We start from the raw sequence: 288,358 nt of genomic DNA, 5'->3' as shown, positions 1-288,358 counted from the left end.
CTAAATTACAATTGTCCTATTTCTTTACATTTTCCATGAATATTGGCCTATATCGGTTAAAATTATCGGGGAGGGCTGTAACTTTGTCTACGTGACTAAAATTGCTATTGGCCAATAACGAGGCAAATTTCAGGATATTTATGCACCGATATCTGATATTACAAAGTAATTAAATTGTCATTTTTAGTTTCTGAATATCTGTATTGCAGTTATTAAAATGAGAGATGGTTCAGTAATAAGAGTATATGGAAGTATGTTTCACTATAATATGAAAATGTGATTGAGTTTTAGACTTTAATTACTATAGTCCTCATGTTTGTTCTCTTGTATCAGATTGTCTCTTAGGTAAATGATTCTGAACCCATTATCGACCCAAGTGAAGGACACGATTAGTCTTCAAGAATCTTCTTTGACGTAAAAAGACGGTTACGGACCTTGCTGCCGACAATCTATACAACTTTTTATGGTTAGTAGTTTCGCGTTACAATAGACCCATTATCCGACCATCGGACCATGCAAAAGAGGAGTTTGTAGACTATAGATGCGTTTCTTTGGGATCCTCCACAATGCAAAATTAGTTTCCTGTGAGGTTACTGGAACCACCAAAACAGTTTAACATCGTAGTGTTGTCGTTGCCATGTTATCTACGGCAAGAATAGAGATAAAATAAATAACAAAAATTATATACATAAAATATTATTTAATTGTGTATTTTGTTTTACAACCATTTATCAATCTAAAAAATGTTCAAATATTGTCATGTCGTGTGTTGCATGACAGTATTTGAACATTTGAGTGTTACTTTGGCTGATTTCTGAAACGCACCGTTGGGTACGTAGCCATAACCTTCGAAAAAGAACAATGCAATACAAGTTTTTAAAAATGTATAAAAACATCTTAGAGCAGTAGCATTAAATCGGTATTCAAAATAGTAAACTGAAACCACTAACCACACCTAAAACATAAGATGAAAACAGTCATTATGAGTAACTAATTAATTTAGTGAATATAATATTAACATTCACTTTTCAAACCTAATTACATGCCGGGCTATTCCACAGGGAATTAAAAAGATTGTACATGAGTATTTATACTTATTTTACCAGGATCTCTAAACCCAATTCGCCAAGCACCCAGAATCCAATATATGCGAGTTCGTTGTAACTGCCATTTTAAGTGGTCATAAACACAGGGAAGCATAAATAATAAAACTCAGTGGAGTAATAAATATTTAAAAACAGCTGTGAGGGTTTAAAATCGTTTGACACGTGTACAATGTACATTGTTAGTCGGTCTTTTGTTGGGCGTGTTCTGAAATGAACTGTGGTTTTATGAACACACGTGTTCAGATGTGTGAAAGTTCAGAGTTTAACTGGCAAAATTATGGTCCTTTGTTTTTGGATTCTTTTTTGTGGTGGTGAGTTGAATCGACTTGTTATTATTTTATTTCGTAATTTATAGCGTACATTTGTGTAGTTATTTTGTTGTAATTTTTTCGCCATGGGTGTTTGTTTAGTTATTTGGTGGTGATGTTTCCACCATGGGTGGGTTTGTGCAGTTATTTAGTTGTGGTGTTTCCACCATGGGTATGTTTGTGTAGTTATTTGGTTGTGATGTTTCCACCTATTGGTATGTTTGTGTAGTTATTTGGTTGTGATGTTTCCACCATGGGCAGGTTTGTGTAGTTATTTGGTTGTGATGTTTCCACCAATGGGTATGTTTGTGTAGTTATTTGGTTGTGATGTTTCCACCAATGGGTAGGTTTGTGTAGTTATTTGGTAGTGAGGTTTCCACCTATTGGTATGTTTGTGTAGTTATTTGTTAGTGAGGTTTCCACCAATGGGTATGTTTGTGTAGTTATTTGGTTGTGATGTTTCCACCAATGGGTATGTTTGTGTAGTTATTTGGTTGTGATGTTTCCACCAATGGGTATGTTTGTGTAGTTATTTGGTAGTGAGGTTTCCACCAATGGGTATGTTTGTGTAGTTATTTGGTAGTGAGGTTTCCACCAATGGGTATGTTTGTGTAGTTATTGGGTTGTGATGTTTCCACCATGGGTATGTTTGTGTAGTTATTTGGTTGTAAAGTTTCCACCTATGGAACCATGATGGCTATGTTTGTGTAGTTATTTCGTTGTAACGTTTACAACATGGGTATGTTTGTGTAGTTATTTGGTTGTGATGTTTCCACCATGGGCAGGTTTGTGTAGTTATTTGGTTGTGATGTTTCCACCAATGGGTATGTTTGTGTAGTTATTTGGTTGTGATGTTTCCACCAATGGGTAGGTTTGTGTAGTTATTTGGTAGTGAGGTTTCCACCTATTGGTATGTTTGTGTAGTTATTTGTTAGTGAGGTTTCCACCAATGGGTATGTTTGTGTAGTTATTTGGTTGTGATGTTTCCACCAATGGGTATGTTTGTGTAGTTATTTGGTTGTGATGTTTCCACCAATGGGTATGTTTGTGTAGTTATTTGGTAGTGAGGTTTCCACCAATGGGTATGTTTGTGTAGTTATTTGGTAGTGAGGTTTCCACCAATGGGTATGTTTGTGTAGTTATTGGGTTGTGATGTTTCCACCATGGGTATGTTTGTGTAGTTATTTGGTTGTAAAGTTTCCACCTATGGAACCATGATGGCTATGTTTGTGTAGTTATTTCGTTGTAACGTTTACAACATGGGTATGTTTGTGTAGTTATTTCGTTGTGATGTTTCCACCTATTGGTATGTTTGTGTAGTTATTTGGTAGTGAGGTTTCCACCAATGGGTATGCTTGAGTAGTTATTTAGATGTTATTTTCCACCTATGGATTGGTTTGTGTAGTTATCTTGTGACGCTGTGCTATATTACCTGATTACAGAACTTTTACTTATTATAAAGGGAAATGCCAACAACATTTCTTTAAATTTATTTCTCAATTTGGTTAAAATATGTTAGCAATGCCCTAACTGACGGGAGGGAAGTAAGAGACGACCGTAGCTCAAATTTATCATACTCCCTTATAGATTTATCATCGTTATGGATAAATTTAAAGGTTAGTTCTGTCCAGTTTTTGTAGATGGTGTTTAGATGTTTGCAGTTAGATTTTTTATTTATTAAAATAAATTTTTATAAAAAATAATACAATCAAAGAGTTAACGGGTAAATCATAAAAATCTAGCTGGTAATAAGTAACATAAAGCCAACACCGGCACATGGTTTGAGTCGATTACAACCTAAGAGGATTAAACAACCCCGCATACACAATTACCTTATAATATAATATCCTTGTTTAGCAATAACTATTATCTAGGGACTTCAGTCCCTGAGGTCCCGGGTTCGATCCCCGCCAAGTCACCAATGGATTTTATCTAAGTGATAATGCCGCAACCCCTAGGTCTAGCCTGAAGTAATGTGAAAAACAATCCCAGGCTCGTGCCTAGCGTCCTTAGAAAAAAAATTTCATTTTTGTATTAAGAAGCACGTCGATCTCAAATTTTGTCTAAAGCCATTTTTGTCTTTCTGGATGTTCTCGTTAGTTTTTACAGCCTTATTGAACTAAATGATTTGTTTAGCGTAATAGCTAGTGACTTGAACTTTAGTGTTAGAGGGACGGGTACATTCATTGTCATATCCACAAACACTTAAAAACTTTTTAATCGCTTCATTCAAATAGCCACAGGAGTACAATAAAACATTCGAACTTTTTTAGGTCACTTTGTCAAATACTCTAATTATGTGATTTAGGGAATGAGGACGCAGGACGCAGAAGGAGGTGACGAGGGCAAGACATGCGTCGTAGGGCGGAACCGGAACAAACCCGTGAAAACTGTCATTAACAGCTGATAGCAGCGTGACACCGACGTGGTGCGACTTTCCATCTGATTAGTAGACATGTGGTACCTATTGTGAGGAGAGAGAATACTTACTATGAGCTACTTCGATTGTACGACTGGCGTACAATGTATATCTTTCGTATTTATTTGTGTCACATTGTCACATTGCTACAAGACTTTATACCCAATTATGAACAAGCATTAATTTTATACTAGTGTCCTTTTGCTCGAATTCGAGCAATTTCTAAGTATTACAGGTGTTATTTTAAAACAAATAGCAATCATAATTTCTGATTACTTTAAAAGATTCCACTCAAAGATTTTGGAAATACTCATGATGTAGGTACATAACAGATCGATATACTGTAATCACAATTTCTTGTAAATATCTTACAGAATCATTTTTCAAAAGCTGATTTTGTCATTAGTGTTTTCTACAAATAGCCTTACTCATAGCCGCATTAGGTTGTCCATAATAACGATTATAAATAATAAAAAAAAAAACACTTATATTTCTTCTCCTTGGTGGTGTTCTATGACTTTTCTATGTTTCCATAGTTTGTAAATCGGCTCTTTCAATGATTACTAAGAAATACAGCACAGTGTTAATTCAGTTTTCTTTTTAGTATATCAATTTATCCAGGCTCTCTTGCTTTTTTCCATTGTAATATTTACGCCAACCCAAATTCATATAATAAACATTTCATTTAAACCAAGTCAGTAAATTAATGTTTGTAGCAAACTGTTAAGTTAGCAAACTTATTGACTGTGTACAATATGTTTTTCTTCTCACTTTTAATTTCTAACAACATCTGAAGATTTATAACAATGTTTGTTTCCCATGTTAATCTTATGGAGAAATACAAAACTTTAAAGGGTCCCAGGGCCTCACTCTCAAATTATTTCCCTAAAAAGAAAGTTTCCTGCACAACTTCACGTTACGCTCTTTCCAATGAGACCAAAAACAAGTCAATCGGTTCAGTAGTTTCGGAGGAGTAATTGTCACAAAAATCCTGCATGCGTATTAAATAAGTAATAGATTTAAAAAAATTGCAATCGTGCTTAAAAAATACACAATGAAACAGTCAGTTTCAATATTTATAATCAAAACATTAATTATTAATGAAAAACAAACAACCCAAAATACGAATAATAAAAGTTTTCGTAATATTTCCATATTAACGAGTCTTCCTTCAGCTGATTCTGCTATCATCACCGTTTTCTGGCCCTATCAGTTGGTGAAGGGGTTTTTACGTACTACACAAGCAAAATAAAATAAATAAAATATTTTAAAACTTTCAATAAATGTATGCAAAACACAATAAGTTATTAGTGTAGCGCTAGCGTTAGAATGAATCAAGCTTTAAAAAAATCGGACATCAATATAAGTTAAATTGTCTACCAATTGCTGTACAAACAATAAATATAACAAAACACAGCAGTTTTACAGTAAGAACATTAGAACACAAAATACACATTCAATAACCAGGAGCAAAATCAAACTACTAGGTCAGATAATTTTCAGATAGTCTTATGCAAATGTTGATTGATAATTAGTCAAATGTAATGAGTAGCATTATGTTTGTAAGTCAACAATCGATTTTTCTAGAAGTTCAGCTTCATGATAGTTAGGTTTGCTAATGGAGCCTTGGCAATTTTCATGAGTTGAAGTTGGTCTGAGGGTATGAGTGTATAAGGTGATGTATGGCTGGGGGAGGTATGCTGCTGCTCAGAGTATGATACATTGACTGAGTATGATACTTGGACCGAGTAGTGAGTATGATAGCGCCTGGGCGTGATCAGTCACGTTCTGCTCCCTTAATCACTTCCACCCTGATTGTTGTACATTAGGGACTCTTGCTGTTGCTTTCTCTATTGCAAAATCTCTTTGTCTAAACGGTCCACTCAGTCCACTGCGGCCCACACCCGCTAGGATGTGCAACAGCTCGCAGCAATGGCTCCGGGCTCGACTCATTAATTTGCCTAATTAGCTTAATTGCCTCACCTTTAGATATTACTCAACATCGGTTCCTTATAATCTTCAGGATGTTTAATTGCTTTGTGATAAAATTTGTAATTAAAGTACGTAAAATCTATATACATAGCTGTAAAGGAATGATTTATAGTCGATGATAAAACGTAAACGTACTTTTTTAAGCCTGTTTACTGTCTAGATGAGTGGGTAATTGTATTTATTTATTTGATTATATTTTAATTTATTTAATTTATTAATTTATTAGTTTTATCAAAACTTGAGTTAATCTAAACGAGTTTTGGACGAGATGTTTGATAAAAGCGTTTTAAACTGTATAGCTGAGTTATTATGGTGCTCTCCAACAATCAAAAGGTTTCGGGTTCGATCCTGAGAAAAGTTAGTAGTAGTTTTATGCCACGAAACTGGACTCAACTGGCTTGATCTTGGCCACAGAAACAGCTGATATAGTGAGCAACAACGCTACAAATCGTCCATTTCATTCTACGCTTTCCTCTTCTCATACTCATGTTAAAATGCGCATTGTACCGAAGAGAACGGATCTAATCTACAGCTTAATATATTTGTTGCCAAGCGTCGTATAAAAGTCAACTATGGCTCATTTTAAAGCTGGTATCTCTAAGTTTTGTTTAGTAACCTTTTGACAGTAATCAGCTATTCCATTGTTGTTAGCACGTTTGCATTTTTTAAACATACAGTTACAACATAGAGTTGTAGTTGAAAACACAGTGTATTGGTCAGATCTGAAACACAGACTTTACATTCTTCGAGCAAACGACGGAGAACATGTAGAGGTTAGGCGATGGAACCATGGTAAGAAAAATTTAAAAAGTTAAGGAAAAGATTGTATATAAAGTAAACTTTTTATCTTTAATAATAAAGTGTTTATACAAGCTTACTTTTGATCGACTATTTTTGCGACACTTGGTATAATAATACAGAATATGTGTATTATGATAAGTTTAGCAATTGTAATGGCGTTTCACCAATGAATCTTAAAAACAATATGATGCTCCTATCTGTTTGAATCGTGATTAATTTAAATTCAAAATAGTCGTATTCCCTGAAACATATAAAACAGCTGATTACAATCATAAGCCGGAATCACTTCCCACGTAGAGAGTAAGTCTGTACGTGGGAACGAGTTCATAATAGTTATTGCACTGTTCTTCAAGTTTTGCATCATACAGAAACTGGAATGCTGTTTGAAATATAAGTCTGCCAACATTTACTTTTTTGGAAATTTTTAAAACAATAAAACAATTTACAGTATAATGAAACAATAAGTGCAGCGATAATGAAGAAAAAATAGATTTTTATAAGTTACACCAAAACACAATATGATTTAAAACTTAAATATATCCCCGCCGCAGCTAACCTGCAGACTAAGCGAATTTCCATTTGCCTGGATTGATTTTAAATTAAATCTATTAAAATAACATAAGGTTTAACGAGTACCTAGGTTTGCTGCTAAAGGGAGGCTAATAATGTGTGTTTTTTAGTAAAATATTAGTAGCTTAGTATAAAATAAATAAATTTGCCAGTTCCATGTATTACACGTTCAACTATGCAAATTGTTTACAGTTAGGCCTATAAAGAAGTAGATCCTTCCTCTTTTAAAATATATGTAATACATTGAACATGTAAAAATTAATTAAAATTAGAATGAGGCTCATTTAACATGCAGCATATCAAAACTTTGAACAGCCATAACTTTTTTCAGGATCATCCGTTTTTCGTTTTTTAATATGTCGTTGTGTTTGTCTCATCAAAACCTTTAAAATGATATGCATAACAACCCATGCTTACATTTAAGATCTTTTACCGACTCCTGAGGAGGGCCGTCTCCCAGAGGAGGTGAAACATCAGCCATATTCTTAAAAAGTAGTTTTTTATACCCATAAACAATTTGCAAAGTTTCAATTGTGTAAGTGGAACCTGGAAAAAGATATTGGGTTGTTCCGGGACTTTTTGCTATCCCTGTATATAAATTTGAACGAATAGTGCTTTTGGCATCTAGGGACATCAAAATGAAAAAGCATATCGGTCCCGACTACAGGTCTTACCGTGCCACCTCAAAAAAAAACGACCTAAATAGCTACTTCCCTATTGGGAAATTCTCTAAAAGAACTGATTGATGAAAAGGAAACAACGAAACTAGCGTTCACGAATGTATTTGTCACTTCCAGTGTGTATAGGACCAGTTCCTCATATTAATTCAATTATAAGTGACACCTTACTTATACGCACAATAAACTTACAATCTACAGTGTAGCATATCATATAATTGAGATATAAATAATATATAAGTATATAAATGATTTGGCATAAATAGTTAGGCAATATAAATGACCACAAGCGAATCATTATAGCCAGACTGGTCGATGATGCTATAAGTGTCGTGGCTACAACGACCTTCGCTACTGAATACCACGTGATCAGTATTGTACAAGAACATGGGATTGCGGAATAACAATCCATTGTGGTGGTGTAAGAATCTCACACATTTAAAAATAATTTATATCATTACTTAGACGAGGAGCGAAGTAATAAATCTATGTAGAACTATAATACTGTATGAGAAAGGCGAAAAACACAAACTAAGGGATTAAGACACCAGCGATCACCAACGAGATGCTAAAAACCAGTGTCGAATGGCATGTGATACTTTTTGTTTCAATTGTAGCTTTTTGTTGTACGCCAATCAATCCATTCATGTAAATTTCTGAACTAGATTTAGATGGCAAATTTGTAATTTTTGGGAGGATATGAGGAAAACATCGAAATAGAGTAGAAGATATGTAAATATCACGCTAAATGAATTCGTCAATCAATCAATGTATTGATAAAAGAGAAACGAAAGGGGAAAACAATCTCTGTTATGTATATTTTGTCGTTAATTTCTACATCTTGAAACCTCAATCATTTGTTTGAATGTTCCTTCACGAAATACAAAAATAGTCATACTATAATAATACCTGGGACCACCAATTCAAATCAGCAAATTTTCGTAACTATGCTATCAGTTGGTCAGTTAATAAAAACCTTCACCCACTCAAGGGTTGTCTAATAAAATCGTACAAGATTTGATTGTTTCAATCCAGTTAATAACTGGGTTGTTAGTCACAGCAGCAATTGGTAATGAGTTAAATGAACTGTGACATAATTGGTCCCAATCTAACTGAAACGATCTGGTGCGTTACGAGTTACGAGTTACGCCAGTCCAGGGATATCATTAGACCGGTAGATCTTCCTCCTACCAGACAATACCGAGTCCGTAACGCTTTCTAAGACCTAGGCATCCTCCGTTATATTTACCTTTTAATTGGGCTTCGGACCGGCGCAACTCCTTCCGCGTTAGTTAGCACTGACAATTGACAATTCCCTGACTATGCGCTCTTGTGACAATTATGTAGATAACACAAACCAGACATTGTTTGATATGTTTCAGAAAAGGTTTGTTCAGGTGGATGTTTATATAAATCAATTTTAATGAGTGGTCCGTTTAGTTATTCTCGAGGCCCTGTTTGAAGTCGTTCTGGACCTTTATTTAAACAAGACTTTTACAGTTTTTAAGTAGGTATTTTAAAGCAAATTCCAATTAAATACTTATTCCTCATTTTAGTTACATTTTGTAAACTTGTACAACTGTGTGTGGATCTGACCGGGATTGGACCTGTACCTCTCATGAATAAGTACCTCTCACAAACAAGTCCATGACGCTAACCACTAGGCTAACATACTTACTAACACACATTTGGCCTACTGATTTTCGTTGTGCGATGGTAAATTGTAAATGGAGAGTAGGCAGGGATGATGGGAAATGGAGTGTTGGGGTCATAACCACTGGCTCAGTGGTAGATGGTATAAGTGTTGGGGGAACCCCGAATTCAAGTACCGTTCATTATTAAATAGCTTAGAACTGTTCTGTAGACGTTTCAATATATCGTATACATGTCCCCGGCATAATGAAATATGCTCTGATTTTTATTAGGTGTCAGTGTAACGAATACGAGAAATGTGACAGAAAATACTTCTATATACGAAAATGCGACCTTAGTGAAACTTGGATGAAAATGAAATGAACCAGTTGGTAATGTGTTTTATGTTATGAGGAAACACATTTTAACAAGTTCGATGTCCCCAGCGCCCAGCCTTAACTTGTCTGCCTACATTATCTTCTGGCAAGTTAACTGTTAGTTTGAGTGTCGTGCTCCGTGCAATAACCGGTTGAAATTAGCGTTTAACTGTTGTATAATTGAACCAGCGTTTGAACTCTTGTTAGAACCATATTAGCTAAATACGCAACCGACTGACTCAAAAGTAGTAGCATAACATATAAACAACAACAGATGATGGCGATACGAAAGATGTCACTACCGATCAAGGACGAAAATCATTCTGAGTTTAAGCTTCTTTTAGTTGGCCTTCGGATGTAAGAAAACAAACCAATCGTTTTCTTATTGGCTTAATAATCAACCCTGGGGCTTAACCCTCTTGGAATTGAAATGGTAGAGTCAGGTGTAAAGACAACAGACAGTTTTGCTGATTTGTTGGTCTAAACTGTTAATAGTACTACTAATAGGAGACCTAAGTATATTTGACCCACTCATCAAAACTGAAAATTGGTGCGCTGCGCTCTCAAGCGAGACGCGTTGTCGTGTGCGACAGTGATCGTATTGACATCGATCTCGTCACCTTTATCAATAATCCGTGGGGCATACGTGATGAGCACCCGGTCAATCGGTTCCATACAATGGTGGCTTTCTTCCTTCGATCTGGCCAAAGTAGGGAAAACACCGTCCGACCGAGTAACGGACACTTGGGTAAAAAACCGCGAGTGACAGGGACCTCTGCCTCATGCATGCCCTCATATTCAATTTGGATACGTGTATCGATAGTCGATAGTCTCTTGACAATACCTATTGTGTATGTAGCCTTCGGAGCAACATTAGGATGCTTAATGACAACGTTAAAATAGTTGCAAAATAGTAAATTCGTCAAACAGTATTATGTTCAGCTGTTGTTTAGAAAAAGGCAGCAGAGACTAAAATAGCAATCATATCTCTATCATAAACCCAAAAGTGTTTTTGGGTTTAGTAGAAAAGGATAGTTGTATTTCTCATTTTATGTAGGTTTCGTTTAAAAATTGTTTTCCCTTTGAGCCCAACTGTGTCAGTGTTTTAGTGTAATGAAGTGATGGCAAATGAAGAATTTCCCAATTTAAGTGAACAGTCTGTATAGGTTTCTAATATTTTTTCGTTTTATTTTCTGTTGTGCAGTATTATTTTGTTGAAAAATAAACAATATTATCGTATCTTATTTCGTCTTGGTTTAAAATTGGACTAAATTATCAGAGGTATAAGATAGGATAGATTTTATTTTGTGTTCGCTCAAGAAGCTGTGATTTCATCCTTCTAAAACAGTAAATGGGAACTTCTTGGATCATGTTGTATTTTTGGACTCGTATCAATCAAAGTGGGTTGTATCAACATTCGAAATAAAATTTGAGGTCATGGCAAATTGTAATTTCTATAGACTAATATAGGAAGATAATTACTATGCCCAAATATATATCATGTCGTTCGGAGCACGACTCTAATTACTGCCGCTTTGACTCTGTTTTAACTATTGATTGATTACAAGACTAATATAAAAAATATTTACTATTAATACCAAATAGATAAGTGTAACACTTAATAGCTAAACACATATTCCAAGGTCTAACTCAATAATCATATTTTGTCATATGCTCTACAGCGTCAAACCCAAACAGTCTTATATAATACCGGAAGTACCTCACCTGATCCAAGATGGGGTAGGCCCGCGCGTAGACAATATATATTGTATGCATATTAGAGGTGCAATTATATTGTATGTATATTAGAAGAGGTTGTCTCGTTATTTTGTCGATGTAACGTGTCTAGAAAGACAGCGCGAACATCACGTCTGGTGAGTCACTATGTGTTTCCGGGTTTACCTATATCCATACTGATACAGTCGATTATGGCTTTTGTTTACATGGTTCACTGCTGCTGAGAGTTGATGGCTATTGGAACCACGAAAATGCATCCGAACTTATTTGATTCCTTATTCCTTTACATCTACAACCCAATATTAATTACATAATAATATTATTTCCCTCCCCTAATATTAAGGGTTTATACGGAGAGCTACAAAATTTGGCACAATCTTACTGGGCATAAAAATCAAACGTTATTCTGCGATACGCTACCTCCTCAGAGGGACGACCCTTTAGGAGTCAGAAGAAAATCTTACAAATAAGTATATGTTGCATGTTATATGCCCAGTAACTATGGTTCAAGGTCTTTTAGCTCTATGTTTATTATTTTTTGAAATTCTTAACCGTCCCAGGACTTTTATTCCATCTTGTATTTCCATTCATGAAGAACTCCATTCGGCCAATAAATAACCTCTTAAGTGTGATGGTGAAAAATTGATAATTTTGCACTGTGTAGGACATGTATCAGTGCGTCGATGTTTTAAAAACAAGATATATAATGTACAGGGTGAGGAAGTGAGAGTACCCCAATTTTCTTTCGTTGTCACACTATAAGTGAAGCAACAATGAATGAACAGCTATGCTTTATAACATCAATTTAACTATGCCATTTTACTAAACATTATGCCTGCGGCTATTAACACTGAGATTTTAGTGTGGAAACCTATTCAAAAAATAGTCATTCTTGTACAAAAACCCAGAAATTGTTTGGACCACATTCTATCCTTGGTCAACATGGCGCTGTTCCAGATTGGAAAACAATGGTGAATTGGGTAAAATTATTTAGGATAACAGCTTAAACCTTAAAAATAATCGGTGGGTGCCACAAAACTCTCTGTACACCAGCAAATCAGGTGACTCCTATTATCAAACTCCTACTTTACGCTGAGACTAGTTTCACGGGAGTGGAGTAAGACAGTGTTTGTCACTTATGACGTCATCCCGAAGGTCAACAAGAGGTTTCCACTCTCTACAACCTAGCAACAATGAGAACTCTGTAACTTTCAGACGTCTCGAAGGTTTTGTGTGCTCACTGATTTACGGGAATAATAAACAAGCCGGTACGGAGCTCTGACAGCGTCTAGCCTAGGGTGGCGTGCTCAGGATTACGGGTTATGCGTTATCATTTAGTTTCAAAGTACCCGGGGTCGAGCCATTGTTCCGAGTCAAGTAGTCGTTTTTTACTAAGTGAGGAGTCAACTTTCTAGACTGCCCCGGGAGTGCTTTGATTATATCCTAGTATGAAATGTAAATAAGTAGTTGCCTGGATATGGTATTGACGCATATTCGGTTTAGTATGGAATGGTTGGCATAATATACCATTGATGTTAGTGATATCATCGAATTTTGATTCTGCTGGTGTCATCACTCACACATCAAACACATCACCATGAAATAAACACACGACAATATAGACTAAACAATGTACCCATATGAGTACTGTACAAATAAATAATTATAATTATTTTGAAAAATTCTTCAGTCTGGTTTCTAGTGTGATTCATGACCGGTTTGAGTCAGCTAATATCGAACACAGTGTCTTCTCTTGGCCAAGGCAACATTTACAGCCCATTTACTCTTCGCTTATAATAAATAGCAGAGTTCAAGTAACAGTTTAAAACTACTCAGCTGTGCATCGCTGGGAACTCGCATTTTGGTCCCTTTTGGATCGAAGAGAGCTGAAACAAAATCCATGGGGGTATAATTCTGTCGAGTAGGCTACTTCATTCTGGCCATAAAATCAAATAGAGTACACTGATTAGAAAATATATAAGAAAGGGAAAGTGTTGGATGGTGCTGTAAAACGCTGTTGGCAATGTTTAAGCTCGCTTTAGGGGTGAAACCTAAATATTTTAAATTTGTCATAGGAAACCTTTAAATGAATTTCATGGATCTCTAATGAACTATAATCAGTGGGGTTTGATCAGGAGTCTAAATTTAGGAATATCTTAGGCTATCTCTGGGGACAGGGGTTTAAATCAATATTGTTAAAAATTTCGTGTTATGAGTGTAAAATTAGCTTTAATTTGGTTATGAAACGTGTCTTTGAATTGAAAGTGAAGTGGGTATTAGAAACATAGTAAATATTTCTAAAATCTACCTATATACCTTTTTGAAGGAAAGCGAGATGTTGGTCATATACGAGTCACGAAGATATGAATGAAAAGTTAATTAACAAATGCCGAGGAAGAGAGGCAGAGCTGTCCAGTGTGGCCAGGGACCAGCGAGTCAATCAGGACCTCCCACTAGTTAGGACCGGATCCTGTTATAGCACGGTCGTTATATAGTTATTGTTATAACGTTCATTAAAATAAACTGTTGTGCCTATATACCATGGAAGTTGGGCCTAGTGCAAGATATAATTATAATTGTTAAAACTTATAACCGACATAAACTATGGAAACATAAACACATATTTTAGACGATTTTTTTCAACATTTTTGTAACGGGAGATTGGGCGAAAGTGAACCCTTGTACACAAGTTATTGATGTAAGGAAAACATATGCAACTTCAAACTTAAGTATGTAAGAATTAGTTCAAAGAAAATTTTCCGCATACTCGTAGAAGCCCTATACGATTATGACATTCACAATATACATTCATGTATTCATGTTATATGATCTTATACAGAACGACTGTTTGGACTGTTCTAGACTGTTGGATCTAACGTAAAAAAACTAAATATTTGTGTTGAATATTAGCTTATAAATTGACAGTGCATAACATTATTGAAAACGAGTAAAAACTACTGGTTACTTTACAGAGAGATACGAGCTTAAAAAAGAAGAAATGGCCTTAAAATATAGTATTAATAAAAATAATTTATCAAAATACTTTGATAATAATAATAATAATAATAATAATAATAATAATTGACTGAATAAAATAATTGATCGAATTATTAATTGTTAATTGTTGTGACACATGTCACATGGCATCATTGTAGAAAGGATAAATTCACAACATTGATTTTTTTAACTCACCCGTGTGAATATAAGCACAAACAGCATTAAAATCACAAAAAAATTAACATTGTGTAAAAAGGTAACCAATGTAAACTTTGGAAGCCAGCGTGCCAAAGCCCGAAGAGATTTACAAATCGGGAATAAGACAGAAACAACTCTCTGCATATACAAAACAATTTCCAAACTTCCATTTTGATCGGGTGGATTTTGGTAACACGAACCCAATACATACATTTAATTTTATGTGTACAAATTATCACAAAGTTAAAAATTATAGTCAGCTAATTAAATAAGAAAGCGTGTCTAGTTCACGATATTGAAAAAGTGGCGGTGATTCACTATGTTGAGCTAGTCAATTTGTTATCAGATGAGGAGGTGGTGGTTGGCGGAGCTCAGGAGCTGTTGTTTGGTAATTACACAGAGCCAGGCGGAGCTCGCAGATCAGGCGCACGGCACACTTACCCACATAGCTCACAACCACAGCCACAGCCACACAATCTTCAGCATTTCAACCACTTCAACCTGAACCTCGTCATCCTTCCAATAGGACAAAACACTATTCGCCAACACAACCGAGTAGCGGTAGCCCGCCTTCTAATCAGCAGAATGCCAAGGAGAAAAGTCAGAAGCGTTCGATGGTTTAAAACTGGACCCAGTTGCCATTTATCAAGATCAATATGCTCAGATAGCCTGGCCATAGAAACAGCTGATCTTAGTACGAATGAAGCTATCGCATCATTCATTCAATATCATCCTTCACTCACCTTCGCCCTGAAATACGCACTATGTGTGCTGGTGATGTTCAGATCTAAATCCAATCATAAAACCCTTCCCTTCCCATTAAACTCTAGGTTTCCTGGGTATTGATCTCCTGCATCCAAAATTGTAATAAATTGTATATACGTCTTCCAATAGGTCCATAAATATTTAAAATCCTCCTTTCTCCTCCCTATATTCTTCTCTATGAATTTCTCCATCCTAATCAAGAGTAAACAAATTACTCTCATCCTCCTCGTGAGTTACTCATGAAAAGACACACATGCATTTAATATATATATATATATATATATATATATATATATATATATTTGAATGTTTTGTTTGTTTTTATTTCTCTCTGATACTCTCATACCCTCATGCAAGATTATAACATAGCCTACACCCTTTCTTTCCTATATCGTGGGTGAGGATTTGCGTAAACCCGGCCCATTTACAATACTCTCATCTTATCAGAACACATTCTCCTTCGCCACACTTCTAAAATTTTAACTCAAACTCAATTCTCCTCTCTTACGTTAATCTAACCAAATTTATATAAGTCTCTTGAAATTCTTAATTCCTTATCAAATGGATTGTTAGTGTACGAGTCCCATTTTTCCTTAGTAAAATTTATCAATTTAAACGAAGCATAAAACTGCAAATTTACTGAGGATCCTAATTCCAAAATCGTTCTTAAAAATGGTTTAGTACAGGCTTTCTCTGGAATATTATTGTGCAATTGTGAACTGTGTGAAACAAATTAACTTTTTCTAGCTTTTGACAACGTAAAGAATTTATTACCTTGGTTATATGAACGTTTTTACCTCATTAAATAAAACTCATCCACCAATTTATACAAACATCAGAGATCCAATCTTTTGCTAAAGCTTTTCTTATCAGGATTAACAAATGAAACATCTGTGTAAACCTATGTCACGGATATCCTTAAAGATACTATGATACTATGCCGGGCGGTGGTTTTCAAAAGTTTTTGCCATTTAAAAGAACATTCTGACGACTCTTTAGTATTCTCTATTGTTCTCGACTGCTATTCCACGTCTTGCCATTTTGCCGCCAGTCAGGTTCAACCACTTCCGTTACGGACTTGTGTTAATTGCTGACAACTGTCTGTATTGTCTTCACAAACGATCCTAAATATGGAAACTCGTCTGAGCAGCTTTCGACTAAGTATCAAATACTCATTTTCTTTCACTTTCTGGACACTGAGATCGTTGTCCTCGTATCTGAAATTCGTTGACAGTTTGAAACTGGACCCAACGTTGATCATTGGTATCTTAGTAAAGGGTCGCCGAAATTTTATCCCCCTGCTATTTTACCCCCTGGCCAGATATAAAAAATATTGAGAATGATTTTCTTCTTTCAGATTTAATTTAATAGTAAACATTTTATTATTAAGTAGTCTATCTTAATTTATTTGTAATCTCAACTAAGCAAACATGTTTCGCTGTTTAATTTTGATATTCGAGATTTGGGTTTGGTGCCAACTGTTGGTTAATATGTAATTAAACTGAATAACTTATCAAATTTAAATGATAATTGGATGAATATTTCTTTAACAATTTATTATACCACCGTGGAAAAAATGAATTTAGTTTCTGTTGTACAATAGCACAATATGCCCTTTTGTTTCTTCAGACACAAACCTCCGGGGGGCTATTTATGGTTTGTACTGAGAAAGGTCATCAAAATACGTGTTGTAAAATGTAGTTGTAGGCATCCGGAACAAAGTAGTCGACCAATTTTTGTTTTGACTACTGCAAGGAAACCCAAATGTTTGCATATACATATTCACCAACAGTTGGCCCCAAAAATCTAATACCGAAACTCGAATATTAAAATTAAAATCCTGATTGACTAGTTAAGGTTACAAATAAATTAAGATAAGCTACTTAATTATAAAATGTTTACTATTAAATTAAAACTGAAAGAATAAATTTAATCATTCTCACGTATTTCTATATCTAACCAGGGGGTAAAATTCAGGGGGTAAAAATCCGGGCCGTACATTTTGAGCTGACCTCTTTAAGGGGGTAAAAGTCCGGGGGTAAAGTTCCGGCCCGTACACTCTAGGGTTTTATAATTTGATGTGTTCTGATTAAATTAACAACCGTGAAAATATACGTTTAATTCCACCTTTAATCCTTCGAACTGAAGTTGTGCAACTCAAAAGTTCGCGGCTGGAATTTTACCCCGGACTTATACCCCCTTAAAGAGGTCAGCTCAAAATGTACGGCCCGGATTTTTACCCCCTGGTTTGTGACATCAGTTTTGCCCAGGGGGATAAAAATCCGCTACCCCTTAATGGTCCTGGCACAAGAATCAGGTGTTAGTCAGTATTAAAGCAATTATCTCATGCATTAATTTACACTCAGTTTCGCCTTAATAGCCCAGTCACTTTAGGTAAGAACCTAGACATGAAAGATGTAAAGCTGATTTTTTGCATGGTGATAGTATATAATAGGAAGGGTGTTTTCTGAAAGTTCCCCGAATTTCCCCCCCTTGCTTCCCCTTGAAACCCCTCCCCCCCTTCCTCCCAAACACCAGGTTGAAAGTGTAGTGTTTTACTAAATTACCTATATCTTTTGATGTAAACGAGCTATCAGCATAATTGTTTTTTCTTTGGAATCCCCGTTCAATTTTCTTTAATAAAATAACCTTACATGTATCAAAACCCCACCCAATAGCGATAATGGGTGGGGTTTTATATGTGATAAAAAAATAAATATTATTTTACTTAAAACGTGAAGTTGTAGATTAGGCCAAATGTCGGTTTTGCAGTAGGTAGAACGTCAATATAGTTATATCAAGACCTGTCAAATGATACCAAACTCGACCATACTTCCTGTTTGAAAATTTTAAGCTACCCCCAACCCCCACTACCCCTATGGGCAAAGTTTTTTAAATTTACCATCATTATTGTGCCCTTCATATCGAAACAGGTTGCCTCAAACCGATTTCAGATATCTCAAATAGTTAAAAAGCTAAAGGGGGGGTGCAAGTTAATTTTCAGCCACTCTCATGGTTATTTGGATTTGATACGTTTTTGGGCGCCATTTTGTTATTAGTAAGCCGATTTTTGTTTTCCTTATGTCAATTGTTTTGTTTTGTTAAGACCTGTAAAATGATACCAAACTCGACTATACTTGTCATTTTAAAATTTTGAGCTATCCCCTCCTCCGCTACCCCCAAGGGCAAAATTTTCAAAATTTACCATAATTATTGTAGCCCCTCATATCTAAGAAGGTTTCCGCAAACCGATTTCAATGTTAAGGGGGGGGGGTGCAAGTTACTTTTCAGCCACCCTGTATAATTCAGTTTTAAAAATCTTTGTACAACTAAATCTAGAGTTCTACTGGATCGATTTGATTAATTATTGTGCTGTTGGAAAGCTTAATTTATTTACATTTGCAAATAATTATGAAAGTTTATTTTTTTATGATTTATGGTAAACAAAAAATGTTTTCTATAAAAACACATTGAAAACGGTGTTTTTCACACTTTTTATTTGGGTGCGACTTTTGGCTGCTTATTTTGAGTATTTCCACGAAGTGCATGGTACCAATTTGTAGGAAATTTTATTCTCTTTCAGAATATCACCTTCCACTCTGGTCGATTTCCTCACCATTTAAAAGTTATTTGTAAAAAAGCTAAGCAACCTCTTAATTTATAGTATTGATAAAATACTGAGTAAGGGATATTTTTGTTAAAGTTTGAACAACTAAATCTAGACTTTTACTGGACCGATTTTGTTAATCAATGGGTCATTGGAAAGTCTAATTCATGTAAATTTGCAAATAATTATGAAAGTGTGATTTTATCAAATATTTGTGGTGAAAAATTAAAAATACATTAAAACCTGCTTTTTCAAGTTTCTGTTATTAAGTTTCTATTTTGTAGCCAGCTTTTGCCTGCCTTTATTAAGTATTTTCAAAAAATGCATAGTAGTTATTTGTAGTAAATTTTATTCTCTTTCAGAATATCACATCGACTTTGGTCGATTTCCCCTCCATTTAAAAGTTATTAGCAATAAAGCTAAGTGATCTCCAAATTTTAAGTGGTGAAAAAATACTAAATTTGATAAATTTTTGTTAAACTTTGTACAACTAAATTAATTGTATAAATGATTGTGTAAAGCATTGATTGTATAAATTCACTCCCACCCTTCATTGACGAAGGAACTGATGATGGTGAGGGAAAAGAAAATTGATATGTACTGTATCTGATAGTTTATGCCTTACTTTAAGTGTTTTTTAACTGCAATTTAATAAACTTGTTGAGCATATATTTGCCTTTTCTTATAACTACCGATTTCTTCATTTTCAATCCTTGTGAGTACTTATTTTCTTTCTATTTTTTTAAATTCAGTGTTCTTATTTTGCTTGTTAAACATTCTCACAGGGTATGTAAACAATAAATAAATAAAAAGTAATCATTTAGTAATATTTACTGAACAATTTGGAATGATACGCTAAGTGAGCTATGTGGCTGTTTGAAGCATGGATTTAACAACTTAAATTTAAATATATATTGTTATACACTTTTGGAAAGCTCATAAAATAGCGTACGACCTACTGCAAAACCAGGGTTTGACCTAATCTACAATTTCAGGTTAAAAAAATATATATTTTTTGTTATATCACAGATATAAACCCACCCAATAGTGAAAATGCTACATGTAAGGTTATTTTATTAAAGTAAATTTAACGGGGAGTCCAAAGAAAAAACAATTATGCTGATAGCTCGTTTACATCAAAAGATATAGGTAGTTTTAGTAAAACACTACACTTTCAACCTGGTGTTTGGGGGGAGGGGGGGTTTTAAGGGGAAGCAAGGGGGGGAAATTTGGGGAACTTTCAGAAAACACTCTTCCTATCATACACTATCACCATGCAAAAAATCAGCTTTACATCTTTCATGTCTTTGTTGGCCTTGATTTTTAACTTAAGTTACTGGGCTATAAAATATTTACCCTGGAGTCGGAAGTGTAATAAAATCTAAATGGTGACGTTTTCATTTTTGACCAAAAATGGAAATAATTTTCATAGTAGATATGCTTGTTGGAAGGTAGCAAAAGATCAGATTTTGAATAAGCATACAAAACTCAAAATTAATTTTCATTCACTATCTATGCGTCGAGTTTGTTATTTCTACTAATATCTAATATTCTATGACAATTCTAAAATGGACCCAGCTGTTCTTGATCTAGCACTTTTAATAAATGGTCCAGGTTAATGAACCAGCTGATCACATTATCAAGGATGTATCAGTAATTAAAAAAAAAACCTTAAACCTTAAAAAAATTTCCATAAAATCGAATAAAATCAAAATACGAGCATTTTATTAGGATCGAAAATAAAAATTGTTTTCATTGTGTTTATGCTTTGGCGAAGTTAGTAGAAGAAGATCAGTTTTCAGCAAAGTAACAAACACTAATTTTCTTTCACTTTCTGACGAGTGTGTTGTTTGATCTTATATCTGATATTATAAATGAGAATGTTTCACTGCTACCGATAACTGAAAATCATCTTCCAGAAGGATTTGCTTATAGAAAATTTAAAAGTAGACGATAATTGAGAGTTAATTCGCTTACGCGTATAGGTATGATATAGTTAATAAGTTGAGGAAGCACGCCATCACAGGAAATATCTAGCAACAAAAACAAGGCTACGTCCGCACCACAATATCCTTTTGTGGAATACTCTTTGTGTCTGGATAATGACCGCTGAATATTCTACAACAATAGAACAAAATATAATGCAATATTCTATTTCATTAACCATCCACACGCCTAAGTAGCCAAGACCTGTGTAGGGTGTTTTACAATTTAGGAACTATTCCACATAGGTTAATGATAGAGGTCCCGTTCTAAATAAGCCACTAAACCCCCTAAAGCTCCAACTCACTTTAAAACATTAAATTAAACAATGCCTAACAACTTTGCATATTTCCCCAAATTGGTGAGATACAAGTAATTAACCCTCCATTGATTGGTGCAATAATATAAGCTCAAGTCATAATTCCTATCTAACTAATATTAGTGCACATGAAACAGATTCTTCATACAGCATATTGATATTGATTTCATTCTCCTGCGACTCATAACAATTGATCTTGCGCTGGTTCCCAAGTAAATTTGCTAAACTTATTGACAACCACTTTGTTCTACGTCATAAATGGGGAAATATCAATTATAGTACTTTTCTGTCTTGACACAGTAAACCGAATCATCCAATGACAGGGCTTGCGTAATAGACTGAGGCCGGATTGGGCAATGTAGGTTAGGTTAGTTAACTTTCACATGTGGTACAGCGCAGGCGCAGTGAAGGTGGTTGATATGCCAACCGGCAAACCTAATCATGTGTTTACTGGGGCAGCATGTTATACAACAATATTGAAGAATGTAAATTAAACTAATGGCATAACTAAGCATTTTGAATTATGAAAAAAGAAAGAATGTAAAATTGCAAGTTTGTCGGCAAAAATAACCAACCGAAATGGAAGTTGACGTGAAGTTCATCTTTACAGAGACGAATCTAAGAATTCATGGATCTTTACTACAGATAACCTCTAAATTAAAAAAATATATATCCATTGACCACTACACTTTAACGAGATAAAACTTCTAAACTTCTTGAAACGTATAAAGAAACTAGCACAACAAACTATTTAAACAAATACGGTTGTCATGTTTTATTGATACTTTCGTTAAATTCATTCATGTTCAATGGTGGAGTACCCAAAACTTCACATACAAGTTGAGTGGACAAGTGCGTGAGTGAGTGAGTGGACAAGTGCGGTTTTAAAATAGAACATCTAAAGCTTATCATAAAGTAATATAATTTGCAAAACTATTTCAAATTAGGTCTGTAAATGAACCATCTTCTCATTCGAAATATTGTAAACCGATGAACAATCGGACTATTTGGCATCCAATGTGCATAGAACAATAATGGAATATACTAAACTGTTCATAAAAATGTACCAATGTCTTATCTTATAAGTATCTTTCAGTATATAATTCCATCCAAAGTTTGTGCTGTTTGTTTTTTATATAAGTTGTTTACTTCTAACCTTTTTTTGGCGAATTTCCTATTTGGGAAATAAGCGAATCCGTAGGTCTCATGGTAATACCTAGACCGATTGATTTTTTCCGTGTGGGATGAACATGGGGTTTCCCATTTTTTTACCCGTAAAACATAAGATTTTGCAATTTCTTCGTAAATGTTTTTAGAGCTTAAAAATACAAATACTTTAGTATATTAAAGCATCCTTGTAAACTTAATGGTTATAGAGAAAATTTAAAACCACAGTTATTTAAAAACTCATTTAATTTTTTGTATTCTTATGGAGAATAAATTAATTGTTGTAGTTTACTTGTTTAGGGATGTATTTTGGATCAAATTTGAGAAATTCCCTCATTTTAAATTAAGTTATCAACATTTTCAATAAAAACTACACATTCTGTAGCAGCAAACCTAGTATTAAGTACAAAGTACTCATTAAAATTTGTGTTAATTAAATACTAAATAAATCTGACAACTACTTTTAGGGAATATTTAGTGAATACATGTATAAATTTTGGAAAATTGAAATTTGATTAGTCTGCAGGTTTGCTGCGGCAGGGGTATTTTCTAGTTTTTGATGAAATACACTTCTCTATGTAGTATTTCTCTCGAAATGTGCTAAACAACCAAAGCTAATTTGGCTGGGTTTGTGTAAGAATCTTGTTATTCTTTGTTTGAAGTTCACTTTCTGTGATGGTACGTTTTTGGTATTTGAAGGATGTACCACCTGGATGAGTGAAAATAATCACAAATTTATGGGGTACTTCCTTAGGCGAGAGAATACCTAAACGCAACTTTCTCTGTTTGATATTATTTTGAGTTTCCATCTTTGGCTTGATTTGTTCACTAATCTTGTGTACTTTCTCACCTTAGGACGGGATCACATCAAAATCCCAATACGTCGCGAAAACCTTTTACTAATTGTGATGGGCAATTGAAGTTCCTTGGTCACCATACTCACGTAAATGACGAAAGACGAGAAAAAGTGTTGGCAGGTAATTAAACGGGCCTTTGATATAACAATGCGCGGTGCGTCTTGCGTGGTGTGCGCACTGCGCAGGCGTTTCCGGAAGCTGGAGACACTCAGTATGCGCGGGCTGTCGTCGCGCGCAGCAGCGCGCTATAGTATAGGCTGCACACCATACAACCTACATGTATCCAGCAATCCTACATCCATCTCTCTATTCTTCTCCTAACCCTTTCCTTCGCCGACAATCCTTATTGAAGATTTATTCCCCTTGGTCGGTATAAATTCTCAATTTACGAGGCTCACAACATTTCTGCGCTGTAAATGCCGGCTAGTTATATACTCGTGGAAAGTTACGAGTGTTTTGAGAAAATACTTGGAAAGTTATTGGTCGAATGTAAAACTGACCAAAGTCAAACGGTTTGGTAGATATCAGTATTGTTTTATGACCAGCAAGAGCAAGTAGAAACTTTGTACTAAATTTTGTAATGACTTCGAGTTTTTAATCGCTTATTATACTATGATTTTAATATATTCTTGGTAAGAACTATCTTACAACATATATAATTGAATAAGTGCATATATGCTCGAGGCTGATAATAAGCTAAGCATGAACAACGGTGGTGATTTCTGATACATAAGTAGAATAAGTAACATGACAAAATTAATATAAGACCCCCGCCACAGCAAACCTGCCGACTAAGCGAATTTTTTATAAGTCAGAATTGATTTTCATTAATTCTATTTAAATAACATTAGGTTTAACGAGTACCTAGGTTTGCTGCTACAAGAAAACTAAGTGTGTTTTTTAGTAAAATATTAATAGTTTGGTATAAAAATAAATACATTTGGAAAGTTTTATCAAAATATATCCATAAACAAGCAAACTACAACATTTTACAATATTCTCCATAAGAATAACATGGGAATTTAAATTCAAATTTTTTTGAATTTTCTCCGTTACCAATAACCGTACAAAACACTTTAACATACTAAATTATTTGTTTTTTAAGCTCTTTTAAAAGGTGTAGAATAAATTGGGAAATTTTATGTTTTAAGGATCAAAAATGAGAAAACCCAATTTTTACCCCATAAAACCTCGTTCCCATGGTCCGATCATACTGGCTCGCGAACACATTCAAGTTTATCTCGCCTTAAAACAAAATTTCATAAAAATCGGACGAAAAATTACTCAAGTTATCGTGTTCACGGACATACAGTATATATATACATATACACATTTATATTTATATACATGTATACAAATTTGAGTGAATAGTATTTTTGGTCTCTGGGGACATCAAAATGAAAAGTAAATCGGTCCCGGGCTTAGGTATTACCGTGCCACCTACGGTATTAGCTACTTCCCTATAGGGAAATTAGCTAAAATACCAAAAACAAACATTGGAAAGCTGAGAATACATAGGCTAGCTGATGTAATTTGACATGAACAAGAATCACTGAAGGTGTCATTGTCACCTCAACAATATCTGTTAATAATAAACATATCAACGACAGACAAAAATCCAGACGGAACAAGAACAGGGTTTAACATAAATCCATTATTATTACACTCTCGATTAATGTCTCTTTGAGGCAAGCAAACAAGTTTTTGGTTTAAAATCTTAGCAATCCAAAAACTAAATTATACCTTTGATCTAAGTGTTTAGGTAATCATGGGCAAGAGTGAGAAAAGAAGTTTTTCCTCAGTAGTCTTAAGATTTTTGGGAAATATTTACAGCTATAATGAAAGTCAAAACATAGCTTTTGGAACCATTACCAGATTGCATAGTATAAAACAAATTCGAACAATGTTCCAAGGAAAGGTTCCGACGCTACGGTCCAGTTTGTGATCTATGTTTCAGTAGCACATAAATTAGAGCCACCACATCACGACTCTTTGGAGGTTTTGATGTCAAAGAGCAGCTGTAGACCACCTGACGGCACCGCCTAATGTTTACCTGGCCGACCCCCCTTCAGACTACCTCGGGGTATGGAATAACGAACGGAACCAAAAATATAAATTGGGCATGATCGGTACCCCGCAATCACGACGCCGACGGCGAGTTGCTGAGACCGGTAATCAGAAATGTCCGTCGTTTGGTACGCAAACGCTCGTTCGCAAACTTAAAATTATCATACACGTAACCTCATACATTTTGGGGAATGAGTAGGGATACTTCCTTATTTTACTGTTAGAGCAGTCCCGTATTGTACAAACAAAGCTTGTAGGATACTCGAACGCTGATTTATTATTTTAAATACCTCATGGATTAGGTTTGTGTTATGTAAATGGTCCGATTTCGAAGTCTATCTAGATTAATATTTTTGCAACTCATATACCATAATTTAATGACTACTATTCTAACTTTGTATTTCTTTATTAAATACCATAATTTCATTATAAAATCAACAGACCAAACGGATTTGTTTTTTAAAATAGCCAATACCACATTAAGAGGCACGAAGCGAGTAATTTCTTAAAGTAAACTTTTTACAGATGTATATTATTTTTAAATTTCAATGGAAACCTTCAGTAAATATTAATAACAAAAAGTATAGGGTCCCGCCTGGTCTAGTAGTTCAACCGACAGTGGTGTCTTCTGTACTGGAGGTACGAGTTCGAATCCCACTAACACATGTTATCCATAATTTCCCTTAATCGGGTGGTTCCAATTACACCCATCGAAGTATATAACACAACACCTCAAGCTGTTTCATCCATCTAGGATACAAAACAAACATGGTCTCTGAGGTGGGAAGAACTTACGCTCTCGTACTCTTGTATGCAGTTTGGGGAAGGAGAGATTTCACCAATTTATGAAAACGCCAGTAGGATGCTTATCATCACAAGGATCATAATATTTTGAAGAATAGAGTTTTAACATAACTTTTCATTTTGTTCCAGGTAATCCAGACTTGATTGTAAGAGTGGTTGACCTCCAATCAGTGCCTGTTACGTAAGCAGGTAATGTCATTTGGCTTGAAATTACTATATTCACAATCCATCGACCAGCGAACAGTGCTGAACGATGGATAATGATGGCCTGTAGTCCATACAGTGACGCATGCTGCTTCCCTGGATGTAAAACTATGACCACGATCTGGCCCAGGTTGGTCAAAGAAAACCTCTGTGTTCGCTAAATTGGTTATAACTAGATAGCTCGTTAGGATTTGGAGTAATCAGATACAACTACATTATTACCAAGTTAAAAAAAACGCCTTTGTAAAGGGAGAAGTATTATTCAGAGGGTTTAATTTTAGTTTGGCTAATCCAGTCCATCACGGGAGCTCATGAAAAAAATCGCAGTTATATAGCAGCCAATTGATTTTGTTTGGTTATAAAATATAGGTAAAAGCACCACAGAGAAGTAAGATATCTTACTCCTCCGTGATAGTGTGGTTTTAGTGTAGTCATAATATTAATTAATTGTGAAGGTATTTTATGCAGAGCACCTTCATAATATTTGTGAATTAAGCTTTCATGACCTCATAGCCTAACAATATTGCCAAGTTAGCACGTGATGGGGGATTATTCAAATCTCAATTTTTTAAAGGTGTATTTCGACCATGCTAAAACGTATTTGTTCAGATCAAGTCACATCGCTTATTAGGCCAAATTCATTATCCGAGTCATTTACATTGGCTACTATTACTAATATTTTGAGTAATAACATATTAACCACCTTTTAACTCTAGCACTCTTGGGCGCTGTTTAATGTCGGCTATCTACTTTATAATTTTAGCTGCATTTTTAACCTTTTAAGATTTGATCCAACTCAAGAGGAAACAGGTGACTTGAACTGTTTGTTCTAATGAACAAGGAGTGTCTATTTGAAAGAAATGATCAGGAAACAATTATCATACAAAGCAAGTTGGAAAAACTATAATCGTAAACGAATTCGGGTTATATGACCCATTATAAAATCCGACGTGTCAATTCCTCAGTATTGGTGACAAGAATTTGCAAGTTATTCAGTAATTGTATATAGATTGTTTGCACGGTATAAAGTCATGTGTATTGTATTGCCCGGTTCCTGGTTGTCTCCATGGCCGAGTGTGATGCAGCGAGTGCGCCTGCGCAGTGCCCAAGGGCGATGCCCGGTGCTAGGCGCATTCGCTCTACCGTGCTTCCGCCCCCATAACGTCATACACCATTGATTATAGTTTTAAATATATATTTTTCATCACTTATCACATTTGTGGTGTTTATATTTGGTTGTACTAATCTGTAACCTAATAGCTCGTTTAATAATGGTTCTGTAGATTACTAATATAATATAACAATAACTTCCGTTGATAACATCATGTATTGTTTTACATAATACAGTACCTAGTGCTGATTAATAAAGAACTCTTGAAGTATTTATTATACATTTCCTATGATGGAGAAATTATCCATCCTACTTAAGCAAACCAAATTGTTTTTGTAAATTATTATTGTACATGGCTAACAAAAATCGGCTGGAATCGATTATATCAGCTGTACATTTTCCTCACTTATAAACTTCGCCCGCTGATTTTGATTAAAAAAATAGTTCCGAATTATATTAACTCACGATATAATACTATATAGTTAACAGTGTATTTATAATATTCTAGCGTATATTATAATCGTATATACTGTTGAACATACTACAATAGTACTAACAATAACAGTACATCTAATAGTTAAATACTTGCTAAAATACAGGAGCGGTCATTTAATCTCCGAAGATAATCCTTTCCTTTGCATCTCAGTAGAGTTTTGGCTCGTCGGAGTTCACCTTGTAGCAATACAACGGCGGCGGCGACCTCGAGTCCTCAATGGAAGTCATCTTTGTCAGCCAAGTCATTGCCTGGCCCCCTGAAGATATTTCAGCCTTTATTCTATCCATCGCATCGACTTATTATTTATAATCAACATTCGGGCTGTAGAGAAAAGAGGCAAACCTGTTCGCCCAGTGTGGCTAACGCCTGGAGCTTACGGGAATGAAAAGACACCGCAGGAATTACGACCTATGATTGGTCCTCGCCCAGGAAGGTTATTTGGAGGTTCATATCTGTTGTCCTCTAGCATCTTACGTCAGCCTCTGTATTTTCAAAGAAACAGTAATAACGTTTAGCATATAGTTTTGAAAGAGGACCACTGGTCCAAGGGTTCTATTACAATTACACTTTGAGACCTAATGGGTCATTTTAAACCTCGCTCTTTATGAAAGACAACGAATGGCCATGGGTAATGTTTAATCGCTTTGTTTAATCAATACATTATTCAAATGTGTAACAATATAAAGCTCCGTTTAATCTATCCATCCGATGGCTATCCACCCATCCGACGGCTGTGAAACTCATCAGGAAGCATTGTAACGTTAGGAAGGGTTCTACTTTATCCTCGTCTTGTATTTGGAATCCCGCAGATTTTTTTTCAAATTTACCATATTCAGCTTACAAGAGTTTTTATTTGGGTTTTCAAGGAAACAGTAAGAAAGTTTCAGCTCCTACATGGAGCCATCATCAGGTGCACAAGACGTTCTGTTTTTATATTTGCAAGATGGTTGTCAAGGTTAATAAAAAATTCGGTACTTTCCTGTTAAAGGGAACATTCATTATTATCGATGATTTTTTTCGATATATCGATACCTATTTTTGTTTTCCGATCCATTACAAATTGACAACTGATCTTGTTTAGGCTAAAATAGTCTATTATATGGATTAATTAGGTTTCTAAGCTAACCTAACATAGGCCTAACCAACCAAACTTGCTGTACCATTTAAAAATTCCGTTTGATAACAGAAAGGGCAAGTTGAACACGGAATCTTTTAATATTACAGCAAGTTTGGTTAGTTATGTTAGGTTATTTGTTTGTTGATACTGAACAATGTTTATCGTTGTTGCCAGCTGATATGTTTCAATTTGTTAATATCGATACATCGAAAAAAAATCTTGAATCTTGAAAAACCATCGATAATAATGAATGTTCCCTTTAACAGGAAAGTGCCAAAAATTCATTAACTAACTATGATATCATACTCTATGGTAATGCATGGGAAATCTGCTGATCAATTTAACATTTGTTTTACACGTCAATCTTCAACACATCAAATTAACACGTTGTGATAGCCGTAGAAATGTTTTCCCCCAGCTCCAAGGCCGGCAGCTGACATCTGGTCGTCGGTTTGACGCTTCATGCTATGACCCAGTCACCCAAAACGACAACACTTTCTCCTTACCCATTCTTACAGCAAACGACCATTTGAAAGTAATCAGTCTTCCCGTTCATCTTTTCTCTGAGCGTTTAAAGCGAATATACCATTCAGATGGACCAATTTTACATATAAATAATTAACACACCTCTATTAACACTTAATGATACAAAAACATCAAGGACTTTTGTGATGGTTGTTGAGATAATGTATGTGGTTGGTTATATCAAAACCCGTATTCATGGACAATTTGAACTGTACATGACACACCTGCAGATGACATACGTACTTAGTATGCAATTGAAGAGCACTGAATACTGAATGCAACTGTAGACCTGCATACATTCTCTGTATACAACAGAATAACGCAGAACTGTACGGTATATAACACTGCAGAGTGCGAAAATAATCTTCATGCAACTGCTGAACTGCCCTGGATAGAAATGTTAAGTGCCTAATTAAATCAGATAGGTGTAGACAAGCCCTGGAGACAGCTGCAAAACTGCAGACTTGTACAGTTTGCAACTGCAGAACTACATATTATGCAACTCTAGACTGCAGAACTGCATATTATTCAACTCTAGACTCCAGGGCTGCAACTGAAAACATTGTAGGGCTGTAGAAAACCCTGTATTCACCTGATACAACTCTCGAGGAACACAATATTTGCCGGACACAACTGCAGAAATGCAGGCCAGTATTACGATGAACTGCAGAACTGTACTGGATGCAACTGCAGTGCAGCGGAGGGCGTCAGGCTGCTGGTTCTGGTTGTGGCGGTTCACAGTTAGGAATAGTTGTGCTGGCCTTTGCACCCAGTTATTTATGAGCAGGTGACCCCTACCATGTAAGAACCCGCTGGGCATCGGCTGCGCCAACGACGCATTGTCAAGTGGATCAAACCCCACACTCCGCTCAGCTCGTGCTCGTGCTTCATCTCCGCCATCATCGACACCATCTGGGCCGAGGGTCAGTGCTAGAGGAGGTCAGAGTGATCTGCCACAGTGACTAATTGATGGTGATTAGTCAACGCCTCGCCGTGGTGATGCATGAATAACATGCTACTTGGACGAAACACCGCGATTGATGTAGTTTTGGAGGTGGTGAAATGTCATCGCCTGACAACCTCACCTCAGGTGGACATGTAAAGGGGAGGCAAACGTGTTTTAACTGGCCACAATTTAATATCAAGAGTGAAGTCTGGTTGCATTATTGGCGTGATAAACGATGTATTTTAATAAAAGTTAATACGGATGCAATACATACCTGCTTTGGCAATCTACCGCCCGTAGGAGTTCATTTTCGTCAAAGTCATATCGAGCAATGACACTCAACATCCAGCAGTAAAGGATCAAAATGGGTAATTTAAAACCATCGATGTATATAACCTAACACATGTTAGGTTATATACATCGATGTTTAAAACAAACCTGTTTGAAAATAAATGACTTGTATTAGTTTTCAATTTCTTAATTAGAATGTCCTTAAGTTATCAACGATTTCTCTATTATAACTGTCTACTTTTGCATTGTGTTGTTTAATTTATAATATCTTTCACATTTTAAAGTAACATTATAGTCTACTATAGGCTATAATTTTATACGTTTTATCTTGCTTCAAAAAATTAAAAATTTTATAATAGAATTAGGCGTTGCTTGTTGATAACTGTTCAATACCATTAAAACTTCAAATTGAGTTATCAAATAGTTGGCCCTAGTGGCCGTGGGTGAATAGCACAATACACAATACACAGTTCGTGTTAGATCCTCCTTGCCCTGAGGTCCTACCTCTTCCTCAAACATCTATGGACAGACCGGACAGACGTAGCCAAGGAAATGACGCGAAGGTTGGTGACCTTAACACTCAATATGACTGAGTCATTCGTATGCACTAACCACTACGACACTAGCCAGGGCCCGTGATATCAAACACTTTATAAACATTATGTTGGCTTTATCTATAGTTGAACAACGGAATTCTAATTTATATTAAATCCCCATCGTACTTATCGAACGTGTAACATTCTAATCAACAATTTTAAGATACTAATACATTTTCAAGGATTAAGACAAATCAAAGCCTTACATTTTAATATTTTCCGCAAAAATCGTGATTCTGATATTCTCCTTAAGGAAAGAATAAGGAGGATTCATAGACGTCCACATTGGCAAAAAGTAAGGTTTATCCTAATTTGAATCCTGTACCTGTGGAATCGCATTTGAAACGTTTGAATAGGCTTTTAAATCTTGTTTGTTTTCTTTTTGTTCTCTTTTCTGTTTGTTATTTTATGAAGATGTAATTTTGGCAAATTATTATGACCCTCAATCATTGTCAGTTAGCTTAAGTGATAATTAATTTTTCCCTTGGATTTTCCGACGCTGATTATCTATCCTTTTTGTAATTATATTTGTTACTTATTTTCACTAATTACATTTATGATTTAAGAAATCAAATTATAAAAATTTGTGTAAATACCAAATTCCTGCTTCTTAGTAATCCAAATTGTTGCAATGACGCAACTAATTTCGACTTCACGAAGTCATCATCAGACGTCCAGGGGATCTTGCGCAACACACACTCACTCTTTCCACTATAGGGTATGTGCACTCTTTACGTTTTACTACACTTTTTCCGAGGGGTATATGTCTTTCTTTTACATAATATTTTGCTGGTCAAAAGATTTAAAGGTTTAAAAGTAAGTTCTTACTATTTTAGGGTTGTTTCGTTGTTTAATGTTGACACCTTTGTGTTGAGCTTTTCAGTTATTCAGCCATTGTGCTGTCGCTGTTTGATCAGCTGTTTTACTACTTCCTCCCGGATGCAGAACAAGTAGTTGTAAAACTAGGCAAGAGTGCATAAACATCAGTTTCAATCTCGTTGGATAGCTGCTGTCGTATATTTTGCAGTTTTTCAAAGATGATTTACGATAACAAGCAGTTTTACAACCTTACTAATTGTGTTGTTAATTAAGATTTACTAGACCTGTTCTACCGTTTCCCCTCCATTTTCTAGAATTTTGTCTTGTTTCTTTTGAATTGTGGTTGAATTACTTATTAAGAAGTTTACTGGTCGGTTCATATACATAATAAGATGAGTTGTAACTCACCAATACGATCCACCAAAAAGACACTCTGACGTGCTTATAGGAATCCTAACCTTAATTTATATCTGCATATCGTGTATCATTCCCTTATTTGGTCCATTATACATTGTTTCTTAGAGATTTTTTTAGTACTTTACTTTAAATGCTTTATTATCTTCGTAATTAAATAGGCGTGGGATAAAAATGCAGTCTACCAAAGTCTTTGCTTTTTAATGCAGGTTCGAACGTTGACAACAAAACTGATTTATTAGGTACAACCTCAACTCCTAAAGAAAACATCTTATTTCCACAGTCGGATCGGCCTGATTTCCAATCGCATCGAATAAGTTTCCAGATAGAATGAAGATTAACCAATCAAATAGATTTTGGTTTACTCGTTTAGTACAAATTACATAAAAAAATACTTTTTGTTCTTTTAGACCTCGTCAGTTCTGGGTACTATAAATTGGAAAAACACTTAGGCCTTGATTATTAGACATTTTAATCGCCAATAACAGTGTTCGCCCGGTTTAGTTAACGGCGTTACTCGTTTTATTAGCTCGTAGAGAGATTGAAAACAAGGTGAATCTCTACACTGGGTTCAACTAAGTATAGTACTTAGCCACTTTCGGGACATGGTACAAAATGGAATGGGTTCGACTAGAGGAAAACCGCAGTCGGCCAGGGCATTAGTTGGTGGGATTTGCGGCGCCTAATGGCGGAATTTGCGGTTCACCCGGTCGTAATTGGGCGGATTGGCTACTTCCTTCCCGAGACATTACCGTTCTGAGCTGGAACAAGGGTGGGATGTGACACACTTGACGTCGCCAGACGGTGGTAGGGCAGGTGAGAAGACTTGTTACTGTTATTACTGAAAGGATGGAAATGAGAGGGGTAGTTAAAGACTTTGCTTAATTAATTTAAATGAGATGACTTGTAAAGAGACATTGCCGACAGGATGAAAGATGGATGAACTTTAAAGGTTATTGCTGAAAGATTGAAAAATGAGAGCGCTTGATAAGAACACAGCAGGATTGAAGATACAAAAACATGGCTGATAGGGAGTTGAATAGGAGGGTTTCTGTTAGATACAGCTGACTAAAAATGGAAGATGACATTACTGATCAGTCGGCTGTCGTTACCATAAATATGATTCAGTAACCTCTAATGGGGTTTCTTCGACTATATTGAGTTGAGGCTTTCATTATAATGCACTTTGATACGCTGAGGCTAAAGATGGAAAGTACGTGATTGATTGACGCATTTCAAGTGCGTCTTCGGCTTTCCAACACTTTATTTACATTCTTTACAGCGTTTCTTTTGCAAGTACTATACAATATATAAAATAAATGCTTATCGTATGATATATTAATATGTATACATGCACAGACACTTTCAGTCCGGCGTGGATAAAATAATAATGTAAATTATCACCGATGTACAACCAACACAAAAATGTTGAATGAGAATCATGCATGTGATTGAAATCAATAGTCAATACTGAGATTGTTTGAATTAAGTACATTGATTTAGGTTGTGTATGCAACACGGATATTTGATCAAATTTCTGAATCGCCCGGACAATATGAGAACCAGAGTTGCCAAAACTCGAATAACTGGTTGTGATCGGATTTGATCGCATCGGAAGACAATGGCTCATTGGCGGCGAAGAGCCACCGACCGTTACTTGGTTACTTTGGAGTTAAGCCCATAAATGGATCATTGTGCTCCTGCGTTCCAACCAGGCACCCCCACCCGGCTCCGCCCCGACCATTAATTTGGATCGTAAATATACCATAAACTACAACTAATCTTGTGTCTTTTCTGTCTAGGTTTGGCTTTATTGCGAGATGGCGTTATGTACCTGGTAGCATATAATAAAAGAGATCTGGAAGTAAAAGAAGGATATTAACGATTTGCCCTATAGGGAAGAAGCTATCATCTCAGGTGGCACGGCAAGACACTCTTTTTTCGTACTTTTTCCTCAGATGCCAAGAACACTACATGTTATGTATCTATGTATAGATTTATATATAACAGAAATACATATAAATGAATGAACACGAAAACTCGACTTGACCGATTTTGGTTGAATTGTCATGAATGTATATAGAGCTGGATAAACTCAACTAGATGACTCAACTAGAGCAAAATCGGGTCATGGGATCAGGGTAGGTTTAAAATCCAATCCGACAAAAACAAATTCGCTTAGTCTGCAGGTCTGCTGCGGCGCGGGAATTCTTTTATTATCTTTGCATCAGTGTGATATTTTATAGCTGTAATAAACTCAAACTCGGGGATTCAAACTTTGGGTTTCAAGGTACACTATAATTCGTAATATTACGCTCATCCTCAAACACGTTGTGTATGTATACCTCATCATGTAGCCACAGAATATGACAGAGACTATTTGTTACCACTTGAAGCAGGTTTTGTAACAGCCCACTCTTATAAATCAGGTCTCTTGAAAAAATGCACCCAGTTTACTGAAAATCTTGAGCGGATGGTCTCGACTGACGTGGTGTGTTTGCGCCATGGTATGAATATTTCGTTACGTCCGAGTACAATCAACACTCTTCTTCTTCGTGACGTTCCAATCCAGAGAGCTGAAACCCTACTGGACTGAGGCTGTTTTAGGACTAAGTCCTCTTCAGCCAGCAATCAACACTCAACTAGCCTAAAAGCAACTCGGTAGCGATAGCGAACGAACAATTGAGTCGTAAGACTCACGTTTTCCTGGGCCCCATAAGCTCGCAGTTGACTGTGCCGAATCTCAGCATGTCCACTAAGTCCGAACTGGATACAGGACAATAGCGTTACCTAATGAAACTGCGAGCAAAGTCCCTCAAGTGTGAAGTGAAAGTAGACGATCAGTTGCACAATGGCACGGCGAACTGCTCCAGTAACTATCGAATATTGAATCATTTACGGTCGTTTCAAACGTAAACTCGCTTCGCTGACGCAACCACGAGAAACACCTTAATCTAAATCCCAAGAGGAACGTTCCGATTCGATTGAGCAAGAAATTCTAGGAACTACTCTGTTCCTCTTGTGTTTATGTTGATAGGAAAAGATTGTGCCAAAAATAGTACAACGCCCATGTTTGACGAGTTTGATGTGTTGAATCACAGATTTATACTCAGTGCAATCATAACAACCCTTGGCTGTGTGGTAAATGCCATTGAATATATAACGATATAGTGTTATATATTCAATGGTAATGGTAATGCATATCTATCCAATCAGGCCACCGATCACGACGACGTCCTCCAACCCGAAACTGCGAATAATTTCAACAGTGGTTTGAACATACTTCCTTAGCTTTGCCATTTTTATGAATCAGTTGAAGATTTAAGGTACGTCCAATCGTCCATGTCCAATGTTTGTTAAAGGTTTTGTTAGTCACTGCTTATTTATTGGTAGTTTAGTAGCTTTAAAATTATGTTAGCCTAGCCGAATCTAGAATAGATCATCTGACATATGATTATACAGTAGTGTCCCTCCCCTTGTATAGTAGTGTTGTTTTAGGGTATATGAAACATTACCTTTAAGGGGGATGAAACATTACCTTTAATAAGGGATAAGTTTAGGCGTCATTAGCGGACAGACGCAAACGGAAATCAGGTACGTACACTCCTAAATTAAAAATAGGAAGAAAAATAAGATCCAAAATAAATGGTTCAACTTCGCGTTGAAAACCAAAACGTTCACGATTGCAGTTTAGAGACTCTTTACATCAGTACATTTTTTATATAATTCAGTGTTAGTAGCAAACAGGGAATCTCACTAGCATCGCTTCAAAACACAGTAGTTGTATCATAATGACTGTCACTAGTGTTTTTTCCCATTCTACCGGATAATCTAACAGCGCTGAAACCAGTACGATGATCGTCGCAATCGAGGTTACACAGCCGCTTGCTGACCGATATTCTCCGACTAATTGTGTTCCACGATAGATTAATCGCATCGAATCGCGACTCAGCGGTGTGGAGTGATTTGTAATGCGTTTATCCCGGAACCAATTATATAACCTAGCACTATTACAGTACAGTACTACAGTACTACTGCCGTGCTACAGTAGCGCTATGGACCTGTCATGGTCGTTTCCCTGTAGAGGTATTTTTCGCATTGAGGGAATCGAAACTGCAGAATTTTTATACTTATACGATTTTCTTGTCAGTTTTCATGAAATCGCAAATCACTGCCATTAGCTTTATACTGCAAGTATAATTCTCATCCGATTACAAAGTCAGAAGCATGTTTGACTTATTTAATGTCCGCTTGCGTATAAATGTTTCCATGTTAGAACTACCAGTTTCATAATAAGCATAACCGTAGTTGAATTGAACTACCGAGAGCGTGGTGATGCCAATTATGATCTCTGTAGGATAGGCAAGCTTTTGATCGATTCAAATTAAAAACTTGATTTATTGTAAACTATAGCACAATTAATTTATGTCAGATCAAATATAGTAGGCTACCAAAGCTTAAAGGGTGGAATTGAATTTTACAGCAGCTTACTCTGTGAGTAGTTCATTCAACCATACTCTATGTGAATAATTGGCTAAATTTAGTTCATATCGATGTTGGATTATTTAGTTCAACCAATTATGGTTATACACTTTATTTTAATGCCAGAGCACATGCGAAATACCATAAATAGATCGTATAATTTGGTAAAAGTAGAGGTTCAAGTTGGCGAAACAACAGTAAACAAATAGTAAACATTAAATCATGCTCCATATGTGGTATCTGACAGAAACGTAGTTGAATATTCCTTAGCAAATATAATCCATAACGATGATAAATCTGGTCTACACTGAACTACATAAAAATATGTTCACATGAATGGAGTTTACTTCAACGAACTTCGTCGATCACACGGAAAAGTTGAATTTTGATGCAAAGGAAACATTGTAACATGTGACTTTTGTTTGGTACAAGATAACGGGTTAAGTTCACATATTTAATCGATGTATAAAATTAAGTTCTAAATTGTGTTTGGAATTCACAATGTAATGTTTGTAAAAGGAACACTATCCAAAGATATATTAGTTACACGCGAACAAGGGAAACAGCAGTGCCGAGGCTACAAAATAGGAAGAATGACGTGAAAAACAAACACAGTCAATTTTGAGTTGAAAAGACTGATGGGTATTGGGGAAAGGGAATGTGATGGTAGCAACCCGTCGCACAGTTATGTAGTTTGTATGGTAATAACTGCATCAGCTAGCTGCAGCCATTGCGAAAATTAGGGGCACCGATAATTCCTACTTCGCTCCGGACTCAGAGGTCATGCCCATTCCTACTGCCCAGTGCCCGGACTACTTCCTTGTAATCACGTTCCTCTCTGGATCATACAGTGTTTTTATCTAGGCTACCTAGGTATTCATCTGCATTGATTGTCTGCAATGTATACATATTTTGTAATATTGACTTTTAATACTCGTTGTGTAATCTAAAACCGGGTATGCAAAGGTGACTTTGGATTTGAGCTAGTCTTTCATAACCGGCGGGCTGAGTCTACTGTGAAAATATACGGAAAATTCGTACGGTATTTCAATATTTAAGAAATGCTTATACGAAACAATGCTTGAATCATGCCATCACATATTGGTTGTAGATGGATATGTCTAATAGAGACACATTTTCTCGTTTACGAGACCCGAGACCTATCATCATATGTGGATCATCAGCTAAAGGTTGGCCTTGAGTCACTGCTAAAAAGTTTTGCTTCAAGACTGAAGTACAGTGCTCTAACCCGAAACCCAAGCATTCCACATGCTTCAGAAAACCATATAAACATACATCAATGAAGACATTTTACTGCTTTTGGTTTGCTGATCTTAAGCGAAGAGTTGATAGTCATTTGAAGGTAGATCTATTATAAATTGAAACCAGAAATACGAATTGCATTTAGTTAAATAGTTTTTCTTGATTTGTATTACGGCGGAATAAGCACTTCCAATCGGGGCAGACTCAACTGGTCCCGTAAGCCAGGTACCCTACTTCTACTGGTCCCAGTCTCAAGTAAGGTCTCTTAATCCGAACTTCCACTGGTCCCGTCGGCAGCCCCTTTGTAAATTGTCTAACAGGATTATGGCTAGTGTTTGTATAGCTATCAATGCCCACTCATCAGTAGGAGGAAGGGGCCTGAGGTCTCTAAAAACACAATGTTTGGAGAGTGTTTGATAGATTTAGATAGTGTTACCAGTAACATTAAAAAGTACAGCATTAATGTTTATATACTTTCAAGTGTTTAAATGGTGATTCAGCGAATGGGTATCAGTAATATGGCATGTTATAGAATTCATTGGGTTTTAATTCCTAGGGATACTAATACACAGTGTAAATGAAATTAGAGATTCTTTGTGTATAAAAGTTTTCTTGAGTTTTGATAACCGGGAAAAAGAACATTGAATCAGTGTTTTATATGACTGGGAAACTTACATTTTTTACATAAGCGTTACCAATAGCTTACATAAAAGGTTTCAACTCATTGACGGCACTTCAATGGTGGTTGTGTAAAGTGTAAAGTGACAACTGCAGTGGGTGATTGTAACAGAGGTTTACGGATTATGCTCAAATCGCTTTTCCAATGTGTCTTCTCAACGCTATGTGCTACTCGCTGGACCATACAGCCAATAGACCAATTGCCTATCTCTTGGGTTCGTAGGCCTAAACAGTTATTCATAAATTGGTAGCGCATATTATATTACTCAGTGTTCCGTACGGACAGGACAAGAACACCTTTGATAGTGAAATTTCCAACCTGAATGTTTAATAGCGAGGTTGAGGTATAGTATTTTAACTAAATATCGTTTGGTTAGTTAGGTAAGGTTAACGTAACTTATCTAACCAAACGGTATATCGAATTAAACAATCGAATAATAAATATTACTCATTTGGTTGTTTGTGCCAACAGATATGGAAGTGTACTCCTTAATAGTTCTATTACGCATTTTTTTTTTTTTTTTTACTTGAAACTGTTGGAAACTGTATTGGTTTATATATAACAGTTTGGCCAGCATATTTGAAAATATGCAAACCAACTGCTGTTCTTTATATAGGAAGGTTTCAACTAACCACTATAAGATCCCCGTGCGTAGAACGGGCACACAGCTAAAAGATGAATATTTACGATTAAATAATTACTAAGTACATTTAAAAACATATTTCACAAAAATTGACATAAACATTGATCAAAAACCAGATCAAATACGATGATATGAAATTAAATTTTGGAAAAGATATATTTACAATTGATAACAAAACAAAAAAACTAATAAAATATACGAAAAAACGAAAAATACGACAAACTGAATGCTTACAAAGATTTTACAAACAAACTACCATATTACAAATGACTAAAACTATATTTACAGACTCTATTCCGCTCGACTAAACCTCTCTGGGTAAGGAAACGTTTGATACACATTTTAAAATACCCCCGCCGCAGCAAATCTGCAGACTAAGAGAATTTCCATTTGCCTGATTGGTTTTAACTAAAATGTATCCTTAAAAATGTCACATTTATTCCCTATTTCAATAACATTAGTTTAACGAGTATGCCTACTGAGGTTTGCTGCAACAGGGAGGGTTTTTTTGTAAAATGTTAATAGTTTAGTATGAAATTAATGCATTTTCCAAATTTTATCAAAATATATTCATAAACAAGCAAACTACAACAGTTAACTTTTTCTCAATAAGAATAACATAGGAATTTTAAAATAACAGATTTTTGGAATTTTCTCCGTAACAATTAGGCGCATAATAACGCTTTAATATACTAAATAATTTGTTTTTTAAGCTCTACAAAATAGTTTGAAAAGAAATTGCTAAATTTTAAGTTTTTAGGGTAAAAAATTGGAAAAGCCCCCATAAACCCCTGTTTCCATAGTCCGATCATGCTGGTTCGCGAACTCATTTGAATAAACATAAGTTTACACGTTTGTACCAAATTTAATCAAAATCGGAACTTTGTTGCTCGAGTTATCGCTCTAACGGACGGTGTGGTGTTAGCTTATTCCCTATAGGGGAAATTCGCTAAAAGTGACAAGGTCGATCTCCCCTGTTGAAAGAGATTCTAGCTTTTTGTCGATGAAGTATTCCATTGCTACAGTCTTCTTTTTCCTCCACGTTCCTTCTCTCCCCTTAACATTTGATTTTGAACATAAATATCCCTACTAACTTTGCTTATTACAGTACTACCTCTTGTACTCAATTTTGTTTACTTCTCTCATAGATGTTTAAAGGTATATTTATCAACTTCCCCTTATGGTAGTTGAGTGCTACAAAACCCCAAATTCACAACATTCTTTGATACCGAGCGAGAGCGCTGCAAGTATTTGCTGTTGTTGACGTGTAGAGTGAAGTGATGCATTGTTTAGAGCTTCGCGATGGGATGATGACCTGTCGAGGGAATTCCAAAATTCGCACCATTCATTGCCGAGGACATGACTGCAAGTATTTATTGTTTGTTTACATCACGCTTCATGCCTCATTGCCCCTCTGGATTAGTCGCCCCAAAACTACCTGGACCTCTCGGGACCAGTGGAGTCATTTTATTGCCCCAATCTTTTTCGACCCTCGGATTACGGGACCAGCTAACCATTACCCTTCCAATCGTGTCCCCATCTTTAAAGCTAAGCAACTGTTAACTAATTCAGCAAATTCGATCCAGAAATGTGTATTAAAATACTTATCCTTAAGCGCTGTAGGCCAACAATGTACATCCTATCATACATGAGTATCTAAACGGTTTGGATGCAGTTATGTTGTAACAGTCAGCGGCTATACTTTCCATCTGTTAAAGGTCAGTTAACCACGCCCTCAATCCTGACCTTGTTCTCAATGCTTCTCTATCCAGCTATCTTTCTCTTTCGCTCTTTTTCGTTTTCATTGTTTCAGTATATTTGGTCTGGCATTAACATAATAAGACATATATGCGTGGATACATACCTTGATATCTTTCCGCAAGTAGCACTCTTTTGTATATGAGTCATGTTGGAACCAAATAACGCAAGGATGATACTACTTTTTCATATTATCCAGCTAAGAAGTGTATATTTTCAACTACCACAGCCATAACGTTAATAAACATCAAAGTCAGACTGAAATAACCTTTTGACTAATTAGGTTTCAATAGACCATTTATCCAATCCAAGTATCTTTTTTTAAAGACTTGTAAGACATTGGACCATTCCAGTTAGTTTTTCATACTCCCCAATCCTCTGAGATTAAAATACATAGACTATCCTTTTTTTATTCTAAGTGTATGCATCTTACCATCCACCTCTTGTGTACTAGAGAAGGCTATGATGTTACTTTTCCTGAAGACATTCTAAACACTTTGAATGTCTTCAGGAAAAAGATGATGCATACGCTTAGAATAAAAAAAAACATTTGTTTTGTGGGTATTCTGTAATCTTATATTTAAAAAAATCCAGGATTCTTTAAGTCACAACGTTATAGGCTCACGCCACAATTTTTTCTCTTATGAGAAGAAAAGTGAAATGGACTGTAGAGTTTCAAAGTTTCACAATCGTTATGAAGCTGTAAACGAACAAAAAGCGTTGTTCAGTTGTCAATCATAGAAACAACGGCGTACTTTCTTCGTCTCAGTCCGTCTCTTTGGTCAGGTTATTTGTAGGACAATCAGATGCAGAGTATAACCTATGGGAGATTTTCCTCCACAAAACCATTTGATAGTTTATTTATTATTATAACTGTATGAATATCGCGGAGTCTTAAACGTCAGAGTCGTCACCTCGCTAGAGAGGAGCTCCATCACAGGTCAGCAAAAGCCATTGACTACGACACTCTCAATTGTATTGTGCCGCAGTTGAAAATTACCAGGTCTGGCTGGCTGACACGAGCACGTTTATTGAAAATCACTGAGCCATTAGACCCGTCTCCGCCACGTTACGACGAATCGCCCGAGAGAACAGAATAGCTGAATTGTCCAACGTTTTCATGCGCATTTGTTTTGCAATTTGCCCGAATTTATGATCAGCGCATCATAAATTGTGATTGTTGTAAGGATAATTTATATTTTGTCGCGATAATTCGTGTTGGATTCAGCCATTTAACTCAGCGAGATTTTAAAGTAACAATTTACTTTCAATGGGTTTACTGGGATATAATTTACTGTGTTTTAATAGTAGTAGGCCTACCCAAGGACTGAGCTTTGCTCGTGGAAAATCATTAGTATACACTGAGGGCAGTCTTTGGTCAATGACATTTATCCAAATCTTATTTTCTCTATTTACACCATCGTATAATACTCTATACTAGGATATTCCATAGTATTATTTTAATAATAAGTTTACTAACAACTATTAATTATTTTTGAGCTGGTGGCTTAAGTCTGTTGACTGACGCGCTAGACTGAAACTGAACCACATGGACTGTGGATCCACAGCAGTGATGTCTTGAGTTCGAGTCCCGGTGCGACTACTTATCAGTACAGTTCATTCTTGATTCTTGTTTCTTGTACTATATCGGCTCACCCCCTCGCTTTGCTTGATACGTCCAGCTAAATTTCGAAAGCGACTGTTGCCGTTCTTTAACTTTAATTGTATTCATTATCACTAAAAAATCTAAATGACTAGGGCCTACGTACCTTTTCAGATATATGTAGTTTCAGAGACAATTTTATGTGCACTTCTCTGTGCACAATCAGAACAATTAACACAATTAACAGAGTGGTGGTTTCGAAACAGACTGTACCCAATATTTAACTTCACAAATGTTTTAACTGCTGAATAATTAACCAAAATAACTATGGAGGTCCATGTGATTATTTGCCCACCTACTTCTACGAGTTACAGAGATATTTCCGTGGGCACTTCTCTGTGCCCCGGAGTGAGGCGGGTTCAGGACGTGTGTCATCGCTGCCCAGAGTACTTGCCCAGTTGCCCACGGGTCGCCGACGCTCTGCCCACCACCTCCTCTCAGTTGCCCGCCTCAACATCGACAAATGATCAAACTGTTTCGTCATCCTACATCATTACTTTCTCGAGTTGGTTACATCTACATCAAGTCGTAGTTTTGCGTCGTGAGCAGTAGGTTGTGTATAGCCATAGACAAAAATAATTAAATGTAGACCGTCAGCTGTCCTGCGGTTACCTTAGGTTCTGGCACACACCACTGGGAGCACCATGTAGTTACGCGTACACGAACGTAACTACACGGCGCTCCCAGGGGTGTGCGCCAGAACCTATGGCTGACAGTCTATAATTTCTTTTTGTCTATGGTATAGCTAACTGAGCGGATATTGTTCTGCTAACCTAGTAATCAGAAGGCTGCTGGTTCGAACGGACCCAGCTTTCTTTGACCGTTGTCCTTTTGATCAAACGTTCTAGCTAGCTAAAGAATCAGCTTATTCTAGCAGTTATAGCAGCTGATGCAAGCCATATCCCATCCAACATTGATCGTCACCGCCTTGTTTAGATCTCATCTAATCTAGCAATTGAACAATTATATTATAATACAATTACACACCCAGATATTATAAAGTAAATTTATCTGTTTTTTTGTTTGTTTGTTTGTTTTTGTCCTAGGACGCTAGGCACGAGCCTGGGATTGTTTTCCACATGACTTCAGGCTAGACCTAGGGGTTGCGGCATTATCACTTAGATCAAATATATTGGTGACTTGGCGGGGATCGAACCCGGGACCTCAGGGACTGAAGTCCCGTGCTCTAACCACTACGCCAGCTCGCTCCTCTTGAAAGTTTGTCTGGTGTGAAGAGGGTATATTAAACTGCACTCAGAAATCTATTCTCCAGTAACAAAATCAAAAAGGAAAACAATTTTATTATGATATTAAACATTGCAGTACATTCTTGTAAATTATAAAGAATAATTTAATCTGTTTGTGTTCATATCCATCCAGAGTACACAGCAATTTTCATTTAATCAGTTCAAACCCCAATGCAGCATTACATCGACTTTAGTAAATTACAAAGATTATTGGAATAATGACGGGAAGAAATAACACGAGTTGTTATCTTTAAGACAAACGACGTAAATGTAAATTGGGAATAATTTATTCGACACAGGAACTAAAAAACATACCTGCGTAATACCATCAGTGTTTCAAAAAAGCAACAATATATATTCTACACACGCGTTTTAGTGGTACCTAAGGTTTGTGTAAACATTTTTCAAAGAAATTAGATTTACACTGCTGTTGATTATATTTATTTACTAATTCAAGGTCGTTTTGCAAAAATCATATCGTTGATAGAAAGAGCCTGACAAAATACTGACTGGGACGAAGAAAGTACATCGCTCTTTTGTTGTACTGAATTAACAACTGAACAAAACGTTTTGCCACAGTCCATCTTAGTCCCACTTACAGTACAGATTCATGACGATTGTAAGACTTTGGACCACTCCAGTTCATTTCTCTTTCGACCTCATTACGAAAAAGGTTCGTTATTTGAACACGAATTATTGTTTGATCGACCGTTTGAGCAATCCATTGTGAATTACGTCAGCGATTGTGATACGTGATTTATCAACCGATACAACTGTGGCATGATGGATAATATATTCTGTACTAGAAAGACTTATACTTGAAATATTCAGTAAAAATCAACGTTTATGTAAATATTTAAGACGTAAACAGTGATGATAAATAAACTTAATAAGACTACCATGATAATTCAAAGAGCAATAAAACGTGCACTTAACTTTCTCATAAACGGTGTATTTTCGTGTGTTTTAAGTATAATTAAGTACTTAGACCCTCAGCAGCAATAGCGGTTCGCGCAAACAGCAGTAATAAAGACGAGAAGTTTATGTCTATGAAATCTTGTAAACGAGTATCGTAAACGATCCACTCTGCAGTTACGTCTACGTCCTCCGGCACGGCGAGGCCTCATGCCCATCAACACGGACATCTGCAGAGGGATCTACTCTTCGGTTGCGTCTACGTCCTTTGGCACGGCGAGGCATAATCCCCATCAACACGGACGTCTGCAGAGGGATCTACTCTTCGGTTGCGTCTACGTCCTCAGGCACGGCGATGCATCATCCTAATCAACACGGACGTCTGCAGAGGGATCCACTCTGCAGTTACGTCTACGTCCTCCGGCACGGCAAGGCAAAATCCTAATCAACACGGGCGTCTGCAGAGGGATCCACTCTGCAGTTTCGTCTACGTCTTTTGGCACGGCGAGGCCTCATCCCCATCAACACGGACATCTGCAGAGGGATCCACTCTGCGGTTACGTCTACGTCCTCAGGCACGGCGAGACCTCATCCCCATCTACGTGTACATCTGGAATTGATAAATGCCAACACCGTATTTGCGCGAGACACCTATTTTAAAAGTAAAATACGGACTATAACTAAGTTCTTGATGGACTTTGTGGGAATGTAAGCTGAGGGATGCCGGTGGTAGGATAGTTAAAAGGTGTATTGAATATTATCCATTGCAAATTAGAGTTACAGTACGTCATTTTAATGAGAGTCAGTCTCTTTTACCTTTGAATCATTCCGAACAAGAAAATTCAATTTGTAAGTTTCATTCATTCAGTGCAGTAACATATGCACGTGCGAGCTGCAGGTGAACTCCGCTGATTAATCTTCAGTGACGGGTGCCAGGACTTGAACCTATGACATCACTGCCTTGGTACCATGATCCGCCACACAACCGACTCACCAAATCGTTTTATTTATTATATAAGAATAATGTTTATAGATCATGACATTCCACTAGATTAGCCGATTAACGATGCCATTTCATCCGTCCACAAACATGTTTATTAAACAAAAACAGGTTTTAAAGAGTTTCCTGTGAGCAGATTTTGCACTGGGGTAGCGTGGGTCCCCTGTGGTGCAGAATCGTAGTCCCACTGCTTTATTTGGGACTTGCAGTCAAACCATGAGTCAAACCCGTTATACGCATTTGCATATCTTACAACAACGACCCCACTATCTCGCTAACACGTAATAGCCTTATACAGAGGTTGTGGGCGAGAGTGTCTCATAGCCTCGACATTCACTAGTTCGAAAATGCGTCGCGACGAAACTTGTCGCGGTGGTGCGATTCGAAGACGCAAATTGTCGCACTCGGCACTCCAGTAAAAATTTGGCAAAACTTGGCAAAAAAAACCAAAATAAAGCTGTAGCAAAACTGAGTTTTATTGACCACAGATATTCATAGCTGCAACAGAGACTTCTCTTCTAAGTTTTGTGGATAATTTATGAAACCACGAAACAGAAGGAAGAACTAAGCTTCAGCACGTTAACACGAAGGTGTTCAAGCCTGTGTTAACGTGCTGACCTTAAAACCTTCTGCCGAAAAAATACGGTAGTTCCAATTGTAATTTTTTCACTCTTTTGCTCAAAATAAGTTTTCCTTGAGCTATGACCGAGTACGTAAAGGAACAATATAAATACAGTACAAGAAATATGATAAATAATTAAATATGGGACAGAGGAATATGGTGATATCCGATCAACCAGTTCAACTAAAATATGTAATTAGCCTGTTACTGTCAATAAATCTCATATAGACTGGGTTATGCCATTACAATAATTGGCCAGTGAAATCGGTTGCACGACTGAATTCAAATATGGAATCAAGACACACATGTCACAAGTAATAAATTCGTATTAAATTGATCATTTCCACCTCAAAAACCTTAAAACTGTGTTAAACTTTTAATCTCAAGAACGCGTACAAAAGTATTTTGGTAAATCACATAAATATTAATAAACAAATAAATATTTACACAATTACACGATTCAAAAGCACAAATACTGTTCAGAAAATTTGCTTTAAAAGTATTCAAATAGTTGGTTAATAAACTCGTTTGAACATTCACGTTCCTTTAAAATGCTTTATAGTTCTTTTGATGTAAAATGACGACTCTAATACCTCAAATGCAATTGGCATTTACACGAAGCAATTTACTACAACATTTCATCCGTGCGGGACGGTCCACGATGGCGATGACGTACGGGTATCTGCTAACGTATTTGATGTAGGTCAACAGTAGCTACAGGATTTAAATAAGGTCAGAGTCAACAACTAAACACATTTGAAAACCGATACCCTTGTGTTGAAACATACTGATGCAAAATGAACATGCAAATATTTCAAAAGACAGCAAGTGACATTTCAAAGATACTGTTTACCATAACATCAACATCTAGCACCTTGCATGACCGGTCCGCGATAACGTCTGTGTATCTGCTAACGTTAACGTATGTGATATACCACAACAGTAGATAGAGCCAGTTGTGCGCGCGACTCTGCAATAAAAAGTCGTCAAGAATGCCGCTGCACCACCAGCGGGGCTCGACCGACGGAATGCAACGTCGTCTGCGATAATTTGACCCTCTTTTAACCCCACAATCCTTTTATCAACACCTTATCCTTTAAAGATATAGCCCTCAGACGAAATTTTTTTTTAGCATCAGACTTTCAGAATTCAGGTATATACCATATGGATGGCCTTCACAGTCAGCCGGAGCCACCATTGTATGTTTAGGAAACTAAATACTAAAGGCACATTGTGCTAGAGTCAAGTGAGGAAATATATAAACTATTATTGACAAACATAAATGCATGTGTAAATGGGAATGTTGGTCTCTGTTCACTTGGCAAAATTCAAAATGGCGAACATTTGAAGCCCCGAAAGTGTTCGCACACCAACTGATTCTGCTGATAAAGCAGCAAGACATCACTCATTGACTATGTGCTTGAGACTCATCTCCCCACACATGAAAGACCGACCATCAATCTGTCCACATCGACAATAACTACACCTACCTATCCCAGTCCTAAAAATATTGATAATATTCCTAGGCACTTTCATTTCAATTAATTTTGTAGTTGATTCGCAAAAAGCTATTCCGAATTCGACAGGACACCATGATAAAATCCAAGTATCTCTGGATAAAATAACTTCCACCAGCTGGGTGGCAAGTTCTTTAAGTAGAGCCTTTTTGCGTGTGATTCCGAGAAGATCTGGGAGCCAAGTAATACTGTTTTCCATTAGAGGCATTCACCTAAATACGTAATAAGCACTGTGATTAAAATTTCAATTTAAATGTTATATCATTTTATATACTCTGACTAAACGAAGTAAAGACCTATCCCTCATCTATTTCAGTATTGATTTAATAAGTTATTACAGTAACGGTAAAGGAATGTGAACGTACGAAACTGTTGTAGTTTTATAGTCTATCGGGTTACCCAATAAAGGCTTTATTGGTAGAGTCTTTAATATTTAATATTACGCCAATATAGGTCCGTGTGTACACATTTTCATGAAATTTGCTATTGCGCAGCGTTATTATTATTATTTTTTTTTTAACTTCTGAGTTCCCGATCTCGCAATCCACTAACTTCCTTCATCTTGGGTAAACACTCTTGGGTAAACTTAACCTTTAACTGAACAGAGATGGTACCATGAAGATTACGTGGGTTTAAGTTATGGCGAGGATGCGGGGGTGGGTGGGTGGGTCGTCCTTGGCTGCCTCCTCGCATACAGATGACGACCAGGACCAAGGACCACAGGACAATCGCTGCTGAGCATCAATCCTTCGACACGGTCTCAGAGGTCCTTCACCACAACAAAGCACTATTGCTGCTAGCGAATATTTTAAGTGGACGCTGATTAGGTTGACACAAGATAGTGATGTACAAACCCCTTCTTTTTTATAATCAACGCGATATTTAAAGAAAAAGAACAGCTAAAGTCATGCAATATCACTCAGTAACAATGAACTGTAATTATTCATCCAACAACTATGTACTATAATACTGAAATCGACGAAAAGTCGAATTCCAGTCTCATGTCAATGATGACAGCTCTTTTGCACACGATAACAATTATTCAGTACACTTTTTGTTGCAAAGTTTATGTTGGATATACTACATTGGTTGTGTTTATTTTTAATTTAGATAAGACTCATAAATACAAAAGTATCTAGTACATTATCTGTTAACGCAAATTAACTTGGGAATTACGAAAACCCTAAAATTAAGATATATAAATGAAATAGCCATACAGGATTTTTAACTAGGCCTATCTGAGTTAAAATTTAAAATTGATAAAACACGATTTACAACAGCTCTGTCGACGAGTGAGCGAGATGTCCAATAATGAAGACGTATCCCTTGTTCGAACACGGTACAAACACTAATTAGTGCGGTAGTTGGAGAAGGAAATAACCGCAGCAGGCGGTGGCGGTGTCCACGGCAGCGGGCGGGACGAAGCTCCTCAGGTGGGCTTCAACCTGGGGGCTTTGCCCTCCACTTCTGCCCACACATTCATGTCCAAGCTTTCCAGAGTAACTTTAGAAATATGACCACAAAATATCCTTGTAATACTCGGGGTTTAGTGGCCTCGTTGAAGCATCGAATGAAGAAAGATGTAGTTCTTGTGTCTTGTTTTTCGTAGTTGTGGTTCCCAATGTCAATAAAATGTGTAGAGTAAACATTTTTACGTAATATTATAGGCTACTGAAATCTTTGTTTTAAAAAGATTATTTTAGAATCGATTTTTACACCGACACACGCAGGCGAGAATTGAAGGAGAAGATGGGTGAAGGACGAGGGTTGAATGTTGCTGACAAAAATCAGCTGCACAAGACCATTTACTGAAATCCCAGGGATAAAGGACAGCAAGGTCTAGTTTCGAACTATCAAAAAGCTACTGACTTTTCTCAGGATCGAACTGTCGACCTTCTGATCGCCATATGGACGAGCACGATATCAACTCAGCTACACAGCCATGAAATCAGAGAGATTTTGATCAACAAACTATACAGCACTCAAAAACATTACTGTAATATTGAAATGTACGTTAAAGCAATTAAAATTTGGTTGAAGTAATTTTGTTGTTGTGATCTTTAAAACACGCATTTATACTTCTGTATAATATTGCATAAAAATGAGTTTAATTTCACGGGAAGCATTGTACTACATGAAATCGGATGATATAATAAGTAAAAAATATCCACACGATGATTGGCAACAAAAAATTAAAAAAAAATGTTTTGTTACCGTTCAATGATATATTTTATAGGGTCATTTTCAGTATTTATTGCACAGGTTTTCATTTTTATTAAATTAAGGAATTACAATAATTGTAAACATTGAAACGGCCCAACCCACGGTGTAAGATCTTTAGGAGACTAATTATTCGGAATCATGGAGCGTAGAGGTAGGTACTCCTGATCTGTGAAATAACGTCATGGTTGCGACGTGGCTGTCATAATGTGTCTCCTTTCTCTGCATTCAAATTTAACATACTTTTACTTAACGTTTTTAGTTTCAATGCAAGTCACATGTCACACAATCACAATACGGCACTTTTCTAATCGTCTACGTGTTTCACGGAGGTACTTGCTTTCTTCTCCCTCTACAGCACGTGTGGTCACTAATTATACCTCCTACTGTTGGTCTCTGCACATGTTAGTGCTGCACTCATCACGTAGATATTTAAACTCACCCTCTACAGCACGTGTGGTACTTGTTAGTGCGTCTACAGTTGTCTCTGCACATGTTTGTGCTGCACTCATCACGTAAATGTTAAAACTCTCCCTCTACACAGGACGTGTGGTACTTGTTAGTGCGTCTACTGTTGATCTCTGCACATTGATGCACTCATCAGCGGTGCGCTGCGCCAAATGAACGGTGTTACGTGAGAACGAGGACGCGGGAATTCTCGGTGATTATCGTTGCCTCTCGCCCTAGGCGAGATCGTTGATTAATCAGACGATTGTAAACGCGCATTTGACTCTCATTATACATCTATACTACTAAACAACTTGGTTTGGACTCTGTCCTTTTTTATAAGAATACCTTACATAAATTAACTTCGAACCCCCATCGTAAATGATTACTGAACTGATTATTGATTGGACCTCAATTTATGATCATCAATAGAGAGTTGGACTCTCTAATTCCTGTAGTTTTATGTATTTGTAGTTTGTGTTGTTCATTAGTAGTTAGTGTAGGTATAAAGGCTTTCCGCTTCGTCGATGAGGTCGCATGCCTGATGTCATTGGATAACTAAAACACGGACTATTGTTATCCGATTATTATCGTAGGTTTCTTATGTTGTGAGCGGTACGGTACCAGTTGCAATGTTACAGTTTAATTAAGGAGCTAGCTTTCATTGATTGGTTTTAAGTTTTTTCTAAACGCATATACTCTAGTCTGATAACCACTGATATAGCAATCACTATAGTAAATTTTAATGGATAAATGTTTTAGACCCACAATAAGTGTACCACGAAACATTCTCAAGAGGCTTCAAAACAGGGGTGACAAATGTGTATGTGTGTTACTGTGTACAGATGCCAAAAGTTACCTTAAGCCCACAAAAAAAAAGCTAAAGAGAGAAAAACATATTATAGAAATAAGTTAACACGTATACAAATCTCTGACAGGCCTCAAAATTTAAGATTTACTAGACACATCTGTATTTGGATCGAGTGAATATTACGGTTGCTAATATCCCAAAACAACACGTGTTTTTAAATAGTAATTCTATTAATATTAAATATATAATTGTTTTGCTTAATTATATATTATTATTCTTTTTTCTTTTTTTTTAGTAAAGCTAGGGGTTTCTAGCCCACTTATGAACGACAAAATCCAATTCAGCAGATTTCTGAAACACCTCAGCGGTGCGCAACGGCGCGGTTCCCTCAATTTTCTCAATTAATTGCTGATCACAAAATGCTTCATATATTTGTAGGTTTTCCTAGTGTTGCTTGGGCAGTTATCTGTTGTTTCTAGGTTTGAATGACTGTGTAAACAGAGTAGTCAAAATGAAAAGCTTGTTATGTTGGGCGATTACCTTTCCATTATTGTGGAATGTAGCATAAGGAGTTTAAAAACATTATAATCCTTAGTTATGGACATTTAAATGATCAATTTTACCTCGTCGTCTAGAGAAAATCATTGGACCCTCTGCAAGTATTAGTTTTCAATCTCGTCTTCCCCTACGAATAGCAACAATATCGTTAGTTTTTTCTCGCGTCGAAGTCGAGAACTCATGTTTACCAATTAAGGTTTACCAAACAAATTATGTGAGCCATAGTGAAATGCCGCCTTTTTTTGGAAGATTCAATTGTTCTGCATAATTTGCACTGCGCTGGGAGTTCCGTATTGCGCACACATAGTGTGGGGCTTTTCCAAGCTTAAGTAAACAAGAGAGTAGCTAGACAACCTCGACCTCAGTCGTGGCTACTTCTTGTACCCATCACACTAGTGTATGTAGTGTAGTCGGTAGGCGGCCTCTATATGATGTTCCACCACATCGATCACCAAGGCCTTAATTAAACACGTTTTGTGCCAAGGCAAAGCCAGATATTAAGTCACTCTTATTTACGTGTATCCCCGGTCCCAATTAGCTGTACAAATCGTACGAGATGGTCACGGTAGTTGTTTTAATTGTATCGGATTCCTAGCAAGAGAGTGTAATTCCCTAGAGCGAGAGCATGCTTGGCTAATTGAACAAGATTTATATTACCTCTGATGTGACAATGACGTATCACGACAGTGGCTCTTTATATCGGCGAGTAAGAAACGTAATTGTGGTGGTGATTTGTGGCTCATGTCTCTCAGATAAGACTGAACCCTTCTCACTCCAGGAGTTGCATTCTCGCTCTACCTTATCACACGCACTTCCATCCTACCATCCTACCATCCTAACATCGTTCACTATGTGGACACAGACTTTTCGTTAGGAATCTTAAAATATCATGATGATTATTCAGAAGAATATGAATTATTGAAGGCATATTAGAATAGCCTGTATTATTGGTATTGGATAGAACTCTATTTAGTTAACTTTTTAATTCAGTATTGATTACACTCAGGGGTTAGGTATATTTTTTTGTTTCTGAGCTTTTCAGTTACAATTATTATCAAGTATCTTGTATAATACTTTTAACATGATAATTTTACTGAAAAGCTTAGAAACAAAAAAATTAAATTTTAAGGTTAAACTATATTAATAAAATAGATTATGTGAAGACACTAAAAAAGGTGACAAAACGTATAACGTATTGTATATTTTAATTTAATTAAGACTTAATGTACAGAATTTGAAAATAACATAGGTTAATTGTCTTTGTTGAATTTACTACGTGTATGTAGATAATAAGTAGAGAGTGGTGTGATTGATTGCTTGATTTTTTTTCTTGTGAAAATATGGTAACTGCTGGTGTTTGGTTGAAATAAAAATGAACCCAAAATGTTTAATGAATTTGAAATATGAAATTTACTTTTTGGTTTTTATTGTAAATTATATTCATTTTTATGTTTTTGTTTTTTTCAGTACAATACAAAGTGAGATGTTTAGAGGATGCAATGCTCGTGGAGATCCGAAAACCCGATGAGATGACAGATATATATTGGGATCAGCTCAAACACTACCCAGGTAATCAAGAATGATTTACTTAAACAGTGGATGCTGTCATTTAGTTCACTAGGTTTCAATTTGTCCCTATAACAAAAGGTTTTTGACTTCACAATACTTTGTGTTGGTATCTGACTGTAAACCAAATGTTTAATATTACATGAGGGCAATGGTATGGATTTGTAATTTATTTGAATTACAAATGAGATCATTCAAAAATGTTTCCAATGAAGGATACTTGTGTTATTTAGTGTTGAGATGAATTAAAAACTTTCACTCTTAAGATGAAGCTGAAACTTAACCACATCATTTCAGAAAAATCATGAAGATACATCAATTTTAGTAATTTACTTGAGGTTTTTTTGCAAAATAATACCAAGTTGTGGACGGGATGAATCTGATTACAAGCTGATAGTTTTGATTTGTTACAACTTATACATTTGTTTAAGAAACTGTTTTGAATAACTTCTTGATCAGCATCGTACGTGTTATTAAATTGCCTGAAAAAATAATACGTCTAATAACACTTGTAATAATATATTTACACTTATACTGTTGACTTACAAGACGGTAAATACATACAAAAGTTGGTAAGTGGTGATCAATTTCAATTGGGCACTTCAATCATCATCAGACCCAATAGGGGAATTATATTGGGTCTGATGATGATTGGGAGTGCCCAATCGAAATCGATCACCACTTACCAACTTTTATATGCATTTACCGTCTTAAGTCAACAGTATAAGTGTAAATATATTATTACAAATGTTATTAGATGTATATATTTTTGTTGTTTTTTTTTTCAGGAAACTGTTTTGACAAAAAATTTTAAAGCCCTGGAGTGAAATCATTACCCTCTTAGAGTAAGCTGTGTTTTTCATTTGATCACAATCCATTTGTGTTCAAAACATATACATTGCCTGTAATAGTACTTATAAAATCAATTAAACATATGTGCTGACCATGTGGATGTGTTCAGATCCAGCTTGCCAGCCGCACATTGATGGCAACCAAGTCACTCTCATGCTATCACTCAACAATGTGTTCCAGTGTGGTGTCACCAGGGTTCTCAACAAACTGACGGTAAATACAACCATCTCTCATCAGCTAATCATACCATGGCCCCCACAAGGGTGGGGCTGGTGCAACTCTGGTCACAGGGCCCGGGCCCTCAGAGGGCCCTGGCCTACCCATTTTTTTTCTTTTTTCCCCCATTGAAGATCACTTTACAGCAGATCATAAATTGAAGATAAAAAATAATATAGATATTTAGCAAAAAACCAAGTTAAATAATTTAAAATGTATTAATTCTAGATTCTAAGGTAGTTTATATTTAAATACTATAGGTGCGTAGGTGCGTATGTACTATACAACAGCAGAACAGCCAGCTCGGGCCCCAGTGGCCAGCTCCACAAACTCCCTCTACCCCTTCCTCCTGCCAGGTGCCTAGCCACTCCTACCTCATTCCCCCCATAATAAACAAAGTTTGGTTTTATAATTGAACTGATAGTTTAAAGAATAAATCCTTATAGTTATAAGTTAAAATAAAATTTGTAAAGCATTGAACAATTGACATGTACCATAGCTAAGGTGGCCAGACGTCCCGTTTTAGGGGGACTGGTCCGTCCCGACGAATCCTCTCGGGACGCTTATTTGTCCCGTTTTATCAACATTTGGTCCCGGTTTCACTTTTATGTATGGAATATTTCTATTAATAATTGCAATCTAGGTTATTTGACACAAACTTGAAAATTCTTTACTTTTGGTGTTTTAAAAATATGAAATATTGTAATAATTTTGACCTACGTTTTCTTCCCAATTCGCTCGGTATAATACTGTACTAAAGCATGGATTTGGATAGCATCGGCATCGGCAGCATCGGTCATTCTCGGCATTACTCATGCACATTCGTTTTTCTCCGTGACTACTCGTGCAAGTTCGGCAGCTCAGGCATCCACTCCCAAAAAATGTAGTATTGTTAAAATTCTTGATGAAAATTGTCATTGAATAAAATATGATTTAATTGGTGTAAGCTGTTAAACTCGATTTACGTAAGTTTTTTTCCTACTCCATATTACAAAGTACAATTATAGCAGTTAAGATATCCAAACCCTTTTACAGGGAAATAAAAAAGACAAAATATTAATAGGCATGGAGCTTTTGTGTATTGATATAATGGTTTTAATTGCTGAATTCCTGTAAGTCTTATAAAACTCATTGAAGGACTCTTTTCTTCCTTAAAAAAGGCTGCAAAAGTGCCATTTACCACTCACAAATTTAATACCTAGATTGCCTTAAAAACTCACTAAAATACATGACATTTTCAAATTTTTCCCGGGGGGGGACCCCCGGACCCCCCCTCTACGCTGGGGGGTATTCCATACCCCCCCCGACCCCCCGGTTGGTAGGGGGCCCGAGCCAGATCCTGGTAACAGGGCCCACAATTAAATGTGGGGGCCATGAATCATACCTTAGAATTCTGTCAATTTGTGACGAAACCCATCACATGTAGTAGTGAGCACAAAAAACACTTCACTCCACACTATATTAATTCATCTTGTGTTATGGTAAACAATCACCATGTCCATAAATCATAGGTTTCAATCATATGGAGTAGTGGACACACAAAACCCAAATTTTTTCCATTGGAATGGTAAATTATTAGCATTTATCCTAAAACCAACTTATTTGTGTTAAAAAACTCATATAGTATAGTGGAGCAGCTACACCAACAGTTCCGTACGTACGGTTTACCTGAAAGTTGAGTCACCTTTTTTCTAACATTACATAAATTTGAAAATAGCTATGGAATTCGTACCTTGGAAGAAACTGCTGTTGGAATACTCTCATAAGTATTAGATCTGAACCTTGATATATTTGTACAAAAAATAAGTATCAGGATTAATCTGACATCCGTGACAGATCATAATTTTTAGCTTTCATCATTTCTTGTAAATTTGTTTAAATTGTTTGTTTTCCAAGGAAAGCACTGATTTGCATCCACAGGGTATTTAACCTAAAGATTTGACAAATTATCATGTCTGTTGCAGGGTGTAGAGACATTCTATCACAGTGTAGTGATCGAGACCAGGCAAGATGGGAAAATGATGGTCCCAGTCAAGTGTGTGGTGGCTCCAACAAACCAAACCCATACTGTACACAGGAGAAATGTCCTGCCTGCAGGGTTTCAGGAGCCCGAGTGAGTTGTTACTTTTCACTATGTAAATGGGACAGGGTGACCAAATCTCCCGGAAAACTGGAATTTTCTGAATTTACTCGTTTTGTCATACAATAAGGTGTTCCAAAAATTTGATTAGACGCTTAGAAATCCCAAAAGCAAATAAACAATTTATGGAAATATATAAAATCATAATGGAAGTAGATCACAATTCATTAATTCAACAATTAATTTACAACCTGGGCACATTTAGATTTAGGCTAGAGGGCAGGCTCAGGGAGAGGGACAAATATACATGTCCCAGTTTTTCCCAAGAATGATTTGGCCACCTTAAATCGGGGGCATTGGGGCATTAATGCAAATCAGGGGGTAAAGGAAGTACAAGGGTACCTAGTTTTTTTTTTTTTTTTTTTTTTAACTAAGGGCTGCTTGTGTGTATAGCTTCTTCTTCTTCTGTGTGTATGCCAAAACGAGTCACATTGCCACTTACTGATATCACTTGTGAAAAGAGTGGCGCCATTTGCAGCTCTGTAGCTGATGTGTGTATAGAAAAAAAATATCATCAGCAAAAAAACTTTGAACAAAGAATAGATTACTTCTCTAGCAAATGTGACTTTGGAATTATGATTTTATAAGTAAACAAATGGCAAATTGATTTAATTCAGCGTTTACTATATCACACAGGAAGCTGATTCATTATGATTAAGTTTTTCAATATATAACTTCACATCAAAGCACAAACTTACTTCTAGGAAAGTAGTTATTATGTGGTCTTCATGTAAAGACTTGGGTACTGTGCTTCTTTGTTTTAGGATCCCTAGAATTGTTTTTGACACAATTTGGTCAAATTATGATATCATTAACATGTGTTTGTGTGTTTCTATAGTCCCAATACAGTAACTATCCTAAAAATGATCTCAAATTTGTAGCGTTGCAAAACAGAATCTGACTAACACTTAGTGTATGTATATTTAGATGAACAGTTACCTATCTGTAATCCAGTTGTTGTACAATTGTCCGTGTGGTTGTTATGTTTGTCATGGTGTGAGAAAGTTTAGATGTGTGCGAAGAGACAAGTCTCTCTCAACCCACACAATGTTCTAGGCTTTGTCATTGTCAATGTATTCTCACAGTCAGACTTCCTGTTTCTAAACATCACCTGTCCTCCATCATTACTTTTTACATACTCACAAAAACCACCAATGTTTGGTTGTATTTACTGAATAGTTGAGCAGTGATACATTTTGGCCACATCAGCTACTGTGGTGCTTTTATAAAATACAGCCAGTGACGTAGTCAGGGGGGCTCTCCTTCGGGTCCTAAATATAATATTTTTTTGTTAAATTAAACGTACAATTATATTAAAATAATGATATAAATTATATAATAATACTGTATTGACGTTGGGGTTGTTTATTTTAAAAGCCAGGAGAGCTAAAAGACCGTGTTGGGGCCTATATCTTCAAAAGTTTTCCCGGACCTCCCTACTACCCGACTGGGAGGTCGGTCGACCCCCCCCCCCATTTTTAAATCCTGGCTACGTCACTGATACAGCATTGCAATTGCAAGTACTGCATGATATATATATTATATTCCAATTAAAATGTGGAACGGACATCATAATTACATAGTTAATTTTTTTAAATGCTCAAAATTAATTTAATTACATAATTTTTCTGTATTATTTTAATGTTGTGATTTTTTAAACGAAATTTATCAGTTTTCTTCCTTTTTTGGTTTTCTATACAGTTGATGCTAGATTGCCTTCCTGTGTCATCCATCCCATATTCTCTTTGGTATAAGGTAGAGTTTTATAGGATGCAAATTGTTATGGCTGTATATTCTTTAGGATCAAACACCATGTCAATGACTATGCCTGCCGCTTGTGACAACTATGTCATCAATTCCATTACTGATCCGTGCTGACTCGTTCATAATTAGGCTGCTAATAGTATGTTTTGTGATTTGTTTTCTTTATTTTAGCTATAAGACTGTTAATTTGGATGGTGGCTACATACAATGTACCAACATTGTATAGAGAAAAATTAGGTACTCTACTTGTATCAAAAATTACCAACACTGAAAATTGCAGGTTTTTATTCAAATCTGTTTTTGACACACTTTTAAGGTTTCAGAAGAATTTAAAAACATATATAAGGTGTCTTAAACCAATATTTTCTCGCTTACATAATTGATTTATGTAGACACATAGACATCACGACATCCGTGGTGGAGCAGGCGCCACAGCCCCAGCTCAAGGTGGGGGTCAGACAGGGAGGGCAACTGGTCTCCGGGGAGCTCAATGTTAACCCCGGTACCCCCCTCCAGATGGAGATATACCTGGACAAGGAGAGTGCGCCTATCTACGGACTACTAGTCTCGTATATGCAGGTCACCGATACCAAACAACAGGAGGAAACCATCATATTCAATGGGTATGTCAGATAAAATATGAAATGCTATATTACAAATACTTATTGCCAGACAGATTATTGCGGATTAGCAAAAAAAACAATCTTTTGACGTTTTGGGATCTGAATCCGACCCCGTCATCCGGTGAGAAAATATTTATAACATTACAAGAAAACAACAATTTATTTTTCAAATTACATAGGCACTTTTAGGTGGTTATTATATTTTTTAACACAAATAGAAGAAAGTACAAAGTAAAGCACAGTAAAGCTGGAAAAAACACAATAAACACCACCACAGAACAGAATAGTAGTCAAACACTAGTGCAATCAAAATAAAAACATAATAGCCCTTAAATAAAACCCCTTGTGCAGACGTGTCTATGTGTGCTCTCCCAATAAATTATGCTTGTTTCTTATATACTTAATTGCATACCCTCAATCTCATACAACTACTGTATGTGTGTACCTCTTCTATAGTGTTACAATCATATTGTTTTATTCAAGAGTTTTTATTTGAGGCCTTCCTGTTTTTATTGGACTTGTGTTTGACTACCACACAGTGGTTTTTATTGTTTTTTCTGTTGTTTATTTACATGTAGGTAGCTAATGTTTTAAATACTTCTACACTTGAGGACGTGGGAGATCTTAGTGATAATGCCGCAACCCCTAGGTCTAGCCTGAAGTAATGTGAAAAACAATCCCAGGCTCATGCCAAGCGTCCTAGTAGAACCCTAGAATCCAGAACCCGTAGCTTCATGAAAACATTGTTTTCGTTACTAATGTTGTTGGGGAATGCTTGTAATTATTATGTCAGATAATGGAAACTTGCTGTCACCAAAAATTAACTTCAAACAAAGCAAATACTTACTGTGGGACTTTAACCATCTATTTCATCGCTATATAATTTTATGTTGATTTAGAGTAATGTACATAGTTGAGTGCAAAGAAATGTAAAGCTTGTCTGTAGATTCAGGTCCCCTAAGAGCTTCCGTCGCAGACAAGCGAGCTAATCATAATTTAACCTGAGCTCTGTATGCTTTATTTCCCACTACTGTTCTAGCAAGTTCCCACCTCTACGTGACACTGAATCTTGTCATAGTAGCCTAAATCATGGCCCCCACAAGGGTGGGGCTGGCGCAACTCTGGTCACAGGGCCCGGGCCCTCAGGGGGCCCGGGCCTACCCATTTGTTTTTTATTTTTTTTCCCCATTGAAGATCACTTTACAGCTCATAAATTGAAGATAAAAAAATAATATTTAAATATTTTACAAAAAACAAAGTTAAATAATTTAAAATGTATTAATTCTTGATTCTAAGGAAGTTTATATTTAAATTCTATAGGTGCGTAGGTGCGTATGTACTATACAACAGCAGAACAGCCAGCTCGGGCCCCAGTGGCCGGCTCCACAAACTCCCTCTACCCCTTCCTCCCGCCAGGCGCCTAGCCAATCCTACCTCATTCCCCCCATAATAAACAAAGTTTGGTTTTATAATTGAACTGATAGTTTCAAGAATGAATCCTTATAGTTATAAGTTAAAATAAAATTTGTAAAGCATTGAAAAATTGACATGTACTATGTACCATAGCTAAGGTGACCAGACGTCCCGTTTTAGGGGGACTGGTCCGTCCCGACAAATCCTCTCGGGACGCTTATTTGTCCTGTTTTATCAACATTTGGTCCCGGTTGCACTTTTATGTATGGAATATTTCAATTAATAATTATTGCAATCTAGGTTATTTGACACAAACTTAAAAATTCTTTACTTTTGGAGTTTTAAAAATATGAAAGATTGTAGGCCTAATAATTTTGACCTAAGTTTTCTTCCCAATTTGCTTGGTATAATACTGTACTAAAGCATGGATTGGATAGCATCGGTCATTCTCGGCATTACTCGTGCACATTTGTTTTTCTCCGTGACTACTCGGCGCAAGTTCGGCAGCTCAGGCATCCACTCCCAAAAAATGTAGTATTGTTAAAATTCTTGATGAAAATTGTCACTGAATAAAATATGATTTCATTGGTGTAAGCTGTTAAACTCAATTTACGTAAGTTTTTTCCTACTCCATATTACAAAGTACAATTATAGCAGTTAAGATAGCCAAACCCTCTTACAGGGAAATAAAAAGGACAAAATATTAATAGGCATGGAGCTTTTGTGTATTGATATAATAGTTTTAATTGCTGAATTCCTGTAATTTTAAGTCTTATAAAACTCATTGAAGAACTCTTTTCTTCCTTAAAAAAGGCTGCAAAAGTGCCATTTACCACTCACAAATTTAATACCTAGATTGCCTTAAAAACTCACTAAAATACATGACATTTTCAAAATTTTCCCGGGGGGGGACCCCCGGACCCCCCCTCTACGCTGGGGGGTATTCCATACCCCCCCGACCCCCCGGTTGGTAGGGGGGCCCGAGCCAGATCCTGGTAACAGGGCCCACAATTAAATGTGGGGGCCATGAGCCTAAAACAATGGATTGGGAAATCAACACTCCTACCAAGTACGATTTGCTTTCTTTTCTTTAAATTCTTTGATAAGATTTCTGGAGAAGGGGGTCAATCCCCATTGAAATCCATAGTTGACTGGTTTGTGATCCATAGATTTTCCTTTACCTTAGTTGTTAACACTCGACCTATAAATTTTCAATTAATCAAATTTAATTTTCTCTGACCAAATAATGTAAAAAAGAAAGTTTAGCAGAATTTTAATTAAATATTTTTAACAATTCAAGCAAGAATATCCAGGTTCAAGCAAAAACCAAATTTAGTTATGTATGGGTGAAAGGCAGGTTTTTATAACCCAATTAAATATGTTAAAACATTATCCAGCAAGTTATTATTACTAATTGGTTGTCCTTTTTCCACCAAATTTTGTTTTTACGAGAGAATGTATTTAATTTGTTACATGTGTTATTCAACATTTACTGAGTGGGATTACTCTCTAAATAAAATATCCATATTTTAAACTCTTCATAGTTTTTATTCAGCTTCAACCTGAAAACGTAAGTAAATGTAATGCGCCAGTGGCGGCAATAAGAGCCCACGGGCCCCCCGCAAGTTTGTTCGCCGGGCCCCCCTCTCCCAATAATCTTTAAAAACATCACATGTATTACCACCTAAACTTGCACTTTAGCTTGGCACGGCATCTCCCGAGGCACCGAGGCACATTCGTAGCAAAATACTAGATATATCTCTCGCGGAAAAAGAAACGTCATTATCGTCTTCCTCAATCATGGCAAAATATTGAGCATCTCCTATAGTCGCTAAAACATCGTCATTGTCACCCGCGGAGAAATGTTCTTGTAGATATCCGCGATCGCGGCAAAAGCGTAGGCCTAATATTTCAATTTCGTGAACATGATCCTCGCGGACATAAAAGCTTTTACTTTTAATTGGGCATATTATATTGAGTATTGAGAAAATCGGCTTGAGCTTGATTTTCTGACTTTGTGCTTGATCTCTCAGCTTATAGGCCAGGCTCTGCTCGGCTCAAAAATCGACATTATATAAAAATGAACAGTTTTCAAAGCAAACCCGATTTTGAACCGATCTGATTTGGCCCAAAGCCCATATGTAAGTAACAATTTTTACATGACTTGAAGTAAACAAAGTGCAGCCTTCTAAGTTAATAGTAAGAAATTACATTAAATTAAAATCATTCTTTAGCATCAATGAAAGAACGGAATTATTTTTACCTAGTGTCCTACTAGCCACCTAGGTTAATTCGCCAATTTGATAGTAAAAAAATTGTCATTTAGTTAATCAGCATAGAGGGCCCTCTCTGGTGTGACCCGCCAGGGGCTAGGACGATTAACATTATTGTTTTATCCTCGTAGGCCAGAAGCCAAATTCATTCTAAATAAGGCACTATTATCTATTATAGCGCATTCACATAGTCCACGATGACAGTTATTGCAACCTGCATGACTGATGACAATTCTTACTTAGGTTGGTAGAGAATTTATAGTGATCGGTCAAGTAATAGCATAATAGTGTCAGATTAGCTGTTGTAAACTTATTGTTTTAGTGATCTTACAGGTTTTAACAAATTTTCTTTATAAAAACATATGGTAATTCTCATGCTATGTTAGGTAAATATTGTAATAGATAAAAGATATGATAGGGGGCCCGTGTGGCTGAGCATGTCGCAGAATCGCGGGCCCGTGTCCCGGTAAAATTTCCCGAAGAATCCCTGTCAAGGCTCACGGGCCCCCATAGCCCGCTATTGCCGCCACTGTAATGCGCCTATCAATGTTCGAGTCTAATAATCATGGGGACTGGGTTTAAAGACAACAAATACATATTTAAAGATAATATTTTACAGATGCTCAATGGACCCTTATCTCTTTGAAAACTTCAACTCAGTAGATGGTGACTTCCTCACAGCCAAGTTCCGGGCTTTCAAGTTCCCAGAATCAACATATGTTCAGTTCAAGGGCACAGTCAACGTGTGCTTGGATAAGTGCCGAGGAGTAAGTATATGTACACTTGATCAAACTCAAGTTTATTTATGAACACATATCGGAGGCCAAAGAGCTTGATGGATTTTGAAGAGAGTAAACCTCCAACTAGTGATGAAGAGTTTCAATGATTAACATCATCCCTCACTTTAGTTTTAAACCTAGCTACTTTTACACAAAATTCATATTTTTTAAACAACTCAACTAAAATAGAACTCCTGATGTCAAACAAAAAATACTTGAAGGTTTTAATTATTACTTCAGGATCGAAAGAAAATAATTAAAACCTTTCCAATGAATAAAAATGTATTCTTATTTCTGGGTTCCATTATTTTTTATTCATATTATTAGTTTCATTATTTGGGATTATTATTTTTGTTTCTTATATGTTGAAGAAAATACAATAAAAATTATGATAAAATTTTGGTGGATGGAAGATTTGCTAGACATTTTTACAATCAAAATGAAGTTAAGAATATACATTGTTTTAGAAACTAAAGTCAAGATATTTTACAAATAATGTTAAAAAGGCCCAACAGGTGTTTGGTACCTAAGCCAACTCAACTTGTAGCTTCCCCTCCACTGTCTCATGGCCTGGGAGAAAAAATGTATATTTAACTTCTAGATTAAACTCTCGTAATGCTTAGGGTTGTTTTGACGGGATATCATGCTTACCTGATTGGGAAAAAAATCCACCGTGGCACAAGAAACGCAGTAACTTTACACTATGCACATAATAATTCTGATATTTTACTCACTCTGAAAGCATTTTCAATCACAGGAGGTTTGAGTAGTAAAAAATGTCTTAAAGTCCAATGGCCACAGTGAAATATTTTAATCAGGGGCGCCCAGAGGGGCAAAGGCATTTGCGCTACTGGGGTTTTTGGAAGAGGGATTATATTTTGCACATATTGCTATTGCTAATTTACAGTTTTTTTTATAAGTAGCCCTAAACAGTTTTTTATATTGATAAGACTTTATTAACATATTATCAACATGATTTAGCCATTCATAATGAACATTTGTTCCTTGCAATAACACAATTTCTTTGTGATCGTGAGAGATACTCTTACTTTCGCCGTGATCAAGGTATACAGTAATGATATCTTTACTGGAACGTTTGGGGTGCAATGACTTGAAATAAAACACCATTTGGGGAATTAAATAAAACCCGGCCGACTACATGGTTACGGTTTGCTGGAATCTTGAGGACTGGAGAGCAAGGAAACTTTTGGATCGGCGGTTAAACGTGGAGGGAAAAGTGGCGTGATGGGTTGTAGCCAATCCGGGAGCTTTATTGAAATCATACGATATGACGTCACAGTCCCCTGATCGCAGTCAGGACACAAATGCAAAACATATTGCCAACTCTTTATAACACAAATCTAAATATCGTAAAAATGGCAACATTATGGTACATTATTATTGTATACACTACACAACCAGGCAGATTGTCAGAAGAAGACGCAGGGAGGAAATAGTTACATTTCATCCTGTCCCAAAGCGGCTATCTGGACTTGCGTTTGTCCATGTGTGGCTATATAAAAATGGCTATTGACTATCACTATATCTGGTTTGGGTGAAAAGACCTTCTTTAACAAGCATGGCTATTTCATAATTTAAAAACTAACAAAATAACATGACTATTTCATGTCTATAATTTTGTAGAGGAAAACAAAATGTTCCTAACAAACTGGTTTGTATTGAAAGTGTTTTTTTTATATTTTATTCAACACACACAAAAAACAACCAAAATTTAACATATACACCAATTAATATTTGTGTGTGTGTTTTTGTATTCTATACTGTCTTGTTGTAATTATTTTGTTGTTTATAATTTATAAATTTGTTAGTTAATCCTTGAAAAATTTGTTTTGGTATGGCAAGGGGTAGGCGGGTAAGTTAATGTGGGTGAAGAAAGGTGTCTTAATTATGAAATGGGGGAGGGATGGGCACCTCAGATTCTAATTATTAAATACATTGTGTACAGTCTTTGGTGTTTGTTATGTCAGGATGGACTATATTCCAACAATCATTGAGACGTCAGCCCTTGTGCTATGTTACATCTATGTTACCATTACAGCCTATGTTACATCTTTGTTACTATTACAGCCTATGTTACATCATTGTTACCATTACAGCCTATGTTACATCATTGTTACAATTACAGCCTATATTACATCATTGTTACCTTTACAGCCTACGTTACATCACTGTTACCATTACAGCCTATGTTACATCATTTAGTAGTTTCCCCTGTATTTATGTTCACATTTGATGTGTACACTAGGTTGAGTGCAGCAACGGCCAGATTGGTTACGGACGCAGACGCAGAGAAGTGAGAGATATGCCTCCTGATCCCAACAAAGTGTTTGAGATCACAATATCATCATTCTACAAAGTCAACTACAAGGAGGAAAGCTTATTAGATAAAGGTGAGGGATTAAAAAACAATTATCATAATTGCTAAAGAAGTGGCAACATTTAATATGATTCATATTTTATGTATATTGAGATGCAAGGTTTGAGGTACTCTGGAGCAGGTTGTATAATATATTCCCTCTAGTAGGACTGCCACATGCTCCGACGTTTGTATGTCGTCCTGCATTTGAAAAGCAGGTTAAAATTATATTTATTTTACAGCGTTCTTAGCATTAGCAAATTTTTTTAAACAGATACCCAGATGATATCAGAAATCCATCATTAGCAAGTTTTTGGTCCCTACTATAGAAAAAAAAAAACAGAATATTTCAAGTAAATTTTCAGCTAAAAACATGTCCCATTTAAACAAAGATCAAGACACAAATCCCGTCAGGGTAACATTAATTAGCTGCTCAGATATGTATGTATGGTTGATGTTTTAGTGCACATTGGTCCTGGATCACCCAAAGAGAAGAGTGGAAGCAAGCCGATGATGTCAACCAACAATGTGGATGATAACAGTCAACAACATCTTCAACTAGACACTGAAGAAATTCACGATGACCTTCACTACACTATCATTCAGAACTCGGCAGAAGATATTCACAAAGCCTCCGCTCTACTACTAGCATCAGCGTTCACCCTCTATGTATTGTTACGACCATAAGATAATCAAGAACATCTTAACTTGTGACTTGTCGCTAAAATCATTAAAAGCATTGTGATGTTTATTTATATTTTACCAATTTAAGAGTAATTGTATTTTGTAGAGTGCTAAAATTTACAAGTCAAAAATATGAAAATGTGTAAACTATCACCTCACATATAAGAGATGTTGGAGAACAAGTTAAAAGGGTGTAAAAAAAATTTCAAAGACCCTAAACTAGACAAAACAGTTTTCATCTTACAGTACAGGCAAACCTTGGATGAACAAAGGCACAATCCAAACGTCTCAATGACCCTAAACGTGCAATTGAAGGGATTTAAGGACAATAAACTTGCATACAACTTTGTTGTCCAGATCCATATCCCGAAATCAAGTATCTATTGATTGTCAACAGCAATAATAATTTATTTTCACCTGTTTCTGGGCCTTTTTGATAGTTTAAATACTTTAAACAAATATTCATAGTATTTAGGGGAGGTTTGTCTGTCCATTATAAAAATACAGTAATGGTTAAAAGGGGCACAATTTACTATTTTAACACATTGTGATAGAAATTGTATTCATGTAATGTGCATTTATATAGTAACTAAGACTCCTTTACATGTAATTGTCAGTAATTTCAATTAAATAACTCAGTTGAGTTTTAAACTTTTGTGATTTCTTGAATATTACAAATAGTTAGAGACCCTAAATGCAATAGCTTTAAAAATTAACAACCCAATTTAGAATTTCAAAACGATTATGACCACGGTAAATTATCAGTTTATTTTGTAAATGATCACATTTTATCACATTAATAATTGCTAAGTAGAAGGTTTTCAGCAAAAATGTAAGATTATAATTTTATAAGATTATAATTTTTAGTAGTAACTTCGTACTCATTGTGCTTTACATTGTAAGTTAACTTAAGATTAACCACTTTAGAGTAGGGTAGTTTAACCCTCCATGATGTAACTCCTAATTGTAATTATTATAAATTAATATAATGACCTAACTTGTCTATCAGCATAAATGTTTATTAACTACCACATACAAGTAAATATTAGTTAGTTTCATTTGCTTCAGACAATGAATTCAAAGCTAAATTTAATGCAAATAAGTTTCAGTGGTTACTGGAGTATATTAACATTTAGGTCAATATGTTCTACCACATGTATATCTTATAATTGGGTTTTGCAAGTGGAGGGCCTTTGGTGCTGGAATGGCCCAGTATCCACTTTTAGACTGATGGCAAACGGTGTTAAGTTTGCAATGCAATTTTTATCCTTAAATTATATAATGTAAGTATTTAATTCATAAATTATTTGTTGTGTCTTTTACGCTCAAGAATGTTAAGAATTTATTCGCAACATCACACTATGAATGTGGTGTTTTAGACATGTTACCAAGCGTAAGTTGGACTGTGGAACCCCTCTTTTTAGTTACAGTGCAGTGCATTTGTAAAGGTGTTGGGATGACTAGTGCTCAATTCAACACTATATTATATTTGAGTTAATGATATTTTGTTATCTACTTTGATTGAAAAAACATTTGTGGCATTTGTTATCCTTTGAAGAAGCATAACATCCCTCAAATAAAGAGTGCTTAAGATATTTCCTCTGATTTTTATTAATAGACCATAAAGTTTGAACCCATTAACAATCTCTTAACGTTTTGATAATATTTTAACCAATGCTTGGACGAAGATTAATCCATCAATAGCCATCTTATAAAATGATGTACTGTATGTTATATTTTGTACTAAGTGTGAATGATTCACTAATCGAGTAAGCAAAATAGTTTTTATAAACTGTAAAGACATATACAAGATACAGCGTACTAACAGAAATTTCCAACTAACAAATAACTGCATTCCTGTTTCTTTTAGACCACCGGCCATATGCAATGCAATCGTTGCTATCATGACATAAGGCTTACTCTGTAATTGAAACTTTTAAAAGGAATTTTAATGTTTATAAATTGTAACTAAGGCGCCCCTTAGGATAGTCCCATATTGTTAATTGACCCTTGTATTAGTTTAAAGCCAAATTTGATCCAGCTATGGGAGTTGTATAATCAACATAAATATTTTTGTTCATACTTGTATTATACTTTTTAAGTTTTCTCATTTGACTCTTACAACAGTATTTAGGGATTTCAAAATTGTGATAGTTTTTTTTTTATGAAAACCAAACTATTAATTAATTGTCTGTAATAATGACTTCCTATGTAAATTGAATTTTGAAGGATATTTCTAACAAAATAAAAATATTAATTGTTTGTCTGTGTTATATTTTCCAGTGTTTAGCCAAGGGTTGTAGATACACGGGAGTGGACATCTTACATTGGTTAACAAGAAAATCATATTTTCTATTTATTAATTATCAAAAATTTGAAAAGTGGATAATTATTAAATTAAATTAGTGAAAGGTCAGTGTTTTTTGCAAATTCTCCATAAAAAGGCACCATGTGGCATGAAGACGAGAAGCAATTTTTAGGTCGCCATTGAAATGTTTCATAAAGGGATTTAGTTTACCAGAACGGCAAATAATTAGGCAATAGTTAAATGTTAAACTTTTAATGCCTGGTATATCTGAGGAACTTGAACAAATACTCAAGTTTGAGATAAAATTTATTAAAAGAGCAATAACTAGAAGTTGTTGAATGAAAACCCAACAATCTCAAATTGTTAATCTCAATTGTTAGATAGCTTTACCTGACAATTGAACGAAATTTTGTAAAATAGGTGTACCTAAACTAAAATGTTCGAGGGTTTCTTAATCCTTACATTCTTTTTTCCGTCCTATCTTCACATCCTAGGACGCTAGCTTCTAACCCAAAACTGTTTTACATATTACTTCAGGCTAGTCCTAGAGGGTTGTAGCATTATTGCATAGATAAGATCCATTGGTGATTGGCAGGATTTGAACCCGGAACCTCAGACTTGGAAGCCCCGTGCTCCACCACTAGACCAATTCACTTCCCTCAATTATTGATCCTCACATTGGAACAACTCTAACCACATTCACAAAGATTTTTCTTCGCAACATCTTAAGCTTAAAAGTAGGTATGCCAAAATAACTTGCTACCTTGCTATTTACTGTTGAGTGTTAAAAAAATATAAATAAATAAAAATGTATTAATTTACGGATGCCTCTCAGTGAAATACAGCTTTACAGAGTAACTGAGGTCATATCTATATACAGGGTGTCCCACGTAAGGTGTCTCAAATTGATTAAGGAAAAATGGCTTAACGTACAAGGATTAAATAAAATTAGTTTCCACTAAATCGACCCCAAGGATTAACGTAAAAATATTTAATTCCAATACAGGGTGTGCCAAAAACTGAGGGTCACTAGTACGAATCTCGGAATTTTTAAATGTAAACATATGTCATGTTATACGTCATTTGAAAGGTATTTAGTCGACAAATATTTTGGCTAAAACAGAAATCAATAATTATCCTTTTCCGTTACAAATGATGTTATGTTGGTTTAACACTAAATGAAATAGGGCCATTATTGTTAAACCCAAATAACATGCATTTGATATAGTAAAATGGTGTTTTTTTTGTTATTTACACAATACCCCCGCTGCAGCATACCTGCAGACTAAGCGAATTTCCATTTGCTGATTGGATTTACACTAAAATGTCTCCTTAAAAATATCACTTTTATTCTCTATTTAAATAACATTAGTTTAACAAGTACTTAGGTTTGCTGCAACAGGGAGGGTAAAATGGTGTTTTTTTGTAAAATGTAATATTTTAGTATGAAATTAATGCATTTTCCAAATTTGATCAAAATATATTCATAAACAAGCAATCTACAACGGTTTACTTATTCTCCATAAGAATAACATGGGAATTATAAATTTACAGATTTTTTGAATTTTTTCCGTAACCATTAGGCGCATATTAACGCTTCAATATACTAAATTATTTGTTTTTTTAAGCTCTACAAAATGGTTTTGAAAGAAATTGCTAAATTTTAAGTTTTTAGGATAAAAAATGGGAAAAACCAATTTTTATCCCATAAAACCCCCCATAAACCCCTGTTCCCATAGTCCGATCGTGCTGGTTCGCGAACTCGTTCGAATAAACGTAGGTTTACACGTTTGTACCAAATTTCATCAAAATCGGATGACTTTTGCTTGAGTTATCGCGCTAACGGACACATGTTAAAAATATATATATATATATATATATATATATGAATTTGAACGGATGGTGTTTTTGGTCTCTAGGGACCTCAAAACGAAAAAGTAAATCGGTCCCGGGTCCAGGTCTTACCATGAGTACTACGGTAGTAGCTTATTCCCTAAATTCGCTAAAAACTAAAAGAGATACGACGTACTGTAAGTGTAAATAACAAAGTTGTTAAGAATTAAAAAACCTATAAAATTATGTGCACTTGACATATGTTGCTGTTTGAAAATTTTGAAAAATAGGCATTTTTTACATTTTCTAAAATTTAATTTTTGTGAATTTTTATTATTTGAAAAAAACTTAACTTGTAGCATATCACAGTAAAGCTAAATTATTATGTGTGATACGTGACCGCTTTCAGCATGCGCTGCAACTAACCTCCAGCGGTCACGTATCACTAAAATTGCCATATCTCAGTTCATACTCATCCAATCTTAATAAATCGTGGTGTCAATCGATTTGTATTGAAATTACCTGAAAAAAGTTATTTTTGTAAAATCAACGGTTTTCGAGTTATTTAAAAAACAAAATTTTAAATGGCCGCCATTTTGTTTTATGAATTTGAAAAATCTTCTAACTTTTTTGGTAGCTTTGTCTAGTTGTCACAAATCTTTGTGCAAAGTTTCCATTTCGTATGTTTAACCATTCTTTAGAAAAAAAATAATAACTGAAAAAAAACAAAATGGCGGCTGTGTGAGCAACTAAGGACTTCCGGACAATTTAAATATGATATTTAGGTATGTGTCTTACCCAGGAGCAATACCCTAAAATAATGGTAGAGAGTTCCGGGACACCCTGTATAACAAGATTTTGTATAAAGATATATTTTGGGTAGTCGTAGTGTACAGTATATTTTTATTTAATGGCGTTTTTTAGTTAGTTATCGTCATTTATTTAGTTGATTGTACATTAGTTTCATATACCGGTATTATTTTATGATATTAATCCACAAAGACTATTTTTATAGCTATGGAGACTCTTTCACCAGTGAGTAGGAATAAACGTGGACAAATTATAAACAGTGTTAAGAAACAGTGCATAGTTTTTAATGTTTACAAAAGTATTTTATCTGAAAACCCTAATATTTTAAAATACAGTTTTGCAGTTAAAAAGGTTTCCGCCATGGTAGGAGTGGGAAAAAGTAGCGTGTACAGATTAATTTCCGCCTACAATAAGATCATGTTTCAGGGTTAAAATCTCCTGAAAATAAGAAAAAAGACTAAGTACTTAAAAAAAAGTTTACAACTCTACTAAATGTGCCATTAGACGAAAGGTGCATGAGTTTTCCTTCAAAAATTAACAGCCTACAGTAGAAAAAGTATTGTTTGCAGTGAATGAAGACAGCAATCTACCAAGTTTTAAACATAAAACGTATAAATAGCATAAATCGTAGTAACATTTTACAGTATTTTAAATCAGTTAGGCTTCAAATTTAGCACTAGGGGAAGAAATATGTTCCTTGCCGATAGAGACGATATCATTCTTTGGAGAAGGAAATATCTGCGATCTATCAAGAGGTTTAGGGAAGAAGGCAGGCCAATATACTACCAAGACGAAACATGGGTAAATGAAGGGCAAACAAACAATAAAGTTTGGATTGATGGCGAAGTCAAGAGTAGAAAAGATGCTTTTCTAAATGGACTTTCAAGGGGGGTTGAAAATCCAAGCGGCAAAGGTAGGTGTCTTATAGTTTCTCATTTTGGTAATGAAGATGGATTTGTAGACAACACATCATTGATTTTCCAATCAAATCCCAAGGGGCCTACCAACAACAATGAAATGAATGACGATGTAATTCTGCAACAGTTTCGACGAGTTCTACCAAATCTGAAAGAAAACTGTGTGATTGTGCTTGACAACGTGCCTTATCATTCCGTGAAGGTAGGAAAACTCCTAACAACATGTTGGAATAAAGATCAACTAGTCGAGTGGCTGGTATCAAAAGGAATCAACGTTGACAAGACATTGCTTAAAAAAGAATTACTAGAACTAGCGTACAAAGAAAAGCCAAAATATATGAAGTACGTCATTGATGAAGAAGCAAAGCTTCATAAGCTTCATAATAAAACAGTTTTGAGGCTGCCCCCGTACTACTGCGAACTTAATTTGGGCACAGATCAAGGGTTACATTGCTTCTAATAATAAAAGCTTTAAGCTCCCTGAAGTAAAACATCTTTTGGAAGAGGGCATTACAAGTGAGACAAAAGATCGTTAGAAGAGATGTGTGGAACACGTCATTAAGGAAGAAGAAAAATTATGGAAGCTGGGTGACATTATTGAAGGTATGGAGGAAGAAAATTCACATCTAGTAATAAATTTGAAAAAAAGGCATTAGCGACAGTGATGAATCTGTATTAGCTGAAGAACTTCCTTTTATTGACCAACAAATGGAAGAAATAGGTTTCCCCGTACTACAGGTTTTTTTTACCTAGCCCTATGGGAGCCTCTTTCTTTACCCTTAAAAAGAGTGACCCCCGAGATAGTGGAGGAGGTTGACGTTTCTTCAGAGGCTTTTTACAAACATTCCACCAGTCAAATTCGTAACAAAAGTGTTTGAATGGACTCGAGGTTGATACCAATAGCAAGGCTGCGCAGGGGGTTTACTGTGAACAGGCCTGACTCAAATGTCACTCCCCCAGCGGGCGGCGCTTCACTCCAAACACTCGCCGCACAGAGTATAGGAGATATTTAAACAGTTTGTCCCTAAAGTTATTCCTTGTATAAAATAAAAAATATCTCACTGAACAAACAAAATCACTTCCAATTATTTGTTTCAATTGCAAATTTAACTTTCATTCAGTTAAAGTTAATACTAAAAAAATATTAGTGATGTAACAAATTAGGATGTGAAGACATCCCATCTATACGGATCAGCTGTCACCAATTTTTTACTAAAAAAGAATGTAGTTGTGTAAGCCAGTCACAGATTGCGCTAGTGTCTAAAACTCTATTTTGTACCTTTTTTTTTGTTACTGACATATTTGGTGGGTCACAACAGTTGCTATAGCTCATAATAAGTCATTCCATCGGTTTGACTTGGTAAAAACCATCGTGTAATCGGCAGAAATCAGTAATTTAGATCAGTGCAATCTGTAGGTGGCTCACATCAACTAAGACAAATTTTATTAAAAACCTGGCTACAACTTTAACATGGGGATGGAATGTCTAGTTGTTTTATTAATAGTCAAAGCTGTTACTCTGCCCCTGTAAAACTCTGTTGCGCAGCGTTCCCACATTCAATAATAAAGTGTTTATATTAACTTTATTCTTATTTAGAATATATAAAATAAATTGTCAAAGATTTGCCATATCTTCCTGAATCAACGTGTATCATGGAAACAACATGTGGGGTCGCGCGCACCAACCCGGGCCCAGACCCTAAATCACACCGCCGAGACCAGCTAGTAGGGCCAAGACTGTGACTACTGACGGGAACGGAGGCAGTACCTGCACCACACCTGGCAGCATATTAGTAAGTTTCATGTATTCAAAACTAACCACTATCCATGAACTGCATGATGATGGCGCTGCGATAAAGCGCAAAGAGGTAAGTACTAAGTTTTATTCCTCACAATGTAGAACATGTTTTTCACACACCACCCTGTATTTCTAGGTGTCTTTAGTATTTATAGTCAATGGTTTTGATTGAGTGTAGGATTCACAGCATTAAGAACAATAAGAACAATTACACATGTAGGTTTCCTGAATGGTTTTTGTACCTCATCCCAATCCCCTCACTCTCCAACCAAACTTCAAGCCAATACCAGTACGGTTCAACAGTCAGAAAGTAGCAAGTGTGTAGTCATCGGTCTGCTCATACACTCCTGCCATACACAGTCAGCCTACTAAATATAAATGAATAATTTAGTTTTCGTGAAAACAAAAATGTAAATATATAAACTTTGCTCCTAATCATGCCAAACAGGTGGCGAAATGTTCATTGGGTCATACCGTTCAAGAACCTGGCAACCATCACGTAAACCTACATGGTTTTGATTAACTGAATGTGAAGCTCAAATTCAAACATCAAGACACTGCCATCGCAAGATAAAATAATGCCCAATACACTTGAAGATTGCCCTGCAAATACATTTTTCTCAGATAGGAAAAGTGTAAATCAACACAGGATTAATTAATTAAAGTTTTACTGACAAAATCACATAGCACAGTTTTGAATGGAAAAGAAATTTTTTAGTAAGTATCTAAACTGGAATACAAAGACATTAAATACCTCAATTTCTAAATTGCAGATTTGTTCATAATTTTGATTGAATAATATAATATGATTATTGATTTTAACAAAACAGAAATTAATAACAAAACTAAATGAAACTACTTTTGCATTGTACTATACATTTATATTTTTATTTTTTGTTTAATTCATTAAAAAGCAAAGTAATTTAAAATTAAAATGTAAATGTAAGTATTTCAATATGTAAAATTACAAGCTAGTGGCTCAATTTCTCTCCCAATTTTTAGCATTTCTTACAATAACTCAAACCTCAAGGAGAGTTTGCAAGCAATAGTCCTAGAGCTATAGGTATTATTATTTGGCATTTCATAGCTCACTTAAAACTTAGTAATATTTACAAAAAAACAAAAACAAATAATACAAAATAAACGTTTTAAATCGTATGCACTAGGCACAATGTGGACAGTCTTAAAAACTCTCAGTCACATTTTGAAGTATCACAGCAGAAGACAGTACGTCTATCATTTCCAGAATCGAGGATTCATTTCTAATCTCTTTTCAAAGTTTTTGTACCAATTGTCTACTACACTGAGTGGTACCACAAACGGACTGCCTGGCACAAGAAACGAAGAAACACACTCAGAAAAGTTCTCAAGCATCTTTTTTGTAAATTCAAGGAAGTTGCTTGCTTCGTTAGGTTTACTATTTTCCAATTGTATTATCTGTTGCTGGACGACTTCGATCGGCTCAACTGATATGCCTATTTGGGCGTTATGTGAAATTGCCTGTTGAGCGAACTGTAGGAAGCCACTTTGTTCAATAACGTTGTTCTTCAATCCCGTTATTTTAAAAACTGAAGACGGCTTATCATTTGAAATGTACCCCAACAATTGCCAATTGGGTGGGGCATTTGGGTCCGGGCAACTGAAGTAAACTGAAACATACAATTGAAACAGCTTTTGAACAAGTAGGCCTATACATCCTAGGAAATACGTCAGATAAAAACACTCAAATTGGATTTATAATTCAGTGAAAATGTGTTACGATACTATATAATTAATACGATACTATGTAATTAATACGATACTATATATGTGTCTAGTATTAAATATAATTAATACTATATAATTATACTCAAGCTTATGGAGGATAAAAAGAGCATTACTATCCATATTTTCTAGCCCCCGAACTGGTTCTATAACCAAATCAAAATATTACCAGCTCCTGCAGTGTAACAAATGTTACGACTGTTTTATCATCATCAAATAAAATAGAAATAAAAATGGTAATGAAGTGCCATGAGATAAGAAATATATATGTGTAGAATATTCTTATTCGTTACATCATGGATTAGCCAAAGAACTAATGAAACACAGAATAGAGTTAGATTTAAGGACAAATAACAACACTATAAACAAACTTAATGTTCTAAAAAGGTTATTGATAAGTGTACCGAATTTGAAGGAATTGAGGCGTCAAATTCAAATCCCGCGCGAAAACATTGATCAGCTGACCAGCCGTTGACCCAGAATTCCATGCAATATCGTTGTCCACAAATGCGAAGACCAGGACTGACCGTCTGTCTGTCTGTTGTAGTCGAGGAGTGATTGTAAGACGTCGTTTTGGGTAAGCCACTGCCGCGTCTCGTGCTAAATTAATCAAAGTCGCGGTTCTAATCAGGTCCAATTTTTTATCTTCGTTACCCGCTTTAGCATATATCCCAAAGGGATATATTTGTATTGCATTCAAAATCAAAACTGTTTAAATCGGAAAAAGAAACAATTTCATCGAATCCCTGCTAGTACAAACCGCATTTGGAATTTCACGTGAACGCAGCGATTTTCAAAAGTTAAATCAATTTCACGGAATCAGAGGCTTGCCCAATATTTGTGTGTCCTAAGTGTTGTGTTGTCCGGACAAAATTGTAAGTAATTTGTAATTTATTTGTTAGTTGAGTTGTTTCAAATAGTGGTTCGTGCAGGTTTGGCATTGTTGTTTCCTGTTTTGTAACACATGTTAGTTAGACTTTGCAATTTCATGTAGTCATTTGAATCCAATTGAATCCATTTAATTTGTATTAATAGCAAGTATTTAAACATTGATATATCAATATTCTCAATAGTTCTGTAAATTTAAACAATAGGATTATTTTACTGTCACGTGGCCTATAAGTTTTAAGTCACATAAGATATCACTGTTCATTCACCAAGCCAAAGAGTTAAAATATTAAAATAATACAGATTGTCACTAAAACTGATTTGGGATGATTAACGTAAAGAAGGGGATAGTTTGCTGGTTGACGTCAGGCGGTGATGTTGGGTAGTGGAGGTGTGAAATTGCTGATAGACAGCTCCCTCATAACGCCAGTAAATCTTAATCAAACGTTCCTTTTATCATAATGCTTATCCAGGATTATTGTGTCCAGCCTAGCTGGCACTAAAAGCTGTCTTCAATATCGACTCTGCAAGAATTTATTTTTGTACTGGCCAGTCAAACAACAGGACTTTGGGCGTTGAGTGTCTCAAACATTAAATAGTTGCACCTTCTGCCCCTTTTATCACCGTCGTCGTGCGGCCGCAAACTAGTGTTTTTATTCCATTTCAATAGATACATAGGTTTTAGACAGCAATAATCTGTAACAAATCTCTTCCTGAAATTATATAAAGTTTAGGTGTATTAAGTTGATATTGTATAAAGTCAAAATCATTATATTCTGATATTATCTTCAATTCTCTGATTTTCATTTATCCTTGTTATTATATTTCCTACATTTAGCTTCATTATCAATTAAATCAGGTATTCTGAGAGTCTCAATCCAGAGATTACACTACAAACAATATACCTTTGGTACAACACAATATTTTGGTGATAGTAGTGCAATAGTAAAGCCAGTGTAGTTATAAGATTGCCATCATTTTTGAAGATATCAGATATAAGAAATTATCAAGACCCTCCCATAAGGACTTCTGGGAATGACTTTTATTTTACAGGGCCCACTTTAATTTTTTTATTAACATCAAGCTTTCACTGCCATCGCTCTGTTGAGTATTTCAATCTCTTTGTTCTTCCAACCCAGGGACAACCATCAAATTTGTAAAGAAATTAGTGAGAAGTATTTAAGGTTGATATATTAACAATAAGGGAAGTTGTTTGTGTTTATTAACAAATAAAGAATTTTTTGTTAATAATTTTAATTAATTTAGATTGTATTTTTTCCCTTTATATAAGGGTGACAGATCAGGGATATACAAAATTGAAGGGAGGGCTGGAACTGCACTCACGGTCAGTCCCTGGTCCTAATCCAACTACGGAACTGCACTCACGGTCACTTTGAGCCTTTCTGGGGGTACCGGAACTGCACTCACGGTCAGTTTTTAATTAGCCTATATCACATTGTGCAACACCATGATTGAATTGATTAAAACTTATTAAATTAGTTGAAATATATTGAAAAGTTTTTATTAAATTAATCTAAACGTCAAAAAATAAACTTACTACTGACATTGTAAAAAATACACATGTGTACAGAAAATTCTAGCATAGTATTTACGATAACATGATAGGCTATATTCTTATCATAACGAAGCTTCTTTTGTAAAGGTTAGGTTAGGTTAGGTAAGGTTAGGTTAGTTATTGTTGTATTTATTGTTGTATTTATTGGGACAGACACTAAAACGTGTATTAAATAAAGTATTGGATAAAGTAAGACAGAGGACGGAATAAACAGATGACTAAGGGGCTAGCGAAGCGTTCAGCCGTGAAAGACCGATTTTTGACCGTGAGTGCAGTTCCATATGGCTTATTAAACCCTTCCAACCCTTGTAAATTCCTTTGACCGTGAGTGCAGTTCGTTGTCAGCCAAATTGAATGTGGTAGTTGTCCTTGTCCCTAGTTTTTATGTAGGAAAAACAACACATTGTTTTTGTGCACATGCAAAGAGAGCATCATTGGAACCCGAAAAACGACAAACAAAAATAAACGTTTGCTCAACACCTGATAAATGAAGGGGTGAGTCGATGAAAGGGGAAAGTAACATTTTGTTGCTTTTGAGATAAATGGACTTAAAGTTTGCAGGTTATAACTTTTTAATTTTTTAACTTTTTTCATTCTTAAAACGGCCATTAGGAAGGGCAGAGATGTATAATTTTTGCACAATACTTAATAAAAATTGAAATGTTCCTTACTATTAAAATTTTAACTTTTCTATTGCTTACCTCCTTTATCCACTTAAAAAAAAAAATTGTTTTGTAGTGGAAGAAGGGGTTAAGTGATGTAAACAATTAAAATAAATTATTTTTGGTAAAAAAAAATACTTTATTTCAACATGTTACCATCAAAAGTAGGTACATTTAAATAAGGTTGTTGCACCAAAATAAAATAAAATTTAACAAGTCAACTTACTTAGTCTTTATCATAGACTTTATGCGCTGACTTGTAATTTAGTCCAAAAAATGGCAACTAAAAGCCAGCTATGCAAAAGAAATACCACAATATTAAAAATACTAAATATTTTTTTAAATGTGCAAGTAATAACTGTCTTTTATTAGATGCTTATCAGTCTTATCCCTGCAATTTTTCATTCTGAAATATTTTTTTTCATGTACAATCTATTACTTCTTGGAAGCAGTTACCTATAAAGAATAGCTAAAAATCGTTGTACTAAGTGGGTCCAATACGGTCCAATACATTTTTAAAACACACTAAAATGCAAATAGGAAATGTTTTAAGGTAATTTTCATTGACAGCTGATTTGGATATGATGTTAGCTACAGTACGTACGCTACTATTACCTAACAATAAGGGGGTGAGTGCAGGGGACAAGTGCGCAGAGTTATGGATGAAGGGGGTAAGTGAAACTTTACATGGATGAAGGGAGCAAGTGAAGCACAAAGAGTTATGGATGAAGGGTGTAAGTGAAACTTTGCGTGGATGAAGGGGGCAAGTGAAGCACTTACCACCTTTATACACTCCATTTGGGTGCATTTCCTGTACTTAACCCCTAAAAAAAAATAACTCAGCTGTTATTATACTTAGGACTATGGGAGTCAGTGTACTAATATGTAAACCAACCTACAATAACCTTGCTATTGCAACTGTTTCATAGAGGAGTGTACATATTGAACTATTAAAATGGGTAAGTTAATCACCCTTATCCTAGATAACAGTTAATTAATATGTAGGCCTACGTGTAATGTTTATGTACAGCCGTCATCGATGTACATAGTCTAACTGAATCATGTTTGGCTAGTAAGCAAAAACGGTTTGCTGCCGCAGTGCCACCACCCATGAGGAAGGATGGCCCAAAGCATGAAGTAGCCTTGAGACTGATGACATATCACACTTTAAAATGTCTACTTTGTTGGCAAAATGTTTAAAATTAAATTATTTCTTTTTGTTTGATATTGTATGTGTATTTGTTCCCTTAAGTACATTTTCTAAACTATTATTTCAACAACTTTAGGCCTAAATAAATTCTTTACCAATACTTTAGTAATTTTTTTAATTAAACAAAATATTGGTTAAGTATTTATTTAAAATCTATTGAAACCAAAATTACCTTCTAGTCTGGCTAGTCTAGCTAGTCTGTCCCAGGTAGCAACTGTGCGGTCGGTCATCTTTGTTAGAACAGGCCTGTTTTTTAAATTTTTAATTGTTTTATGTATTTATTCGTGTCAGTACTGTGTTTATCTTCTGACGATGTTAACAACTGATCAACTCTACACTATGTACCTGAAGCTGACGATGGTGTTTTAACACCGAAACATGTCCTGAATAGACATATTTTAGTGAGCTGTGACGGGAATTACGTAAGTAATTTAGTCTTACATTATGTCCAACAGCTCAGGGGCTACACACATGGATTCAAAATTAGAACTCATTCACTGTCTCAACTCAACTACAATTATTTCAGTCACGCCCGTGTGGGGATTTAACAAATGCAACTGCAATCGTAATCGCGTCACAGAACAGTTGATTCAACTTTAGTTGGGTTTCAGTCTTTCCGTGTGTCGACCGCCTAACTGTTCACTTTAAAATGTTGAGAAAACTTTGGCTAGTCCTCCGCAGGACCTACAGTACTGCAATTATTCCTGTGTATAGCCACTTAAATGAATGTAGAATATAGTGATGTGCCAAATCCTTAAAATTTTTGGAAAAATTTTGGATTCAAAATTCAATCAACGGGATTTAAGATTCCAAAGTTTCTAAATTGAACATTTTGGTGCTTTTGTTTTTGAAAGCGCTGATTTTTTTTGGCGTCATTATTATTGTTAATAGCCCGGTTAAACACAAATCTGGCAGCAATGAAGCAAACAGATAATTAATACTAATGAAACAAGTAGATTGTATTCTGAACTCCATCTTAACACGTTCGCTGCGGGCCACTCACCGGTGAGTGCTCTAGTTTCTTTTTGCCACGCTGAACGCTCGTACCTGTGAGTGATCATCCCATTCAATTTCTGCACAGCAGCACACCGGGAGTAACGGGTACTTTTATGTTTAGTACTGAATGGGTGCTTTATTGTGGTGTAAGTTGGTAGTAAATTTCCCCATAGAATTCCCTTCTGGCAAGATTAGAAATCAACTTGTTGTCCCGTCTATCTCTCTTCAATTGGTAATACAATGGAACCAGCTAGTTCCAGACAGTGCAGCTATCTGTGATTGTTTCAGGCAAACCACGTCGAATTTTGTCGTAACGCAGCACATTACCGTACATTTGCTATCTTCAGACCGAAATATTTGAAAGCCAAATGGGTTCGCTCGACGCTGCGTCGCACCGGGGCTACGCCTGCCATTCGTGGGCCACAGCGAACTTGTTAAGTGTAATAATACTGGAACAACTTACAGTACAGTTTCTTAAGGTCAATAGTCACTTATTTATACTATTATATCAGGGTGAGGAGTCGATTTCCTTCTGTTTCTATTGCATAGTGATCATTTGAATACTAACTTACCTGTATTTTTTTAACCTTGAACAGGTCAGTAAAAGTTTTGTGATAGGGTTTCAAGATTCGAAAAATATAATCAAGAAACAGGGGGAAAACTGGTATTTCCAACATAAGCAACAATTGTTGATTTAAAAGTTGAAAAATGAACTAAATATGCTATTTTTATAGTTGTTATAGATTGGTGATAGAGGAAACATTAATAGCCTTAAAATATAATTTTGAGAAAAGAGGCAAGCCTACTTACTCAACCCTGCAGCTCCAGCTGGGAAGCATATTTGTCCTGTGAGGAATACCGCCAGATGGTCAGTGTCGTCAGCATTAGGTATGACCGTAACAAACTGACGTTCTGCTACTTGTTGGAAGTTTGTTTCTACCTAAACAGTAAACATATACTTAAAAACCTACATTTGCTGTAACGTGCCCGAATTACACCTGTCTGTTTTCCCCCAAATGTTATATTAAATTGTCCTTCAGTCCCCTCAACTCCCCTTTCCTTACGTCGCCTTCCGCTATCCTACGTCGCCCTATAGAGCCTTCTCCGACCTTCCCCTTACCTTGCGTCACCTTCCGCTCCCCTACGTCACCTTCCCCTCCCCTACGTCACCTTCCAAGCCCTATTCCGACCTTCCCCGTACCTTGCGTCGTCTTCCTCTACCCTACGTCACCCTAAAAAGTCCTATCCAACATTCCCCTTTCCTTGCGTCGCCCTTTGTCATCTCACGTTACCTAATTCAACCTGATCTAGCCTGTTCAATCTGTATCTGCCCCGAAACCACAACCCTAACATCAAATTTATCCAGAAAACCAAATCCCCAAGTTAAAAGATAGTCTGATTCTTTCTCCTCAAAATCTGAATCCCAACTGACCATTTCAGGCCTTCGAGTTTATCTTTTCTCTTTTTATTAATAAATTGTAAATTCATTTAGTAACTCTTGTTTTATTCTCATTCCCGGCCCTCACTTATTAGCCAAGTAAGTCAATTAACTTCTCACCCATCAACAATCATTTCCAAAGTCACATCAATGAGTTACAAACTATTTACTATTACTATACTATTTACTATTTACTACAAGAATTCTCTTCCTAACTTTAACGCATCACGTAGTCAGGGTAAGCGTCTGAGTTGTCCAATATTGAGCCAACATCATCGACTTCATCTGGGTTGTCCTCACCTTCCTCTAATATCCTACGTACTAGTTCATCAAAATCTGGATCATCCACTTTCCGTGCTCATGATGTACTACAAGACTTACTTGTAGTAAGTCGGTCCATTTTACTTAAAAATATACACAGAACTAATACTAACTATTTAGTGTTTACAAAGTATATCGCGTTTGTATGCTGATAAGACAACTCGGAAAATGTAACTATATCACTACAAAAGATGAATATAGATTCAATATAATCTAATGTTATAGAACACAAACGTCACTTTGACCGACAGCAGGGTAACAGTATAGAACACACCCGGTAAATCTGACCGACCAGCAGAACAAAAAACATCCACCCTAGACACTCGTCTGGGTAAAACCTATCGATATTCTACCGGAGGGTCAGGGAGGGGTAGAGAGGAAGGTATTGTTACGAATGGTAAGCACAAACACTAATCAGTGTTGCCAATATGAAATCGTAAAATTCCCAACAGTCACATTGACCGATGTGTAGGCCTACCGTATTTGTAAGTATGAACTCAACTCTCTGTTCAAAACTTACCACCTCACCTTTGTAGAAATATTTTTAACCGAATTTATAGTTTATTATTAGCACTAAACAACACTTGGTACTTTTGTATTATACGGAGGCCACCCTTTTACAGCAAGCTGTGACGGTTATGTTAAATTAGGTTATCATAAATGCTGTGTATGAAGCATTTGGTATCATTCGATTCATAACGAAACGAGGAAAGTCCTACAAACATATTTATGATAGGGCCTAACCCAATCTAACATAACCGCCGCAGCGTGCTGTAAAATTAGTGTCCTCCGTATAATACGAAAGTACCCAACACTTCTAAAGAAACAGTGGTGTATTAATAAATTAACAACTTAAATACCGCCGCGCGCGGCACGATAGACATAACCTCACGAATCACTACTTACTCATTTGACTGATCAGTGATATCATATAATAATTGTGTTGACAGATCGCAGCACTTAGCGCTCGTTGTGACAATAGTTAAAACTACCCTTCACCTTCCTTCCGCCCCTACCACACTTGACAACATCGTAAAAAAAAATCCTAGTATGGCGCCGCCCCCGCCCCCTAGTGCTTGCCGTCCTGGAGCGACTGCTCTACTCGCTCTATTGTCGCTACGCCACTGATAGTAAATATAAGAGTGGATTCACTGCATATCTAGGTGCCATTCTTCTTAGTGCATACCAGTACCTGCTTTAGCTAAAATGTCGTCTACATGCTCATTCCAATTCAAGTTGTTATCTCTATTCTAAGACCAAGAAATGTTGTGCATGTGACAAGCTCAAGTGGCTCAGTATTTACCAAAATCAAAGGTTCTTTTTTTACCCTTGATTGAGCTATTTTGAAGGAAATGTGGGTAGGCTAGTTAGTTTTCTCAAGATTTAAAAAGTAGGCCTAATCATAGGCCTCCTGTATTTCCTATTTCGGTGAATGATAAAATTTCTACTTGTTATAAACTCAGTAGATTGCTTGTCTCTCTATTGCCAGAAAGGAGATGAGAATTTAACCCCGGCGATCACCATCATTCCTGTCCAGATACCTTACATTAGGTAGACCTATGACAAGAACTATTCTAGACTATTCTAGACCTATGACAAGGGGGACAAGGTCAGGTTCTCCAAGTAACTCAGGTGGACTTGTGTCGTTTGTTTACATTTTTCCAGGACCTTTATTAATTTAACCCATTATTATTATTATTTATTTTACTACATTATTACTACAAGGATTTTTATTGTTGTTTACATTTTGAGAACTAAAAATACGTTGTTGTTTTTGATTGTTTGATTTGATTTGGTTGATATCCTTCATAAAAAGATGTTTTATCGTCAGGTGAACTGAGTAGCCTGATAAAATATAGCCTTTAAACGTTTGAGCTAATTAAAATATATGTCTTAGAATTGCAAATATTTTAAGCCTAAAATGGTTCTTGCAAATAAAAGTACTACCGGTAATGTACTAAACAAATCAAAGGAAAGTCCTCTAATTAGAACAAGATCAATTACCAGGAAAAAAGCTGACCTCTCTAAGATTAATGTCACAAAAAATAACTCAAAAACTGACATTAAAGAAGTAATTAGTGAACCTGTGACTGAGGTAAATGAAACCACAGCGAACTTAACTTCTACTATACATGACAAGGAAATAGAGGAGATAAAAATTAAACACCATGAACTGCAGGCTAAATTATTGAAAGCAAATGAACAAATTAAATTGCTTTCAGTTTCATTACAGAATTTGAGTAGCAAGTTGCAAAATAATTTGATCCAACCTGTATGGCTCACTGATGAACATTTAAACAAGTATTTTGATCAATTAAATAATCATATATCAGGGTCGAATGCAAATGCTTATATACTGAACCCACTTATCAGTCATGCATTGAAATCCTTGATAAATACAGATCACCTTTTACAGCCACTGAATTTGCCAAGTAAAAATATTCTCATTATCCCAGTAAATGACTCAATTAACTTTGAGAGTGAAGGTGGTTCTCATTGGAGTCTGCTAGTATTTAAACATGACATAAATACCTTTTATTACTATGATTCTATACCATCAAAAAACATTGAACAAAGTAAGCTCATTGCTAACAAAGTGATCAATTTTTTTTTTTAAAAGATAGATATGATTTCAATGTTGTTCAAGGTCCAATTCAGAATAATGCATACGACTGTGGTATTTTTATGATACTAGCCATTGAACACGTTCTACAGATGGACCTAGATAACTGTGATTTTGCCAACTTTTCAATTCCACACTTTGATGAACTGGATTGCATAAAAAAAGATGTTCATTAACTTACATCCTGAGTAATACGACTGATGCAAAAACTGTAAAAGCCTTGATGGTTCAGAAGACTGTTCCCATTTCAGAGTATCCTTTTGTACAGCCCAAAAAAAGCTGTAAGACATCTGGCCCTGAGTTAGAAAATCCCCCAGGTCCTACATTATCTAACAGATATAGTGCACTGTCTAATGATCTACAGAACAGCTCATCTTATGTAACTGCTAACTCCTTAGTTACTAATCTAAAATGTAAACAACAGCCAAAAAAACAACAGAAACAATATATCAGGACTATATCCCCATTGAAAGCTCATCATAATAAAGGACGACCAGTCCATTTAAAACCAAACAAAAACTGTGCCGCAAATATAAACACATCAGAAGCTATCCCTGTACTAAAGCGCAGAAAAAAGGTTTACATATTTTCTGATAGCCATGGAAAGGACCTTGGGAACCTCTTATTGCCAATACTACCGAATGACTATGAATCATTTGCGTGTGCTAACTCGGGTGCTTCTGTTGATTATATATTGAACAACATTTCCAACATGACACAAGAATTCTCAAATGAGGACACGGTTATAGTCATTGCTGGTGCTAACAATATTTGTGACATCACCTACTCCAACCGGGAACCAGCAAGGTGTATATTGAGAAAATTCAAGGAATTTGTCGCAGCAAATCAGCACACCAACTTAGTCTTTGTGACACAATTTCAAAGACATGACTTGACATCGGACTGTGTGATTAATAAAGAAATTTACAAAATAAACTGTGAACTTAAACAACTAGATAGCTTGCATCTGATCAATGTAAGTGATTTCAATAGACACCTTTTCACTCGTCACGGCCAGCATCTTAACAAATTTGGCAAACGAGTTCTCTCCAGGAGAATCGCTGATTTTGTTTTAAACAAAAACCACTACTCAAGTCATCCACCTCAGATATTAACTAGCTCTGTCAGAATAATGGAAGTTGACATGGGATCTGCAATAGACACATATAACAACTCAGATGTGGCTTTTGCTCATTGCATCTCAGCAGATTTTGGACATGCAAAAAACATGAGTGAAGGAGTTGCTACGATTTTTAAAGAAAAGTTTGGCAAGCCCTGTGCAACTGACCTGTGTGACAAAAATTTAACTTTTCAAAAATCAAAGAGTGGAGCTGGCGTATATGGACTTGTCACAAAACCACAGTATTTTATGAACTCTAATAACTTTTATAATTATGACAGAATTTATGACGCAGCTTTTAATCAAATGACCCGTCACTTTAAACAAGGAAAATTCAAGACCCTCATATGCTCCCCCATGGGCTGTGTGCGTGATTGTATTCAGCCTTCACACTTTATCTCTAATATCACAAACTTTGTCAACAGTACTGAAGCCTCAGTGGTTATAGTGACTTCTAATGACACCTCCAGAAGTAGGCTACGGAATGGAATGTCACCTGCAAAATTTGTTGAAAGGATGAAACAGCTGATTGGATTGGACAACAAAGCAACCTCGCAGCCCTCCTCCCCGCATCCAGAAAGCAGCACAATTGATCTCTGCTCTACAATGTTTGACTCGGAGACACAATCAGCAGCGGACACTCCTCATGAGCTCCCACTTCACCTGACACCGAACATAAACTTGTCTGTTATCTCTGACACATCACCATGGCGAGGATGGTCGACACCAGAGCAACGTCCTGTCACTTACACATTGCACGGACAACCACAGAAAGATGAGATATGCCTGACTTCTACTAGTCCAGTATCTTCGCAATCACATCAGCAGCCCGTCCTAGTCCCTGGCCATCTCCAATACAGCGAGGCGGTGAAGTGTGTGTCAAGTGAAGTGGAAAAGCAGAGTAACAGTGCCAGTGAAAAGTGTAGTCTAAATGTAAATAGTTCTCATGTAAATAGTAGCTTTGATGTAAATACTGTAGTATAATTTCCAATAGTATTCTAATGAACGATCAAATCTGTAATCCTGATGTTGCACAGCTTCTCTCAAATGGCTTAAATAGTTTAAACTGCAATCTTTCCAGAAAACTTCCAAACACATAAAACAACAAAATCCTACTACCGCATCAATGTTCCGTCAAAACAACAAAAGTAAAACAAACTGCAATCAAAATAGTAATAACGAAATTAGTATCCTACACCAAAATATCCAGCACCTACCTCCAGACTAGACATGTTGTCTATCTTACTAGATGAAATTTCAGTGGATTTATTAGTACTGACAGAACATAAAATGAAAGAAAATGAAATAAATCGTTTGAATATAAAAAATATGATAGTTAAATCTTTTTATGCTCGAAAATTAACATGTGGAGGTGGTGTATTAATTTTGGCCAGATCAGCACTCAAGGTAGAACCTCTTGAATTAACAGAAATAACTAGTTTGGTTCAAGACAAAGAATTTGAGTGTTGTGTGGTTAAAGTACGAGCAGGAAAATATTCTTTTGTTTTAGCTGGTATTTACAGAACTCCTAAATTGTGTTATGACAAAATATTTTTAGAAAAATTTGATGTACTATTGGAAATTTTAAATAGAAATTATAAAAACATAGTGGTTGTCGGAGATGTGAATATTGATGTGTTGGAGGAATCGAAAAATAAAAAATTGTTGTTTAATGTTTTAAACTCTAACCATATAAAAGCATTGGTGAATTTCCCAACTAGAATTTGCAAAACAAAGAAGAGTGCAATTGATAATGTTTTTACTAATATAGCCAAGAGCAAAATAAAAGTTTCAGGAATAATTACTGAATTGTCTGACCATGATGCTCAGCTGTGTGTAATTACTGATAACAGTATAGAAATTTCAAAAATCCAAAAAACAATTGTAACATACCGTAGGAAATTTACTGATGATAGCATTGCTCAGTTTTGTAAGCTGTTAGAAAGTGAAAATTGGATTAATGTGTTTAATGCACCTGTTAATAATTAGTTTGACATTTTCTTTTATATAATTAAGTATGATTTTGATGTTTGTTTTCCTAAGGTTAAAAGTAGATTAACCAGAGGAAATAGTAATTGGATTACAGATGATATTATAAATAAAAGAATAGATGTTTTAGATTTGAGTAATACTGCTAGGAATGTTAAAGATAAATCATTTCAAAATATTCTGATAAAAAAAAAGAAAGAACTAAAAAAAGAAGTCATTGAAACTAAATGTAATTATTATCATAACTTATTGGAAAAATCACGAAAAGTTAGTAAAACTACATGGGATATTGTAAATAGGGAAGTTGGAGCAAATCATAAATCAAGCCATGGTGAAAGTTTAAGTTTACCATATATTAAAGCCAATAACTGCACGGACGTTGAAGATGTCTGTCATCTCTTTAATGATTACTATACAATGATGGTTGAAAATGACATATTGCCCAAACTTATATCTTCTACTGGTTCGAAAAATATTATTTCACCCTCCCAAAAAATTATATAAAAATTCAGTCTTTCACCAATTACTTATGAAGAGCTGGATAACATTATAACTTTTTTAATAATAAATTTTCCACTGGCTAGGATGAAATACCAATGCCAATAATTAAACAGGCTCGTCTATATATATTATTACCATTACTACATGTTATAAACTCTTCTTTTATCTCTGGAATCTTTCCCGAAAAATTAAAAAAATCAAAAATTAAACCTTGTTATAAAAATGGTAACCCAGAAGAAGTGTGTAATTACAGACCTATCTCATTGTTATGCTCATTTTCAAAAATTTTTGAGCGAGTTGTGCATATACAACTTTCAAAATACTTAGAGGAAAATAATTTATTAGATAAGGAACAATATAATTTTAGAGAAGGAAGGTCTGTGATTGACGCAGGAATCGATTTCTGTGAATCTATAATTAATTCAATTGATTCAAAGGAAAAAGTAGTGGGAATATTCTTAGACTTAACAAAAGCCTTTGATAGTGTCTCGCATGATTTACTTCTTGAAAAACTTAAATGTAACGGTGTAAAAGGGAGAGCTTGGCATTGGTTTGAATCTTATCTTACAGGCAGGCAGCAGTATGTCACAATTGATCACATAAATAGCCATAACCAATTAATTACTTACACTTCCTCAACGAAAATTGTTAAGTATGGTGTCCCTCAAGGATCAATATTGGGGCCCTTATTATTCTTAATTTACTTAACTGACTTCCCCTCATTGATAGAATCTCCCAATCGTGTTTGTTTATTTGCTGATGACATCAATATAAAAATATCCGGAAATTCAAATGCTGATGTGGAAGTCTCTTCTTTTGTTAAGCTTACCAAATGTAACCAATATTTAAATGAAATCAATTTATTACCGAATACAATAAAAACTAATTATATAAATTTTTCTTCAACAAGCAAAAATTCACCTGAGTTTAATATTTTTATGGATACAATTTTACTAAATGAAGTTAAAACAATAAAATTTCTTGGATTGCATATAGATGATAAATTTAACTGGGACAGTCATGTTGAAAACGTTTGTAATAAAGTCAACTCAGGCATACATGCATTAAGACAGATGTCAAAATTTAGTAGTTTAAAAACCTTAAAAATAGTGGCCTATATCATTCCCTAATTGAATCACATATTTCTTTTGGGTTGTGTCTTTATGGGGGCACATCAAATTTTAACCTAAATAGCATTCTGGAACTTCAAAAAAAAACAATTCGCATTATGTTAAAACTAAAGTCAAAAACATCCGCAAAAGAGCAGTTTAAAGAAATAGGAATTATGACTGTTTTTAGCTTATACATTTATCAAATAGCCCTTTATATTAAATCAAACCATGAAAGATTGCCAAAATTGAACTCTTTTCATACATATTCAACCAGAAAAGGTAACAAATTGGCGTTCAACAGACATAATTTATCGGTTTATGAAAAAATTCCATCTTATAGTGGTGTTAAATATTTCAATAGCTTACCTGACAATATAAAAAATATAAGTAATTTTAATTCATTTAAAAAACGTTTGAAATTATTTCTCACCAACAGACCCTTGTATAAGTTAGAAGATTTTTTCCAACTTCCTGAAATTTGATTTTTTTATAATAACAATTTTCTTTGTAAGTAGTATTAAGTTTAATATTGTGTTTTTATAACTGACTCCATTCTGTACAAAATGTGCAATATGAATAAAGTTATTTTGATTGATTGATTGATTGAAGAAGGTTAAGGGTACCGGTACTTTCCTGTTAAGGGGAACATTCATTATTATCAATGATTTCTTTTTGATATATCAATATTTTTTTCCCTTTACGTTCCATAATATCTTCAAACACATTTAAATTACAGACAGACATAGCAAATTGGTATGTCTAAGTTATAATGTACTTGGTTTAATAACTAAGTTAGGCCAAGGCCACACTAAAAAAACAGGCCGTAATGCTCACCAAGCATGACGTCACGATAGAAGACGGCAATGACGTACTGTTTGCCGTTTGTGACAATTTGTGAACAGCTGCTTGTTTTAATCTTTCCTTGGAAAATTAATAAGATAAATACCTACGTCATTGCCGTCTTTTATCGTGTCGTCATGCTTGACGAGCATTACAGCCTGTTTTTTTAGTGTGGCCTTGGTTAGGCCTATAGCTTGTATTAGAGAATAGGATTAAGAACTAATCTTGTTTAGGCAAAATTAATGCCTCCTATAGGATAGACCTATTGGATTAAGAAATTAAACTAGGCTATTCTAAACTAACCAAACTTGCTGTAGGCTAAGTTACCGTTTCAAAATTCCATTTGATAACAGAAAAGGCATATGGGCTATCAAACGGAATATTGAAATGTTACTGGTACCGGTACAGCAAGCAAGTTTGGTTAGTTAGGTCAGTTTAAAACATTTTCATTTCAATATAGGCTAATATTTTTCTATTGTTTGTTGATACTGAACAATATTTATTTATCGTACCGGTAGTTGTCAGCTGAAAAGTTTCAGTTTGTTAATATCAATAGCCTATATCGAATAAAAAAATTAAATATCGATAGCCCATATCGAAAAGAAATCATCGATAATAAATTAATGTTCCCTTTAACAGGAAAGTATCAAAGTTAAGTTACGTTGACGCTGGTCTCTTAAGGACCGATCTCGATATGACACGCTTCAAGAACACAAAAACATCTAGCGAGGCGGCAGAACGTCTCAGTGGGTGCATACTCATATCTTTAGAGGAGGTGTTTATAAATATCAAAGGGTACAAAAGTGCATCGATGTCAATTAAGTTAGCCTACTCGACTGATTTCTGTTGAATAGTCTACAGTAAATTTATAACCACGCCAAATAAAGTTAACCCTCTAGGTGTCAATCGACGTAATTACAACGACTATTTTATCGCCACAAGTGTCAATTGCCGTAATTACGGCGACTTGACAGGCCTACGGTTTCAGTTGATATAATCCCACAAGATCAAACAAACCCGGTAATTGGGCATACTAACGTGTTCATGAGATTCTGGGCTTCATGGTGAGTATAAAAGACGGCCGTTTCCCGAACTATTTATCTTGTTCTGTGATACTTTTTCCTAATGTCATTGTTTGTTTCGGTTGCTAGCGAACGAATGTTTACGTTCTACTGTTCTTGTGTGTCATGATTTTTAGAGTTATTATAAAGAAAAACAGGATGAAATTATATATTTCCTTTACCTTATTACATTTAGAATAAAATGTAGCCTATATCTCAGTTTTTGTAGCCTAAATATAGTGATTTTTTTTTACATGACATTTTTTTGGAACATCTGGATTTGAACCAACAACAAATTGCTTTTATACAAGGTAAGACACACATATCATACATTTTTAGATAGACAATTGTATTTGCTTTAAGAAAATATACAATGTTATCTTATGTCATCTTCTAGATTTTTAGCGAATTTCCCTATAGGGAAGTATTTAGCGAATTTCCCTATAGGGAAGTAGCTATTAGCGTAGGTGGCACGGTAAGACCTAGACCCGGGACCGATTTACTTTTTCATTTTGATGTCCCCAGAGGCCAAAAACACCATTCGTTCAAATTTTTATATATGTATATATATATATATATATATAGACTTATATATATATATATATACACCTTTAAACCAAATTTTATCAAAATCGGACAAAAATTACTCAAGTTATCGCGTTCACGGACGTATATATATATATATATAAAAACCCATAAAACCCCCGTAAAGCCCCGTTCCCATGATCCGATCGTGCTGGTTCGCGAACTCATTCAAGTTTATCCCGCTTTACCTTTAAACCAAATTTTATCAAAATCGGACAAAAATTACTCAAGTTCATATATATACACGTCCGTGAACGCGATAACTTGAGTAATTTTTGTCCGATTTTGATAAAATTTGGTTTAAAGGTGTAAAGCGGGATAAACGCGATAACTTGAGTAATTTTTGTCCGATTTTGATAAAATTTGGTTTAAAGGTGTAAAGCGGACGATCGGATCATGGGAACGGGGCTTTACGGGGGGTTTTATGGGGTAAAAATTGGTTTTTCTCACTTTTGACCCTCAAAACACAAAATTTCCCGATTTCTCTTTAGACCTTTTTAAAGAGCTTAAAAAAACAAATAATTTAGTATATAAAAGTATTTTTGTTCAATTATTAGTAACGGAGAAAATTAAAAAAATTGTAAATTTAAAATTCCCATGTTATTCTTATGGAGAATATTGTTAAATGTTGTAGTTTGCTTGTTTATGGATATATTTTGATCAAACTTGGCAAATTTATTTATTTTGTACTAAGCTATCAATATTTTACTCAAAAACACACTTTATTAGTTTCCTTGTAGCAGCAAACCTAGGTACTCGTTAAACCTAATGTTATTAAAATATATTTAACTGAAAATCAATTCAGACAAATGGAAATTCGCTTAGTCGGCAGGTTTGCTGCGGCGGGGGTATTTATTAATTTTATAATCAAACTCCGCAAAAGTCTTGAAAATTGAGTGACATTAACAGGTGTTCAATGCGACACCTAGAGGGTTAAAGGATAATTTGTTTAGAAGTTTATCAAAGAAGAGAACCAGAGAGGCCAAATTCATAAGGCCTAGAACTAAGTTAGGCCAAAGTTCTACCATATAAATGGGATGTCTAGGCGTACTTCAGTTAAGTTATTTGCAGAGGATACGTGTCCTAGGCGTCCGGTAGTTACTGTCATAACCTTACCTAACCTACAAAACTTGGTGATAATGAAAAAATCAAATGAAGGTTATATCCTGTTAACCTTCATAAAATAAAATTAAAAATACCAAAAATTCTAACAAGATATGTACAGTTAAGAAGAAATGGCATTCAAAGCGAAATCTTTGACAAAAAGTTAAGGTTACCGATGGGATTTGAACGAGGTAAGTTACCTCTTGCATATCAGCCGAGCACTCTATCCACTACCACGAACACTGATGGCTAATCATCAAATCTTTGAGGTAATGGCGTTACGGGCCCCCACAACCCGGTGACGGCACCGCCGGACGCCTAATCCATGTCCGGTTACCGGACGTGTATCCTCTTTGTAAGTTATTGTTATCTAAAGCCAAATTTTCAAAAACCATAAAATCATGCCTCACATCAAACCTATTCTATAGCATGGAAGAATTTTATGAATAAGACCTCTCTAGCATGATTTTTTGTAGGCCTACCGGTATCTGACTTGTAATGTAGGCCTATTGCTTGGTAATGTTTTGCAGATGTTCTTTGCTTTGTACTTTTTTGCTTTATATGCTAGCATGTTTGCTTTTTTATGATTTTAATTTAGTACGGTACCTACAATGTGTGCATGTTTTATTTAATGCTCATGACTTTTTGACTTAGCCTATTGTAGGCCTACAATGAATGGCCAAATAAATGATTTGATTCGATTTGATTCATACCATAGGTCTATGTCTATGCTAGAATAGCCTAGGCCAACTAAATAAGTTAACAATAAACTAATTAATTTTAACAATCCCGTACTATTTGACCAGGCTAAACTAATATAAACACTTACCATTCTGCCAATCACGAGTACACCAAACATGTTAGTTGTTGCCGCCATGATTCTTTATTTTAATTTTGCAGGTTTAAAACTAAAAGTATAAATGAAACTGAAATCGTCTGCCTCCTAAGCCTTAGATTTGTGTAATTGTATACAATATTATATTAGAATCATTGATTATACATATCAATCATATACTCCTAACGACTCAGAATCAGTAAACAAAAACAACACTGCTGTTGTAAGTAGTCAAGTAGCACTGCAGTAGTGCAAGAGTGCAAGTGCAGAACAGAAAACAAACAGGGCAAAGTTAGGGTGGGGCACACGGGAGGGACTAAGGCTAACATATCTTGTAGTGAACGTTCGCCGCAAGAACTGCTAAGTTGAAAAAATTTAAATTATTTTTTTTTTTTAATTTTTAGTTATAACATTAACTTTTTAATTATAAAATATTGTTTTAAAATTATAAAATTAATTTTTAATTTTTAAAATTAAACTGTCATAACATAACCTAACCAACCAGACTTGCTGATAATATAAAAACTATACAGTATAAGATAAAAATTGAATTAATGATTACTTATAATTTTTAATTAATTATAAAATTGATTTTAAAATTTAGTATTATAAAATTAAACTGTCATAACCTAACCTAACCAACCAAACTTGCTGATATGAAAAATTTGTTGACAAAAAGTTAGTGCTACCAGCGGGATTCGAACCCGGGACCTTCTGTACATCAATCCGAAACGCTACCAACTATGCCACGAACGCCGCTGAAAATCACATTGTTTCGTTACGGTAATCGTGTTGCCTCAAGAGAAGACATTAGCCACTAGAGATATGACGTCACTACAGCTTTAGCCTTAGTCCCTCCCGTGTGCCCATTCCGGCAAAGTTATGTTCTACCACGAACCACAAAGCTCTTCCGACAGTAACACCACCCACCACCGGGCCATCCCCCGCCACCACGCCACCATGACATACGCTTCTGCTGTTAGTTAGTTGTCGTCTGTCAAAGAAACGTTTGTGTTCGCGGCATATTGGCATGTTGTTATGGATTTTTTCCCCCTAGGACGCTAGGCACGAGCCTGGGATTGTTTTTCACATTACTTCATGATAGACCTAGGGGTTGCGGCATTATCACTTAGATAAAATCCATTGGTGACTTGGCGGGGATCGAACCCGGGACCTCAGGGACTGAAGTCCCGCGCTGTAACCACTACGCCAGCTCGCTCCCCATATGTGGTGAGTGTGATGGGGTTTGAGTTTAGCGACAAGGAGCCAATGATTGATTCTGTTGAATGCCTTGGAATAGTCGAGGTAAATACAGTCGACTTGTAATGAAGTGGTAAAAGAAGACAAACAAATTCTTGGAGTAGCAAAAGGTTTGTGACAGTAGAACGTCCCCTAGTAAAGCCATGTTGTTCATCACAAATACGATTTTAAGTTGAAAAATGAGGTTATCCATTACCATACTTTCGAAAAGCTTTGCCAAGGAGGGTTGAATGACGATAGGACGATAGCTTAAAACATTTTATTTTGTACCTGACTTGAAGATCGGGACTGTGAAGCTTTTTTAAGGGAGGATGGAAACACTCCTGCTTGTAATAGCATCCTAAATAATATTGCAAGATGGGGGCAAGAACTGGCGCGCAAAATCTTAGTACGAGTGGGGGTATTGTCAGGACCAGCTCCCTTTGAAGGATCAAATGAAGTAAGCTTGTCGTGAAAATGCTTGTAGCACCGACCACGCAACTTGAGATTGTCTGATTAGGCAAAAAAAATCAACAGGTACAGTCACGTCTACACTCTTGTAGACTGAAGAAAATAAATTGGAGAACAGCTCACATTTTCCACTTGGAGTTGAAGAGTCCCTCTGATCAAAGTCTTGTTAAGGACTTATTGAAACCTGAATTTTGGCCCGAGGGAATTTTTGTAAAAGAGTTTGGAGAACGACGTTCAGGCAGCCAAAATAACGTTAAAAGTTACATTCCTTCTCGTGCTTTTTTAGGGGATCGTCCGAAAAAATGGGACTAAACATGATGCGGGAAAATCACTCCTCTGTAAATTTTTGTGCATCTAGACCTGTTAGCCAAAACGGCCATAGAGGCCCAAATAGTGCAGGTGTAGGCATAGGACCTTTTAACTTTTGTATATTGTTGCTTAATGTACAGTGCCTTTCCACTGCTCGAATTCTAGACCTTGGGTGATCTTTTTAACATAGACTGGTATGTTCTACTTCAAGGTGGTAATGCTAACCAAAAATTGAACCAGTTTTTAAATACTTTTCTAATGTTGGTTAACGAGTGGTTTCCCAAAAAAACCCCTCCGGCCCCGTAAGAATCTAAAAAACTCCATCCAGCCCTATACAGACAATCCCACTTTACTAACCTTAAGAAAGTGGAAACTTTTAACCTATGATATGTACAAGGTATCCAAAACTCCTGAAGCTAAAGCAAGATATCTGCGAGTCAAAAATGAATACCAAGAAAGCCTTAAGCTTGCCAGATTTGAGAGTAATGTTAAATTCATTGAATCTGCACAAAATCCTTGTTTTGCAGCTTTGTACTGTTATAAAGAGAGAAGTGGTCCCAACAAAGCCTTTACAGTCGACCAGCCTAACACCCAGTGAGTTCAACGATTTTTTTGTGAACACGGTCCAACAGACCCGTGACGCTATTGGAATCCCCCCTACCTCTGGCCTAGAACTACTGGGAAAACATCCTCCACCTACTAGTACCTATCACATGTCCCCAGTTTCATGTGATAAAGTCATATCTGTAGTGCAAGGGTTAAAGAATTCTTCTATCAGAGACATGATAGCTCTACTAGTTTTGTGAAACAGATAATTTTCTCTATAGTTAGCCCATTAACTTACTGTATCAATTGTTGTATTTTAGAAGGTATTTTCCATGATGTTTTAAAAATTGCTAGGGTTGTGCCTATTCACAAATCAAATCAAATCAAATCATTTTATTGGGCCAAATTAACAATTATACAGTTTGCATTAGCCAGGTCAATACAAATATACTATACTATACATCATAATTACTAATATTTTCTAATCACAAGAAAGGCAATCCCAACCTGCCAGAGAATTTTAGACCAATTTATATTCTGCCATCTTTCTCTAAGATCCTTGAATTTATTATTAAAGAACAGCTCTCTTTGTATTTTGAAGCAAACAATTTTTTCTCAGCTGCCCAGTTTGGTTTCAGGCCTCACCGCAGCACTACTGATGCTGTTGACAAGTTAATAAAAGCAGCTTTTCAGTCTTTTGAGGATGGGGGCTTTGCTGGGGCCACTCTTTGTGACCTCAGCAAGGCCTTTGGCATGGTTGATCATGACACCCACCTGGGAAAGTTAAATTTCTATGGGGTTAAGGGGAAACTTTTTGAACTGTTTAAATCATACCTGACTGGGCGTGGGCAGCTGGTTTGTATAAATGGTAGACAATCCAGTGTACAGCAATTGACCCATGGTGTACCTCAGGGCTCAATTCTTAGTCCCTTACTTGTCAATGTCATGCTAAATGATCTCGCATTGTGTTTGGGGCAAGGTGTCATCTGTTACGCAGATGATACTACACTCTTTGAAACTAGCAATGAACTGGGAGATCTTGAGGAAGCCATGAAACGATCTCTTGAGGGTGCATCGGCCTGGTTCCGAGCAAATCACTTTTTTCTAAATGAGACTAAGACTAAGTCAATAATCTTTAGCCTAAGAAACTTAGAACATAGTGTGAAATCTGTCAAACTTCTAGGCTTACATCTTGACAATAAAGTAAACTGGAATGACCAGATTAGCCATGTTTGTGCTAGACTTTCCAGAGCTCTGTGTCTACTCAGAAGATTGAGATATTTTGTACCAAAGGACTGGCTGAAAACTGCTTAATATTGCTTTCTTTCAGAGTATTTTATTGTATGGCCTAAGGCTCTGGGGTGCCGCCTCTGGGGTCAAGAGAGTTCTGCGCTATCAAAAGAAAGCAGTTAGAGTAGTAGCTGGTGCTGATTACTTGGATCATTGTAAACCCATATTTGTAGCTAAGAGCTTAATGACGGTTTGTAACCTTTATATTTTTCAGTCTTTGATCAAAATCAAGAAGGAATGGGATTCTCTTGAGCTGAGAGGCGACATCCATCCCTACAATACACGTAGGAAAAATTATCTCAATTTACCACATGTTAGGTTAAGTAAAGTTCAGATGTCGAATGATATTCCTTAGTTATGCGTTTTTTAATAAACTTCCTTTTGTAGCTCGGAACCTGCCAGACCCAAAATTCAGAAAAGGGGTTGAGGGGCTCCTTTTGGCAAACCCTTTGTACAAAAATAAAGAATTTTTTGATCTGAAAGAAGAATATGTAAGTAGTTTTTTTTTAGTTTCTTAACCGAGTGTTGTGTGCTGTTTTTTTTCTCTGCATGATGAGTTTCAGGATTAATTCTTTTATATTGGTAAGAAACCTTGTACCATTGTCTTATTTTAATTTTCATTTTAGCTATAGTTGTACTGACGTTTTCCAGTAAAGTAACTGCATTTTATGGAAATAAAAATTCTTGATTCTTGACATTCTGTCAGGAGCCATGGAGCTTGATTTTCTTGAATTAACGTACGACCAAAAAGCCTTGATATTGTGAGGGATGTTCAGCTCAACATTTCTAAGGTAAACGAATGTAAGAGTAGCAGACGCTCGCAACAGCCTTGCATTACCGTCTGAGACCCTTAAAAAGTTCATAATCCACATTTCTCGAGTACGTTTATAACGTGCATGTTACCTTTTTTGGCAAAATGGTGAGCGCTCTGAGTTCAGTTGAAACGGAGGAAAATTTAGAACCACCAATTTTCTTAGGTGTAAAACATTATTTGACTGGTTAACCATTAATGAAACTCCACAAAGTCTTTTAGCGGGTTTCCGATATCATTGGGGTGGGTAAGTTAAAATGCTGTATGGTAAAGATTGCACCAAGGTCACGTCTCTTGTAGTCTAGAATAAATGCTCTATGACGAGAAGATGTTGTACCATGAACAACCAAGTCAACATTCAGGGCAGGATGATGAGCTTCTTCGGGTACCAGGATATCATCAGCATTAGTGATTTCAGGATGAAATGACGAAAAAATTAAGTCCAGTGTAACTCCTCTGCCATTCCTCACTATATTAAACTGGTCAAGGTTGTAATTTGTTGCCGCCACATCGGAAACCAACTTAAATGCTGCCCGTTGATTGGATAGACGAGGAGGTTGCCCAATCTATATTTGGTAGGTTGAAGTAATCCATGAGCACAATTTTATCAGCATTTGAACAAAAGCCAACAATTATTTAATCTACAAGGCAGTGATCAGAATAAGGTGAAGTTGGCTGATTTGCAGGTATGTAGACAGCACCCACAATATATAATGGACGTACAAGATACTTTGCACGTCAAAAAAACACATTCAACACTGGAGATAGCTAGAGGTTTGTATTTCATAACTTGATATGGTATTTCTCACAGCCACCAAAACTCCATCACCCTTCTTGATCGATTGCTCGGACCTATCATACCGAAAGATTGAAGAATTTGTGAATCCCAGCTCTGAGTCAGCAATATATGAATTCATGTTGGTCTCAACCAGTACAATTATGACATAGAAATTTTAGAAATGGATCTAAACAGTTGAGGTAATTTGCTTCTAATGCAGTTGACGTTTTGAAAATAACTTCTTAATTTGATTGGGATCCGTATGACTTTATTAGTTTTTTTGGTCCTGTACTATATAAGAGGGATGTCATTACGATGTTTAATTTTAAGCTCTTTTTCACCATTTGCCTCTCTTCTTTGAATGTCAGTTTTCAAGGATTTGAAGTATCACATAGTTCCCGGAGTGTCCTATATTTAGAGATCTTCACTGAAGAAAAACATTGGTCTAGCTCGTCTATCGGATTAGGCAAGATATTGTTTAATAACAACTGTACGTCAGCTGGACTCTTCAGAATATTTTATGCATTTTCATAGTGGCAAGAATTAGAATATTTAATTATTTGAACTAAGTTACCTCAAGCCTTTGTTCTTGCAATCAAGAACAGCCCTTTTTTGTTAAGCAAGAACAAAGGCTTAAGGTAACTTAGTTCAATAATTAAATCTTCAGAATAACTTTCAAGGGTCGATCTATCCCTTGCTTCCGCTTTCCTACCCTTGTTGTTTTTATTCCACCAACCTCAATAACCTTGTTGATGATTTGAATAAAGGTTTTAGTAATAAAAAGGTTAAATACCTGTAGTACTGTTAGTGATCCTAGATTTAGGTCAGCGACCCAGGTTTTGAACCTAAAGGTTCATTTTCAAGCTGTTACCATAGTTAAAACACATTCCAAACACACAAATCCTCTTCATAACTGGGAAGAGGTGTTAAACACACGAAAACACTAAACATTAAACAAAATTGGACAAGTATAATACTGTTACAGTAGCGTGCGTGGTGTAGCCGGCAAAAGATAAGTCATGAAGAGCAGTATTAGAGCAGTATGAGATGAGTAACTCATCTCATTATCCTTTGAAAAGATAGCCTTTATAAGTTCTACACTATAAAGACATAGTTCATCCTTTTTAAACTAGGAAATTTGTACGCATTGATTAATGCTTGTCTCAAGAATGTTATTAAATTATATTGTTCATTTTGGTTTTGAATCATTCAGTTGATGTTGCCAGCTTTGATGACAAAACAAAAGAAATATTTGTAAATGTGAAGAACTTCGGTGTACATAATCAATGGCTTGAATCAGTTTTAGTTAACAGAAGAAGGTTCTGTCTGAAGTTGTTATTCTTGCCGTTTCGTCGTAGTTTGTATTGTAGATTGTAGGTAGATTGTCTGTTTCTGTTTTCGTTTTCGTTCGTAGACACGACACCCAACTGTCACTGCACTGTCATAATATTTCGAGGTTAATTTTAGGATAACATTTTATTTGTGCCCATAAATAGATTCTTTTTAACTTTTATTGTGCGTGCTAGAAAGTTTAAATTCATATTTAAAATGTCCTTCGGAAGTGACTGGAATAAAATGTATCAAGAAAACAAACATCCAAAACCAAACTTCTCATCTGCTTTTGGGTTATTATCTCATCTCGATGTTGATGAATTAAGAGCTTATTTGAATGACGAAGACAAGTTTGAAAGTATGGTAAAGGATGTTAAAGAGGTAAACTTATTTGTTTTTAATATGTTTGTAATAGGTACCATTGGTTATTATTTATCAGGGTAATTTTAAGTGTTAAAGGTTTTATAGCTTCTAGCTTCTTTAACCATTAAGGTACTATGACATCCTGTGGCCTAACCACTGCCGGCCTATTTTCGAAGAACTTGGCATTTTTTCAGTGTACAGCCAGTATGTAATCATAATCATCACTCTAGTCCTTTGGATAGATAACTTAACATACTTCTCAACCAGAAACATGTGCAGCACAACTTGCAGGGCTCATAGAGCTTGTGACCTCTATATACCTCACTGCCGGCTTAGTCACGCTCTTAATTCGTATCCTTTGCTTGCCATCAAACTGTTCAATATTCTACTGACAAGTATCCGTGCCCTAGTCCCGAAGCAATTCAGCCTAAATTTTAACTTTGCCAGAGCCTACTCAGTAAGCCCTTTGTATTTTATTCCATAAAAGAACTGTTACAATCGAATGAGCCACTCGCCTTCGCAAAAATCCGAGTCACATCCATCAGTTAAGCTTAAATTGTATAGGCTATATGTTTTATGGTTATTTTTTATAATAGTGTATCACAACACAGTCTACCCAGTTTTAAATTAAAAAAAAATTGAGTAACTTCAACAATACATTGTGGTAATTAAGCATGGTAAAATCTTTCCTTGCTAACAACATAGCAAGGTTTGGGATAGCAAAAAGCTAACTGCATTGGTTTTTTTTATTTGTTACCGGTAGGCCTATATCCCTTTAATATTTTAAGAGTTTTGCCAGTGTTATATGCTATGTGTTAGCCAGTCTATGTAATTAATTATTTGCTAAAGGGACTACTGAAGTAATACTACAATGAGTGACTTTTTGTTGTATTAAAACCACCCATGATTAAGGGTAAATTGCCTCCTACCTATAAAATAATTTAATTATTCCTTTACCTTACCTTACCTCCTTGGTCATTTAGAAAACCAAAGAAGGTTTTTGGCCTTGCCCAACATATTGCCTTCACTGTTGCCTGTCTGCTGCTTGGTTATTGATGTCCCCATCTGCTGAAGGTCTTTCCTAGCTTGGCCACCGCACCGTAGCTTAGGTCTTCCTAGAGGTTGGGTCCCTCGTGGTTGTTCATTGGTACCGTTGCTAACTTCAGGAGACTGTTTACTTCTCTTCTCTCTTTGTCCTGTCTACCTCAATCTGCGGCTCTCAACAATAGCTAATATATCTTGGTCTTCATAGAGTTCTCAGTGCTCTCTGCTTTATCTGATACAACATATTTGATTTTCCCTCTTTTTGCAGGGAAACCCTTCAAACCTCTCATTCCCCGATCAAACTTTTTCTTGATCCTGTCAGGCCTACCCAAAAAATATTCCTGGAGCTACCCCTGGACACGTTCCTAAATTTACTTCATAATCTAATCATACACAATCTTTTATTCACAGCCTCGAAGCTCATCAGGGATTCTAAATGACTGTTCTTTATTGCCACACCCACTCCTGCTTCATTTCTTCCATCCTCTCTACCACTATAATAAATTGTACTGCTTTCAGTGTTTAATTTGCCACATAGAGGCCAAAAAACCTCTTGTAGGTCCAAAACGCCCATTTTGTACTTTTCCAACTCGTCATTTAAAATATCCACTGCTCCCGGTATTGCCAGGGTCCTTATGTTTCATGTGCCGAATCTCAAGTCCTTTAGGCATAGCTTGGGTCATTTTCCATCGCATCCAGTCCAGTCCGAGGCTAGTTCTTGATGCTTCGTAACTGGGTTTTTACAAGATATGGTAGTTGGCCCCATGCTCAACCCCCAATATGAATGCAAGTCTGCACCTACTTTTGATCAGCGGGTCCCTAAGACCTACTTGGGAAGACTGACAAGCAGATCATCCTATCCGCCACCGTGCGTATACGCTAAAGTAGGAAAGCGCACAGTAATTATTCATTTACTACAAGAAAATCTATTCTATTAGCCTATATCGTTTAAACTTGCTGTCAATAATTTTGGTCCTTAGACAAAAGGATGGCTCTTTATAGAAAGATGAAGTTTGAATAATTTACTTATTTAATTAAAATTCATTCTAGGTTGTGTGTCAGTTCTAATGTAAAACATGTAATCTGTTTCAGTTTAAGGAAATAGAAACTGAAAAAGAAATGGTATTGGCAAGCAATCGCTCCTTGGCTGAGTTTAACCTGTCAAAAGAGCCGCATCTGAAAAAGACAAAGCAAGAAATTCAACAGCTTAGTGAGGAGGGAGAGCAGCTGTTCAACAGAATAGAAGCTAAATCTAAAGAGCTTTGTAAGTTGATAAATCCTTTTCATGAGTGGAATTGTCTCTGTAAAACATTAGAAATACAATTTTCCAAATTAATGATTCAAACTTGTTTTTTATGGGAACGAAGAAAGGCATTTAATTTAATCCAGCTGTCCTTGATCTTTGGGCCTTTAATGGATGAAGGTTGATTCACACTCATCAGTCTTGAACTACATTTTACCCTCATGTTTCAGGGTCATATAGATCTAATATTACAAATTCCAGACTACACATTACCTGCAGCCTGATAGATCTGGTCCTTTGATAGTTGAAGTTTTTCTGAACATCATTATTGAAAATTTGCTTGAAATATAAATCTTTAACCCTCCGAGTGTTATTTGTCGATGCGTCGACACATAACACATTTTGTGTAGTGTTTTGTGTCGATGCATCGACTCACAAACACTGTTTACGGCGAAGGCTCTATGACTGACAAAATCAGATTGAACTGGATCGAGTTAGGTATCGTTTTATTTTGCAGATTCAGAGCTTTCTCCGGAGGTCTGTCTCTAAGCGCTTTTCATTTTAGTTCCGAAAATATTGTAGCAGATAGCTGACGTGCGTATTTGTAAACAGCTTGGTTAACCTCGCACCGATGACTGATGTGTTTGATTACGTTTATCATTGTTTTAGTGTTAAAAATCAAAAGTAGTGATATACGTGGTGCATTATAAGAAGATTTAAGTGATTTTGAAGGGCTGGTTGATGATCCTGAAGAAGTAGGTAGTGATATTGATGTAAATTATCAGCCAGATTCCTAGCTATGGTTAGGCTATGCATTCTTAGCTAAACGTTATGTACCGAAATCTGTTTTTTGCCCATAACTTATTTATTTGCAAATCTACTTCCTTATATTATCATATATTTGTAATCCTCATAAAATTTAGAACAAAGTGGCAAATATTTATAGGCCTATAATTTATACAATTTCATTGAGCGCGAACATATCTTTTTTTCAAAATTTTCCAAAATATTTTTTTTTACCTAAAGAATTTTTTTGAAACAAATGTTCCTTATGTTTTATGTATAATATTGAAGTCCATGATTTTCCAAACAAAATGGTATATAGAACAGTATAATTAACATTGTTTTCAAGCTTCTCAGATCCGTTTTAATAAAACCTTGCAAATGAGCAAAAAATAGGCAGACATTAAGGCCAAAAAAGGGACACTCGGAGGGTTAATGTGGCATTGTGTTATTTTCAGCTCAAAAAGGATCAAACCAAAGCCTAGAAACAACTTTGGCACTTTTACAAACTGCCGCTTCTGAAATGGAAGAGGAGTCTGAGGTAGGTGTTTTTTTTTTACATTTCATACCACCATACATTAATATTAGTATATTTATAACTTATTAGATACATATGTTTCTCTCATTACAAATAAGAACACTCCAAAATATAAATTGGTTGATTTTGTCATTAAAATTGTAAAATGAATGCAACAGGTTTTAAATTTGTTCATCAACATGACCCCTTGGCAAGGTGATAGATACAGTTCTAGTGACCAAAGGCAATGCCAGAACAGTGGTTGTGTGTCCATTGTGTAGTATAGAGAATTTTAATCAGGCTTTCTTAGAATAGACCTAAACAAAACACATTACATTACGCTCCCGATTAACACATCGCAAATTAATCGCTATTTTTGTGTTACTTTTAACAGAAACATAGGTACTTTATAACGTTATTATTTACCCAACAAAAAATTAAGCTGTTGAAACAACCTTGACTAACCCGATAGCTCAGATAACCATGGCACTGCAGTGCTCGGATAGTCGAGAGTTTACTGTACTCACAACTCAAACAACAAAAAAAGAATTTATAAATAGTAGAACCTATATAAGAAGACTCTCATGGTGATTATAAAATTAGTCTGGTTATCAAGGTTGACTTCTTATTGAGGTTTGCAATAATATGTGTTTAGAGGTAAAATAAATTCAAGGGGATTTGAAAAATACACTTGTTATCAAGAGCGACTTGTTATCGAGGGTCTTCTTATCGAGGTTCCACTGTAACAATTTAGATAGGGTTGGAAAGTTTTAGTGGATTAGGATGTACACCGGCTGTCGATCAATTATGATCTGCAACTAGTTCCCTTCACGGCCAAGTTACCAGTTCAAATCTGACACCAACACTGTAATCTTTACTTCATTGTCTAGACCTACTGTTCTAGCCTCCATTACAACAGTTAGTCTTCATTGGCCGAAATAATGTGTTAATGAAAATCAACACTCCCGCCCTGTATGAATCACATTTTGTTATTCGATTTCTGTGGTCTAAGGATTCAACCGCAATTGAAATTCATCTCCAGTTCACTAACGTGAACATATTATAGTGTTTGGAAGTATAAAATGAGCATTTGAGGTAGAGAGAGTCTGAAGTTGGTCGTAAGGATAGTTTGTATGACAGTTTGCATGATGTATGATGTATTAGGAAACGTCGTCGTAGCAACCTCAGTGTGTTATGTAGGTGAGCACAAAGGACTTGTCTGCTTCAACTTGTTTGATGGTGGTTCAAACAAAACTCCAGCAAAAAACATCTTAAATAATAGTTTTTTACTCTTTTTTTACAAAAAAAAAAAAAAAATTATTATTGGAAATGCAATAATTCCTCAAACAACAAAATAGTAATTTTATTCAATATATATACTTACGCTTACATGTTATCTAACTCTCAGTAATTTATTTTTACAGGCATTAGCCTCAAAGCTTCTGGACGGCACCCTATTTGTTGAAGGATTTCTAGAACAGTTTTCTACTCATCGCAAGTTGATGCATTTGAGAAGAGTGAAAGCAGATAAGATGACAGAAATGGTCGGCAAGAGATCATCTGTATCGTCGGCACTTCACAGTTCAGGATCCAACTTCTACTCCCCACCACCAGCATTGGCAGCTTACCCCATGGTGCCAATCATGCCTATGCCCTCTATGTATACTACACCTAACCATTTCGGTTGAAAAATAAGTAATATGTATAGCGAAAAAATTAAACTAACTTTTATTTTTACGGATTTTTTTCGAGCTATTTTAATTTTTCATGTTCAGAATGGTTAATTATTGTATTTTAGATATTGTGAATAATATATTTGATACATAATAATATTTTAACTAATTTATAAAACTATAGATACATTTTATTATATTACAATTTATTTATTCAGTTCAATTACATTTTCAAGTAAAGATCAGAATAATTATTGTCCTTTTCTATGGTTCCAAAAATAACTAGACTAGATATAACCACTAATCAAAATCTGGTTATAAGCACCTCGATGGTGGGTATAAATAAGGAAAACATATTGGAGTGTGTGCTTTAATGGTTGTTCTAATATTTAATTGTATATAAACTATCTATTATTGTCTATTATTATCTATCGATTATAATGTTGTCAAAAAATTAGCTTATTTAAAATAAAAACTCGTTCAAACACGCTATTAATTGTTATTTATAATATAAAGCAAAAAAATATCTGTCTTAACTATAGATGATGTTAATCTCAATGCCACAGTAAAGCTACATTATAGGTTTATAGTACCTCTTCATTGTCTGTCTATGAAAGAAACTGTTAAAATCAAATACTGTATTTATTTATTTGTAATATGTACGTACTATGAATGGTGTCAGATATTATTTCTAAGAAATACCCCCGCCGCAGCAAACATTCAGTTTAAGCAAATTTCAATTTGTCTATTGGATTCATACTAAAATATCTCCATAAAAAGACATATTTTATCTCTTATCCATATATAAAGCCCAAAGTACCCATGAACTTTTTAGAAAACTACTAGTCACACCCCCATAAACCATATACTTAAAATGTTTGGCATGATAAGTAACTATCCATTATTTCATAAATTACCCTTTAAGGTCGTAATTGCTTTCCAAAGGGAACTTTCGATATACCTAATGTTAAAAATACCTCAGCTGTACTTATTTGTATGTTATTCTTTCAATTTATTACCTTATTAAAATCAGGTGTGATTATTAGCTTCTATTGTATTCTGCTTTGTTTATTTCAGCTTAACCTATTTAATTCTTTTTGTCTATGACTTTACCAATCAATAGTTTTATTAATACAGTACTTATGAAGTCAAACGGGGTGAAGCCCGTGGGTAACAGCTAGTTTAAATAACACCAGATTTTACGGGTACCAGTTTGCTGGTATGGGGAAGGTAAAAAGAGTTTTTTTACCAAATTTTAATAGTATAAGGTGTAATAAACAAATTTTCCATATTTGATTACCTAAACAAGCAAACTATAACAGTTTACTTACTCTCCATAAAAATAAAACAGGAATTTTAAATTTACAGTTTTTTAATTTTCTCCATTACTAATAACCGTACAAAAACACTTTAATATACTAAATTATTTGTTTTTTAAGCTCTTCATCATTTTTTAGAAGTAGGGAAATGTTTTGTTTTGAGGGTCGAAAATGGGAAAAACCCATGGTCCAATTATGCGGCTTTGCGAACTCATTCAAGTTTGAAGTCAAGTCATGAAAATCGGCTAAAAATTACTTGAGTTATCGTATTCACGGACACACACACACAAACACACATATATATATAAACATATATATACCTCTGGGGACATAAAAATGGAAAAGTAAATCGGTCCCAAACCTAGATCTTACTGTGCCACCTACCGTAATAGCTACTTTTCTATGGGGTAAATTGGCTGATAAAAATAAGTAGATAAATTAGCCTTCTAACAATATTACATCTAAATAAAGCTAACAACGTAATTTACTTTATTAATTTCAAAATTCAATAATTGAGTAACAGATTTTCTTAATAATAATGTTTTTACATTTTTCTTGAATTTGTTAATCTATCGATAAGAGACTAATAATTTTTAACATGAAAAATAATGACACAAACATTGATTAAATGAAGTTCAGTATTTGACATGAAGTAGGCAAACTGATTAAGAAAATGTATTGCTTCACAAACACACTCCATTATTGATTACATTTAATTTCATAGTACTATTCTCAAATCATTGAGAAATTTGAAATGTGTTGGATCATTATTTGTAAATTTCATGTAGGAAGATCATTAGTGTGCTGTAAATGATCTTGTACAGGTGTTATGAACTGTAGAGTAGGGTATTTGTAAATTTTCATAATGAGGTCTATACAATTGAATCTATTATGTTACAAAATCATAAGTTTAAATACAATTTTTAAAAGATTCCTTACTTAGAGTACAATCGTGGTCTTCTGGTGACAACAAAGTCAAAGACGATGAAACACTAACACTCACCGACATTTTGGCCTCGATACAGAGTGCCATCTTCAAGGCGACTTGACTCCACAAAGATGAAAATCAAGTGTTGTTGAGACTTCATTTTTCATCTGTGGGGAGTCAAGTCGCCCTGGGCACTCTGTGTCGAGGCCGAAACGTCGGTGAGCGTTAGTGTTTCACGGTTTTTGACATGGTTTTTGACATATTACTGTTAAAAAGTTTACAATTATTAAGCTCTGATTCAGCTTGAGAGATAAAATCAATGTTCTAACAAAGATCATAAAAAAGATTAAATAAAAAAAAATTATCTTTGATTCTTAGTTTCTCTTTAGTATGATTTGAATGTCATAGATTTTTTATTGAACTTGTATTGTAGTTCATTACGTTAAGATGACATGTAATTTGCCATGTTTTGTATTGTTTCATTAAATAGAGCATACTGTTATCAAGCTTAGTTTCTTATTGACCTGTCCTGTATTTTTCCATTGTAGTTTTCTTGGATTATCAAGCCTCATTATTAATACCTAGGCTGTTAATGTTGAAGCAGGCAAAAGAATAAAAGTTTTGTCTTCCCTTTGTATAGTTTAAATTATAGGTGATTCTCTCCATAGTAGTAATTGCTAAGTGGTTATAGTGTTCGTTCGGCAATCAAAAGCTTGCCCTTTCCATCCTGAGAAAAAGTTTTTTCATCGTTGGAAACTGAGTCAGCTGTCCTTGATCAATGGGCTTTATAATAAATGGTCATGGCTTTACAAACAGCTGGTCTTAGTCAGTAATAAAGCATCTCACTCCATTCCTCACTTGTATTTGGGTTAAGATACGTCTAGTGGCTACCCCATCTCAATTGATGATAACAATACAATTACATTGTTTTAGATCTAAAAATATATACAGCGCTATATCTCTGCGTGATGAATAAGGCCCTTCTTAAGCCTACCTATCTTCTTGAGAGGCTTTCTTTTGCAGTGCAATACTGTATTGAAAACTCTTTGTACAGTGAAAAAAAAATAAAGATACGATAGATCCTTAAAAAAAACATACAAAAATGGTAAGAAGTGAAAAAATCTTGCCTCACAGCGAGTCGAGTCACTGCTCGTATAAAGGATCTATACTTTACTGAGATAATGTGAGTGAAAGAAACATATCGTGATTTTATTAGCATAAAGATACGATAGATCCTTGAAACAAACATACAAAAATGGTAAGAAGTGAAAAAATCTTTCCTCACAGCGAGTCGAGTCACTGCTCGTAAAGGATCTATATTTTACTGAGATAATGTGAGTGAAAGAAACATATCGTCATATTATTAGCATCGCACAAGCATGTGTTGTACATTCTCAGCAGTAAGAGGGGGCTCATATTATTAGCATCGCAGGCTGTGCTACGCACAGCCTGCTAGGGGACATTCCACTCTTTAGCATTAAAGAACTGGAATCATCTGTCCTCTCCCTGAAAAATAGAAAGGCACCTGGTCCTGATGGTATTCCCAGTGAGGCTCTCAAGAAGGTATTCTCAGTTAACCCCCTCTTACTGCTGAGAATCTACAACACATGCCTGTGCGAAGGGATTTTCCCAACTCCTTGGAAAAGGGCTAGGCTTGTGTTAATCAGCAAGGGGAAAGGTGACCCCAATATGCCGTCGTCTTACAGACCCCTCTGTATGTTGGATGCGGCCGGAAAACTTTTCGAGAAACTAATCCGCTGCCGACTGACGTCTGCCGTGGAAGCTGCCGGAGATTTGTCTCCTCGTCAGTACGGCTTCAGAAAGGGTCGGTCAACAATCGACGCGATATCCGAGGTACACAGAGCGGTAGAGCGTGCCGAGAGCTTCAATCATTACTCTCGCCATATCGTGCTTCTTGTTACGCTAGATGTCAAGAATGCTTTTAACTCGGCGAGATGGGTCGATATGTTGAGCGCGTTGAGGAACAGCTTCCGCGTACCAGCATATCTGTTGAGGCTGATCGAGGACTACCTGCGCTGCAGAACTCTTAATTTCGAAATTAAAGATAGTTCGCGGACGATGGATGTTACTTCCGGTGCCGCGCAAGGTTCGATACTCGGCCCAGATTTGTGGAACGCTGCCTACGACAGCCTTCTGAGATCTGAGATGCCAGAGGAGACCGTTTTAGTTGGGTACGCCGATGACGTTGCAGCCCTCATTGCTGCACGCAACGTTGAGCTAGCCCAACTGAAACTGAACCAAGTCATGCGCGTTGTAAATGCCTGGATGACTGATCATGGTCTGACACTCGCTCTGAGCAAGACAGAGATCGTCATCCTCACGAAAAAACGGATTGAAACCATCGTTCCGCTACGAGTTGGGAACGTAGTTGTTCAAACCACGCGAATCGCCAAGTACCTCGGTGTCATGGTGGACAACAAGTTGAGCTGGAGGGACCAGATCTTCCGTACGGCGGACAAGGCTGCTAGTAGGCTTATGGCCAATGTCGGTGGTCCCCGGTCCAGCCGTAGAAGACTATTGATGTCTGCAGTCCAGTCCGTGCTTCTCTACAGCTCTGAGGTGTGGGCAGACGCGCTTAACAAGGAGGCGTACAGGTCGAGGCTCGCACGAGTGCAGCGTCAGGCGGCACTCAGGGTCGCTTCTGCGTACCGTACGGTGTCCGAACCGGCCGTTTTGGTGATTACTGGAGTTATCCCTGTCAAACTCTTGGCAGCGGAGAGGAAGGCAATCTACCAGAGACAAGGCTACATCGGAAAGGACGCTGCAAGAACGGAAGAGCGCTCCCGCACTTTTCAGATGTGGCAAGAAAGCTGGGAAAGGGAGACTCGAGGAAGTTGGACTGCCAGACTCATCAGACAGGTCCAACCGTAGGTGGAACGGCGGCACGGTGAGGTTGACTATTACCTCACGCAGTTCTTGTCAGGTCACGGCTATTTTCAGTCGTACCTGCACTTGATGGCCAAAACAAATTCACCTGACTGCATTTACTGCCCATGCATTCCCGACGACGCGGAACACACTTTTTCCACTGTCCACGATGGGATATGCTTCGCCAGGAGGCCATTCAACATCTTGGGGTGCTGTCGATTGAATCAATTTGTGAGATCTTGCTGAAGGGTGAGGACAACTGGGACTGCTGGTCGCACTTTGTCCGGAATGTCCTTCAAGCTAAAAAGAACGATCTAGATCGGATCACAGTCTAGATTTTATAAGAAATAAATGGCTAGACACGGCGTAAGCCCCTCGGGCGTAGGCAAACTCGGCCTAGTTCTGATGAAGTGCGACAAGTGTTCCCAGGCTAGTGTCCGAAGAGTAGAGGAGGTTTTTAGTGGGTAGTCTCTGGGCCTTAAGCCCGTTGGAGTCCCACACTACAGGCTAGCCACCTGTGTGCATAAATGCATTTTCCCACCTCTCCCTAAAAAAAAAAGAAAAAAAGAAAAATGCACAGCCTGCTAGGGGTGTCTCTGCACTCGCTAAAGGCAGCGGATCTAGCGCTGGCTGTGTCGTGACTAGACAGCCCTAGGGTAGGGTAGCGGCTGCTCTAGTACTGACCTTGGGCGGAGGTGACAATCAACCATCCGGCCAAGGCCCAGATAGTTAACGCAACCGCAAACTGTTACAGGTATGTGTGCAGCTGTGACAGGACTCAGCTGGAGACGAGGGATCCAACCCCGAAAGGGTCCAGTCTTGGGCATTAGCAGGCATAGTGAGTGGGTCACGGTTCGGCTGCTAAACTGATAACATTTTGTTTTTCTTGTAAATAGTCATGGCTGAACGTAAACAAACAGAATCATTACCCCAGGTGGGTACCTGCTCAAGCGGAGAATCCCACTCCTCCTTTTTGGGGGACAAGCCCATGGATTCTGGGGAGGGCAACAATCAGCTTTTATCTTATCTTATCTTACAGGGGCAGGTCGAGACTTGATTGATTGATTCTGTAGGGGCGGACCTTGTCCTGTTGCAGGTCAGCCACTGATGGGTTTTTTGCGCACCCCATTTTTTTTTTTTTTTTTTAAGAGACTTTTAAGCACTCATCCGTAATTGAATTATTGCGCACCCCAGACAATTGTTTTCTTGTTGACCTTATAAGTTAAGGCGTCCAATGAATGCCTGTAGCTTCCCAATAAGTTCATCCTCGGGAAGATATCTTCCTCTAGCCAGATTCCCAAGAGTTATCATTCTAGCATCAGAGATCTCGTTACAATCAAAGAGTAGGTGATCGGCTGTCTCTTCTGACCTATCACAGTGCCTACAGATCGGTTCACCATCATATAAGCCCATCCGTTGTAAATGTTTCCTGAATCGCCCATGACCAGTTATCAGTTCAACAATTAGTTTGATTCTTCGTCTAGTCTTATATCAAGAGGTCAGAGGCAACCTTTTTGGAAGGTCTAAACAGAGTAAGCTTGCTGACCCTAAGAAGGGGAGTGTCGACCCAGCGCTTGCGATGCTTTTCTTTGGCCCATGACACAATCGAAGAACATTCGCTGTTTCGTGAGATGCCACAGAAGGGTTGTGGGCCTATCATTAGTTGTTGCAGAGGCAGTGTTTGCCAATCTATCTGCAGCTTCATTACCTTTTATGCCCGAGTGTCCTGGCACCCAGCAGAGCGTAAGATCATTTCTCCTACCCAACTCCGACACAAGGCAGTCCCACACGAGCTTAGAGTTGAATTTGTCAATCAGCTTACTTTTAACAATGATGTTATTGTGCAGAACACCACAATGGAGACGGAACCTGGGGAGATCGTGGATACGCCAGAGATCTTCTCGAAAAGTTCTTTGACAGCAAGAACTCCACCCAAATCACCAACTGATGTCCTTGAGCTTTGTCATAGGTTAGACGTAGACCGAAACAAGCAGCTAGACATCAGCATTGTCGGTGATTCTCCGTCTCTGGCGTCGCATCGTCCGACTCTGAGACTGTTTCTACAGTTATGACCAGAACTGAATATAGATTGTCTGTTGGAGAAAGAAAAACGGCTGAAGGCACGTGGATCCCAAACAGACAATGGAGAAAGAGGAAGCGAGAGTCAATGGGTTCCCCTGGGGAAGGTTCTGGCGTACCACCATAATGCGTAGAATCGGACCCGACGGGAACCTTGGGTCTTTTCAAAGAAAAATAAAAAATCTAACCGATCAGCAGATGCATCCGTTGTAGGAGTGGTCAGCTACAGAGACCGACTTGTAGGTCACAAGTTGGCAGTTGCTCCAGAGGCCTATCCTGACGAGAGATTCTCTGCTGAGGAATGTGACTTGTTACAGGACAAACTGATGGAGCTGGTGTTTGGTGATGACGGCGCCAATCTTCCGCATCAGTTTGAAAAAAATGAACACAAGAAGGGTGCTCTTGTCGTAACTTGTGGTAATTCTGAAACTTCTGACTGGCTAAAGAGGGTGGCACAGAAGCTAGCGCTGGAAGGTGAGAGGAGTATGGAGGTCATTGTAGCAGACTATAGGGATCTGTTGCGCACGACCAAAGTGCTCCTCCGCACCGACAGGCGTCTGGCCAAGGTCGAAGCCTCTAAGTGTTTGTTCAGATTGAGTAGCAAAATCCTGGCGTCACGACAAAAGACTGGCGTGTCATTGGTGGGAAGAAGAAGGACGATCATCAGATTCTTGTTCTTGTCATTGATGAAATGAAAGTGCAGGTTCTAAAAGATCGTGGCTGGATTATCTACCTAGGTCTGGGGAAACTGCAGCTCAAAGTCATCTCTGGTGCTCCCTGTGATGACCCAGGTCCTTCAAGCGAACCTACAACACAGTAAGGCTGCTATGGCCGTGTTCTGTCTGAGCACGGTCAAGCAGTCCTTAGATTTTGCCTTGTTTCAGGAACCATCGGTCAATAATTTTAGAATTTCGGGGATGGGTACTATCAGGGGTAACGTCATTTCCGCGTCTGTACCACACCCTAAAACTTGCATTTGGGTTAAAGATGGGCTAAAAGGTAATCCAGTTCTAACGCTTTGTTCGAGGGACATAACACTAATTAAGACTGCATGTGCTAAATCTGACATCAATCAATCAATCAATCAATCAATCAAATATTCTTTATTCATGTTTAGACAATATGTCTTAAATAGCATCATTAAACTAACATAAAGAAAAAATTATAAACTAAATAATTAAAGTAATTCATTACAAAGGATCTATATAGTAAAACTAAAAAATGAGTGTTATTACTTAAACAAATTATAAAATCGATTACGTCAGAGTAAAACTAGTTGGTATCTGGAATTCAAATGAACGTTTCGAAATTACTATTTAAAAATTCGTCGATAGAATAAAATGGGTTTCTTATCAATAAGTCTTTTAGTTGGCTTTTGAATCTGTTTGTATTATTTTCTTTTTTAAGTGAAATGGGTAATTTTTGAAGAAATTTTAATCCTGTATATGAAGGTTTTTTGGTGTAGAATTCTAAATTATGTCTAGGAAGGTTAATTTGAAAGCGTGTGTTATATTTACTTGCAGAGGATAATAAATGAAATTGTTTTGCAAAATTTTGTTGGGCCTCTGTTTACATGCCACAGGGCGACGAGGGACTGTTCCCATCGGCTGAGGTCAGAAGACTGATCGATCTTGCACAGGAGTCCGGAGCTGAACTTGTGATAGGCTGCGACCCCAATGCTCAAAACACTACCTGGGTATGCAGGGACACCAACAATCAAGGTATCACTACTAGAGTACCTAGCTTCTTCTTATAGTTAACGTAGGCTCAGAACCAACTTTTCTAAGTAGGATAGGTCAATCTGTCATTGATCTCACCCTGTGTTCAGCGGGTATGGCTAACAGGATTACTTCAGTGTCTCTTGAGCCATCCCTGTCTGATCATAGGCATATCGTTTTCAGGTTGGGGAATTTTTGCAACGAATTTAGCTTATTCAGGAACCCAGGCAAGACTGACTGGGGCTCCTTCAGAACCGATCTTCAGAGCAAGATTGCCTCAAATCGGAATACATCACTTATAAATACAGTTGATGCACTTGACGAGGCGGCAGACCTACTAACTACGTGCATAGTTACATCCTTTGAGAATAATTGTCCTTTACGTAAGGGCAAGAGCCATAGGGCTAGCTGGTGGGGTCCTGAAGTTGCTTCTCTCAGGAGGAGAGTTAGGGCCCACTTCAGGCGAGCTAAGAAAACCAACGACTGGGATACATATCATAATGTTCTCACAGAATATAACCATGCAGTACGAAAGGCCAAAAGGCTCTCATGGAATAACTCTTGCAGTAATTTAGAAAGTGTATTAAAGAATAAAGACATTTCTAGAATACACAAGGTTCTTGCTAGAGACAGGAATGCTAGAGATAGGTTCTTGCTCTTGGTGCCGTTGAGGGACCGGATGGTGCAATGGCTTTTGAACCTACTGCAATACTTAAGGTTATGGCTAAAACTCATTTCCCTGGTTGTATTGTTTCTGAAGTGCAGCAGGAGGAGGTGAGTTCTGAGCGGCCAAATCTAGGCCATCTTGCAACCCATTCTATATGGAGCACTGCTTGCCGCTTAGTCACCTTCAGTAAGGTAAGATGGGCTGTCAGTTTATTAAGACCCTTCAAATTGCCGGGTCCTGATGAAGTAAGGCCTGTTTGCTTACAGGAAGGTCTAGACATTATTATTCGCTCACTCTGTAAACTTTTCAGAGCAAGCTTAGCCTTAGTACACATTCCCTCAGGGTGGTGTAATTCTCGTATTGCTTTTATTCCTAAACCATGGAGGGATATTTACACTGATCCTAAGTCATTTAGACCCATTTCTCTATCTTTGTTTCTTCCTGAAGATTCTGGAAAAATTGATCTTAAGATATATGATGGATACAGTTCTCAGGACAAATCCCATTCATACTAATCAGCATTGGTACGTCGAAGGAAGATCATGCGAGACCGCGCTGCACCAACTCGTGAGTAAGATTGAGAAAGCTCTAGAGAGCAGCAAAGTGGCCCTGGGTGCCTTTCTTGATATTCAGGGCGCTTTTGATAACCCTGGCACTCCAGCAATTCTTAATGCCGTGAGAGCTAGAGGATTTCACGAGATTGTATATTGTATGTAAGTGGATTGAATCCTTGCTTCACAGTAGGAAGGTCAGGCTCTCACTCCATAATGACACGATCGAGGCAAGAACTACTCGAGGTTGCCCCCAGAGTGGGGTGGGGGGGTTCTATCCCTTCCTTTGGAATTTGGTAGCAGACAACCTTATAAGGACCCTCAATGAAAGTGGGGTCCTCGCCTTAGGCTACGCTGATGATGTTGCAATCCTTGTGGTTGGAAAGTTCTACGGAACCATTACTAACCTTATGAAAAGAGCTTTAAGGGTGGTGGACCGTTGGTGTCTTGAAGTTGGGCTCTCCATTAATCCCAGGAAAGTTGTAATGGTACCCTTCACAAGAAGGAGGAAACTGGAAGTGATTGGCCCACTAATACTGCAGGGCACTGAAATAGAGCTGCAGAATCAGGTGATGTATCTAGGTGTAATTTTGGACAGATCACTTCGCTGGGGATGCACAGATGCAGAATTGTTTTCCTAAGTTCAACAGAAAATTATAAAATTTCTCTTCTCTAGATAGCACCCAAAAAATCTGTGCACTGACTTCACGGTAAAACATCGTCGTGATAACATCCTGAAAATATGGCTACCTCTTGGTCCCACAATCTCCCACGATCACGGCAAAATCATGGTTATCTCCCTCAATCAGGGCAACTTTGTGATTATTTCTCATGGATCACAGAAACGTTGTAGTTAATAGTTATATAATACACACGTGATTTTCATGAGACAACTACATGAAGAGTGAACAAATGGCGATTTGTGGCAAATTTTATTGTTGATTAAAAAAAGGTACAATTTCTTAGATAAATGTATACAATTCACAAACCTTTACCCGTTAATTAACATTTTGCTTTAAGTATTTTTTTCTTAATCCCGTCTCTAAAGAGCAACATATTCTATTGAGCTTTAAAAAGAAAACACAATAGGTAAACTAATACCCATTTTTTAAAACAAAACAAATTCCACACTTATTCTTTTCTCAAATTTCTCACTCATTTTTGGGTAGATTATTGTGTGATTTGGGTTAAAATATACCCTGATGCATCTCTATCTCTGTTTTAGTAATGGATAAAATAGCTCGGTTTGGTTTACTGGATGCGGCTGGGCATTTTTTACTTGAAATGAAAAAATAGTATTTTTCATCTGTAGGGTGTAAGACGTCTGTTTCGTTGACACATTTTGCCTGTCTGATGAAATATATTTTTGTCATATTGCATCATTATTTAAGCAAACTAAGTTACAAAAACAACAGTATTTTTCATGTAAAGATAACCTCTCAAAACGACAGCATCTTTAACTCCCTAGGGACTAAAAAGGATTTTTACTCCATAGGGGAGTAGAAGAGCTACTTAAAACCCGCAACGCATGTATTAAAAATGGCTCAATTTGCTGCAGTATGACAAAAACTTGTTCTTTTTGCTGGAGTTTTATGGCTTAAATAAAAAAATCTAAAACAAGTTTGCACATCTGGACCTCTACGTAGGCGCAAGTATTATAGTAAAAATAAGTGGGAATGGATCTTAAAAAATGTATTGGGAACTAAATTTGCATATAGCGTTTTTTTTTTGTCTGTGCACTATCTAAAACTAAAGAAGGAGACGTATGGAGAATTAAACATAATCAGGAACTAAGAGATCTGTTCAAGGAGCCTAATATAATTGCAGAGGCTAAAAGCTTCGCTGGACAGGCCACATCATTAGAAAAGAGGAAACTAGCACATTACTGTACATCAAATATGGAAAATTGATCCACTGGGGAGAAGACCACGAGGGAGACCGAAGGAATACTAGACGGATGAAGTTAAGAAATATATGTCCAGGATGGAAGTCAATGAAGAAACCGCAAGAAACAGGACGACGTGGAGGCAGTGTGTTGGTGAGGCCAAGTACCACTTTGGGTACAGATGGCCATGGGAGTAAGAGTATGTAAAGTACAATTAATGACTGGCGGGGAAACCGCTTTGAAAAGAAAATGTTTGCACGCAAATTGAATCTGAAACATTACTTGCCTTTGCCTTGTAAAAACACTAAACTATATTTATTCTTGTAATCCATAGTTACATTTGTGTATAGTAATAATATTATAAAATACCCCCGCTGCAGCAAACCTGCAGACTAAGTTAATTTTCATTTGCCCGGCTGGATTTCTACAAAAATTTTCCCTAACAATTTTCAGATTTTTTCCTATTTAAATAACATTAATTTTAGTAAGTACTTAGGTTTGCTGCTACAGGGAAGATTGAGGTGGGGCTTTTTTATTGAAATGTCAATAGCTTAGTATGAAATAAAATTGCCAAATTTGATTGAAATATATCCATAAACAAGCACACTACAACATTTTATTTATTTTCCATAAGAGTAACACGGGAATTTTAAATTTATAATTTGTTTAACTATCTCCGTAACCGTTAGGCATACAACAACACTTTAATATACACAATTATTTATTTTTTTAAGCTCTACCAAATGGTTTGAAGAGAAATTATGAAATTTTGTGTTTTTAGGGTCAAAAATGGGAAAAATCAATTTTTACCCCATAAACTTCCGTTCCCATAATCCGATTATGCTGGTTCGCAAACTTGTTTGAATAAACGTAGGTTTACACATTTGTACCAAATTTAGAGAGGTTACCATTCGCTTTGTTGTTCATTCGTTATTGTTGTTCATTCGCCTATTGGGTCTGATGATGATTGGAGTGTCCAATCGAAATCGATGGATGGTCTTCAAATGGTCCAAAATCGTTTGGTCCAACGTTTATATTGCCGTTCGTTTGGTCCAACGGATAAAAACTCGTTCGTTTGGTCCAACAGTTAAAAACTCGTTCGTTTGGTCCAAAATTGCTTGGTCCAAAAGTACAGGCAAAACCAGAAGTACAATTTTGCATTGTGGAGTAAACTTATGAAATATACTGTACGTTTATATTGCCGTTCATTTGGTTCAAAATCGTTTGGTCCAACAGTTGTAAAACAGTTCGTTTGGTCCAAAATCGTTTGGTCCAACAGTTAAAAACTCGTTCGTTTGGTCCAAAATCGTTTTATCCAACACATTAATACGAGTTTGTTTGGTCCAACGGTATAAACTATTGCGTCCCTCACATTGAAGGCGTTCAAATATCCACCGTCGTATACAATAATAATATTAATACAATTTTTGCTTTAAACATGCCGACTTTCTATGTTTTAAACGTTAAATACACCATGTTTTGTACATAAATAAATACATACCTCCTCTATTATATATATATATATATATAGATATAGTTAATGGTTAAGATAATACCGTTGACAATAAGCCACAACAAATACAAACTCTTTTCTTTTCAATAATTTATTCTTGGTTCTCATGGGGGTAAACATAACATTTTGGGAAGTTTTAGAAAAATAGGATATATCTTCACTGAGAAATTCACTTTATATATTTTGTATTATTAACTAAATGATTGTTACAAATGCCATGACAAACACACAACAAATATAGATTGAAATTAATATATATATAAATTAAATAAACCATCTGTTTAACATTAAATGCAAACTCAAAGCAAAGTCAAAGTTTATCCACAATTCTATGGAATTAAAACGCGTTGTTTTAAGATTGACTGGGGATAAAAAGTTAACAGGACACAAGCACATTATATATAAATAAATATATGTATATGTGCGTGTATGTAAATGCAAACATATCAATTATTTAGAAACATAACACAAAACAACAAATATAGGCCTCGGAAGGCAGGCGGTTGGGTAGACGACGTGACGGCGATTATTTAAACGCCTTCAATGTGAGTGACGCAATAGTTCATACTGTTGGACCAAACGATTTTGGACCAAACGAACTGTTTTACATTTGTTGGACCAAACGATTTTGGACCAAATGAAATACTCCCCGTGAAATGTACAGTCTATTTCATAAGGATAACATAACAGCAAGGAAAATTTGTCAGATGTAGTCAAATTTACACATAATTATAATACAAGGAATAAATATAATTTCAGATTACCACATCACAAATTGACGACTTTTAGAAACAGCCCTCAATATATGGGACTTAGATTGTACAATGAATTACCCCTGTATCTTAAAAATTTAAATGCTACTCAATTTAAAGATAAAATAAAAGATAAAATAATTGAGAAAGCCTACTATTCACTTGACGAATTTTTGGAGAACCCTATAGTGTAGATAAAAATTCTCTGATATCCTACATGAGTTTATTTTAATTATTTTAACTATTAATTTTACTATAAAATACACCACTATGACGAAACACCTGTTCTTATGTATGAAATGTACTTTGTAAAGAACGTTTTGTGTAAATAAAATATGTCTTATGTCTAAGTTTACTCCACAAGGCAAAATTGTGCTTCTGGTTTTGCCTGTACTTTTGGACCAAACGATTTTGGACCAAACAAACTGTTTTACAACTGTTGGACCAAACGAACTATTTAACAACTGTTGGACCAAACGATTTTGGACAAAACGAACTGGTTTACAACTGTTGGACCAAACGATTTTGGACCAAATGAAATACTCCCAAATCAATCACCACTTACCATCTTTTTTGTATATTTACCGTCTTGTGCTTGTGAGTAACAGTATAAGCGTAAATATATCTTTTAAGTGTTATAAGAAGTTTCTCTAATTTACTTTCCGTACCTAATTTAATCAAAATCGGATCATTTTTGCTAGAGTTATTGTGCTAACGGACATATATATATCCTCTGGGGACCTCGAAACGAAAAAGTAAATCGGTCATGGGTCTAGGTCTTACCATGAGACCTACAGTAATAGCTTATTCCCTATATGGGAAATTCGCTAAAATGAAAATCTATGTGACAACACACAATATCTTTTGGGTAGTTATACTTCAAAAACGTCTTAAAAGGCTATTTATATTGGACACTATCACATCTTATGGGTCCGCGGAATTGGCTAACTCCGGAACCCGCTAACCTGCTCTAGAGCCGGGTTGGCAAATTCCGTCCTCGTACGGAAGTCGCTAACTCGGTCCCTCGGCAACTCCCAATCAGAAACCTCGCGCACCATCCAGTGGGAGCCAAGCACGAAGATTGTTGGCCAGTGTTGCCGAAAGTGTAGTACCTACGATCGTATTGGTACCATAATGTTGTATCCTATGAATAATTAGGAGTAAGATCAATGTAGTTGATAAAATAAATATGTATTCAGAAGTATGTTTATTATTATTCTTATGATTATGATTAGGGTGGAAAATGCATTATAGTCTTACCGTAGACTAACCAACACAAGTGGACTTCACAATTTGGTTTCATCTATATATTAATAGGCAAGCATGCTTCTTTGAAACCTTTTTTCTCAGCTTGTATGCATCGCTTGGAAAATCTACGCATACTGTTAGAAAGATATTTCCTGTAGATATGCAGAATCCCTTTATAAATTAAAATAGGCTCAGAAATAAGAAAAAAATGAACTTTAAACTTAAAAAAATTAGCATGGGCCATATGGGTGACAAAATATAAACATAAAATCAATACAAATAATATAATTTCCAATCACATGTTTTATTTTAATTTTAGTTTTTTATATCTTTTAATCTTAATCTTCTTTTATCTTTTTAAATTAGCTGATCTTATCCAACAACGAAGCTATTGTCCATTAAGTAGCTCAGTTCCGGGGAATGGGGAACAGAGCAATGGCTTGGTATAGTTTATTTCGATTGTAAAAGCAATATGAAGAAAAATCAACACTAAAATCAGGAAAATCTGTCAAGTCGTTGATTCAGAATCGTGAAATAAAGTAACCCTGTAACCCTGTTTAATATAAGAATATTATATACCGATTATTATCCGATTATTTACTAGTGGGCCTTCGGTTTACAATCTAAAAACTGTTATTAAAACATGTAGGCCTAACATTACCACTAAAAAATTCGACAAATTTTAGAATTAGGTTTAGCTTTTACTTGTAGGCCTACAACGCTTTGGTTTAAACTAATTATGCCTAGATTTTTAGCTATTGCTATTCTATAAATTATTGTTCTAATACGTAGCCTATGTCATATCTTACACGTAAGTTGGACGATTCAACGACGATCCTTTAAATTTAAATCTATGAATTAGTTATGAAAGTTACGATGGTTAGTGACTGTATAAATTAATGGTTTTGATTTATTATGACATCACGAATTAACTTGTTTTTTGTGTGTGAGAACTTGTGTGTATCTTACATTAATTTCATATAGGTTTATTGGTACTACTTAATTTTCAATATTTTTCATATTCTATTATTTTCCTATAATAATGGCATTTATAGTTAAGATCGAAATTATTAACATTTAATTGGCCGTTATACAGTTAGATAAAAAATATTTTAATATTTTAATTACTTTGGGCTAGGTGGTAACTGTTAAAAGTGGAATTGATAACAAAAAACAATAACATTTACTGTATCTTTCTTTATTGACACTGACATTTTGAAATACGGCAGTGTACGATTATTTCGTCGTATAAGGTTGGCAACGATCCGTGCAGTGAGGAATAACTGCTGGGTAACAGGCTGGGTTAGCAACTTCCAGAGTTAGCGAATTCCGCCGCGGGAAAAAATCGAGTTAGCGGGTTCCGGAGTTAGCCAATTCCTGACTGGGACGGTTAGCCAGTTCCAGAGTTAGCCAGTTTCGACACACGACCGAGTTAGCTAGTTCCAGAGTTAGCCAATTCCTACGTCTCCATCTTATACTCAACATCGATAAAAACCGACGTATGGTCCGGACTTAATCAAATCTGATACTGAGATTTCCAGATCAGAGGGAATCAACTGTATCAAACTACTCATATTGAATTACCTACATCAAGTGCTATGCTAGGCAATGTAGGTTACAAAATGAATCACAATAAAGGAATAGAAACTTTTAATAAAATACATAATTGCCCGTCATGAGGCAATTGTAACTATTAACAGTAATGTACATAGTTAATGTATTAAATGTACATCTATTTTACAGCTGCAGCTGGCAGGAAATATTAAAACAACTGAAATATATAAACAACAAATAAGGTTCTTTCAAACCTATGTATAGAAAATTAAAACAAAAAGGCAGAACAAAGGTTATAAATTGTATTAAAACATTAAAAATGTAAAAATAGGCTAAGAATACTTAAAAAATATAACTGAATTTGAATATAAAAGTTAAAAGTTAAAAGTGTTTAACTCTTAAAATTACAACAATTAATACAGAGACGTTTCTTCGGTAAATTGGCTTACACTCGATGCCAGTAAAAGGAACAATATATTAAATATCAAAGCCTACAATATTTCTTCTATAAATGACTCGATAAATAGGCCTTGATTAACAATGTCTTTTGAATAAACAGGAAATGTCCAGATCACCATGTGACCAGGCATTTATTGCACATAACCGACGTCAGTCAAAGTTATAGCGTTCAGATCTCTTCTGGGGACGGCACACGAGCTGACGTATTAGCTGGCTGTAGTAACTGCATCAACGCCTCAATGTCACTCTTGTTCACCTGAAAATCACCAAGTTATCTTTATTTAGTACAGCTGATCTTTAGGGGTGGGTGAGTACTCGACCCCGAGTCAAGTAGTAACTACTACTCGACATCCGAGTCGAGTAGTTATAAATTGTGCCACTTCACGATTTTCTACGCCTGTATTTAATAAATGATATTTGTTTTTGTGTTGATGTCTTATTTATCCCCATTCCTACAAAACAACAACTATATAACTTCATATATAGGCTATAGTCCAGCGTAAACCAAATGATCAACAACCATCATCATTTGGCAGATCTTAATATAATTTGGAAAGTTTCGTATTCGGAAGTTTGATATAAAGTAAAATAAAAATATTCTGTTTGTGATTTTGAAAAAAAAGTCGAGTCGCGTAGTTGCGCGTTAAGTAGGCCTAGGCCCAGTACTTCTTCAACGAGTGGTTTGTATTTCGAGCTCCTGACAGGCCGTTTCATGAGCACTGGACCTGGATTCATGAGCCAAGATGGAGTTGTTGTTACACTCTGGCCTCAGGTCGCTCAGTCTGGGGTGGGTCGATGTATATGAACAGAGTCAGGGTTGCCACCATAGTGGGATGACAAAATTCATGCAGAATTCATGGTTTTCATTGGCAGTTTGAAAAAATTCATAGTCAATGCGCTCACACAGGTTGTGGAAAAAAAACCGATCTATTTTATGTAGCGCACTGTTCAGCAAAATCATCTGAGAGTGGTGGGGTTAGGCTAGTTGAAAAGCCTACACCATAGATGAAGTGATGCCATTATCTGTGGTCATGCAGTGGTCACCTGAGCATCATCGTGTGTTTGTTATCACAGTCAAATTTAAATAGTTATTTGTGTAACTAGTGGTGAAAGTGGCGTTTTGCTGCACACGAGAGCAATGTTTACGCACGAGCCGCAGGCGAGTGTGGAATGATCTCGAGTGCAGCAAAGGCCTTTTTCACTCGTGTTACACATTATATTTTTCCTACAGTCACTATAAAGCATATAAATAATTAGTCTTTCAAACACTATGCAACACGTTTTTAGGTTCAGCTGGCAACACAAATGGTGCCCTAGAGAAAGTAGTACCCGCGGTCCATATCACTCCGCTATTTTTCCTCGGCAAGAAATGTGTTCCGCGTTTTGAGAATATAGTTCCGTATGTTTTTGTAATTTGAAGTGGTTTCCGCGCCTAAAAAAAATGCTTAAAAGGTATTTTCTTGTTTATTAAGATCGTAGGAAGGTTTTAAAAACGTTTAAAAGAAAAGTCCAGAAAGTTCAGAAATACCGAAACTATAAACACGAAATGACAGGTTAAATCGTAGTTATAATAGTCAATCAGCTGCTCATAGTATAATTATCTTTAAGTGTTGCCAACCTATTTCCAAGCGTACACGGAATACGTGCATAATGGAACCACGCTGTTTTGTGTTGTTTCGTTGGAATCCTGATGTGCGGCAAAGTATAAACCGTACGGCAAAGTATAAACCGTGCGGCAAAGTATAAATATGCAGCAATTAGCAGCTTTCTGTACTATAAACAGTACAAGAAAGCCAACTTTGTCGGGTGACTGTAGGAAAAAGTTATTATTCAGTCATTGCAACTCAGCGGCAGTTCGGTGCATTTCTTAAATTGGGGCGACGTTGATTCCGTCAAGTAGCACATTCATGTGGTGGACAACCAACTTTAGAACAATGGCATCTGCGTTTAAAAAGAAGCTGACAAGCCGTCCAAAGTCAGATCGGATGTCAGACAACTAACATTCGATAGAATACGTGCTGATGTGGTAAACAGTCCTCGTATGCCCGCTTGAAAACAAACATCTACTTTAAACATGTCTGACCGCTCGGTTACACTAATTTTGAGGTTCGATCTTAATTCTTATCCCTACAGATTAATGTCTATTAATCTGTTCAATTTTGTTGATTAACCATACAGACAATCTCACCGGAATCTCTTCATGTCGACCTAATTCAAAGAATGCATGGAAATGCCGCTGAGTTGAAATGACTGAATAATTACTTTTTAAAACGGCTCGATAACAAACACGTGTTGCTCAGGTGACCACTGCTTTATGAATACATATAATGGCAACGTATAGCTTTCTAACGAGCCTACCCCCACCACCCTCAGACGTCGATGAACAATGTGCTGCGAAAAATAGATTTCTTTTGTCACATTCTGTATAATTTTAACACAGTTGAGTTTTGCTGATTTTATTGTTTTATTATGTGGCCAGTTTCAATTCCGTGTATGGTCTAAAACTTCTGTTTTTGTGGTTTAAGTCCCCATACCCCTTTAAACATACACGGGGGTAGCCCACCTAATGATTTTTTCAAACCATATACAGTCCTCGGGAAGGGTCAGCTGACATCAGCATCTAACCTACAAGAATTTGAATGAACTAAGCAATTGTTTCTGAACGTGGAAAATTCCCAGATGGTATTCTCTCTTGGTGTTCGTTTTTCTGAACTGTTTTTAAATATGAAATATTTTATATTTGGCAAATTTTATGGTACTGGTAGAATAATTTTTCCTGATTTTGAAAATTCATGGTCCAATAGAGGAATTCATGCATAATCCATGCCTTTTTTCATAGTCACAAGAATTCATGCATAATTCAAGCTTTTCAAGGTTTTCATGGCTGGTGGCAACCCTGAGAGTGTTTATCCTTAATAAATCTAAAATTCTTCATTAAAAGGACGCCACCTAGTTTTAAACTTCCTAGGAACCAAATTAGGAAATATTCCAAGGTAAAGGATAATGTGATTGAATACCAAAGATTTGAATACCCAAGAAAATATTTACTGATCAGTTGCAAAACATTTGTAGGCCCTACCTTTAACTTCCATTTTTTTTAAAGCATTCATTACAGCACGCAGCACTTATTGATATATATATATATTATAATCATCAATGTAACTGTTACTTTAAACAAAATAAAATAGGTACAAAATTGTGTGGCCAGTCAAACTTTATAAACCAACATTTTATTCTATAAAATACAGATGGTAAATAGGGGTTGGTTTAAAAGAAATAAAATACAAAACAGATTAATTAATTATTTTGATAAACGATAGAAAGGTTATGGGATTGATTGAACTAAAATAACCATAGGGAATCTTAAGTAGAAAAGTCGTCAACCACAATCTGTTTAATCAGTACATCGTTAGAGAGAGGGGGGGGGGGGGGAGAGAGATAGCAGATAGGGGCGTTTGATAGGGAATCTGAAAAAGTAAACAAACAAGGAACAACGATGGGACAATACTCGTTTATAGCCTTATTGTCTCGCCCACTACATTTGCACACGTGACCACTTTTTGTTTCTTCCTTATCTTTCATCCGTCCCAAATTGGAATTCCTAAAATAGTTTGTTGGTATAATCTCCCCTCACACACAAGGCGCAGTGCTGAGTGCGCACTGTAGGTTGCCACGGCAACCGTGTGTCGTCATAGCGACTTAGCCAATCACGCACTCGCACTGCGTTGTAGATTACGATACGAATAGCTGTGTTAGAAAGACAACGCGATAGGTGGTAGTTTGTCTCTTTCGTATCCCCTCAAAATAAATTACAATCGATAATCAGATAATCATTGCGCAACATAGAATTGTGATAACTTTGTTTTCAATAACGACATATGGATACAGTTAGTCTTTGACATTGCCTAGCCATATGAATTATTTTATTTAAAAAACCCGCCCTTGAAAAAAGAAAAGCGTATCTGTATTTGGATCTGAAGATCCGAATCCGAGGATCCGGATCCGATTTTTTCAAGATCCGGATCCGGTACCGACATTTTCTTGGATCCGCCCATCACTAATATTTAAATAAAATATTCTATGTTCAATAAATTGTTGTAGATTGAATGAATAAACTAAATTACCTCTAGTTAGGCTTTATTGAACATAGAATCTAGCATGATATAGAACTAACAATATGAAACAACTAACATCATAGTAAACAAAAATAATTTCTTAACATTTGAACAGATGTTACAATGTACAGGTGGAAAGGAATTATATGACAAATGATAAAGTCACTTGTCTCTGACAGACTGAAAATATCAAACAAAAACATAGTAGGCCTATTATCTTTAAATAAAATCCTACATTAAACTCTTAATTTAAAATTAAAACACATTTCGCTGTAGCCCGGTATAGCCTATTTGGCCTTTCTAACCACTTTCTAGGTTAAGTTACAATTCAAACTGTAGTTGTCATGTTTCTGCCACCAGATAGAAAACTGCACAATCAAAATTACAAACAGAATATGTTTATTTTACTTTCTAAAACTTCCACTAAACATAATCAATTTAATTTTAAGTTACAAATTCACTTCAAAGTCAAAACATTCAAAACTGACGTTGCCATATTTATCATTACACCACTATGGTGAATGTCGGCAAAATTATCATAAAATTGCTATAGCTTTTAATTCGTAAACCAAAGTTAATAGTTTGACTAATTTAAACCATATAAACTTATTAGAAAATTATATTTATAGTTTGTCTGCGCCACTACCACAGTTTATGCTGGACTAGCCAATATGAATTTAGATAGTTGTTTTTTGTAGGAATGGGGATTAAATAAGACATCAACACAAAACAAATAGCATTTATTAAATACGGGTGTAGAAAATCGTGAAGTGGCACTATTTATAACTACTTGACCTGAATTTTTGAGTAGTAGTTACTACTCGACTCGAGGTCGAGTATTTGGAAAAACTCGACAGTCGAGTACTCACCCACCCCTAATGACAACAAAATATTATGATTGCACAATATTGCCTTCGTTGATATTGTCTATTGTCACTTTTACAGTTAGTTATTTATGTATCACAAAATTCAATTACATGAAATAAAAACATCCACCATTTCAAATTTCCACATCGCGAATTTCCCGTATTATTCACGCTGCCATAAAATTCCTGTAGAAGTCCCGGAATTCCCATTCCGTGGACACCCTGTTCTTTGGAATCAATTCTCAATAATTTTCAATTCTGATTCCATTAGGTTGAAAATATTTCCTGTGGTTGTGTAGACATCGTCATTGTCCACCAACAGATCATCATCATCGATTTCACGATTGTGGCAAAATCATGAAAATCTCCCACAAACATGTAGATCTGCTCTTGTCAACCCCTCTGATTTTTTTCTAAATGTCCAAAACTTTTGTTGAACTAACATTATGTAATCCCCCTAACAATCCCAATGTACAGAAACCTTTTATTTTAAAAGACAAATTCTTTATGGTCTCGTCGTTAAGTTGGCCCCCTTTAAGATGGTTCTTCAGTTAACCCACACTAATTTGCAATAAAGGTAAATATAAATATATATTAATATAAAATATGCAATTAGGAGGCCCCATTGCTTTATATGAGCATAGAGCGGCGATTGTGTTTCCATGATTGTGTTTTCATCCAACCGATCATGTTTGCTGTGACTGTAGATCTGATGCTTGACTGTCCGTCTAGTGCTGCCTGTCCGTATAATGAGTCGTTGTTTATGGGTTATTACGATGTGTAAATGTTTTAAGTGTTTTCTCAGTAAAAAATGAAACTATTGTAGGCTAAGTATATTATAATTGTTTGATCTTTTCTGCTCTTTCTCTGGCTAATACACATAAGTTTGGTTGGTTATGTCCATTTTGCTGCATTCTTGGCTGGTCCGACATAACAAGGTAGCACTGTAATTGATAATAAGAGAATACTTGTTACCTACGGCTACCCACATATCTAAATGATCAACACTAACCTGATCCTTAACTGGCATTAGATGTCTAACGAGAATGCTTCGTTCTACAGCTATGACGGGCCTCTCAGTGTTACTCATGTTGCGGGTCGCTTCCAAAGTCCTAATTAGGAAATTGTTCCACTCAGTTAGTACATTAGGTTCAGAGCACTGGTCCTTAACTTCGTCAGCTCTTAAAATAAGGTTAGCCACGACAGAGATGGTGAACTGAAACAAAGTTTTGAAGTTTAGAAAGTAAATTGAAATGGTCCACTATGAATTAAGAAGAAATACCTCCGCCGCAGCAAACCTGCAGGCAGACTAAGGGAATTTCCATTTGCCCGATTGGATTTTCAATTAAATCCATTTAAATTACATTAGGTTTAACAAGTACCTAGGTTTGCTGCTACAGGGAGGGTAATAAATTGGGGTTTTGGTAGAATATCAAAAGCTTAGTATAAAATAAGTTAATTTGTCAAGTTTGATCAAAAGATGTCCGTAAACAAGCAAACTACAACAGTTTACTTATTCTCCATTAGAATAGCATAGTAATTATAAATTTACGATTTTTTTAATTTTCACCGTGACCAATAATCGTAAAAAATCCTTCAATGTACTAAATAATTTTTTTTTTAAGCTCTAAAAAATTATACCAAGGGAAATCAGGATTTTTTTTTTTGAGGTCAAAAATGAGAAAAACCAATTTTAACCCCATAAAACCCCCTGTAAAACTCTGTACCCATAATCCGATCATGCTGGTTTGCGAACTCATTCTAGTTTATCCCGCCCTACACCTTCAAGCCAAATTTCATAAAAAACAGACAAAAATTACTCAAGTTATTGCGTTCACGGACACACACAGACACACACACACATATATATATATATATATATAATTTATAAAATTTGAAAAAATAGTGTTTTGGCCTCTGGGGACATCAAGATGAAAAATTAAATCGGTCCCGTGAGGTTTCACCATGAGACCTATGGTATAGCTACTTCCCTATAGGGGAATTCGCTAATTAAAGAGTGTAAAATAATACATATAGATTAAATAGAGGTGTTTTGATACCAAAAGTTATCAATTCTTGACACCGATAGCATTTTTTAAATTTTCTGTATGGATACCAACTAATGTCTTTATTTCCTTACACAAGGCAATTTTAAGGTATTAATGAAAAAAAATAATGCAGCAATGATGTATTTCAACTAGCCAATTCAAGTTTAAACAGTAAAATACCCCCGCCGCAGCAAACCTGCCGACTAAGCGAATTTCCATTTGTCTGAGTTGATTTTAAATTAAATATATTTAAATAACATTAGGTTTAACGAGTACCTAGGTTTGCTGCTACAAGGAAACTAATAATGTGTGTTTTTTAGTAAGATACAACAGCATCTTGTTATTTTATAGCTTAGTATAAAATAAGTAAATTTGCCATGTTTGATCAAAATATATCCATAAACAAGCAAACTGCAACATTTTACAATATTCTCCATAAGAATAACATGGGAATTTTAAATTTACAACTTTTTAAATTTTCTCCGTTACTAATAATCGAACAAAAATACTTTTGTATACTAAATTATTTGTTTTTTTAAGCTCTTTAAAAATGTCTAAAGAGAAATTGGGATATTTTGTGTTTTGAGGGTCAAAAGTGAGAAAAACCAATTTTTACCCCATAAAACCCCCCGTAAAGCCCCGTTCCCGTGGTCCGATCATGCTGGTTTGCGAACCCATTCAAGTTTATTCCGCTTTACACCTTTAAACCAAATTTCATAAAAATCGGACAAAAATTACTCAAGTTATCGCGTTCATGGACGTATATATATACATATATAAAAATTTGAACAAATGGTGTTTTTGGCCTCTGGGGACATCAAAATTAAAAAGTAAATCGGTCCCGGGTCTAAGTTTTACCGTGCCACCTACGGTAATAGCTACTTCCCTATAGGGAAATTCGCTAAAACAGATTAAATACAGTAGATACCAAAGCAAAGGCAAATGAAGATATTGTAAACAAATATAAACAAATGTTAAAATAACTAGAGCTGTGCCATCCTGAGATTTTCGATGAAGACAAATTAGATGTAATATCGTGATCATCTCCTGTGGTTGTGGGGACAGTGACATTGTCTTCCGCAAGCGCGGCAAAAACCTGAATATTTCCCTCAGTACCTAAACATCATCACTGTCTTCCGCAGTCACGGTAAAATCCTGAAATTGCTCAGCGGTAATTCTTCCATGATGGCGGACAGATCCTGAACATCTTCCGTGCAAAAGTGGACATCATTGTCTACTGCGGCCACAGAAACGTCATTGTCAACATGCACGATCGCGGCAACAACAAGAAAATGTACCGCAGGTTGAGTTGACATTATTGTTGTCTACCACGATTGTGGAATAATTCATAGACAGAAACATGTATGGGAAAATAATGCTTGTGACTAGACTTTGTCTAACACTTTAAATACTTATATAATGGGAATTTAAAGCTATAAAAATTTTCAATGGACATTTTAAAAAAACTACAAAATACCCCTGCCACAGCGAATTTCCATTTACAGTACCTGATTTGATTTTCCCTTAAATCTATTTAAATAAAATTTTAACAGAAGAGTTACCTGCTGGGTTTGCTGCTACTGGGAGAGTAATATAGTGTGTTTTGTTTCAGTAAAATATTAAAAGCTTAGTACGAGGGCTATCCAGAAAGTAGCAGAAGTTAAAAAAAAAACCATATACAAAATTATAAAAAAAAATTATATATATACATTTTGAAGCCAAACTTTTAGGCTATTTTTCTACATAATGGCCATTTAAATTAAGGCATTTAATTCAAATCCATGTGTGTAGTTCCTGAGTTGTTGGACATAATGTAAGACTAAATTACTTACGTAATCCTGTCACAACTCAATAAAATATGTCAATTCAGGATATGTTTTGTTTTGGTATTAAAACACCATCGTCAGCTTCAGGTACATAAGTAGAGTTGATCAGTGGTTAACATTGTTGGAAGATAAACACAGTACGAAACGGCACAAATAAATATGTAAAACAATTAGTGATGGGCGGATCCAAGAAAATGTCGGTACCGGTTCCGAATCTTGAAAAATTCGGTTCCAGATCTTCGGATCCGGATCCAGATACACATTGTCATAAGGGCGGGTTAAAATAAAAAACATATTTAACAGAATGCCAATTTAAATCATACTTTTATTATTTTTTATCACGAAGCATCGGGTGAGATTAAAATACAAACGGGATATTTTGAGATGAAATTATAGGCCGTTAGCTTATCATCCAGGTACAAAACTAAAAACTAGAGGTGTGAAGATATCCGAAAAATCGGGTCGGATTCAGTTCGGAAAGATACATGCCATTGCCATATATGTTATTTATTTGTATCAAGAGACAAACACTGAAACATGGCCTTGCCATATAAGTTATTTGCATCAAAAGACAAACACTAAGTCATAGCCTTGCCATATAAGTTATTTGCATCATGAGACAAATACTGAGTCATGGCCTTGCCATATAAGTTATTTGCATCAAAAGACAAACACTGAGACATGGCCTTGCCATATAAGTTATTTGCATCAAGAGACAAACGCTGCGAGACATGGCCTTGCCATATAAGTTATTTGCATCAAGAGGCAAACACTGAGACATGGCCTTGCCATACAAGTTATTTGCATCTAGATACAAACATACAAACATCTAGATCGGTATTTAGTCGAGACATGGCCTTGCCATATAAGTTGTTTGCATCAAGAGACAAACACTCGGGGAAAAAACGGTCTTGTACATGGATACAGACAGCTTTGTGTTAGTAAATAAATCAGAAAAAAATTGGGGTTGTACATGTACAGTGATACAGATAGCTTTGTGTTAGTAAAAAAATCGGGGTTGTCCAGTAATACAGACAGCTTTATGTTAGTAGGCTAAACAAATCGGGGTTGTACAGTGATACAGGCAGCTTTGTGTTAGTAAACAAATCGGGGTTGTACAGTGATACAGACTGCTTTGTGTTGGTAAAAAATTCGGGATTGTACAGTGATACAGACAGCTTTGTGCAAGTAAAAGAATCGGTGTTGTACAGTGATACAGACAGCTTTGTGCTAGTAAAAACATTCCGGGTTGTACAGTGATACAGACAGCTTTGTGTTAGTAAACAAATCGGGGTTGTACACTGTACAGTGATACAGACTGCTTTGTGTTGGTCAAAACTCGGGGTTGCACAATGATACAGACAGCTTTTTGTCTTAGTAAAAAATCGGGGTTGTACAGTGATACAGACTGCTTTGTGTTAGTTAAAAAAATCGGTGTTGTACAGTGATACAGACAACTTTGTGATAGTAAAAAAATCGGTGTTTTACAGTGATACAGACAGATTTGTGTTGGTACAAAATCGGGGTTGTAGAGTGATACAGACAGCTTTGTGTTAGTAAAAAAATCGGTGTTGTACAGTGATACACACAGCTTTGTGTTTAGTAAACAAATCAGGGTTGTACAGTGATACAGACAGCTTTGTGCTAGTAAAAACATTCGAGGTTGTAGAGTGATACAGACAGCTTTGTGTTAGTAAAAAAATCGGTGTTGTACAGTGATACAGACAGCTTTGTGTTAGGAAAAAATTTGAAAAAAAATCGGATCCATTAAAACCGGATCCAGCCCAAGAGCCGGAATTTTTTGGATCCGATCCGGCGGATCCGGTAGTCCGATATCCAGATCCGACCATCACTAAAAACAATTAAACATTTAAGAAACATGGCTGTTCTAACAAAAGATGACCAACCATACAGGTAGCAAGGGACAGACTAGACCAGCTTATGCTTATCAATTGTATGAGAAAGAGATATTGGGATTAAAACAGATTAAAAAATATATCAGCCTCAAAAACGACTGCAAAGGACATACATTCTAAAACTGGCACTTATAAACTAAAATGAACTGAATGTCCGTATGTACAAAAGTCTACAGCCTGACTGATCACTTATTGCAAACGAAAAAAAACCGGCCACTGAAAAAGAAGAACTAGGTAGTTTTCTTGATGACATATGCGATCTGTCGTCTGTTTTGTTTCACTCTCCCGCTTCACTTAGATCTTAGCTGTTTGATTAGCTTAGCCTCCTTTACCTTTTGGTTCTTGGTACAATGTTTTTTAAAAGAAGTTCTGAATTTCTTGTGGTAAATTATAAACAATGTGTCTGTTAATAAAAAAATTATCGAAAGGACTTTGGATTCTGCTGTGAACAGTGTAGTAAACACACTGCTGTGAACAGTACAAGCACCACTTAACTTTCCCTCCATCTCAAAAGAAGTCAAGAAACATGACCATGATAGTCATTATTTTGGGTAATGGCAATGGCAAAGCTATAAAATTTTATATAAATACTCGCTTTTGGCTTGCTGGGGGCTCTGCCCCCAGGCCCCCTAGCTGTTAGTCGTCATTAGTAGACTAGAGTTTTGTTGTAACAAAGCAGGAAGTGAAACTGTCGATATTACGTTATATAAAAACAGTCCGAGCTCCAATTCAAAGTCCCTCCTAGTAACAAAAATCTCTTTTACCTACGACCGTTTTTTAAAGTAGCCATTTCAGTCCAGTTCTTAGAATTGAAAAGTTTCACTTTACAGCTGTTTACTTTCATCTCAGCATAGTTTCATTTCATATCAGCATCGTTTTTCTCATATCCACACAGGTAACGGACCAATGAGGTTCAAGTATTGAGAGAAAAGAATTAAAATTGTAATGCTTCGAACGTCAACTAATCAGCTGATCAGCTGATCAGTTGACCAATTTCCAATTTAATTGTTGATCCGACTTGTTCATGTTGATACTCGCGTATTCTTAATTAAGTTGGTGGAAGTCCAGAAATAAATGAAATATTTGCCGAATTGTACCTGATACAATATTATTTATGGTAAGAATGCTGCTAGCAATGTAATATTTAACGAAGTTTAACAAACACGTAATTACAGGAAATCAGCTGATTATACAACAAGTCGTTGCATCACTTTCAGTGGCAATGACAATACACGAAAACATAACCTCTCTAAAAAGTTATCAGTAGTGATTGTTAGTAATTAAATCCAGATTGATAGTAATTAAAAAATGGTCGTAGGTAAAGTAGTGTACGCAACTCGCGTTAATGGTCTTTACGACACTCGTAGAAGTTTTTAAGGCACTCGCCAAGGCTCGTGCCTTAAATTTTCTACTCGTGTCGTAAAGACTCACTTAACGCAATCGTTGCGTAAACTACTATTTTTAAACGCTATAAGATTATAGGATAGTAAGGTATTTTTACTACTGAGTTTTTGGTCAAACAGAGTGATAATATAAGGAGAATTGGGGTCGTAATAACGAAAACCTATATCAAAGTAATAACCATTTCACGAATATATCCGATTTTTTTTTTTTTTTTAGAGTGAGGAGGGAAAATGCTTTTACGCACACAGGTAGCCAGCCTGTAGTGTGAGACTCTTGAATTTATCAGACTACTCACTAAAAAACCTTCTCTGCTCTGTTGGACACAGACCTGGAATTGTTTGTCACATTACTTCAAGTCAGGCCAACATGTGACCTAAGCCCACAGGGCTCGCACCGTTACTGGCATTATTATTATTTTTTTTTTTATGACCTACACCGCATCCCGGTCAAGGTCGAGCTTCTTGGCGCGGAGAACACCCTGGATGTAAAGTGACACACAGGTCCAATTGTCCTCACCCTCCATCATCATCGGTATGACTGTGTCCACCGACAGCAGTCCTACGAACTGTTGAGCCTCCAGGCGGGGCCTTTCTTAACTCTGGCAGAGGAAGAAAGTGTGTTCCACGTCATCGGGAATGCCTGGGCAGTATATGCAATCGGGTGACACGGCTTTGCCCATCCTGAACAAGTACGACCGGAAAAAGCCGTGACCCGTCAGAAATTGGGTGAGGTAGAAGTTCACCTCTCCGCACCGCCAATTAACCCAAGGTTGGACTTGCTGTATCAGTTGCCCCCTTGTCTCCTGTTCCCGGCTCTCCTGCCACAGCTGGAAGATCCGGGTGCATTCCCCCATTCTTGCCTGGTCCTCCCCACGGCGCTGATAAATTGCCTTCCTCTCCGCCGCCAAAAGTTTGACGGGGATGACTCCAGCAACCACCAGGACGGCGGGTTCGGACACTGTTCGATAGGCAGATGCTACTCTTAGTGGTGCCTGACGCTGCACTCGGGCGAGCCGCATCCTATATATCTCCTTATTGAGAGCGTCTAACCACACTCACGCACCGTACAGGAGCACGGACTGGACCGCAGACATCAACAGCCTTCTGCGGCTGGACCGCGGACCTCCGACATTGGCCATTAATTGACTAAGGGAAGAAACCATTTTAGCGGCCTTGTCCGCCGTACGGGTGATCTGATCTCAACTCGCGGAGTTAAATGCGTTTCACACATCAAGTGTTACAAACAGCACAACCCGACGAGAATAGTTGCTAAACTCCTCAGCTCTCATTACGGCTCGCTTTACCTCCTCAATAGCGTCGACCGTCCCTGCCTGACGCTGATATATCCGCTGTTGACTCCGGTTTGGTTTTGTGAGCCACACCCTCATACTAGCTGTTTGTCCAGCAAACTCGGGGACAGCTTTTTTTAGGGCATCAATGACGTCATCCTCTGTTGACACACAATACATATCCGAACCTCGACGGACGTCTTGGGTTCAAGAGCGGTGCCCTGACCTTCCACAGCTGCCTTTAGTTCGGCAGCAAAGGCGGCTTTATCTTTAGACTTACACAGTTCGAGGAGGACGTCCCCGTCTCAGGTTTGTCTAATCAACCGTACAACCGTGTCGGTTTGCTCTGGCTTAGCCTTGGCCTTGATAACACCCAAGACTTCGGCGAATAATCTTCCCTCCAAAGGCTTGACCAAGATTGCCTCTGTCCTGGGCTTTTTGGGCCGCGACTTTTTAGAAACGAGTGCCGAGCCAGGCGCAGCTTGGGCCACGCCGGTCGACTGCGCCCTCACTGCCACATAAAGCAAAAAAAAACAACGGCTTGGAGCCGACTTCCGCGTGCTTCAGTTTCCTCTTCTCCTTTCTCGTAAGGCGCTTTTCCCACACAGTCCCAGATGGTGTTTCTACGACTGACCCCTTTCAGGAGCTACCCTCAATGGGTGTCGCAGGTTGCTGTGGCTGTCGAGGCTTCGCTGGAGCAGCAACTACGTCAGAGAAGGACCTAGAAGTAAGGGTCGCCTTGACCTTAACTTTAGGCTTTGCTGTCTGAACAACCTCTTCTCTTTGTGGAGGGCTTTCTGATGTAGGCCTCCTGCGTTTCTTGGAAGGTCGCGCATTGTCGTCAGGTAGGGACACTACCTTCTCGGCGATCCTTTCCATGGCCGCCTTGCTCACCAGCCGGCAGGCGAAGACAAAACCAAGGTCGTCCTCGAGCTTATCCATACCATTTTTAACCACTTGGTTAACTCCTCTCTGCGTCTTGAAGGTTTCAAGCATTGTCTTCATTGTCTGCTCCATGTTTTGGAGTCGGTTTTCAATGCTATTTTCTGCGTCAAGATATTGCTGACGCAGAAGTATCATTCCCGAAACTTCCGATTCTAACGCTGCTGTTAGGGATACCAGACTTAGAGGGTGGTCCACCATTTCCTTCTCCACTTGTCAAGGAAGATCCCAAAGTCAGGTCTCTTGTGCACCTGAAAGTTGCAGGTGGTGGGGACGTCTTCACGCCTTTCGCTGTTGGCGATCTCTGGACCCTGGAGCATCGCCTAAAAGGGTCTCGCTCTACTTCCGACCTCTTTTCTTGCTCATCTGAGCTGCTTATCATAGATGTGTTCAGGGTATTTGTTTTAAAAGCCATCTTGTGTTTACCAGCGCATCGTGCGGCAAGAGGCGGCCCGGAATAGTCAGGAACGGGTATACCCTTGGGGACAGTGCCCCTACCCCAGTTCCTCGAGGCCCAACCTCCATTTTCCCAGCACCGGATACCTGACGTGCCGGGGGTCACCCGTCACAATGTAGAGCCCGACCTCTACATCCATGCCGCACTCCTTGACCAAGGACCGAAGTGGCTGGCTTCTCACAACTCACTGAGAATACCCATCGGCAGTGCAGAGCACACATCAACCCCTGCAACACAACAGGGGCACTCCCAAGGACTCTCAGTGAGAGCGTCGATCACCCTTTTAGTCGCCTCTTACGACAAGCCTGGGAAGGCTGCGGTTCTATTCTAACCCCGAAACCGCAGGGGGAGAATATATCAGATTAGATTGATAAGTTAATAAGTTGATAATAGTAAAGTATTATATGAAGTAAATAGATTATAGTAAATGTTAACATATATATATTTATGAAAATAGATTAAGTTATTTTTGTTTCCCTGTCAGTTAGAAAAAAACTGTATGGCATATCCAGTTCCGCCACGGGGAGGCCAGGAAACATAGGAACCATATTTAAAATTATCTCCTAATTAAAAAATCTCTTTTTTAAATGCTACAAGATTATAGGAAAGGTATTAAAATTTACATAACCCTTTTATAAGTGTGGTACCAACCCATTTATTTTACTCAGAGTTAATAATATCTTAAATATCAAAGTCAATGTGGATTTGTTTTTATTTCTTCCATAAATCAAACACTTTCAGGTCCTATTGGGTTAGGCAACATTATATAAATCAATCTCCGTCAGGCAGGAAACACAATTAGATGCCTGGGATATCAGTTATGTTTTTTTTGGATGATAATTAAGTTTTTAAATTGGTTATGTTGTTCCAGAATGGTGTGGTTTAAGCAGGATTGGTATGGTCAGGGAATTTTGGTTGGTCTGAAAAAGTCAAGGAATTATGAAACAATTCTGGAATTTCTCCTGAAAGACTACTTTTTTACAGATATGGTACATTCTGAACCTAAACAGGTTTTTATCAGGGTGATGACTAATGGCAAAAAGAATGACATAAGCACTGATATATCGATAGTTATTTAGTTGTTTTCATTATTTCATCAAGAAAGCTTGATAACGAAAAGCTGATTGCGTCATTAAGTTCAGCATAAAAAAGTAGTTCAAAATGATGGGTCACAACACCACCTTCATATTTAAATTAATTTATCACATTTCAAAATGGCAGATCCAAGATGGTGGCCGAAAAAAATACATCCGTCATAACCAAGTGAACATAGGTTGACAATGAATGGTGGTGTATACTTATCTTTATCTAATACTATTTTGAGATTATGGTCTTAAATTGTAAATGCACAATGTTAAAATGGGCTAAAAATAAATTTATAAAAAGTCCTCATAACTTAAGAACCAATCAAGATTTTTTAAAACTAATTGCGGCATTGTAATCAGCATAAAATTCTAATTTGAAATAATGGGTCACAACCCTACCTTTACATTTGAAAAAAAAAACTTTGTATCCAAGATGGCAGCCAAAAATGTATACCCAGTCAAAATGAAGTACTTACCACTCTACGATGATCTGATGTGGTCCGGAGTTAATATCTTAGAAATGTAGAAAAAAGTAGGGGGGGGGGAACCCATTTAAAACTAACCCTGTATATACACTCATCAAGAGTTTTGTAGCCAATCTCATAGGAACTTGGACTTACAGCGTGTGGTAGAGGTTCTCCAACTACACTTCAGTTTAATATATAAATATTTATCTTGTGTATGCACATATTTGTTGTAAATTTATATTTTGTGTATTTATGTGTACTAATATGTTTTCCAGCACAATGGCCATCTGCAGTTCAAATCATTAAATAATCCCGCAGCCGTTTGGCGTTTGAACTTCGTCATCGTCTCCTGTGGTCACATAAACGTCATTGTCAGGTCACGGAAACGTCATCGTCGTCTCCTGCGGTCACGGAAATGCCATCATCGTCATGCGCGATAGCGGCAAAATCATAAAATAATCCCACTGCCATTTGGAGTTTGAACATCATCATCTCCTGCGGTCACGGAAATGTCATCGTAGTCATGCGCGATCGCAGCAAAATCACTAACAAATCTCACGGCCGTTTGGACATCAATATCGTCTCCCGCGGTCATGGATACGTCATCTTTATGCGCGATCACAGCTAATTGAAAATTCCCGGTAATATACAAAATTCACACATATTTCCCTATTTACTAGGTCGGTTGACACCCTGTTATTTTTATCTAGCACTTATGTCGAGATTATGGTCATAGTTTGTAAATGCATAATGTTAAAATGGGCTAAAAATAAAGTTATACAAAATCCTCATAACTTTGGAATGGATCAAGATTTTGAAAAACGGATTGTGGCATTGTAGTCAGGGTAAAAATCTAGTTTTAAATAAATTGTCACAACCCCACCTTTGCGTGGAAAAAAATTTTTTACATCCAATACGGCGAATCCAAGATGGTGGCCGGAAATAATCACCATGTCAAAATGAAGTACTTATTACCCAACAATGTTTGGAAATGGTCTGGGATTGATTTTTGAACAAAGGTAAAAAATGTTGGAGGGGTGGACAGTTAAAACTCACCCTGTATAGTTCCACTTCCTTAGCTAATGATAAAATTCTCATCAACGTACGATTTTGTAAAACAAAAATTTACGGGTGAGAAGTGACAGTTACAGCAACATAATTATTATGAAGGACAAACAACTACTAGCTCTTTACCTTATTGGAGAGCAGAAAGAGGTTGTCATATTCAGTGGTAATCTCAACCAAAGTCTTGAGATCAATACCCTGGAGATAACTCCTTATCGCTGGAAGGAATAACAGCATATTGTGTTCTGAGTCTTTTCTAGTTATACTAGGAAGATCCTTCATTAGCGTTTGCAGTAGCTTTGCAGGGGTAAGGAGCATAGGCAGCATCCTAAGAACTAACTTCTAAAACAGAATCAAATTTAATTACAGATAACGGACCTATATGAGTACACACATTTAAATGACAAAACAGTTTTGACAGACATGAAAATTAATTTTTTAATGCCATTTTTTGCAGAAGATTAGTTGAAATTGAAATGCAAATTGAACAATTTGCTAATCCAAACAAGGCCTGATTCCAATTAGTTTGAATTTGCAGGACTCTGGTGTAAATATTTATTTTATTACGAAACTCAAAATCATTGAGTACAGTAAATCAACTCAAAGTTATTGATTATTTACACTGGATAATAACTCCCTTACATGTAGGGTTTGTGTAGGCAATACAATTGCCATGTACAGTAGAACCTCTTTAATCCGAACCCCCGTAATCCGAACATCCACTAATTTGAACCCCTAATTGCTGTACCGGTACTCTATACACAGTACAGCAGTTCTTTATTCTATACTGTATTTAATTTACAGTACTGTTTATTTACCATGTTTACTACTGTATTAAATTAACACTGTATTTTACTTTATAAAACATTTTTTAACTTTTCCCAAAATAATTTTGATCAATTATAGCCATGTTTTAGCTGTTCGTATGTAAAAACAACAATATGTTCTGTAATCCGAGCTATTCAATAGTTCGAACTACCCCTGGTCCTAATTAGTTCGGATTAAAGAGGTTCTACTGTACATCTAATTTACACTAAAATGTTGAAAAATATTATCAGATGGGCAGTAATAAAACCCCTGGGAAATCAACATAAGTCAATACAAAATTGTTGGAAATATGAGAAAAATGAACTGGGAGATCCACAGGGCTCATCCATCTTTAAAATTCCTCTACTTGGTTTTCCTTAAAATTTGGTCCTTAAACTCCCACTGGTGGAAAAGCAGTTATTTTATTGAAACAAAACTATTTCAAACATCATTAAAGGCCTGTTCACACGTCTGCAGACGTATTTGGTGAATTAATACGTCGCCAGTGCACTGGTCACACCACAGCTACGTCTGACGGCTACGTAGCCGGTGAGCCGAATGTTGTTTGTTAATTTTATTATATTATTTTATATTTGTTTACATTTGTTAATTTTAGGGGTGGGCGAGTACTCGACCTTCGAGTAATTACTCGAGTTTTTTCAAATACTCGACCTCGAGTTGAGTAGTAATTACTACTCTAAAATTCGAGTCGAGTAGTTATAAATAGTGCCACTTTACGATTTTCTACACCCATATTTAATAAATTATATTTTGTTTTGTGTTGATGCCTTATTTAATCCCCATTCCTACAAAAAACAACTATCTAACCAAATATATGTTAGACCAGCGTAAACCAAATGTTCAACAAACACCCATCGTCATTCGGCGGAGCTAGCAAGAGGACTACTAACAGACTGTCACTTTCCTAAAACAACAACAGTCAACAATACGTCTCGATAACGATACAGTAAATTGAAATAAAGCATTGAATGAATCTATCGAACTGCAATAGTCGATAGTCAACAAGGGAGTCTCGTGACTAGTATAACAATAGCAGACGATTCTTGAAGACATTATAAAGTACAGTATCAGATTTAGTTTGAACTGCCATAAAAATATTTTATACCAAAATATAGAAATAACAAAATATTTTATACCAAAACATAGAAATACAACAAATAAAAATAACCTGTTGTAGCATAATATTTTTCACATAAATCGGTATTGGTGTTTAGTTTTACAAACCGATAAGTTACTGCAAGGAACATCGATGCATTTGAATGACGCAATCTCATTGGGTCTTGGCAGAAAGAAAAGATCAGTTCCACTTTAAACTCAGTGTTGCCAGATGGACGATAATTGTTGTACTTTTACAACTGTGGTATTGGCGTAAACAAACTATAAGTATAATTGATTTTCTAATCAGTTTACATAAACATGATTAAAATTACTCAAACTATTAATTTTTTTACGAAATAAAAGCTATAGCAATTTTATGATAATTTTACCGACATTCACCATAATGGTGTAATGATAAATAAATATGGCAACGTCAGCCCTGTGAAACAGCTGTTTGATGGGAGAACAAAAGAGAAGCAGAATGAGCAGACTGACTAGAGAGAGAGAGAGAGAGAGAGGGAGAGAGAGAGAGAGAGAGAGAGAGAGAGAGAGAGAGAGAGAGAGAGAGGGCAGATATGGTGACAGCTGGCGTAACAACAAAACAATGGATTGGAGTGATTGAAGTTATGTCAATGTCAGTTTTGAATATTTTTACTTTGAAGTGAATTTGTAACTTAAAATAAAATTAATTTTGTTAGTGGAAGTTTAATAGAAAGTAAAATAAACATATTCTGTTTGTGATTTTGATTGTGAAATTTTCAATCTGGTGGCAGAAACATGACAACGACAGTTTGAATTGTAACATAACCTAGAAAATGTGAGTTTATAAAGAAAGGCCAAATAGGCTATACCGGGCTACAGTGAAATGTGTTTAATTTTAAATTAAGTGTTTAATGTGGGATTTTATTTTGAGATAATAGGCCTACTGTGTTTTTGTTTGATATTTTCAGTCTGTCAGAGACGAGTGACTTGATCATTCTTATAAATGGACTGAGTGAAGAGGATAGCCCTAATACCAATAACCTTCAAACTTAAGACAGATGAAGTGCTTATCTAAGTGATTATTTTAAAATACCTAATTGCATATTGATGTTTTTAACTTGTGATACAATATGTAGTTTGATATTAGTTTTCTGTTTTATAAATAAATTTATTTTTATAAATTCTGTTTCTTATTTGAATTGAAATTATTCTTAAAGTTACCTTATTAAGTTAGTTAGTTAGGTTGACTATCATGTTAGTGAGGAGGAATTAAAGGCAAGGAAAAATAAAACACACAATAACAAGTGATGTGTAGGCCTAGGCCTAAATAATTTAATGCTGCAGTCAACAAGTAGTGTAGGCCAAATTTTTTATTAGGCCTAAGGTAGGAGGTACTAATAATTAGCAACCATATAACTTAGAAAATTTGGTATAACTTAAGTACTTAAACTACCTTTTTAGGCCTAGGCAGGGTTTAGGCTAGGATGAAATTTGTTTCAGCAAAATGCTGCAAACTCTCTGCAAAGACAAAAACTAAGTTAACTGTAGAAAAAATATTATTCAATAACTTAAGCTTTTAAAACAAAAAATTCCAGTAGGCTAATACTACATTTGTTTGAACATAACATCTTTCAATTTCATTTGTAGAAAATTTGCCATAGACCTAGCCTGCAAAACAATGTAAACTTAGCATTTTTAAGTTGTGAATAGCAAGATGCTAAAAATACTACCACAGCTTAAACCCAGGGCCTAGGCCTACTTAACGCGCAACTACTCGACTCGATACTCGAGTTTCTACTCAAATACTCGACTCGAATTGAAAAATCACTACTCGCCCACCCCTAGTTAATTTATTGTTTATTTTTATTAGTGTTTCATGAATTTCAGTTAAGATTGCCACGGTTCAATTGCAGCTTTTATAGTACCCTGAAAAGTCTGCTGATTAATGTGTTAATGTTGACAAAAATATTTTACTCTAATTTTAGGCTGTATATAGTAGACTATACGATTTGCGCTATATTAAAATATAAAAAAATATTACCAGAAAACATGCAATAATTTTGCTCATCCATAAGGATTACACAATAAAATAGTCTATAGTGTAAGTAAAAAGGTAGGCCTATGTCTAGAAATAATTCATTAACGTTTCATAAATGTCAGCCCACTATATGAACCATAATAAACCATATTAAGAGAGACATTGTTTTTGATAGGGAGATTTGCAAGCATAAACAAACAAAAATTAGTGGACATTAGGTACTCGTATGATGAAGTACTATTATATTGATCATATAGTTGTGTTAAGATTGTTATGTTATAGTCTAATTTGAATGTAATAGATAAATGTGATTTAATAATTTTTAAGTGATAGTTAATGTTTGTGTTATAGGTACAAGCTTACGTACAGTCTATTATAATAATAAATTACTTTCAGTTTAGGTCCTACTATTAGTACAGGAGCTGAGGGGGTTTGAGCATGCATGAAAGTAGTACGCAATGTTATTACTGATTATTGTAATATGGACTATGTGACTAAATCATTAACAGCCAGGTGATCAAAATTACGTATGTCGCCTATTTAAAAAGTTGTCGATAAGGTGGCCCCCCACTTAGGGGGGCAAACATGGCGGTTTGCACTATGCATTAAAACGCTGTTATTTTGATAACGGTAAAAGATAGAACATCGGTTAAAATGTCGTTGTAATTCTAAAAATGTGGACTACAATAATGGTTATTGAGTCCGAGGTCGTATCTCTATAAATAAACAAGTTATTGTATAAAATATGTAAAAATGGACTTTTCGTGTAGTTTTTTTTTACCGAAAGTAGAATTAATTTGTGAGTGTCGCATAGAAGTAATATCAAATATCTTTGCTGATAGTTGTAATATGGACTGTGGTGATAAAAAATATGCATGTCGTCTACTTTTCAGGTGGTCGAGAACTTGGGGGGAGGGGGGCAAAGATGGCGGAACGCGCTATGCATTGAAACGACTGTAGCTCGATAACGGTACGAGATAGGACATCGGTTAAAACGTAGTTTTAATCCAAAAATATGGCCAATAGAAAAGGTTATTGGGTAAAAAGTTGTATCTTAACTAATAAAAAAGTTATAACAATAATAAGTTTAACAAAATCTACATTATACAGCTATTTTCTTCAAAAATCATATGGATTGTTGATAAAAAATAGTGTAATTACTTAATTACTCGGCTAAATATTAACCAGATGCATTTTCTTATAAGAAAAAAATATATAATTACGAATACATATGGTTTAAAATGTAAAACAAGGCCTCCAAACTACGTATAATACTTGGGGTTTCACCGCAATCAAATGCATAATACAGATTACCACTACAAATCCAATTATAATTATAATGTTATAGGTTATTACAATATGATTATGTAACAGATTCTTATTAAATACAGTTATATGAAATAAAAAAACATAAGTACAAAAGTAAATACCTATAATAAAAAATACGGTAAATCTCTTCATTCTATCCATACCAATTACACTGGTTGTTCATATTATTTGTTGAATTGAAATAGGTACCTAACTTTTGTAAGTTGGTGAAATTTTACTTTAAAATTGCCTAATCCACTAGTCACTAAGAACAAACGTATATAAAAACCAGCCACACACAATTAAAAAAAACGTAAGCAACTTAAAATAAAATAAATTGAAATTTAAAATATTTAAATAACTATTAAAAGTTATAAAAGAATGTTATTTGTATAAATAAAACACAATAAATGTCAGTAGTCTTAAACTGTACAAATACTTTCACAACCCCGATATCACTGAGTTGGAAGTCAATGAACTTTGGGGGGATTAACAGTTGTGCCGATATCAGCAGCACTGCACAGCAATTATGACGCAACCTATCGGACGAACCCCAAGGCGTTTGGAGGCCGTGTTTTACATTTTAAACTATATGTATTCGTAATAATATATTTTTTTTCTTATAAGAAAATGCATCTGGTTAATATTTAGCCGAGTAATTAAGTAATTACACTATTTTTTTATCAACAATCCATATGATTTTTGAAGAAAATAGCTGTATAATGTAGATTTTGTTAAACTTATTATTGTTATAACTTTTTTATTAGTTAAGATACAACTTTTTACCCAATAACCTTTTCTATTGGCCATATTTTTTGGATCAAAACTATGTTTTAACCGATGTCCTATCTCGTACCGTTATCGAGGTACAGTCGTTTCAATGCATAGCGCGTTCCGCCATCTTTGCCCCCCTCCCCCCAAGTTCTCGACCACCTGAAAAGTAGGCGGCATGCATATTTTTTATCACCACAGTCCATATTACAACTATCAGCAAAGATATTTGATATTACTTCTTTGCGACACTCACAAACTAATTCTACTTTCGGTAAAAAAACTACACGTAAAGTCCATTTTTACATATTTTATACAATAACTTGTTTATTTATAGATACGACCTCGGACTCAATAACCATTATTGTAGTCCACATTTTTAGAATTACGACGTTTTAACCGATGTTCTATCTTTTACCGTTTTCACGCATAGCGCAAACCGCCATGTTTGCCCCCTCCCCCCCCCCCCCCACCTTATCGACCACTTTTGAAATAGGCGACATACGTAATTTTGATCACCACAGTCCATATTACAATAATCAGCAATAACATTGCGTACTACTTTCATGCATGCTCAAACCTCCTCAGCTCCTGGACTATATCGCAGTCAACGACAGTTGGTTCCCAGCACATAAAAGTCTTATCAGATGTTTGTTTACGATCTTCATAATTTATTACTAGGGTGATGATGCAATAAAAAACCCATTAGCAGTCCCAGATCCATTAACATTTTATAACATTTTATGTGACAATAACATTTTATCAGGACAATAATTGTTGTATTCAAGTACTTCCAAGAACTGTTGAGTTTTATCACTTTTATTTCTTTACGACTTTCCCCAATTCTATTTTATCATAAAAATAATAGTTTTATGATGACTGTTAAATGTTATCTCTAACTCAGTCAGTATTTTCGTGAATATTCAATTTGCCGCTGGCCAATGCCTACTGCCATAAAACTGTTTATGGCTATATACTAAACTTGTAACTAATCTACAATCTTATTTTATAAGTTAAAATATTTGTTATAGATATTTTATCTTTCTATTGACAAAACCACAAGCATAGTTGTTGTTTGCATATATTTTTTTCTTTATTCATGCCCACTCGGTCTCAAATTATGTCATTGCATGTTCTGTATCTTGTCTTATATTGTTAGATGTGGCTGATTAAGGCTTAAATGTTTTTTAGTTTCCTGTATTTTTTATTGTGTTGAAGGTACTTTATGAAATCTAAATACAGGGTAATTCAAAAAGGACTTTACAACTTTGAAAATTCATATAAATCTTATTAAACAAGGTACAGAGCTGGTTTTGGTGTTGTTTTAAAGGAAAACACTTCAAGTTTTTTTTTACCTTAACCCTCCGAGTGTCATGCGTCGCTGCAGCGACGCGTAACGCACTTTGTATAGTGTCGTGCGTCGCTGCAGCGACTCGCGAACACTGTTTACGGCGAAGGCTCTATGACTAACTGAATCGGACTGTACTGGATTGAGTTAGGTATCGTTCTGTCCGTAATATTCTAAGCTTTCTGCAGAGGTCTGTCTCTAAGCACTATTCATTTTAGTTCCGAAAATATTGTAACAGACAGCTGACTGAGCTGACGTGCGTGTATTTGTAAACAGCTAGGTTACCCTCGGACCGATGACTGATGTGTTTTATTACGTTTATCATTGTTTTAGTGTTAAAAATCAAAAGTAGTGATATACGTGGTGCATTATAAGAAGATTTAAGTGGTTTTGAAGTGCTGGTTGATGATCCTGAAGAAGTAGGTAGTAATATTGATGTAAATTATCAGCCAGATTCCTAGCTATGGTTGGGCTATGCATTCTTAGCTAAACGCTATGTACTGAAATCTGTTTTTTGCCCATAACTTTTTTATTTGCAAATCTACTTCCTTATATTATTATAGATTTGTAATCCTCATAAAATTTAGAACAAAGTGGCTATTTTCAAATATTTATAGGCCTATAATTTATACAATTTCATTGAGCGCAAACTTATTTTTTTTTTAAAATTTTCGAAATTATACATTTTTTTACCTAAAAAAATTTTTTTTTTTTAAATCTTCCTTATGTTTTATATATAATATTGAAGCCCAAGATTTTCCAAACAAAATGGTATATAGAACAGTATAATTAACATTGTTTTTAAGCTTCTCAGATCAGTTTTAATAAAACCTTGCAAATGAGCAAAAAATAGGCTGACATTAAGGCCAAAACACGTGACACTCGGAGGGTTAAACTAAAGATGTTCAGGGTGTCTAGTTTATTTCCATTATAAAATTCAAGACTAATTCCAGACTTTTCAAGACTAATTCCAGATTTTTCAAGACTAGTTTTTTCAACACTTAGTGGGTGTTGATACCAAACTGTATCAATTCTCAATTCTTGATACCGATACCAATTTTTATAGCAAATTATTTATACCTAATTTTCTGAATAATACTACACCAACCCCTGTCTTTGTCATAAAGTAGTATTATAACAATGTGGTGTTTTCAAGTAAAGAAATAATGCAGCAATAAAAAGTTCTAACTAGCAAATTTGGTTTTTTTTTATCATAAAATCTTCCACGTACCGTACGTTTAGACATCATCACTGCAGCGGTTACAGAAACGTGATCGTCGTCGTCCGCGATCACAGCAAAATCATGAACATTTCCCGCGGCCTTGTAGACATCAATGACATCATCGTCATGTCCCGAGGTCTCAGAAACGGCATCGCCATCGTCCGCGATCGCGGCAAAATCATGAACATTTCCCGCGGCCGTGTAGACATCATCGTCGTCTCCCGCGGTCACGGAAACGTCATCGTCGTCTCCCGCGGTCACGGAAACGTCATCGTCGTCTCCCGCGGTCACGGAAACGTCATCGTCGTCTCCCGCGGTCACGGAAACGTCATCGTCGTCGTCCGCGATCGCGACAAAATCATGAACATTTCCCGCGGCCGAGCAGACATCATCGTCGTCTCCTGCGGTCACGTAAACGTCATCGTCATCTCCCTCGATCGCGGCAAAATCATGAACATTTCCCGCGGCTGTTTAGACATCACCGTCATCTCCCGCGGTCACGGAAACATTATCGTCGTCGTCCGCGATCGCGGCAAAATCATGGACATTTCCCGCGGCCGTGTAGACATCATCGTCGTCTCCCGCGGTCACAGAAACGTAATCGTCATCTCCCGCGGTCACGGAAACGTCATCGTCGTCGTCCGCGATCGTTACAAAATCATAACATTTCCCGCGGCCGAGCAGATATCATCGTCGTCTCCCGCGGTCACGGAAACGTCATCGTCGTCGTCCGCGATTGCGGCAAAATCATGAACATTTCCCGCGGCTGTTTAGACATCACCGTCATCTCCCGCGGTCACGGAAACGTTATCGTCGTCGTCCGCGATCGCGGCAAAATCATGGACATTTCCCGCGGCCGTGTAGACATCATCGTCGTCTCCCGCGGTCACAGGAACGTCATCGTCATCTCCCGCGGTCACGGAAACGTCATCGTCGTCGTCCGCGATCGTTACAAAATCATAAACATTTCCCGCGGCCGAGCAGATATCATCGTCGTCTCCCGCGGTCACGGAAACGTCATCGTCGTCGTCCGCGATCGCGACAAAATCATGAACATTTCCCGCGGCTGTTTAGACATCACCGTCATCTCCCGCGGTCACGGAAACGTTATCGTCGTCGTCCGCAATCAGGGCAAAATCATGAACCTTTCCCGCGGCAGTGTAGGCATCATCGTCGTCTCCCGCGGTCACGGAAACGTTATCGTAATCTCCCGCTGTCACAGAAACGTCATCGTCGTCTCTCGTGGTTTCGGAAACGTCATCGTCGTCGTCCACTATCGCGGCAAAATCGTGAACGTTTCCCGAGGCCCTGTAGACATCATCATCGGCTTTTGCGGTTACGTAAACGCAAGACGACGATCGCGGCAAAATCATGAAAATTCCCGACTTTGAAATTAAATTTAAGACTAAATCCCGACTTTTCAAGACCATTTTGAAATTCAATACTAATTCCCGACTTTCCCGATTTTCCCGACTACTAGACACCCTGGATGTTCTATGTGACTTCCGTTGGTTATCCTACCACCTATTTAAAACCACTTTTATAATGGCTATTTAAAGTATCTGAGAGTAAAATAGGTAAAGCCTTTATCTTAACTGTGATTTTTCTTGACACAATCCTCGTAGTAGTAAAAGGTTTTGTTTTAATAATGTGTGGTACAGTAACTGTTTTTAGAAGACCATGAATGTAGGATACTATCCATTTTCATCGTAATGTCAATGTATTAAAGTAAAAAATAATGGTTTAAATACAGTTCTGCGCAGAAAACCGCAAAAATACGGGTAGCCATGTACCGTACCGATTTTGTACCAAGAACTGAGGTACAAAATATTGTACCGTACTGAACCGTACTGACCTTAAATTTTCCGTACTGCAGACCCCTCGTTATAGTCCAACATTTACCACTTATAAATTAATTATAAAAAGGAGGTAGGGTGGCAGTGACAGCCCAGTGTGCTAGTGCGCATGCACGTATTCAGCTATGTGAGCTACGCGTAGCTAGCCGGCGTAGCGGCAGCGCCGTAGCTCACGTATTAATACGCCGGTGTGAACACTCTCTATGAATTACATTAAGAGCTACGTCAGCTACGTATTTCGAAAAAGTATTAATACGTCTGGCTACGCCGGTGTGAACAGTCCTTAAGATATGTTAATTATTTAGACTTACTTTTCCTTTCTTAACTGACATAATCTGAGCCAGTTTTCTTTCATTCCCCTCACATGCGATTGAGTTCATTAATTTAGTCTGAAGGTCGACAATGTCTACCTTGTCCTTTTCCACATTGGCGGTATTATATGAATCTTCGATCTTGATTACTTGGGAATACATCTGTAAAATTTCAAATAGAAAAAAAGTTATATTAAAAATGTCAAAGAATTGTTTCTACACACAAATCCCATTTTTACAATAAAATACAATTAAATACAAGACATTTTTGTTTCTGTTGATCAGGAATCATCACCAAGATTAATTATACTCTTGATCAGATTATCTTTCATAAGCACTCTGTCTTATGAGATTATACGTCACATCACAACTTAAGCTTATAAAGAAATAAGTCAGGCCTCCCTGTTAAAAATTTTGTTAGATGACTATGGATATTCTAATAGAACAGACATCTGCCCGATTTTCGGAAAAGAACAGGACGGGATTTTCCCTTGCAAAAGAGCTTGTTTACAAAAACTTGATTTAATAGTCTTGCAGATAGCAATAATGACAAAACTAATATCCACTGTTAAAAAAACAATAATGAGTAAAAATACACAATAAACAAAAACTTTTAATACCGTCAACCAGGACTCTGCGGTCGCGGCGTGATCATTGGTATGACTCGCGGCACAGAAAACATACAGTAGTATGTTTTCTCAGAATGCTTACCGCATGATAAAAATCGTTAAGTATTCGGAGAGAGCTTTGCCTGTCAATTCATAGGTAGCGCCACCAGCGTTGCTATGATGGTGCATTGTATTCTGGTTGGCGCTGCCTACAAATTGACAGGCAAAGCTCTCTCCGAGTACTTAACGCTTTTTACCATGTGGTTAGCATTCTGGGTTATAGTAGTATGTTTTCTGTGCTCACGGTCACGGCGTGATCGTCGATATGACTCGCGGTCACGGCGGGATCGTCGTTATGACTCCGCGTTCACGGCACGATCGTCGAAATGACTTTGCCTACTGCGTTCGCGGAACTATCGTGAACATCTCTCGCAATAGCGGCGTCATCGTCACTCGCGAAGCGGCAGAATCACCGACGATCGGATCAAATCCCTTCCCGAAAAATTCCTGAATCAAAAGTAATCCCGTCCCGAAAATCGGGAATATTTTTTCCATAGTGGGATGTCACCATCATCAGTTGTGACACGGCAAAATCACCGACGATCACAGGGTGTCCACCAGGCCAACCAGAAAAAATCAGTAATTCATGAGTAAAAACAAAAAATTCCAGGTAGTTCAGGTCGTACTTTTCATACTAAAGTTTCCAACGTGTTTTGTGCCAACTCCCGCAATGCTGTTTTAGAGCTAACACAGCTCGGTATTTTAGCTATCGGAAAGAGTATTCTCAGTTAAAGAAAAAAAATTATGATTGCTGTAATATTGTCTGACAAAAGTATTCAATTGTTATATACTACTGATTAAATAATCCAAAAATTAAAAAGTAATCCTTAAACCTGCAATTTATTAATAACTTCCTAAAAATAGTGATATGTCGATACCAAAATTTATCGAATCTCTGTACAGACACCTGAAAAATAGATTCTTAATACTGATAATTTCAATTTTACCCAACTTTTTTCACCAACCCCTGGCTTTATGCACTTTCATATGGTATAATTTTGAAGTAATGGGTTGTTTTCCAAGTGGCCTACAGAAATAATAATAATAGACACCATCATCGTTTTATCCGATAACTGAAAAGTCCTGAATATCTCACTCAGTAACAGAAACATCACCACTGTCTTCCGAGGTCGTGAACAAATCCTGATATTGTTCAGCGGTAACGGAAACATTATAATCGTCTCCCGCGATCACAGTAAAGTTACCATAGTCTTCCTCTATCGTAGCTTAATTCTAATCATTTCCCGCAGTTATCATCATCAAGCAATATTTTTGGACATCATCATTGTTTCCCGCAGTCACGGAAACGTCATCGTCGTCTCCCGCGGTCACGAAAACGTCATCGTCGTCTCCCACCCTCACGGAAATATCATCGTTGTCTCCCGCGGTCACGGAAACGTCGTCTTCGTCTCCCGCAGTCGCGTTAATGTCATCGTTATCTCCCGTGTTCATGGAAACGTCGTCATTGTCTCCTGCAGTCACGGAAATATCATCGTTGTCTCCCGCGGTCACGGAAATGTCATCGCCATCTCCCGTAGTCACGGGAACGTCATCTTCGTCTCCCGCGGTCACGGAAACGTCATCATCGTTTCCCACGGTCACGGAAACGTCATCGCCCACATGCGCGATCGCAGCAAAATCACTAATATATTTCGCGGCCGTTTGGACATCATCATTGTCTCATGCGGTCACAGAAACGTCATCGTCCGCATGCACGATCACCGAAACGTCATCGTTGTCACACGCGGTCACGAAAACGTCATAATCGTCTCTTGCGATCACGAAAACGTCATCTTCGTCTCCCGCGGTCAGGGAAATATCATTGTTGTCTCCCATGGTCACGGAAACGCCATCGTCGTTTCTCGCGGTCACGGAAATGTCATCCGCGTCTCCAGCGGTCACGGAAATTTCGTCATCGTCTACCGCGGTTACGGAAACGTCGTTGTCGTCACCCGCGGTCACGGAAACGTCATCGTCGTGTTCCGCGATCACGGGAACGTCATCGTCGTAATACCAGACAGGGAAGATTGGTCTGGCGGGAAAGGGCCCATCCCTATGGGTGATTTAGAATGCTACACTGATGGCATCAAAGATCAAAGATGGGGGTACTGGAGCAGGTGTGCACTGGATAAACGAAGGCACGGGTATTTATCTTCCCATGGGGATGTACCCAACTGTTTTTCAAGCGGAGGTCACTGCCACCTTGGTTTGTGCTCGTGAACATCTTAATAATGAGATCAGAGACAAAACAATCAATATACTATACTGATAGTCAAGCAACCTTAAAAGCACTAAACTCTTACGAATTCAAGTCTAGGTTCGTGTGGGGCTGCCTTGCTTCTGTGTCTGAGTTGGGTAGGAGTAATGATCTTACACTCTGATGGGTGCCAGGACACTCAGGTATAAAAGGTAATGAAGCTGCAGACAGATTGGCAAACACTGCCTCTGCGACAACCATGATAGGCCCACAACCCTTTTGTGGCATTTCACGAAACAGCGCATGTTCTTCGATTGCGTCATGGGCCAGAGAAAAGCATAGTAAACGCTGGGTCGATACTCCCTTTCTTAGGGTCAGCAAGCTTACTCTGTTTAGGCCTTCCAAAAAGGTTGCCTCCGACCTCTTGAGACTAGATATACGGAGAATCAAACTAACTGTAGAACTGATAACTGGTCATGGGAGATTCAGGAAACATTTACAACGGATGGGCTTATTTGATGGTGAACCGATCTGTAGGCACTGTGATAGGTCGGAAGAGACAGCCGATCACCTACTCTTTGATTGTAACGAGCTCTCTGCTGCTAGAATGACAACTCTTGGTAATCTGGCTAGAGGAAAATATCTTCCCGAGGATGAACTTATCGGGAAGTTACAGGCATTCATTGGACGCCTTAACTTGTAAGGTCAACAAGAAAATAATTGTCTGGGGTGCGCAATCATTCGATATCGAATGAAGTGCTTTAAGGTCTTTACCTGCCCCTGTTAGATAGATAGATAGATATCCCGGGGCCGTTTTGACATCATCATCGTCTCATGCAGTCACGGAAATGTCATCGTCCGCATGCACGATCACGGAAACGTCATCGTCGTCACACGCGGTCACGAAAACGTCATAATCGTCTCTCGCGATCACGAAAACGTCATCGTCGTCTCCCGCGGTCAGGGAAATATCATTGTTGTCTCCCGTGGTCACGGAAACGCCATCGTCGTTTCTCGCGGTCACGGAAATGTCATCGTCGTCTCCCGCGGTCACGGAAATTTCGTCATTGTCTGCCGCGGTTACGGAAACGTCGTTGTCGTCACCCGCGGTCATGGAAACGTCATCGTCGTGTTCCGCGATCACGGGAACGTCATCGTCGTCTCCCGCAGTTACGGAAACGTCATCGTCGTTTCCTGCGGTCACGGATACGTCATCGTCGTCAAGCGTGACCGCGGCAAAAAATTCCCGGTTAAATACAAAACTCACGCATAATTCCCGGTTTTCCTGGTCTGTGGACACCCTGGATCAGAACGAATCCCGTCATGAGAAAATCCCGAATCAAATGAAATCCAATCCTGATGATGGGGAACATATTTTTCCCGAAAACTTCCTGGAATATCGGGACCCATATATCCCTTGTAATATTCCCACCTCTTGTTATGCAGCCAACTAATGGTCATACATGCATAGTCCAAACCTTATGAATATAGTTTGAACCTTCTACACTCTACTCATGTCCCACGAAGGGGAAAAGTACAACATTGCCATAAAAAGGGGAAAGTAGTCAAATGCAGATATAATTAAAGCCTGAATAAGATGAAGCTTAGTGGATTATGGAAACATGCGTCTGTTTCAGGACAATACTATAAATTGGGATATAGCCTACTTAGACTATGAACTTGGTATGAAAAAATTGAGTCTAGTTTTTAATACGACATCAAAAAGCTTGACAGTATTACATTCGTTCAAGGTCGTCGATTGCTACTAAACAATCCCTTTCACTCAATATAAGATTTTATCGGGAGGGGAGGGGGAGTGTATTTTAGTTAGAGCAAGTTTGGACTTGTTAATGTTTTAACCTGATGGCTATTGTTAGATAATGGATTATTGACTATTGCGATACTATGTCAATGGTAAAAAATAAAGAATACTTATTCCTATCCCACCAACCTTAGAGGTGGGTATAAAGGTTGTTAAATTGTATAAGGAAAGTGAATAATGGGTACTGTGGTATTATACTGACCACACCTAATAATTATGTTAGATTAGGTAGGTTAGGAAGATTTTGTTATTTAAACTAATTAAAATCTTATTTGGAAGTCAATTTATCTGATTGGTCTGCATAATACCAAAGTACCAAATAATGTATCATTTATCCACATTTAGCTTCACCCCATGATCCATTAATGAATATCAAATCCAAATTTAGGAGACCAGCTAGCTCCATAAGTGATACTAAATTGAGTAAAATCAGTTTATGAATACTTAGAAAGTGACAAAGTCTTACCCATATGAAAAAAAAACATATTAGCCCCTAAGCAGCCTGATGACTTTCTATAATAAAAGTATAATGTAAATACAAAAAAAAATTCTTCTCACCGCAATTTTTTAAATTTGAGATTTCATAATTTAAAATTACTCTACCTTTTCAATCTCCATCAAAATTGCTTTTGATTTTCTCTCGTTTTGCTGCTTTGTATTACTGTCTATCATATCAAGGTAGACCATGTCAATGATCTTCCTCGGCGCTGTGACACTCCCAATCTGTAAATAGTAGTAATATATATATACCAAGGGAACACATTTATGAGCACAAACATAATGCATTAATACCATAATGCATTTATAACCATTTTATTACAAGGGAACACATTTTTTAGCACAAACATAATTAGGGGTCTGCGGTACAGAAAATTTAAGGTCGGTACGGTTCGGTACGGTACAATATTTTGTACCTCGGTTCTCGGTACAAAATCGGTACGGTACCCGGCTACCTGTATTTTTGCGGTTTTCTTCTCAGAACTGTATCTAAACCATTATTTTTAACTTTAATACATAGACATTACTATGAAAATGGATAGTATCCTACACTCATGGTTTTCTAACAACAATTACTGTACCACATATTATTAAAACAAAACCTTTTACTACTACGAGGATTGTGTCAAGAAAAATCACAGTTGAGATAAAGGCTTTACCTATTTTACTCTGAGATACTTTGAATAGCCATGATAAAGTAGTTTAAAAATAGGATAAGAGTTTTTATGAATAAACATGTTTGAAACATTTATTGACAAGATAATTTCACAAAACTGGTAAATCATTTCAAACCAACACAATGTCTAGTTGTTTTTTATTTTATTTTAAAAACATATAAAAGCATTCAGTAGAAGACAGTGTAGGTAGTTTTGCCAGCTGTTCACAGCAGATGACAATGAAAAACTGGACGTTATGATGAAGTAATGACAAAGACCATTTTTTTTATCAGCTTCAAAACTATTAAGTTATAAGATGGATACAATTCTTGCAAAGTTTTTTTCTGAAACTAAAATTTGGATTATCACAGAGTAAGATTTGGTGTTGGGCAATTAGACTTTATAACTGTGTAAAAGGTGTGTATCACTGAATTTATAAATTGCATTCTACACTTATTCACTGCCAAACATAATTCAGTAGAACCTTGATGAACCGAGAATTACACTAGCCTACATAACTTCATTACCCCAAGTAAAATACCAAGATAATTTTTATAATTGTATTTGAATCGTAGTTTGTTAAAAATGGATTGTATGTTCAACAATAATTGCAGTCCATTATTGTTAAGCAGTATGGTCCCAAATTATTGTTTTTGATTTTGAAACATCACAGTTCATTTGACAAAATTATAGTTGAAGCAGCTCAATGTCAAGTCACGCTTGTGCAATAGTTTGTTTACATGCTTTCTCCAGACCACGGGGGAGGGGAGGGTCTGATAAGCCATCTATTGTTCACCCCCAAGAAGGTCCACCCTCATTAGTGCCGCTCGGCTGCACTCAGTGGGGAACCCAATACCACAAATCAATCTTTTAAATGAATACAAATATTTGGTAATAATTGTTTTATTAATATTCACCTTGAAATTTCAATAAATTTGGTGTAAAATTTGACAAAAATCTGCCATTTGGACCGATTATTAACAATACCAAATACCAATAAAGTAGTACATTCATTGGTAATTAAATAATAGGTAAAAATTTACCGATTTTCGTCAAGTTTTACCCCCTGCTGTGCGCTATGTCACAAAAGCTGATAACGACATGGGTGATTAGTAACCATGGCAACTTGTTGAATGCGTGATGAAGGGAAACCCAAGAAATAGAAGAACAAAGAGAAAGAATAACGACGTTGTTATCTTTATACCCTTTTTACAATTTCCGTTATTGTTATCTTTATGTAAGATTTTATGATTTTGTTTTATAGGTTTATAAAATAATTCTTTTTAACTACGGGAATATCAATTTATAATTTATCAACGTGCTTCTCTTCTGAAACAGCAATACCGGATGCATAATAAAGGTCAATGGCCTAAAATATCACGATTGTGCAATATTGTATTTTGATGTTGAAATTAAAATCACGACAAAAGTTTGTATATATCCATGGTCGTCAATAGAAAGATAAAATATCCATAACAAATATTTTAATTTATAAAATAAGATTGTAGATTAGTTACAAGTTTAATATGTAGCCATAAACAGTTTTATGGCAGTAGGCAATGGCCAGCAACAAATTCAATATTCACGAAAATACTGATTAAGTTAGAGATAACATTTAACAGTCATCATAAAACTATTATTTTTATGATAAAACAGAATTGGGGAAAGTCGTAAAGAAATAAAAGTGATAAAACTCAACAGTTCTTGGAAGTACTTCAATACAACAATTATTGTCGTGATAAAATGTTAATGGATTTGGGACTGCTAATGGGTTTTTTATTGCATCATCACGCTAGTAATAAATTATGAAGATCTAAACAAACATCTGATAAGACTTTTATGTGCTCGGAACCAACTGCCGTTGACTACGATAGTAAACTGAAAGTAATTTATTATTATAATAGGCTGTACCGAACAGAATTTGTACCGTGTAAAATGCTGTACCGAACCGATGACGGTAATTAAGCTTGTACCGTACCGTACCGACTTTTTCGGTGCACCGCAGACCCCTAAACATAATGCATCAATACCATAATGCATTTATAGCCATTTTATTATAAGGTAATTCATTAATTTTTTATATAGATTCAAAATGGTGTAGTTGGGTACTAAATCAGTTTGGCTAATAAATCTGTGTGCTTTGAAAGTAAATAACGTTTACGAAATGCACTAACATAGTTTTAACTTGAACACTCACGTAAACTTAAATTATTAGTTTGGTTTTTCAATCAAGAGTACTAAGTATATCATTCCTGCTCAACTCTGAGAGTTTTTTCAATACATTGTCGGCTAATCTACTGAAGATAACCCACATTTTGATCGTTTGAATTCTTCCTTTGGAAATCAAACTGTCACTAGGTTATCTTTTTTTACAAACAACTCAAAGTAATTAATTTAATAACTCATTTGTTTGACAGTTTCATTTATTAACTAATTTATAATTTATACTTGTAAAAATCAAAACTTAACTAATTAAATTTATTTTGAATTAAAAAAATTAAGAACAATTTTTTTTCAAACTAATTAAGAATTAGTGTATGGTTATGTGAGAAAACTTCTACCTTTGGAGCTATATTTTGCAATGGTCACTGTAAAGACCTGTACCACCTTAGGTACGTACAATGAGGCAATGGCAGTGTACTACATGTTTAAAATCAGGAGATGAGGAAGATGAAACCAGTAAAATGATGACCTTGAAAATTATCTCACTTTAGCTATTGATATAGGAAGTGCAATTCTCCGTGTCAATAAGGAGTTAAAGCGAACTTTACATAATGTACAAAATTCAAAATAATTATGAGCTAGAATTAGAAGATAAATTAATTGTTAAAGGTGATGAAATTAAAAATCTGAACAAAATAAAATAAACGGTATCAGCATTCTGACACATACTTGCTCCCATAAGTTTGTCAACAACCTTTATTATGTGTAAGCGGTGAGAGTAAATATACGGAAATGGGATTTGTACAATTTTGTTCAGAATTTAAAGGACTATAACATACTAAATTTTTATCAAAATTGTTCAGGCCATTTTTGGAAAAATCTGATTTTTCCGTTATTTTATGGGAAAATAACATAATTTACAATAACTTTTGAACCGTAATTTTTACAGAAATAGGATTTGTACCATTTTGTTCAGAATATAAAGGACTATAACATCCTAATTTTTTATCAAAATCGTTTAGGCTATTTTTGGGAAAGTCCGATTTTTTCGTTATTTTATAGGAAAATCCCCATTAAAATTCAAAATTTCTAAAAAATGAAAACTATCAAAATTGTAAGGACCATAACATACTATGTTAAATCAAAATCGGATTTTTTTTATAAAGTCCTATTTTTTGTTGTTTTATGGGGGTTTTTATGGGAAAATAACACAATTTACAATAACTTTTGAACCGTAATTTTTACAGAAATGGGATTTTACCATTTTGTTTAGAATTCAAAGGGCTACAACATACTAAATTTTTATCAAAATCGTTCGAGCCATTTTTGAGAAAATCCGATTATTCCGGTTTTATATGGGTTTTTATAGGAAAATCCCCATTAACAATCAAAATTTCATCAAAATCGGACCACAGGTGTAGTCCCTAGCTCTGTACACATCCAGACACACAGACACACACACAGACATCACTTCGAAAACCACTTTTTTGGGGACCCAAAACGAATATATCCACTCAAAACTCAAACTCAAAAATTTTGACGAAAACAATACTTTCTCCATATACTATGGTATAGGGGGAGAAAGTAAAAAAGGAAGAAGAGCTAGGGGGCATCGCTAGAATTGTACCCTCTGACTTCTGCTGATCATCGAAGGCAATTTAACGTCACGCCTAGGGCTACAATTCCTGCTTGTGCACATGGATTATAACAGAATTTAATTGATTTAATGTAGGCAAGTAAATAAAATAAATAAATCTTTATTGTCACATTATGTTTATAAAATATAGAAATGCTATAAAACAGGTGTCATTGTCAAAATACAAATACCTTCAGTGATCAGTTAACCAGATATTATATTAGAAATTAAAAAGAACAGGAGATGAACGGCCCGGAATTGTACTACCCCTGGATTTGTACCCCATATCAGAAATTTAAATGTGTATGGGCTGGAATTGAACCCTAATTTTAGGTAGCTTGGCTTCTGTATAGGTGTTCATTACAATTAGTGATGGTCGGATCCGGATATTGGACTACCAGGTCCGCCGGATCTGAGCTAGAACCCGATTGGATCCAAAAAATTCCCGATCTTGGGCTGGATCCGGTTTTGATGGATCCGATTTTTTCGGATTTGTCCCCGATTTTTTTTTACTAACACAAAGCTGTCCGTATCCATGTACAAGACCGATTTTACCCCCACTTTTTTACTAACACAAAGTTGTCTGTATCCATGTACGCTCATCCGGACTAATGGGACCAGCGTCCGGTCCGGATTACAAAAAATCTGGACAATTGAGAGTCGAGCAAATACACAGTACTGTATATAGCCGTTTTTTCAATTTTGTTCCAGGTCCACAGTAATGATATCCGTGCATATGCACTTCCACCGGTAATAATTTTTACCGCCGAATTTTGTTGGAGGTCCACAGTAATGATAGCTGGGCATATGCACTTCCACCAGTAATAATGTTTACCGCCGAATTTAGTTCCAGGTCCACAGTAATGATATCCGTGCATATGCACTTCCGACGGTAATAATGTTTACCGCCGAATTTAGTTCCAGGTCCACAGTAATGATAGCCGGGCATATGCACTTCCACCGGTAATAATTTTTACCGCCGAATTTTGTTCCAAGTCCACGGTAATGATATCCGTGCATATGCACTTCCACCGGTAATAATGTTTACCGCCGAATTTAGTTCCAGGTCCACAGTAATGATAGCCGGGCATATGCACTTCCACCAGTAATAATTTTTACCGCCGTGGGTTAATTGGTCTTGTACATGGATACAGACAGCTTTGTGTTAGTAAAAAAATCGGGAAAAATCTGTCTTGTATGCCTGGATTGCCCCTTGCTTATCTCTTTCTTAAATTTTTTTCCAGGTCCACAGTACTGATAGCCGGGTATGTGAAACTCTACAGGTAAAATACCCAATGTCTGTATACAAGAAGATTATCTGTGTCCATACAGGGTGAATAAAAATTCAAGACTCCCCCATCTAATATTGTTCTCAGTTAGAACACAGTATAGCCTTCATTTTCGGGATCATTTTTTACTTTTTAGCCATTTTAAATGAGCGAGAAGTCTCCTCGTTGAGTACTTTAATGTTTTAAACTGGCCTTACCAGTGTTACACTGCGCAATGTTTCCGTTTTCTAAGTAAATAAATATTACCACGCCGAACTTTCATCGCCCGTATTTCTTATTTACAGTGTATAAATGTTGATATGTCACTCTAGAATATAACAAATACATTTAAAAAAAATCACGAGCAACCGCACTCGCACGTAGCCTAGATACGTCACGCTAACAGATAGATTAAAGATAGCTAAGAGAAAAAGATAAAATGGGAAGAATCATGAGTAGCAGCGTTAAAAGGTTATTTTGACTGACAGCAATAAACCAAAGATATAAGATACTGTAAAACAATAAACCATCTGCTTATGTAGTAGCGTGTGTATGAAAAACGTAATTTTAGATTGTAAGAAATTTAATCACCACACTAATAACCACATACGAAGATAAAGCTATAGACCCTAAATATAAGCAATCTTAACACTGTAATGAGATTATAATCGTGTGTCAATAGTTATATTTTATGGCATCAATGAAAATAATACTAAAATTTCCGATTGCAATGTTATGTTTGCTACACGAACACGAATTGCGTAGTTTACGTTTAATGTCAACAGTAAAACTCAAAATAACTTGTAGGCCCACTGTAATTAAGTTCTAACTAATGTAATAACATTTACAGAAAGTAAATCCAAATCGTCTAAAAACTGAAACATATATTTAGGCCTACATTCGTTCGCCTATTGAGTTTAATGATAATTAAATTTTCCAATCAAAAAGATCATTAGGCCTACTTATACCATTTTGTATAATCGTCCTAAAAATAAAGAGTATATGTGTTTCAAGTGTTATTGGACTATTTTTGTTAAGTTTCCTCAAGTAATAAAATCCCGTTAGATTAAGCAGGCAGCCGACAGCTGTTTTCCTGACTAAATGCTGGTGTGGAAAGTGCATTAAAAAAGAGTAGTGATGCATGCATAAACGGGTAACACTGTCTGAGGATCAAAAGGTAAGGTTGAATACCTAAATCTCTCTTAACACGTTCACTGCTAAATAACCTTAACACAGGCGCTCCTAAACTGCGGGCGGAGCCCCGACACGCTAACTGAATCAGCGATCGCTGTTGGCATTGAAATATCTCAGTAAGACGAATCACCAAAGAGCAGTGGTGATTGTTCTGCGTTACCCGGAAAGTGGACATAGTTCACTAAAACACCAAAAGGTAGCAGCACTGCCTGGATCAATAACCAGAGTCTTTGTAATATGGCTTGAATAGAGAAAATCCCCAAAAACGGGACAAAAGCATCGCCAGACGGGATTTTACAAGAATGTTTAGTACCAACCTACATCAAACCTCGCATTCTACGCTATAGGCTGGCAACAATTACAACGTTCCCCGGCAATGGCTGAGCTCACATTGAAGCAAAGTTGTGATTTACCGCCCTGCACCAGTGGCGCCAGTACCGCGGGGCAAGAATTCCCGCCCTCGCACTGAACGTGTTAAAGAGTAAATCCTGAAAGCAAGAGTAAAACATACATAACTGATGAACTATATTTGATTAAGTAATCGAATAGAAAAAAATACAGACCTGCAGTTTCCCCAGGGAGTTCTCAAACTGAAGGGGTGTGTAGGTATTTTGCTTCTGGGGAGCAATCCCCAGGTTATCCCTTTTCTGGTTGGGGGGTCCTGCAATCTTCTTGCCGCTTCCGTGTCTCTGCTGGTAGACCTAAAAAATCCACATAATTATAAAATGTTTTTATACATAATGTTTATTTAGTTTTATGAGAAAATACAAAGTAAGTTCAAGAATGGAGAATCCATTCTGTATGTCTTCAAGTAAAGTATGTCTCTGGCCAGTTGAGATAAGCAAAATGAAGGCAAGTGATGTTTTTCAAGAAAGGCTTTACTTCAAAACCCAAAGACATAAATAGGAACCTAGCCATCAATGCATCATGTGAATCGAGGGCAGAGTTTCAAGGAATACCTTGGAAACAGTACTTCTTTAAGTTTTGAAATACATACAAAAAAGGTTATTGAGGAGCAAAATGAGATTTGTCATTATGTGCAACCCGAAACAGGTGAACAGACTTTAATCTAAGCATACGAAGCTATGAAACAGTTTAGTAATGATAAAGCCCCAGGGAATGAAGACATACCTACTGAGATCCTCAAAGTTGAAGGGAATGCACTTTAGAGTGATCTCCATAAACTAATTTTGGAAGTACGGAGGAATGAATTTATGCCTGATAATTGGAACAAAGTGTAGATACTAGGTAACTCCCATAGATTAGAAAGGATATAAAACAGAATCTTGTATCTTCAAATGGGGGTTTCTCTTGAGCTCTGTGAATACAGTTTGACCAAAAATAATTTTAAATTACTGGAGTACAAATGGCAAAGTTGGTAAGAAATTATGCGTACATACAAGGAAAATATACAAAACCAACATGCTGGTTTTGCCCAGCAATGCTGAACAACAGACCAAATATTCTTTCAAAATAGCAATCTCTTTCAAAATATGTGGAATAAAATAATAATTTCCATTTACTGTATATAGATTTTCACAAAGCATATGATAGTGTCAGCCCTATCCAAACTTCAGATACAGGGCGGGTCGCAGTTGGCGGATAGCAAACCTTCCATCAGATATGGTGGACAGCTGTTAATCAGAGGTTGTCCGAAAAGTCAGCACTATTCGGTGAATAGGTGGCAGCACTAGAGGGCGTAGGAGGGAAACCTGTGGTAGGGTCACACTCAGCAAAGTCTACATAAGCCCGATGATAGTGCTGTGACATGGCGGGGAAGTGTTACAATCAAATAAGCACTGCCCGTACTGCCTTGCACGATAGGGTTGGGTACCCAAAGGTTAGAAGAAGGACACTCTGATGTAACACCATGGTCTTGCGGCTGAAGTGAAAGCGATTGGTCTAAGAGAAGAGGACTACGATCACAATCTCCTGGTCCTCCAGGTTGGAGGTTGGGCGCAAGGCTGACAACCTTGCACTGGAAAAACATCCTGTTTAGAAACGCCAACAAGCCTCGGATAAGGACAGATATCAGGAACCAGACCCAAGCTTAGTTTTAAGGATTTGAGTTTTGGATCATGGAATGTTTGAACCCTTAGCAATACCAGGGAAATTTGATCCAAGTCACGAATAAATTAGATAGTTACCATTTAAATTTAGTAGGTCTCCAAAAGACAAGATTGCCATTTAATGGCAAGTTAAACTTAAAGAATTGCACGCTTTAATACAGTGGCTGTGATTTCTAATAGCAATTCCTCGCCTGCATAGTAATTGCCGTCAAAAGTTCATGGGTACTTTTGGCTTTATATATAGATACCAATAGACTCAATCTCAATTTTGAACCAGTGAATAAAAAGGCTGTGCCGTATAAGACTGAAATGAAAATTTCAAAACATATCTGTAATTTGTTTCGTGCACATACAGGGGTTGGTTACAGATGATGACATGAAAGACCTTTTCTATGACAACCTAGACCAGCTGACAACAAGGATCTCAGACTATGATGTAAAAATTATATTAGGTGATGCAAATTCGAAATTAGGGAATGAGCCAGGCTAGAAACAGTATGGGTGTAATAGTTTACACAAAACAACAAATAAAAATATAATGAAGCTTACCAGTTTTGCAAGCTCAACATCCTTGAAATCATGTTAACTACTTTCCATAGGAAAAAAACATTCACAAGGTCACATGGGTTTCCCCAAATGGACAAGTGAAAAATCAAATTGTTTATGTGTTGACCGAGGACAGACATAAAAGCTGCATCATGGATATCAAAAGAAAGAGGGGTGCTGAATGTGGGACAACCATAACTTGGTGATAGTAAAAGTATGGCAAAACTATGCTGAGAGAGAAGGGAAAAACAAAACACAAAAGTTTAATCTGAGAAAACTTGAAAACCCAAATGTCAATTATTAAGAAATTTAGCCTAATCTCAAACTCACAAATTGGTTTCAATTCAAGTATTGGATAAAGGAGAAAAGAAAATAGACAAATATAGAGGACAAATGTAAAATAATTTGAGAATCAGTTTAAGAAGCAGCTGAGCAATAGGTGGCTTCCAAAAGAATAGAAAAAGCCCCAAAACTTGGTCAATGAAGATAGTAGGCAAATGATTGAGGAAAGAAAGAAAGCTAAGGAAGAACTAATTATACAGGTATACCCAAGTGAAAGGGAAAAAATACTTCAGAATAAATAAGACCACAAACAAGACTTTGAGGTCGGCTAAAAGAAACTGTTTAAAAAATGAGTTAAAAAAGGCTGAAGGATATTGTACAAATAACAATTCCAGGGAATTCTTCTGGTCCATAAGGTATTTTAAACAAGGCTTTAAAATACCTACGAGCACTGGATCCCAGGCTCTTTGTTTGTTTAATGTCAACGCTTTCGGTTAACAGTTTAAATAAACAAAACTTCCATGTAAATTACAATCAATTTAGGAAATACAACAGCTAAAAATAACAAATAAGCAAACAATACATAAAACCAATACAACACAGATATGCTACTAATAGTTAGGAGTTTAAAATATCAGTCACAACTTTTTAAGGTGATAACGATGATGAGTAAAAAAGTAGACGATGCTGATGATAAAGACAATATTTAGTTTAAGTTGCTGATAATAACAATTATTAAATTGCAATACAGCCAATTCGGTCCTTGAGGTATGTTACTTATCCATCTCTTATTATACCCCTTCTCATGTGGCTGATAAAAGAATACTTGCCAGACATATAACAGTTCATTAAAGCGGCTGCTATCAATGATTTAAAATTCTCATTGCTTTGTTTCATCTGTAGTTAACTTATAGAACAATTTTATAATATGTCTATCCTGTTTGGGTTCTAACTGGTTCAAATACATGTTGCTTTACACTAGGAGTCTGCGGTACAGAAAATTCAAGGTCGGTACGGTACAAAATATTGTACCTCGGTTCTCGGTATAAAACCGGTACACTACGTGCCAGTATTTGTGCAGTTTTCTTCTTTTCTAACGACAATTATTATTATTACCATTAGACAAGGGAATTTCACACAGTTTATAAATTATTTCCAATCAACGTATTTGGTTTTTTTTTACTTTTAAAACATATCAATGCATTCAGTACAAAAGACAGTGTAGTTGCCAGCCGTTCACATTCAACTGACGACAATGAAAAACTGGAGGTTATGATGAGGTAATGGCAAAGAGCACCTATTTTATCAGCTTCAAAAATAATTATAAGATGGATACAACTGTTGCAAAGCTTTTTCTGAATCTAAAAGTTGGATTAGCATAGATAAGATCATAGCCATAAAGTGGTTAGGTTAAGAATTTTTAGGAATAAACATGTTTGGAAGCAACAATTTGCCAAATCAACATAATATTTGGTTGTTTCTTTTTTTTTACTTTTAAAACATATCAATGCATTCAGTAAGAAGACAGTGTAGTTTTCAGCTGTTCACATTCAACAGACGACAATGAAAAACTGGAGGTTATGATGAAGTAATGGCATAGAGCATCTTTTTTATCAGCTTCCAAACAAATTATAAGATGGATACAACTGTTGCAAAGCTTTTTCTGAAACTCTGAAAGCATAAAGTACAACAAAAATATAAACTAAATAAAAAAATAACAAAAATATAGGAAACAAAAAACATTTCAACCTGAAAAGACAATAATATAAGACAAGGATACAGAACAAAAACTGGAGGTTATGATGAAGTAATGGCATAGAGCATCTTTTTTATCAGCTTCCAAACTAATTATAAGATGGATACAACTGTTGCAAAGCTTTTTCTGAAACTAAAAGTTGGATTAGCATAGATAAGATTATGGTCATAGCCATAAAGTGGTTAGGTTAAGAATTTTTAGGAATAAACATGTTTGGAAGCAACAATTTGCCAAATCAACATAATATTTGGTTGTTTCTTTTTTTTACTTTTGAAACATATCAATGCATTCAGTAAGAAGACAGTGTAGTTTTCAGCTGTTCACATTCAACAGACGACAATGAAAAACTGGAGGTTATGATGAAGTAATGGCATAGAGCATCTTTTTTATCAGCTTCCAAACGAATTATAAGATGGATACAACTGTTGCAAAGCTTTTTCTGAAACTCTGAAAGCACAAAGTACAACAAAAAAATAAACTAAATAAAAAATAACAAAAATATAGAAAACAAAAAACATTTCAACCTGAAAAGACAACAATATAAGACAAGGATACAGAACAAAAACTGGAGGTTATGATGAAATAATGGCATAGAGCATCTTTTTTTATCAGCTTCCAAACGAATTATAAGATGGATACAACTGTTGCAAAGCTTTTTCTGAAACTAAAAGTTGGATTAGAATAGATAAGATTATGGTCATAGCCATAAAGTGGTTAGGTTAAGAATTTTTAGGAATAAACATGTTTGGAAGCAACAATTTGCCAAATCAACATAATATTTGGTTGTTTCTTTTTTTTTACTTTTAAAACATATCAATGTTTTCAGTAAGAAGACAGTTTAGTTTTCAGCTGTTCACATTCAACAGACGACAATGAAAAACTGGAGGTTATGATGAAGTAATGGCATAGAGCATCTTTTTTATCAGCTTCCAAACGAATTATACGATGGATACAACTGTTGCAAAGCTTTTTCTGAAACTCTGAAAGCATAAAGTACAAGAAAAATATAAACTAAATAAAAAAATAACAAAAATATAGGAAACAAAAAACATTTCAACCTGAAAAGACAACAATATAAGACAAGGATACAGAACATGCAATGACAGTTTTATAAAACCAACAAAAAACTACCAGTAGGCCTGTATGCAATGGACAGCGGCAAATTGAATGTTCACGAAAATACTGACTGAGTTATAGGTGAAATTTAACAGCCATTATAAAACTGATATTTTTATGATAAATTTGGTTTGGGATCTCATAGTATTACGCTAGTAATAAATAATGGAAGTGGTAAGGAATAAAAGTGATAAAATTTAAGAGTTCTTTGAAGTACTTGAGTACAAAAATTATTGTCGTAAAAATTAATGGACCCGGGATTGCTAATGAGTTTTTACTTGCATCATTACCCAAGTTATAAACTATGAAAATCGTAAACAAACCTTTTTATGAGCTCTAAACCAAATTGACTACGATAGTAAATTGAAAGTAATTTAATATAATAATAGGCTGAACCTTTGTACCGGTAAAATGCTGATGGCAGTAATTAGACCAGAACCAAACCTTTTTCAGTATACCACAGACCCATACATAGATAAGTTATCTTTTACATGAGTTATCATGCCTTAAAACATTTGTTTCGATGTGGACAAACGGTAAACACTGTGAAGCTCTTACTAGAGCTACTTCTCTAACTACTTCCAAAAAAATTTGCTAATTTAAAAAAATAGTATTTTTGGGACTAAAAAGGTGGAAGCTACTTCCCAGAAGGGAAATTCGCTAAAGGGAAACACCAATACCGTAAAATAATAGTCGTCTCGGAACGGCTGGTGGGTGTTAAGCTGTAGCATTTGGATGGATGCAAGCCATTGCTTTTCTTGCGGACTCATCAGGCCCGCCCATTCATCTGTAGGCTGATATGGAGGCACTCGTCCAAACTGTTGGTGCTGGAAAACCATCTTAATAAATAAGGTCTCCCTTAAATGTTCTTGGTTAGAAAAAAGTAAGTTTGTAAAAATTGTTAGAAACGTGTTGTACTAACAAATACTTATTTAGTATATATTTGATTGAATTCTGAGTGTTTCTGTGTGTGTTGTTCTGAGTGTGTTTGTCTACCACTCCTACCGTTAAATCTACAGTGATTAATATATAAAAGTAAGGTTATAGCAACTTCAAATTTACTAATAAAAATTGTAATTATTTTTTTTTACATTTAGTTTGTTGCTTATTACAATAACAAAAGTTAAACATTATTCTGATCAAACAAATCACCACTGTGCCGCATCTAATCACATAAATTCAAATCTAAATTCTCTTAATCACATCGGTGCATCAAATAAAAAATGAAACTGCTGCATCGCACATCCCAATAGTAATTACCGCCTGCAATCGACAACAACCATAAACATTTGTCGTGATCTCAGCGTCATTGTTATCATCAGGTGAACATTTCAAGATGTGACTGTGTAACATCGTTATCATCTCACATGATCGTGGTAACGAGAGTTAACGTCTGAGTTGTCAATCTAGACGAGCGCAGCAGACAGCCAAGACATTAGACTAGACCACTAGAGTTTATAGAGTTGTTGTATTCACACGTCGCGTCGCCGTTCGGAAACCGAGCTCTGATGTAGTAGCCCAAATCCTGGGTCCTGGATCCTGTCGTCTTCGTAACATGCTGATTTTGCTTTTTACGCTCATAAATGTTTCCGGTTGGAGAATGTTTTCGGTTACTTGTGTTCTGTTTGAGTGATGACCACGTCAAACACTATTACATTAATTAATCAATTTTGAAATTAGAGAACATCAGGAAAATACGAATACTTTCCATTACTCACTCAGCCATCAATCGTGGAATTCCAAATTATCTTGCAGAGAATTTTAAATTTTTAAATGAAAAAAGCACCCGCTCTGGCTCGTACACGCTTCGCATTCCTCACCACAGAACAACTGTTTATAATAAATAATTTTTAGTAACACCATGCCTCTTATGGAACTCCATGCCTTTTCCCATCAAATCCATAGGAAACCGATCCCAACTGATGGTGGCGGTGGAAGAATATTACCTTGACCTAAAGAAGGATTTTCTTTTCATTTCATCATAGAATAAAACCTGGGTAACTAAAAATATTCTGTTCAGAGAGGAAAACCATAGATCAAATGCAATGGACACTTAAAAATTATCTCTAAGAGCATAACACATACCTGGTTAGTATTTTGGTATTGAGGCGGAAGGTTATTTTGTTGTTGTTGTCTTTGGAAGGGCATCTTCCAGTCGGAATATCGTTGTGGTTTACACTGGACTGGAAAAACAATAAAATGTAACAACTTAAATTCACATAGCGCAAGGGTAAAAGAACACAATTTCAAAAAAATTTTGTAGTTTGGTTAGGATGGCTGAAAATCCCAAATTGAGGAGATAGGAAACTTCCCATCCATGAATAATCCATTCTAGTATCATCAATTTAGTATAGTAATTTTACAAATAGTAATAGTGATTAAAAACAACTGAACTTCATAATTGGTTCTTCGTCTTATTTCCTACACCTAGAAAAAGGGATCTACAAATGAAGAAAGAGATAGTAGTTTTGAAAACCTTGTGTTTTTTTTAATATTTTCAGTCTACCCATCAGTGCATCTTATCAACCAGATAAGGCTGTTGGTTAAAGCTTGATTTACATTAACATGTGGCACAAAAAATGGAGCATGTATTCCTCAAATGGTGGGGATCATCCCATAACCCCAAGTAAATTTATCTCCAAGAACCCAAGTAAATATAAGCCCAAGTAATCATAACCCCAAGATAATTTTAATACAACATCTCACAACCCCAAGTCATCGAACGAAAAGCCAACGAAAATCTGATGAGCCAACAAGACCAAGTTCTCAAAAAACTAGAGGTGTGCGGATAGTGAAATTTCATTTCGGATCGGATTTGGATCGGATAGTTGAGGCTCGGTTCGGATCGGATATTGGGAGGTTCGGATTCGGATATTTTCGGATTCGGATAGTTCGGCGCAGTTAATAATAAGCTGCATATGCATTTTTAACCTATAAAACACTGTAAAGCTGTGTAAATAAAATTAAATGACGATTTTGAATCATAGAATTAGAATTTCAAATTAGCCACGTCGACAGTTTTTTCTCTCTTGAAAATCACAGTTCACAACATCTATTTTCAAAAGTTGGTTGCTTGAATTAAGTACACTAGAAGCCGAAATCTTCACACAACACTTTAGCTCAGCAGGACTGATGTCAAAACATTTGGGCTTGTTTACTTGAGGTTATGTTTTATGTTGTTTCCTGGTTCTCACAAGGAGTTCTATCTCAAGTTTATTTTCACATTGTATTTCCTTACGTTTTTGGAACGGTATATTGGCCTTAAGTGGCATTCTGCGGGTTTGCCAAGTTTAGAAAACATCACTAATGCACTAAGCTGGGCTATAGATTTGATGTTGTGGCAAGTTAATTAGGGCAATTAGGCTTTATAACTCTGTAAAAGGTGTGTATCCCTGAATTTATAAATTTCATTCTACACTTATTCACTGCCAAACATAATTCAGTAGAACCTTGATGAACCGAGAATTACACTAGCCTACATAACTTCATTATCCCAAGTAAAATACCAAGATAATTTTTAAAATTGTATTTGAATAGTATAATCTTAGTTTGTTAAAAATGGATTGTATATTGAACAACTCGCCTTGTGCTCGCTGGGGGCTCCGCCCCCAGGCCCCCTTTTAATAGTAGCCGTGATGAGAAATTGTCACGGGGGACAGGATGTTGTCTGGAAACATTTTTGCGTAAAAGACGTAGTGATAACTTGGCAGTTGCGAAGTATTCCATAGAGGGGTTGTTTAGTGCAAACCAAACCAGTCTTGACATGTTAGAGTCTCGATGTAGGGCCGGTGCTATGATAAATTAAATTTGCTAAGTCACAACCTCGAAAACTTTCTTCACATCAATAAGCATCAATATAAAGTCTTAGGAGTTAGAGTGAGGTAAAATAATATTTTAAAATAATCTTAGGGCAATAGTTTTTTTACAAGCTTTCTCCAGACCACTGGGGAGGTCTTATCGGGTCTGATAAGCCGTCTATTGTCCACCCCCCCCCCCCTCATTAGTGCAGCTCGGCTGCACTCAGTGGGGAACCCAATACCACAAATCAATCTTTTAAATGAATAAAAAAATTTGGTAATAATTGTTTTATTGATATTCACCTTGAAATTTCAATAAATTTTGTGTAAAATTTGACAAAAATCGGCCAATTTATTAATACAGTACCAATAAAGTACATTGGTAATTGAATAATACGTAACAATTAACCGATTTTCTTCAAGTTTTACCCCCTGCTGTGCGCTATGTCACAAAAGCTGATAACGACATGGGTGATTAGTAACCATGGCAACTAGGCAGCTTGTTGAATGCGTGATGAAGGGACACCCAAGAAATAGAAGAACAAAGAGGAAGTATAATGACGTTGTTATCTTTATACCCTTTTTACAATTGCTGTTATTGTTATTATCTTTATGTAAGATTTTATGATTTTGTTTTGTAAGTTTATAAAATAATTTTTTTTAACCACGGGAATATCAATTTATAATTAATCAACGTGCCTTCTCTTCTGAAACAGCAATACCGGATGCATAATAAAGGTCAATGACCTAAAATATCATGATTATGCAATATTGTATTTTGATGTTGAAATTCAAATCATGACAAAAGTTTGTATATTTCCCCTGGTCCCTATCATTTAATCATTTAATATACACAATCAATGCTAAATAATCGTGGTTAGTTCTAATTTTATTTTTGATTATTCAAAGTTTCTACACAATAAGACAATCCAAAGTCAAACCGGGCAATGAATACCCAAAAAACAACGTATCTTGTCCTGTGATTGGAATACCACTCGCCAGTGCTTTAAACTAAAGGACTGGCGAGTGGTATTCCATAGATTTAGGGAAGTAGTGCAAGTCTATATAGCTTCAAGGTCGTACCCACCCCTTCCCCCCTCAAGGCCTACTCGACTCACTGTTGCTACCCGTTACCCGGGCTCCTTTCGAGGTCATTGCCCAACCCCTCCCACCCTTCTATTGTGTTGCCTTTCTATTGTTTCTATTCTGACTTTTATCGGGAAACATTACATCTATTGTTTACGTAACAGCTAAGAAGTAGGCTAGATTTTTATACTTTAAAACAGTACTGTAAAAAAAAAAAAAAACTATTACGCATAGCGCCCCTAGTATCAGGAGACAAGCACGAGTTGACCATGGTAGTTCTTTTCTGCTTTACGTCTGTTTGTTCCAGACGAATCTAATCGTAAAGCAAAACAGCCGATAACGACGTTGATAACGACTATAAACTAGACATCGGTATTGCATCATACGGCTTCTTTGTCCTTTGCTGTAACGTTGTCGTTGGAAACGTATTTGTGTAATTTTGTCCTGGGAAACTAATGATGGTTATGGAGATTTAGTTTCTGTCCAAAACGTCAAAATATATTGTCTATCCGAAAAAGTCAGATATATAACGAGTGTCGGATATCAAATTTAGGCTCGGTTCGGATATGGATATCCGAACCGAACCGAATCCGACCCGATTTTTCGGATATCCGCACACCTCTACAAAAAACCCAGTCAATTTATTTCCAAGTACTTATGAGCCCAAGTGATCATAACTCCAAAAACTAACTGTGTTTCATAAACCCAAGAAAAAATAAATCAAGTCGCATAACCCCAAGAGTGGAATCGGAATGTAATGTGGGTTTATCCGAGAAAGGTTGTTCGCTTGCCACTTATTGAGCCAGTATTATACTTCAATCTGGTATTATTCGTTTTCAGATCCGACTATTTTATCGGTGGTAGGTAGGGGTCTGCGGTGCACCGAAAAAGTCGGTACGGTACAAGCTTGGTTCGGTACAGCATTTTATACGGTACAAATTCGGTTCGGTACAGCCTATTATAATAATAAATTACTTTCAGTTTACTATCGTAGTCAACGACAGTTGGTTTCAAGCACATAAAAGTCTTATCAGATATTTGTTAATATCTTCATAATTTATTACTAGGGTGATGATGCAATAAAAAACCCATTAGCAGTCCCAAATTCATTAGCATTTTATCACATACAATAATTGTTGTATTCAAGTACTTCCAAGAACTGTTGAGTTTTATCACTTTTATTTCTTTACGACTTTCCCCAATTCTATTTTATCATAAAAATAATAGTTTTATGATGACTGTTAAATGTTATCTCTAACTCAGTCAGTATTTTCGTGAATATTCAATTTGCCGCTGGCCATTGCCTACTGCCATAAAACTTTTTATGGCTACATATTAAACTTGTAACTAATCTACAATCTTATTTATAAGTTAAAATATTTGTTATAGATATTTTATCTTTCTATTGACGAAACCACAAGCATAGTTGTTGTTGTTTGCATAATTTTTTGTTGTTATACAAGCCTACTCAGTCTCAAATTATGTCATTGCATGTTCTGTATCTTGTCTTATATTGTTAGATGTGGCTGTTTAAGGCCTAAATGTTTTTTAGTTTCCTGTATTTCTAGATAGTGATTTTGCTACCTTCATCGTAACCTAATCAATTTATACAGGGTGAGTTTTAAATGAGTTCCCCCCCTACTTTTTTCTACATTTTTTAAGATATCAACTCCGGACCACGTCAGATCATTGTAGAGTAGTAAGTACTTCATTTTGACTGGGTAAAATTTTTTGGCCGCCATCTTGGATCCGCCATATTGGATACAAAGTTTTTTTTTCAAATGTAAAGGTAGGGTTGTGACCCTTGGTTTTGAACTAGATTTTTGCACTGAATACGATGCTGCAATCGGTTTTTAAAAATATCGATCCATTCTAAAGTTATGAGCACTTTTTATAACTTTATTTTTAGCCTATTTTAACATTGTGTATTTACAAACTAAGACCATAATCGCAAAATAGTGCTAGATAAAGATAAGTATACACCACCAGTCTTTGTCAACCTATTTTAACTTGGTTATGACGGATGTATTTTTTCGGCCGCCATATTGGATCTGCCATTTTGAAATGAGATAAATTATTTTAAATATGAAGGTGGTGTTGTGACCCATCATTTTGAATTACTTTTATATGCTAAACTCAATGACGCAATCAATTTTCCTTTTTCATATTTTGTTTTTGAAATATTGACATTTTAAGTAAAATAATTGTAATAGTTATTCAAGAAAGCTTGATAACAAAAAACTGATTGCGGCATTGAGTTCAGCATAAAAAAGTAATTCAAAATTATGGGTCAAAACACCATCTTCATATTTAAAATAATTTATCTCATTTCAAAATGGCGGATCCAAGATGGCGGCTAAAAAAATACATCAGTCATAACCAAGTTAAAATAGGTTGACAATGACCAGTGGTGTATACTTATCTTTATCTAGCACTATTTTGCGATTATGGTCTTAGTTTGTAAATGCACAATGTTAAAATAGGCTAAAAATAAAGTTATGAAAAGTGTTCATAACTTTACAATGGATCAAGATTTTAAAAAACTGATTGCAGTATCGTATTTAGCGTAAAAATCTAGTTTGAAACGATAGGTCACAAACCTACCTTTACATTTAAAAAAAAAAACTTTGCATCCAATATGGCGGATCCAAGATGGCGGCCAAAAATTTGTACCTCGTCAAAATTAAGTACTTACTACTCTACAATGATGATCTGACGTGGTCCGGAGTTGATATCTTAAGAAATGTAGAAAAAAGTAGGGGGGGGGGGGACTCATTTAAAACTCACCCTGTATATAGGCCTCCTAAATAATTAGGTCTTATACACAACTAGACATTGTGTTGGTTAGAAATAATTTACCAGTTGTGTGAAACTATCTTGTCAATAAATGTTTCAAACAGGTTTATTCCTAAAAACTCTTATCCTAATGGAAGGTCTTCAAAAGTTCCAAAATCGGAAGATCCAAAGAAAATATTGCCGATCGGAAGTTCCAAAATCGTAAGATCCAACGTTTATATTGCCGATCGGATGTTCCAAAATCGGAAGTTCCAAAGGTTATTTAGCGGATCGGAAGATCCAAAGAAAATATTGCCGATCGGAAGTTCCAAAATCGTAAGATCCAAAAATACAGTCATAACTAGAAGTACAAATTTATTTCTTAAAGTAAACTTATGAAATAGACTGTCCGTTTCACTTTGGATCTTGCGATCGTAGGCCTATGTCGGGTCGGAAGTTCCAAAACGCTACTAGTCAGATCGGAAGTTCCAAAATGCTAGAACTGTTGCGTCTCTCAGATTGTAGGCGATGTACGCCGTAACCAGCCGCGTTGCTAATGTCGGGGAAAAAGTTTACACACTCCAGTTTAGATCTGTATGGAAAAGTAACCAAACTACTTAGAAAAAAGGGACTACTTAGGAAAATACAATGATGAGATGTTTTAATTTATCTTATCAGCTTTTTCTTTACAATTAAAATGTATTGCTGATTAAACTATGCTTGAATTAGGAATAGAAATATTGATATAACTATATACATTTTTAATGGACTACTCGATTCCCGTACGTAGGACGGGCCGACTCTATGTAGGACTCTGTTGCCACTGGTTAGGGTTCCATTATCATGTTAACGAAACCAATCACGAAAAAACTTTTCATCAGCATTGATATAGCTACATATTTTTAGTAAGTGAAACGTAAAGAAACGGAAGCTACCTCTAGGGTTTAATTATTATTACTGGAAATTTTAAATTTTACGTGTATTTGTACTTGTTGTAATTTTGCCGTAGTTGAAAGTTACCAAGCGTATTTGAACAGAAACGGTATGGATCATACACATAAACAAATAACGTCACTAGCTCAAACCAATGGTAACATTAATATATTGGTTTGGTCATTTTATTGACGGTTAAATAAAAAAATAACAGTACAAACACGTGTGCTTTTACGCTAGTAACGTCATTTTGTTATAATTAATAATAACTGGATTAATGTAATTTTTTTACGTACATAGCTTTCATAATTTTTTTTTATACTCCATTTACAAGCCCAAATGTCAAATTCACACCTTTCTTAGGCTAGGCGCACACGAGCGATTATTTTGAGGCGACTATTTCATCGGCCGATCTGTGCATCATGTATTTGAATGGAAGCGCGCACACAGGCGATCGAGAATTGCGCCGATTTTAAAATCTGGGTTTTGCCACAGATTCGTAGGCGAGGCGATTGTCGCCCGAAAATCTGTAACGTACAGATTGTTATCAGTCCGCGCACACGGTCGACTAAAAAATCGGCCTGTCGCTTGTTGTTCTCCACAGGAGTCAGTGAACTTCAGTGTGAGTTGTGTTGTTTTATTTGTTACAAAAGGCCACAGCTGTTATAATAAAAACTGAAACTTTCAACAGACATTCTATAGTAATTAAAGAACTTTTACTGTCATCACGTAAAGTGTATAGTTAATAAAACTGTTGATTTAATAGTCTCTGACTTACTATCGGATGAACCCAATATTTAAGTTGTCTTCTTTTTTTTCTTTACACAGATTAATTCAACAAAGTCCATTTTAGGATAGCTTTAAACGCACTCAAAAACATCAATTTCTCGACTAAAAAATCGCCACGTGTGCGCCTAAACATAAATCAAGGGCGATTTATTTTTGGCCGACTTTTTAATTGGCCGATCGAAAAATCGACCGTGTGAGCCAGGCCTTTTAAGCATGACAATAGATCCATAATTTAATTTCAAGTACAATAGTTTTCATCAATTGGTGGGAAAGAGGCTCATTTTGGTACAGAAATACGATTACGTAAATTTACCAAAAAGACACTATGGCTTTGTGTTACGAACACCAATTTTTATCACACTGTGTAAATAAATAATTAGTTGCAAAATTTGACTAAAAAATAATTTGTAATTACATTTCAATTGTTTAGAAACATAACTATAAATATCGTGTGATTAGCAACTTCTTTATAATGCACTGATCCATACATTTGTCATTTTACAAACCAAGCTTAGTTGTTCAACTAGATTCTTTTAAAACCCCATGATAAGGTAAATAATAGTGTTGCGGAGTTAATGACAATACATCTATGAGAGACATATGATCAAGAGAAAGGTATTCATGCATAAAATCTTTATACAGTATAGTAAAATGTTCGTTACGTGAAAACTTACGTTCCATGGCAATTAAACGTTGCTTCTGCATCAATGGACGAACCTAACATTTTGGATGAGCCTTTAAACCATAATCGTACAATTAATTTTCAGAGTTTGTCTCTGCAAATAACTTTTCACAATGAATAAATAAATAGGAACTTGGAAATAGAATCTAAAAAAAACCGCAATTATGTATTGTCGTTATTTTGTCACCACTAATATTATTTTTTTATCGAATCAAACTGTCATAAATATTTGCAAACCTAATCGAATTAGGCTTTCCAGTGACCCAATAATTACCAAAATCGGTCCAGTATAAGTCTATATTTAGTTGTACAAAGTTTAACAACAAACATCTCTAATAACAACTATAAATTTGGAGATCGCTTAGTAGGCAACAATTTTTTAATGGGGAATAATTCGACCAAAGTGGAAGGTGATATTCTGAAATAATATAAGATTAAATAGATATAGATTTCCTACAAATTACTAAAATGCAATTCTTCAAAATACTCAATAAACGCATCATATAGTTGGCTACTGGTGCAAATGGAAACTTGAAAACAACCTATTTAATGTATTTTTTTCACCACAAATATTTAATAAAATCAAACTTTCATCATAATTTGAAATTCTACACGAATCAGGCTTTCCAACGACCCAAAAATAAACAATCGGTCCAATAAAAGTCTAGATTTCATTGTACAAAGTAAAAAAAATACATCTTGCTCAGTATTTTCACACTTTAATACCATTTGTAAGTTGCTTAGCTTTTTTGAAAATACCTTTTCAAAAACGGTAAGAAAATCAACCAAAGTGAAGGTGAACTGATACTAATACTCAAGAAAAGGCAGCCAAAAGTTGCCTCCAAAAAAGAAAATGTGAAACCCCCGTTTTCAAAGTATTTCTTATGGGAAATATGTTTTTAATTTTCAACATAAATCTTAGATTTTCAGAACTAATCTAAATATAAGAAGATTGTATTAAATATATAGATAGGTCGATATTTTACAAGTTCTCTACCTACAGATTATGACACAGTTATTTACCTATACCCGCGTGATGCAGACATATATAGTTACTAGTTTGACTAGAGATGGGACAATCTGTATTTCTTTCTAACAAAATTTACAGCTTCTACTCAGTTCGTGGCATAAGGACGTGAATCCTCTAATCTGTTAACCAACAGATGCGTTCTGTCTGTTTCTTATCTGCACCTCTGATAATTTCCTCCAAACAATTACACTAGGTTCAACGTCAACTATGTCCAAGGCTATGGTGTATAAAATAAGAGCATGATCATTGTGATTTTGAATTTTAAAAATGTCAAGACTTTTTATAATCGAACTAAATTCAAAGAGAAAATAATTAAATAAAAAATATGGGTTAAGATCTTATTACATCTATGTTCAAAATGTTGACTTCTGAGCTCTAGAACACAAGATTCGTTTCATTTTTTTATACGTCAGTATGGTTCCACTATCAGACAGTAAATGCGCCGCGAGCCTGCAGATTGGGGAACGCAACACCCATCACTTTTGGAGCGAACGATCTTGGAGTGAATGCAACAGTTTACTATGATTACATATTTCAATAATACTGCTCGTTCACTCCAATGTGCATTCGATCCAATGTACAGTACATTTTAAAATTTGTATTTTCCACAGGCCCGTCTACTTCTGGAGCTGACTGTACCCTTTGGATCGAATGAACATTGGAGCGAACGAACCGGCAAATAAATTGTAAAAATACTTTTTGGAGTGAATGATCTTGGAGTGAATGCAATAGACCCTCTGTAATTACAGTGCCTTGTGATTCAGAGCGCAACCCATATACATCACAGTTACGCAAACAGTATTTGAATAGTAAAGGGAGTTATGTACACATGTTGGTCAGTCGTACACACGGCAATCGAGTCTAGTCATTTAAATTTTAAACTGAGTATAATTCAGAACAGCTATTTACACATATGAAGACCAAAAAAACTATGTCGTATAAGTCAATTCTGATATCTTCAACGATTAAGCGATAATTTGCAGAACAATAAATATTTTCAAACATGACTTAAAATTGTTACAACAAAACCTTTTACTTACACAAATAGAATCTACAACAAAACTTGATTATACGCAAATGCTTGATATACAGTTGAAAATTTTACATTTCCTGATAAAACACATTCCTTGTGAGGAAAAAAATAACATTTCACTTGAATTAGGTTACAGCAGACATTCGCTAGTTGTGGGAAAAATAAATATAATTTTACATAAAAATTTTAATTAAATTTAATTTGAAACTACCTGTTTGTTACAACAACCGGAAACAACTTCAAATATTTAGCGTTGGTTACTAGTACACGATTATAACTTAATAGTTCAGCTCAAATAAACCACGACAAATTCATTATCTTTTCATTTTTCAAATGATTTATTATGGATTCTCTTACGGCGTAAACAAACATTTTCATAAGCTATACAAATAAGTTATTATCTCTTTAAGACGTTTTCCAGATAATTTTAGTATTGTTATTGTCAAGGTTAATACTTAAACCATCTTTTAAAAATAAAAAAAGTTATTTTACTATTGACTGTAAATAAATTGTAAACAATACCAACACTTTATTTAAATATATATATACATCTATATATGAATGCGTGTGTATTTAACTGTGTGTACTTGGAAATATGAATACAAAAATATTAATTCAAAACATCAATTAACAAAACAAATAACCATTAACGTTGCTGGTGACGACGTGTTTTTAACGCCTTCAATCTGAGAGACGCAACAGTTCTAGCGTTTTGGAAATTCCGATCTGATTACTAGAGTTTTGGATCTTCCGACCCGAGATATGATCGCAAGATCCAAAATGAAACGGACAGTCTATTTCATAAGTTTACTTTAAGAAATAAATTTATACTTCTAGTTATGACTGTACTTTTGGATCTTACGATTTTGGAACTTCCGATCGGCAATATTTTCTTTAGATCTTCCGATTTTGGAACTTTTGAAATACTCCCATCCTAATTTTAAAACCACTTTATCATGGCTACCGTATTCAAAGTATCTCAGAGTAAAATAGGTAAAGCCTTTATCTTAACTGTGATTTTTCTTGACACAATCCTCGTAGTAGTAAAAGGTTTTGTTTTAATGTGTGGTACAGTAATTGTTGTTAGAAAACCATGAATGTAGAATACTATCCATTTTCATAGTAATGTCAATGTATTAAAGTTAAAAATAATGGTTTAAATACAGTTCTGAGAAGAAAACCGCAAAAATATGGGTAGCCGCGTACCGTACCGATTTTGTACCGAGAACCGAGGTACAAAATATTGTACCGTACCGAACCGTACCGACCTTAAATTTTCTGTACCGCAGACCCCTAGTGGTAGGTTCTGTTACAACTGTAGTGTAGGGTTTAGGCTTGTATTTAATGATATGGAATAGAATAACAATAATAAATGTACAGTACTGTAGTTTTCGGAAGGAACCTAACCTCAAAATTGTGCTTGACCCCTTTTTTGATGTATTTTTAATGGTGTACCTGGGTACTTTGCCCCTACTTTTTTGTCAATACTGAGGGCTGGCTAGCAGTTTTTTTGTCTAGTGCTGCTATCTATTGGGTTCTTGTAAAACTACGTCCACAACAACTGGCACACAGCACATGTCATGAGATGCCTTTCCTATTGGATGAAACTAAAAAATTCAAACATTTTCGTGCACTTATCCACACAGCGTACTGCTGTCTACGCTCCCGGCAGCGGCCAGACATCACGCAGCCACAGCAAATGTGTTAAGACTTTCTTTACTCCAGAAGTCTTCATCAAATGATCTCAATAACCAAAATGGAATGACATATTTGCTGTTTTCAGCAAATTTACCTATAGGAAGAAGATATTCTTATATTGAAAGAAGAAAAAAAAAAGAAGTTTAAAGCCTAAATCCGGCAATAAAGACCAAATCAATAGCTTGTTTGGAGTGGAAGATGTCAGCAGTTTGTACCTTGAGTCCTCCCACCTGTGGGTCTCATCAGGGGGTGGTTATGGATGTTGTGCACGCTGTGACCCTGCGAACCCCTAGGCTGGTTTGGCATTAAATGTGGCTGCATTCCCTGGGTGTATCCATAAGGGTGATGGACAGCATGATAGGGCGGCTGTGGGTGTCGAGGTATCGCCCCACCTCTGACACCTGCAAAGTTGCCATTATGATGGCCAGATCTAGTAATCTGAAAAAATAAGATTGAATTTATATAAAACAAGAATAGAATAAATAGAATAAATCCAAGAAACTATTAAAATCCTGAATCTCTTTCAATTTTTATTTTAATATTCTTCAATTCAGTTATTGTTTTAAGGTCATTAGGAAAAAAACCTTAACACTAGGGATGGGTCGATTCCTCTTTTTTTCGATTCCAATACCGATACTTGGAAATCGATTCCCGATTCTTTATTCCATCGATTCCTAATAAGTAAAAAAAGTTCTAATAAGTAAGTAAGAGTAAAATACCATTGAAGTAGCCTGGTTGAATAACAAAATTTTTTTTCTGATTTTCCCAACTCACCATTTAAAAAGTATGTTATTTATTTATGACTTTTTAAAACTCTATAATTTAATTCTGATAACTGAGATTTTGCATTATGTTATTAAAAAAATATACAGGCTACAAATTCAACAGTCCAATCAAGCCTACAAAAACTATATTTTATGTAATCAAAAATAAAAAGTTATGTGATTGTGTTTACTTATTTATATCACTGTTTCCTTTTTCCCCTACCATTAATAATATATCATTCATGACCCAGGCCTTGGTATAGCACGATTTTTAGTTAATTTTCTGTTAAAATTCTGTATTCTGAAAAATTAAATAATTAAATAAAATAATGATCTGTCAATTACTGTAGAACAGATTTCCCTGCCATAAATCAAGAAAGAAAGAAAGAAATCCCAACCTCCATAGCCTAATATGGATATAATGTTTTTATCAACATCATTTTATGTTAGGTAATAGGCACCTACTTAATTGCGCCATACCATTACCAACGCCAAAACCAAGTCGTCCAAGTCCAAAAATGTGGCTGTGCGTTAAGAAATTGTATGTTATTTTAGATGAGTGAAGGAAAAAGAAAAAATATCGCAGATTTTGAAATATAGCTAAGTTTGGAGTAAGCTCAAGACGAACCAATGGTGTGTCAAAGAAATGGTGTCGGTAGGCCTACTTTTTACACTGACAAAAATATATTATTTGCCTTTTTTTAAAGTAAAATTTTATTTAAAGCAAACAAAATAGGGATATACACGGTTGTTTTATTTTCCAAGTAAGCTGGTTGAACCATAGACTAAACAACACAAGTAGCCTTCTCATCCCATTGTAAATTATCAAGCTCGTTTCTCGTGTCTAGTTCATGGTTGTAGGTACACTTGTTAATTTTAAATTCGTTGATCGTTACAGTAGTATACTCTGTTAGTAAAATTTTTACATAATAAATACTAAACATCAATTCAATCCGCAGTCGTGCATCGATTGGGAATCGTATTGTCTAAATTGTCATGCCTCCTGCGTCTGCCCAGTTTCAGATTTACTGTCCTGTCAGTGTCTGTCTACACACACACACACACACACAAACACACAGACTCACACACACACGCACACACATGAACACAGACAATTACTTATTGCGATCAAGGCCGATACCGGCAATGGCGGCAATAGTTGCTCGCACTGAACTAGAGCAACAACCGAAGGTAGCAATGAATGCGAGAATTGAGATGAGAGACGTTGGCCGCCATATTTACTAGGGGAATAGTACTTGGGAACTAGGGTATTGCAATTGCCAACAGCCAATGAGCTGATTGATTCTTCTAATGGTACCAACATAACGTTTTACAGCGTCTCGATTTTCTAGCAGAGTTGCCTCCATTTGGATGTTTTCAGTCTATGACTATTTCGTTTCGTAAAAAGCAAGAGTGGTTCCCTGATTCCGTTTACTTATCACAATTAGATACGATAAATAACTGAGAGTGCACGATAATTTTGGGCTAGCATGAACTACGCCGGTTGTCTGGATCAGAATTTAAACGAGCAACAAAAGATTGACCATGGCAAATTCCTTAAAAATATGAGTTTTTATATGGAATCGGTATCGAGAATCGTGAGTAAAATTTCAGAACTGGTACCTATCGAATTGCGAAATTCTGTCATCGGCCTATCCAACACCGAACATATAAGCTAGAATTCTCCAAAAAGAAACCGACTTTTGCTGGATCACTAATTCTAAGGAAATTGCCTGCCTCTATAAAAGAGGAATCAAATTATAAATTATTTAAAGCTAAACTAAAAAAAACATTTAATAGGAAAGGCGCTTTATACAATGGAGGAACTCATTGGATAAATATTCATACTTAAAATGTGTTTATATCTAGGCTAGTTTAGTACTTTTACTTTATACTTTACACTATTTTTGTACCCATGTACAGGTAAGGAAAATAAATATGTTTTGATTTGATTTGATCCCTATTAAAATACATATTCAACTAAGACGTTATTCAAGCCATGGCCTTAAGTTTTTAGACTTATTATAGATAGAGCTGGCTGGCGGTGGCGAGTCGGCGTATTCTGTCAGCGATTCTCGAATCTCGAATCCGAATCTCTTCTTAGGATTCGAGACTCGGATTCGACTCATCTGAGCTGCCACGCCCGTGTCAAGTTGTCAACTGTCGTGTCTCAACATTTCTTTTGTCTGCTTATTGACGACATGTATGACAGTCCGGAATGAGGTGTTGAATGTGAAATGTTTCTTAATTAGCATTTTCTTACAGTTAAGGAGGATGAATCAGGGAATAAATACAAACGTACTATAAACTTTATTACACAATAATCCATATAAGCTAATGTACAGTCGGCGGAAAAATTACCACCTGGAATCAAAGGAATCGGAATCGACTTTAGGCGATCGATTCCTGATTCTGATATTAAGCCAAGAATCAGTGGAATCGAGAATCGAAGATGGAATCGACCCATCCCTACTTTACACCAGAAAAAGTAGGTTTCTCATTAAATAATTTCTATTATAAACTAGTTATGCAATGTCATTACGATTTCTAGTACAGTACACTTGAATAGTTCCCAATGGTCTTAGAGTATGTTCCCTTATCATAAGTACTGTATAAGTTGTATAATAGTTTGATATATAGTTGCCATAAACCATCGTTATTTTTAGTAGGTGTTTTTACAATCACATGACAATTGTAACAATCACAGATGCAAGCAATCAAACAAAAGAATAAATGAACTACGGCATAAAATTTGTGGTCTGGTGATTGATTTACACTTTCCCGTTTTTATTATATCTGATAATTTATGCTTTATAAGTTATTCATGGTTGATACAAATCCCGCTAAATATACCCTTATTTTAAGAGTTGGATGTTCTAGTAAAAGAGAAATCTTAAGAACCGACAATAAAACTGAACAAGCTTACCAAGTTTCTGTTTTCATTCTCAATGGAAGGTGGGACTGAGGCTGCCGATGGTGCTAGTGGCTTTTGAGGGTCACTTTTCGTCATCATCATTGACTCAATTTCCTCCACAGTTGGCATCTAATCAATAAAAACACATTGATAAATAAATAATGTAAAGATGACTAAACTGTACATCAAATAGTATAAAATACCACTGCCGCAGCAAACCTGCACACTAAGTGCATATTAATTTATCAGATTGGATATTTACTACAACATTTCCATAAACAAGACATATTTATTCCCCATTTAAATAACATTAGATTTAATGAGTACTTAGGTTTGCTGCTACAGGGAGGTTTAAAAGTGTTATTTTGACCAAAATAGTAACAGGATGAAATAAATAAATTTGCCAAGCAACATTTTTCTTTTCCTCCGTAAGAATAACATAGGAATTTTTAATGTACAGGTTTTTTTTCATTTTCTCCATAACCTTTATTTGTAGGAAGATGGTCATGATAAAAATTGGGGATTTCTGTTTTAAGGGTGAAAATTTGAAAAAAACCCACAATTTTTGAACAAAACTTTGAAACACCAAAGAATCACATTACCATGACCTGATCTTGCTGGTTCACGCACTCATTCAAGTTTATCCCACCCTAAATCTTTAAGCCAAATTTCATCAAAATCTGACAAAAATTACACGAGTTATCAAGTTCACGGACATATATATATATATATCTAAATTTGTATAGGCCTACATACAACAATTTGAATGAATAGTGTTTTTGGTATATGGGGACATCAAAATAAAAAAATGTAAATCGGTCCCAGCTCCGGAACTCGTCAACGTATGCTAGTCTCCGTCAATACCCAGGCACTGACCGTCAACCCCAAGCTACAGACCGTCAACACCCAAGCACACCCGGAAGCATCGAATGTTAACACCCAGGCACCGACCGTCACCCAGGTACCGACCAACACACAGGCACCGACCAACACCCAGGTACCGACAGTCATTGCCACAGGACAGAGGACATCGTCAAGGACTGGAATAAAATCATAGTGTAAAGTTGTGTTATATGATGTATGTGGTTTAAGAAACAAGGTCAGTGACCCTCAATTTTTGGAGTTTATTAATAGCTTTGCATAATATTAATAGAAAAGTTTATTTCAGATCAGGATCAAGATTTTGTTTGTAAACATCTTTTAAATTTTAAAATGGTTTTTATTTCTGCTGTAAGAAATCCTTATTTTGGGAGGAACAAAGGGGGACAAATTTATTTCATTGATAATCAATCATCTCTTAATTCTCGGCAAACCGGGAATTCAGGAATTGATTTAGTGGGTCATAATTAGATTGCTTGCATTTGATAGAGGATTTTAAAGTTTTAAGCTTTCCAGGCTACGACCATTTGCCGATAGAAATTACAATTAACGTATATTTACGAGCCGCCAGGATGGCAGACGTTAATAATATAGATGTAAAATACTCCAAAGTCAAATTGGACCAGTACAGATAATGAGTCATATTGTGACAAGATTAGTCAAAGGCTTTCTAATTTTCAATTTGCGGACTGCATTCAAGAAGATGTAAATCAAATCACCAGATTAATCACAGAATCAGCCCATTTAAAACCGTCCTCTAGAAATTTGTTAGATTATTGAATTTATTCAGAAAATTTAATCAATCAGAAATAAAAGTCAAGTATTTAAAAGAAAATAAAAGATATAAACAATTGTGTTTTAGTAAAAAATTGGCTTATCGAAACAACCTTGTCGACACACTGATAAGAGCGATCGATCCCCAAAAAGTGTTGGAATGCGATAAACAGTTTTAAAATCAAATCAGATAAGCAGGTGGGAAATATTTCTCCAGTAGAATGGTATAGTTATTTTAAAACTCTGTTAAACCCCCCGCTTTTAGCAGCGGAGATATATTATGCTGAACCTTCAGTTTTAGACAATAGATTAGATCGGGATTTTGAGATATATTAATTGCTGGAAGTGCTAAATAAAGTAAAAACGGGGAAAGCGCCCGGTCTGGACAGAATCCCGTATGAATTTTACAAAAATGCTCCATTGTCCTTTCTTCAAATAAATATTATATAAAAGAAGAAATTCTGGAATCTTTTAAGCAATCTATTGTTTTTCCTTTACACAAAAAGGTGATTTAAATTTTGTTACAAATTATAGAGGCCTATCTGTTATTGATTGCATCGGTAAAATGTTTTCATGTTTAATAAATAATAGGTTAGTTAAATGGGCCAATGACGAAGATATTCTTACTGAGTTTCAGGAAAAATTATTCAACAATTGATAATATTTTTAGTTTAACATGCATGGCACATTTGCAATTAAAAAAAAAAAAAGATTATACTGCTTTTTTGTAGATTTTAGCGCCGCTTTTGACACTGTATATAGAAAATCATTAATGTACAAACTTTCATCTTTAGGTGTGTCAACAAAGTTTTTAAATATTTTAAAACAATATTACAACGGTACAAGTGCCTCGGTCTGGAATTGAGTAGGCTTTACAGATTTCTCCATCAGCTAATGTCCTCCAGCATATGATCAATCAATTAGTTATTGTGCACGTTGGAATCTTCATGTAAATCTAAGTAAATCCAAAGTTATGGTATCTAAGTTATGGTGTTTCGTAAAGAAGGCAAACTCGGGTCTTCTGATCGTTGGTGGTACAAAGGCGAGCCTATTGAAGTGGTGAATGAATATACTTACCTTGGTATTACTTCAACTCCCTCATTATCTTGGGTAAAACATTTTAAAGCAAAAGAAAAAGTTTCTAAATTAGCTATTAATTCACTTTGGGGAAATCTTATAAATAGCAACGAAGTCCCACTCAGTGCCAAACAATTGTGTTTTAACTCAGTCATACGATCAATTATTTGTTACACAGTAAACAATTGTAAACAAAATTAATTGTTTTATTTTTTTAGATCTAATTTATGAGTACAGTTTACATTAGTCAATTTAGCTACTGTTGTACAATTGCTAACCAGGTACGCCAGCCGCAACAGACGGGCTTTATGTCCATTGTTGTATTTAGTGCTTAAAAATTGATTGTTGTACAAATTTTGTAAATAAAAGTACTTTATCATTTCATTTTCATTTCATTTCATTTCAAATCGGTCCCAGGCCTAGGTCTTACTGTTCCACATACGGTAATAGCTACTTCCCTATAGTGAAATTCGCTAAAAGGTCTAAAAATTAACACAATTTAACTGCTATGAAACTTGAACATGAAATACACGGTTTATTTACAGTCTTATATTCACAATTAATTCTTCGTTGACGGTTGAATACACGTTGACGGTCTTAGGTTGAATACAACGGAGCTCAAAAACAAACGGAGCAGTATAGGTACACTGCAGCAATGTTCCTGATGTTGCCGGATTTAGCCGACAGCCACCAGCCAGAATTTAACTACTTATTGGCGATTACTCAAACCACAAGACCCATGTTCATTTTCTTAAGTTTAAATTTCCATAGGACTGAGCCCTGAAGTCTGATATGAACTATTTCAGAATAGATTTATACCATAGTTGGTTTACTATTACTGTATTAATTTTGTGCAAACTCGCTTCATCCGTTCAGGAGGAGTATTTGGAAATCAAAAGGCTGGAGAGTAGTACAAGATTTTTGCTTAACTATTATTCCATTACACCGACAAAAAGAGTCAAACACAAACAAAGCTATTTACAGTTAGTTGATGGATTTAGTACTACAGTTCATACCCTGGGAGGTGGCCAGTTGTTGCCAGGTCCAGCTGATGGTGTAGATGGGGCTGGATGTTGTGGTGGCCAAAAGTCTCGGGAAGTATTTTTCATCTGGTTATTTTGGAAGTTTTGTACTCCCGTCTGCAAAACCAATTTAAACCGTCAGTACAAGGATATAGTATAGTTATTTGTGTAACTAGTGAGCAAAGTGGCAATTTTCTGCACACGAGAGCAACGTTTACAAATGCAACGTTTAGAATGATCTCGACAAAAGCAAATCGTGAGGCAGCAAAGGCCTTTTGCACTCGTGTTACACATTATATTTTTCCTACAGTCACTATAAAGCATATAAATATAGTCTTTCAAACACTATACAACACGTTTTTAGGTTCAGCTGGCAACACAAATGGTGCCCTAGAGAAAGTAGTACCCGCGGTCCGTATCACTCCGCTATTTTTCCTCGGCAAGAAATGTGCTCCGCGTTTTGAGAATATAGTTCCGTATGTTTTTGTAATTTGAAGTGGTTTCCGTGCCTAAAAAAATGCTTTAAAGGTATTTTCTTGTTTATTAAGATCGTAGGAATGTTTTAAAAACGTTTAAAAGAAAAGTCCAGTAAGTTCAGAAATATCGAAACTATAAACACGAAATGACAGGTTAAATCGTAGTTATAATAGTCAATCAGCTGCTCATAGTATTATTATCTTTAAGTGTTGCCAACCTATTTCCAAGCGTACACGGATTACGTGCATAATAGCACCACGCTGTTTTGTGTTGTTTCGTTGGAATCCTGATGTGCGGCAAAGTATAAACCGTACGACAAAGTATAAACCGTACGGCAAAGTATAAATATGCAGCAATTAGCAGCTTTCTGTACTATAAACAGTACAAGGAAGCCAACTTTGTCGGGTGACTGTAGGAAAAGTTAATTGAGTTACATTGTTAATTGTTTCCGTACAAACAAACGTGGGTTTAAGTTTCAACATCTTTTTGAAAGGGGGATTTAATTAGGCAGGGAATAGTTTACTGTAAAGGTAAAGAAATATATAAAAAACTTAAGGCTTATGTTTGAGCAATTTATAGAGCTTTTACTCTATTTACACTAAAAGTGTCTTTTAATTTTTACCATCTAGTCATTAATTATTTTCTTTAATTATTCATTTATCAATTCATATTCTGTAACAGCATTTAAATGTTATTCATAACCTACAATATTAAGAATAGTATTTTGTCAAATCTGATTATAATTTAAATTTAGGTTTGACTCAGCTGAAATTCTCAGCAGCGTACACCTTTCATAACAAAAAACTAAAAATGACGTTTTAAAATAGTTACAGTATTTGTGAGCATTACAGTATTCTGAGCAGCATACACCTTTTGTAACAAACACTAAAAATGACTTATAAAATAGTTACAGTATTAGCTTACAGTATTTGTAGCTAAATTGTTGGCCCATGGGCTTGATGGTACAGCCTTAACACTTGGAGCTGGAGGTTGCTGAGAGGACCCGTTTACACTACCTCTCAGTTCAGTGAGCTGAAAATAGAAACATTAATTTCATAAAACATGATTTGTTGCATATAAACTACCATCGATTGCATTCCACAGAAAACTTTTAAAGAGACAAATTTACTATTCTAATATAAAACATGAAAGTAAACACAGTAGAATTTTCACATTGTAGTTTGGTGAAGAAGATATGAATGTGAAATTAAATATTTCCTTCAGTTCTGTAAATTGTTAATCCTAGTAGGACGGTGATACAAACTAGCCTCTTATTGTCCTTCATTTAATTCTATCAAGAGGAACAGTTTCAGCTCACTTTTTAAATCAAGTTTGTATTAGTTTAAATCCATTCAGCCTCTATGTAATTTTCTTTATAACTTATATCTGTGCATTGTAGGTATTGTTTAAATTTTTGAAATAAACAATTTGACTTTGACTTTGACGTTAAATATATTGTACAAATCATGTTTCAAAGTAAAGCAATACTCCCATGATCGGGATCACTTCAAGCCGAATGAAATAAATCAATTAAAATTCATTTCCATTCTAGCTCCTGAGCTGTTGTATTCAATATAATAAATAGGTTACATACATTATAAATCCGACAAACAGTTAATTTTGAAAAGAAGGTTGTTTACATGTTTCGGCTTGTATCGGCCATTGTCAAAACATCCAACTGCGACAACCTTCTTTTCAAAATGAGCTGTTTGTCGGATTTATAAGGTATGCAACCTATTTATTATATTAAATAAATAAAATCGCTCAGGAAAATTAAGTTCTCTGCAGTTTGCGGTTATTTTTTACCGAATGTGTGCCTATTGTGTCCATCATGTGGCGAGTCTATTGTAGTTTCCTATCAATCGGTGGGGAATGAGTCATCCGCCAAGTGCCAATTCCCTTTCTTGAAAATGTGCTTATAAGTGAAAGACCTATTCATACAGATTTTTTTACCAATGGGGCCCAGTCCCAATTGATCCAAATGATAGTAATTCTACTATATTTTCATATTCTGTAGCTAGCCATTTTACGGTTGAGATTAGCAAGTTGGGCACATTACAACTCACTGTAGTGCTGTACTTTAACCATATAAGCATATAAACTACTGTACATCCAAATGGGGAGCTGTCATGGATTTAAAGCATATTGCAGTTTGCTATTGTGATGAGGCAAAACAAAACCGAATGTTAAATTTCAAACCCACCAGTACTTTGGAATGGTATCTGTTTCGAGATTCAATCTTTGAATCAAAGCTTAGAACTGCAAAAGGAGTTAAATTAATTCCGTTTTTTTTTGTTGGTAAAAATTTTGTTGTTATAGGTTTAAAGTAAATATTATTCTCATTCATGTTTTTTTTTTCATTTCGCATGTTTTTGATGTGAGTATAAGGAGTTTATCTATTTTAGTGTTTGTTTGTTAATAAAAAATTATGTTTCTTTGGTTTTAAGTCTCGTATTTATGTTATTCTGTTTGGGTTATGATTTTAATTTCTGTAAGTTTTGTTAGTGAACATTGAATTATTACCTGTATTTTTAAACCTTAGCCAGGCAAGTACCAAAGTTTTGCATGCGGTTTTTTGAGATTCATGATAAGATTTCTTAAGTTTTGGTTTTGGTTTTGAATTTAAAATATTTCTGGTTTTTACCATCACTAGTTTCCTACCATTGCACACAGTTCACACACTAGTAAAAACATGCCTACTTACATCTTCATCGAAGATACAATTCATAGTAAGCGATGCAAGCATCTGCTCCATTTCATTGCTCTGAAAATAATAATAATAGAGCAATTTATGATTATATACACATGATAGAAGCAATTAAGTTTTATATTTAAAAACAACAAAGATTGACTTTTCCTAGTTATTTTACATTTAAGAATAATTAAGCTGTAGCAATAATAATATAGAAATCATGTCAACATTGAAGAGCAAATTATTTGATCCAACCTAATTAAACATGTTTTATGGCAAATAATGATTAAATGGTAACAAAGTTGCTAAAATATGTGGTATCAGCCAAATAAATTACTATGGCTCATCTGTTGTTGAGAAATGTTTTTGCTACCTAAGCTATTTATATAAAGCTTGACGTGTTAAACTTTCTGCCGATTACTTGCTTTTTTTGTTTCACATATTAAAGAGGTAAAATAACCAGATATTTATGATTAGACAGCTACAAGCTACAAACTAGTTTCAATTTAGTATTTCTTAGTGATGGGCGGATCCAAGAATCAGTCGGTACCGGATTCGGATCTTGAAAAAGTGGATACACACTGTCATAAGGGCGGGTTAAAAAAACGTAATTAACAGAATGCCAATTTAATCATACTGTTTAAAATTAAATTGGTAATGTTTAAAGGTCAATATATGTTATATAGAGTCATCTCCAGTTGAGCCCATAATCCCTCATTTTTTGGGGACACTAAAACTTTTCAAAATTATAAAATGAAACTTTTTGCTAAGTTTGCACGACCACCAAAAGGGTATTTGTGTATATTTTACTATAGTTCGATCTTGAGTATGCTATATCGTGGTTTTTACATGCAGCATCCAATTTATTTATGTCTGGATCACCTCTTGTTAATCTCATCCTTAAATTCGTTCCAAGTCCACAGTACTGATAGCCGGGTATGTGAAGTTCTACAGGTAAAATACCCTGTGTCTGTGTACAAGAAGACTTTACTGTGTCCTAACTTGGAAAAAATATTAGATGAGGGAGTCTTGACTTTTTATTCACCCTGGCATAAATCAATTGGAAGATCAATCAATCAATTGGGATCAATTACTGAAAGGTGCTATCACTTACCTTACAGTATTATTTAAGTTTTGGTTTGCGACAGTAAAATTTCTCTGCATATAGCTAGTTTTAATTTTTTTATTAGAAGACATTGTTCTTCAAACAGATTCTAATTCAAAAACTAAATGCATTTACAATGAGTACCTACATGTACGAATTAAACCTTTTCGATTTATAGTGAATTCATATAAATCTCCTTCTCCAAACTAATAATTTTTTAAGCAACAGTCTACCTATTACATTTATTCTTTTTTTATAGGCAATAATTCCATATGACTTGGTTACTATAATTATTTAAATAGCAACCCAGCAGACGCACAGGCAGCACTTGACTATGTCTGCTGTATTTCATATAATCAATTGAATTAAATTATACAGAAATGTTATTTTTTATTCTTAGTCTTAGTTTATATTTTGTAAGTATAATTTGTATTTGAAAGTATGTTTTTGTTTTCTGTATATATTATGTAGAAATAAACACACTTCATTCATTCATTTATTCAACTAAAAAACTATTAGCACTACTAACAACAATAATATTTTTACCAACTACAAAAAATTGTATTGAACTTCAACTAGCTTAAATCATTAAGCGAGAGAGATAACACTCGGACTATGAGATCAGAACCGATACTTAAGGCCAAATGTGAAACCAAACTATATTTGGATATTATAAGAGCAAATAGCACAGGTATGGATTTCCCACAATAAAGAGTTTCCTGTCAAACACAACAGAATCTCACCTCACCCCCCACACCCTCTACCTGCAGGTAATTGCAGTAGTGGGGTTTCTCTCTATCTCAATACGTTTTCTCAAAATGTATATAACAACAGTCTAATAATGATTCAGTTCATTTCCGAAGTTATCATTGCTCTGGTAGCTTTGCGGCAACGGCAATGCATATTTTTGTTTTCGTTGTCCGCGCGGCTTTCCCACAACGTGGTGTAGATAGATACATTATTAGAATAACAGGGAGTTCTCCGCAACGTGTTGCCGCGGCCGCAACACTTTTATTCATTCTGTTATGTTAAAAAACGCCCACCTTTAGGCCTACTCACTGAGTATGCCTAAATATTTACCCGACCCACATCATTAGCATAAATACTATTTGCAATGCATTTTATACATGTTTACATGTAGGCCTAATATAGACTAATCAATAAATTAAACATTCACACAATGTATTTCTAGGATAGCCTATAATACTTACTTTATCCTCTTTAGGCTCCTTGGGGGTTTCTATATTCATGGCAAACTGTTCATGTGTCTCTTCCCAATCCCCATCTAAAATCAACAAATTCAGATTTCATAACAATCTTTACTTTTAGATAATGGGCAAAGGCCTGATCACATATCTTTTAACTAAACAGTTGACTCTCAGCAGTTTTGGGGAAGCTACTTTTTCTTATTGATGGATTTTAGCCACTGGATTACTGTATAATACTTAAAGTGGTTTAAATATCTGCATTTAAGTAATCCAATTCGTTGCTTATATTGCAACCGGTTTCAACTCCGTGGAGTCATCTTCAGGCGTCCGAGGATAAGTTATCACTTCATTTGAAGGTCGTCATAGTTTTTAAAAAACGAATATACACGTAACACGAACATTGAACACTGAACGCTGACGTTTAACATTTAAAAAACATACCCGTACAAAGTGGAGTCTAGACTTTACATCCGGACGGTACGCGTCGCTAACCTTCTCAGCAACTTTGTATGTTTTTTAAATGTTACACGTCGGTGTTCGGTGTTCAATGTTCGTGTTACGTGTATATTCGTTTTTTTAAACTATGACGACCTTCAAATGAAGTGATAGAATATCCTTGGACGCCTGAAGATGACTCCACGGAGTTGAAACCGGTTGCAACATAAGCAACGAATTGGATTACTTAAATGCAGGTATTTAAACCACTTTAAGCTACTTTTAAAATTTAGCTACAAAGAAACAAAAAATAATATTCTATGCATTTTTTTACGATTTTGTGTCGTTGATGAAGCACTGATGAATCCTCCATTTTAAACCTTTTAAAACATATTAAACCTCATCAGGATTTCTTTCTGCTGGTGGCCATTTTATAAAGTATATTAATAACGCCTACTGTATGGCGACATCGAAATGAAAAAGTAAATCGGCCCCGGGTCTAGGACTTGTTGTGCCACAAATCGTAATAGATCCTTCCTTTTAGGGAAATTCGCTAACAAGTTTTTGAAGAAAATCCAGTCTATATTTGCATATACAATTACTTGATCGTGAAGATTGACTTGAAAGTGAACATCCCAAAACTAGGCCTATATTAAATTACAATACAAAACTAGGTTATCAACTATCAGAACAGTTTTTGTCTAAACGCTTGAATGCTTTGAGCCAAATAGTTAAATGCCAATGCCATGAAAGCTAGTTGTGTAAAATGAATATTCAGATCAATGCTCCTGAACAATATAAATAGGTAGGCCTGTGTACAAGTGCCTAATTGTAACCATGGTGTAATATTGAGCAAAAGTACAGCTTAAAACATAATCCACACTCAAGTTTTGTGTTAAGTTTGATACACATATAAACATACAGGGTGAATTTTAAATGAGTTCCCCCCCTACTTTTTTCTACGTTTCTTAAGATATCAACTTTGGACCACGTCAGATCATTGTAGTGTAGTAAGTACTTCGTTTTGACTGGGTAAACATTTTTGGCCGCCATCTTGGATCCACCATATTGGATACAAATTTTTTTTTTTCAAATGTAAAGGTAGGGTTGTGACCCATGGTTTCAAACTAGAATTTTACGCTGATTACAATGCCGGAATTAGTTTTTAAAAATCTTGATCCGTTCTAAAGTTATGAGGACTTTTTATAACTTCATTTTTAGCCCATTTTAACATTGTACATTTACAAACTAAGACCATAATCTCAAAATAGTGCTAGATAAAGATAAGTATACACCACCATTCATTGTCGACCTATTATCACTTGGTTATGACGGATGTATTTTTTTCGGCCGCCATCTTGTATCTGCCATTTCGAAATGTGATAAATTAATTTAAATATGAAGGTGGTGTTGTGACCCATCATTTTGAACTACTTTTTTTATGCTGAACTCAATGCCGCAATCCGTTTTTGTTTCTCAGGCTTTCTTGATGAAATATTAAAATTATCCAATATTTCAAAAAACAAATATGAAAATGCAAAACGGATTGCGGCATTAAATTTAGCATAAAAAAGTAGTCTGAAATGATGGGTCACAACACCACCTTCGTATTTAAATTAATTTACAGTATCACATTTCAAAATGGCAGATCCAAGATGGCGGCCGAAAAAAAAACATCCGTCATAACCAAGTGATAATAGGTCGACAATGAATGGTGGTGTATACTTATCTTTATCTAGCACTATTTTGAGATTATGTTCTTAGTTTGTAAATGCACAATGTTAAAATGGGCTAAAAATAAAGTTATAAAAAGTCCTCATAACTTTAGAACGGATCAAGATTTTTAAAAACTAATTCCGGCATTGTAATGAGCGTACAATTCTAGTTTGAAACAATGGGTCACAACCTTACCTTCACATTTGAAAAAAAAAATTTGTATCCAATATGGCGGATCCAAGATAGCGGCCAAAAATGTTTACCCAGTCATAACGAAGTACTTACTACACTACAATGATCTGACGTGGTCCGAAGTTGATATCATAAGAAATGTAGAAAAAAGTAGGGGGGGAACTCATTTTAAACTCACCCTGTATAATCGTTTACTATTTTAATTTGTTAGTAATAGGAATCTGGATGTAATCAGGCATTTAATATCACTAGATGTTATTGAAGTAAAAAGGAGTGGTATTGATCTATTATTTGGATTTTGTACGATAAAATGGGTGTATCAAGGCATGACGATACTTTTGATCTAACCTCACTCAATTTCTTTGTCGTTGTGAAGTGAAGATTATAGCTCAGATAGATAAAACAAGAATATCCAAAATTAAGAAAATTACAAATGAAGAGTTGTTTTTACCTGGTGTATCCATGGGTCCAAAAGTTTCGCTATTCAAAGCATCGTAATCTGTATCATCGAATTCCTCGAAGGTTTTGTCCATGGACGTCTGAAAAAGTTTAAAAACATAATTATTTGCGAATTATTTTTGTATAAAAAACAAAATAGCGGATAGCTTGGTAAATAAGCATTTTCGGACATACCTTTACATCAACTTTTTTCTTCCTATTAGAATGAGGACTCATTTCCCAAAGTCCTGAAACGTTTTTTATGGACACCCTGTATGTACTGGTTCATAACACGAAATAGTACCGTATTTTAAGAATACCTAAATATTGGATAGGGCCTATGAAAAGTTGTTTGACTATAGATTTAACCTAATAAATAACAAAACTTCATAAAGTCAGATAGAAATCTTTTTAAGTTTTTTAAATGAATTTAAAAAAAAATTATAAATCCAATAGAACAGCCAATAGATTTGAATAATTTGTTTTATTTAGGCTACCGGTACATTAGCTACTTAAGACTTGCGAAAACCCTACATTGTCATGTTTACCATCAACTCACTTTGTACAATAAACTCCCATTAGTTATAAGAAATTTACCATTTAAAAGATTTAAAAAAAGTGAAACTTAGATCTAATTTTCTAGACCAATCCTACAACTCTGTAGCGAACTAGGGCCTACATGGACGATCACCTCTCAGTCTGACCTGTCAGTCTGATTATTTTTTGTTGTTGTCATAGTTGATATTTATTTGTTTTTCGCATTTCAATTCTTGGCCTACATAACTTATCTTTGCCATGTCCATTTCTTGACTTTCACTTATTACATTAACTTACACCTTTATATTTAAAGGAATAGCCTAACAATCTATTGACTAAAATAAGGCCTGGATAAGACCTTTGAGTAACTTAGGCTAACTTATTACCGTACTTACCTTGAACTAAAATAGCTTACTTAACCCTTTCGGTGCTAGAATTATTTGTAATTTTCTAAAAAAATTGTAGAGTTATCTATCTACTTATTTTGTCCCAAAAGTGCTAGGCTTGCCATGATGTGGGCAAAGTCTAGTGCGAGAGGAAAAATATCGGTAAAAATAAAATTTTCTATCTCAAAAGTGCAAAGAAACAATAAAGGCCTAACTTGTCGGGCCTCGATCGTATGACGATTTAAAATAAACCATTACTGTTTGAAACAATGACCAAGTCAACCGATATTTCCATTTAAACTCACACGATCGAAAGTCACGCCGGCACGATACAGCCTATCGTTAGCACTTATTGGATGAAACACTAACATAACAACGATATACTTATCGTTGTTTGCGTTCGACACACACCGATATATCATCTTATAGCACTGAAAGGGTTAATGGGATTGGTTTTTTAAATAAAGGCTATCTTTAAGTTTACCGGTATCCTAGTTTTAAGGGCGCAGGTGTCTAAGTTAACTGCAGTTTGAAAAAACTAAGAGCTAGGACTAAGATAATAAAATAAAACTATAATATGCTGGAGAGAAATTAAGTGTAGGCCTAGGCCTTATTAATGCCATTCATTAGCGACCAATAGCAATTAGACTGAATAGGCTAGCCTAGCCTATTGGGCCAGAAAAAGATAAAATCTAACTTAAGACCCTAACTTAGCCTGAGCTATTTTAATAAATTCCAACCCTGTCAACTAATACTGTATGCTACCTATAGCAGATATGATCCATGGATCTAGTATAGGCCTGCAAGTTTTACTCAACTACAGGTCTACAGATAAATTTTGGTTAGGCCTATCTACATCTTTAGCCTGACCCCAATTGGTTAACCCTTTGCGGTCGCAGAGCAATTTTAGGAAAGTTCCTCTCAACTTGAATGGCCAGCCCTGCTGGACACGTCTACATTCTACAGCTTGTCATGTTTACACGGCGCTGTGCCTCCGGCCAGCACTGCTTGCCACTACTAATTTCCCTGTCAGCTCATCAGGCCAGTATCAGTGACCATCCAACAACACACTTTTTTGAACGTTGTTTTAGTAATTCTCCCGTAGGTTGCAGCACTAAACAGAGGTAGCACCTCGACTCACAGAATATTAAAGAATATGAAAAGAAGCTTACTTTACTAGGTAGGATTTTAAAATGTTGCATGCTTGCTATCAAATGTGTATAGGCGTTTACTCTTAATAAAAAACAACAGAAATAAACTTATTGATAAAGTATTTTTTATTCTTATAACTTAGTTATCTTGGTTGTACTCAAAGTATTTATTTATTTTAATTTTTTTCACTTACATTTAATAGGCTCTAACATAAAAAAATCCATTCAAACCAAGCTATAGATATTGTATTTTTATAAAGGCAATTTTATTACAATTCTAGAAAAAAAGGTTTTATAAAAATATTTGAATGAATAAAAAAGTTATAGCCTACTGTAGGCCTAGCCATTTTATAAATTACATTACATTGCGTTTAAGTACAAAATGGCCTCGACGGTTCTCGATTATACAAATGAAAAAATGCTGGCGGCAAAAGGGTTAAACAGTAAACTAATTTTAATTGTTTTCCTTAATTCATTAGCTTTCAATAAAATATAGGTAAGTTAATAACTTACGGTAATATTAGACTTAGGCCTAGGCTATTTGAACTTATTTTTAATTTGTGTAAAACCTTAGCACAAAAGTAGGGGCCTACTATGACCGACAAAAACAAAATTAGCCTAGACATGATCCAAGATGGTGTAGCTGGGTTGGCAGAATGGTGACCAACCTAACAGAGAAACCACATTGGCCAGCAGTGCTGACTGAATGACCTGACAGTCACGGTGCTGCGTGAACAATGACAAGCTGACTCAGAAACAGCTGTGGCCAGCCATTCGAGGGCAAAGGGTTAAAGGGTATTTAGGCTATGATTAAGATTTAGGCTACTGTCGTCTATATTGTTATTTATTGTTGATTTCTCTATTGTTCTATCGATTGTCACATTGATTTTGTGTTATAAGTTGGAAACAGTTTGTTGCTTATTTTAAAATGGCTCTGTCGTTGGTATGTATGATAAATAAATAAATACTTAACCTGGGACGCTATTACCATGGTCCTTAGTGGACACCCAGGAAGTGGACGGTACCTACACTCTATATGACTTGAGACTTAGGCCTACTAAGAAAGCTAAGGCCAGGCCTACAAGTAACAAAACCACTAATATTTGGTTTACATAAAGGTTGGTTTAGATACCTAGGCCTACTACCTTATAGGCACCTCCCAGTTTTACAGGCAAGCAATTGTAGAAAAATAATGAGGATAAATAAGACTTATTATTATTATTAAGTTATTTTAATAATAATAGTTATTATTAAGTTATTTCCTTCTTGGCTAATTGCTGCTTCTGGACTCAGTCCTACTCTTAAAATGTAGGCACATCCCTCCAAGAGGAATACGTTCAATTCATGGTAGGCTTAACCAGCTAGGCTAGGCCAACCTAGCAAGTTCTGGCTAGTTATTACTTAAATATAAACATAAAATTGAATAAATGCGTTTTACTGATGACATCCTTTCAAACTCGCATTTTCGATGATAGGCTCAACATTTTAAAGTAATAAAACTAAGGACCTTCTGACAGGTTAGGAGTAGGGTATCCTACTTACGTTGAAATCGAAGAAGTCCGACATTTTTCCTTATATATGACACAAAAACAAACCAGTTAAAATTATACAGTCAATTAAAATATATTTAAAATATTAAGTTTAAAAGGTTAAAAATAAAAAATCACTCATCACATCATTTCTTAAAACTACACTATAACTAACTATACATCAGAAGAAGCGAAGAAGCACGAATGCCAATGGCGGCGGTGGTGGCGGCCATCTCATTTGGATCTGGATCTGGATCTGGATTCTGGATCTGCCGTGCCTGCATCTCTCTCTACTCTACTCTGCTAGGACGATGGGTCTAGGTCTAGGGTCTTCACTTTTTTCCCCAGGCCAATTGACAATGCACAATCCGTAAGATCTACCAAAACATATCGACCGTGTCAAACGAACGTAATGTTTTCGATAAACATTACCTTATTGTGTTATTACCTTATTACCGTGTCTTCATATTTTACCCAATAAGGGATTGATTAATGGCGTCAGAATGTCAATATGCAGGGTTAGTAAAATGTCTGGAGACTCCCTGTTAATTTTTTAACGGCACATACTAGAAAAACTAAACTAAACTACTGCTTGCGATTTGCCAGATAACAAGACAAGGACTTCGGCACAATTCCACCCACACCATACTTTACTAGTTTGCCCATAACCTATAGCTTATGGGACACCACATCAAAAGCCTTACTCCAGTGACGCAGCCAGGATTTCAAAATGGGAGGGGTCAACCGACCGGGCCCAGGTAGAAGGGGGGTTTGGGAAAATTTTTGAAAACATAGGCCCTAAAACGGTCTTTTTTTTTAGCTCTCATGGCATTGAAAATAATAAGCCATAACGTCAATACAGTATTATTATATAATTTATATAATTATTATTATATAATTATTATTATATAATTTATATAATTATTATTATATAATTTATATAATTATTATTATATAATTTATATAATTATTATTATATAATTTATATAATAATTATTATATAATTTTACATTTAATTAAAAATACATATATATTTAGGACCAAAAGGGGGGCTCCGGACCCCCCCCCTTGCTACGTCACTGCTTGTTCAGATCGCAGAGTCTAGGAGGATTGACTCGTTATTTTCGAAGGTGTCAGTAATTGTCTCTATGAAAAACAAGCATTTAAAGAGTTTTATATGTGAAAGATAAGTCAAAAATTGAATATAATTAATAGACTAACTAAGACCTATAAATAATTTCAGCAAAAGTTTGATGAAATTTACTTCAAACCAGAGTATACCAAAAACCAAGATTTAATTGATCCAGTTCACAAACCAGTATGATCAGACGATAGCAATAGGTTTTCATGGTCATTACTGTTATGGGTAAAAGTTACTTTTTTAACAAAAATAAGTAAGGTACAGAGGAACCATTCACACCTGAGCTTAGTGAAATCATAGTCACTGGGTCTAGGTAAAAGTCAATAAACCGGCAACACTACAGTGATCAATTGAAGAACCCGCCTGACCATAAACCAGGAAAGACCAAACCACCCGCAGCCGTCGAACGGCCCAAATAAATGCCAAGAATCGAAGAATCGCACCGATCTAAAAATCGGTTGAATGTCACAGATTTGCAGGCGGGCGATATAGTCGGCCGGCCGTCTGGGTCTGTAACATGCACCTGTCCATGCACACTCAGTCGACAGTTCGGGGTTCGGACAGTTCTTCTGTTCTTCAATTTATTCATGAAAGTAAGTAGGCCTACTTGTCATCTTAAATTCCAACAGTAGATTTTATAATCAGCTAAGACATTGCTAATTATTTTATACAGTTATGATGATATACTATAGTGATGTGCATTGATTTATGTACTACTGATTTATTATTCACTAACCTTGCAATTTTTTAAAGTAATAAAATAGGTTTACAAAATTACAACTATGTTTTGTTACTGACTTTTATTTATTTCCAACGCATCTAGATTTCCTCATGATTTTTAACATATATTCTTTGGCATATTATATTTAAATAGTTTGTGTTTATCAGGGCTACATACTAATAAACTTTGTTTAAAAATTAAATTTTAACGTTTTTTTAAATGTATTTATTTGTTTTTTAACCAGCTGTTTTGTACCGTGCTAAGTAGTAAACTACAAACACAAAATTCGACAAAGCCCATTGTAGTTTACATTAAATCTATCTTTGAACAGTAAATCACAACAAAACAGTCAAGAATCCATTCCTCAACTAATAAAAATGTTGCTCAAGTGTGCACCTACCACCTAGACATAAAAGTCGATTTTTAATCGGCCGTTCGAAAACTCGCCCGTTTGCGCTTAGCTTTAGCCGAAACAGAAACATTTCCATTTGACCAACATCCCATCATAGATTAAAAGAAGTGTCTATACTCCTTTTATCTATGATCCCATATAGCCGACAGTGTCGATCATGGCTTCGACCACATGGGAATAATTATTCAGTTTCAACAAAATAATAAGATGTCGGTGCTAGGTTGTTGGACATTTAAGACTCCCCCAGCCTGATAAAATGTAAACAAACAAAAATCGAATGTTCTATAAGACATTGTATTTTTCTTGTAAAAAATGGTGCAACCGTTTATAAATAAACAAATAAATCATCTTTGCTTTCTGACCATATTGTAACGGCTCAATGGTTGTCAGCTGTGTTGTGATTGTGAATTTTTTTCGCTTCAATCCATCAATCTACTGAACTGATCGGGATTGGATTGATTGTGTGTTGGCTGTTGCCGTCTGCCGAGTGCCGAGCCCGAGCCCGAGGTCATTCAATTTTTTCATTCATTGTTTTTGAAGATCATAACCTGTGTTGGTTTTCTGGAACCAGGGTAAAATAATACAATATGCCTAAAATACCTCCAGAAACATTACGAGATGTATCCCCAGTGGTAAAAGCAATCCGGGATTTTCTCTTGGGTGTAAGTTACTTTTTGTCTTGCTTCAATGATTGATGAAATGTGCGGTAGTTGAAGTAAAATTAGGCCTAGCCTAGCTTAGTCATGGGGAAACTAAAAAAATTTGTTTGAATCTCTCGCCTATGACAAATCCTAAAAAAACATTGCGCTTGGGTGACCTATTTAATGTAACAAGTACAGTTTCTTAACTGGGCTACCCTAACATCGAATTAAACTATCGATTCAATTAGAAAACCTTTATCCGATTTTTTTCATTATCAGCAAGTTTGGTTTTTTTAGGTTAACAGTTTATTTTTTTATAATTAATATAGTTAAAAGTTTTTGAATTCTATGTTGATGGCCCCTGGATTACTATAGCCCAGTTAAGAAACTGTACCCAAAATATTACCTAAATTGCAGTCAGGGTTCAGTAGGGGTGTGCGAGTATTGATTTTCAACCTCGAGCCGAGCCAAGCTTTTTAAAAAAATTTCGAGCTCGAGCTTTTTCGAGCTGAGCTTTTCCTAGGGTCACCTAATCTAAATTATTAAGCCTAAAAAAAACTTGCACAATAATAACGTCCAGTCTATTTTTAAATAAATACAATGTTATTTTAATATTTTAAAGAACATTCAGAATTGTCAAGACATAAAATAGTAGATAATCACGATAAGAACTGAACTGAACTCGTTTACAGCCTTATTGTGTCGCCCACTACATTTGAACACGTGACCACTTTTTGTTTCTTCCTTATCTTTCATCGTCCCAAAATAGAATTCCTGAAATAGTTTGTTGGTATAATATAAACGAATTACCGTATACAATCTTTTATCCTTCAAGTGTAGTTATTCTTATCAGATAGAATGATATCGTTGCCAATGTAATAGTTCCTCCTTTGTGTTATGCAATAGCGTCAAATCAAATCAAATCAGTTTTATTTCCACAATACTTATATAAAAAATTTACAATTTTTCAAAAAAATAAAATACAAATAAAATATAAATAAACGTCAAAAACCAAAGTTCCCGTATCTCGGACAGAATTCCCGTAAAATTCAAGCCACCATAAATTCCTGGAATTCCTGTTGCGTGGGCACCCTGGAACTGTGAAATTTCAAAAACAATAATTAATGTTGGGTTTTGTTATCTCGAGGGAAAGACTCGAGTGGTTAAATTCGCTATGCAGAAGTTCTGACATGCCTGATCAATTCGTCATATTGAGTTGTTTAATTTTCTCCGGGTGTTCAATATTACTTAAGTAATATTTATAATTAAACAAGATTAACTTGGATAATATTAAAACACCATGCTTAAGCATCGAAGTACATTTATTACATCCTGATCATGAGTTCTTCTTACATTGAGTTACAAAAATAGTACACCCGACACCACAGCCTTATGTATCATAGAGTCCTTTAATAACATAGGTAGGCTACTATATATAAAGTTATTATAGGCTATACTATTATGTAACATCCTCCTTTTTTAATCAAAATGATTTAAATCCATAAAGACAAATGTTGATTAAACAAATGAACAGACAGACTTAAACATATTCCTTCAAATGGTTAGGCTTTCTGATGGTTCGACCGAATCTAGTGGTTTGGTTTGTTACTGGCCTATTAGGTACTGGTACTGGTATGTTAACATTATTCTCAAACTCATTCTGATTAGGCCTTTCAATATTTTCTAACCCAAAATTAGTTTGTGCGATTAGATCAGAATAATCAGACTGAATAACCTTAGAATAACACTTTCTTAACATAATTCTATTTCTACGATACACTTGACCATATCTATCCTGAACAACATAACTTCTGGGGGGAAAGTTTAACTTTTCAATGACTTTACCACTTATCCACTCTTTACCTTTTTGAATCAAAACATTATCACCTTTATCAAAATGACATAGTGACTTTGATGTCCTATCGTTATACAACTTAGATTTTTTATCTAACCTATCTCTGTTGACATGAACTATTTTTGGATTTAATGCCTTTGTATTTATAGGCATTTTTGACTTCAATACTCTATTTAAAAATAATTGTGCTGGACTAACATTAACATTGTTAAGGGGAGTGTTTCTTTAATCCAATAGCAACAATTCGATATCTTTACCACTGTCCTTTGCCCTTCTCAACAGATTTTTGCATATCGCCACTGCTTTCTCAGATCTACCATTACTTCTTGGATAAAAAGGACTACTGGTCACACTTTCAAAATTATATTCATTTGCAAACGATTTAAACATGTGAGAACTAAAAGGAACATTATCTGAAACAAAACGATCTGGTACGCCAAACTGCGAAAAAATATGTTTTAGAACTCTTATGACACTGTTAGCTGATTTGTCAAATAGCTTTCTTAATTCTACCCAGTTAGAATAAGCATCATTTACAACCAAATAATTTTTTCCACCATACTCTAGTATGTCACTATATACAAACTGCCAAGGCCTAGTAGCCTTTTCATGATTTAACAATGGTTCTTTGCCATTTGCAAACCTATATTTTTCACATATTTGACAACTTAAAACTAGGTTTTCAATGTCCCTGTTTACGTTAGGCCAAAACAAAATTTGTCTTGCTCTAGCTTTGCATTTAACTACACCAAGATGTGATTCATGAATTAGGTTTAGCATACTTTGTCGCAATACAGAAGGAACAATGATCTTGTTACCAAAAAATAGCAAACCATTTTCATGGGAAATTTCATCCTTAATCTTATGATAGGGTTTCAATGCATTATCCAATACTTTATAACCAGGCCACCCTTCATTAACGTATTTGATAACCTTGTTCAAAACTTCATCATTTTCAGTAGCAGTTTTAAACTGTAGCTTTTTACTCTCAGACATACTTAACTGATTACTTAGACTATGTACCATTACAGATTTTTCAAGTTCACTGTTTAAATAACTATCATTCATGTTCTTATCAACTTTCCTTGACAATAAGTCTGCTAGTACATTAGATTTACCAGGTAAGTATTTTACTTCAATGTTATACTTGAGTAGTTCTAGTTTAAACTTCTGTAACCTATTGGAAACTTTATGCATGTTCTTGGAAACAATCGAAACTAGAGGCTTATGGTCAGTATACACAGTAACCTTTTGACCATAAATGAATTTATGATACTTAGACAACGCAAAACACATAGCTGCCATTTCTTTATCTATTATTGGATACCTTAACTCTGTATCGGTTAGTGCTTTAGACGCAAATGCTATCGGACAGCCTTGCTGTAAAAGACATGCTCCATACCCATAATTGGATGAATCAACAAAAATTTCACAATCTATTTTAGGATCAAATATTTTAAGCGATGTCGCTTCAGCAATCTTAGACTTAAGTGTCTCAAATGCTTTTGTATGATCTTTTGTCCAAACAAAATCAACATTTTTCTTTAAAAGTTGTCTTAAAGGTTCAGTTAACTGACTCATGTTATGAACAAACTTAGATAGATAGTTAGTTACCCCTAAAACACTTTGTAGCTCTTTTTTACTTTTAGGCTCTTCTAATGCAATAATGCTTTTTACACGTTCTGGTTCTGGAGTTACACCTTCTTTTGAAAATATCATGCCTAGATACTTAACACTACTTACTTTAAACTGTAACTTTTTATCATTGAACTTAACATTGTTTTTTAACGCTCTTTCCATTACATGATTTAAGACTGTGTTATGTTCTGTTTCTGTTTCCGTAGCAATTATAAAATCATCAAAATAGATTCCTACATTAGGAATGTCACCAAACATTTGAACATTATATCTTTGAAAAATTTCTGGACTTACTCGTAACCCGAATGGTAGTTTATTGTACTTAAACTTTCCAAAAGGAGTTATGAATGTAGTTAGCAAGCTACTTTCATTATCTAATTCTATTTGATGAAAACCATCTTTCATGTCAAGTACTGTAAAATAAGACTTTCCTCGCAACAATAGTTCTAACTCATCTGACGATGGAATTGGATACGGATCTAACTTTACACATTCATTAAGCTGAATTGGATCCAAACATATTCGTAAGGACTTGTCTGGTTTTTCTACTATTACAATATTATTTACCCAATCAGTTGGATAATCAACTGGTTCAATTACATTATATTCTGTTAGCCTATCAAGGGCCTCTTTAAGCTTAGGCTTGACTGATTCAGGAATTCTTCGGACTGAATTTACAACAGGTTTAGCACCATCTTTGAGCTCGAGATGTAATTTCTTAGGAAATTTACCTATACCAGTAAAAACTTCTTTATGCTTGTCTACAAACTTCATTTTACGTGCTAAACTCTCTGAATCTAACTCTAAATTATTTATTCTTTGAAGTAAATTTAACTTTATGCAAGCATTTAACCCTAGTATAGGAACACTTTTAGTTTTGACCACTACATATTTAATTTTGTATTTGACTCCATTGACCTCCGAATCAAGAATTACATTTCCTAAACATTTTAACTCCTGATTATCATAGCTTAGGATTTTGCTATAATTAGGCTCTAAACTGACCTTGGATAGCTGCAACTGATCCATTACATGTTCAGGTAACACATTGCACTCAGCACCACTATCTAGTTTAAAACTAACACTTTGATTATTAATTTTAACTTGTTGCATCCACGATGACACTTTCACTTTATTGTTCTCCATGCTGTTGATCTTCTCGACGACCTCTCTGGACACATCTTTGAACTGGACTTTTCCTTGGGCTGCATGCTGCGGACTGGACTGTGAACTTGTGTCTTCTTGGAATAGGGCACTTATAAAAATATCTTCCATGTCCTCTAACCCTAGCTTAGCTTCATGAACAGTTTTATTATGATTTGGCTTACTTTTATTGGCACTTCTTTGACAACCAATGGCATAATGATTCTTAAGTCCACATTTTTTACACGTTCTTCCGTACGCTGGACAGTTAGCCTTTGTATGTTCAGTTCCACACTTATAACACTTGTATGTTTGAGCTGTCTTTTTATCTTCACGTGCTGTAGAAGACTGGTAGCTTTGTTTTTGATTAGGCCTAGTATTACTAGCTTTATTCTGAGAACTAAAACTTCTTCCATTATTGTACGACTTAGGTCTTGTATTATTAATGGCATGTAAGCCTATGCTATTATATGAACTTAGGCCTACCTTACCTTGCATTATTTGCGCTTGCTGTCTACTTAGTTCAGCGGCTCGACACTGATTTAAAGCTTTAGTCAAGGTTAGGTCACTTTCTCGAAGAAGTACTTCTTGAAGCTGTTTATCCACTATACCAATCACTACACGATCACGAATTAGACTCTCCTCGTCTTCTTTAAACTCACACGGCTTTGCTAGACTCTTCAGAGCAGTTACAAAATGTTCAATTGATTCATTTTCTTGCTGAATTCTTGTAAAAAATTTATACCTGTTATATACAACATTCTTCTTGGGCATGAAATAATTATCAAACTGTTCATTTACCTTCTGCATAGTATCAGCTTCTTCGGGTTTAAATGTGTTGTAGATTTCTATCCCTTCATCACCTATGCAATTTAGCAGCATAGCTATTTTCACCTTGTCTTCCTTGTTTTCATTCCCTGAGGCGAGCAGAAAGTTTTTGAACTTTTGTGTAAATAATGTCCAATTGTTAGCAACATTATCGTCAATTACTAACCCACGCGGCGGCTTGAAATCCATGTTAGGTTAGTTTCCAATTCATTTACTTCTATTTCTATAACAAAGTCTTTCACATCGATGTTATGTAGATAAAAAAATAACACCGACTCCACACCTACACCATGTTCAATATTACTTAAGTAATATTTATAATTAAACAAGATTAACTTGGATAATATTAAAACACCATGCTTAAGCATTGAAGTACATTTATTACATCCTGATCATGAGTTCTTCTTACATTGAGTTACAAAAATAGTACACCCGACACCACAGCCTTATGTATCATAGAGTCCTTTAATAACATAGGTAGGCTACTATATATAAAGTTATTATAGGCTATACTATTATGTAACACTGGGATCGTCAACAATTTTTTTGATTAGACTGTATTTTTTTAAACAAGATTTTAAATTTTTGAAATAACAAGAAACTAATTTTAAAGAAAACACGACCTCTAGAGTCCACCAGACAGAACTAGCAATAAAGTTGCTGGATAAAACCAACAAATTATTTTATTCTATTTGTAGACAGCATGGCGTCTGAGAGGGACCATGACTCATAGACTTTGTTTAGTCGTCATTGGATGCAATACGTCATTCTATTTTCCTCCTTCCTATTTTCCTTTCAACTGCTTTCTCCCCTCCCACACAAGGCGCAGTTCTCAGTGCCGCGCACTGTAGGTTGTCACGGCAACCGTGTGTCGTTATAGCGACTAGCCAATCAAGCACAACACACTCGCACTGTGTTGTAAATTACGATACGAATAGCTGTGTTGGAAAGACAAGACAACCCGATAGTGGTAGTTAGGCTTTCGTATCTCCTCAAAATGATGATGGATAATCATTGCGTCTTGACTGAGCCGAGGTCCGTGCTTATCAAACCTCAAATGCATAAACAACGTAGAATTGTGGTAACTTATTTTTCAATTACAATACAAATTAAGTGTTATTTTAGTTTTACCTTAGTATTAAAAGCTCGGCTCGAACTTCGAGCTTTTTCTAAATGCCTCAAGCCGAGCCGAATAATGAGAAGCTCGACTAAAAATCTCGAAGGTTCGAGTACTCGCACACACCTAGGGTTCAGAAAGAACCATAGCACCTGTACTGCATTGACAAATCTCTTCAGTGATATGATAGATGCTAAAGATAAAGGTAGGTACAGTTCACTGGTTATGCTGGACTAAGCTTACCCTACTAAGGCATTTGACTCAATGGTAGTGTGTGAGAAGGCAAAGACTCGGCATCGTGATTGACAGACGCCTGAATTTCTCAGATCATGTCACCTTTGTTTCCCAGTTCCGAGCTTTAGGGAGACTAAGAGGTTTAGGTTCAGAGGCTTGTTGCCTGAGGCTACAAAACTTCAGCTTGTACAGTCACTAATACTGTCAGTATTTTACTACTGCTTCCCAGCATATGGCAACAGCATTTCTTGGGAAGACATGTATCGGTTGCAACGTCTGCAAAACTGCACAATCCGTTTCATTTTCTGTTTTAAAACAATTGATAATGTCTCTCCCTTTCGAGAAGTAGCTAGTCTGCTTCCTGTTGAAGCCATGTGCAGGTTGGTGACGTGCTGCATGACCCACAGAGTGTTGTCTCTTTGTAAGCCTGACTATTTACGCGAAAGGGCTTTCTCTTCGCGATGAGGTTTCCCAGCGCAGGACACGTCATGGTGGGAGGCTTCACCTCCCAAGAGTTTCTCTAGAGCTTGAGAGGAAGAGCATCTCATACCTTGGACCCTCACTGTACAATGGTCTACCCATTGGCCTGAAGGTTGTTGCATCTAGCAAAACGTTTAAAGAAAAACTTAAAGATATCTTTTAAAAAATTTTTAATTATTGTCTAAGTGTATAATGGCCAAATAGTAGGATAAGATATCCAGTATAGTGACAAAAGTAGTTCTGAAAAGCTGGTGTACCAGAGAAACGCTTAATAAAGACATTTTTATTTATTTATGTTTTGCCGTAAATGCGGCATCGTCGGGGTTACAAAACGTATTGACATCGATGTCTTATGTTTTGTAACCCCAACGATGCCGCATTTACGGCGAAACATTTAGGTTGTTAACCTGACATCAACATTTGGATTAATTGACAAGGTATTGTACAATAATTATTAGTTAAAATGTTTACTAATCAAATTGATAGTTTCAATCTATATTAGGGTAGCCCAGTTAAGAAACTGTAACTTACACATCCTACAAGTGTAATATCATAAAGTAAGAAACGTTTTGCAATGGAGTAAAAGAAACTTTATGAATAACACTGGGTGCATTTTGGGAACATGTATTGGTGAAAATGATCCGGTGATTTACTCACCAGTACCGTCCCAGGGCTAGAGTCTTGGAATCCCTGAACGGTTAGTCACCAGTTTAGGGTGCACATCGGATTGTAATTTACACATCAACGTATTATTTACGGTAGCCTACTTAATAATATTAAAATAGAACAAACTTCCTCTCATAGAATGAATTATTGATATATTTATTTACTTATTACGTAATATAACACATCAAACTGATAAACAATTGATCATATATTCAGTGGACCCACCATCTTGCTGTTGCTGCAGACTGGTGTCCAAGAAACTGATAAATCAGAAGCCGGGCACCATACAATTTCTCCGTTGCACGAGTCTCTGAATGGCTGCCATTTTTGACTCGGTCGTCTGATTGTGTTCAAATTTGTGGCATCGTATTCTACTAATAAAGACATTTTCATTGACATGCATATCAACACAACCTATGCTTACATTTAAGATTTTCTTCTGACTTCTAGCGGGCCGTCCCTCTGAGGAAGTAGCGGATCACTGAATATGTTATAAAATAGATTTTTATGTCCATTAACTTTGTGGAAAGTTTTGTAGCTCTATTTTTAATATTTAGAAAAATATTTAACCGACCCGGGACTTTTTGGACATCTCCTATATACTGTATAGGATAAATTTGATAATATATCATGCATAAAATTTACCTACGGTACTCTTTTTGTCCTCTGTCACCATTAAATAAAAAATGTAAGTAAATTGGCACCAGGTAGATGTATTATCGTGCCACCTATCTATGGTAGCTTCTTTTCAATTAATGGGAAATTCACTGAAAACAACTCAAAACTCTTTTGCCAAAACACAAGCTGAAAACTTTATACGTGGATTGAACAAAGATTCCGCCTTTTCCTGAATATTCGTACACACAGATTGGAAAATAACAGGCTCTGATGATAACCAAATAACGAGTAGATGAACATTGATCCACACTAGTTGTGATTTGGCGAGTCGCTGTTCGAAGCCGGTGTTGGGCGAATGCCGCTTATGCGGACCTGCCTTTTATTTTCTACTTTATAGCTTACTATTATTGCTTGCCTCGACCGGTTTAGGTTTGCTCAATCGAGACACTAATGCATGTAGATTAAATAGAATAAATATAAAAAACTTTAAAACTTTGCAGAGATCACACACAAAAGCACTGAGGTTTGCTGACTACTATGCTGCTCGTACTCAGCCCCCTCCAGTTCTGCCAGATGGTCCTCATAGCAAACTCTCTAGCAACTACTACTACACTCGCGATGGACGTCATGAGGTTAAGCCACCACTGTTGCTAGCTAGCGACCAGAAACTCATTGCAGCCACTCACTCAAAGTAAGTAGATAGCACCTGGTAAACACGAATGACCACTTGCGAAAAAGCTAAATTAAAATTCATTAAGCACTGTAAGATTTAGACAGTTCAATGTGTCTAAATAAACATCTATAGTTTATGTATCATCATTATTAAAGTGTTGTAATTTAACCCTATCGTAACCCTGTAGCATAACAGACTTGCAAGTCATTACGACAGCAATGTCATGGGTTCGAATCCTGGTGTCCGCCACTAAATTTTATCAGTACAGTTCACTCTTGTAATGCTCCCTTGCTTTGCTGGATACATTACATGCACTGTCCTGAGGCCTATGTGAACGTGCAAATGCAAGGTTAAATGTGGCCGCCAAAATCTCTGAAAAAAGTAACACAATGAAAAAAAATACCCCCCCCCGCAGCAAACCTGCCGACTAAGTGAATTTCCATTTCTCTGAATGATTTTTAATTGAATCTATTTAGGTTTAACGAGTACCTAGGTTTGCTGCCACAAGGAAACTGAAACTAATAAAGTGTGTTTTAGTAAAATCTTAATAGCTTAGTATAAAATAAATAAATTTTCCTAGTTTGATCAAAATATATCCATAAACAACCAAACTACAACATTTTCAATATTCTCCATAAGAATAACATGGGAATTTTTAATTTACAATTTTTTGAATTTTCTCCGTTACCAATAACTGTACAAAAACACTTTGATATACTAAATTATTTGTTTTTTAAGCACTTTAATATGGCCCATTTAGAGATAAATTGGGAAATTTTGTGTTTTGGGGGTCAAAAATGAGAAAACCCAATTTTTACCCCATAAAACCCACCGGGAAACCCCGTTCCAATGGTCCGATCATGCTGGTTCGCGAACTCATTCAAGTTTATCTCGCCTTACACCTTTAAACCAAATTTCATCAAAATCGGACAAAAATTACTTAAGTTACCGCGTTCACGGACACATATATATATAAATCTATATATATATTATACATATATAAAAATTTGAACGAATGGTGTTTTTGGCCTCTGGGGACATCAAAATGAAAAAGTAAATCAGTCCCGGGCCTAGGTTTTACCGTGCCACCTACGGTAATAGCTACTTTCCTATAGGGAAATTCGCTAAAAAACAACATAAATAAGAATTAGATATTTTATTTTTTAGAAATGCTAAAAGAACATCAAATGTGTTACATACATTCAGATGTTAGATGGTTGTGGTATGTTGATTATGTCCAGTGTTTTACATAAAAATTGATGGCAGGGGAGGGCCTTTTACTCTTTGCCCTTGGAACAAGATTTCTATTGTATGAAAATCAAGATTAACTCTTAAGACGTTGATCCTGAATCCTGAATCAACTGCCGAATTAACCGTTTATACCCACGTAAAAACTGCTGGTTTATCCTAATTGAATTTTAAAACTGGTTTGCCTGACTAGCATTTTCTATAAATCTAGACACTTTCATTCCCATCCTCGTCCGTCCATAATAAACTGAAACAGAAAAATTACAAGTAAAAAATTTACATCATACTACACAGAAACTGGTACTTTTCCATCCGTATTGATAGGCTGGAAATTTACCCTTTGCCGTGCATAAACACGGAAATGTAACGTTATGTACTTTTACCGTGCACTTAGTCAGCTGAGGAAATAAACAGCTAATTGCTACGGCCTATTTTATTTTCTGAAATATAAAAATATTATAATTTATGTTATGTCCTAAACAAATTGTGTTATGAGTTTAAAATGTACTAATTTTTCTGTTAGTATTATGTAAAGTATCATACGTTACTCGCCCGGTAAGCTATATTTTACTCGCACGAAGATCCTGTGCGGGAACTGTCGTGCTCGCACGGTAAAACACCACTTACCAGTCTAGTAATGTAATATACTATAAATTAATTGATTTTAATGATATATGAGTATTTATAAAAAAGTATTAATAATGAGGGTGGTTGAAATCAAACTTTGTGTGTGGCAAATTTTGAAGAGTAAATGTGCACTATTGTAGTAGCTTTAAACATCTTTGCCACCAATACTGATATTCGAATATATAATAGGTTACGTACCTTGGTCCGTCTTCAGTCTTATCTTAGTCTATGGATGACTAGTTTCAGGTACAAAGACCCATTATCAAATCCTTTAAAACATCATCTTGAATTTAGTCAAAAATCCGACGGAAGTCTTCATCAATATATAAATGCAGGTCAACACATAAAGTTTAAAATTTAAATACACAAATTTTAAACTTTATGTGTCGACCTGCATTTATATATTGATGAAGACTTCTGTCAGATTTTTGACTAAATTCAAGATGATGTTTTAAAGGATTTGATAATGGGTCTTTGTACCTGAAACTAGTCATCCATAGACTAAGATAAGACTGGAGACGGACCAAGGTACGTAACCTATTATATATTGTAGTAGCCTATAAAAAAAGAAGAAGATTTCTTGTCTCTTGTCCTTCAATACCGTCAATTGGTACAGGTAGGCCTACTTGATCACTTTGAATTCTTTCATTGTTACTCGAGTACAGTTTATTTTATGAGAAAATATTACATATAAGCTTTTTCATTTATATAACATAAGCAAAAAAAATATTTCTACAACATCTTAATTGTTTTGTAGTTCCTAGTTGCCTATTTCATCCAATAATCAAATTATCAGACATAGGCATAGTCTCGTAAGGGTTAGTGTACCCTAAAGGTTCAATTAATTTATATTAAGTAAGTATAATTATAATTGATTTACTACAATAATCTTTAACTCTTTCAGGGATGTAGCAGCAAGGGATGTCAAGTCTAGGACTCCAGGAAAAGTGTACCACTGGGACTGAATGATTACGTGGTTTAAATAGAACTTAATTAAGAATGTTAATAGTAGTTTGTGTGTTAAATAAATTAAATCTTGTTGATAATACTTGTTTTATTCAGTAAACTTATCACAATACATGAAATTACAAATTGATTTAAGTATGAGGAAATCTTCTCAATTATTTATAAGCCATGCATAGCGTAATAAAGTGGAGACGAAATAGTTTTGGTTAAATTTTGCAATTCTTGGATTCTAAGATATTCTATATCTTGTTAACGTGCATTTTTTTTAACAAGTATTAAATAAATAACTATAAGCGCCTCAGCAAATCTAACAAAATCCACTTATATTCTTTAGTCAAAAACGGGACTGTGTTTTTCAGTGAGTCTGTTGTAGATGTATTGCACTCAAACTGACAAGTGCTGTAGATGAGTTTACTTCAGCAATGGTTGTTGTAGCGACTGGAGTTGTGATACAAGAACGAATCATTAATACAATACTCACTGTACAAACATTCAGATAAGTAACATCAAAAACATTCAGATTTATCTGTAGGACATTGTCTAAAAAATCACTTTTAGCGAATTTCCCTATAGGTAAGTAGCTATTACCGTAGATGGGACAGTAAGACCTAGGCCCGGGACCGATTAACTTTTTCATTTTGATGTCCCCAGAGGCTAAAAACACCGTTCGTTCAAATGTTTATTTATGTATATATATATATATATATATATATATATAGATTTATATAAGTATATATAGATGTTTGCTTATATATACAGGGTGTTTCAGTAAAGCGTAGCGGGCTATGCTGCAGATTCAGATTCTACATGCAAAAATAAGTCGAAAATGTACGATAACTTTTTTTGATTTCGGCTTAGTTTAGCCGTAATCCGCCATTTTGTATTTTTTTGAAAATAATTAATAACTCAAAAACCTTTGGAGGTATTTTTATGAAACTAAGTATAAACTTTAAGTCTGCAGGTATAAACATTCTCCGAAAATATCTTTGATCAGGCTCATCTAACATCAAATGGCGGCCATTTAAAACTTTGTTTTAATGGCTGGTTTTCATGGCATTGTGCTTAAAAAAATTTAAATGGCCGCCATTTTGATGTTAGATGAGTCTGACCAATGATATTTTCGGAGAATATTTACACCTGCAGACTTAAAGTGTATACCAAGTTTCATAAAAAATACCTCCAGAGGTTTTTGAGTTATTAATTATTTTCAAAAAAATACAAAATGGCGGATTACGGCTAAACTTAGCCAAAATTGAAAAAATGTTATTCTACATTTTCGACTTATTTTTGCATGTAAAATCTGAATCTGCGTAGCCCGCTACGCTTTACTGAAACACCCTGTATATACGTCCGTGGACTTGAGTAAGTTTTGTCTGATTTCGATGTAATTTGGTTTAAAGGTGTAAAGCGGGGAAAACTTGAATGAGTTTGCGAACCAGCATGATTGGACCATGGGAACGGGGTTTTATGGGGTAAATAATGGTTTTTCTAATGTTTGACCCTCAAAACAAAATTTCCCAATTCCTCTCTAGACCTTTTTAAAGAGCTTAAAAACAATTATTTACTATATCAAAGTGTTTTTGTACAGTGAAAATTCAAAAAATTGTAAATTTAAAATTCCTATGTTTTTTATGGAGAATATTGTAAAATGTTGTAGTTTGCTTGCTTATTGATATATTTCGATCAAACTTGGCAAATTTATTTATTTTATACTAAGCTATTAATATTTTACTAAAAACCCCACTTTGTTAGTTTCCTTGTAGCAGCAAACTTAAGTACTCATTAAACCTATTGTTATTTAAATAGATTGAATTGAAAATAAATTCAGACAAATGGAACTTCGCTTGGTCTGCAGGTTTGCTGCAGCGAGGGTATTTTTTTTAACATGTTGCAGTGACAAAAGTAAGCCAGGATATGCTTACTAACGTTTGGGCAGAGCTACAACATAGACTGGAAATATGTTTTGCTGCAAACAGGCAGATTATTGAGCAACCTTCGTGATCAAACAAAACTTGAGATCTGTCTCTTTCAATCCATACAATTTGTAGTAGCACTCATTAATCTGTAAGTTCAATAAAGTATTTTAAAACCAGATGAATATTTTATGGACACCCTGTATTGTTAACTCTCTCCAGTTCCACTAGGTTCGTGTTTATTTTTTACAATTTGTATCCTGTTATATCAGTTATTTAAAACCTTGTTTTGCTGAATAAAGCAATTTAATTATAAACACCAACTAGTTCCTAGTGTCACCAACATGAACTAGACATGGAGAAACAAGCTTCAGATTCTATAATGGGATGAAAAGTCTACTAGTGTTGATTAGTCTACCATCACTTTGCATTCATGTTAAGCTTAAAATACAAGCTGCTGTTGCTGTCTTAAGGTAATAACAAAAACTATACCGATCATATTATTCAAAACTATTATAAAGTGGGAGGTAAAAAAACCCAAGTAATCGCATACATTATTTTATTAGGAAAAATGCTAACTACGTTGCAATAATTTCTCACAAGGTACGACAGCAAAATGTAAATGCAAATCAGTCATTATCCAAGTTTTCTGCAAAAGATTAATTACATTTTACAGGCACTCAATGGTACAAAAACAAAACTTAATTGCTAACCATCTAAATTCCTTTGTTTGACAAACATAAGTCAAAATAAAGAAAATGAATACAAACAAATCCAATATCTGATAGGTAATAGATCCTTCAAGTTTTATCCTGTTGCGTACACTAGACTCAAGGTGCAATTACCACATAAACATTACTTCTGGTCCTGAATAAGGGTTTTTATAGTGTGCAAAGTTGTATACAATTTCCTTATAATTATGTTAAGTGGTTATAGGATAATCAATGCAATAGCGCATGTTGCATGATGTTTGAATCATATTAATAGCCTATCAATCATATCTTCCAGTTTGGCCAGAAAACACCTTGAGTATTATTAATTTTTTTTTGGAGGGGGGGGGACTAAAGTGAGGTAACAACTCAAGCTGCTGCTCCTCGATCCTTTTTTACTCTGGTTAACCTATACAAGTTTGTCAACAAAGTTTATAATTAATTGTCATACCTTTCATACCGTCTTACAAAATTTATTAGAGGAAAGGAAACCCAATAGATTGTCAGCAAGTAACTAGACGATCTCTTATTTGCCTTAACACGGAAATCGACTCATCTTGACATGATGAGAGCTTTGTGCTATATTAATTACTGTTCAGCTCTTTTATTATGAAAGTACTTAGGGGCAGTTGATGAGATCAGGTTTAGTTATCAGCAGTCAGTTGTGTAATACGAATATAGCTAAATGTGTAATACGAAGATAAAAAATCAAATTGGAACACACACAACTAACCATAACCAAAGATGTCAGCTCGGAATCGTGGGAATATCATGTTACGAGTTAGTATTTACAATTTCCTGTGACATTTCAGATTTCACAACGGTAAAAACCTTTTGTTTATATTGTTTTATATATTGAATTACACCAGCCAACAACTGCCATTGGTCCTACAGTCAAGCAAACCAATTAAGCGTCAGCTGTTCATCCCTGCCGTGCTGCAGCTAAACCATTAAATTGTATCTCATCAAAAAGACTTTTAAGATTAGCAAAACAATTTGAAATACCCTGTATTTAAACTCAAGTTTGGCTAAACCAGATCTCATCAATCACCCATTGGATACTAAAATGTACAATATTACATGAAATAACGCCACAATATACTAGTAAGTAAATGACAGTATGAAATTGCACAATTTTTCAACTAAAAAAATAAAATAACTTACTTTTACTTAAAATTAACTTAATTCTACTTTAAATTAACTTAAAATGTACTTAATGCTATTAGTACTTGTTTTACTAACAAAACCTTAACACTTTAATCCAAGGCATTTAACTTTAATTTTAAATGTGCCTTCTATTAACCCATCTTCAGCACATCTCGGATAACTAATAATTAATTAACTTTATATTCAAGTTGTACCAATCTAACATAAAAGCTTTCATAAAAGTAAAACTAAAGCTTTTACTTCTACAGAAAGACAACATATTAAATGTTGAAAACAAGACCTGCAAAGGATCTAGTTTAGTAAAATCTAAGTTCAACTACAATAGTTGTAAAACAGATACCCCTGTTACAGCAATACTGTATCATTAGTAAAATTTAAGGATTTTGAAAAATAAGGATTCTTATTAACATAAATTTTGCTACTATAAAATATACATTGAGCATATTGGCAAGGCTTCATTAAGACTTAACAACATTTTCTGTATATTTTTTAACATTATACCTTAATGTGAGATATATAGAAATTCTTCAAGTCATACTACCCTAAAACATGGCACTAAACTGAGGTGAAAATTTACAATTCAATCAAAATGATCTAACAAGATTGTTTTCAAACTATCATCTAATACCACACTTAAAATTTTGCATAGTTTTTTCACTCATTCAAAATTTTCCAAAAAGTCTTGCTTTAGAAGAAAGTTAACAACATGTCAATTAGATTTACATAGTTATAAATTTATGTATAAAATATTTTGATGGTTGTGCTTGTCACATTTTATAAAAAAAATAAAAATTGGATCCAAGAAAAAGTTGTGTTACTTTAATTCCTTATTTTTCTTTACCCTTGTTTTTCTCTTCTTGTCCTCATTTTCTTAAATTTTGTTGTTTGTCATTATAGTCCATCTTGTCCATTGTGTTGTTCTTTCTCTTTGTCTTTTATCTTTAATATTCGTTCTTTAACTATGTCTGCAATGGAAACATCTCCTAGTTCATCTGCAAGGCAAAGTTTACACTTAATAACAATATCAAGAAAATACTGGTCGGCCAATAGAAGTATCATATTTTTTTCTTAAAAAAAATACCTAATTAAAACAAGCTCATTATTGAAACTTGAAAGTAATTGATTCCTGATATCTTTGTGGTTGAATAGTTCTCTTTAAGCTGATCAGATATTCTTTTGTTAACATTTTTGCTCCCAACAAAACAATCAATTCCTTTTATTTATTTTCCATATTCGTATTTAAGATAAACAAAAATAGTTAATTTGCAAACTGATGATCTGTTTTTTTTTTGTAAAATAATTGATTATGATAAACAATTAAGGGAGATTCTGCATAACAACAGAAAAATGTGCTGGAGAGAAAATGGATAAGAGCAACCCGGATAGTTATTATATACACAGATATTTAATGTTTTTAATGGTACCGTAGGAGTTTTTATATACAAATGTCATATAGGCTATATTAAATAAAGTTAACCACACTTAAAACCAAGTCTTTTTTCTCGGTGAACTTGCACTTTAAAGAGCACTAAATGCAATGGGTTCTAAATTTAAATTTGTGACGTTTTTTGCTCAAGAGTGATCTTGAAGCAAATGGTAACGTCTTAAATAGGTTGCCTGGATGTAAACTCGAGCTGGGTTTTTGTTCCAGATCTCAAAAATCAAAGTTTTTATAATAGGAAGTATTAAATTCTAAATTCTCCTTTTTCCAATGCTATTTTCTGTTTAAATAATTGCGTTTGGGTGTAAAAACTCAGACACATTCGGAATTCCCAATCACCATTGAGGATATGAAACAGATAAGAATGCAACTTTTGGTTAACTGATTAAAGGGTTAGCGTGGGAGTAGAAGTTATAAATGTGGTTAGAAAGAGATAAGAGATAGTCCTGACTCTTGTAAAACTAATAACTGTGGATGTCTGCCTTACGCGAACATAGATAAAGAACAGTATCAGAAGTTGTAGGTAGAGAATTAGTAAGTTTTATTTTGTTAAATGAGTGCTATAAGTCCGTATGACACAAACATAACAGCAGGATGGTTAGATAGTTAATTGGTAGTTAGCTAGGATAGGTGTTTATCAAGGAGATAGTCTTAGCTATAGTAAAATAATTATGATAGTAAAGATAGGAATATCCACGGATAAGAGTGTCAGTTATGTTGTAGATATGGTCTTACAATAAGACTGGAATAATGTTATATGATTTTAATTGTATCTCAAGATTTTCAGATAATAAATTACTATAATATTTTTAAATATTAAATTGATATTTAGCGGCTCTGTAAGCTATTTACTGTTATTGACAGTTAAGATTTCAGCTTGCTTTGATTTTTCGAAGTGTCAATGCAATATCAATGTCACAATTTGTATTACTGGTGTTTTGTAGTCGGTGACAGTACAATATAGTAATTTATTGTAGAGTACAAAAGTATATGTGTCAGTCTAACAATCAAAATCACAGAATCTTCTATGGGTAAATCTATTAGGAAATACAAACAAAATAAATCTACTGCACTAGCACATTGCATTTCAGCAGATGTTTTTGACAATAAAAATATGAGTGCAGGAGTTGCGGTGGCTTTTAAAAAACATTTTGGAAAACCCACTCCTAATGACTTCCTCAACAGACACCTTACCTGTCAGACAGTTAAAGACGGCCCAACTGTATATGGCTTGGTCACCAAAGCTAAGTTTCACAACAAACCTCAAGTGGAAGATTATAACCTAGCTTTTAAGGAGCTGACTCAAGATTTTAAGGGGAGATGCCCACTTTTTAGATTTAATGCATTTTATATGGGTAAACATCGTGTTGTTTAGGTACCATTTAAGAATGAACCCTTTTAGCTATGCATATCAAATTTTAACTATTTATTTGTATTGACATTTAAGACAAACTGTACTAATTTAAATATGTTCTAACAAAATAATCATATTTTATCAAAATTTTCAAAATATATAATTTTTTTCACTATTTTACAAATATTAATTAATTTTATTGTTAATGTTTTTTTAAACATAGAAGCAAACTTTTAGTACACTTTGTGGGCCATGATGTCCTAAGTAACAGAAAAAAATTTGAAGTCAGTGGTACTTATAGTAGTCTGGAAAATGGTACCTAAACATTAAAAAAACACAGTTTCGGAAAAACTCATTTAAAGTCAAGCCTAGGGCCTACCCTATGCCACATTATTCCTCATCACAAACAGCACTATTATTATATACACATATGTTATGAAGAAAGAAAAACAAACAGAAAAAGATTTTTGTTGACTATTTAACCTAGCAACAACATTTATTCAGTGCAACCATTCAACAAAATTAAATTTCTAACATAAATTTAATTGACGCTAATTCAGCCCATTGTGACTAAAACCGAGTGTGTAGTACTATTTACATTATTTTTTATGATTGTTAGACTGTAGTAAATATATTAAAATTATATATTTTCTGAATCAGGAAAAGATGACGAATTTTTCAATGCAATAAACAAAAAATTAATTTTTTGACCGAAAAACTGGGCATCTCCCCTTAAGAAGCGTCAACTAAAAAAACTTATATGTTCTCCAATGGGATGCTCAAGAGACAGAATACCAGTTGATGCTTTTGCAAAAAATATAGTTCAGTTTCATAAAACGACAGGAGCGCCTATTGAAATAACTGTATTTGAGGAACAATCTAGAAACCACCTGAGAAATGGACTAAACTACTGTGATTTTTTGAATAGTCTATATACATCTATCGGAAATCACTACAAAACCCTCATATCTGCAACTCCTACCATCCCAGACACTGATGGCAATGGACAGCTGGAAGATGACAGGCCAAACACCACTTCTACATCACAACCTGTCATAGTACTTTCACCATCTATAGTCACCCCTTCGGCAGTTCAACCCATCAGCGCTCATTCAACAGCAACTGTAACTCAGGCAACCCTACACTCAACCCTGCAAAACGACCCTCCTGTGGTTCCAGACCAGCTACAGTATAGTGAGGTGGTGAAGTTAAGTGAAAAGCAGAGCAATGGTGATCCTAAAAATGTTCAGTGCCTTACTTTAAGAAATAGTCCTGTTGAAAAAATTCCAAACAATGTACATCCTAGCATAAACTTAGATTTAAGCAAACAAATTAGCACTCCTATTCATAGTAAATTTGAATCTAACAATTCTTTTTTAATGTTCAAAGAGACAACAACACAAAAAACATAGCACATAATCACATAAGTATGTTGTCAAAAAATCTAAGTAATTGTATAATGCACTACAACATTCAAGGAATTAAGCAAAAATTTGAAGAGATAAATATTTTATTAGAAAGCACAAAAAATGTTAAAATAATTTGCTTTAATGAACATAATATAAAAGAATCAAATAAACTGTTGTTAAATAGAATACACAATTTCAGTTTGAGGGATGGATTTTTCAGGAATTACTCTAGAGGTGGATCTTGTATACTAGTCCATGATTCCCTTTCTACCATATCACGACAAGATCTAAGTAAAACTTTCAATGAGGAGTTTATCTTTGAAGGGTCTTTTGCAGAGATTGAAGGTCTTAATTTGTTAATTGTATCAGTCTATAGAATACCAGGAAATTGCATTAGTAATTTGTTTCTTAAAAAATTTCAAAGCTTCCTAACTGTTTTAAAAATTGAGGCAAAAAAGAAACAAATTGTTATAGCAGCTGATTTTAATATTAACCTTTTAGAAAAGAATAGTAATTTAGTAGAAGAATTTAAAAATATAATTAGTAGTCATGGTTTCTTGATAAACATCAAAGAGCCAACAAGAATAACAAAAACAACAAAAACCTGCATTGATAACTTTCTAACTTCTATAAATTATGGTAAAGCTCCTTTTGAGAATCTTGATTTATCTATGTCTGACCACAATGCTCTATTCCTTCAGTTACCTATTAGTAGTAAATTTAAATTAAAATCAACAAACTCTGTAGAATCCTATCGAAGACGTTTTCCTGAAGGATCCATCGCCCCATTTATTAATAGCTTGAGATGTAATTTGATGTCTTTATCTTTAGATGGTTCAGTGGATAACAATTACAAAAATTTTTTGGCTAAGATTAAATTAAGTATGGATGAAATCTTTCCAGTTAAACCTTTTAAAGCAAAAAATAAAAGTAAATCAAAAACGTGGGTTACTTTAGGGATAACAGTGTCATCAATAAACAAAAGAAAATTACATTATGAAGCAAAATTTAGTAATGATCCTAATTTTCTAAGCTATGTAAAAAATTACAAAAAGATATTTCAAAAGATTGTTAAAAAAGCTAAGAAATCTGCAAATGATAGGTATATAATGCAAGCAAAAAATAAGTCCAAAGCCATGTGGAATGTTGTAAAGGAAGAATTAGGTGTAGGTGTTAAAAGTGAAATTGTTAAGCCTCACATTAAACTTAAGGTCAACAATGAAATTATTGATGATGCTGTAGTCGTGGCGGAACTGTTTAATTATCAGTACTCCAACATTGTCAATATACTTAAGCTGCCAAACATGCCACAGTGCTAATATCAATCTGTATGCTAACAATCCTACAGTTCAGGTGACAAAATTAGGTAATCTTCGTCAAACAAATGAAATTGAAGTAAAAAAAACTATTCTAAGTTTAAAGAACAGTAATGCCTGTGGCTGGGACGGTATACCCATTAAATTATTGAAATGGTCAGCAAATGAAATATCAAACATCTTGGCTACACTAATTAATCAATCTTTTGCAGAAGGTGTTTTTCCCCAACTACTAAAACTCTCAGAAATAGTACCCATTCACAAAAAAGGTTGTTTAAATGAAGTACAGAACTACAGACCGATCTCATTAATGTTTCAAAGGTTTATGAAAAAATTCTTCACACTAGATTATCTAGCTTTTTGGAAAATAACTACAAGTTTTGCAAGGAACAATTTGGTTTCCGTAAAAATCTAAATACCCAATCAGCTTTAAATAACTTTGTAAATTGCGCTTTGAAGGCCTTGGATGAGTCACAGTGCACAGCTGGTGTGTTCTGCGACTTATCCAAGGCTTTTGATTGTGTTAATCATAAAATTCTTATCAAAAAACTTACAGCAATTGGTTTTCATGGACAAATAATTGAACTTTTGAAGTCTTACTTAAGCGATAGAAAACAAAGAACAGTAATTAGAACCGCCTCTGGGAACAAATACTCTTCTTGGGCAAATAATAACTATGGAGTTCCGCAAGGTTCAATCCTAGGTCCTCTCTTATTCCTCACATATATTAATGATTTACCTTTTCATTTTTCAAGTCAAATCTGTAACTTTACCCTTTATGCAGATGATACAACAGCTCTCATCAGACGAAGTACTGTTAAAATTTTACATGATGATGTCAAAGAAACAATTGGAGAAATAGCAAATTGGTTTTTAAAAAATGGCTTACTTTTGAATGAAGATAAAACTAATGTTTTAATTTTCAAATTGAGAAATTCAACCACTGGAACAGAAACTACTGCCTCGCCCACAAATGTAGTAATGTTTTTAGGGATATATTTGGATAGTAAACTACAATGGACAGAACATATTAATTTTCTAAACAAAAAACTTAGTCCAACAAGATATGCTTTAAGTGTTTTAATTCAGGTTACCTCCTTGGAAGTATGTAAAAATGTTTATTATGCTTATGTGTACTCTATTTTAAGCTATGGTATTACATTATGGGGGACAGCCACAGATGTCCACAAAGTTTTTAAAAAACAAAAGTCAATAATCAGAACTCTTGCAAATTGCCCCAAAAAAACATCATGTAGACAATTGTTTCGAAATTTTAAAATTTTAACTCTAACTTCAATATACGTTTTTGAAATTTTAAAAATGGTTCATGGAAATCCTGGTATGTTTCAAAATTATCTTAGTAATCACTCATATAATACCCGAAGACAAGACATTTTTCAATACCCCACTCATAATTTAAAAAAATATGAAACAAGTCCTCTCTATATGGGGTTAAAAATTTACAATAAAATTCCAAACTCCTTAAAGCAATTAAACTTAGCAAAATTTACAGGCAAAATCAAAACAGTTTTAGTAGAAAAAGCATATTACACTCTTGAGGAATTTTTCAACGACTCCTGGTAACAGACACCCAATCTCTCATCAACCTCTCCTAACATAAACAGTTCCACCATGCTGTAGCTTTGTAGGGGTAACTTACTGGCTAAATCCTAGGTTTTTTATATACCTATTTAGATTTACTTATTTATTAGAAACCTTGACAATGTACCTGTCTGTGTATTACATTTGTAATAACTCTAACAGATGTTATGTGCAATAAAGAATTGTCATTTGTCATTTGTCACAACTACATGTAGTAGGCAAAAGAAGGTGCAGTTGAATTAAGCCAGGGACGTAACTAGGCTATTCAGTACCCGGGGCAAACACCTATTTTGGCACCCCCCCCCCCCCATCAATTGGACTGAAACCAATTCCTTACAAATCTTCTTAAAAAATGTATGGTCTGTCCATCGGTACAATACATTAATACTACAGTATTTAGGTCTTAAAATGCTTAACCTCAAGTTCAAAGTACTAAGGCCTAGATAATATATGTGGTAAATAATTGAATACAGTACGGTACGTATTTTCAAAGACAAATAGTTTATTTGAAAACGAAATCATTCACAAAAATAATATTGCTAGTAACGCGCAAATCGTGTCCTGAACAACTGATTACGAGTAGAATGAAGTATTTTTATTTATTTATTAATTACATGCACGGCAAACGCCATTTTACAAGTGTTTTTTTTTACATTGATTGTCAACTCACATGAACTGTTGTCAACTACACTAAGTGCACAACATACGCAGTTAGTCAAGGTCAGACATGTTGTATATCGATGGGTCAGACCAGCGAGCGTCGATGTGTTAGTGTTGTGTTTGTAGTATGTGTGTGTGTGGTGACTGGTGTGAGGGATGGTGTGCGGAGGGGTAGGTGGTTGCCGGGAGGGGGTTGGAAGTGTTCTGACGCCGCGCCGGTGCCGTCCTAGTGACTCATCGACGACAGACAGACAACGCAGTATGCTCATCCTCATACTCGCTCTGTACAAGTTCATACGGACCGTTAACATGATTCATAAACAGTATAATTACAGTCAGATAGCATTCATCATTTAACTTTGTACTTCTTAGACTTATATAAAAATATAATGATTTTCTTTTGCAACACAAGACGGATTAAAAATATTTTCAACAATTTTTGTTTGAAAAAATCCGTGCCTGTGTTGGCGCCCCTAACAACTGGCGCCTGGGGCTCATGCCCCACGTGCCCCCCCCCCCCCCCTAGTTACGTCCCTGCAAGCAAGCAACAAATAACTACAAAAAATTTGTAAAAAAAAAAATATGTTTGCTTAGTCCAAGTCTACTCATACAAGCAACTAATCAAATCAAATCAAATCAATTTACTTGATTTGTAGTTACTATTTACCAATTAGTAACTACAAACAGTATACAGCAAGGATTAAGGAATAATAATCGTATATTTTATCAATCACATTGTTGGCCAAGTCCTGGGTCGTGTACCTTGTTATCTAAACGATATCTCACTCTGAAATGTCACTGGGTTTACTATTGTTTTCTTGTAAGCTCGTATTTTAAACTAAGGCTTTCAACTTTTAACAATTATCTCCTCCTAAATACAGCGAATTATCAATACTTTATTTTAGAAACTATTATTATAGTGGTTTATACTTTTTTTTTATAAATCAAACAAATCATACATTATTCTTGTAATGCTGTGTTCACACAGGCCTAGATTTAGTTTACTATCAAGGGTGTAATTAGATTGAATTATTATTGGAGTATTAAAATAAATATAAATAATACACGGTTTAATGTAGTTATTTATCGGGCAAACAAAGTCTACACTATTCCAAAAGTACTGTATTCACACGGACCTGGATATAGCTTATTATAACGTTTACAATTTTTTCTGAATTAGTTGTCTAGCTTTATTCAGATATTTACTACTGATTTTTAATTTTATAGGATCAATCAAAGCCATAACTATTCCTACAGTACCGTGTTTACATGGACCTGGATTGAGTTTATGATAAAGGCTCTCAGTTAGCAAGAATAATTAATTATTAAAGGGCACCGTGTTTTCACGGACCTGCAGAGGATTATAAATAACTGTTTATTTATATTTATTTTAACACTCCACCTATCCTTTAGGATTCTTTCCACGAATATTTTTGGTTTAAGCTACTATCACCAAATATGTGTGATTAAAATAGACTTAATTAACCTTCCTTCAGGTGATTTCACAAACCTATATTGGATAGTTTAATAACTATTATTTTATTGACAATTTACAATGATTATCTACTGATTCAAAGGTTACCGTGTTTGCACTGACCTGTATGATTTAAGTTTGCTTCTATTCTATGAGCACAATACTTAATTAATCATCCGTAATTACACTAACCTCTCCAGAATCATGTAGTAAATATTATTTATCCTAAAAATCGATACTCCAGGAATTATTTAGTCAGCACGGGTCTTTTCTGATTTTAGACAATTTCAACTATCTAAAATTAGTCTGTGCTATGAACCTCTATTTTTAAACGCTTAATTGGTTGATATTCCTCTGATAATTAATATTCTATGGCTTAACTGGATTGTTTTAACTTTAGCTAAACAAGTTAATTATTCATCCGTGCTTGCACCAACCTATAGAGATTAGTTTAGTTGTTTCTTTAAACGTTGAATGAATTGGCTGTTAATGTTTAGTAATTCCCTACGGTACCGTGTTCTCACGGACTTGTATGATTTAGTTTAATTGACTAGTTGATCTTTTAAAATACTTATTTAATCAACCATGTTTGCACGGACCTGTATGATTCAAGTTTAGCTGTTTTGTTTTAGACGTTAACTGAATTATCTGTTACAGTTTAACGATTCCCTAATGTACCGTGTTTTCACGGACCTGAAAACCAGTCTTTAGAGTAAAAAACTTTAATTTTCTGTTAATATTGATTTAAATATTTAAACTGGATTTGAATAATGAAATAAGTTAAAATGTTAAATAATCAAGATAGTATACAGTATTTATTTAAGATTTCACCTATAACTCTCGACTGATAAATTTTTACAAGTCCTAGACTATTATGTAATTACCCAGAGTGAGAGAGAAGAATTTGAGTGAGCATGATGAGTGCCCGAAAACTGCTCGAGGAGACAGGTCCCCGTGGTTTTGTTGGCCAAATGTTCTTTAGTGCGCATGCACGCCTTTTCCGACTCCTTGGTGGATTGGACAGAGCAGCACTGAGTGAAATATCACGTAACTCGCGTAGCCGTCCTGACTGCTATTGAATTTGACCCTTGACCTCTGACTTGAGGACTGAATACAGATAATCCATGTGTACTGTTTGACTCTCTAAATAAAACTTATAAATCTGGCTAGTATGTCTTTTTTGAAAAAAAATATATCCTCAGTTTATGATTCAAATCCCACTGAAATCATGTTTATCAATAATAAGAAATATTCACCTATATTTTACTACCGTTAAAAATTAAATAATTGACTAAGACTTTCTGGACGGAGAGGTTTGAAAATCAGAATGCGTTTTACTGAAAATACTATATTTATCTTTAATAATAATCTTAGATAAAAGACAATTAAAATACACTTACCATCATAATAAATCAATTTAATAACATTCCTAGTCTCTGGGTTCTCTTTAATGAGCTTTTTCAAGGTGAAATAAAATGAAGATATAACTTCTTTTTTGTTTTCTGAAAAAGAATTAAAATGTTATTAATCCATGTAGTTTTTACAGGTTACAGGTGGTATTTAACCACTAAAAACAATTGTCTAGGTAGCAAAGTGGTCATAGTGCTTACAAACAAATATAAAAGTCGTTGGTTTAATTCTAAGCAAGATCGTTACCAGACCCAGATGCTATTGATCATTGGGCTAACAACTAATGATGCTTTCTAACAAAAGGCCAATGTTAAGCAGTAAGAAGATCAATGTTTGGACTGCCCCCTTACAAAAAATATCAAAGCAATTAATAACACTAAACACTTTATTAAAGTAATATATTTAGGTGAGTCAGTGGATCGGTAGCGTCACAGACTTCGGACACAAGGCAGCAATGTTGTGAGTTCGGATCCTGGTCAATGCCGCAAACATTTCATCAGTACAGTTCACCTTCGTACTGTACAGGCTCACCCCTTGCTTTGCTGGATATGTTCCACGCACAGGCAGTTAGTATGCGTGGACGGGCAAATGCAAGGATAAAAGGAGGCTTAAAGCCAACCTCTTTTATTTAAAAGAATAATCTTAATTTTCAAATGTTTGAGAAAGACAGAGAGAGCTGTTTCAGTCAGTGGATATTTCAGCTGTCTGCTTTAATCTTCAATTAACCTGTCCACAAATGCCTCATATCAAAGCAAGGGGTGAGCCTTTATCGTACAAGAATGAGCTAAACTGTAAATATGAGTATTAGGCGCCAGGTCACGAACCCATGATATCGCTGCCTTGGATATGTAGTTAGGGCGGCAAGAGCCGTCATATTTTGCCCGGGCCCCATATTTTGGACTTAAAAAATACAAACTGATTAATTTATACTTTACATTATTAAAAGATTTATAAATCACTGTTAACCTTAATTTAAACATTATTGTAAATAGAACATTCAAATATGGCTAGATTATAAGCTTGTATTTACAAAATAATAATTTTTTTAGCCAGTCACATTACATTTTTTTTTTAATTTGATCACAACAGTTTTTTCCACCGAGTCTCTGCAGAAAAGCCTTTGGAAAGGGTTAAAGAATGTTGTGTCCAGTAGCGTGGCGACAGTGGAGTGAGTGGAGCAGTCGCTCCAGGGCGGCAAGCACCAAGGGGCGGGGACAGAGCCAGGCTAGGTTTTTTTTTACACTATGTTCATGTTGTCAAGCGTGGTAGGGGCGGAAGGACAGTAGTACGCCCGGACTCAGTATGATTGAGTCCAAACTCCCATATAAACTGCATGGAAATATTTTACCAATCACAGCGCTGCATCAGGCTCTATGCAACAGATATAGGGCATTTGGGACTCCGTCCAAACAGAAGTTTTAACTATTGCCACAATGAGCGCTCAGTGGTGGCGATAGTGGGCCCGCGGTGCGGGGGGGGGGGGGCCGCGAGCTATGGGGGCCCGTGAGCCCTGACTGGGATTTTTCGGTAAATTTTACCGGGACACGGGCCCGCAATTGTGTGACAGGCTCAGCCACACGGGCCCCCTATCATAACAATATTTATATGAAATGACCATACGTTTTTTTATGCCGAAAATTTGTTAAACCCAGTAAGAGCACTAGGACAAGTAGTTTACAACAGCTTAACTGACACTATTATTTGGCCGATCTATATAAACTCTCTACCAACCTAAGTAAAAGAATTGTCATCAGTCATGCAGGTTGCATCAACAGTCCTCATGGACTGCGTGAAGGCGCTGTTTATAATAGGGCCGTATTTCGAACCAATGTGTCCCCGGCCTAGGAGGATAAATCATTAATATAATCCTCCTAGACCCCGGTGGGGCACACCAGAGAGGGCCCTCAATGCTGATTTAACTTAATGAACTTGACAATTTTTTACGATCAAATCGGCAAATTAACCTAGGTGCCTGATGCACTAGCTAATAAATAATTCCATTCTTTCATTGATGCTAAAGAAGGATTTTCATTTCACTTCATTTCTTACTATTAGGAGGCTACACTTTAGATTTGTTTACGCCACATTTTAGATTTGTTTACTTCGAGTCAGGTAAAAAATTTTACTTACTTATAGGCTTCGGGCCAAATCAGAGCGGTTCAAAATCGGTTTGCTTTGGAAACTGTTGATTTTTATATAATGTTGATTTTCGAGCCGAGCACTCGAGCAGAGCCTGTATATAAGCTTGAAAGATCAAGCACAAAGTCAGAAAATCAAGCTCAAGCCGATTTCAATACAGTAGTTTAATACTCAGTACAATAATGCCCAATTAAAATTAAAGCTTTTATGTCCGCGAGGATCACGCTCACGAAATTGAAAGATTAGGCCAACGTTTTTGCCGCGATCGCGGATATCAACGAGAATATTTCCCCGCGGGTGACGATGACGATGTCTTCGTGGCTGCAGGAAACGTTCAATATTTTGCCGGATTGCGGGAGACGTTATTGACGTTTTTCTGCGAGCGAGATATATTTAGGATTTTGCCGCGATTGCGGAAAAAATTATTTCCCCGTCACCACGGGTCACGGGGCGGGAGATATTAGGGATTGGGCCGTGAACGCGGGAGACGATAATGTTGTTATCTGATGATGTCATAGGTCATTTTGCCGCGATCATGGAAGACGATGATGACACCTCGGGAGACGCCGTACCAAGTTAAAGTGCAAGTTTAGGCAGTAATACATGTGATATAATATTTTATATATAATATTTTTTAAGATTATTTGGAGGGGGCCCGCGAGCTCTTATCGCCGCCACTGTGAGCGCTGAGTGCTTCGATCCGTCAACACAATTATTATTGATCACTGATCAGTGATCAGTCAAATAAGTGATACCTGAATACTGTAGTGATTTGCTATGGTTATCGTGGCGCGCGCGCCGGTATTCAATTTGTTAATTTATTAATATACCACTGTTCCTTTAGAATTGAAGTGTTGTTTAGTGCTAATAATGAACTATGAATTCAGTTAAAAACATACCTACCAAGTATGCAGGTGGTGAGGTGGTAAGTTTTGAACAGAGAATTGAGTTAAAGCTGCTAGACCCACCAAAACCTGAATTAGTTTTACACAATGTCAAAAATCCTGTAAAAGTACGAAAGGATTTATGTTTGTACTGTTCAATTATGCCATAGATAATGCCCAACGGATATTATCTTCTGATTAAATGCTTAAACGTCACCGACATCTACCCGCCATTTGTAAAATCTCGTACTTTGCTCAGTTCCTGCTATTTAAGTGCACTTGGTAAAGCTATCCTGTTTTGAGGAGATTTCCAAGTAAGAATAAGTTCCGTCCAATGAACTTAATTTAAATTTATGTTTTTATTTTTGAACACCCTTATCAAATAGGTTTAATACAGTAAACCCAATTTAAATACCAACTGATGTTTTACAAATTATTATGCTTATTAGATTGAATGAAAACGCTAGTTTGCAGTTATTATTTTTCATAATACTACTGGGACACCCCACCTACCCGGAGGGGTATTCCATACCGCCCGGTCCTCGAGGGCGGCTTGGGCGATCCCAGATTAAATACGCTATTCCGTAATTACAGCGGGAAAGACGTCAAAAACTCTCGCCAGCGGATAGCTCAAGTCAGCGTGCTGGGAAGTTTCCAGGGTTCATATAACATAATTGATTTTATAATCTAGCACAGGTACAGATTTGTATAAGCACAAATGTATAGTTTGAATCAGGTGTAAACTCAGTACCAATAACAAACAGCGCTACGGTACCATCATCATCGTTCGCACCTGGGGATATCTAATAAAATTAAATTTAGAAACAATAAAAAATCTTACAGCGAATAAAATTTTGAAACAAATTAATGTTGTAGTTTCCTCAACCTCAAAACTTATAATTCCTAACTTAATGCTGGCGTGCTCACCCGACCTCGTGTTTGCAAGACCTGCCGAGACGGGTTCAACTCTGTCCGCCGCAGTTTAACACCTACTGAATCTTGGCAATTTATTTAGCAAACCTTGTCACCCTCGTATCTATATGGTAAACACAATCCAACCCTATATCTATAGCCGTATAAACCCCTTCTGCTGTAACGATTCCAATAAAAAAATTCAAAACAGTCCTTGATTCATGGTTAAAATTAAAATGTTTTTACTCTGTAGATAAGTTCTTGTCCTTGGAGGTTTTAGATATAAGTTTTTAAATAATTTATTTAAGATCAAGCTTCCTGTTATTTATTCTATGACTATGTTTAATGCTTTAATGATAAGATGCCATTTGACAATGTCAATTGCTTTTGTAGAGCTGAAAGACAATAAAAAGATTTGATTTGATTTGATATACCATTAACCCACACGAGCCCTAGCATACGCTAACGCAGACTTGTACAGGTTCAAACACCCGTCAAAGGCCCTACCGTGAGTTATGATTAAAGTAAAAAAGTGAGGGTTAGTTGCTAAATAAATGCCTTCAATAATAATAAACACTATTAAGAAATTTGGCGAATTACCTGTATACTCCAGGGATCTTCACTACCCACTTAGCACTGCGTAAAATCACTTAAACGGCCAAATCACTGACCAACAGTAAGACACGTCCTAACACTGTTAAACACAGGATTAGAATGTCCCTTACATCCCTTTCCCACAAGTGATCTCCTCCCCTTAACCCCTCCCTAATACTCTAGGGATGGGGAATCAGCAGATTCATTCCCAGCTGATCGATGAAGTCACAAGTTGCAAACTTGGTGCTGTCACGATTCACAACACAACGCCAAGACAGCCGACTAGTGGTACAGGTCATGTTGTTATTTACCTGCGCCGACTGTGAAATTATACGGTGGAACTTTAATATCGTCACTTATTTAAACAAAACCTATAATTTCCACCCGTGATGTGTAACTTAGTGTCCGACAAAGTGTATGCATGTTATGTACGTGATATTGTATTCGTGATCACAGTTCACCACCCTAGCCTAAACAACAACTTTGACCATACTTCCCAAAGGTTTATAATAGGCGTGGACTGTGGAGTTAAATGAAAACGGTGTATCACCTGTTTTGTACATAACAATGCTATTCCGTGACTTGTATACTTCTAAAACTAACAGTGTCTTTAGTGATTTTGCCAAAAGTGAGGTTATCCCTACTTCAACCGTAGGATAGGCCTAAAACAGCCTACTATTTCCCTGACCAAGATAGGTTAACCACTATCACCAACCAGGTAAGGAATAGGTCTACTGATAAATAAATAATAAATATAAAATCTTAACCCATCTATAATTTTGACCCATTACAGGTTGTGTCTTAGACAGCGTCCTAAAACCTCTACAAGGTAAAAAAATAGCATAAACATATATGGCTTTTTCATATGGAAAAATATGTAAAATATGGAAAAATATGGCCATCCCCTGGCTGGATCCACCACTGATCATTAGATAAGACAATCAAAGCCTTAGTTATTAGCAAGTATCATCTAAATTAAACACTAGAGCGTCAACAATTTTATTTTCTGACATAGGCCTAATCAAGATGTTTGCTGCTAAAAAATTAAGAAAAATAAAATGTTATTAAGTTTATAAACTTATTGAGGGGCTTTCTGTATAGAGAGCTATATGTTCAGTTCACTACAATTTAATAAACACATATTAAAGAATTTGTTTTATTTGTTCTCTTAAAAATTGTATGTACAGGTTTTAAGTTTCATAATAATATATCAATTTTTAAAATTATTACGTTTTTAATAATGGGTAATATAAAATGTGTCATCAAAAGTTTGGGACATTTTCTTAAAAAGTTTGTGTACTTCGTATTAAGACTGACGTAAAAATGCCATTGGCACTTAGAAAAAATATACAGTTGCGTGGTGAAAGGGCGGCAAGTTAAGGACTAGAAAAATGTATAGCTGCGACCCTGACTAACTACTGCTCCTATCTCACCATTTTCCCCTGGGGTTTATAACATCAAAAACAAAAGATCACAATAATCCAGGCAATGTACTATTAAAAATCTAGTTTAATTCATTCTGTTTCTTAAAGATGTAACATGCAAGTTTATTTGGAATAATGAAGTTATAAATTAAAGTTTTTACTTACTTTCAAACTCTTTATTCTCTTTACATGTTTCATAGAATGTCTTGATAGGAGATGCTGCTTCAAGGAGTACATAATAATGTTCCTTTTCTTTGTATTCTACCATATACATGGTATTTTTGTAGATTCTGTTTCTCACTAAACTTCTGTCTTGTTTGTGGCTCTCAAATTTCTGAAAAAATAGTGTTTTTTTTATAAATACTTACCATGAGGATTTGTTGATTTTACTCCAAGCAATAACTTAGTTCACAATACTTTGTATGGGAAAGACTGTGTACATTGAGAAGTTGTATACACTTGCACAACATAAGGGATGTAATAAAATAATAAATAAATTTCTGCCTAAACCAAACTAAAATATATATATACAGGGTTTTCAAAAAAGGTGGGGACATATTTTACCTAGTGATTTCTTGGGTCAAAATAAAGAGAAAATCAAGAATAAATGTTTTCCCAAAATCGCTTTGTTAACCAGATATCCTGCGACGCTACTTTCTTGCACTGGAAAAAAATATTTAAAAATGCAGTCGCAACCGTTAGCCGGGGATAGCTCAGCCTACAATGGCTGGGTAAAGTTCCAGGGTCTGCGACAAGGTCAGGGAAACCACTAGGCCAAAAGCCGGGTCTAACCGGTATAGGACTGGCTCATACACGGGCACTGTGAACAAGTCAAAAACAAGTCACCAAAACAAACGTGCAATAATCACCTACGCCGATTCTCCACACTCCTAGGGGGTCGTTGCTGACTACGCAACTCGGGCTTCGTCCTAACTATCCAATAGTTAAGCCCAGAGTGCCTAAAACACGGTGAGTTACACGACGACTTGCCAATAAAAACCACAACGCGAGTTATCACCAGGCGGGGTCTACTAGGCCACTATACAATACACAACTCTAATGCCCAAGCTAAGAATCAAACAGTTCGCTCAATAATAATACCATATAATAATATACCAGTATACTATAGGCAGAGTGACTACACCTCTAGCAGCTGGCCTGAATAAATACCAAGCCAAGCAAGCAAAGCTAACTGCCAATTGCACTACTATCAAATTATTGAGCTACTTAGTAGCAGATAAATAAATACTAAATACGATCCAAACACTAGATAAATATATTATCTGATAGCCGGTACTCCGCTATCCAAGCTGCCAAGATAACGTGTTGGATTACTAAACGAGCTGTTCAGGTTAAATTAAGATAATCAAATGATTAATCAACAACAACCCTACTACTGCTACTGCTACTACCTACTTAATATTAGTTAGCTGGGCTTCTGTTAATAGGCTAATAATATTAGCTACTAGCCTACTGGCCACGTGCTTCCAACTACGCACGCTAAATCGTGCAGCCTAGGTTTGTCGGGCCTCAGAGTTATTAGTTATGTAACTAACTCTTGGTACAACGCAAAATAATATCTACTACATTTAATAAAATATATTATTTGCGCTTTAGCACCTGCCCAGAACCGTCAGGAATACTTTAATATTATTCCTGACTAATATAAATCCTAACTATCGTCAGGCTTTGACCAGCACGGTTACAACTCTAACTCTCGCAATAAAATCAGATATTAATATTATCAAACTAATAATATCAGCTCCTTAACCAAGATCAAAAGAACGTCGTCCACTCACCAGTAGTGGGTCACAACACCCAACTCGACACCGACACTAACTGTCCACCAGTCTCACTGTACCGTACACTTCTCTCTACGTACACCACCCAGTCGTCTTCACAAGACACCACTCACTCTTCACTGCACAGGATCCACCACTAGAATGTCCTCCTCGGCTATCCGGTAGTCCCAGGATACCCAAGCTTATCCGAACTGATAAGCCGGGTCAAAGGGCGCTAGCCAGGTTCGCCGCCGCCGCTTGCTTACCTCAACAGACGCGCGGCCCAAATAGCAAATATTTACTCGTTACAATCCGCCATTTTGTATTTTTTGGATAAACATTTTTATGTTTTAATATTTTCAACCGATCTTTTTGAAACTTGGTATGTATGTTAAGGTAGAAGAGACCCTTTTTTGGAAAAAAAGTTAATCTCAAATAAACTTAAATTAAAAAATGGTGGCCATTTAAAATTTTTAAACTTAAATTACTCGAAAATGGCTGGTTTTATGAAAAAATGTCAAGAACACTTTTATTTAGAATGTTTAATTATCTATCAAACAATACCATGTTAAAAAAAATCAAATAATAAATAGCTGATATATTAAGATTTTTAGATGTAAAATGGGGTAGAATAAGGCAGAAGCTAGTCAGGTTTGCCCCATATTACAACTAAATACCCCCGTCGCAGCAAACCTGACAACTAAGCGAATTTACATTTGTCTGAATTGATTTTCAATTAAATATATTTAAATAACATTATAGGTCGCAGTGGCGTAGATAGACCCTTGTCATGGGGGGGGGGATACCGGGGGGTCTGGGGGGTATGGAATACCCCTCATCAAGCAAGGGGGGTCCGGGAAGATTTTAGAAAAATAACTTCCCTAAACACTATTTTTAAGCGTTTAGGAAGTGAAATCTGGTGTTAATACTTAATACATTTTATGCAATTTTGTTGCAACTTTTCGCTTTAATTGCAGGTGGACTAGTTTTTTTATTACATTTATTTTTAAAGTACTTAGGCTAGGCTTTTCGTTATATGATAACATTTAACGTTATGTTTCTCTAACACTTCCTTTAACACTGAATATTTTGATTAATATTAATATGTTTACGCCACACGCCCACACAACACTATTTTGATGAACTTCCCACGCAAGGATTTAGTCCAGAAAACATCTGTTTGCCGCCAGCTTAATCAAATGGGGTTTCATTGCGTACTACTGTACTGTAATGAGTTTTACCGGTCACCAATCAGCTGATTATACACTGTATTTGCGTGGCAATGAGTGTTTATAAACAAAAACATAACCTCTCTTAGAGATTACGACTATTGATTTTTAGTCCTTTAGTTGGTGGTCATATATAAAGATTTGTAAAGATCTAGTAGTATGGCGTAAACTATTGTACGTAACTCGTCCAAAATGTGTTTGCCGAACTCGCATGGTAATCCCGTACTCGACCCTTTCTCGCACGGGAACGACCACACTCGTCCGGTAAACACTTATTTTCAGGACTAGTAATGTAATATACTATAACGTGACTTGGCCTATTAAAAAAAATTTATTTCAAAGGCGAGTAATAAAATCAATTAACTTCGTTGTTCCATTGCCAAACCAGCTAACGCCTCCAAATTTTCGTTTCGGGGCGAAAACCCCGATCAGTTTACTTCACAGACACGCAGAACACTCATGAGACACCACGGAATACGAAAATCATAAAAACCACTGAGCTAAAATTATAACTGGAGGTAGCACTGCCATAGCAGAAGTCTGTCAAAAGCGTGTCGCTGATTTTGTTAGGTTGGTATAGCATCGGGTTTTCTTATCATAGCAATAACATGGCTTCTTATAACTAGGTTGGTATAGCAGTGAGTTTTTTTGTCATAGCAATAACATGGCTTCTTATGACACCCGCCTCACGCAAACATGGCGGCTGGCGACACGCATCTTTGACATTCAGTGCTACCTCCAGTTAGAATTATAGCTCAGTGATAAAAAAACACTGGCACAATAATTAACACCAGACGACAGATCAAGCGTAGTGTGGGAGACGGGGTTAGAGGAGGAGGGTGTCGATGGGCGGTTGAACGCGGAACGTCCGGTGACTCACGTCTGTACCCAACCCACCACTGCTACCGGCTACCGGAATGTAGTTTATCTGTTTCCATTTATTCATTGATAATGAAAGTATACGTACAAACAAACAAGCTTAGTACAATAGGCATGACATTTGATTAACTATTTTATTGCTCACGTTACAACGATTAATTTCAGGTAGGTGTAAAAGGTGAAGTGGTGGCGGAAGGGAGGGGGGCGGATAGGCTGTTGACCTTCCGTGACTTGTGTCTGTATTCTGTTTCGCGCGCAAAAACCATACTACTTTCACTGGCATTGCAGTTTGTTTACGATTTATTGATATTGAAAGTATATTTACGAAAAACAAGCTTAATACAATAGAAGTAAAATTAAAAAGATTCACTATTTCATTGCATACGTTAAAACATTATTTTTTTAATGTTATTACAATTTTTTTACCCATTATAGGTTGAAGGGGGGGGGATATATCCCCCTGATCCCCCCCCCCCCCCGTATCTACGCCACTGATAGGTCGAGTACCTAGGTTTGCTGCTACAAGGAAACAAATAAAGTGTGTTTTTTTAGTAAAATATCAATAGCTTAGTACAAAATAAATAAGTTTGCCAAGTTTGATCAAAATATATCCATAAACAACCAAACTACAACATTTTACAATATTCTCCATAAGAATAACATGGGAATTTTAAATTTACAATTTTTTAAATTTTCTCTGTTACCAATAACCGTACAAAAATACTTGTATATACTAAATTATTTGTTTTTTTAAGCTCTTTAAAAAGGTCTAAAGAGAAATTGGGAAGCTTTGTGTTTTTGGGGTCAAAAGTGAGAAAAACCAATTTTTACCCCATAAAACCCCCTGTAAAGCCCTGTTCCCATGGTCCGATCATGCTGGTTCACGAACTCATTCAAGTTTATCCCGCTTTACACCTTTAAACCAAATTTCATCAAAATCGGAAAAAAATTACTCAAGTTATTGCGTTCACGGACACACACACATATATATGTATATATAAATCTATATATATATACATATATAAAAATTTGAACGAATGGTGGTTTTGGTCTCAGGGGACATCAAAATGAAAAAGTAAATCACTCCCGGGCTTAGGTCTTACTATGCCACCTACGGTAATAGCTACTTCCCTATAGGGAAATTCGCTAAAATAATAATATTTAAGCTATATCTCATTTTATCTTTTTGAACTTGGTATCGTTTAATTTTAATATAATGAATGAAAATTATAAATAAAAGTGTCCTTGACATTTTAAAAAAAACCAGCCATATTTGAGGAAATTAGGTTTAAAAATTTTAAATGGCCGCCATTTTGAAATTTTAGGTTTAATCGAGATGATCTTTTTTTCTAACACGGGCCTCTTCTACCTTAAAATACACACCAAGTTTCATAAAGATCGGTTGAAAATATTAAAAGATAAAAATGTTTATGTAAAAATACAAAAGGGCGGATATCTGGTTAACGAAGCGATTTTGGAAAAAATGTTATTCTTGATTTTCTCTTTATTTTGACCAAAGGAATCACTAGGTAAAATATGTCCCCACCTTTTTTCAACACTCTGTATACTGTGTGATTGAAAAGTCCCGGATGGTGTAATATATTTTATACTATTATAGGTAAAGAAATGAAACTTGGTAAATCTAATATAGCTATAAATGTCTACTCTTTTAATTAAGCTATTATTACTCTTTTATCCCTTGAGGGCCCACGAGGAGTCAGATTAAATTCTTAAATAGCAGCATAGGTCGAGTTTGGTATCAAATTATAGGTCTCCGTTAGTAAAGTACAATGACACAAATCCGAACTCAAGCAGACAATGGAGTAATCAATGTCAGCTGTTCAAAGATTCCTTGAATTTGCAATGCTGATTATACTGTGAGCTTAGAAGTCGAAAGAAAATCATAAATGTAAGCATAGGTTGATATGCACATCACATTAAAGGTCTTTATTAGTAGAATACAATGCCAACAAATTGAGCTCAAAATATCAGCAGGGTAAAACATGGCAATTGTTCAAAGATTAAAAATGCAGATTAAAGAATTATATGAACGGCTGCCATTTTTGACTTGGTTGTCCGTTTGAGTTAGGGTTTGCGGCATTGTGTTTTACTAAATAAGAACTTTAATTTGATACCTTTGCCACGATTAGAATTGTGACCGGGAGCGTAACCGGGATCGATTTAAATAATAAGAATACTTTAGTGAGAGCTAAAAGAATGTTTAATCATTATTCAAATAAAGTGGATGGACAATATGATAAAGATAATAATAAAGACAATAATAAAATTGGATGATAAAATGATTACAGGCTCCTTTTACATAAGTAGGCCTAAGCAAATGAAATTTATATAAAAAACTCTAATAATTATATTTCTTTTTGACACGTTATTATATTCAAACAGGAATTTAATAGTAACTATATTTATTCACACAAATTATAAATGAAATCATTAATTATAAAAATGATTACGATTAACATCAATCAATCACTGACTTTATGGCGTTAAGCTAACCTGGACAATCACAAAATTTTTAAAGTTTAAATAATAGTATAGAGTGTAGTCGCCTTACCAAAAAACCGTTGACAGGCGAAGTGCTCCCTTGAACAGTCTGGGGCCAAGTGTCTTTCTTTCGGTCAACTCCAACCTCAGTCCCTCTAAAGTACAAATGCTAAGTCTACGGTTTTTGTGGGTCGATCGATTGAGCAAGGTACGTGTCATCAAGAATTCTGTCTACTAAATGCCAATGTTCTGACACTGGTATATGAATTGTGAAATCCATTTACCAGGTCTTTTACTTTTGAAATATAATCCCAAGATTTAGAAAATAATTTTTGGTGACTACGGTACCCGTCACACCTTTATTTGAGAATGTTGTCTTACTCCTCAAGGGCCATCCCCCTTAAGGGGTAAAAATTTAATAATAGCTTAAAGAGTAAACATTTATGATTTATTGATATACCAAGTTGTATTACTTTATCTATAAAGGTAAAAAATATATAACACCGTTCCAGGACTTTTCAATCATACTTTATACTTATTTGATTTATCTTCAGACGTAGTGATAATTGTTCAAGCAGAAATAATATTTAGCAACCATTATTTAACTTTTAAAAAGTAATCAATAAATTTATTTGTAAAGAACAAAGTAGGCTAGGTCATAAATTTTGTTCAAAAGACAAGAAAAATTACATTTTGTTTTTATCATCATTAGTCTTAAATGGATGAGTATGCAAGTAACATTTTATTTTTTATACTTATGTGATTTTTTTTATAAATATGTGTAAATACTTCTCTGGATCGATTAAAATCAGCTCGTAAATTGAGTGTTCCAGGATCAAGAGTGAAAACCATCTCCTAAAAATAAATAATTTAGGTCAAATTGACATAAAAAGCTGTCTAGAATAAAAAATAAAAATACAAACAAATATAGGCCTACTAATAATACATTACTTTACTTAACTTATTAACATTTTTGATTCTAAGTAAATTACCTTAAAGAGCATTAGCATAAATAGTCCAGTAAATAGAGACAAAAATGGGGGGTTAACTTGCAAACGGTGGGGTAGTTCTAAATTTTTTATATGTTGTCTGGGATAGTAAGTAGATGTTTAAAATGGAAGTGCACGATTTTCCCCCCTCCGCACCCGCCGCCATATTCGAAAAAACAAAAAACAATCGGCACTTTCTTGAGATTTTCGCCTGTATCTCAGTTTTGGTGTATTTTAGTGAAAAAGAAGATACAGTCAATGTCGTAGACAATTAAATTACCTAATTGTGTTTAATATTTTGTTTCACGAATTATGGTTAAGAAAATATTCACTTTATAACAAGGTAAAAAATAAAATTTTTTGAAATTTGCAAAAACTTATAAATTTAGACACTGTAATTCAGCAATGGCCTATTCTAGGAAAACAAGTATCACAATCAAAGTTGTAGAGAATTTAATTACCTTTAAAATCATTCTACTTTTCTTTGCCAACCGTTTGAAGGGGGGCAAAAATAAAAAAAACAAACAATACAAATTAAAACAATGAGTCTATTTATTGTTTCTTTTATAACTCCTTATTTAATCCAAAAACATTCACAAATTGTCTGTTTTGGTTTCAATTTTAGTTAATAAATACCCCTGTCGCAGCATACCTGCAGACCAAGCGAATTTCCATTTTCCTGGCTGGATTTCTACTAAGCTATTCCCCTAAAATTGTCAGATTTATTTCTAAAAAGAAATATTAATTTTAATGATAACTTGGGTTTGCTGCTACAGGGAAGGTATTGAGGTATGTTTTTTATTGAAATGTTGATAGCTTAGTATGAAATAAATAATAATAATTCCAAATTTGATAAAAATATATTCATAAAAGCAATTGCAACAGTTTATTATTATCCATAAAAACAACAAGGAGATTTGAAATTTAACTTTTTGGAATTTTCTCTGTAAATGTTTAGCTTACAACGCTTCAATATACTTAGTTGAGCGGAGCGAAGCAAAGCTCTTTGGGATCAATTTCAATGCAATCTTTATAACACTTAATCTCAATAACGAACGGTTGAACATATTTTAGCCAAACTTACCAAGGTTGTTTTGTGAAATGTTTGGATGGTTTAGACGTAACCAATTTCAGTTTTTGATGATGCCTATATAATTGTAAAGAAACTCAAAGTTTTTTAATTTTAACATTAGCCTTATGGGTTGCCATGATGGTTACAAAATAACTACGTAAATGTAAGCAAAACAAAGAATTAAAATCATATGTTAAATCAAGCCACAACCTAGACCCAGTACAAAGGAAAAAATCGGTTGATGGCCACTGATCAAATAATACAGAGTGGGTAAGCGTTATCTTAAGTTTACATTTAAGTCGCAATTTGGAAACGACCACTAATCGAATAGATACAGTATTTAACAGATTTGATTTACGTAGCTAAATAATCTTATAACAAATAACATTTTGATTTTATTCGTCAGTGAATCACATTCATGGATCCATCTCATAAATAGCAAACGTCATAAATACCACAGGTCCACAACGTAGGAAGTGGTGAAGAAAGTAGCAAAGGCAAGAAGTGCAGAGTGTGGGAAACGTTCGTGGCAGTTAGATAATTGTATATAAAATACTAAAATGCTATAGGAAGGGGGGAAAGAAGTCCACGACTTAGGAAGTTGTGAAGGAAGTAGTAAACGCGTACAGTCCGGACTGTGGGAACCGTCTATGACAGTTATATTAATGAGTATGCAATCCTAAAATGCTATGGGAAGGGAGGGAAACAGGTCAAAGACGTAGGAAGTGGTGAAGGAAGTAGTAAAAACAAACAGTACGGAGCGTGGGAACAGTCTGTGGCAGTTAGATTAGAGTATCTGCAATCCTAAAATGTGATTGAAAGGAAAGGAAACAGGTCCATAACGTTGGAAGTGGTGAAGGAAGTAGTAAAGGCTGGCAGTGCTGAGTGTAGGAACTGTTTGTGGCAGTTACATTAATGTATCTGCAATACTAAAATGCTATGGATAGGGAAGGAAACAGGTCCACGACGTGGGAAGTGGTGAAGGAAGTAGTAATGGCAAGCAGTGCAGAGTGTAGGAACTGTCTGTGGCAGTTAGATTAATGTATCTGCAATCTTGAAATGCTCTAGGAAGGTAGGGAAACAGGTCCACGACGTGGGAAGTGGTGAAGGAAGTAGTAATGGCAAGCAGTGCAGAGTGTGGGAACGCTTTGGGGCAGTTAGATTAATGTATCTAAAATATTAAAATGGTATGTGAAGGGAGGGAAACAGGTCCAATACGTAGGAAGTGGTGAAGGAAGTAGTAAAGCCTAGCGGTGCAGAGTGTGGGTACCCTTTTTGGCAGTTTGATTGATGTTTTGGCAATCCTAAAATGCTATGGTAAGTGAGGGAAACAGGTCCATGACGTAGGAAGTGGTGAAGGAAGTAGTAAAGCCTAGCAGTGCAGAGTGTGGGAACATTTGTATTTTGTATTATATCTATAAACATTTTTTATATAAAAAATGGCTTTATGGTTACAACCATGATACATGATTGCTCCCGCTCAACTGGCTTTCACTGCTATGAAAGAAATCCTTGTTATTTCTTTTTTTTTAAGCTCAACAAAACTGTTCGGAAAGAAATACAAAATTTTATATTTTTAGGGTTAAAAATTAAAAAAAAAAACAATTTTTACCCCATAGGCCCATGTTCTCATCGTCCGATCATGCTGATTGGTGAACTCGTTCAACAAAATGATTTGGATAGAAATAAAAAATTTTATATTTATAAGGTTAAATACCCCCGCCGCAGCAAACCTGCCGACTAAGCGAATTTCCATTTGTCTGAATTGATTTTCAGTTAAATATATTTTAATAACATTAGGTTTAACGAGTACCTAGGTTTGCTGCTACAAGGAAACTAATAAAGTGTGTTTTTGAGTAAAATATTGATAGCTTAGTAAAAAATAAATTTGCCAAGTTTGATCAAAATATATCCATAAACAAGCAAACTACAAACATTTGACAATATTCTCCATAAGAATAACATGGGAATTTTAAATTTACAATTTTTTTAATTTTCTTGGTTACTAATAATCAAACAAAAATACTTTTATATACTAAATTATTTGTTTTTTTAAGCTCTTTAAAAAGGTCTAAAGAGAAATTGGGAAATTTTGTGTTTTGAGGGTCAAAAGTGAGAAAACCCAATTTTTACCCCATAAAACCCCCCGTAAAGCCCCGTTCCCATGGTCCAATCATGCTGGTTCGCGAACTCATTCAAGTTTATCCCGCTTTACACCTTTAAACCAAATTTCATCAAAATCGGACAAAAATTACTCAAGTTATCGCGTTCACGGACGTATATATATATATATATATACATATATAAAAATTTGAACGAATGGTGTTTTTGGCCTCTGGGGACATTAAAATGAAAAAGTAAATCGGTCCCGGGTCTAGGTCTTACCGTGCCACCTACGGTAATAGCTACTTCCCTATAGGGAAATTCGCTAAAATGAAAACAATTTTTACCCCATAAGCCCCCCCCCTCGTTCCCATCGTCCAATCATTCTGGTTGGCGAACTTGTTCAACTAAACCGTTTGGAAAAAAATATAAAATGCTATATTTTTAGGTTTAAAATTGGAAAAACCTATTTTACTCCATAATCGGGTTCCCATGGTTCTTCCATGCTGGTTTGCAAAATAGTTCAAATACATGTAAGATTACACGTTTATACAAAATTTCATCAAAACAACATGAAGTAAATTGGTCCATGGTCCATGTCTTTATCATGAGAACCTAAAGTAATAGCTTATTCCCTATATGAAAAATTTCAAAAAAACCAAATTAAACATTTTCAAATAAATTTGTTAATAGGCCTACTTATAGTTTTGTGAAGACATTTTTTCGCTTATAGGTATTTGTAATATATTACAAGATATAGAAATGAGATGTATAATTAAATATTCATATTTACAAAAATCTGTTAATAATAATAATACACTAGAAATAGAAATAAGAAATAATATATTTATTTTTCATTTTGTTTACAGTAAATTGCTTACAACAGTTAAACTATTAGCCATGACATGACCTTTGTAGTACAATACATAAACTTAAGATATAATATATTAAGGATGAGAAACAAACTTAAAAAAGAGAAACTGTCAAGTTATACTACTAGCAGTAAAATGTTTAACAATTTAATTTTACTAATCATGTGACTACTGAGAAGTTCTGTGTATAACTTTACAACTTTACTATACTCAGGGCCGGATTTCCCAGTAGGCCTGGTAGGCCCGGGCCTATGGGCGCAAGCTCCCAGAGGGCGCACGGCCGTGAGGATTTTTTTCTTAATATCTAATAGTCATAGTTGATAAAAAAAAACTCTGGCTAGTAAAGCATTCCGATTCCGAAATTCATAGATAGAAATAATTGTTAAACAGTGTAAGCTATTTTTCAGAATTACGCATCAATTTCGTTACAACATTGGTTATAAGGGACTACGGGAGTAAACTGTAGGGATGTTGACGAGCGCCCGATCGGTACGCATCGTATTGCCACTACACTGTCACTATGCTGGCCTGGCGCTACTGATCGGAGGGATTAGGGGCGCATTTATGCTAGACACTGTTACCCACCATCCTCACCTCACAAAACAAACGTTATTAACTAATCTTTTGATTAGTTTACTACAATCTGCAGGATCAAGTTAAAATATATAATACGTTGTGTTTAATATTCAAACCAAATGAAGAATTTATCTTTAGCCTAAAATTAATGAAAAAATATTAATCTCAGTTTGCAATAGGTTTTACAAAAATTCAATACCCTCCAAAGCACCATTAATGCTGTCATTTTCTCCTCAGACCCTTAGGTCCTTAGATCGGTATGGTTGGCCGGAATATTGCTCTGTTTTGCTTTGGAAATATAACCTAGAATCAGTACTACCATAGATTAAATAAAACTCAAACTCAAGTCAACTTCTTATCACATTGTTATTTCAAATTTTTTCACGTCTAGTTCATGTTGGTGACACTGGACGCTAGTTAGACTTACTTTTGTTTCTATTATTTTAGGGGTAGTTCTATAATGTGTGTTTTAATTTCTTGTAATACAACCAGGAGACGACCTATTGTTTGTGATTAGATCGTTTTATTTTGGATAAAATAGGTTTAATAACAATAATTGTTTTAAGCTAATAATGATGACAAATCTACTAAAAGAGTATGTTTATTCTATGGTACACGTACTGTATGGAGTTCATGTTTTTGGGCCTGAAATTGGAATTAATGGCCATGTTTTTTTTGCAGGAATGCTCGGAGGGTTGAGTTGTTTTGTTTCAGTCCCACAAACGTGAGCATTTACTAAAAGCATAAAATTGCTAAACGTGTTTAAGACGGCATATTGTTGCTAAACAAGTAAAATCTTCAAATAACTTGCAATGATGAAATTCCGACGAGGAGTGGTATTCAAGCAATTAACTTAGGCTTATATGGGCACGATATAGTTTTAAATAAAGGTTTAAAGGAAAGTAACTGTGACCAGACTAGGGGGCGGAAAATTATTTGGGCCTAGGGGCGCCAAAATGCTAAATCCGGCCCTGTTACTACTGTACTATGTATAACTTTATATCTGTGAGAAATACATGAATATTAGCTCAGAACAAAGAACCTTACCCAGAATCTCATTAAAAAAAAGAAAAACATTGTGTTTAAATATGCTACACTGTCTACACCAGAATCTAATTGCACTGCGGACACTGTGACTTTGCATACTTGTATATATCAGATATTAGCAACGGTGTAGTAGATATTTGTAAGGGGCATAGAGTTCCTGCAACATGAGCAATTTTGCGCCGTCACATGTAAGTAGCATAAGTAGTTTTTATGAACTAAAATTCTAGTCAAATGTTTTTGGATAAAATGTGGAGTCACAAAAGCAAAAAAAAAATATATGTATATACCCCTTGTTTTAATTTGTTTTGTTTTTTTAGCACCCTTTCAAACGGTTGACAAAACGGAGGGGGGGAAATTGTGCATTTTGCATGTTTAACACCTACTTACCATCCTAGACAACATATAAAAAGTTTTGAACTACCGACCGTTTGTAAGTTAACAGACCTCTACTCACTGGATTAAAAAGTTATTTCATAAATGTTTGAATTTTAATTTTACAATCAATATTTATGTAAATAGCTAATAAATAGGAATACCACAGGAAAAGTTTATTAACAAAAAATGTATGGAAAATATTACATAGTTCCTGATTCTAGGTCATACCATGCCCCTTATAATAATAGCTTCTTTGCTATTGGGGAAATTTGTTAATAGGGAATCTACTGTAGACACGAAATAAACTAGTAGTAGGGCTACTCACGTCAGCAACATGGTACATTTTGAGATCCTGTGTTTTCGTCCATTGTTGATACCCATCAAGTTTGTCAAAAACATATGATGATGATGGGATCAGTATGTAAAGCTTTTTTTGTGGAATCTGGTTGGTATTGAGTTGGTTATTATCTTGAAATTGAGTTATTCTGCTGATCAAGCCTGAAAATTATTTTGATTAATAATAACATTATGAATATGATAAACTGTTGTTTTGGCTTCCCCCCCTTGGTTTACCCATATTTAAAAATTTAAAAGCCATGCCATATTTAAAAGTGTTAGGCAATTTGAACCAATTCAGCAAGGTGTAACGAGGCGTTTTCCTAGGGGGATAAGATATTATTTTATAACAGCGCACCTATTGTTGACATGAACTAGCGGCAGCGGCGAAGCGAGCTGGCGCCTTTGACCCGGCTGATCAGTTCCGATAATGCTCTGGTTTGTTCGACCTTCAGGACTGTTTTGACAGGACATTCGAGAGAGACGTTGTCAAGTGAACATTAGTGTTGAGTTGGCGTGCTGTGCAGAGACGTTGTCAAGTGAACATTAGTGTCGTTGGTTGTGTAACCGTACACGTACAGAGTGGTTGGTATTGAGTTGGCATGCTGTGCAGAGACGTTGTCAAGAGGACATTAGTGTCGTTGGTGGTGTAACCGTACACGTACAGAGTGGTTGGTGTCGAGTTGGCGTGCTGTGCAGAGACGTTCTCAAGTGGACATTAGTGTCGTTGGTGGTGTAACCGTACACGTACAGAGTGGTTGTTGTCGAGTTGGCATGCTGTGCAAAGACGTTGTCAAGTGGATATTAGTGTCGTTGGTGGTTAACCGTACACGTACCGTGTACGTAGTGGTTGGTGTTGAGTTGGGTAGAGACCTAACTCTTGGGTAGAGAGTTACTTGGGTAGAGATAACTTATGTGGTGTTGTAAAATAATATCTTGAGAATGTTTATTCCCTGATTTTATTAATGAGTTGTAACCGTTGTAACGTGGTGGGAGGCTTTTCATTTTCCAAGCTTTACAAAATGAATTTTTGAAAAACAAGACAAGGCTAAGTCAGAAAAACTGTGTAACAGTAGGAAATAATAGATATTTCCACAATTATTTAAAATGTGAACAACCATGTTTCAAAGTACTTGCTCAAATATGAATATATCAGTAACTGTTTTGAAGGAAATTTACTCTAGTTTCCAATAATGGGATCGGATTTGCTGTAGGCTCTAACAAAAAATACTTATGTTAAACAAATTTTGATATTTTTGTAAAAACAGGTCTTCCAGTCAAAAATCTTTTTGGCAAACCAAAACACAAACCGCCTTTGTGTTGTATTCGTGTTCAGATCACAGATAAACCTGTTTTTTTTTAAGCTGAGGTGCCTGAACTATAAGTAAGGAACAACTAACATCAACTCAAAACAAATATTAAATCATAAAATTATAACTATATTCCCTTTGAAACAAATAATTGCAAAGGTAATTGCTTTTATTCAGTCTTGGTGTCACTGAAACAGTAAACAAAGAATAAAACCTAAAACAGGTGTTCACTAGTGTCAGTTAAAGAGCAAAATGAACAATTGATAATTAATGCTTTTGGACTGAAAAGACGCATTAACGAGCCAAAAAATGCATTGTGCGTATAATATGGAATATGAAGAGTCACTCTCTTCATTGGCAACAACATCATAGGGGATATGCATCAACAAAAAATCAGCACATCTGCAGCTGCAGAAGCGTTGTATTGGAGTGTATTACAGTATAGCACAAGTAGCATGAATGAGAAAGAGTGAAAAACATGATTAAAAACTTAAATTCTCAGAAGGGGTTGTGAAATTGTTTCTTTACCAACAGTAGTCTATTAATTGTACTCTCTTTACATAGAAAAATCGCAGGAACACATTGACTGTGTATGGAGAGGGCTGACTACACTATTAAGCTATCCCAAACCAGCAGTTTACATCTAAACTGACCCAACGTAATCAAAACTATGTGTCAAATATCCACAAATATACTAACCAGGTGCAATTAACTTGAGGTAACCGTGATAAAAACTGAAGGCCATCGCACTTCCACCACAGTACGTAAACGGCTTCATCAGCCTGTGAGACTCTAACAGGGCGCAGTCTTGCTGTAAAATAAATTCTTAGTGAGTATTATTTAAGATGAATTATTATTCAAAAGCTAACTAAAGCTGACAGATATGCAAAAACTTATTTTTTCCGCTGAAAAATTTTTCTCTTTTGGATTAGGGAAACGACCTAGATAAAAATGTTCTTTTTTAGCTAGAAAAGGAGCTCCACAAAAGAAATTGAGAATACCTGAGAACATTGTGGATAAATTTTTAGACAGTTGTATTCAGCCTTGCCTGATAATAGTTTGACTTATTTATGACCAGGTTGTTCTAAGGTTGTAGAAAACAAATAGTACTCTTATTGTTTGTAGGGAAAACCCTTTTCTAGAACAACTGATGAGGCTTTGTTAAAAAATATCTTTTGATTTAAAAGAGATCTATAAATTTAAAAATCACAGAAAATTTTTGCAAAACACTTCTTGTCCTCTGTCTGGTACTAAAACCAAACAAAAAAGCGAATTATGAGGGCTTTAAAAAAAAATTTGATTTGTTGTTATTTTATGGGGTTGTTATGGAAAAATAACATAAGTGAATATAACTTTTGAACCGCAATTTTTACAGAAATGGGATTAGTACCTTTCCCATTTTTGTTCAGAATTTAATGTGTTTGATTTTGTTCAGAATTTAAAAGACACACTAAATTTTTATGAAAATCGTTTGTGCGATTTTTGAGAAAATCTGATTTTTTTTATTGATGGGGTTTTATGAAAAAATGTCCATTAAAAATCAAAATTTAAAAAAATGAAAAATCACCCCTGGAGATACTGTAGATTAGTATCTACATATCAAATTTCATCAAAATCGGACAACAGGAATAGTCTGTAGCTCTAAACACATCCACATAAACAGGCAGACATTGAATAGTCATTGAATAGTAATTTATTCAGTCTTTAAACAATACATTATGGTAATTGACATCGTCATTATTATTGTAAAAATATATAAGATGCAATACTTATAATAAATAAAATTTGACATGAAAATTCCAAAATATAGGCTGCCCTTAGTTTAACATTTAACAGGTTTAAAATAATTTTTAAAAAATAGGCAAACTTAACAAACTTAAATTATGAATAATAGTGGGTCTTTCTTAAAAAGGCTAATGGTTATCACAGGTGTAACAATGAACATAGAGGGACAAAATTTCTAACATTATCACAGATGGAATATGGTAAAAAACATATCAAAATAGTGAACATGAAATATATGAAAATTAATTACAGTAATAAAAATCCTAGCCTAACTTAAAAACAAAATTTCTAACATTATCACAGATGGAATATGGTAAAAAACATATCAAAATAGTGAACATGAAATATATATGACAATTAATTACAGTAATACAAATCCTAGCCTAACTTAAAAACATTTAACATTAGCAAAAAATGAGATCACATTCAAAAAATTCCTCAATTTTGTAAAATGGGTGAGATGAAAGCCACATAGTTAATTTTCTTTTAAAGACACTTAACGGCAAGGACTTGACTTGGGGATGAAGCTTATTAAATAATTTAATACCTAAATCAAAATGACTGTTTGCAGTTTTCTGTAGCCTACAGTGAGGTACATCAACTAAACCCCTATTTCTTGTGTTATAACCATGAATGTCTTGGCGCAAATCATACTCTTTTTCCTTTTTCTTAACATTAATCAGACAATGCAGGATAAAAACATTAATGACAGTTAATATACCAGTGCCCACAAATAACGGTTTACAATGTGCTCTTCGGCGAGATCTAGTTATGATTCTCACAGCCTTCTTTTGAATTAACAATACATTATTTACATGGGTACTATTTCCCCATAACAAAACACCATAACTTAAAATTGAGTGAAAAAAAAGCATAATACACAGACTTTAAATAATTCTGAGGCAGACTAGAGCTAAGACATTTAAGAAGATAAATAAACCTAGGCAACTTACCACTAATGAAATCAATGTGTTGAGACCAGGTCAAACAGTTGTCAATCAATAAACCTAAAATTTTTATGTCATTTGGTTCATTGTAATCCTCGACTCTATTTCTAGTCTGACAGAGTAAGTGTTGAGTTTTATTCTCATTAATAATCAAACCATTAGCACTAAACCATTGCTTGGCTTCTAAAATAGTATTTTTGGCAATATTAGACAAGACATTTGTATCATTGCTTATACTAAGAAAGGTTGTGTTGTCTGCAAGCATTGTAGTTGAAGAAAGGGACACATTGGCAGGTAGGTCATTAATTGATAAAAGGAATAATAAAGGTCCCAAGATAGAACCCTGTGGTACTCCCATTATTACATCCAGACATCTTGAACGATCACCCTTCAACTCAACAAACTGAGATCTTCCATGCAAGTATGATTCAAAAAACTTTAAACACGAACCTTTAATGCCGTAAAAATTTAATTTATCTAATAACACTGAGTGATCTACAAGATCGAATGCCTTGCTCAGATCACAAGCAGTAATCTGAGCAAAGCTCCCGTCTTCAAAAGCTTTAATAATTTTGAACAACATCGACTCAATTGCATCTATTGTGGATAACTTTTTACGAAAACCAAATTGAGTCTCGCTAAGAATATTATTACTTGCTAGGAAGAAACACATTTGGTTATAGATAATACGCTCCATAATTTTACCAAACAAAGGAACTAATGATACAGGCCTGTAATTACTAACCTCAGATTTCTTGCCTTTTTTGAACACTGGAACTACCCGTGAAATCTTTTGGGATTCAGGAAAAACTCCATCGTTTAGGCAAACATTTACACAGTGAGTGAGTGGTACTAGGATTGCACTTATCACAGACTTTAACACCGCGTTTGACACACCATAAGCATCTTTGCTTTTTGACATTTTTAGCTTTGACACCACACTTAACACTTCATCTTGAGAGACAGGCAACCACTGGTTCAACGAGGCTTGCTGATGGTACTCCGTGTTATGTAGTAGGTCGCTAGAAGAGACAGGAGGTGGGATGATGGATGCCTTTGCTGACTGCACTGACTCCAAGAAGAAGTTGTTATGCTGCTCTGCCGAGATCATAGAGTGCACCCTTTCCGCAGTCGAGGTTGTTGACTTACGAATCAGAGACCAGGCAGCCTGACACTTATTACTGGATGATTCAATAAAGTTCATGTTAGCAGACATCTATGCTTCATTCACTGCATTTTTATAAAGGTTTCGTAGAGCTTTGTAGGCTTTAAAAGATAGTTCAGATTTAGTTGTTCTATGTACTGTAAGATAGGACAGACACACACAGACATCACTTCAAAAACCACTTTTTGGGGTTCAGGGAGACCCAAAACGGATATATCCACTCAAAACTCAAACTCAAAAATTTTGACGAAAACATTATCATCTCCATATGCTATGTAAAGGGGGAGAAAGTAAATGGAATGAAAAATTCAATCGACGTCAACAAACTCAAGCATTACCAAACATAAAACTCACATCAAAACAAGTATCAGGCAATAGGATGAGAACATATAATTGTATGTAGGTTGACTAGACTAAATTAAAATGTAAAAGTGAATAGACACTGTGGTGCAAACTTACCCATCCCAACAGTATTCCTAGAATGATCAGGTATACTAATAACGCTACATCAAATTTATCATCAAACCACATTTCCTGAAACAAAAAACAACAACTATAAGATAAAGACGAGTGCTAATATGACAGCCTCATAAAATATAAAAATACCCCTGCAGCAGCAACCCTGCAGAATAAGTAAACATTTTGATTTGGAATATTATATATTCTATTTCTATCTAGTTGGAATTTAACTAAAATATTTCTATAAAATTAAAGATTTATTCACTATTTAAATAGCATTGCGTTTAACAAGTGCTTAGGTTTGCTGCTGGAGGGAACGTAATAGTTTTTTTTTTTATGTTATTCTCTTAGTATTAAATGAATAATTTTGCTAAATTTTATCAAAATAAATCCATACGGAAGCAAATACCACAGTTAGTTTATAATACAGCTAAGTACCAACACAGGAACTTGTTCTTGTTTGTTACGGCCTAAAAATAACATAAAAATGTAAAATTTACAGTTTTTTTTATTTTCTTCTTGACCATTAGATGTACAACAACACTTACATAAATTTTTTTCAAGCTCTACAAAATGGTTAAGAAATAGATTGGAAAATTTTATGTTTTGGGGGTCAAAAATGGGAAAACCAATTTTTATGCGGGCCATAAAACCCAAAATTACCTAATGATTTTTAAACTGATCATTCTGGTTAGCAAACTTGATCAAATAAATGTAGGTAGTTTACTAGTTTATACACATTTATTTGCATTAAATTTAATCGCAATTGGATAATTTTTACTCAAGTTATTCGCTAAAATTGTTAAAAGTATAACATATAATTATCAAATACGCATGGTTAATTAAGATTGGTTGGTTCTCATAAATCATATATTATATATAATCGTGGGACGAAAACAACGATACAGTTGTTTGTCAACGGTTGTGGAGACCAGGCAGTTGTCGACAACTGATCCAGGGAGTTATCGTTGTGGTTGTACTCTACGTAACGCTAGTCGACAACTGTTCGGTTCGGTTGTCGTTGTGTGCTGGCCAAACACAGGCGTTATTCATCCAAACGGTTGTGTAAAACCGGCAGAGGCATTAGGCAGTTGTATTCAACTGTTTCGCGGTGAAGACGTTGTTGTGGCTTACGAGTACGATAACTAGGTACTAAACGCAATGCAAAAACATATAGGCCTAACACTACAAATAACTAACCATATGACCAATAACAATGTTGGACCTTCCGTAAGCATATACATATACCATTATACCTAACCTAACCTATATAAAAAATACCCCCTTTGAAGCAAACCTGCTGACTAAGCAAATTTCTGTTTGTCTGAATTTATTTTCAATTAAATATATTTAAATAACGTTAGGTTTAACGAGTACCTAGGACAACCTAACTGGTATGTTAGGTTTTCTTGCTGCTACAAGGAAACTAATAAATTATATTTTTTAGTAAAATATAAATATCTTAGTATAAAATAAATAAATTTGCCAAGTTTGATAAAAATATATCCATAAACAAGCAAACTACAACATTTTTATATATATTCTCCATAAGAATAACGTGGGAATTTTAAATTTACAATTTTTTTGAATTTTCTCCATTACCAATAACCGTACAAAATAACTTTGATATGCTAAATTATTTGTTTGTTTGCGCTCTTTAAGAAGGTCTAGAGAGAAATTGGGAAATTTTGTGTTTTGAGGGTCAAAAATGAGAAAAACCATTTTTTACCCGAAAACCCCCCGTAAAACCCCTTTCCCATGGTCCAATCATGCTGGTTTGCGAACTCATTTAGGTTTATCCCCCTTTACACCTGTAAACCAAATTTGATCCAAATCGGACAAACATAACTCAAGTTATCGCGTTCACGGACGTATATATATACAGGGTGGCTGGTCATCAGTGTGACAAAAATTTTTTGGCGTAAGTACAAAGTAAATGCAGTGTAATGATGCATATAAAAGGTTCCAAGTCCAAAAATTAGCTTCCCAAAGAATTATTTTATGTTTTTAAAAAAAAACTATGTTTTCAAACTTAATACAGCTATTTCTCAATTACCTGTAAATGGATTTGAGTAGACAATGTCATTTTCGTGTTCTACATTAAATTTTGAATAAAAATAATAGAAAATGACGGAGGGTCAGTTGTAAAAACTCCATTGTAAATAGATTCAAAGATAAAAATTAAGATGTTTGATAAACATTTAAAAAACATTGGTCTATTGTATTTGTTCACACCCTGTATACAAGGAAGTGTCCGAATATGTCAAAAACTGCGCCATTTTATAAGCTTTCTAACCATGTGCTACACTATTGAGGTTTAGATATTCTGTTGTTTGTTTTAGTGGTTTGAATACCAGAAAACAGGGAACTTTTTTACTGTTTTTACTGTTCAAGCTGAAACAAAAATACAACTTTTGCTTAATACGGCTTTCTATGTTTTAAATGTTAAAGACACCCTGTTTTCTGGTGTCCGTATATACAGGGTGACATGTAAATTAGTTCTCCCCCTACTTTTTTCTACATTTCTTAAGATATCAACTCCGGACTACGTCAGATCATTGTAGAGTAGTAAGTACTTCATTTTGACTGGGTATACATTTTAGGCCGCCATCTTGGATCCGCTTTTGATTTTTCATATTTGGTTTTTTAAATATTAAAATTTTTGAATAAGATCATTTTAATATTTCAACAAGAAAGCTTGATAACCAACAACGGATTGCGGCATTGAGTTCAGCTTAAAAAAGTAGTTCAAAATGATGGGTTACAACACCATCTTCATATTTAAATTAATTTATCACATTTCAAAATGGCAGATCCAAGATGGCGGCCGAAAAAAATACATCCGTCATAACCAATTGAAAATAGGTCTACAATGAATGGTAAAGTATACTTATCTTTATCTAGCACTATTTTGAGATTATGGTCTTCGTTTGTAAAAATATGCACAATGTTAAAATGGGCTAAAAATAAAGTTATAAAAATTCCTTATAACTTTAGAACGGATCAAGATTTTTAAAAACTAATTGCTGCATTGTAATCAGCGTAAACTTCTAGTTTGAAATAATGGATGAAAAAAAACTTTGTATCCAATATGGCGGATCCAAGATGGAGGCCAAAATTGTATACCCAGTCAAAATGAAGTACTTACTACTCAACAATTATCTGATGTGGTCTGGAGTTGATATCTTAAGAAATGTAGAAAAAAGTAGGGGGGGGAACTCATTTAAAACTCACCCTGTATATATATATCCATATATACAAATTTGAACGAATGGTGTTTTGGGCCTCTGGGGATATCAAAATGAAAAAGTAAATCCGTCCCAGGCATAGGTCTTACCACCTACGGTAATAGCTACTTCCCTATAGGTTATAAAAGGTAGGGAAGTTCTCTGTAAAGTAAAATTTGAACAGATCCAGAGATTTTTAAAACTATTTTTTTTATAGGCCTACTCCATTCAAACAAAACAACCAGCTATTTAGCTTACTGACCTTAGAAGAGCAATGTGATAAGGAGAGAGAAAATGCTAGAATCCTTAACCAAAATCCGTGCACATTCGGGTATTCAGAAGATGTACTACTGGGCTGAATCAGAAGTTGCAGCGTACGAGACATGTCAAACTGTCTGTACATGAATAGTTCTAGCAGGAACAAACAAATTCTCTGACAAATAAATACAAACAATCCAACTGCAACCGGAACACCTGTAAGATGATAATTAGATTTGATTATTCAACATAGTTTTAAAAATATCTTACAATACATTGTGTGAAATACCAACAAATAAAAATGTCATTATATTGAATTTTAGTCTCCTGGTCCCATTTAAATACTAAGCATTGGTTTAAATACCTGCATTTAAGTGATCAAATGTGTTGCCAAATTGCAACTGGTTTCGACTCACATAGGAGTCATTGTCGGGCCAGTGCAGATGTCTTCTCGCTTCATTGGAAGGTCATCTACGCTACATAACCCCCGCCCGATCACGTCGTGAATCGTGCCATTGCAGTATTACCCTTAGTTTTTAACCCTAAATGTTGGTTTTTATGTTCCTGTACGTGTACTATGTATTTATTTATTATGAATTGACAACCTTCGAATGAAGCAATAAGATGATGGCTGTACTGGCCCGATGATGGCTCCTATGTGAGTTGAAATCGGCTGCAATTTAGCAATACATTTGATTGCATAAATGCGGGTATTTACACCAATAATTGTATAATTTCCAACCAAAAGATTTGATTTAAGAAAGTAATATAGAGTTTAATTTGAGCTATTTGTCCATGAGCTACTAGATTTAAAATGCTCGCTACTTTTTATGAGATGGATGGGAATGTATAAAGATATTTTACTAGGATTGCTAAGGGGACGTATTGGAGCAGGTTTCTTAAAGCCTATGCTGGGAATGGATCTAGTCTACCTATAATAAAAATCTAAATTGATTGTGGAATTTTTTGTTTATATCTAATTTACCTAGCCTACCTTATGATATTGGTGGTATGATTTTGATTTTGGTGATCCAAAAAGTCTTCAAAAAGTGATAAAAACCATATCATAATAAATCAAAACAAGAGTGAGTAATTGTATTATATTGAAGTAGAGTATTATTGTAAGTAAATACTATACAAGTTTACATTCATCTTCAGGAAATATTGATATGTTAACAGTTTATGTAATGGCATTGATAAAGGATAGATTTAACGTAGGCTAATCAATAAGTAAACTATAGCACAGAGGGGGGGCCGGGGAAAATTGTGCAAAATTACTTAAATTTGCACGTTTTTAGCGTACCTGAGCAGGTTTTTTGAGAATATTTTTAGGATGAATCAGATAGCGTTTTGGATGGATTTTTTATATTGACACATTTTAACAAACAATCACATACAAAATATTAACAAACCTTAATTTTGGGTAAGTTTCTAAACAAATTTATCAAGTTTTAGTATGTTTTTAATATTTTAAGGAGTTCAGAATGACCAGGTACAGTAAGTCCATTTTTGTTATTTTGATTTATTTAATGTCTAGGTCGTAGCTGATTCATAATTTCCAGGAGGAGAATGTCAGGTTGAAAACTAAAATAATGTAAATACTAGGGTTAACAACGTTAGTTATTATGTAGGAATAACTTTATGACAAACGAAAGATAAAAATGCATTGGTAAATAATTTCCAAAGATTGCATGGACACAAACTAGTTTTATTTTACAAAGCAAATGTTTAAGTTATATTTAGTGTAAAACAGTTGAAAATAGAAACTTAAACAAATCCCACTTGATTTTTTTAGTGTGAAAGATGAAATCTATATTTTTTTCTCCAAAATTACATCAAAATTTAGCTTCTGCTTTGAAACATTTACACGGAAGTCTTCATGTACGTTGAGGCGATTTCTGTACTTATTTTTCATATAATAAAGTGTTGAGAATGCCTGTTCACACGTGTAAGTTGTACAAAAAAGAGTTAAATGCTTCAACGCTTTTAGAGATAACTCCTTGTGTTCCCGTTGTGCAGTCAACCAGAAGTCCAACAGTTTTTTCATGGTCAACAAAAACATTCTTCAGCATACAATTTTTGGATGAATCAATAAGTTGATCTTGTTCTGACTTCGTCAAATTTAGATCTTCACTTTAATGCTTGGCCTGAATGGATTTCTTATCCAACTGTTTGGAGGGTCTAGAGTAGGAAAATACTCTCTCATTGAAACAGCTAAGGTCTGAAGGTGCTGTGATATTTCAGGTTTTACTTTTTCAGACAGTTTCTTATCAGCAGATTGTAATTCCAAAAAGTTTTGTACAGTAGGGAAGTTTGAAAGAAAGCAAGTTCTTTTCAACTCGACCAGACTTGATTTTTTTTACTATTGCTTCAATCTTATCTTCTACTCTGAAGATGTCAACATAGTGCCCTTGTAGACTCGGGTTCAATACATTCAAATGCTCAAAAATATCTGCTAAGTACGCTACCATACAGAGCCAATCGAAATCGGCGAGCGTGTTTGAACATTTGGTTTCAAGAAGAAAAACTTGCAGTTCATCTCTTAACTCAAAAAACCTCTCAAGGATCTTTTTTCTCTTGAGCCATCGTATTTTAGTGTGCAACAAAAGCTGCATGTGGTCACTCTGCATGTCTTTGCACAAGGCTTCAAACAGCTACATTAAAGAGGGCGTGATTTGATGAAGTTTATTATTTTAACAACTTCATCAAAAGTCTTTTTAAGCGTTTCAGGCATTCTTTTCACAGCCAGAACCTCTCTATGTATACAACAATGTCCACTTGATTTTTGAGCGATTTCTTTCAACTGACCTAACAATCCTGTTTTATACCCTGACATAGCCCCAGCACCATCAGTTGTGATCCAAACACAGTTTTCCCAGCTAATACTGTAGGCGAGAGTTAAGAAGTCCTCTGAGTCCTGGCCTATTCTAAAAATGCAGGCGCTTGCTACTTGAGATCTAGGCGGGTCGAGCGGGTTACTCATGTTCCACGCAGCAGTCAGGGCTGACATCCACTGCGTTAAAACCAAAAGGGCACCTGCAAATACCGCGTGGCAACACACAAACATTGCTGCATTCGCTTTGGCTCAGAGGACTTCTTAACTCTCGCCTACAGTACTATGTTGGGAAAGGAACTGGTCAATGGCTTTGAACACATCTTCACCTTTAGTATGCATGAGTTCACAGGAGGTTAAAAAATCTTCATACAATTGGTTCTCCCAAACAAACCTTACAAACACTAGCATAATAGATTATTTGGAAATGTCAGTGCTTTCATCTATTTGCAAAAGCAAACATTTCACTCATGCAGAGTTTCAAAAACAAATTATCTTGGATGTTTTCAGACATGTCTGAAATTCTTCTAAGAATTTTATTATTTGATACAGAAATGGAGTCAATTGTTTTAGCTGCTGACTCTCCAAGCATTGTTTTACATATTTGTACAGCTGCAGGAACGATAAGTTCCTCCGCAATTGTGTGAGGCTTACCAGATTTTGCAATAAGCTCAGCAATTTGGTAAGAAGCTAATGTTGCGTTTTTATTGATGTTGAGACTAGTTTTTTCCATTACATTTTGAGATTTCTTTAATTCATTAAGCTTCAGTTTGAAAAACTCCATGGACTTAGTTTGGGATTCTGGATGTTTTGTTTGAAGATGACGGCACAGTTTAGCAGGTTCATGCCCTCATTGGACATAACTTCAAGCCAAAGTACACATTGAGGCCTCGGTTCATCTTCAGATCCAGCATAGGTAAATCCTAACTCTAAATACTCAATGTTGTATCTCCTAAAATTTTTAACAAAATTAGATTTCTTACTCACGCAACTAAAGCTACTTTCTTCTATGCTGTTGATCGCTTGGAACTTGATTTAGGCCTACATCCGCACTTTAACTAAACGCACTAGAACTTGGTATGTCATTTGACACCTATTCTTCTTGATCCGTCTTAGTTAGTTCCCTTTTTAACTTAACACTGTTCAACCACCGATCCATAGTACTGATAAAATCACTGCACAAGACAAATGATAAACACTAAACAAAAGTAAAAGAGAGGTTGTGTGTGTACACAATTAAAACATAACCTGGCACTAAACGAATGACAGCAAGTGTTGCCACTCTCATACAACGATATTGCCAAATTTCCATTGAAAAAAAACCCCTTATTTTAGTTTGTAATTGTAGGCTAGTCTTTTACAACATTAGTTGTAATTAAATCTTTGAGCTTTGTTTAAATTAACTCATCTGCTTCGTCGTTGTAAGTTGTGAGCAATCCCGCCACCCTGGAACCAAAACGATATACGCAGAATGCTCACCTAATGGGCAGCGACACTGTACGGTGTCCAAGTGGACGTAGTTGCACAAGTTACCGACAGGTAGCAGCACGCATAGGTTGGCGGGCGACAACAAAATGGAGCAGAGTGGTATAAACTGCGCAGTGAACAGAATAGTTACTATTGGACTGGTGAAGAATAACGCCAACCAACGGAGATAAAAGTTTAATACTTTAAATATAATAAAAAAAACACAATGGCACCTGGAATACACTCTTTAATTTTTTTAATCTTTTACCAGCTAGCCGCGGACCCCTTGAAAATTGTCCACCTTTTGGGAACCACTGCTTTAAACAACCTTTGAAAACGAATACACCATAATACTCTTTAAAAAAGACCTTACATTTTGCTCAGTAATAAATTCAAATGGGTTCTTATTATTGTGCCAAACATTTAGGTGTATTACTAAGTAACTTATTGTTTTTTCAATATTTGTTTTAATGAATACCGGTATTGGTTACAAAAATAAAAACAAAGTGTCTACACAGTACATAAGAATCATAACTGCTTCTTAGCTAATTTAACTGCAGTGTATTACCTATAACGGATTAAAGATATATTACAAAAGAAGATAAATAATATCGAGCAAAGACTGCTCAGTATACTCAGACTCACAGTATACTTATAAATGATTTTCCCCTAGAAAATTTTGGTTCCGAGGGACTACCTATAACATTACAATGCCAATAGGATACAAGTTTTGCTTAGTGAATAAAAATATTGTTTTTCTTTCTTATGAAAGTGTTGCTGTGTATACTTAACTTAAAGCACATGACTCAATTTAAAGTAAGCCTATCGAAACACAAATACATATGTCAAATAATGGCTAAAATAATTGTAATATTGTACTTACATAATTCACTAAATTTCTTCTCTTGTAGGTATGCAAATATTCCAACAACTGAAAAACACAAGTTACTCATTTAGTTAATGTACGTACATGAGCATGTGTAGTTGATTTAATGTAAGAATGTACATAACAAACTTGTTGGTTATAATTAAATACTCGTACAAAAATCTTAAAGATCGGCACATGATTATATCCTTGAAGCACAGAGGCCCTGACAACATCCTTCGGACATATAAATCGTCTCCATCACCAGCTCTGAACATCGGTGTCCCCCAGGGATCAAACCTTGGGCCCATCCTATTCCTGTTATACGTGAATGACTTGCCTGGCTCCATATCATCTGGAAATTTATGGCTTTTTGCCGATGACGCCTGTCACCTAGTCCCAAGCCCAAATCGAAACATCACGACTGAAAACGCCCAAACTGGCTTGCTTGAAATGTCAACTTGGTGTAGCAAAAATCATCTGGTCCTAAATTCTAGTAAAACCAAATTAATGGAATTTTATAACAGGAAGAAGCCTGAACCACCTCCGATATTGACCTTGGACGGGGTGCTACTTGAAACCTGTAGTGAAACCAAATACTTGGGCCTACACATTACGGAGAACCTTAATTGGGGAACACATGTCGATGCAATAGCGCCCAGACTGTCATCTGTCACCTACCTGCTGTTTAGACTTCAAAAGCTGGTTGACATCGAGATTCTCCTTAAGGTTTATTATGGCTGTTTTCATAGCATAATCTCATATGGTTTGGTATTTTGGGGTGGTTGTAGTGAGGCAAAACGCATCTTCATCCTTCAAAAGCGTGCAATTAGAAGAATATGTGGAGTCCATAGACGGACACACTGTAAACCTTTGTTCCAAGAACTGAACATCCTCACACTTCCGTCCCTCTTTATATTGGAATCCGCATTGCTTGTTAAGAAGAACCCCAATATTTTTGTAACAAACACCATGGTCCACAATTACAACACAAGAAGAGCAACAAATCCACATGTACCTCAAGTAAATTCCACCCTTGCAAGCAAGAGCCCTTACTTCAATAGTATAAAAATTTACAATAAATTGCCTCAGTACATCACACAAGAGCCCTCTATCAACAAATTCAAGAACCTGCTAAAAACATTCTTAAGTCAAGTGGCCTACTACAGTGTTGATGAAATATATGTCTAGGCCATGTACAATCTTGAAGAGGAAATGAATCCATCTATATAAATTAATATGAAGAAATGTATAAAAACCTGACGACCACGTCGCTGATGCGATACCAGTGGGAATTCTCCAAGTATCCAAGTAAGTAAGTAAGTAAGTATCGTACAGATCTTCTAATTCTAGGCTATACAATTTACCCTAAAACTATAAACTTTTTCAAGGACAGTAAACATATGTAAAAGAGGTTACACTGAAGATCAATTTTTGACCAGTCTTATCAGCCATCATCAGTTCCATTCAAATCAGAGAAAATAAAAGATTTTAAAACTTGTTTGCAATAACCCTGCAATAGATGAAAACTTGAAATGCCTCGCCCCAGAAAACTTGTAGAATATTCTTTAAAGCCGTCATTTTTATCCCCTGCTTCAATAACAAGAGGTTACGTAGGCTACTCAGATTGGCTGCTGTGGGGAAGGCAAAGAAATTAAGTTTGTTTTTTAGTAAAATGTAGCCTAAAATAAATAAAACAACTTTGATCAAAATACATCTATAAAAAAGCAAACAACAACAGTTTACTTAGGACTATTCTTTTCTTACCAAGATTGATGGCACTCTGAATTTCATTAAATTTTCTGAAATCTAACCTATCCAAGTAGGCTACCATTTGTTATTTTTCCTTCAATTTGACGTTTAAGTCGTTTAATTATCTTTAATAGTACTGGCCTTTCCTATTGCAATGAAATATTGTTTGACGGAATAAAGAATTGTCTAAACTTATTGTATATTGCCCCAAGCAACGGCCGTTCAAAATCCTGGCATTCTTTTTTGGAAACACTGTACTATTGCCAAATTATCTAGCATAGCTTGATATATGAATTGATATAGGCTTTAACCCTCCGAGTGTTAAGCGTCGCGTAATCGACGCACAACACACCCGCCGTGGTGTTATGGGTCGCTTTTGCGACCCATAAACATTGTTTACGGCGAAGGCTCTGGGACTGACTGAATCAGATTGAACTGGATCGAGATTGGTATTGTTGTTTTCGGCATATTCTGAGCTTTCTCCTTATGTCTGTTTCTAGACGCTATTCATTTTAGTTTCGAAAATATTGTAGCAGACAGCTGACGTGCGTATTTCTAAACAACTTGGTTAACCTCGCACCGATGACTGATGTGTTTTATTACGTTTATCATTGTTTTAGTGTTAAAAATCACAAGTAGTGTAATATGTGGTGCATTATAAGAAGTTTTAAGTGATTTTGAAGGGCTGGTTGATGATCCTGAAGAAGTAGGTAGTGATATTGATGTAAATTATCAGCCAGATTCCTCAATGGTTAGGCTATGCATTCTTAGCTAAACGCTATGTACCGAAATCTGTTTTTTGCCCATAACTTATTTATTTGCAAACCTACTTCCTTATATTATTATATTTTTGGAAGCCTCATAAAATTCTGAACAAAGTGTCCATTTTAAAATATTTGTAGACCAATAAATTATAACAATTTATTGAGCGCAAACATTAACTTTTTTGATTTATTTTATAATTTTTGAGAAATGTTAACCCCACAAAAATTGTAGAACATTTTTTTTGTAATGTTTTATATGTTACATTGAAGCCCATAATTTTCCAAATAAAATTACAGGGTGGGTTTCTACTGACCATGTTAACTTCGCCAGTGGGTTCTACTCACTAAAAGGAACAAAAAAGTTCCTATAAACCCATGTCCGATTTTCGACCGTTTGGCTGTTTTGGGGGATTTTGTGTTTTTCTTATTTTATTAGACTTTGCTCCACAATTTATGTAATAAGAACTTAACCAATTACTTTAGAGAGTTATAGTTAAAATCATTGGAAAGAACATTAAACTTGCTATAAATCAAAGGTTTCATTCAACAATTATACCATTACATAGTCCACGTTATAACCAAAATAAAGTAAAAAGTCATTAAATTAATTAATTACGATAATTTTCATGGGCCTCCTTTGATACATAAACCTGCATTTATGCAATGTTGAAATACATAAAAAACTTGGCATTTTAATAATCTTTCAAATGATATGCTATTCAATACTATTATTGATATAAACCAGTGAGAAATTACTAATAAACTACAATAAAACACGGTTTACAGATTTTGTTTTTGCACAGTTTTACTGTTAATAATAATTACTGTATTCATCATGTTGGCATAATCTTGATTGGTAAAAGGCTCCATGTTTTAATAAATGTTGAAAAACTCTTAATTGACTTGGAAATATAAAGTTAAAACAGCAAATTATTCAACAAGGTATGTTCAAGCAGCTGAGTTATCTAGCTATAGATGACAAATCAATAAAAGCTGACTTAATCAAGCACAAGGTAAAACTAATTACACAGCATTTAAGAATCAAACACACTACATCTTTGAAAATGTGAAAAACCTTGAGTTTATACATTTTATTAATTCAGATAATTTTAATAAATATTTAAAAGTTAAAATAATGTACAAATTTTATTAGATAGTTCAATAAAATACATCATCGAGTATACAGTAATTATTATTAACAGTAAAACTGTGCAAAAACAAAATCTGTAAACCGTGTTTTATTGTATTTCATTAGTAATTTCTCACTGGTTTATATCAATAATAGTATTGAATAGCATATCATTTGAAAGATTATTAAAATGCCAAGTTTTTTATGCATTTCAACATTGCATAAATGCAGGTTTATGTATCAAAGGAGGCCCATGAAAATTATCGTAATTAATTAATTTAATGACATTTTTACTTTATTTTGGTTATAACGTGGACTATGTAATGGTATAATTGTTGAATGAAACCTTTGATTTATAGCAAATTTAATGTTCTTTCCAATGATTTTAACTATAACTCTCTAAAGTAATTGGTTAAGTTTATATTACATAAATTGTGGAGCAAAGTCTAATAAAATAAGAAAAACACAAAATCCCCCAAAACAGCCAAACGGTCGAAAATCGGACATGGGTTTATAGGAACTTTTTTGTTCCTTTTAGTGAGTAGAACCCACTGGCAAAGTTAACACGGTCAGTAGAAACTCACCCTGTATAAAACAGTATACTTTACATTGTTTTTAAGTTTCTAAGATACGTTTTAATAAAACCCTGCGATTGCGCAATAATTGGGCGAACATTAAGACCAAAATTATGGACACTTGGAGGGTTAAGCAATCATTTGTAGCAAAGTAATTGATAATAGTTATTTGTGTAACTACTGAGCAAAGTGGCACTTTGCTGCACGCAAGAGAAATGTTTACACACTCGCCTGCGGCTCTTGCGGAACGTATCTCGAGTGCAGCAAAGGACATTTCCGCTTGTGTTACACATTATATTTTTCCTACAGTCAATATAAAGCATATACATTATTAGTCTTTCAAACACTATACAACACATTTTTAGGTTAGGTTGAACCCAAGCATTAAATGGAATAGGAAATAATTAACCAGCTGATTGTAGTCGTAAGTATCTTTAAGTGTTGCTTATTTACAAGAGTACAAGTATAAACAGTAATAATCAGTAAAAAGAATAAACAAGTTGATTGTTCTGCAAAATATGCCAATATAACATTTTATGACAATTTTGTAACTTTCTTACTTACACACCAAGTGGAAAACAGTTTGTATACTATAGACATACCACTCACAAAACAACCTGCGCAGAAACGAAAAGATAACGTGGTTCGCGCCAGTAGGTGTGGCATACCATTCAAACCTGCGCGGCTCGAAACGGCCCAGGGTTCTTTTAACTGGTATTACTATAGTTCATACTTCTTTCTTTATTTTTCAATTAGGGTATCAGGTTTAATGAAACATGTTTTGCAGTTTCTGCTATTTCTTCTGGTCTACACAACCTGAAATTGAATTCTGGTTTACATATATTCACAATCACTTTCACTGGCTTCATTATTTAGGCCCACTTATAATTATTAATTTTTCAAATACTACACTTTAGGTTATGTTCAAACAAAGCGTTGAACGAAAATAGAACATAAACTATGAACACGAAATGACAGGTTAAATGGTAGTTATAATAGTCAATCAGCTGATCATAGTATTATTATCTTCAAGTGTTGCCAACCTATTTCCAAGCTTACACGGATTACGTGCATAATAAAACCACGCTTTTTTGTGTTGTTTGGTTGGAATCCTGATGTGCGCCAAAGTATAAACCGTACGACAAAGTAAGTAAATACAGCAATTAGCAGTTTTCTGTACAATAAACAGTGCAAGGAAGCCAATTTTGTCGAGTGACTATAGGAAAACTATAACTTAAGTTCTTTCGTTAATGGTACTATATGTCATATTTTCTGTCTCAGCTCTGACTCGTGGGTTCAGACTTTTTTTAAGCCCATAACTTAAGTTTAGTCATTAACTTATCCATCAGGAACTAAAACATATTCTAGATGTTGTAAATTATTGAACACCATTGGAGTAAAAACAAACACAATACAAAAACATAAAACGCAACATAAGGATAACAGGGCCTGTAATTTAATACCTGCAAACAGGCAATGGGAACGTTCTGCGAGAGTCGGTACTGAGTGCACTGTTACCGACGGTTGCAGAATGTTCCCATTGCCCGTTTGCAGTACTGTATTAAATTCTAAGCTAGGCCTATGTTATGGTTATGTTTTATGTGTTCGTTCATGCGCTCTATGTGTGTTAACCGTTTGATCGAGAGATGAAAACTTATAATTCGTGGCTTTCATTTAATTTATGGCCTAACAAAAGCCGAAACCCGAGTCATCCCCAACAAAGGACAAGTCAGAACAGAGATAAAAAGTCTGGTAGCCTTAGTAAGTTAGCAGGCTAGGCTAGGCCTATTAAAACTGTATAGCCTAATCAAATTGCTCAGGCGGCCAATATGAATGAATATACTTATATTAGGTCTACCTGAGTTTCTGTGTTAAATTAATAAGAAAATGTTATATTTAGTAATATCAATAGCATTACATAAGAGAAATACTAGTTTTGCACAAAGAACACTCACAAAAGATGGAACTTGTTAAGCTAATCCACTGTTTTATATCTTTATGTCGGAAGGGTTTGCGATGATTCTTAGGTAAGAGTTTGGCCCTCATGTTATTTAAAGATAAAAGTGAACTAGACTAGTTTAGTTGACTTCTTACTAGGTACCACTGCCACCAGGTAGACGTAACTTATTTTCTACTTACTCAACAATTTTAAGTTTGTGTATAGAAATTGAAATTCAAACTCAAACATAACAACATAGGGTCTTTCTCTAGCTTTTTCTACAAAAATATTTTATTGTTTTTTATCTTTGTTTGTCGTTGGTTGGCAGGCTAGGTTTTGCTATGCAGTTTCGACAGTTTCTTTATTTAATATTTAGGTTGCTGTCCAGGTTGAGCAGCTAATTGTTTCTTTATTAAAAGGAATACATATTTAAAAAAAACCCATAATCCGGGTCGTTGTCAAGGCGCCTCCACGTAAAACCACCACCTCGGTGTTTTAGTCAGAGGCGTCAACCCGCCACCACAAAAAAACAGAGGTGGTGGGTTGACGTGCAAACTCACGTCAATGAGCCACCACGACAACGTGCCACCACGGCAACCCACCACCACCAGTTTTTATCATAGGTGGTGGGTTGCCTTTAAGCTCCATATTTGATGACGTCAACCACGGCCGCCTTAAACTACAGGCCGTGGCCTGGTAGAATTGGGAACGTCGCAAGCGGTGTTGTTCAGTGACAGACGTCCCATAAGATAACATGGCAGACAGGTGACATCAGCTCATTAATTCGCACTTTATTGATTTAAATTTAAATGAACATAAATTTATTAAAATATTGAAAATAATACATAATTGAAAACCGAAACAATATGAATTAAAATCTATATCTGTACATTTTTAAGCGGAGTCAATATTGTTATAGTCCAGTAACCAATATTTCGTAAATACACAAATATTATTAGCTGCTTCCAAACAATAACAGCTGTTACAACACCACTTGCGGCATTGCCAGTTCGAAGGCCGCGGCCTGGAGTTAAAGGCGGCCGTGCGTCAACCCACCACCTCGCACGTATGCGACAACGTGCCACCACGACAACCCGCCACCACTATTTTACGAGGTGGTGGGTTGTCGTGTACGCTCAATCATAGACTAACCAACACAAGTAGACTTCTCACCCCATTGTAAATTTTGAAGCACGTTTTTCGTGTCTAGTTCATGTACATGACACTGGGCGCTAGTGTCGACGAAACTTTGTTTCTATTATTTTAGGGTTAATTTCTTGATTTGTGCTTTACTGTGTGGTTATATAACTAGGGGACAAGTTATTGTTTATGATTAGATCGTATTATTTGGTTAAACGAGGTTTTAAATGGCTGTAATAACGGGAAACAAATTGTAAACAAAACACGACCTCTATATAAACCGTACAGAACTAACAATAAAATTGTCTTCAGCTGTTCCATAAGGATGAGAAATCTACTAAGGGAGTATGTTTATCTATGGCTCAATGTTCGGTGCCGTCAACCAGCCACCTCGCACGTAGACGTCAACCAGCCACCACGTCAACCCGCCACCACACTAAAGAAGTGGCTGGTTGACATGTATGAACACGTCTATGCACCACCATGACAACATGCCACCACGACAACCCGACGCCACAAATTTATCTGAGGTGGCTGGTTGGCGTGTCCGCTCAAGTCAACGTGCCACCCCAACAACGAGCCACCACGTCAACCAACCACCTCAACCATCTTCTCTTTTTTTTCTGGCTGGTTGACGTGGTGGTGCCTTGGCGCGTTCCCCATAATCCTACAGTGCCTGATCGTGAATTTGTCTGAAAGTGCATTTTTTTTTTTTTTTTTTTAATAGAGGGCCAGGCTTCAAGTAACCATGGGATTGCAACGCAGCTAGAACAGCTTATTGTGCACCCTCATTCACAGGTCCTCATTCTTTGTCAAATCCCAGGTCCTTTGTGAACCGTGAGATCCTTTTGACAATGGTGACCCGTTCTTCCCTTTGATCTCCAGTCGATAGGCCAAGGGATCTCATGCGCAGACCTTGTAGGGCTGGGCACATAAATATCACGTGGAATGCTGTCTCCTCCTCCTCTCCACATTTCCTACATAAGAGGCTTTCAACTTGAATTCCCATCTTGTGTAAATGTCCACGGAATACCCAATGGCCGCTAATAAAGCCAACCACCTTCCGCAGGGTCTTCCTACTCAGCCCAAGGGCTTCTGCCGCTATCGCACCTGTAGGTGCCTTCAGCATTCTCTTTGACTGTACATTTCCTTCTGTTCTTTCCCAGTTCCTTTGATGTTCTATGCCCATCCACTGGCGAACAGCTCTCCATGCTGTGTTATAAGCAATACCACACGTCGGCTCTGGACCCATGAGCGGGCTTTCAGCTCCTTTGTTTGCCCACTTGTCAGCTCCCTCATTGCCAGCAATACCTTTGTGCCCTGGAACCCAACTAAGGATGATCCTGTTGGTCTTTCCCAGGGCTTTCATGGCTTGATGACAGTCCCATACAGCCTTGGAGGTAAAGTCGAAACTGTCAAGTGCCATTAGTGCTGCTTTGCTGTCTGAGTTCATGTATATAGTGTGGCCTATAAGACCGCGCTTCAAACACACGCTGAAAGTGCATAATTCGAATGTTGTTCTTTTTTTTATTTTACACACCAACGAACAAACTCCATTTTTACATTCTTACAACAAAACAAGTTGGAGAAAATATTTAATAACAATAATATAGCATTCGCTCTGGCCTTAGTGAAAATACATGCATTTAGATAATAAAGAATGTACATAATGATTCAAATGTAAATAAATTACATATACAAGTAACATAAATAATAAATAGACGTTGAAATATACAAAAATAAACAATACAAATAGACTGATATTTACAGAACAACAGTCTTGCCAAGAAAGTCCCCGCATTTAGATAATAAGTAGTGTACATAATGATCCAAATATAATAAATTATTATGTAATAAATATGTTTGGCCAAAACTTTTAAAGAAAAAAGATTGGGAAATGTATCTATAGCATTTGAACAAATAATAAAAGATGCAGTAAAAGTTGGTCAAAATCACCGAACTTATTATATACAGATAAAGGATAAGAATTTATAAACAAAGGATTTAATGTAGTTTTGAACAAGAATAATATTAAATTGTATCATACAGAAAATAAAGAAAAATCAAGTATTATTGAAAGATATAACAGAACTCGAAATGAAAAAAATGAAAGATCTTTTTGAAATTAATAAAAATTGTAGATGGATTAATATTCTTCCAAAAATAGTTAAAGAATAACATAATGAATTTCATTCAATAATTAATTCAAATGAAACCAATTATTGATGTAAATAAAGAAAATGAAAAGGATTTTATATATACAATTTGTAAATATAACCATTGACAACCCGCCAAAAATAATCACAAAATTGAAAATCTAAATTTAAAATAAATGATAGAGTTAGGATAGGAAATAAAAAATCATCCTTTTCAAATAAATATATAAATAATTTGTCAATAGAAGCATTTGTTGTTTCCAGAATCAATAATACAAATCCTGTTAAATACAATATTAAAAATTTAAGTGATTAAGACACAGGCTAATTGGAGGTTTTTATGATTATGGACTGAAAAAAAACTAATTTAGTAAATACAAATTGACCAGTGCTTAGTCAAATGCTGATTTTATTTGGAATTAACTCTAGAAAATATAAATTGATCAGTAATTTGGGGGTATATTATTAATATAATATAAATATATATTTTCTAAGTAAAAATTATTTATAATAAATGGAAGTGAAAAAAATCCTAAACATATTGTATGTATTCAGTTCATTACAATTATCGTATCCATCCTACTATAAATGATCGTAAAGGTCCAATTCCTATCATGTGACTGTTAGCGGCTGAAAAAATTGACTGCTTCAATGCAAAGTAGATGCAACCGCTTCATATCGAGCGTCTACAGCCGCGCGACTGGAGCGACTGGAGCCGCGTGGCTGTAACGTATTTATAGTTTATACTTACGGAGTTTGAGGTGTATACCTTCAAAGATGATTCAAAGTTGATGAACTGGTTCGTCACACGCCCATACGTTTTCAACCCGAAGCACCCTCAATACTTGAAGAAGATGTCTCTGAATGAGAATGATCTGAAACCCCTCTTTTCGCCGTACCATGAACAATGGATTAGGTTGTTCATTGTTGTTTACAATTCACAGTAATATTTCCTTTTCATTCGCTGACAACTGTGCTTATTTCACGACGGTCAAGAGTGCAATTGCACTAGTCACTAGTCGTGGGAGTCGCAGGAGTCGCGGCATAGGAATTCAGACAAGCGTCTCGAGCCGTACGGCTTTACTAGTAAACGCACGGCTGTAGACGCACGACTAGAGTCGTATCAGTCGCCGCATAGGAATTGGACCTTATAAAATCTGGTAGACCTCACTAAAGCGAGCGGAAGTTGCCGTTCCCACAATGCAACATTCTGCTCAATTATAAGCTATGAATAAAAATCAGGATTATAAGCTATAGAACAAAATCGGATTATAACCTACGCCACTATTTGACCATTATAGGTTGTGAAACTTAAAACGTTTCATACCTTATAACGTGTTAGAGAAATTGTGGCATAGCTTGTAATTTTTCGTGAAAGTGTGGTATAGCTTATAACTGATTATAAGCCATGCCACATTTTCAAGATTATAAGCTATGGAACAGATTCACGATTATAAGCTATGACATTATAAGGTATGAGACCCCATGTAAGTACCCTACTTATCCTTTCTGTTCATCTCTTATTATCAGCGGTGGGGCACACGGGAGGGACTAAGGCTAACATATCTTGTAGTGTCAGCGTTTGCCGTTAGAACTGCTAAGTTGAATTTTTTTTTTTAGTTATAAAATTAACTTTTTAACTATAAAATATTGTTTTAAAATTATGAAATTAATTTTTAATTTTTAAAATTTAACTGTCATAACATAACCTAACCAACCAGACTTGCTGATAATATAAAAACTATATAAGATAAAATCGAATTAATGATTACTTATAATTTGTAATTAATTATAAAATTAATTTTAAAATTTAGTATTATAAAATTAAACTGTCATAACCTAACCTAATCAACCAAACTTGCTTATATGAAAAATTTGTTGACAAAAAGTTTGCGGTGCCAGTGGGATTCGAACCCGGGACCTCCTGATCATCAGTCCGAAACGCTACCAACTATGCCACGAACACCGCTGAAATCACATCGTTTCGTTACGGTAATCGTGTTCGTGTTGCCTCAAGAGAAGACATTAGTCACTAGAATATGACGTCACTACACCTTTAGCCTTAGTCCCTCCCGTGTGCCTATTCCTTATTCTCAGCATCTGTTTTATTCTTCTTGTTTTGTTTATGTTTTGATTTGGCGGTTAATGGTGTAGGTTAATTAATATTAATACGAATACTTCACTTTGTCTTCGTCTGACTCTGACTAGACTACTGAATTCTGACTTTGTTCGGTAAGTTATTTCTTTTTGAAATTGAATACAGTATTTTTGTTTTTAACAAAAGTGTAATAATCTGATATTCTAACGGTATAGAAATTGATTCTTTGATTTAAAACCAAACATTAGAATTTGTTTTACGTTCAACTGTACAGCCACAGCCACTCAAAATAGCTTCAAAGTTGGAATAGGCTACCAAGGGGTAAAAATGTACAATTTCTTACTGGTCAACAGAAAAACTCTGTCTGTTGTAGCTTGTTAAATTTAAACATAACTTGGAAACCAGTCTAACCCAGGTCTACTTTTACAAATAAGAATATTTTAGTTTTGAATTGTAATTTTAGCGAATTTCCCTAAGTTATAGGTCTAGGGATCGAAGTAACTTAGCAGTTAAATTACCTTAGTTAGCACCAGTGTTTCCACACGACCAAAACAATAATCCCGCTTACTGGGTCGAGAAATCCCGTTTTATCCCGCTTTTAAATCGGTGAAAAATCCCGTTTTATCCCGCATGATTTTTTTGGTACAATTCCTAGTATTTAACTTTACGTATCATTTTTATAAGTTGTAAGTAACATCACTATTATATTTTGCTACAGTATTTAAACAATTTGAGTTAGTTTTTCTCTAAAATTGAGTAGAAAAAAAATAAAAATAGTCGTCACAGCCGAAAATCCCGTTTCATCCCGCATCCCGTTTTAATCCCGCTCAAGGTCTAAAAATCTTGTTTTCGGGATAATAATCCGGCGAATGCAAACACTGGTTAGCACGTTAAGTCTTAGAATCGGGACCGATTTACTTTGTCACTTTGATGTCCCTCAGAGGCCAAAAACACCATTGTTCAAATTGTTATAAGTTATGATGTATAGCCTAGAAAAGAGTTGTCCGTTTGAATGTAAAATAAAAAATGGCCTATAAAAAAATAAAAAAATGTAAAAAAAAACTAAGTAGGCCTATCATAGATATTATTACGGTAACCTACTCTGAGATAAGGGAGCTTTCGAGCTTAAGTCCTGCTCTATTGAATAGGCTACCTAAGTTAAATCTATTTGGTAACCAAAAGAGTCATAACATTTTATTCACCATTCAGTACAAAAAATACAATCGTCTCATACATTTTCTAATTCATTCATTCCCAACGGACAATACCTTACCAACACCTATTCCCAACAATAATGACTTATGCTAACTACCGGTACCGGTAGCCTACTAAAATTGGGGTAGAATCAGAATATTTTTATAGTTCTTTCCTTCAGCATTACAATTATGTGGTAGACAACGGCAAAGTTGACACATTACAATTATACAATAGTAGGCCTATTTAGTTAGGCTATCTACTTACCTAACTATTACTATAAGAGCTTAATAAAACTCTTAGATTGAAGGCTAAACAATGTATTAGGCTACGTTTTGATTTGTTCCGGGTCTTCTCGTGTCACTATGTTAGCTAAACGTTATTATAGCCTATAATGCCTAAACTCATTGACTTGTAACTTCTGCAACAAATCCTTGTTGTTAATTTTCAGTTGTCTATGTTGACTGATAGATTGATTGATTGTTTGTAAGACTCATGGTCCGAGCCATCAACCGAAGCTTATTGTGCATCCCACTTGCCACTAACTGGGCTTATGCCTGTGTCCTTGACTAGGTGCAGGAGTTTTTGCCCAATGTTAGCGTCTGGTTCATCACCTGGCTGCTTTGGACCAAACAGAGCCCTTCTCCTAGCCCCTAGACCTTCGCAGTCCAGAATAATGTGTTAGTGCGACCGGTCACGTAAAAAAATAGGTGCATACAATGTGATGAGAAGTCTGCTTGTGTTGGTTTATACTGGTGATTGGTGATACGGTGTATTTAGATTATATTCGCAAAGCAAAACAAAGCATTTTTATCAATCATACCGATCCTCAGGTCTGAGAAGATAATTATTTAAATGGCGCTTTTGAGAGTACGGTATTGAATTTTTTTAACCTGTTGCTCACTCAATTTAATATTTTTTGTTAATTTCAAAGACAAACTCCTAGTTTTTTACATTAAATAACACGTAGGCCTATTATATATTAAGTTTATCCTACAGGTTGGAAGCTATTAAAAGGTTGGTTGATACTTTCGTTTTGCAACAGAGTGGTTTTTTTTGGGTGAGGGTGCTAACAGTGTCTCGACAATAACATGGCATTGTAACGGTTGGTATTCCACATTGGTACCCACTGTTACTTTGGGTGATGTTGTTCAGGAATGAAACTCGGCACTCGCTTACATTTAACCCAACTTATTAATTATCAAAACAACACAAAGAACACAAAAATAAATATCAAGCTAAAAGGTAGAGTAGACTGGAACTGTATAAACCATTTAGTTAGAAACTAAAACCCCAATTTGGAAAAGACTCTAAACCCCAATTTTGAAAACCCTTAAATATTTCTTACCTGGATCCAAGGCCAAGGGCCTTAGGCTCCAGCTACCCCAGCAGGACCCTGTCCTCCGGTGCACCTAACGCACCACTAAACACAAAACTGACTCCCCTGATCAAGTGCACTGGCCTTCTTAAAGCAACAGCCTTCTGTAGGTCAGCACAAGTTATTGTTTAGCAACACTACCAGCCTACTTACACAACAATGCCAAACACTTCCTCCTTCCATTACAGAATGCGCCCCTAATCACTCCTGGGTAGCAGTAGTAGCGCCGAGCCAGCACAGTGGCAGTGGCAATGGCAATGACAATACGATGCGTACCGCTCGACAACAAGCTTTCTCTTGTTTTTGTCAATGCTGTAACGAAGTTGATGTGTAACGTTAAAAAATAGCTGAACTTTATAACAATTATTTGTTCCATTGAACTTCAAAATCAGAACGCTCTATTTGCCAGATTTTTATTTTTAAGTTATGTCTATTTATTTTTAATTGTAGATGTTTTTACAAATATTTTACCTTAGGCCGTGCGTCCCCTGGGAGCTTGCGCCCATAGGCCCGGGCTTTTTTGGAAATCCGGCCCTGAACATAGGTAGGTTTTAATGAAAACTTTACAGTTTTTAGTTAGTTTTTACATAAACTTAACCAACATTTTGTGCTTTTTTTTAGGGATGGCAGAACAAAAAGAAGAGTATAAAACCCCTGGTGAAGACGAGGTAGTAGATGTTCTCTTTGATGTAACCACAAGAAGAAGCGCCGTACCTAAGAGAGTGGCAAACATTGAAACAGAAATTCTTCGACAAAGACAATATCTAGCAGTATGTATTATTATTCAATTCCATTGACCAGTAACTTAATAATTATTATCATAGACAAAAAGAATTAAATATAGACTGTCAGCCGTGCAGTGGTAATCGCAGCACAGTAACTTGTGCTGACCTACAGAAGGCTGTTGCTTTAAGAAGGCCAGTGCACTTGATCATCTTGACGGTCTGTATTTAATTCTTTTTGTCTATGTTATTATAGCCTACTATAATAACCTGCCTTCACGGGTGGAGCTAGCGCGCGTCACATATACAAACCGCTCATTTAAACGCAACCCTAAATTTATACAATTCAATTTTCCGTTTGAAACTTATATCGTTGTAATCTGCATTAACTACCGAATCTGATGGTCCAAAAATATTTTAGTTATGATCAATAATATGGTTTTTAAAGGGGAAAATTATTAGGATTACAAACTTGTAAAATTCAAAAAGTCACTAAGTGGGGATTTTTTTTAATTTTTGGGATAGGAACAAACTTTGAGCGAGGAAATATTCAATAATAGTTTTTCCTCAATAATTAGTCTGAAAATTCTCGATAAAACCAACGGGTCGTTTATTGCTTATCAGGAAGTAAGGCTTCATAAACTTGGCGATCACATTACATCGTTTCGCAATGTCCACATTACGCTGTTTATTATAACATGCTATTAAAAACAATTTTATGATCCTGTTAAACAATTGCACTGTTTGTATTTAGCGAAACAAGTAATTAGTATTAAAACTGTATTTTAAAAATTGTGTAGTCTTAAGGCTTAGACTTAACTTTACCTTGTTGGTGATTCTGGATTTTTTAAATAGCGGGGCTTAGAGCAGCGTGACTACTGTAGTAAATTATTGAAATTCGTGATGTGTTCCCAACTGTCTCTTTTAACAAAGTAATTCTACCTTGATAGCAGAGGTGAAATGTATTATAATTTAGTTGTAAGAAAGGTTTCTTTTCTTGACCAGCACTTTAAAATGACATGTATATCACCATGTGCCTATTTTGTTTTTTCCTGGGTTTTACACATGCAGTTAAGTCTTGATAATTTGATCATGTTGTCCGACCTTCTGTGTCATATGACCTTTCCTGTTGTAGATCGAGTAGGCCAATTGTGAGATTAGATTATAGTTAATTTGTTTGTTCTTTAATTTGTGGCAATTGCTTGGAAACACAAGAGGGTTATTAGTTCAATGTGCCTATTTTACGTAGTGATCTAAAATACTAACATTTTGATAGTTTTCAATGTTTGAATATAATATGCTACCAGAACTTAATGTTTTTACAATTGAAATCAGATACTGTAAAAGTAGTGTTTAAGTCTTCAAGTCCTCAGTCATTGAAACTGACGAACACCGTGGAAGGCAAGATAAAGTCATAACGCTTTTATCCAGCAAATTTCTTGAATCCTGTAACTTAACATTTAATCCACTTCCAATCCTACTCTCGCCCAGCCCGGTTTTAGTAAAAAAAAGAAGTTGGAAGTCCAACTTAGATTTGAAAAATAAAGAGTAGTAGTTAAGTTCAAAATACAAATCTGTGAGTTTTTGAAGCTGAAAAAAAGGACAGCTGTACAGTTTTTTATAGCTATGTTTTAAACATTTATGTGCTCGAATAAAGAATATTCTATTTATTTATTTAAGGCTTTGAGATCCAATTTTTAAACGATTAACATTCCCTTTCATTTTAATCCTTAAATTAACTGCTTATCAATTGAACTGGCTTTGCTGTTAAATAGAAATATTTTGGTCAGTTTTTAATAAGTTTCTAACTAGTCAAGAATTTCTGGAAATATTCCTAAAGAACTTTTATTCCTACTTGTTGAACGAGCTCCTAGCATTCCTATTTATATTCCTGAATCACCCTGCATCATAGATCACTTGTTTTCACTGTTGTTAGTTTAGGTTTTAATGTACGGTAAGTTGTTAGTTGATTAAATATATCTTAAGTTTTATATGATTTTTAGGAAAATGTCACAGTATTGCCTAGTATGGATACCAAGAAGGTTGCAACTAAGTATCCGCTGAAGAAGTCTTTATCTGCAGTGAAAGAATCTTCTGATAAAAAGGGCCAAGAGATGATGACTCGTGTAAGTATTACAAACATCTTAATGGTTGTCACGGGGTGAAGAGTTTGGGTTATACCTACTTTGGAAATAGGCTATAACAGTCAACAGTAAGCTGAGCCCATAATTTAGGTGAGCCGGTGGCTCAGTTGGTAGCATCACGGTCATCGGGCCCAAGGCAGTGATGTCGTGGGTTCCGATCCTGGTCACTGCCACAAACATTTTGTCAGTACAGTTCACCTTTGTAGTTCACCTTTGTACTGTACCAGCTCACCCCTTGCTTTGCTGGATACGTTCCACGCACAGATCTGTAGTCTATGTGGACAAGCAAATGCAAGGTCAAAAGAGGCCGCCAACCTCAAAAAAAAAAAAAAAACAAATCCAAGGGGTCCAAAGAGGTTGGGGGCAGCTAAAACGACTCTACTGAGCTTGAGGGATCCAGGTGGTTTTGGAGTGACTTATCAAGCGGGGCAATGGGGGCAACGCACCAGGGGCACCCGACGACAGACTCCTGACGAAACAGCGAGCCTACCGAACGGTGAAGTCACGGCCGACCATCCCTCTCTCTATCTGAGTAGAGTAGGGGCTAGTCGTTGCGGCAACGCCCCTGGTCCAGCCGACGGCTTTTTAGATATAAGCATTTTTATTCAGAAAACTGTGCCCGCTGGAAATTCTATAATTGTGCAGTTAGCGTACCCACTTTGTATGCCTTGTAACTTTTTTATTTTTCGAGAACTAACGTAAATATTGGAGAACTATCAAGGACAAACTACGAACTAACGATTGGTATATAGATATACACATTTTTTAATCAGAAAACTGGTAATTTTATAATTGTGAAGTTTGTATGCCATGTAACTTTTTTATTTTTTGAGAACTATCGAAAATATTGGAGAACCATCTAGGACTAACGAAGAACTAACAATTGATATATAGATGTAAACATTTCTCATGAGAAAACGGCGCGCGCTAGAAACCGGAAGTGTGAAGTTAGCGTACTCACTTATTATCGGCTATAACTTTTTTTATTTTTTGAGAACTAACGAAATAATTCGGGAAATATCGAGAACTAACGATGAACTAACGATTGGTATTAACAAAAGTGGATACGCTAATATGGGTACTCCAACTTCACGGACCTCAACTTTTGGGTTATACTAAGAATTTTATTACATTTTACAGGAAAAGAATGTTCTTTAACGATTTTAATAATTTATTGTAATTCTGGGAAATTTCAAGTTATGGATTTTAAGCTGGCAACAATGATTGTCTCGTACCAGCTGAGAGTTCTAAGTGATATTGATTGTTGTTTTTAATATTTTGAATTATTGGCGCACCCTGGTTCGTATCTAACACTACAATTAGGAATGAGTTCAAAATTAAATCAGAGAATGGAGAAATTACAGACCATAGCAAAAAGTACCAAGAAAAATTGGGATATCATCCGAACAGTCTTGCTGTTACTATAACTTATTAAGTAAATAACTTATTAAGGTTATTTTCATCTTCAGTAGTGATGTTTTTAATTAAATTTAAGTGAAACTAGAAGGCCCTTTGCTGCTCTGTAGCGTTGAAATATGTTTTTTATTGAGTAAGTATCTTTAACTTAAGTGATTCAAATGATCAATATCTCAAATGAAAGCCTTTATTTTTAGGATTAATTATAAGGAAATATTGTGACTGATTTAGTAATTTAATTTTACTTAGCGTTTTATTTTTGGTGTTTTTCAGACCAAATTCCTTTGTGAAAGGGCGGACGCTTTGAAATCTGCACTTGAACAAGCTAAAAGTGAAAAAGAAAATAAAGAAAAAAATTAGATATTGATAGTTATTGTGGAGCACAATCGGTATTTAAAAGACATTTACTACTGTGTGAAATGTTGTTGATTTCCTTTTGTAATTGTATTACGTTTCTATAACTTGTTGACTTTCTAAGGCTTTCCCAAGCTTTTGGCAAAATTAGATGTAGGGAATTTGTTATTAAACAATACAACGTACATTTCATGATATTTAACATTCGTAAACTTACATAACTTTTACTTTGTGTTGAGTATAGTTTTATAGGTTATCAATAGGTCTGCTGGAAAAAAATATTTTATTGATATCCTAAAGGTTTCAAAGCTTTGTTTAACCTTGCATTTAATACTGTGTTGTAAGTACTCATATCGTGGGTACACAGGTTAACTTATATTACCTATTGATTGGTGATAGGTTACATTGAAAGGTTTCCATAACGTACAGTTTTCTTATTTAAATACTCAAGTTAAATGTAGTTGTTTACCTATTGTTGTGTTATAAGTTACCTGATGTAGTATTTATGTTAGAAACAAAGTGGTTTCTAGTGTTTCCTTGGTTGGTTTTGATATTTAATAAAATGTTGTTCTAAATTTGTGTGTTTTATTGAAATGTAAAATATTTGTTGACATTCTAAACAAGTCTTTACAAGAATTCAATTTAAATTTGAATCAAAATGCAGCAAAAGGAGTTTATGAATATTTATGTAAAATAGCTGATGGTAAATAGGGTGATTTTTCTATTATCTGTTTAAACCCCCTAAAGATTGATTTACCCTTTTGGTTAAAGATCGCCTTGATATTTTTCAAACATTATATTTATTTTATATCTTTTTTGTGATAGTTTGAATGTTGGGATTTGGAGGCATTGTATGGATAGTATTAAAAATTAGGAAATGACCTGGATTGACCATCACAGACGCCTTTTGAGGTTTAGATACTTGTTCACCACTTTTTATAATGCTACTAGCAGTTAAAAAGATACAAAATATTAGATTGTCCAGTTCAGATTTTGCTAAAGGAAATATAGAGCAAATCTATCTTTGGGTGTATCTGGGTGGAATTGTTGACAATAAATCTCCTTCAAAAACTTAGATTTCACCTATTACCATAAAAATAATAATATAAAAATAATTACCCTAAATTGTTTTGAGCTGAGTGGAACTTTTAAGTTACAACAAAATGTTTATATAACCGGTGAACAATAAATCATATTCATATAAAT

The 288,358-nt window shown here is 35.5% G+C and overlaps 7 protein-coding genes across 11 annotated transcripts in view; 4 read left to right on the top strand and 3 right to left on the bottom strand.

Annotated features, from left to right (window-relative positions):
* Nucleotides 1-69,676, top strand: part of LOC128998317 (uncharacterized) — a 73,475-nt gene extending 3,799 nt beyond the window's left edge. Inside the window, exons 2-8 of the mRNA XM_054424408.1 lie at nucleotides 54,195-54,296; nucleotides 55,255-55,358; nucleotides 57,326-57,474; nucleotides 59,658-59,888; nucleotides 64,194-64,341; nucleotides 66,620-66,764; nucleotides 67,194-69,676. Coding sequence (XP_054280383.1) covers nucleotides 54,195-54,296; nucleotides 55,255-55,358; nucleotides 57,326-57,474; nucleotides 59,658-59,888; nucleotides 64,194-64,341; nucleotides 66,620-66,764; nucleotides 67,194-67,417 — 1,103 coding nt within the window. The 3' untranslated portion in view covers nucleotides 67,418-69,676. The remainder of the gene's footprint in view (nucleotides 1-54,194; nucleotides 54,297-55,254; nucleotides 55,359-57,325; nucleotides 57,475-59,657; nucleotides 59,889-64,193; nucleotides 64,342-66,619; nucleotides 66,765-67,193) is intronic.
* Nucleotides 69,677-76,172: 6,496 nt separating this feature from the next.
* Nucleotides 76,173-95,936, bottom strand: LOC128998441 (protein OPI10 homolog). Its single transcript, XM_054424566.1, has 3 exons — nucleotides 95,700-95,936; nucleotides 82,987-83,116; nucleotides 76,173-76,729 (listed from the first exon to the last, which is right to left on the bottom strand). Exons 1-3 carry the CDS (start codon nucleotides 95,745-95,747, stop codon nucleotides 76,317-76,319), a joined length of 591 nt encoding a protein of 196 aa, XP_054280541.1. The 5' UTR covers nucleotides 95,748-95,936; the 3' UTR covers nucleotides 76,173-76,316.
* Nucleotides 95,937-102,539: 6,603 nt separating this feature from the next.
* LOC128998756 (vacuolar protein sorting-associated protein 37C-like) lies at nucleotides 102,540-110,837 on the top strand. The gene is made up of 4 exons (XM_054425094.1): nucleotides 102,540-102,862; nucleotides 104,981-105,152; nucleotides 106,373-106,455; nucleotides 107,856-110,837. The coding sequence occupies exons 1-4, from the start codon at nucleotides 102,698-102,700 to the stop codon at nucleotides 108,117-108,119; spliced, it is 684 nt and encodes a 227-aa protein (XP_054281069.1). The 5' UTR covers nucleotides 102,540-102,697; the 3' UTR covers nucleotides 108,120-110,837.
* Nucleotides 110,838-125,286: 14,449 nt separating this feature from the next.
* On the bottom strand, nucleotides 125,287-205,121 carry LOC128998691 (protein PAT1 homolog 1). 3 transcript variants are annotated; one of them, XM_054424932.1, is made up of 16 exons: nucleotides 204,911-205,121; nucleotides 201,308-201,395; nucleotides 198,517-198,590; nucleotides 196,213-196,272; nucleotides 194,433-194,540; nucleotides 193,026-193,148; nucleotides 189,292-189,408; nucleotides 185,817-186,039; nucleotides 173,864-173,961; nucleotides 172,459-172,605; nucleotides 166,573-166,710; nucleotides 159,198-159,317; nucleotides 153,908-154,069; nucleotides 143,275-143,487; nucleotides 131,660-131,863; nucleotides 125,287-125,922 (listed from the first exon to the last, which is right to left on the bottom strand). In XM_054424932.1, exons 1-16 carry the CDS (start codon nucleotides 204,932-204,934, stop codon nucleotides 125,836-125,838), a joined length of 1,986 nt encoding a protein of 661 aa, XP_054280907.1. In that variant the 5' UTR covers nucleotides 204,935-205,121; the 3' UTR covers nucleotides 125,287-125,835. The 3 variants fall into 3 exon arrangements, with proteins under 3 accessions (XP_054280907.1, XP_054280908.1, XP_054280909.1); XM_054424933.1 differs by having other exon boundaries at nucleotides 185,832-186,039; XM_054424934.1 differs by lacking the exon at nucleotides 172,459-172,605.
* A 2,524-nt stretch (nucleotides 205,122-207,645) lies between these two features.
* Nucleotides 207,646-219,985, top strand: LOC128998735 (NADH dehydrogenase [ubiquinone] 1 alpha subcomplex subunit 7-like). Its single transcript, XM_054425061.1, has 3 exons — nucleotides 207,646-207,833; nucleotides 216,892-217,082; nucleotides 219,844-219,985. The coding sequence occupies exons 1-3, from the start codon at nucleotides 207,759-207,761 to the stop codon at nucleotides 219,902-219,904; spliced, it is 327 nt and encodes a 108-aa protein (XP_054281036.1). The 5' UTR covers nucleotides 207,646-207,758; the 3' UTR covers nucleotides 219,905-219,985.
* Nucleotides 219,986-224,386: 4,401 nt separating this feature from the next.
* On the bottom strand, nucleotides 224,387-274,762 carry LOC128998705 (stimulator of interferon genes protein-like). 2 transcript variants are annotated; one of them, XM_054424955.1, is made up of 10 exons: nucleotides 274,567-274,762; nucleotides 268,410-268,457; nucleotides 263,231-263,442; nucleotides 259,742-259,816; nucleotides 256,085-256,196; nucleotides 254,065-254,237; nucleotides 247,495-247,560; nucleotides 240,480-240,648; nucleotides 234,352-234,453; nucleotides 224,387-224,687 (listed from the first exon to the last, which is right to left on the bottom strand). In XM_054424955.1, exons 1-10 carry the CDS (start codon nucleotides 274,655-274,657, stop codon nucleotides 224,587-224,589), a joined length of 1,149 nt encoding a protein of 382 aa, XP_054280930.1. In that variant the 5' UTR covers nucleotides 274,658-274,762; the 3' UTR covers nucleotides 224,387-224,586. The 2 variants fall into 2 exon arrangements, with proteins under 2 accessions (XP_054280930.1, XP_054280931.1); XM_054424956.1 differs by lacking the exon at nucleotides 247,495-247,560.
* A 5,207-nt stretch (nucleotides 274,763-279,969) lies between these two features.
* LOC128998573 (uncharacterized) lies at nucleotides 279,970-287,713 on the top strand. Of its 2 annotated transcripts, none has more exons than XM_054424767.1 (4): nucleotides 279,970-280,078; nucleotides 283,138-283,286; nucleotides 285,242-285,364; nucleotides 287,072-287,713. In XM_054424767.1, the coding sequence occupies exons 2-4, from the start codon at nucleotides 283,140-283,142 to the stop codon at nucleotides 287,156-287,158; spliced, it is 357 nt and encodes a 118-aa protein (XP_054280742.1). In that variant the 5' UTR covers nucleotides 279,970-280,078; nucleotides 283,138-283,139; the 3' UTR covers nucleotides 287,159-287,713. The 2 variants fall into 2 exon arrangements, with proteins under 2 accessions (XP_054280742.1, XP_054280743.1); XM_054424768.1 differs by lacking the exon at nucleotides 279,970-280,078 and adding an exon at nucleotides 280,266-280,359.
* The last annotated feature ends 645 nt before the right edge of the window (nucleotides 287,714-288,358 follow it).

The sequence above is a fragment of the Macrosteles quadrilineatus genome, unplaced genomic scaffold (assembly GCF_028750875.1).
Source record: "Macrosteles quadrilineatus isolate MER2022 unplaced genomic scaffold, UCM_ALF_1.0 Scaffold_7__1_contigs__length_78375512, whole genome shotgun sequence".
Taxonomy (NCBI): Eukaryota; Metazoa; Arthropoda; class Insecta; order Hemiptera; family Cicadellidae; genus Macrosteles; species Macrosteles quadrilineatus.
This window is presented reverse-complemented; position numbering and strand designations above follow the sequence as displayed.

Bases quoted from the DNA above. Each gene is read 5' to 3' on its own strand.
- LOC128998756 (XM_054425094.1), top strand. From the start codon at position 102,698: ATGTCCTTCGGAAGTGACTGGAATAAAATGTATCAAGAAAACAAACAT. The intron at 105,153-106,372 runs GTAAGTTGATAA...TGTTATTTTCAG, and splicing joins AGCTAAATCTAAAGAGCTTT to CTCAAAAAGGATCAAACCAA. The intron at 106,456-107,855 runs GTAGGTGTTTTT...TTATTTTTACAG, and splicing joins AAATGGAAGAGGAGTCTGAG to GCATTAGCCTCAAAGCTTCT.
- LOC128998441 (XM_054424566.1), bottom strand. From the start codon at position 95,747: ATGGCGGCAACAACTAACATGTTTGGTGTACTCGTGATTGGCAGAATG. The intron at 83,117-95,699 runs GTAAGTGTTTAT...TTTACTGTTTAG, and splicing joins TACTCGTGATTGGCAGAATG to GTAGAAACAAACTTCCAACA. The intron at 76,730-82,986 runs GTAAGTAGGCTT...TGTATGTTTCAG, and splicing joins AGCTGGAGCTGCAGGGTTGA to TTTACTTCAGTTGCCCGGAC.
- LOC128998573 (XM_054424767.1), top strand. From the start codon at position 283,140: ATGGCAGAACAAAAAGAAGAGTATAAAACCCCTGGTGAAGACGAGGTA. The intron at 283,287-285,241 runs GTATGTATTATT...TATGATTTTTAG, and splicing joins GACAAAGACAATATCTAGCA to GAAAATGTCACAGTATTGCC. The intron at 285,365-287,071 runs GTAAGTATTACA...GGTGTTTTTCAG, and splicing joins GCCAAGAGATGATGACTCGT to ACCAAATTCCTTTGTGAAAG.
- LOC128998735 (XM_054425061.1), top strand. From the start codon at position 207,759: ATGCCTAAAATACCTCCAGAAACATTACGAGATGTATCCCCAGTGGTA. The intron at 207,834-216,891 runs GTAAGTTACTTT...AAAACTTTGCAG, and splicing joins TCCGGGATTTTCTCTTGGGT to AGATCACACACAAAAGCACT. The intron at 217,083-219,843 runs GTAAGTAGATAG...TAACTCTTTCAG, and splicing joins ATTGCAGCCACTCACTCAAA to GGATGTAGCAGCAAGGGATG.
- LOC128998705 (XM_054424955.1), bottom strand. From the start codon at position 274,657: ATGAGGGCCAAACTCTTACCTAAGAATCATCGCAAACCCTTCCGACAT. The intron at 256,197-259,741 runs GTAAGTTTGCAC...TTTATTTTACAG, and splicing joins TAGGAATACTGTTGGGATGG to CAAGACTGCGCCCTGTTAGA. The intron at 254,238-256,084 runs GTTAGTATATTT...AATAATTTTCAG, and splicing joins CCTCAAGTTAATTGCACCTG to GCTTGATCAGCAGAATAACT.
- LOC128998691 (XM_054424932.1), bottom strand. From the start codon at position 204,934: ATGTCGGACTTCTTCGATTTCAAC. The intron at 194,541-196,212 runs GTAAGTAGGCAT...TTCTATTTTCAG, and splicing joins ATTGTATCTTCGATGAAGAT to CTCACTGAACTGAGAGGTAG. The intron at 172,606-173,863 runs GTATGTGTTATG...ATGGTTTTCCAG, and splicing joins AATACCAAAATACTAACCAG to CACCAACAGTTTGGACGAGT.